The sequence below is a fragment of the Thamnophis elegans genome, chromosome 4, assembly GCF_009769535.1.
Source record: "Thamnophis elegans isolate rThaEle1 chromosome 4, rThaEle1.pri, whole genome shotgun sequence".
NCBI classification, from domain to species: Eukaryota; Metazoa; Chordata; class Lepidosauria; order Squamata; family Colubridae; genus Thamnophis; species Thamnophis elegans.
Window position 1 is genome coordinate 62,469,737 of NC_045544.1, and position 288,358 is coordinate 62,758,094.

General features: G+C 39.5%; 4 protein-coding genes and 2 long non-coding RNA genes across 7 annotated transcripts; 2 read left to right on the forward strand and 4 right to left on the reverse strand.

The window, feature by feature from the left end:
* Nucleotides 1-14,994: 14,994 nt before the first annotated feature.
* On the reverse strand, nucleotides 14,995-20,801 carry PRR18 (proline rich 18). Its single transcript, XM_032216026.1, has 2 exons — nucleotides 20,678-20,801; nucleotides 14,995-16,487 (listed from the first exon to the last, which is right to left on the reverse strand). The coding sequence occupies exons 1-2, from the start codon at nucleotides 20,799-20,801 to the stop codon at nucleotides 16,102-16,104; spliced, it is 510 nt and encodes a 169-aa protein (XP_032071917.1). The 3' UTR covers nucleotides 14,995-16,101.
* A 1,469-nt stretch (nucleotides 20,802-22,270) lies between these two features.
* On the reverse strand, nucleotides 22,271-34,925 carry SFT2D1 (SFT2 domain containing 1). The gene is made up of 8 exons (XM_032215780.1): nucleotides 34,718-34,925; nucleotides 29,671-29,757; nucleotides 27,763-27,845; nucleotides 27,261-27,342; nucleotides 26,325-26,360; nucleotides 25,891-25,949; nucleotides 24,270-24,299; nucleotides 22,271-22,919 (listed from the first exon to the last, which is right to left on the reverse strand). The coding sequence occupies exons 1-8, from the start codon at nucleotides 34,778-34,780 to the stop codon at nucleotides 22,880-22,882; spliced, it is 480 nt and encodes a 159-aa protein (XP_032071671.1). The 5' UTR covers nucleotides 34,781-34,925; the 3' UTR covers nucleotides 22,271-22,879.
* Nucleotides 34,926-35,142: 217 nt separating this feature from the next.
* LOC116507262 lies at nucleotides 35,143-41,768 on the forward strand. The gene is made up of 2 exons (XR_004255181.1): nucleotides 35,143-35,349; nucleotides 40,607-41,768. It is a non-coding gene; the product is annotated as an uncharacterized LOC116507262 (long non-coding RNA).
* MPC1 (mitochondrial pyruvate carrier 1) lies at nucleotides 38,403-50,630 on the reverse strand. Its single transcript, XM_032215292.1, has 5 exons — nucleotides 50,356-50,630; nucleotides 43,823-43,826; nucleotides 41,996-42,092; nucleotides 39,748-39,880; nucleotides 38,403-39,600 (listed from the first exon to the last, which is right to left on the reverse strand). Exons 1-5 carry the CDS (start codon nucleotides 50,424-50,426, stop codon nucleotides 39,585-39,587), a joined length of 321 nt encoding a protein of 106 aa, XP_032071183.1. The 5' UTR covers nucleotides 50,427-50,630; the 3' UTR covers nucleotides 38,403-39,584.
* Nucleotides 50,631-50,751: 121 nt separating this feature from the next.
* On the forward strand, nucleotides 50,752-59,145 carry LOC116507261. Of its 2 annotated transcripts, XR_004255180.1 has the most exons (4): nucleotides 50,752-50,924; nucleotides 55,283-55,484; nucleotides 58,406-58,525; nucleotides 59,080-59,145. It is a non-coding gene; the product is annotated as an uncharacterized LOC116507261 (long non-coding RNA). The 2 variants fall into 2 exon arrangements; XR_004255179.1 differs by lacking the exon at nucleotides 59,080-59,145 and having other exon boundaries at nucleotides 58,406-59,070.
* RPS6KA2 (ribosomal protein S6 kinase A2) lies at nucleotides 55,484-204,141 on the reverse strand. Its single transcript, XM_032215291.1, has 21 exons — nucleotides 204,043-204,141; nucleotides 147,655-147,771; nucleotides 144,160-144,241; nucleotides 125,603-125,683; nucleotides 124,634-124,713; nucleotides 119,361-119,467; nucleotides 117,216-117,253; nucleotides 116,232-116,374; nucleotides 104,210-104,280; nucleotides 102,934-103,022; nucleotides 100,604-100,668; nucleotides 91,261-91,363; nucleotides 89,664-89,794; nucleotides 82,399-82,524; nucleotides 71,436-71,525; nucleotides 69,457-69,615; nucleotides 68,685-68,846; nucleotides 63,639-63,715; nucleotides 62,111-62,228; nucleotides 59,109-59,246; nucleotides 55,484-57,437 (listed from the first exon to the last, which is right to left on the reverse strand). The coding sequence occupies exons 1-21, from the start codon at nucleotides 204,139-204,141 to the stop codon at nucleotides 57,312-57,314; spliced, it is 2,202 nt and encodes a 733-aa protein (XP_032071182.1). The 3' UTR covers nucleotides 55,484-57,311.
* Nucleotides 204,142-288,358: the final 84,217 nt, after the last annotated feature.

Genomic DNA, 288,358 nt, shown 5'->3' on the forward strand with positions numbered 1-288,358 from the left:
CAAAACAAGTCCAGGGAGAGTAGGTGTTGGGCAGGAAGGCTTCTGGTGGCTCCCGGGCGGTGATCCCACTGCCATCTGCTCGTGGCTCTTCCCGCCCAGACGTCCAAAACCTTCCAGCCCGCCCAGGGGGAGTCAGCTGCGGTGCAGCCAATGATGGGCAGGAAGGCTTCTGGCGGTGATCCCACCGCCATGCGCTCGCGGCTCTTCCCACCGGGACGCCCAAAGCTTTCCAGCCCGCCCGGGGCAAGTCAGCTGCAGTGCAGACGGTGGTGGGCAGGAAAGTTTTGGGCAGCTCTTGGGCGGTGGGTGTCCGGGCGGGAAGAGCCGGCGGGGGTGGCGGTGGCATCTTCGCTGCAGAGTAGAGGCGCAGCAGCGCCAGCAGCAGGGCAGCCTCCATCGGGCAGCGAGGCGAGCTGCGTAGGCGAGGCTGCCCAGCCAGCCCGCCCCGCGACTCCTGTTAGTGCTCAGCAGCGCGTACCTGCCACGCAGCCTCCAGCCCCACAGGCCGTCCTCCCGGCACACAGCCACTATCATCCTGCAATTCTTTGGCGGCGTTGGTGGCAGCGGCGGCCACGAGACCTCCTCCTCCTCAGCCTCCGCCATCTTGGCTCCCCCTCCCTCTGAGCCCCCACCCTCTGGCTTCCCTCAGGTCCTGCCCTGCTCTTCCCTTGCCCTCGCACAGCGGGTCCTGGCTGCACTGCCGATGCCCTTTTGTCCACTCACCCATGAAAATCGGGACTTTTTAAAAACGTCGCGGGCCGCGGGACAAATTGTGAAAAAGCGTGACTGTCCCGCCGAAAGCAGGACGTCTGGTCACCTTAAGCTTCAGGTTGCCACATTGGAGCTGAGGGATAGGGAGGGGGGACTTGAGATAGTTGCGACTTTGTAGCCAGAATAAAATACTTTCTCTTGGGAATCAAGGACATCCCCACACCCGTCCACACATCATCAAGATGAAGAGCGAGAGGAGGAATTCTGGGAGTTGAAGTCCGTAAGTCTTATATCTGTTAAGTTTGAACACCTCTGGGGTTTTTTTTTCCTAAAGGGTTAGGGGTGCAAGGGTCTTGTAACTTGACAGCTTTAAGACTTGCGTGCTTCAATGCCAGAATTTCTGAGCCAACATTTTGGTTGGTAAGCCAAATGACTGGAGGAGGAATTCTGAGGGTTGAAGTCCACAAGTCTTAAAGCTGTCAAGTTTGAACACCCCTGAGATTTTTTTTCTAAAAGGTTAGGGGTGCAAGGGTCTTGTAACATGACAGCTTTAAGACTTGCACGCTTCAATGCCAGAGTTCCTGAGCCAACATTTTGGTTGCTAAGCAAGAGCGTTGTTAAATGAGTTTCACCACATTTTACAAGTTGGGCCATGCCCACCCAGTCACATGGCTGGCAAGCTGCTCCCACTCAGTCACATGACTGGCAAGCCACTCCCTCACGGTCACATGGCCAGCAGGCCACGCCCACCTGGTCAAATGGCTGGCAAGTCACTCCCACAAAGCAGGCCACACCTACAGAAGAGGTTCTAAAAAAATTTGAAACCCACCACTGAATGGCAAGCTGTTATATTAATATCTGTAATATACCAAAGAGGTATAGAAGAATTCATGTCTAATAATTTAATGGAGTTAGGTGCCAAATCATAGTTATTGCTACTACACTTACTGTATACATCTGCTATATCTTTATTATTCATAAACAGAATCTGAATCCATCCTTCCTCCACACTTTGCAACAAATGGCTATATTTATCACCTTGTTACTATGGGAATATTATATATGACATATGCTGAAATCTTGGTATTTTAATTTTCATACAATGTGTACTTCTAGCAAATCCTTTTTTGCTTCCAAAATGATCTGCCACTGAAAGACATTCATTAATTACTTCAAAGAACTCACCAAGAATCACTTTCCTCTCTCCATGTACATTAAAACTTTCCAAATATTACTTTAATTGTTCTAAGAAGCCAGAAAAGATAATATTAATATCATTCAAGATTGATTGATACCATTAGCTTCTACTCTCATGGTATTGCAGCCCACAGGTTGGGGACCCCTGGTCTAGAGCATGGGTGCCCAGTCTTTTGGCTTGCCTGTGCTACACTGAGTGAAGGGAATTGTCTTGGGCAGCATATAAAATATATAATGTATTTAATGTATATAAATCACATAATAATGTTAAACGTTTATGGTCTTGTAGGGCCACATGCAGCATGCAGGCCACGGGTTCGACACACCTGGTCTGGATACAAACATTTTGTTAAATCACCAAATTTCTCTACACACATGAATTTTATACTGCACAACCTGAATGTCAGAAGTTTCCTTTCCCCATCCTACGATTTCCCAGGTTACTCGTAATACTTCAAATAATGTTTACTTTGCTTATTTAATTTTAGTTCATACCATACTTAATGCGTCATGCTTCAGTGCTTACTTAATCCATCATACTTCAGAAGTGCTTCCAACTGAGCCTTTTACAAGACAGCTGACCCAGTTAAACCACAGAATTTTAATGAGGTCCCAATGTAATTCTATTACTAATAAAGCCACCTGTAATGGTAGGTGGAAAGCTCAGTAGACAGGACGCAGAACTATAGATTGGACAGCTGGCATACAAAAGACATATCTCAGCCCACAGAAGGAACAGGAGCATGGGAAGCACCCTCACTAGTTTTCTGGAAAATAAAAGGAAAAGGAGGGGAGAAATACTTTCAGTCCTACAAGAGTCTGTTAATGTAACCTTATAATCAAGAAAGAGCTTAGACACCTGGTTGAACTTCTGGTCTGAGCTACTTTGAAGGGCTAACATGCCTTCAACTGTTTCTTCATCTATATATATATAAAAGCTAAATACTACTCCCACATCACGAAATCTCCAGAACAGTAAAGCCTACAGACTTGAAATTTGGCATGTATGTTTCTTGGCTTCTAGGTGCTCACTAAGAAAGGATTTTTTGAAATAACCATCAGATCATCAGTATTACTTATACGGTATTATATTAACACGTGCCCGTGCTAAGGAGTTAGACATTCTAATCCCGCATTCCAGTTGTGGATTCCTACCAGTTCGGACTGGTTAGGTCTAACCCAAAGTGGTTTGGCGGTCTGGGTCACTGGAACCGGCAGTGACCCAGGCCTGTCACACCCCCAAACCGGTTCTCTGGGAGGTGCTGTAGGTGCCGCCATCTTGTTTTTTGTTTCTGCGCATGCACAGAGCAATTTTTATTGCAGTGCGCATACACGTGCAGCGCACATCAAGCACAAGCACGCCCACAAGCAAACCAGCAGTACTGATTGCTGGAATCCACTCTTGCCCCTCCTCCTTGCTAGACCAGGCATGGGGGTGACCAGCACGTGACTCATCAAGCCTGTGGGCTTTACCTGTCAATTTATCAAGCCTGATCACATAGTTTCGTAGCGAAGCACGGATATCCAGCTAGCATTGCATAAAATTCAGTAAGAAACAGAGCAAGCTTCTTGATTGTGTAAATACAAAGATATGTGTCTAAAGCAGTAGGAAGGGTTGTCTCAAGAAAAGGAAATTAGATTTGGGCTCTGCCCATCCCTAAGCAAGATTTTTAGAACAAGCTGACCACTGATGGGATTAAAAAAAAATTACTACTAGTTCTGTGAATGTGGCTTGGTGGGCCTGGCATGGCTAGGTGGGTGTGGCTTGGTGGGCGTGGCAGGGAAAGGATACTGTAAAATCTCCATTCCCTCCCCACTCCAGGGGAAGGTTACTGCAAAATCCCCATTTTCTCCTGATCAGCTGGGACTTGGGAGGCAGAGCATAGATGGAGGGTGGGGCCAGTCAGAGGTGGTATTTACCGGTTCTCCGAACTACTTAAAATTTCCACTATCGGTTCTCCAGAACTGGTCAGAACCTGCTGAATATCACCTCTGAAGCTGGCAAGTTTTCATTTTCCAGCCTGAAATCAAATAAATTGCTACTTCTCCCTGCATTTTCAAAGCATGGTATACATTTCTCTGGCTATTTGCAAAACAAACAAACAAGTCTGAACACCAGCTGTAAAGAGGCCACTGTAACTACAAAACTGCGTACCCCTGTTGCATTTCAATACTAATTGCTAGTGTGAAGGTCCAAAGATAGCATGCTGATAATTTTACAACAAGGCACTCCTCTCAGTGGCTGTAACCATGGGTGCATGTTGCTGTGGTGGCTGGAAGGCATGAGAGGGACATGAGTTTTCTAAACAATGCCAACAGCCAGGCCTCTTGAGTAGGGGTCTGAAGATAATGGGGATGGGGATGGGAGAGGGAGATGATCCTACTCTAGCAAAATACCCTTTCCCATTACTCACACAAAAGAAGAAGAAAATAAATTCCTAGCCCTTCTTTTTCCACATTATCCACAAAGCGATTAAAAAGGAAACAAAAACACAGGCTTGCACTTTGCAGCCAAGCAGATGGGGGCGGGGGACGAGGGGGGGGGACGGACACAACGACAGAAGAATTCTGATGATTTTTACCTTAGCGTTCTTTGTCCATATGGCTGCTATAAAGGGGTACAAGACATTCTAACTTCTCTTAGGAATTAGAAATTGCCCTCATCAATCCTGACTGTTTCTTAAAGGTTCCTTTCTATTTACCTGGTCATATGCATTGATTAATTATTAAAACTTGTGTGATTGCTGAAGGGGGACCTGCAAAATCATCAAGCTGCTTTTCCCCTTCAAGGATCTGCAATAATTCCCAATGTCCAGGTGGGTTGGGAAGAAAAGAATATTATGTTAATGGGGAAAGAGATTGCCCACAAACTCTGCAGAATTTAACAATTACAAAATCTTGCTTTCTACAATTTTGCCTAAATTAAAGCCGAGCCAGAACTAGACAACAGGAGACACAAAGTCCCAGAATTTATAGTTGTTGGAATGCCCTAAACTGACTAGAAAGTGAAGCTGCTTCAAGACATCTAACTGAAGAGGAGGGAATATATGTTGACCATGAGGATTGTAGTAGTGGAAAAACCACTACATCAGCACATCACACTAACCTTAAGAGATAAAATTACAAAGGAACTTTTAGGCTATCTAATCCCACCTTCTGCTCTGTACATGAATCCAGTTCTCTTAGACAAGTGGCTGTCCAGTCTCTTTTTGAAATTACATTAATTTAATTTAATAATTTAATTTTAAATTCCTGCTTGAGTCCATAATGTGAACTCTGACCTAGTGAAGAAGGCTTTCAGTTAAGAGCAATTTGACTCTTAGTGACTACAGGTAAGTCCTCAATGTATAACCATTTGTTTAACCATCATTTCAAGTTACGACAGCACAGAAAAAGGTTATTTACAACCACTCCTCACACCTCTGACTGTCACAGCATCCCAATGATCATTTGATGAAAATTTGGATGCTTGGTGACTAGCAAGCATTTATGATAGTTGCATCATCGGGGGGGGGGGATGTCACCTATTCACTATATGCAACCTTCCTGGGCTCTTCCAACAAGCAAAATCAATGGGGGAAACCTAATTCGTTAACAGCTGTGTGATTTGCCTAATGACCATGGTGATTGCTTGACAACATTAGCCAATAGAAGTTGTAAGATCAGGCACAACTCACAGAACAACCACATCACTTAGCGACAAAAGTTCCAGTCCCGATTATTGTCATAAATCAAGGTCTAGCTGTGTATCTAATAAGCTGTACATGGATGAAAGAACTAGAAGCTTAGCTTCCAAGCCCACCAAGCACTGCTCTCTCCTAAAATATTTAGATTGTTATTTTTCACGGTGTTTCTCCTTCCATCAGGACCACTGATTCTAGTGAGACTTGATGACTGCCAATTCACTTTAATATTTACAGGAAGATTACTTAATGAAGTTCACCATGCAAATTCACAATGGAAAAAAATATTGCTATACATGTTATGGAATTTTATTATAAAGGGAAAAAGAACACAAAAGTTGAAATGCAATTGTTTAATGGTCACACTGCAAAACCTGCATTACCTGATTCTGGTAGTTAAGAGATAAGTAAGAGTCCAAAAGTGGAGGAAATGTACTTTTCTTATAAAGCTGAGAGGAGCCTGCCATACTTGAGAGCTGTTACGAAAAGAATCTGCAACGAAATGTAAACATGGAAAACACAATGTTACTACATAAATTAGATTACAACACTGCTGACCTCTTAAATCAACATTAGGCATTTGTCTAAACGCTTTGTTCCTGACCAACACATTGTTCACCTAAGCAACGTATTACCTGAGCAACTCAACTCTCTGAGATCTGCACAAGCACCACCTTAGATGAAACAAAGGAAGGCTTTATTGCTAGATTTTATTGAATAATTATAATTCATTATATATTTATGTAATTATGTTTTCCATTTGATAAATATTAAATTTATTTCAGGATGTAGAATTTGCTGCAGGGTTCTTCCATCAAAGAAGAGTTTTAAAAAACCCAGGACCAACTGAAGTATGGACAATTGTCTATTTTTCTGAACTTAATCCATTTAGTTTGGTTCAAGTATTTTACTGGGCCATAGTTTGTCTAGGTTCCATGAACCTTAGAATTATATACAACATTAAGGCACAATCCTAAATGAAACCAATAATCTGAGCTGGACGACTATTGAATAGCAAGAAAGACGCAAAAGCCTCTAATGAACTTTTGCAGTGCATAATTAATATAGTAGCAGCATGCTCTGACAAACAGATAAACAGAGCAAAGCAAATTATACCTTCGTTTGTAAGAAGAACTTGTCCTATGTCTCTGTACCAGCTTTTTTTGTTTAAGCTTTAACATCATACAATTACAAACACTTGCTGAAAATCTTAAAGCTGTGATAGTTCTAAATTATGTTTCACCACTCAATTTTGTCACCTCCTTCTCCCCTTTTCCCAAACAGCCCTATATTCTGCACTTTCAAACTATCTGTTGATTCACAACACAAAACATGTATACAATATAGAAAAATTAATTGAATCCATTTTTAGAAGATCACTGATCAAGTATTTTCTGTTCTGTGTAAATACATTACAGTAGTTATTGCTCTCATTAAACAGTTAGCTTTCAAAAATAAATCCAACTTAATTAATTGTTTGGCAGGAATGGAATCGGGAATAAGCCAAAATGCAATTTACTTGTGTATGAGCATAGTGTTCCAATCGTGTTTATGCAATAAGGTATTGTTAAAGCAAAGCAGATGACTTAGTGTGATGTGTAAACCCAGCCTACATCTCAGAGGGGGATAGATAAAGGGCATTTGATTTTGTTGATTGAAAGAAATGAAATGTATTTTCAGTCCTTGGTGCTCAGTTATTTATATTCACTCGCCCTCCCTTATGCTTATTTCCAAATTTTAAAGATATTCAGTGTAAGGAAAACAGAAATGTAAAAGAAAATGTAAATATGCTGCTCTGGTTGAGTTTGACATTTTGCAGTGCTGCTCAGTAGGTGGAACTACCACTCAACATATAGGTCTTTATCACTGCTCACAGGGCAAGGCTCTTATGGTGTAGCTTCTCCAAACATGGATGCAGCCCAAGTGAGCAGAGTAGGAAGCTTCTGAGTATACTGGACAAAAGCATGCCATTATGCCATAGGAAGACACTCAACTCAAGTTCTACTCTACTCTCGAGCAGAGGAAAGGGAAGGTACAATATCTAGGCAAGTAGAACCAGCAACCCTGTCCAGGTTCCGCGCAGCTCATGTTTGCAAGGGCACTAAAACAATGTCTGACACATTACTAAGACATGATAGCTATAGCTTCTTGAATATGTCACCGCTATCTGCAATTGCACAACACGCTAAGATATAAACCATAAAGCATAATTTATTTAATAATAGTGCTGGGCAACATGTCCTTGAATTCTTTCAAGGTTTTGAGTTTTCAATTAGGCTTCTATTCCACGGAATTCAATAAAGGTCAAGTTTGAAATGAGAGAGTAGACAGTTCAAGAAGATTAATGACCATGATGAATAGGCACAAAACAATGTAACATTCATAGAATGTTACCTTGATTTCTTAAGGTACTTCTGAAGTCCAAAGGGATCTCTTGGGTCATAGTGAACCACTGATGTTTTTAAAAAAATGGTGAAAGAAAACAAAAACCAAAATTGGTGAAAGAAAACAAAAACAATAAAAGAATGGAATATATTAACAGTGAGCAAAATAAGGTGAAAGTAAAACAAGAAACTAATGAAAAAAATAAGAACTGTGTAAAATTAATATAATTTAATCCAATCTTTCAATTTAGTATTAAATTTAACCTTATAGAAATCTAATTTTCTATTCATTCATTTTTAGATTATGAGAGTTCAAAAATGGAAACCACATATCTTGAATCTATCCCTTAACATCAGGAGCATACATGTCTTTCCATTTACATAAATTATTATTTCTGCTGAGCTCCAAGATCTGCAAGGCCAAAGCTCTGTGAACCTTTACAAACAGGTTGCTATTGACCAAAGCAATATTCATGTCTCAATCCCCAGTGGGGCTAGGAGAGCGTTTTTTTAGGCCACCTCCCAATGATGTAACTCAATTCAGTAAATCCTTGAATTCAAATTAAAAGTGCTCAACAATTTTCAGTCGACCATGCCAACTACCTAGTGCCTCAAAAATCTTATATAACCCTAATGTCTAACCTGAAGAAAATGGCTTATAACTCATGAAGTCTCAGGTGCTAGCTTCCAGGGCTTCATGGTCCTTGAAGAATGGTGTTCTCAAAACCTGCTACCAGAACCTAGAAGGGGCCATCCAAAATGAAGAAAGCACTTTGCAGAAAGTCCAGTTTCGTTCTGAAAGTCAACATCCTTCTGATCTCGCTGTCTCAACCCATCCCTTGAAAGTATTGATGAGCTCAGGTGTACCTTGTGGAATTTTCTCTATTGCTCCCTGCATAATATGACACCAGGCAGGACAGGTTGTTGACATATCACCATCCCCAAGTCCTCTTTGTCACAACAATGTGGATCAGCATGCCCAAGAACTTCCTTGTTAGTTACCTTTGGCATGGATCACTCATTATGCCTACCCCGTGCAGAAACAGTAGCGGTTGATTTCAAAAAAAACACTAGGCTTTGCAACGTCTCTGGCTATAAGTGGGCGAAATGCATATTTTAGTTTAGCCCTGTTGTGGGATCCCAAATGCTCCAAGTGAAGCATCCACAACAAATCCTGCCTCAACGGGGGTTGGCTCTGGCTTTTCTTCCCCGCCTTCTCCCTACAAAAGTCAACCGCGCCCGTGATCCTCTGGCTTGTAAAGCCTGTGCGCTTCTAAAGACGGATCCCCACCCTCGCCCCCAATCCCCACGCGGTGCGACTTACCCTTCGCAACGAGCACGGCGTCCCACGGCGCACAGGCGAAAGCGCCCTGGCTTCCGTTTTGGCAGCTGCAAGGGCGGGTCAACTTTGAGCGCCACCCTTGTCTCCTTCCCAGCCGCGGTCCTGCGCGGCCGAAGGCGACCTTTCCTCTGACTTTTAAGGGCCGGGGAGATTGCTTCTCTGTTTTTTCCCTATGAAAAGACGGCCTGGAATTATTGTGCGGGGAAAGCAAACAATGGCGGGAATGACTGTTCAAATGCACAAGAGTTCTTAGAAAAAGTACCCTGAGGAGGATTTTAAAAAAAGAAAAGTTTTTCGCCACGTCCTCGTGGCGTCACACCGGTTCATGTTGGTTTTATTATTTTAGAATGTTTATATTTTTGTGGCAATGTACACGAATCGAGCATTTATTTTATTTATTTCACCGATATCTGAAATTCATAACTCCGGTTACCATAAATAGAATTGAAGAAAGATTTTGTTTTCTGCAACTTCTTGTTGGTTAATTCTAAATGCTCACATCCCAATCCCATAAATTACAAAAGATTAAATAATGCACATTCCCAAAATTGGAGTTGCATGCTCCAACAGAGAGATAGTTTAATATTAAGGATTTAATATATCCTTCATTTTAGATGTGTTAATTGCATCTCAGTATTTCTAATAAGGCTAGCAGTATTGCTAGCAGTAAGGCTAGCAGTAATTAAGTAAATAGCCAGAGTACTAGCTGCAAGGGAATATCCAAGCAGCTTTAAGAATTTTCTTTCAGCATTACTTCTGTTATCTCCATGCATAAAGGTATAAAAGAGGAGTAAATCACATAAAGATAACCTAGTGGGGTTTTTTTACTTCCTATTAATAGCTATATATATTTCCACAGATACACCCCCACCCCCACCCCCCCCAAAGTCCTGCTGAGTTGCTTCATTGTGACGGAGTGCTCCTGGGAGCAACAAAGAGTATTGGGAGTTTGTGCCAACAGTATATATATTTACCAACTGGATCACTCAGTATATTAAGATCATTCCAGCTGCCTGCTAAGGGAAGTGGGCACCTATATTAGGCAGCAGTGATATAGGAAGATGCCAGAAGCCATGATAATGGCAAAGGCATCAATTGTGTGGGAGAAAGCAATAGTATTTTATACTGTATATTTATCAAAACAAAAAAACCCCAATGGATAGAAAATATAGAATGATTGCTTGGTGATGGGTTCCTCCTGTATACTACTGAGGAAGAGCTGATGATCTTTTAGAGTGCTGTTGGTGTTTATGACAAAGCTAAACTCTTCAGGATGTCAAGTTGCTGATGTTGTCATATAAGAAAATAAAATCCAAACCTGCAAAGATAGAATTGCAGTTAGGGACATGGAACGTAAGAAGCATAAACATAGGAAAACTCAACCCTGTAAAAGATGAAATGAAGCAACTACAAATTGACATCTTAGGCATTACCAAATTGAGATCGATGGGATAGGACACTTTCTGTCAGAGAGTCATACTCTTTATTACTCAAAACATGAAAAAACCAAAAAAACAGCATTGCTCTTATAATTAGGAAAGATATAGCAGGAACAGTACTTGGCTACAGTGAAATCTGTGACTGAATAATATCAATTAGACTTCACGGGCAACCCTTTAATGTGATAGTCATTTAAATTTATGTTTCAACCACCAGTTCAGAAGCAAAGGTTGAAAAAGGAACTTGTCATTGAGTCCCATCCTAGAAGTGAAATCATTTACAAATTTGGAAACTGGACTACCTGATCAGAAAACTAAGCCTCAGAATAACCCCACATAAATTGCTCTGATCAATCTGTCTGTCCGAGGGAAGATTTACACTGTTTAGAAGGAAACCTATAGGATCACCTGTTAAACTAACGAAATTTGGAGAGAGAACTCAGGTGCAGAGTTCTCTCCTGGATGAAGTTCCAGTTTAAAATTGAGAGAACATACAAGATGTGCTGCTTGTGGTTGGAAACTGGAATGCCAAAACTGGTAACACAAGAAGAAAATGTAGTTGGAGGGTAGTAAATGAAAAGGAGACCAACTTATCAATTTCTCCCACACCAATGGGAGCTGTAGTGATGACACTACCCTGACCCTTATATATATAAAATAATTGCATGAATATGAATATGTTACTACAAAAACACTTTTAAGACTTTGTTTATAAGAACAATACCACACTAAAGTTATGCCAGCTCCAACTTATTTCTATGTGTTGTGAAGTCGCATACATATGAAAGGGGCAGAATTTGCCTTACAATGGTGTGATTTGACAAAAGCAGATTCTATACATTTATCTGGTTGTAAAGCGAGGCTGTCAGAAGCTGAGTGTAGGCTACAAATGGAAATCATATGACCGTGGGAAACTCTGACTATTGTAAATATGTGCCAGTTGCCAAGTGCTTTGAGGATGCTGCCCCACATGACCCAGGGGATGCTGTGTCTGTCCTAAGCTTGAGGACCAGTTGTAAATCTTTTTCAGTGCTAAGTTTCAATAGTCACTAAACAGGGCAGGATTATATGTACAGTTTCCACACTCTAATTTTGACAGACTATCTCAGGCAGGGCCATGTTAGTTTCTGCCTGTATACCCATGAAACACTATAACTATGCAAATTTTGGGGAAATTGTTCATTGAAAAAGGAGTACCAGTCCTTTCTGGATAGGTTGGAGCAGATAAGGAAAACAATAAACAGAAGTTCCAACAAACAGTTCTCAACAAAATGATAGTTTGTTTTGGTATCTTTAATCCTATGAGAGGGACATGGTTGCTCAGTGGCTAAGATACTGAGCTTGTCAATCAGAAAGGTTGGCAGTTTGGCGGTTCGAATCCCTAGCACCATATAACGAAGTGAGCTCCCATTACGTCCCAGCTTCTACCAACCTAGCAGTTTGAAAGCATGTAAAAATGCCAGTAGAAAAATAAGGACCAACTTTGGTAGGAAGATAACAGCGTTCTGTGTGCCTTCGGGGTTTAGTCATGCCGGCCACATGACCACAGAGACATCTTCGGACAGTGCTGGCTCTTCGGTTTTGAAATGGAGATTAGCACCGCCCCTTAGAGTCAGGAATGACTAGCACAAATGTGTGAGGGGAACCTTTACCTTTACTAATCCTATGTAGCCAGTAGATCTAATTTCAGCTCTAAAAATTCATTGTACCTGAGGATATCCACTATTGTAATCTATTTCATGCATCAGTCATTAGAGAAATTTAGGCTTTGTCATTTCTGACTCCTGAGGGGCCACCAATTTTTAAGTCAGTAATGTTTAATTTCCTCTCCCCTGCTGAAAGAACAGCAAAGTTGTGGAGGGAACTTAATGCTCTTGATTTTTGAAAATAAATTCCAGTTAGTGGGCCTCTGTATTAGTTCTATTTGCAAGCATCAATAACTCCCCACTGCTACCTTATAACTTGAGCCATTCTATCTAATCTCTACAAGAATAATCTGGAAAATGATCACCCAATTATCCCATCATGTACAATTGACAAACTCTATACAAAATGTTTTTGTAATAAACTTGCAGAGTGCATAATCCCAGCATGCACCTTTCATAGAATAAACAACTTTCAGATTAGCTCACTTGACTGTTGATCAGTGTAAAAAACTCAACACCATCTGGCTGAGAAATATTTAAGTTCTTAAGAAGTTAGTGGGGAAGATTTTATGATTGGTTAGAGAAACACATACAGAAAAGAATGTAAGGGGAAGATATGGAACCCACACGATACGCCATTAAGTAGAAAAGTGGGGGAAGAGGGGAGAAATTAGAATAGTATATAAGTATATTCAAAAGTAAGGGTAAAAATATATAATCAAGATAGATTTGAGAAGGAAAGGGAACAAGAAATGATACTCAGCTATTTTTGGGTTTGCAGAAATACCACCTCGAGAAAATAAAAATTAAGAGGTGGACAAGACAGCTACAACAATAGAAAAAGAAATGAAGAGAGGAGATTGGAGGAAGAGGAAGGAAGGAAGATAGAGGTAAGGAGAGGAAGATGGAAGGGAGAGAGAAGAGAATAGGAAGAGGAAGAGGAAAAGAGGAGTAGGGGAGAGGTAAGGGAAGAAGAGAAAAAAGGAAGGAAGGAAGTAGAGAAGCGAGGGAGAAAAGAAAGGGAAAATTAGGTGGTCAAAACAGGCGAGGGATGGTAAACAAAGCAACCCAAATGCTATGTTATAATCCTGTAAATGGAACAACAAATGCTTAAGAATGACAAATGTAAAAAAGAATAATAACTATGTGAATGTATACCTATAACTGTGTGTAGGAGAACAAAAAATAAAAACTTTTCTGAAAAAGAGAAGTTTCCTTTATACTCCATTATCAACTAGAGGCTGGGGAAGAATTTATATGTTTCTATTGACTCATGACCTTCTCAAGCTGATAATGCTTCTGTATAGGAGCATTTTTATGCAAATCAAATGTAAAAACAATAAAGAATTCCCTCTCACATGCCCGTCAAAAGAAATCAAGCAGAGGTGGTGTCTGGGTTCTTGCAATTGATTTTTTATATTAATCATTCTGGCTCCTGCCATTTGGAATTTTATCCTTCAGGTCTCACCCATGTCTGTTTAACCCTATTCCAGGCTGGCCAACTGGAGAATTGTGGGAGTTTGAAGTCCACACAACTTCAAGTGACCAAGGTTGGGAAACACTATTCAGATGATAACATTATTTTAGCATATCCCAAGTTGGCCTTTGCAAATGAATAGGAGCAGTAGTGTCCCTTTTTCCCCTTTAGAGATTAAGTATACTAAAATAAAGCTGCTAGTTTCCATTAAAATCATTTTATTCTTTCTGATATTTGGCAAATAAATGGTAAACCTATTGAAAAAATCAAGTACTTTAAATATTTAGGTATATAACCACCTACTTTCTGGATAAATTGAGCTCTCATTAAAGTACAAACTATCCAATGAAATGAACATATTGATTTAAAGAGAATATAGGCCTGTTGCTGAAAATACACACACACACAAACACACGCACAAATGCTTGTTTTGTTGTATTCGGGTCTTTTCCTTTGTAAGATTGAGATTGTCTTGGCAATGTTTCCGCGAGGTCTCACTCATCCTCAGGCTGGTGTTTTTGGCTGAGGATGGTGAGACCTCGCCGAAACATTGCCAAGACAATCTCAATCTTACACGGGAAAATAGCTGAATACAACAAGACCAGAATACCTACACCTGTGAAAATCTACAAACTATATATATATATACATACATACATACTTAAAGTCACAACCCCTGGTATGCCCAAGTATGGGAGGAAGGTCACACTTCCACTCTCTGTCATTAGGCTCGTCACAAGAGACCATCCAGACAGAAACCCAATATTTTTTACTGTTGCCTTTTTTGTTACATTTGTTATATTTATGCTGATAAATAAATAAAGGGAGACTAGTATAGATCTATTTCAAGCTATTTAGCTCTCATCAGCTAGCCATACCCAAGTTTGGGAATCGAACCTGTGCTATAAACATACATACATACATACACAGTATAAACACACACACACACACACACATATATACATACACACACACAATTGTAACATCTGACTTGCCAATTGTGAAAACATTAGTTAATTTTCTGTGAAAATGTAGGATATTAAACAAAAGCACATACAATGTCTCACAAAATTTTGCTGTTTATTCAAATAAATAGAAATGTTGCAAGTTTACAAAATCACTGTGCTATTCTATATATACAAAGTACTAATAAAATATTTTTGTTCAGAACACGTGGAATAGAGACAGCATATTTCCTTTTGTTTCTGTTGTGAGAATGAAAGTTAATTCATAAACTTCAGAGTCATCCTCGAGCACATCCAGGAAGCTGAAATAAACCATGGAAAAAGTTTTTGTTTTCAGTCTTCCTTTAACTCCTCTGGATCTCAGCATGCATTCAGATGTTTCCCAGATGTTCCCCACTTTTTCAGTAACGTGAAGCTGTTCTAAACATATTTGGAACAGATTCAAATTACACAGGAGTCCTCAATCTTTACAAAGGTTAACAAAATAAATCACTGTGTTATAACAAATTGAACAGAGATGATAAAAATTGAACACTCATATTTGGCTGGTTTTAGTAAAACCCATATACATTTGAGGCATTAAACTTCACCATTCTCATCTTTCACATTCAAACATTTATATTATCCTAGCAAAGAATAACACACAAATGAGTTGCATTCCTGTGTCTTTTTCCTTAACACTATGCAATGATTTTTTTAAAAAAAGATGCTGGATAGAGAACACTAATCCATTCAAGAAGTGAAGCAGATTTCCAGGAGGAGAGGTGAAGGGAGGATGCTCTTTTGGCAGACATATTTGACACATATCTTGGGAGACAATGGTTAAGCACCTTTCTGATGTGCTATCAAGCAAAGATGGTGTTGGCTGGGGAGTGACAATCCCTTCAAAGGGCATTTTACACAAATCTACCGTTGTACAACGTGAGGCCACCTTGCTGCCTTAGCAACCGCTGGTTATTAGAACGGGCAGGGCTTTCCGCCTGGGTGTTTCCGAAGAAAAGGCACAAAAAAGAAAACCACACCCACCTCCCCAGGAAAGACAAGAGGCCGAAATCCACTCCCGTGCTCTACAGTACGACCCATAAGTAGAAAGTGAGGTGCTTTTTTTCTCTCCCTCGCAGGAATAAGCTAGAAAGCAACCAGAAAACGGAATGGTAAGCATTTGTATTCGCAAACGGTGCTTTTTTTCGGAAGAGCGCCGTGCCGAAGGCCCACCACGCCGCTTGTGAAAGGCTGAGGAACCACAAGCCCGGCCGCTCAAAGGGTGCTCAAGTGAGGCAGGGTGTCCATCTTGCCCGCCCGGTCCCGGGCAGCGGCGCTTTCCACACCGCGGAGCCATTCGGTGCACTTGCGCACCAGCCCTTCGTCGGCGGCGAAGGCTCCGGGGTCTCCCGCCGCCTCGTCTTCCTCGTACTCCACGTCGTCGTAGCGGTGGCGCTCGTTGAGCAGCGACACCTGCAGCAAGGCGCGCAAGTCCCCCTCGGGCGACGAGGTTCCCGCCAGAGGACACCTGGAGGCGTCGGGGGAAGCGAAGCGGGCCACCCGCCCTCGCGGCCGCTGCTTCTCCAGGCTCCGCCGCTGCAAGACCCGGATCGCCTCCGGGGGAAGGCTGAGCGAGAAGCGGAGCGAAGCTTCTCCGCGGCCTCCCGGCGCCGCGCAGAGGCTCTCGTAGGAGCGCGTGCCAGCGGCCGGCGGCCCGGAGCGGCCCCGGCTGCGAGACAAGGCAACGCTTAAGGCAGCCGCCGCCGCCGCCGCCCCTCCTCCTTCGCCCGGCGGGGCGTTCCTGCCGCCTTGGGTTGCTTTGCCGCGCGGCAGCGGCTTCTGCAAGGAGGCGCTGGGCCAGGAACTGGAGAAGCCGGCGGGTCGCTCGGAAGCCACGCCGCGCCCTTTCCGAGGAGGCTTGCCTGGAGCGAGGGGGGCCGTCGCCAGCACCGCCACCGGCTTTCGAGGAGCCGCCACCGGCGGCTGGTGTTGCTTCCTCGGTTGCAGTCGGGGGGCGGCCGAAGGTGGCGGCGCGATAGGAGGCAAGGACATGGCGGGGGAGACCTTTTCTCCTCTTCTGTGTCCTCGCTCAGCTGGGCATCTCTTCAAAGACGAGCCAGCGCCAGCGGAGTTCCTTCCCAGCCTTTGGCGAAGCAGCTCGGCGGCTCCGCGTGCCCCCTCGGCTCTGATGCTCCCGGTGAATGAGACACGCGACGGGTTGGACTCTAGAGGAGGAGCCGAGCGAGCGGCGACGGGCAGGCGAGGCTAGAGGGCTTTGATTAGAGCTGGCCGCAGAGACAACCCGCTTCCTCAGGACTGAAATCCGCCCTCTATCTTGCGAAGAGAGAACAGCCGAGGCGGCTCTATCTAGAAGCCTTTTAAAAAAATATTCAGCTCCTCGCTCCCCCCCTAAAATGCAAAACAGTGATCTACTGGGAATCTGCCCTAAGTGGATTCTGCTGTGGGTTTAAATGGTCACTTCCCGCTCTGAAAAAAGTGGGACTTTCCGATTAGTTGATGCTGCTAGGCTCCCTACAACTTTCTATTCAAATTTCTTACTGTACAAAAAGCATTTACCAATTTCATTGAAACGTGAATCACTGGTTGACAATAGCCTATAACAGCCCTATTTGCTTTTAGGTTGCGTGCTAGTAGTCTAGGCGTGTTTCCCAAACAGAATGGATTCACATAATCTAAGTCATTGAAGCCTAACCATTGGAGTTAAGGTTAACCACATTTAGCCAATGCAGTGGTTTAATGCTGCTTAGTTAAGTGCTATGTAAGCAGACAAATGAAATAGATTTATCCATCTTAAGGTTCCAATGGGATGGCCTTAGAATGGCCTCATGTGCTATGTAAATATATCTCAAGCTCAGCATAACCCCGTTATTTCCTTAAACTGGTTTTGCATTTATTGTTTTCCTGGTCACCACCGACAACAAAAGAATTATGAGGTTTCCCTTAAGAAATCAAAACCTCTTCCTTATCAGCATAGAAACCAAGAATGCTAGAGGGATGAAGGAAGAATCCTTCAACCACCCTTTCCTAGAAGGAAATATATTGCCAGGCTACAACTTTTATCTTCCAAATTAAAGTCTGTTTTAAAGGAACAGCGAGCGTAAGGTTAATTTTTTTCATTTTTAAGTGTTGGTAGGCTAAGCTTCAAGGCTATTCTGCCAAAAGAACAGGTGTGGAGGTTGGAGGAAGTGAGCAAGTACCAGAGCATGGGGGACAAAGAGAGGATGTGCTGGAAATCCTTATCAAGGTCAGTATAAACAGACTCCTCCATATGTCTGTGCTGCCTGGTTAGGACCTGGCTCATTTGTCAGGCACTAAATAGATCTGGTTCTTCTCTTGAAATTCCTCAGGTGAGGAAAGAAAGTCTTTCCCAGACTTTTCAAGTAGGAAATTTCCTATTTGCTGAGCCTGGGCTGTCCAATGAATCTGCTGGTGTGAAGGAGAGTAACAAGCCCCACTCTGTTGCTGCCTGCCCCATCTTTCTCCCTTCGTTTGATATTTTGAGAATTTACTTTTGAGTTCTTGAATCAACCTGCTGGCAACTCCAAAGAGACTGTTTGTTTTCATCTCCTGACTTGGAATGCTTATGGGAAGAATAAGTTCCAGCAGGTTTTCTAAATCTTTGGAGTCCAGTGTTAGTTTGCTGTTACAGCTGCCTGCCTCTCTTTTTACAAGGCATTTTTTTATTTAAATGAACACAGACAAAAACACAAAACCGTCTTCCATTACAAATTGTAGAAAGTGTGCCGGTTAGTTACAAAAACTTCTGTGTGTCCCTCCACAGTCATCACCTATAATTCATATTGAATGACATATTTTTAAATCAAGTATGCAGTATTTATATATATTGCTTTCATCATACCTCAGCCTTCATTGACTGTAATTGTTTTTACAACCTTTTATATGAAATATTCCAATTTAAAGCAAAATCACATAATGGCATTCCATTAACTCCTCCCAACATCCTACAGTAAAATTACTTCTTTATAACATGTTCTAAATAAAAAAATGATTATGTTTAATTTTTAAACTTCCTTTCATAGTCTCCATTTGCAATTTATATAGAATTTCCTCTTAACAAACCAATACATATATATGCATTATTATCATTGTCAATCATTTATTTAACTATAACCATTATCACTTCATTTTATACATAATACTCTAAATGTAACTAAATTTTTCTTAATTTTTATTATCAGCTTTCATTACATCAACCTGTGTCTTTCCAGTAATAGTGCAGTCTTTTGTCTTTTGCCATTTGTAGCATTAGCATTCTGATTAATTTCTTGGTAAGTCTTATATAGACTTCTCTTCGCAAGTTATTGTTCATTTCATTTCTTATGTAAACTCGAAACCCTCCATTTGCTTCTTCAATCAGCTGATCTTTAGTCATCACTCACTTCTGATAAAGTTTCTCTCCTTACTTCCATCAATTTTTCTCTCTTTTCTTCTTTTGTACTTTGAAGTCTGGGATAGCGTTCCAGTCCATCTATCTCCATATTCCACTCTTTTCATTTCCAGCCAGGCTCAGTTTACTATCAATATCAACAGTTTTGTTTCTTTGATTATTTTTCCCTTCAATTTTTAGAATGCTGTCCTCCAATTTTTTCATTTGATAAACATCCTCAATTTTTCCATCAAATTTTACTGTGCTGTGTTCTATATTCTCTAATCTCTTCTCATTTTTTTCTGTTACTGCTAAATTCTTTTGAATTCCAAACACAATCATTTGCAATGTTAAGGTTTCTTTTTCTTGTTGCGTCATTTTCCAATTTGTAAACACTGCCACTATAACATTCAAAGCTTTTTGTTAGATTTGAAGTGAATTCATTTATAATCTTTCAAAGGTCTCTCCTCTCTCCATCCCAGCTATTGAAAGAGCTCCTGAAGAGCACCTGTATAAACAACCCGTGCTGTTTCCACTATCACTCACAGTAAACAAGCTGAGAGATCTTGAAGTGTAAAACAAATGATCAAAGGGAAGAAAAAAATATTTCCAGCCTCCACTCTCCAAGTGGCAGTGTTACTTCCTTTCCTTCTATTGTTACAGACCTTTTTGTATTCCTTTTAATATCTTCTTTATAATCCAAACTTACAAAGGAAAAAAACCCCTTCTTACATGGAGAAAAGAACCATCCAGTCCAGCATTGTAAAAATAAAGGAATTTTTTTAATTCATTGGTATATAAAAAGAAATAAAAAGTAGTAGAAGAAAGACTAATCCATTCAGTTTAAAAAATAGGAAATATTTGCAAAAGTTCCATCCATGTAAAAAGATTTAAAAATTCAAGGATAACACACTATCTAATGTAGCTTAATTTCGCCGCTTCTGTTTTCAAAATTAATTTAACTTTGATTTTTATTTTTGGGTAATCTCTTGTCTAATAATAAAATTTCCTCACCAAATGGCAGTTTCTCTTTCCGCTTTCCTCCCATTCTGGAGCTGTCCCAACTTCAGCAGCTTCAGTGGCTGCGCTTCTAATGCTGGCAAGAAGTTCTCCTGGATCAATCAGGGACTTTGCGATGTCCCTGAGATCAGCAGTGCGTACTCTTCCCTGTCACCGTCTCTGCGGGATGGTTTAGGTCCAAAAGGACTGTCCAGTGACAAAAGTATCAACTGCGATCCTGGAACTCCAAGATCGCACATCGTGTTGTCGCGATGCTAGCTCCTCCTTTGTAGGTTTCAGAAATCCATCACGGCAGGTTGTGTCCAAAATGTCTGTCTGCCTTACACAGAGTTTATTTGGCTTTTATACAGTTTTAACAAGCAAAGCAAAGCAAAGCCGGGCTAGCAACAGTTGCATCTTATTGGTACATTCTCTCTTTATTACGCTTGTCAATCTTTAAGTCCACAGAATCAGTTTTAGTAACTGCTTGGATCTCTAAGAGAGTTATTCTATTTGCCAACATGAAGCGGCATTTATCAGAGGATCTAAGCCAGTGTTTCTCAACCATGGCAACTTGAGGATGTCCGGACTTCAATTCCCAGAGTTTTCCAGCCAGCATTCGCTGGCTGGGGAATTCTGGGAGTTGAAGTGCGGACATCTTCAAGTTGCCAAGGTTGAGAAACATTCATCTAAGCTTTGAGCCACTGGATGTTAATGGGCTGTGATCCAACTACATGGCAAGCAAGTTGCAGGATCTTGCCTTCATCTATTGTTACTGGTTTAAGAGGTCAGTCAAATACCGGAGGCTTTTTAGATCATGAAATGTGATAACATTAAGAAAGCAAGAGGAAGGAACTAGTTAGATTATCATTCATCTTAAATTTTTTTTAAAGTACATATCAAGGTAAGAACAATATTATGTAATGAATTAATTCCATTTTCTCAGTACAATTTTTTTAATAGGAAAAAAAATCTGCTTGGTATTATATGGAATTTCGATATTTAGTGAGCATGTTTTAAGATGATATACAAAATGTTTGATATGCAATATCCACGACCTATCTTTTATACTAAATGTAACATGAATATTGTCAAGATGAAGGTCATTTTAAATGTGAAAAAAATAATAAATGGATGAATACTTCTAGCTGGATCATAGATGGGAGACAGTGAAATTATTGTACATTTTATTGGCATACTTTTATCTATAGATGCAGATGCTGGTGAGTCATAAAAATTGCATGTATGTATGTATGTATGTATGTACGTACGTGCGTATGTAGGAATTCTGGGAGTTGAAGTCCACAAGTCTTAAAGCTGTCAAGTTTGCACACCCCTGGGGTTTTTTTTCTAAAGGGTTAGGGGTGCAAGGGTCTTGTAACTTGACAGCTTTAAGACTTGCATGCTTCAAATGCCAGAGTTTCTGAGCCAACATTTTGGTTGCTAAGCAAGAGCGTTGTTAAGTGAGTTTCATCACATTTTGCAAGTTGGCCATGCCCACCCAGTCACATGTCTGCCAAGCCACTCCCACAAAACAGGCCACACCTACAGAAGAAGTTCTAAAAAAAAATGAAATCCACCACTGGTATAATCCCTCTGAAAGCAGAACAAGGATATGGGAGTTTTAGTGCTATTGATTTTCATAATATCTGGTGGATGGAAACTAAATTACTAGATGACAAGTTATTCATTTTGTAGTTTAAATCATTGTTTAAACTGCTAAATTGCTGAAGCAAACCTTCAATTCCATTCAGGCATTAGCCACACTACTAAACATAGAGGCTTTACTTGAACATATAGATTTTACTTGAATATTTCCTCTCCCAAGAGCATTAAAGGCATTGGAAGGTGTGTATATGGGAGATTAATTCTAAAATTACAGAAAAGTGGACATGCTATAAATTGTGAGAGCATATAAAAATAAGCAAAATGTAAGCATTAACCCATGTTTGAATCCGACCAAGTAATTTAATGGTAGTTCTAACAACACTAATATAATCTAGAGAACATCTCAACCATAAATACCATTACACTGTATAATTTTAAATATTTATTTTAATCAGTGATTTAATATATTACTCAAATTAAATGTGTTTAAGTATCACAGTATAAAAAGTTGGGCATTTAAAATAAAGGACTAACACAAAGTTTCTGAATTTGGGAAAAAACATTTCTTATAGTCTCATTTTTCTCTCCGTGCCGTCTCCACTGTTAATCATTTCTGAAGAGGCTCAGTAGCTATAACATAGTGTAATTCTTCATTTTACAATTTAGTAGGATTTTGAAAAATAAAACATAATAGACAAATTGGAAAGAAAAATATAAAAAATGAGGCAGATGTATTTACATGCATTTTACTTGAAACTCAAAAACTATATCATTTTGAAATTAAATCATGTTAGCAGACCTTCATCCAGCAATTTTAAGACCAGTGAAAAATATTTTTAGAAAAAGCATGGATTGAAGAGTTTTGTGATGATGGTATCATTGCCCTGGTTCTGTACTTTTTTAAAAAGGTTCTTCTGCTAATACAATTTAATCCCCATTGTGAAGAAGGATGTCACTATTTCAAGACCTGAACCACTTGGAGTAAACCTAGGAAAAATTATGTAGGTTTCCAAGCACTGGAAAAAGTTCTGTTTCTCTTTAACTTAGGCAAGAAGTGAAGCATTTCAATATAGCATCCCTTTAAAAGAAAAAGAAAAAAATAACTGTACAGCTTATAGATAAGATGCATTATTTTTAGGCTTTACCAAGTGGTAGACAAGTTAACTTCTAATTTAAAAACCCTTTTCCTCCATCCTTAATGGATGCAGAATGATACAATTTCAGACAACCCTTGTGTAATTTTACAACCAAGCATTCATTTTAATAAAAATCAACATTTTACAGCAATTGTAATGGCAATTTTAATTTGCTTTTGACTTCAAGTACCCTAATTTTATTCAAGGAATTTAATAAAATCAACTGAAGTTTGAAGCTTGGCAGCCTCATGCTGAAAACCAATGTACTAAATACAGGTAGTCCTCAACTTATGACCACAATTGAGCCCAAAATTCATGTTGCTAAGCAAGACATTTGTTAAGTGAGTTTTGCCCCATCTTACAACCTGTCTTCTCACAGTTGTTAAGCGAATCATTGCATTTGTTAAGTCAGGAACACAACAGCTGTTAAGTGAATGACTACAATTTGTAACACAGTTCTTAAGTGAATCTGATTCCCCAATGACTTTGCTTGTCAGAAGATCACAAAAAGGGGAAACCGGTTGGCGTCACAGCAAGAACAGCTGGAAATAGCAGAACTTTGCTGGGCTCCATGAAAACTAGCCAGTATCTGCTTGCCGGGAGACCCTATGGGGTCAAAGCTGCCATGGAGGGGTGGTAAAGGAAGGAGAGGTACTTCATCAACCATGAGGAAACCACAATTTCCTCATTAGGTCCAAAGAAAGCTCTCCCAAAAGGCAGCAGTGACGACGGCCATTTTTGGCGAGTCACAAGCTGTGACAATAAGATTTGTGCTGGAGCAGTTTGTGGACAGAGCAATGAAACTGGGTGAGACAACTTCCAACTTTTATTCTAGAGACCTAACCCAAGTAAAAGAATTTTAAAAAAATAATCTCCAAACGTTAAGAAAGTGGTGATTGGATACATGGAAAAAGAGAAAGATTGAAGACCCAGATGTGAAAGAAATACCCAATAGGAACTTTAAAATGTAGAAAGCCTGGAAAAGATTTAACAATACTTTCCTTTATTTAATGAAAATCCTAAATAAAACATATTAAAAAAGGGTCATAAAAAGATCACATGACCCTAAGACACTTCAAGTGTCATAAATGATTCAGTTGATAAGCATTCAAATTTTGATCACATGTCCATGGGGATTCTGCAATGGTCATAAGTATGAAAAATGGTCATAAATTTCAGTACTGTTGTAACTTTAAAGTCAAGGATTACCTGTACCTGCTACTCAGAATAGATCTGATTACCCCCAACATAAGATAATGCATAGACTTTTTAAAAAAAATGGTAACACTTACCTTGCATATGGGATGTATGACAGACTATACCTAAGAGGGGAATAAGAGAAATTATGTTTTAGCATCCTTTTGCAGCAATCCACAATTATTGTAACAATTTCATATAATTAACTATTCAGATTATATTTCAGAATAAAACAAAATATATACTGCTACAAGATTCCCAATTCAACCTTCCATTTCAGATTTTGTTGTAAGTGTAGAAATTCAAGAGAGTAAATAAATGCTATGCTATTGACTTATACATTTCCTAGAAAGAAGGCTTAATAAATAAAGATTTACTCCTCCCCATCAATTAATTCAAAATTCAGTATGAATATAAACAAGAAATTGAAGTTGCCCATTGGGCCAGGGGACAGATCTTGTAAGTGATGGCATCCCTTCCACAGTAGGAACGTTTTCTCTTGATGGTATGGAGGGGCCCTACTCTACAGGCATTCCAAAAACAAGGCAAAGTAGTTCTGTTCCAGAGTGCATTTGGCTCTTCAGTTAAATGAAAAGTGACTGTGATGCATTAGATTTCCCCCCCCCTGCTGATTTTTGTTTTCTCTCTATGTTTCTAATGAATTATTTTGAGATTTTTTACACCCTGATCAATCCCATTTGGATTGGGATGGGCTAGAAATATTGTTCAAGGAATAATAATTACTGTTAATAAATAAAGGATTGATCTATGGTAAATATCTAAAATGCCAAGTTTTTATATTATGATTATTACTTGTTCATAATATGCTATGACATTTCAGTGTGTTTAACCAATGTATTCTTTTCAAAGGAAATATAAGCTATAGTTATATACACCAGCTAGAAATTGTAAGGCACCCTACTTAGCATGAAATATTCCAGAACATCCAACAACTCCTATGTAAATATATACTGAAGAAATATATCAGTAATAGAAAGAGTACCCTTTAATCACTTTCTTGTTAAGGAATTTCTCTTTATTTATTTGTTAAATTTATTTACTGCTCCTCTTGTCATGGGGCTACTCTGGGTGGCTTAGTACACCTAGTACACAATAGTACAATGGAAAAAACAATAAAAAATGAAAACATAATTGCAAAACAATGAAACAATAAAAATAAGCTGTGCTGGCGCAGTGGTTGAATGCAATATTGCAGGCCTGCTCACTGTCAAGTTCAATTCTGACTGGCTCAAGGTTGACTCATCCTTCTAAGGTTGGTAAAATGAAGACCCAGATTGTTGGGAGCAATATGCTGATGCTGTAAATGGCTTAGAGAGGGCTGAAAAGCACTATGAAGCAGTATGTAAGTGCTGTTGCTATTGCTAAAAATAAATAATAAAAGTACAACTATACGAATTAAAAGATGGGTGGGTGGGGGTGGGGTGGGGTGAAGAAAGCATAGGTGGAAGATGGGGTCAGCTAATCAGTGTGGTAGCCACCTCTAGACTTTCTAGAGACTGTTATACTTTCAAAGCAATTCCAGAGTTACCCAAAACAATTTGAAAACCATTTTATAAATCCTTTAGTTCTAATAATCCACCATGTTTCAAGTCACAACTACAAATCAAAGTGACTACACCATTGGATTTACATAGTTTGTAATAATAAAGAATTGCATGACTGTAATAAATGATAGGAATTCAAAGAAAGCCTTACCAGGTCATTGCCAAAAACTGCAAAATGCAGAACAGCAGGGCTAATCCTTTCTTTTGCCACTAAGAAAATGAGGAAAAGAACGTGTTGAATTTGATGGTATTTTAGGAACAAAATATGGACCTTGTATTTCTGATTGATAATTAAGTGAAGCAGAAGGCCACATAATTTCACTTTTCTATTAGAGGGAATAAACAATATTAAGGTCACTCATGCATGCAGCCTTAAATGACATAATATCACTCAATCTACGCCTATTTAATAGAATAAAAAACTGGGAAAATTTACATTTGTGTAATATATTAACTGGGAAAAATTTACATGGGTAAAATATATTAAGCTAGACAAAATAAATCTTAAATAAGACACTAACTACAGCATCCAAATCAAGTAAATCCATGTGGAAAAGTACAAAAAGTTTGATTAATACTACTTACCCAAAATGCAGCAAAAAGCGTGAGGATCAAAGAAAGCTGCCCAAGACAAAACAAGAACGAGATCAATGCATATATAAGTCGGATAGGGTTTGCAGTATTGTTAGTCCTCGAGCTACAACTGCAGTTGGGATCAGAATTTCTGTTGCTAAGTGATATAGTCATAAATTGTTAACATCTGATGACTGCATCGCTTAGCCCTGTAGTTTTCACTGCCCCTGTTAAGTGAGGATAGTGGGGCATTAAGTGAGCACCTCCTTGCAGCTTCCTGTTGGCTTTCAACAATCAGTCTTTGGGAAGCTGGCAGGAATTTCCAAATCCCTGGCAGCTTGTAAGGAAGCCAACAAATGACTTTGCTTATGGGAAGCTGCCAGGGAAAGTCACAAATCATGATCATGTGACCACAGGATGCTGCAACCATTGTAAGCCAGTTGTCACCATGTAGCCACCTATGTGGTGGAAATGGCTAGAATGTTGAGAACCAATCATAACCCCTGCTCATACAACGCCGGAACATTTGTTGTACAAGTGGTTGTTAAACTTGTGTTCCTGTATTGTCCTAGAACCTACAAAAGATTCACTGCAATTCTCAGGAAGTTTTGCTACTGATCAGTAACTCTAGCTCATCATCCGGAGAAATTTCCTGAAAGGGAAAATACATATCAACCAGAAAAGATATTACTTGATGAATCAAGTAAGTCCAGTCATTCTGCTAATGTTAAGGTAATGGAACTGATAAACCCTTTCTAATTATCAGTATGCAACCAGAAGCATCGGAAGGGACAAGCGGGCAAGTGACAAAACATGCAGTGCAGTCCACTGCTTAAGTATTTGAGTGCAACATGTTTTGTAATTTTGGTGACATTGTATTTATGAACGGACACTGATATCTAGAACTTATAAAGTTTCTTTTCTTGATTTTAAACAAGCATAACTTACCAGCATAACAATTGTTACAATTAACCTTGTTGGTTCAAACATCTTTTTCAGCTGTTTCACTGGACCCATCAAGAAGCAAGTACTAGTGTGGGGGAAAAAATAGGAATTAAAAAAAATCTTCTGTCGTGGCTATAGGCTAGGGTCACCCAGTCCCTTTGTGTCCATTTATGACTATGACAATTGATAGAACCCAATGTTTCTCCTTCATTCCACTCTATATAGCCTGTCCAGCTCTGGATGAAAATTATACAGAGCAAATGTTGAGAGTATATTCAGGCGATGGGGAGAGAAACTGTTCCCTCCCAATATATGAGTTGAAATTACATTTATTAATTAAAACGTACAGTTGTGTCCTGTCTGCTATTCTTTTTTACATCTGGTAATTGTACAGAATAAATTTCAAAAGAGCCCAGTGCTATATACAGAGAATTATTTGCACTTTGCAAGTAATGTTGAAACATATCAATCTCATAAAAAAGAAAAGACTACAAAAAGATGATACCTGGCTAAAGCAGCAATATTTCCCAAGGTATAGAACACTGCAAAGAGTTTTAGTCCACCTGGAAGCCAGAGCAATCCTGTCCCCTGCATATATACAATTAAAGAAGCCAACCATGAAGATATTTATAGTTTTATCAAACCAGAAATCAAGACCAATTATTGGAGCATTATACTTTTCTAATAACTGAATATCCTGGGTCACCAAGTGTTGTTAAGTCTTGGTGGACAACAAATGAAACCAATCTTTATTGAAAAGAACTAAAAAAAAATATTAATGTATTAAGTCCAATTTACAAAATACAGGTAGTTCTCAACTTACGACCACAATTGAGCCGAAAATTTCCATTGCTAAACAAGACAATGATTGAGTTTCGTCCAATTTTGTGCCCGACTTCTTGCCACAGTTGTTAAGTGAATTGCTACAATTGTTAAATTAGTAACGTCGGGCTTCCCCATTGACTTTGCTTGTCAGAAGGTTGGAAAAGATGATTGCATAACCTCAGAACACTGCAATCGTCATAAATGCATGCCAGTTGCCAAGTGACTGAATTTTGATCACATGGCCATGGGCATCCTGCAATGGTTGTAAGTGTGAAAAATGATGTCACTTTTTTCAGTGCCATTGCAAGTTGGAATGGTCACTAAATGAATGGTTATAAGTTGGGGACTACCTGTATATACAAATTGTTCTCATTGTAATTCATGATTTTGGGAGAGAGATGGATTTCAATAGATCGGAAATTGAAAAGAATGCCCTGTATGTATAGAAACAGAAATATTGTAGAGAACAAGGTTTCTAACACACATATCCACAATCAATTAAATCTTAAAACTATGTCTGACTGAAATTGATTCCTGTGCCTTAAAGATAACCTGAATCCTGAAGCAAAGTCCTCTGCTCCTTTGTCCCTGAACCTCTGTCAGTCTCTGGGGATAATTCCAGCCATTAATCAGAGCTGTTAGATTAAAGTACACCCAAACTCAAGCACTGTTATCTTCTCCGCTTCCCCAGAGTTTGCTTTAGTTGTTAAAAAAAACAAAAGCTTTCCCCCCAAAGCTGCAAGAAGATCAGGAGCATTGGCCTTTGGTTAATGGCACAGAAGCCAGCCTCTCCCAATGGTGCATTTGAGTGAGATGAAGGAATATGTAGCCAAAGTCACAAACTGTTTGGCTTTAGACTGGAAAGAAAACAGTAGCATGGTGACTAGATTAAAAACATTGCATAAACACAAACTGAGGGAATAATAAATACAGAGACTAATTACAAAAAAATAAATAAAAGCAGAGACTAGTTACTGTACAGCAGTTTAAGAGGAAGAAAGCAGCAGCACCGTTCTGAAAAGGTCTGCTATCCAGTATTATATGGAATACTAAGAAGTGATCAAATCAGTTTCTGTAGCTTGACTGATGAAATCAAGGTTAGGTCTGCTGCAGATAATTCTATTTAAGAATAATTTGTATACATATACACACACAAAAATTATATATACATACATACATACATACATATCTGTAACTTTTACATATGCTTTCCCTAACCCATATGCTCTTCAAACATATTGGCCTATAATCTTTGGCATCCCCAAACCACCATAAATGGCATTATGTAAGATTTGATTTGTGATCCAATACATGTAGAGATCTTGAAGGCTGCCCTGTAAGGTTAGAAATGTTCTCTTCTGATTGCTTTGTACATAAATGATATCCGACACACAGAAAATCTGCATCCTGGGAGAAGCTAGTATTTCGATGTGGCAAAGTACTAGAGGCTACACTGCGTACTTTTTTCTAATGTATTGACCAATCATTCGATACCAACTCCATATATCAATACAACATTTGTCCAAGAACAGAGATTAAATATAATTAAGGGGATTTTTTTAATGTGTTTTGTGAAATATTTACTTACAAGGAGAGAACACAAAATGCCGCTTATAAAACATATTGCAAACCATTTCACGCGAGTATTAAAACTCAAGGATGATCCATCAAGGACCTATGGGTGAAGAAAAAAAGAAATCAAGATTTTAACAGGACGGAAATTTTTAGTAATAAAACATTACCAATGCAAACATTAAAATGCTCAAATAACTGTAAAAGGTAGATGCTCTTAAAACCTCAAATATTCTTCCACTTCACAAATTGATTTTAAAAATGTACACTAACTTTATATGTAAATATTTATTAATTTTTCCAAAGACAAGTTTGCATGCTCACTTTAAAAGCCTAAAAAAATTAAATGAAGAATGAATCCTGGCAGATTAACAAATATCTTAATTATGTAAAATAAATGAAGTAACAACCACTAGAGATTATATATTTCTATTTGATTTACTATAGTACGATGAATAAAATACAGACTAACAGATTTAGAATGTTATTTATTGGTGATAAAAGTTCTTTTTCACATTTCCATTTTTAAAAATTATTCATTATAAACATTAAGAACAAATGAATGATAACATAGTATTTAGGCAGGCACCACTTTCAAGCATGTAATTTGTTTTTCAAATAATTCTTTTGATATATTTAAGAATATACATATAGAAATTAAATAGAAAAAAGGATATTCTAAAATTATACACACGTCATATATGTATACACCTCAATCAAGTTATTCACTTGATAGCTGTATATATAAAATACAAATCAGAACAAAAATTTAATTCCATTATTAAATTAAGTACAAGTGATCAAAATTTAATCCTTACTTTACTTTCATTGAGCATATGTGAATGCCATTACTTGCGTGATGATTATATATTATACTGTGAATATACTGTATATTATCATCATCATCATCATCATCTTACTACAAAATATCTAAGGACTTTATAAGAAAAACTACACAAATAATACACATTCAACAAAAACATACAAATAAATTATCCATAATGTAATAAAAAGTAATGAAATTCATCAAACAACCAAATTAATATTGAATCAAGGCCAAAATGCCTTTCAGTCAAATTCTGCATCAGTTGCTTTAAAAAGATCCTTCCACTTGATGGATCAACAGCTGGCCTAGCAGCTTAAGCTGGAAACCCACTCCATCCGCAGCCATGGCCACGAACCCTAACCCTAATCCTAACAATCAGGTAGGTGTAATTAATAAAACTTTCTCTGTGATTTGCAAGGCAGCAATTCCTAAAACCAGATCTTAATGCTCAAGAACACAAGCAGACACTTACATACAATTTTCAAAAATGTTGCAGTGACTAAAGGCAAATGATTAGATGTGGTTCCCCTTATCCATAGTAATGAATGGGAAGTTTCAAACTGTAATAGTATACAACTTACCTTTTCCAGTCCAAATCTTTATCCTTATATAGGCAGCACAGAGAAAATAATATTAAAATTTTAACAAATGTTCATATAGGAAAGCTGTTCTTTCCTGAAAAAGGTCTACACATTTCTTAATGTTTAGATATTAAATATATATTTAAATAAATAAAATAAATATATCTAAGAAAATGCCCCCCTCCCTAGTCCCCTCCAATGCAAATCAGGAGATTATGGACTGAGGGAACAAATATTTACTTAATTATAGGAGGGAAGATAATTGCTACAACATAGTTTAGAGTACAGTACATTATGATCCAATACTAAATTGGCCAGCTCTGGGCTCACATGACATCCTGAAGTTAAAAAATGAACTAATTAAACATATTATGCAAACAAACTCACAAAAAAACCCACTCTGTGGTTGCTCTGAAAAAAACCCATGTTGGAAAAATTAAGAAAGAATTGAATACAAAACTGGTATTACCAAAATGCCTTTGCATAAATTTTTATTGTAGCCAAACATTTGGAATATTATGCTATATAAAGTTCTGGTCACAGCAACTCAAAAGCAATATTGCAGAATTTTAAAAGGAATAGAAAACAGGAAAGCAGTGACAGAAATACAACAGCTCCCTGAAGGAAAATTGAAACTGAACCAGCTTAAAAACATACAAGAGGGGCATGATAGAAATGTATAAAATATTCATGATATGAAGAACTCCCCCCCACTTTTTTCAGGTATTGAACCTCAAAGCTTTCCAGTACAATTGAATGATAACAATTAGAAAATATAAATAAAAGTTCTTTGCATTGCACTTAAAACTAAAGATCTCATGATCATAAGATAATGCTAATAACATTTATCGAGATCAAGATTTTTAACTGATGTAAAATATCTGTCAATATGAATTACTGAGGAATGTGAATATCAGGATACTATTACCTCCATATTCAGAGCCAAGGTGGCGCAGTGGTTAAATGCAGCACTGCAGGCTACTGCTAGATCAGCAGGTCAGCGGTTCAAATCTCACCGGCTCAGGGTTGACTCAGCCTTCCATCCTTCCGAGGTGGGTAAAATGAGGACCCAGATTGTTGGGGGCAATATGCTGACTCTCTGTAAACCGCTTAGAGAGGCCTGAAAGGCCTATGAAGCGGTATATAAGTCTACTGCTATTAAGAGGATGGGCCCAAATGAATTAATTTTTATGTTTACATTATGCCTTTCTTCCATGACACTCAATTCTCCCATCAACACATGTAAAGGATTCCTATGTTGGATCTCTCTGATGGCATTTTTGAATATTTGAGTATTTTAATTCAATCAGCCCTGTTTAATTCTAGAGGCCTCTAGGGGGAAGGGACACTTACATTAAAGTTACTAATTCTTGGTAAACACCATGCATCATTTATATTATTGTTTATACTTTAATTCAGAAATAGGCAGAAAGGCAGGATGGAGCTTGCTACTAGGAAAAGATGTTGGGCATTGATAGGTGGCAAAGAAAATGTTATTTGAAGCTGTTCTTATCTTCAAAAGAGGGAAAAGACTAACTACAAATCCAATAAGGTTGGCAATGGACAAAACTGTGGAATAGATTAAGCAATCAATTTGTGAATATTTAGAAAGCAATGCATGACAGGAGGAAGCATTAATTTATCAAAAATAAATAACTCCACTTGAACTCCATTTTTGATAAACAGTCAGTTGATCACAGGAATGCAGTGGACATGGTTGTCTACAAAATTTTTCATGGAATTTTAATAGAAAAAATACTAGTCAGTTGATCACAGGAATGCAGTGGACATGGTTGTCTGCAAAATTTCTCATAGAATTTTAATAGAAAAAATATCAAAATATAGGCTGGACCATGCTATCTTATTTTCCCATTCAGCTGTGTCTGATTCTTGGAGATTGCCTGGACAAGTCCAGAAATTTTCTTGGCAAGGTTTTTCAGAAGTGGCTTTCCCTTACCGCCCCGAGATTGAGAAAAAGTGATTAGCCCAAGATTGCCCAAATGGCTTTATGTCCAAACAAGGATTAAAACTCAGTCTCCTGGTTTCTAACCTGATGTCTTAACAACTCCACCAGACTGGCTCTTCATGTTATCATTAGGTGGATACAAAGCTGTTTGAGTAATCATATCCATTAAGTGCTTGTGAATGGAAGTGATGACTGCATCAACCTGGAAGTGATGACTGCAGGGTTATAATCTGTGCAATATTGAATGGCATATGTTGTGGGGAGCTATGTCAGGTAGCAGCGCATGATCAAAAGATGAACAGGAACCAGCACTGTGATACAGTTGCAATAATGCAATCCATATCTACATTAAATAAGTACAGTGGCAAGACCAAGATAAGCCATTGTTCCCCTATTTGTGATGGCCATGCTGCATCTAGAATGTTGTATCAAACTCTGGGTACTGTATTTAGGAAAAATGATAGCAAACAGCTATGCATGCAGGAGATAGTAGTCCAGATGATAAGGGGCCTGAAAGGTTAAGTTTACCAGAAATGGTTGTGAGCATTTGGTACTTTTAGCTAGAAGAAGAGAAATGTCTAGTGAAACTTGATAGTTAACTTCAGGTTTTGGAAGAACTCACATGTGAAATATGGGTAACATTGTTCAGTCATCCCAGATACCAGGACAAAAAACAATGTATTTACAGTACACAAGGAAGTACATTTCATTACAATATCAGTAAAAATGTTTTTGACCAGAACAGCTGTTCAACAATAGAACAGATTGCCTTGTGATTAATCAGAGGCTGAATACAGATCTATCAAAAGATGTACTGCACTTTCTGAGGTATTTAATTTCAGCACCATATATCACAGCAGAAACTCATCAGACTGACATCGGCTTTCCAAGGTTTCCCATGGCTGCCTTTCCCAAAAATGCTTGGGAGGCCTAAAAACCTGATAAGCCCGGAAGCCAAAGCAGAGACCTACCATTCTGCTCATGGCCTTCTGAACAGAACCAATCTACATGATAAAAAGCTGACAACAGATTCACCCAGACCCACCACCCTCTGTATCTGCTGCCATAATGGAAAGAACATTTTTGAAGCTGAACACAAAAGCCGTTACAATTTGCACATCTTTCCCTCTTGTTTGCTAAAATAACACGTTCTCATTTTCACACAGCAGGCAATAACTTTTATAAAACACCTCCGACTTCGTTTTAATCAACCTTTTTTTAGCCCTATTGGGTTTTTTTTTGGTCCTTGCTGGCATTCAGATGGGTAAAAGCAGTTATGGCAGGAGGAGCAAAGAGACCCTTTTATCCAGCTAATTCAGAGGAGCCTAGAAGAGATGGAGCGTTTCCTAGCCTAGCGTTTCCCCTGTACAAATACCATACTCCGCACTGAGACGACCCCGCCTGCAGGGGATGATGGAGCCTATGATCCAGGGAATCTTGGATCTGGCCAAGAGGATAGACTCCATACGCAGCGGTGCCGTCCGTACTGCTCGCAACTGATCCTCCATTTGCGTTCGCGAGTTGCTTGCACTCTAGTAATGATAGGCAGGAATAGCAACGTTGTGTCGGTCCTGAGGAAGCGGGTCAATCCCGCCAGGGCGCCCCGAAAACCCGGCCAGAAACCTCGGAGGTAAACATTAAGGAGCTCTCTCGCCTATTCCCCCACCCCACCCCGAGCCCCAAGCCACACCTGCGCTGTCAGGCCCTGCTCCTCGTCGTCGTCTCCTCTCAACACCCGCCGCAGCTTCTCCATCGTCGCGACACAGCACCCGCCGCGCTTCTGATCCCTTCCGAAAGCAACCCTCCCCCAAACCCCGCCGAGCCTGAGCGCTTCGGTTGGAACCGCTCCTCTCCCCTCGAAGGAGGCGTCAAAACGGAAGCTGGAGAACGGAACCGGAAGTCATGGGGAGGAGGCGGGGAACATTCCTGTAAATGGACTGGCTGGCCTCCTTTCTGATTGCTGATGAATGTGCTTTCTGTTTTCTCCTAGGACAGTGTTTCCCAACCTTGGCAGCTTGAAGATGTCCGGACTTCAACTCCCAGAATTCCCTAGCCAGCATTCGCATTCGCTGGCTGGGGAATTCTGGGAGTTGAAGTCCGGACATCTTTAAGCGGCCAAGGCTGGGAAACACTGTTCTGGGATAGGCTGCTAGTCCCGCTCCACGTATATGCTGATTGAAGAGCAGCCGCAGAATACTTATCCACGAATAAGTGCTCGGTTATTCGACTCTTTGTGTTGCAGTCAGTGCTTCTGAAGCCGCCACTATTCCAACATTTACGGTCCGCCTCTGTCAATCCGGGTACCTGCCCAAAGTGATGGAAGTAAGTGTAATTCGCTGAGACAAGATACGTTGCAGAGCTTGCGCTGCTCTATGCAGGGCTGCTGTTTCATAAGGTTGGGGACGAAGCTTGAAAGGCGCAGTTTCTTTGTCAGGCCACCCAAACTATGTAACAAAGATGGGATTATCTATGGAGATTCTCGATCATCCAGGTCATGGTTGTCCCAAAGGTGCTTTTTCAAGAGGCTACTGGACTTTTTAGTTTTTTTTTCTTCAGCTCTGAAGAAGCTTCTTGAATGAGAAGCAAAACGTCTTCAACGAAAAAAACAACAACAGAAAGTCCAGTTGCCTCTTGAAAAAGTCCCTTTGGGACAAAAATGGGATTTCAATCCTGCCCATTGATGGGGTAAAGGGCCACCCTGTTCCTTTTTAAGTATGTGATATAAACATAGTAAAGAGTCGGTTAGAATCTGGTGTCTAAAAATAAATAAACAGAATAAACAAATGCCTTCAGTAGGACTGTCGCAGAATAGGCAGAATGTAACAATAGATTGTATTATCGACAACTTGCAACCCTAGATTTTCTGCATGAGCAATATAAACTAAGCATAATTTCACAGAAAATCTACATTGACATTGCCCAATAATGCCCCATATTCAGAACTTCACATCACCTTTATCTTTCACTAATTCACCTACTCTGTCATAAGCAGCAAAATCAGTCTTTTCTATGTGAATATGTATAGTTATAAATATATGAATTCACAGCCTGAAACCATTTATTTAAAACAACTTTTTTCAAAGTTACTCAACACTCATATTCCTTTCTGATATTGGGACCCCAATGGCCCAATCAGTTTTCTCTATTGTCTCATCTTATGCCAAAGGTGCTTTTTCAAGAGGCAACTGGACTTTCTGGTTTTTCTTTGAAGATGCTTTGCTTCTCATCCAAGAAGCTTCTTCAACTTTCGCATCTTGTCTCAACCTATCCATTCATGTATCCTAACCAAATATTATCCCCACCCCACCATTACTCCATTCGTTCAGAGCATTGTATAGTTTTCCACTACATTTCTGATTCTTTCATTCCATTGCACTCTGGAGCATAATTTATATTAATCACCAACCCATAAATTCATTCGCTCACATATGACATAATCTAGATCAACATTTTTCAATCTTGATATCTTAGAATTGCCACGGTTATGAGTCACTGATTGCAGTAATATCAATTCATAATTTCTGATTTTTATTTTTCTGCCTTTAAGTCAATTTCTGATTCCTAGCAATTGCTTGAACTGGTTCCTGCAGTTTTCTTGGCACTTTTTCAAAAGTGGTTTGCCCTAGTATTGTCCCTGGATTTGGGAGATGGTGACTGGCCCAAGGTCACTCAGTTAGCTTTTTTGCCCATGATTAGATTAGAATTCATGGTCTCCCAGTTTCTTGCCCGATGCCTTAATTACTATGAAAAACTGGCTCTCTAATTTCTGACATATCATTAGTCTTTTTCATTCATAATTAAACCTATACTTTTGCTTTCCTAAATTCATTCCACAATATCTGGCAATTTCATTGGAATTTATGGCATTCTTTTCCTTTTTATTGGTTTTCTCTTTTTCCTTTCAGTCCTTGATTTATATTTTTTACTATTTACTTGAAAATTCTTTTCAGATTTTCTCTATTCCATCATCATGCCGCTCTAAATATTGATCTCTCTGCCATCATGGAGTTGGACAATTGATAATTCATATGCTTTTTTTTAGAAAGGTAGAAAGACTTTGTCACACCCATTCTACATGTAGCTTTCCTCATTGGGGCTTGTCACTCTGAGCATATTTTGCTGGCATGCCGCAAGTGCAACCAGAGTACCAAAAACTTTATCCATAGGGGAAGAAGATATATGCGGTATGCAGCTTTGTGTATTCTTTTTAAGACAAAAGGAGTAAAGTTTGATAAATTTGCCTATTTTTGTGACCCATTAGTTTTAATAGGAGGAAACAAAAATCACATTATGGATGAACAATTTTATTTCAGAAATTTTTTAGGAAATTAAGTTTTCTATATTGAAGCAATTCCACAGCTATATAAAATCTGGAGGCAATCACCATCACATATTGCTGTGATTCCCAACATATAGGAATAGTCTCAACATCTTGTAAGGTGAATTAACCCATAAATATATTTGGGAGTGCATTTAATTATCAGTATAATAAAATTGAACAAAATTTCTATACAACCAGACTACATCCCAGGAGCTAGTTTTCTATAACTCAGAAATCAAATGGAGTGCTGTTACCTTCCCACCAAAGTGGCCCCTATTTTTCTACTTGCATTTTTTACGTACTTTCGAACTGCTAGGTTGGCAGAAGCTGGGACAAGTAATGGGAGCTCATTCCATTACCCAGCACTAGGGATTTGAACCGCTGAACTGCCGACCTTCTGATCGACAAGTTCAGCGTCTTAGCCTTGGGCGTTTAATCATGCTGGCCAAATGACCATGGAGACATCTTTGGACAGCACTGGCTCTTCGGCTTTGAAACGGAGATTAGCACCATCCCCTAGAGTTGGGAACAACTAGAACATATGTGCGATGGGAATCTTTACCTTTATGTAAAAGTAGCAATATAGTTGATATGTTAAAATATAATTAAAATGCACTTTTGCCATATCCTAATGCTGCAAAGCTTTTTATTATATATTCTGGAATTTGATCCAAGGATGCTTATAGTGAATTAATAGATTGATTATTTTTGAAACCTCAATTTTGTGAAGAGAATTCTGTTTACCTGTCTTCTTTTTATAGGGAAATATATAGTTTTCTATCATTAAAAACAACACTTAATTATTCTGAAAAGTCTGATAGTTTAGGGAATAGTAATAGCTGATTATTTTTATACCATACTCTTTCCTATTAACTAACAGAACCCACATCAACATAAGTAAATAATAGTACAAAAGATAATGCGTGTCTATTTTCTCTGTTACGTTAATATGAAAATTGAAACACTGTATTGCGAAAGGAAAATGGATCTCATTTTTAAGAAGTTCTACCTTAAGAAGTACCGTTTTCTAAATTGACACCATTAAAACTATAAATTGTTTCAAAGTGGTTTATTGCCATTAGAACATTCATGTTGTAATTTCTCCCCATAGGGAAGGTTTACTGCCCCAAAGTTGTTGAAGTAAAATAACATTATTAAAGACAATCTATATATATCATTACAATTGTTGATAAAAATCACAACAAAGAGGTCAAATTAAACCAATAATCTTTCAAAAGTATTCATTCCTATATGCAGGCTTTTCTTTGTGTGTGTTAATAATATGTGTTAATAATATGGCATCTGCAGATGAATGCAAAAATAGAATCATACTATTTATTTTATTTGTTACAAATAAGAGTGTTCAATTGGGCTCTTAAAGAAGATGTTACTTACATCACAATGGGATGTAGCACTGTACTTTATTCACAGATACATGTGCTTTTAAAACATCTGGGCACTGAATGTATCATTTGCAGAATGCTTACATACAAAGAAAAGATGGTATAGTTTCCAAACCATGTAGTTGGGGACCCAGAGCTTAATCTTGTACTCTAATATAAAATATACAGTAACTATGAGTCAGTTTGTTCGAATCCACTCATAAATTAATTGGAACTTCACTGCCTTTTTAATTTTTTGATAAAAATAAGTTTAGCTTCAAATGTCAAATATACACATTAGCAGATGTAACATATTCAAACTATTAGACTCACAAGAGTTAATTGAGGAATCCATTTTCAACTGCTTATATGGAGAATTGATAATGGATCTTGAATTTTTAAAAAATGCTGCTCTTGAATAGTTTACATTGCTCCAATGCACTTAAAGAGGCAGAATCACAATTTCAATACATTTGTACATCTGACTGCAAAATAACCAACATTCAGTTTCCAAATCACATTTTATTAATCAATTATGCCTTTTCTTGTTTTTCTTAAATTAGCAGGTTTTTTATTTCAGAAAAGTTGGTACATATTTGAGTTGAATAATTTTGTAATATTGAAAAAATTCTTATAAGGCAGAAAAATGATCTAATTTATGAACACCTGTGCAGTATTTTGTATAAGGGAAGCTTAAAAAGTTAAAAATGATACTGAATGCTAGCATTAATATTTCCATGATGGCGCTGATGCAAAAAAGAGAAAGAGAGAGAGATGATGACAAAGTCCTTCCTTGCTTATATTCTGTGAAGAGCAGCACCTTTTCAATTTTTCTCCATGAATCAAATATGCAATTATTTTTTTGCCATACTGTCAGGAGGAATAAAAATAGAAGGAAAAGAAAAGGATTAATTCATTGACACAGAAGTTAGAGTCAAGATCATGTAAGAAATATAAAAATATTTGAACGTTTTAGTTATACCCTTAATGTAAAAGAAATAATCACAAAGTACTCACTTATGTTTGATCAACCTTCCTCCTTGAATAAGTTGTGCAATTTCATTAGTGAAATGACAAGCAAACAACAACCAGTTCCTGGGTTGCACCTTATAGGCAAACCTCATAAAAGTCAAAGAATAGCAAGTAAGTGCTGTAAAAACAAAGTTAAAGATTAAATGACTTAATGTTTAAATTTAGAGCAACATTCACTTTTAGTTCTGCAAGTACTGTGTTATTGCATATCCAAAGAATCTCATTTTACATATATTTTACTATCTTAAAACAACATTATTAATAAAAGCTAAAACTGTAACAAGTGTTATCCCTGAGGAGTGGGGACTATTTTACAAATGAACCCACCCTGGCATCCAAAAGAAATATGAAAGGCTCACAATGGGCCTCCTTGATATAAAAACAGAACCTCTGCATTTTTGGAGGTAAAGAACTGGGTAATGGAAAATTTGTCTCATAGTAGACAAATAAACTGGATTTAGACCAGAGTGCACCACTACAGATAACTGTGTTGTTTTATATGATATCAAGTAATTAAAGACGATAAACGATTCACTGCTTTCATAGATCTCAGTGTGGCGCTCAATTCTTTAAACAGAAACATGCTGTAAAAGAAATTGATCATCTTAAACATGGAACCTAGACTCTTACTCATAGTTAAGGCCCGCTACTCAAACACACTAGAAAATGTGTACAGGTGCAAATAGTTCTGTAACTCAGTCTACCTATCCATAACATATTAGATAGGGTTGTTTTCTAACTCAAATGTTTTTTAACCTCTGTCAATTATATTCCAGGATTCGTGTATGCTTCACACACTTATATGCCAAAAATTCATGATGAATGTATTAATATCCTTTTATAGGCTGACAATGTGGTTGCCATGGAGCATTATCAAGCAAGTCTAAGAAGACTGTTGCAAAAGCTAAATACCTACTGTGATCTTCTCTAAATATCAATAAAACCAAATTTAAAGTACTCCTTTTTGCTAAAGTATTTAGCAAAAAACTGTGAAATATAACTGGCAGCTGGATGTAGAGTCCATTGAAAATAGTGAATTTTTTCAGCTATTTAGAAATGGCTTTTACCAAAATGGGATCATAGGCAAATCATTTTAAAAGAAACTTGGTGAAGTCTGAGACAAGTATCAAAACATTATATAAATTGCTTAATTACAGTTAACCGAGGACCTTGGCCCCCATAATGAAAATAATTAGGGCAAAAATAATCTCAGTGCTGACCTATAGCACTGAACTGTGGGTTTTACAAAAACCATTTCACTTCAATTTCCAATCTGTTTTATAAGAAGCATATTGGCAACAGACAAGAAAATTGTAGCGCTCAGAGCAGAAATAGGTATCCATTCCATACACAGCTACTCAGCTATTAAAAAGTTTTTATCTACTGGTAAAGGATCCACTCAATGGATTCTGATACCCAAAATATGTTTAGCTGAACAAATAAGTATGGGTCAGCCCAACTCCTGGGTAAGCTGTCTTACCAAATTATTTTACGGCTTTTCTATCCAATATTTACTCTCCACTGCCTTATATATATATAGCCTTTATTGTCATTGTACAAAATAAATACAACGAAATTGCCTTCCAGGCAAAGTACAATTTTTAAACGGAGTCCTAGATATGGTAGCAGTACCCAAATAGACATGAAGTTCATGGCAAGAAATTTATCTTTGAATTGGTTGGCTAAGAATAAAAATACTTTCAAAACAAAAAAAAAACTGTCAATGAGTTTGAAGCCATGCCTAAGAAACCTATTCTAGAGCAAATTTTGAGCTGTTGGATTTGGTGGCCAAATATGGTCACTGCTATCATTGGCCATATCATGAGAAGATATATGTATGTTCAGTGTCCCAGCCAATAAAGATATTTCTCATGTTTTTTTCAATTGTCAATTGAACATCCATTTGGGATTAGGAATTTGAAAACCTTACTTGAAAGAACAGCCCACTGGGACTTAAATTGCACACTGTGATATTTCTTCCTGGTCTCTAATATATGCATTATTAGCAGAAATGTTAAATTAACAGATGCAATTTAGCTAATAATTCATTGGTATTATATTTTCTTTTTTAGCTATTTTATCCTGGAAACAGATCTTGTATTTTACCTTTATTTTCTTTGCTAAGATTGTAAGACTAATCAATCAATAAACATTGCAAATTCTGCACATCTAGATAGCTTGTTAGCAATTTAAAGAAATATTGTTTAAAACTGAAGTTAACTTCACCACTTGCCAAATGTCATTCGGCCACTGATGATTTCTGGTGATTTCTTCATGTCATTGATGGCAGCAATAGGAAGTCCCCAGTTGGCAACAGGTCCCCAGAAATGCTATAATAAAGGCACACAATAAGAAAAGGAACTTTCCCTTTTGCCAATTCAAAAATATTTTAAATCAGATTTTTTAAAAAAATCAGAACTAAATGTTTATTGTCTCTGATTAATGCAATCCCATTTGAAAGCAAGAGCTAGGGACACATTTTGTTCCTTAATCTAAAATATATATATAACATCACTGCTACTTGCAATTCCAAAGAAACACACCAGTACCAAACATCCCGGAAAGCCTTTATGGCATTACTAGCTTCTTCTCCATTGGCTAAGCAGCCAAGAGTAAGTACTGTATATACTCGAGTATAAGCCTAGTTTTTCAGCCCACTTTTTGGGCTGAAAAAAGCCGCCTCGGCTTATACTCGAGTCAGTGAAAAAATTTGCCCGAAATGGAGGAGAAAAAGGGGCGGGGCCATGCTGCTGGGTGACACTCGTGAATGGCCCAGTGCCCCTGTGAGTTTCCCCTCCCTCTGTGTCAGTTTGCCGCGCAGCGCGCACCGCACCATCCCCCCTCCTCACGTTCTAATGTAATGCAGGGCTGTCTTACGATTCCCCTTCCTCCCCCTCCTGCCGCTCTGCAACGATGTCCCACCTCCTCCTTGTTATGGCAAGCAGCCACATAGCGATGTCCCACCTCCTCTGGTACAGTGATCCAATGATAGGAATCACTGTGCCGTGTGTCATAGGAGGCGGGACATCGCTCCCGCGGCTGCACGGGACATCATCATCACAGCGGGACATCAGCATCATGAGGTGAGTGAAGTATTTCATTGAATACACCGCTAGTTTACTGTTTTTCTTTGAAATAAATATTCAAAAACATTATTGGTATCTATTTTTATTTTTGAAATTTACCGGTAGCTGCTGCATTTCCCACCCTAGGCTTATACTCGAGTCAATAACTTTTCCAGTTTTTTGTGGTAAAATTAGGTGCCTCGGCTTATATTCGGGTCGGCCTATACTCGAGTATATACGGTATAATCTGGCTTCTATAGCCTCAGTGTCTAGGAGAAGTTCTGTGTTGCCAAGTGTTGATAATTCAATTTTGTAATGGAGATATTTGCTTTCCTATAACTCTTTTTCTCTAGCTTTTTTTTGAGGACTAGGTATGCAAAATGTTCAACTGATGCGGTACATCCTTAGGATAGAGGTAGTATGTAAATAAATGGCATATATACACATGTAGTCCCATGATATGACTGATTGGCAGTAGGTATAACTCTGAATGTCCTTTTTGATTAGAACTACATTTAGCCTCCTGACAGAAAACAGAGTGGGTCAATTTAGCATTTGTGTTCCCATGAACATACTAACTTCTCTTGATTCAGGAAAGGAGGTACAAACATGTGGTATAGACTAACTTGGAGGAACTTTACTGAACACATTTCTACAGGTTTATAACCTACATACATAGCAAACTACTTTGTCATCAATTAGACTAATGAATTAATTATATTACTACCACTAAATGAGGTACTATGAAAGGAGTACCTCATTTTTTTCTGAAAAAATATAATTTCCCCCCCACAAAAACATGAGTTGGGAAGCCTTCTGTCACAATTTCAAGTTTTATTTTGGGGCATTTTCCAGATTATCTATTAATTGGAAATAATTTTGTTGTACTATAAATGAAAACAACTTATCCCTAGGATCAGCTGGATTTGAACTTAAAGAATACTATGACTGGCACAATTATAAGTGGCTGAAAGGAAGTAGAAATAATAACTTACCGTACTGTTTGATGAGCAGTCATAATGGTTCATTGTTTAAAAGGAGATGTGAAAGAGAAAAAAAGGCAATAGCCTCTATGAAATAGAATTGCATATATAAATACTTGTTTTTATTTGTATCTCTAGCCCACTTTATTACTAAATGCAGTTAAAAGTAGAATGCAATTCATTTAAAACTGTTAACAATGATAAAATTATACCATGTTAAAACTCTAAAACAAAGGACAACAGTAGATCAGATTGACACCACCAGTTTTAGGCAAATGCCTATATAAATATAAGAGATTTGTACCACCAAGATCTGCATACCTCTGATAAATATACTTCTTTAAGAATACTTTCCCTAATCTTAATTGGCAGATAAGTACATATAAGAGAAAGTGCTGCTATATATCCAGGTCCTGGGATGTAGGACCTATTTATCAGAGTTGTAGTACAAAATTGTAACTAAATTGATGTAGTTGGTTGGGTTGATACTGAAGGAAAAAGAATCACAGAGATTTTAGATGTTACCACCTCTGCACTCTGGACTCAGTTTTATTGTCATCACAACTATCCTCAAATTACAGAAATAGAGGATTATGAAATGTTCCAGAGTAGCATGGTTAATAGTACAATAAACTGAAACTGGGGAAGAGAAAAATCAACATTTGACACTTCCATGTTTAATCAATTTAGATACAATATGTATGGCTGAGATATGAAGTTTACTCTAAATTTAATGCTAATTGCTATACCATACCTATATAGCAGTGGTTCCCAAACTTTTTCAGTCCACTGCCCCCTTGGTGCTACAAAGTGATCCTCAGTGCCCCCCACCCAGTGGTGGAATTCATTTTGTTTTTACTACCGGTTCTGTGGGCGTGGCTTGGTGGGCGTGGCTGGGGGGGTCATGTGACTGGGCGGTTTGCACGACGGAAGGAAGATAGTAACAGTAAAATTCAAAACTGTAACAATTAATTGCACATTTATTCAAAATCCAATTTAAAAACATTTTTAGTTAATGTTAATTCAACAAAATTGTTGAACATGATCTAGTGATACCAGATTTTCAAAGTCTGATAGTCATTTATCAAGAACCTTAGTAACTAGTAACTTAGTAAACTCAGTAAAATTTAGTAACTACTTCATTGTTCAGTACATTCTGTGTAATACAGTACATGATTGATCATTCACACATACACTGCTGCCTTTTGTTTTTTTCAAAATAACAGGGTGGGGTGGGGGTAGAGAAGGAAGAAGACTTTGTTCTGTGGTATCTGCCATTTCAGAAATGCTCATTACACTGCTCCATGTGATCAGTCTTTCCGTATTCCTCAATGTATTGGTGCCCAGCAGCTGTTCAAAACCCTTGTAGTACTTATGGAGCTGTAGATGATACTATGGCAAAATACAAGCCTTGCAGCTCATATACTCATACAACATAAGAGTGATGCCATTATCCAGATTTATCTGTGACAAAGGTCTCACTGTGCATAAATATCAAGATAGGAAGGGCACTTTATTAAAAAAAACCTGCAGTGTTTTCACGCGATTTGGTTATAAAAGATCTTGTTTGGCATACTGGGAACATTTAGACTGCATTTTCTTCTAATATGGGACGTTGTTCTATCATAATTTTGTTTTGTTTTGCTTTGCTTTTTCCTGTATGTGACAATATCCAACTTTAAACAGTAATTAGACCATTTTTATTTCCTTTTTTTAAAACAGTATATGTTGGAAATGCTTATCCCTTTTCCACAACTTACCCTATATTTCAGCCTTCAATGAGATTACTTTGCAACTCAAAGTTTGAGAAACAATCCCAAGTGCCCTTCCTCCCACTCCTCGCTTTTTAAGGATACCTCTATGAATGGAGCGAGGAGGCATAGGGGGACTAGCCTCTCCCCCCCTCCGCCGCATGTTTACCTGTGTTGCATTTCTAAGGTGGGATAGGTAGAGATAGGCAAGAGTGGTGCATCCATGTGGAGCGGGTGCAAGAGGGATTGGAGGGAGTGGCTCCATTGCACAGGCGTGCCTTGGTGCAATCCTTGCAGAGGCGGCTCGCAGCACAGTCCCGGAAAGGGAGTCAGAAGTAAAGCCATTTATAAAAGCGCGAGAAGCAGGCAGGCAGGCGAGCTCTCTTGTGCAGTGACATCAGACTTGCTGCATAATGCAGCGCCAATTCCCAATCCCTGAAATGCAGGCCCAAGGACAGCCCCGTTCAGTCCCGCATCTCTTCTCCGTGCACAGCACGTGCAGAGTTGTATCAGAGGAGAAATGCAGGCAAAAGGCTCTTCTCTTCTTTCTCTGCCCCCGCTTTGCCTCAACCCCCCCCCCCGGGCCTGACATGCTTGTATGCCTCCTGAATGAGCGGGCGAGCGAGTGAAAAATCCTTCCAGTCTTTGGGACGTTAGACTGAATTTCACCCCTGCCTGAAGTGCTCAGCTGACTGGTGGCCAACAGAACCCCAGGCAGAATTGTGCCCTGCGAGGGGGCCACCTCCAGCACTCCTCTGCCACCTCCCTTGCCTCTTAGCGCCCCCCTGTCATCCCCCCAGGGGGCAGTACCGCCCACTTTGGGAACCACTGCTATATAGCTTTTCCATTATAAATAATTATAATCACACATAATTTGAGATTTCAAGACTTATTTTTAACTGAATTTCTACATTTACCAGTCACATAATAATACAAATTATGTTCTCTGTACCTCTAGATTACTAAAATAATTATGAATAATAACCATAGAAATATTAAATACTTTTAATTTATCAACATTCCATAGTGTTGATATAATTTAGAAGCATACTATCTCTGCCTTTTTTTGTTAAAAAATGGCTTAGTTACACTCACATATCTGATTTACCAATTAAGCATGGCTACCATCTGTGCTTTGCAATATTACAATTTTTTGGGACTGGTGGGATGGGGGTATTGCATCCATACTGATATTGATATAAATTTAGTGGATCCCATAATTGTATGAAAATCATTAGTACTTTGGACAAGTACTTTGGACATTTGTTTCAGGCCCTGAAACAAATTAAAAGAAAAACTGTGGAAAATGTGACCTGCAAACTGATGGCAGGGATCATATGATATCAATGCTGAAAGAGTTATGCTGACAAAACCACCATTGCATTAGACATGGTCAGACAGAAGCAACTTGTATAAGGAATGTAAAAAAAGTAAATAATCAAAGATCCCTATGTTATGTTTCTGTAATAGATGTCTAGGATTAACTGCTAAAAGTTTCCTGTTATATTTTCTATAGGTTTCACTTTTCTGTATGCCCTACAATCCTAACATATGCCCCAAATTGGTTTTAAAGGCTAATGGATTCTTTGCAAAGGCTCTGAATAAGTTCTGATAATTGCAGCTGGATAAAAAAAGCCATAGAAATTGGGCAGGGCTCCCTCGCTGAAGCTGGAACACTTTACTACCCATACAAGATACTGTCAAATTCCAGCCCTAAACTATTACCAATGTACTAAAATAAAGTGTCATGCAGATTTTAACCTTCATAATGCAATAATGTAAATTTGTAACTAAATATTTTAAGATATATAAAAACATAAAACTCTCACATGTAGAACAAAAGCTGAAATAAAAATTCTGTTAAATTATATTGGCAGTATTTTAATAATAGAACAATTTTCAAATGACACTTATGCATAATGATGCATAATGGACATAATAATGCACATAGATATTAACATTTTCCCTAAAATCTTACCTATATATGCTTGAAACATAATTATATCATAACTAATGGGACAAATGTTTTAATTTTAAACTCTTTAGCAGTAAATAATTGCCATTTCAATTACATATATTTCTCTCGCAATAAAGCAACAATCTTCATCAATGTGCAGTTTTTAAAACTGTAAGTTTTTTTAAAGTTAAGAACATACAGTATCATGCTCTGTGTTAAATACCTTTCTTTTTCAAAACAATTTAGTGGTCAGGCAAGTATTGCAAGGTTTCTTCAGCTTTGCTCAATCTCCTAAGTAATGAAATCTTGGAGAGATTCACCAGGAACATTCTTAGGCAATACTATCCCTATTTACTTTTGAGAAAGTGCCAATGAACTAAATGTTTATTTGTATACTTATTGCAGGTGTAATTATCAGTTACTTTATTGCACTTGTGTATTAAACCTTAATCTTAGATAGAAAGCCCTGTTGCAAGGCTTAACATATTGGCACTTCAGTTCCTTTAATTAAGGAAAGCCATCATCTCGGAAAAACTTTGAAAGGAATTTCACATGCTTACTACATTCCTGAAACCGATATTGCTTGTTAATTCCTTTTAGCAGCAATGTGACAAATTATAATGGCTTTCCAGAAAACTTAATTCCCATTCACAATCAAGAAGTGGGACCATCATTATTTGACAGGGATTATAGCTTACTCTCATGGCCTATTATTAGAGAGGCACTTGAAAATTTGGTGTTTGTAAATGAATGATTTGGTATTATTTAGCTTTCTGCCTATTTAAAAAGCTTATTTTAATTCTTGAAATAACATCAAGGACAAGTTGCCGTTTTCTTGTTAGGAATTAACTTATGTTTGTTCAAGTTAGCAACAATTTATATTTGACTTTTCAACAAACCCAGTACTAAATAGTTAACTTTCTGTACAGAAGCAAAAGTATTCATACAAATAGTGAATCTATTCCAAGATAATGCCTATAGTTCTGAAATCAAAAAGTTATATTTTTTTCAGTAAAGTCTGTTATTTTTGCAGATAAAAATCAACTGATATGGAAAACAAAAACAAATTTACTTCAATGTCTTGTGTATTCTCAAAATAGATATTGCCAGCTCTTAAGAAATATATAAATAGTAACAGAGATGAACAACAGCAACAAATCACAATACATTGCAAGTTTATTCAGAAGCATATCCCAACATTTAACAAAACATTTAATCCAAACAATAATATAGCCTTAATACAGTATTTAACAGATGCATCTTCCATCATGCCACGCTTGTTTCGAATTACTGCAAAGAGCAAGAGTCTTGTCCTTCAAACAGTTCCTACCTTCCCTCAAACTCATTTTCAAAATAATTTTCATGTATTCCCAGGGAGAGGCGTTCTTTTTGCCTGTGCTGTTGGCTTTGCTTTTCTATTTTAGAAATCCCTTGAGAACATTTCTCAGTTGGGAAACTTAATAAGCACATTTTAGAAACTACAGCCTATGCACCACGGATGAATCTTGTCACAAGTTGGCTTGTGCCTCCTGGCTTTTCATTTTAAGAGGGCAGGTCAATTATTTCAAGGAGAAGAAAACTTGTGTGTGGTGAAAGTGTATGTGTGTCTTTGCTGCCTGAGAATTACAATCCTGCTGTAACCCATTTGGCTTGTCCCAATCCTCTGCAAGGGGGACTATATGTTGTTCCGTCACTAAGTCTTGTCAGACTGTTTGCGACCCCCATGGACCGCTGCTTGCCAGCCCCACTCCTGACCTCCTCTATCTTGCCAAAATCCATGTTCTTTATGTCAATGACACTATCTAACCAATCTCATCCTTCTCCTTTTAGAATAGAAGAGAATAAGAGTTGGAAGGGACCTTGGAGGTCCTCTAGTCCAACCCCCTGCTTAGGCAGGAAACCTTACACCACCTCAGACAAATGATTATTCAATCGCTTCTTAAAAACTTCCAGTGTTGGCTCATTCACAACTTCGGGAGGCAAGTTGTTCCACTAATTGTTCTAATTGTCAGGAAATTTCTCCTTAGTTCTAAGTTGATTAGTTTCTTCTCCTTGATTAGTTTCCACCCATTGCTTTTTGTTCTACCCTCAGGTGCTCTAGAGAATAGCTTGACTCCCTCTTTGTGGCAACCCCTGAGATATCCGAACACTGCTATGATGTCTCCCCTAGTCCTTCTTTTCATTAAACTAGACATACGCAGTTCCTGCAACCGTTCTTCATATGTTTTAGCCTCCAGTTCCCTTGTTGCTCTTCTCTGCACTCTTTCTAGCGTCTCCATATCTTTTGTACATGTGGCGACCAAAACTGAATTGTGAGCCTCCTATGTATATTTTACTTGCAATCTTTCCTAGCATCAGGATCTTTTCCAAAGCAAGCACCCAAATATATAGAAGCCAAACCCTTTCCCCCACTTGCGCTTATATGGGACACAAACCCGGGATCTTTCTTCTGGCTATATAACTCGGGCTCCGTTTTCATCCCAGTCTTTGACCGAGACAGATTTTTATATTATTGATGATTATGATGATGATTTTACAGGACTTCTATGGACGCCTACGTCACATACAGTGATTCTAGGAGGCTCACAATTCAGGACAGGACAGGAAGACGAAGCCCAACTCTGGGTGGGGGGGCAGATGACCTTGACCCGTTTCCAAACGGCCCAGACGGGTCAGCTCCGACAAGGAGCTTGGACGGAAGGACCGCCAGAAAATGCCGGGGCTTATAGCAAAGCCGGGGAAGCGCTGTCCCTGTAGTACTTCGGAGGGTGTTCCAGCTTCGGGGCACCACAAAAGGAGGAACCGGGCCAAAAGCGACGAACCGCCCTCTCCCTTACCTCATGAGGTAATCCCTGAAGTCCTTGCTGCGCACATAGTCCACGGCTTTCCGGGCCAGGGCCGCCGCCATGGCGAACGACAGGCGAAGGCAAACGAGCTCCCGGTGGCACCGCCGACGCGGCTAACAATGACAACCTTCTCCGCGGCCGGGAACGAGCCTCCTTTTCACGACGGCTCCGCCCCCTGCCTTACGATAGCACTCGCGTTTCCGTAGCAACGCCCATCGTGGATAGGCGCCGGTTCTTCCTTCTCCCCCCTCCCCCCACTTTCAATGGACTCGTTCAAGGGCGGGGAAGGAAAGGGTTGCCGTAAAGCACGGACGACGCCGGTTTCTCAAGCCGCGTTTCTGTTGGCTGCGACCAGGGATCTGATGGGCTCTTATTGGTCCGTTGCGGTAGCCTGACGTATCGCTACATGGGGCACCCTCCGTCGCCTTCAGTTTGCCGGTCAAGGGCAAGATGAGTGGTTGTGAGCGGGAGGCGGAGCTGATTCATTCTTTCCTCGGCCATTGGTGGCTGAGTTCCGGAGTGCCAATAGTGGAGGGAGCGCTGTCCTCGCTCAGGTTTCGGTATGAAATAATTAAAATCCAGCTCTTCAAATAGTGCTTTTAGCGTCGTATTGTATTTGGGGCAGCGTGGTCTACCTTCTGCACTGCTTTTGGACGACTCAGAACACTTGCTGGTCAAACACTGAGTCCCGTCTACTTAGTTTGTTTTCTTTCTAGGAAAAATACTTCAAGTTCAAATTAAGATCATTAATTTACCAAAACTAAAGGTAGTATTTCAAAAGTGGCTGCATCATGCAGTAATTCCTACAGTAACTTTGATATTCCATTTGTTTCCTAAACAAAACCAGTATAGAATCCTCGTCATTTTACATTGCTGTCCATCATAATCCCAAGAATAGGTGTTTCCACATATTAGAAGTTAAAAATACTGAATTGCAAGTTCAAAACTACATTTCTATGCTGAGAAAGAAGCCGCTATTAAAACAATATCTATGTCCAGATTATGGTGGTTTTTAAATCTTTTCTACTTGACAATTTAAGTTTTTGAGAAGCCACTGCTAGGTTCAGACAAAATTGGAGGAAGATACTTTGTTATATTGCACTGGAAAATTTGGCATGCGGACCCTAGAAAAATATTTTCCTCCCATCTGGTGGGCTCTTAAAAAGAGCTTTTGTTTCTAATCTTGATCTTTACTTATCAAGATTAGAAAAGCTCTTTTTAAGAGCCCACCAGGTGGGAGGTAAATACTATATGCTGTAATGTCCATCTTGAAACCTTTAATTATTTGAATTTCACCAGTATGACCAAAATGATGCTCAAAAGAAAGAACTTTTGCATTGAAGTTGGGAAAGCTTTTTTAAAATGAAAAAATATTTGAAGAAAAATTTAAATTTAGAAATGAACAACTTCTCTTGTTTCTGGTTATTTATGTATTTCTACAAATTGTAAACCAATTGCAGAGAAATCTAGGCTACAGTTGATTGCTTCGTCTGCAGTTTATACCATTATCAATACAACTAGAGGTTTTATCCAGTCACTGGTGTAACTGTCATGACTGAATCATATAACTTCTCAGTTATTGGAAAATTCATACAGAATTGCTTAGTTTTGATTCTCTTATGATTTCCTCTTTCTTTTTGAATTACCGGTATATGGAAAATTATGTCCCTGTGGGTTTTCCATTTCTAGATAGATAAAAGTGTTCTGTTGGTTTCATACATTTAATACGGTGATTGAAAGACTTTTAAAAGCTTTCTATTTCATAAGTCTAAAAAAACCTATCTTGAATAGATTATTTCTAATCCAGGTAAGGCTGGGTTTGTTTTTTTCTACATGACTTTTAGCCTCTTTGGCAAATAAATGACATAATAACTCTTATCTTTACTTAGAAGGATAGATAATGAAACTGTTCATTACTCTCTTAGTTCTGGAGATTACTTTCCTTCTCTGTTAGTTTAAACTTGGTTCATATAACTGTAGAGCTCTTATCCTTGAGAAGAATTGTAAGAAACATCTGCCTACTATTAATAAGGTTTTTTTTTTAAAAAGAGAGTGTAATAACAACTAGTTCTATTATCTTTTTGGACCTCATTTATGCCCTACAATAATGATACAAGTAGGATATCTGATGAGGTTGGCCCTTTAACAGAATTTTGATTCAGTTCCTTTGAGTCGCACACTAAAAAGCCGATCTAGATCAATATCTAACAAAAAGTTAAACTGTAACTTGCTTGGGAAATCAGTCTGAAAACTTTAAACACTTTCCAAAATAACTGGGATCAAAGGTAAAATGATGGCTGTTCACTATAAAGTCAGAACTGCTGATCCTTTAAGGAGGTGTGTGGGTTAATGTGCAGGCTTTACCTCCACAGGCAAATCTTTCTATTATTATTAGATTTATGCACATACACTTTATGCACATCTTTAAGAATAATAGCACCCAGAAACATATAGAAAGTGTTCATCAACATCCTAGCCAGATATTTGGTGTTCATTAATTGATTCAGTTTGTTTCACCTTTCTGTTTGCTGTATTTGGATAAATTGGTTAACAACAAGTAAAATGCAAAGAGAAATGTTAACATTATTAACAATTGCATTATTGTTTGAAATGCTTGGTATGGTGAAAAAAAATGTCAGCTACCGGAAGCCACACTTTTAAGGATGTCAGTTTCCTGATAGAGAACTGCAGTGGAGAAGGTTGTTATGTTGCATAATCACATCAATAATAAATGCAATATTTGGAGGCCTTTGAAAAGCTTTAAACAACCATGGGTGGGGGAGGTACGGTCTCAACTGGGTAAGGGTACTGCTTCCCTTTTATGCTTTACTCACTGGACACATACTCTCTCTGTACCATAGCAATTGTTTATTGGTTGGATGTGTCTTAAACTGCAGAAATTAGTTCAAATGACATCTGATAACAATGAAATAAGGAACTCTTATCCTTGTTCATATAACTACACCTATGAAAGTCTGGGTTTTCAAACACACAGGGAGAAATGCCTGAAGCTGAGTCCTGGATCCAACCACAAGTGAAAACAGTTTTTTACCTAATGTTAAGATAGGCAGGATATACAGTCTATAAAGCAAGTTTTTCTGGCTTAGCAATATTCATTATTGCATTAGCATACTGCTGCAGCAAGGAAATAGAATTAAAAGCTCCATAGTTTCAATGTAAAATGAGACCATCCTGCTCTGTAGAAATCATTGGCACTGATGCTGTGTACAGATTTGAATGGAATTTGGACTGTGAATTTGAGATGTAAACTTTTACCTAATGTGCTCACCAAAACAGAACATTTCAGTTGATGTGACAGTAAGGCTGGGATCATTACTTCCAAGTCCTAATATGACTGATTTTGTCACAGCTTGCTTGGTGACCTTAGACATAATGGTTTATAAATTCTTTCTATTTTAGTATTAGCTGTGAACCCAGGCACTAGATTGATCAACACACACTTAGCGCATGGGAAACTCAGCTATGAGCACATGTGATTGGCCATTATTAAGAGCTAATTTACATGTATGAACACGTCTCTTTTTATGCTGGTTTTATTCACAGAATATAGAATAGATTTTCCCAGCTTACAAGTAATCCTTGATTTAAACCCCTGCATTTAATAAAGGTTCAAAGTTATGACAGTGCTGAAAAGTGATTTATGTCCCATCTTTGAAGTTACAACCATTATGTGACTCCTGCAGTCACATAATCACAATTCGGGCACTTGGCAACTGGCTTGCATTTATGACAGTTGCAATGTCTTGTGGTCACATGATCTCTTAAAAATGATAGCTTTCAGTGATTGCTTCTTTCTAGTGCAGACAAATATAAAATGCTTGACTAAAATTACCTCATCGAAAGATTTTCAACCTCTATTACAGCCTCTCCATATATTTGACTGCTGTTTTTTCAGTTTAAAGTCACACAAATTCACCATTTACTTATGCATGAGACTTAGCTTCTTCAAAGCTGGTTTTCAAAGAGATTGATTATGTACCACCAAGTCATTGTTCACTCTAGTGATGATAGATGGATTTTTTCAATGATCCAAAAAGATACCCAAAATTCCAAGTTTGTTTTGGTAATTTGGAATTAACATCATAGTATCTACTAGTTACCACAACATCACATTGCGCCTTCATATCTTCACTTTCTTGCAAATTTATCTGTAGATATTTTAGCTAGGTTACTCCTGCTTCAGTGGCATTGCATTTCTATATTTTCAGAATGTTGTTAAATCATAACTACACATCTTGACACAACTCTTCAAATATCTTTTAAAAATATATTTAGTTATCAAGAACTAGTGGGCATTGTTCTTTTTTATTCAATAGTTAGTCAGAGGTATCCATGGGTCCCAGTGCTTTTATGGTGAAAGCAGCATTGTCACACTGCAGTGCATGTTCTCTCCTTTCATAGACGAGAGTGATATCAAACATAAAATGCATGCTGCTGCACTGCTGCATTTATCATTTCTCTCCCATGGATGTCCAGAAGAGTGACAGAATGTGCATGGCGACATTCACATCCCCCTTATATACTTGTATGCAACACTGCAGTGCAAGTATAAAAAAGCAGACCATGACATCTCAACAAATTTTACCACTTTGGTGTCATCATAAAGGAAAGGATGCCTATGGTACAGTATAGATGCTTTACCATGAAAATGTTCCCCCTGCCCCAATCCCTGTGGATCATGTGCTACAACAGATACAATAGCTTTACTATTCAAGGTGGCCCATAATTTATCCTAATGTGCATTGTGAAATATCTTTTCTGAATGTGTTGCATCTTCTTATGATATAGTCTATGGGAATAATATATACATGTACCTTAATTCTATGAAAAGGTGACATGCTTCTTGATTAATTTCTAAATATATGTGTTCTGATTCATATTATTTGTAATCCAACAGGTTTCATAGATTCTAATCCTTTTACGATTAAAGAGGACATCCCTTGAATCATCTATGATTAAAAACAACAGTCAAACTTGATTTGAATAATGTGCCTCTTTGTACTTTTCTGTTGTCAGCGGGTATCTAAAGCAGAAAAAGCCATTTTTTGCTACTTATAAGTATCCTAAACTGAGGAGGATTCTGCTATGGGTTCTGAAAGGTGAGAAAGCCTTCGAACATTCCATTCTGTTACCAACAGATAAACAGGACCACACATTCAGAATTTCTAATACCCAAAGCATTTTCGTATTTTTTTTTCTATATTTAAGAAAACTCACTTTATGGTGTTTCCCAGCACTATTTTATTTGAAAAGTCAAACTTGAAGAACAGCTGCTCTGCTGCAGTCCTGTGTGCACAGCACATCAAAATGTACATTAAAATATAATTTAAAAATTAAGGGCAAAATAAAATAAATATAACGTTTTGTTGAACACAGAAACAAACATCAAGAAGCACACTACAGTAGCTAATGCAGTTTCTTGCTCTTTTGTGTATGCAGGCTCAATTAATACAAATCTCTCAAATTATGCTTAGCACCAAAAATGGTGTTACTTCTCAACAACAACAACAACAAAAGTTCTGTAGAATGCAATACCCTGACTTCACAGTTTCTCCCCAAGAATAAATGACAAACGATGCAGCTTCTCCCGCACACTTTCAGCAGGTGGAAAAATCCATTCTGAAAATAAAAGTCAAGTAAAGTGCTTATACAATCCTTAGAATGCAATTCAGAACTGAATGCTCCAAAGGCCACAGATTCCAAAGGTTTAGGGTGCAATCCTATGCCAACATACTTGAGAAAAGTCACATTATGAAACTTACTTCTGAGTAAAAAAGTATAGGATTGTACTATTGAGCATGCTTAAAACTGCACTTGGTTACAGCCATCTGAGTTAATTATGGTTATGAAGTGTCAGTGACATAAAATGTACCAGTTTTTTTCAATCATCTTTCAAGATTTTTAAGGAAATTATATACATGCTTGCTTCTTTTGATACAAGAAATAATACAAACTTTGCTTGCTGAAGCTCTTCTGCAATTTCTTTTTCTCTTGGGCAGTACATTGTTTTATATTAGCCTGTCACAATAAGCTATTATTTTAACATCAAACCAGTAAACAAAAGATCACTATCTCGAGTTGATATAATAGGAAACTCTGTAACAGCTTATGAAGCACAGTGCTTGTATTCATTCATGTAGATATGAATGTGTCAATGGAAGAAGAGCATTGAAGTCCTATCTTCTAGTTCCCTCTCTAACTTCCAGATGAGTCTATATGTATAGTGTTTAGGTGCAACCAACTACACAGCCACTTTCCATTTTAAAAAAATCCCTATGTCCGAGATGAGATTGTGCATTTTTGATAAAGAAAAGAGGCCTTATCAGATAGGATGCTTCAAGGTTGTTTGTCGATGAACACAACTCTAATCTCCTTTCTATACTTTCATATGGTCCAAAGCCATAAAAATAATTCTTTTCCTTTAATAACATAGGTATGTTTCCAGCTCTTCTCCCCACCTCTTCTTCATTCCTCATAGGATATTATTTTTATGGTCTCGCACATCATTACATCTTCAACTCTTTGGAGACAGCTAATAACAGTGGTGACAAAACACCAAACATAGATGCTGGTAGAGCTGATGTCTAAAATTGAATCTGTTACAAAAAGTGGTCTCACAGAGCATTTGGATTAAAGGAGGAGAGGAGAGAACACAATATCAGCAATAGATACAGTACTTAAATAAGAAGCAATACAGCAGTTGGAAAAATGGCACATTTCTGAGTATTTGCCATCTTGCTGGTAATGTAAAAAACAACCCCAAAATGTCTGAAAGCAAAGAGCAACTTTGCCTTAAACTGAAGTTTTGCTGATTAAAACAATCTATGTGCCAGGAGTCCTGCAACATTAACAATATAGATCAGCCTCTCTGATCAATATATTGGGCAAGTGTTTCCTTTTTATTTAAACAGGCCTTTTTGGGACCATTATAACCTCGTTGAGGTCAATCTTTTCATCCCCCTTCGCTGGGCCAGGTTGGAGGACAATACCGGTTCCAGCCTTGGTGCTTGAGGCGTTTGGTTTAAAGCAAAGTAGGTGGCTGCCATGGCACCCTGCAAAATTAAAAAACAGGGAGATTATGCAATATTTCAGAAAAATCACTTTTCCTCTCTTCCTAGGAAAAGGCATGACTGCTTTAAAGAGACGCAGATGTGCTACATTCATGCTCCTGCAATCCAAAGCATCTTTTCAAAACTGAATCTGATATATTGCTCAAAACTAATATATTGGAATAGAAGTGGCCAGCAAATAACATTTTCTCCTTCCCATCTTATCAGAAAAATGTAGCTTTATATATGTTACACGTATGCATTTTTTGTCAGGCCACCCACTTTAAGGATAGTGTGTAGGAAAGAGGCAAACGAGTTGCAAGCAAGAAATAGCCTTACTGCCTGTTGTTGTTATGATGCATCAGGTTAAAAAAGGATGGATCTGCCAGCCTCCTAGAGGGTTCATAACCAATTCCACTGAGCCATGTGGTAAACCTCCAAGTAAATTGATTACATGCATTTCTGCCATTGATGGATGAAAAGAGAATGGCTTCAAGCCTTTGCAATGTGTGAGACTGAGGGCTCTCAATCCAGGGCCAGAGTTTCTTATCGCTTAAATACCATCAGCATGCATCTGACCTAATGCTGCAAACACTAATACTATCCCAAAAAGTTATGCCCAAAATAATCCAGACAATTACGTGCTTTAATCTATATCAAGAAACTGTGGACATGTTTCCAGACCAAAAAAGGATGCCTTTCATAGATAGTCCCATTTAAAATAAACTGAGAGGAGATAGGTCTCATAGGCAACCTAACAACTAGAGGTTTTTCTCCTCTACTTCCCAGATTTTGTTTGGCTGATGGGTTATTCTGGCATGTGAAAAGAAAATCTTTCTCTTTCTCAACTGGAGCTTTCAAGCTGTTCCTTCAACTGCGTGGCCTATGCTAAGCAAAATGAAACTCTGTAAGATAGATTTGGGATCCTGTTTCATTTTCCTAAAAAAAACATTTCCCCTGTCCAACTCTAGGTGTGGTACTTATCTCCATTTCCTACTAAGGGAGCCAGTGTTGCCTGAAGAAGTTTCTGTGGTCATGTGGCTAGCATGACTATATACTGAGGCAGATGGAATGCCGCCACCTTCAAAGTGGTACCTCTTTATCTACTTGCATTTGCATGTTTTGAAACTGCTAGGTTGGCATGAGCTGAGGCAGAAATGTGAGCTCATCCCATCACATGGTGCTTGAGTCTCAAACTGTCAAATGTCCACTCAACACACCCAGCATCTTAACCACTAGGCCACTGTACCCCCTCCTTCCTACCAGTTCATTATCCTAACTGACAAAAGATTCATGACAGAGATCTGCAACTTTTTAGAATCTGAGCATCGTTGCATGATTATTGTGGCCTGGTTCCTCCTCAAAAAATGATTTTTGAGGTTAACAGATTTTGGCAGTTCACCTCAAGTTTACACTAAGGCTATCCTGACAAATATTGATTGCCACTTTCTCACAAGATTGTCTGAATATAGGTGACCTTGTAAGAATTAGGTTATTTATTAAAAAAATAATTTAGAGATTTTTGCAGGCAGGAAAGAATTAAAAATTCTAGGGAAAAATGAAATAATGTTGCTGGTTCTGATTGTGTGTAATTATTAATTATTTAGATATCTTAAGAGACCATCACCAAATTTTCTATGTCTAGGAATCCAAAGCAGCAACATTTGGACATACCTTTACAAGGTGAACATCTTGTCTGCTGAGTTGATTCTGGGAGAGATACTCCCTGTTTACTATCCATGGATGCCTTAAAACTTGTGTTGCTGTTAAGCGCTGATGGGGATCTACATGAAGCATTTTTGACACAATATCCTGCAAAAAATTATATAGAGAAGGTTACATTAATGTTATTTTACTAAAATAATAAGCACTCTGGATACCATATTTTTCAGACTATAAGATGCACCGGAATATAAGACATACCATGATTTTGAAGAGGCAATTTTAAAAAAAAAGTTTTTGCACTCTGCAGGTCTTGCAAACCCTCTGCATGCCTCATTTTTTACAAAAAAACAACAACAACAACATGCAAAGATCACGTAGAGTGCTCCTGGGAGACTGGGGGGGGGGGGGGGAAATAAGCAAACAATGGCCCATTTTTTTTCAAAGAAAAGGGTGGTATGCAGAGCTTTGGGAGGCTCCTAGAGTGTTCCTAGAGGGGGGCCAAAAAGTGTGGGGGGGAAAACTCCTAAAGCCTCTAAACGTCCATTTTTGCAAAGGGATGGGGTTTCAGGAGGCCAAAAATGCTGTATTCAGTGTATAAGACACACCCAGATTTTCAGCCTCTTTTTTGAGAGAAAAAGGTGTGTCTTATACTCCGAAAAATATGATAATTATGATTTCAGGAATGGATGATAGGAACGGAAAATGACTTTAGAAGTCGGCCTATAACAATTAGTCTACAACCTTTTAACATAATGAAATTCTTCTGATGTTGGGAGGAGAGAGAGAAGCAAATGCTTGAGGGCCTCAAAATGTTTCTATCAGAATTATATTATATTATTATATTAAAACTGTATTAATAAGAAGAAAATAGCTTTAATTCTGATTTCTTGGAAGATGGAGCTAAAGATTATTCATGTGGGTTGCATTGCAACATTATTGATCTGACATGGGTTTTCCCTTGCCTGCAAAAGAATTAACCTCCCAATGTATTTTCTGCTACTTTAATAACAAATAGGATCTATTTATTGCAATAGGGAGCCAGTGTGGTGTAGTTCTTAAGGCACCCGGCTGGAAATAAAGAAACTATGAGTTTAATCCTACCTTAAATATAAAGTAGTTGGATGACTTTGGCCCAGTCACTCACAGCACTAAGAAGGAGACAATGACTAACCATATCTGAAATTTTGTCGAGCTAACTGCAGGGAATGGTGCAAGCAATCACCAGGAATCAACACGCAAGGAAGGTAGTTTGAGGAGTTCAATTTATTTGTGATATGTATTGCATATGTCCCTGCCCACCCATAACTCTAATTTGAATTTGAATATATATAGGTACAGTAGTCCTCATTTAGCAACTGCCTTGGACAGACTATTTGCAGTTACAATAGTGATGAGAAAGTAATTTTGTGACTTATGCTTGCATTTATGACCTGAGTTTTCTCTGACACATTTTGGCCATTGCAGTTAGTATGCATTGTCCTGTGTCTGACCTATCCCCAACCCCCACAGTGGAGATATTGCTTCAATAAGCTATAATATCTCTCTCTAAGCTGCTTTTCTACATCATGTAGCATGTCCCTTAAAAGTGCTAACTACAAGTTAACAAGCTTAACTCTATGATCTTAATTGATTAGAATCCTCCAGCTCATTGGTACTACTGTCTGACAGGGATAAGACCCCTATCAATTTCACAGTGAAGTTTTTGTCTTCTAAGGAGCTGCAGTAAAGAATATTCTAGGAAAACAGTTAAGCTAGTGCATTTCTTTTGATTTGTATTCCCGATTGTTGGCCTGCTTCTTCTTTTGTAATCCCTTTCTCTTCAGTGAATGTAACAAACAATAATTGTCTTCTTGCTAATTATCTGAGACCTGGAGTCAGCATTCCAAAGGGTGTGCAAATTGGGGAAAAGGATTATAAGATTCACCCTTTTACCCACCTTCCTTATAAGTCAAATTCCAGAAATCTTCCCCACTGTTTGAGCTTACTCTGCTATTTGGAGTCATATCCTACTAAAGCAGAGAAAAACTAAAAATTGTAAGCACAATTGTGGTCATGTGATTTTTTGTTACTTAGTAATCACTTAATGATGAGGTTGCTGGTTCCGATGGTGGTCACTCAATGAGGACTAGCTGTACTGCTAACCACAATTTTAAAACGGAAAAAATGAGTCAGGAATTATGTTAGAATATTCAGTACTGTGGCAACTGGTAGATCACTAATCAGAGGTGGCAATCCTATACCCATTAATGTGAAAATAAAACTCATTGAATTCACTGAGGATTACTTTAAATATACTTATATAAGACTTATAAATTTTGATGTATACAATACTCTTCCTTGGGATATGCAATTTAGGAGAATGTGTGTCAAAATCTGCAACTATATCGAACTCCTCAAACACTCAAAACATAGGATCATGAATTTCACATAGATTCACAACAGCATTCATTGTTGAAAACAAACTGCTTGATAAATCAGACTTTGATCTGATTCAGCATGTTTACTTTTATCAAAGTGGAAGAAAAGAAAATAGATTGAACCAGCTCATTCTGCTTTTTTCTTTGTCTATACTAATTCTGAACTGCACTGAACTTTAGAAACCCAGAAAGCTGTTAAGATATTGAAATGAAGATAAACATAATCAAGTCATTTATTTAGTTCTAATTTAAAGAAAACCTAAGTCACACATTGCTGTCCTCCTGTGATCGTTTCCTTCTGAGATGCTACAAAACATGGCATCTGTGCAATACATGAGATCAATGAGGCATGAATGCATATTCAATGTTGGGAATAATCCTTAATAATTTTAGTTAATTGTTATACTTTTATGGACAATGAGATGTAACTATGCTTATTTATATAGTTGCTATTGTATTTCTAAAGAAACTGCTGTAATTTATTGTTCATTTTATGTGCGTTCATTTTAAATAAATGGAGGACAATCATGAGCAACAAAAGCAAAATAAATGGATACCAATCACAAGCACCATAATTGTGATATATTATTTTACCTTTGCAGCATCAGATATGGAATCCCAGTTCCCTCCTGCTAGAGCATATTTTCCACTGCCAATTCTAGCCAGAATTTCCTCTGGGGTATCATCTGGTCCGTTTGCAAAAGGGGTGAATCTGTTAAGCAATAAACAATATGTGAAACAGCTGTAGCATGATCAAAGCATAATACATCTGGCTTGCATACAAAAAGCCTTCCTCAATGTTGTGCTCTTTATGTGTGTAGACCTCCAATTCATAATCTCTCGGCTGGCCAGCACCTTCTTTGGAGTAGTATCCTTTGGAGAAAAAAACAGCACAGCCTGCACTATTCTTGTAGTTCTGCCAGAAGCTAGCATGCTTCTTTTTGAGATCCCTTTTAAATATTCTGGTTCAGCCATTTTTCTCCTCTTTTCCATTTCAAATCAGGTTTTAAAATCTTCTATGCTACAGTATGTACAAAAATAAGCATATTGTGTTTATAAGGTAAATTTGTCCTAGATTTTAGCTTCTTTAAAATTGTTCTAAGAAGCAGAATGAAATATAATAGAATCCCTTATGCCACCAGGCTCGAAATTTTGGGCTTGAACAATCTGGAACTATGCTACCTATGGTCTGACCTAAGCATAGTACACAAAATTGTCTGCTACAACGTCCTACCTGTCAACGACTACTTCAGCTTCAAACTCAATAATACACAGGCAAACAATTGATAAAACTCAAGGTTAACTGCTCCAAACTTGACTGCAGAAAATACAACTTCAGCAAGAGTGATCAGCACCTAGAATGCTCTATCTGACTCCGTTGTTACATCCTCAAACCCCTACAGCTTCAACCTTCTACTTCAACTGTCTACCATAGACCTCACCCCTTCATAATAGGCTCGTAAAGGGGATGTGCATAAGCGCACCAGTGTACTTACCGTCCCTGTCCTACTGTACCTATTTATTTGTACTCATTTTCTTTGTTCATGTCCATGTTTATACTGATACCTCTTATCTTGTACATGTTTGACAAACTAATTAAAAATAAATAAATAAAAATATGTAATATATCTAAATATATCTAAAAGCCAAAACTTGAAGTCCTAAAAAAAGGTGGGCACGATGGGATACAGTTCCTATAATATGACCTTTTTTTCTTCTGTGATACAAAGCAACACTTAAGAGCCAATATTATAAAACTTTCCACTATGAAAGGTTTTATAATACGATTATAACACAATTTGATGGTCATCAAACGAAGTATACATTTTCTCTATAAAACCTACATACTTTGATAAATATATTTACTTTCTTTAATTTCAAAACATAGTCATTTCAAAATGGACATCAACTGGAATAAACAACTGCAAATAATATTCCTTAACTTTCCTGTCATTAACCTGACAATTTCAGTCATGAATTTTTGGCACCCAAATAAGTAATTTAAGTGGTATTTACTATAATGTCTCTAGATTGTAATTTCTGTCTTTATATTGCTGATCATTGGCTTCACTGGATTCCAAAATTGACCAGGCAACAGATATTAAGAATTTTTTGCACTTACCCTGCTAACATGGTATACAGCAAAATCCCCAAACTCCAGATATCACAGGCTGCATCATAACCCTGCCGTTTCAGGACCTGCACAAAGGTAACATAAGTATAATATATTTTATTACTTTTGAGAGTTGCTGAAGTGTTAACTGTTGCTTGCTTCACATTTAGACATATGTTCCCTCATGCCAATAGGCTCTGGGTCCAGTTCAAAGTTCTGCTTTTAACTTTTCAAGCTGTTCATGATTCCAGGGCGGTTTAGGGACCATCTCCTCCAAATGGAATCTACATAGTCCATATGAGAATGCAGAAGGAAGATGATGGGTGTTTCATCCCTGCAAAAATTTGCGGGCGGGGGGATATGGGCTCAAAGGCACTCACTCCTTTTCTGAAATGGTTCCAATGTTTAGGAGAAATTTGCCATTGGAGTTCACCTTACATATTGACTATTAGCTTAATACAAAGTGGCAATACTGATTTGCTTGAATGGGACGTAGTACTGTAATTATGACTGATGACCATGTGGGTGGCTCTTTGTATTAACTGTAGTGTCGTTATATTTCTTTACGTTTTATGTCAAATGCTAGAAGTCATAAGGAGCTAGGCAATGTAATAACATAAGCAAGCAAAAGGATCAAAGTATATTTCACTGATTTCCATTCACCTACTAATTGATCAGTTTGTCCAGGATATTTCATTAAAGTACAGAATTCTGATATGTGTTCGTGTTCTAAATCTGAAACTGGGGAAAACACTTCCCATTTTTGTCCCTTACAACCATTGTGTGTAAGAAGTACTATTTATAATGAATACATCCTTGTTTCTTAGTTTAGGGTGTTTCTGCCAACTTCACAGATCCTCTTCTTATTTTAACCCAAACAGCAGGTTGCCCATCCTGCCATTCCATTCAGCGTAAACAACATAATGCAGAGTGCAAAAAAAAGGAGAGTAAGTAATAGTAAAACAAAAAAATATGAGGAAAAAAAATGAAATAGGTAAATCTAGTTTATACTATATGTGTTTACACCTTCCTATTTTAATATATGTGCCTTCACTACAGCCACCATCTTTTCTTTAAATTTATCTCTTTTTGAGAATCTCCTTATTGAAGGCTTTCAAAAATAGACTGGCAACCATTTGACTGGGATATAAGGCTCCTGCCTTGATCAGGGGGTTGGAAGATCTCCTTAATCTCTTCCAGCCTTATGATTCTATCCAACCATAACATTCTCAATATTCCTTTTCCTCTTGACCTATTCACTCTTCCTTCATATAATTATTCTGCAATTAGATCCTCATTCATTTTGTCTCTGTAATCAAACCACTTCAATAAACTTCTTTCATTTCTGTATTCCATATGTATTCGTTTCGTGTTCATTTATTCTTCAGGCTATCACTTCCTGTTTTTACTACAAGTAATTTTTAAATTAATCTATTCCTACTGCATCCAATTTACTTTAGTGCTTTTGATATAGCAAAGTCTCAAATCGACATAAGAAATAGGGTAAAAATGTGTTCTTATCTAGCCATTTTTGCTGCTTTCAACTTTATTCCCCAGACCACATATAAGCACTAGCTATCTACCAAATGTTCATGTCTTAAAATGCCTCCATCCATGTTCTGATCTTTAATAAATATTCTGCCATAATTAGGCAATCTATAATTCGGCTGCAAATAATTCAGGTTATATGAAATCATCTGCATACAAAAGTGCATCTACATTCACATACTGGATCAACGCAACACACCTTTAACTTTGCACACATATTTTTACTTATTGATACAACTCTTAAATGCATTAAGATGAGTGGAAATCATACATTCTCATTCCCTATTCAGTATTAAACCCTGTGCTATGCATTCAATTTATCCAAACTTTCTTTCTATCATATACTACATTCAGCTGCCAATTTTAACTCAATTAAAACATTCAGTAATTCAAATTTGGTAGATCATACCATTCCCTAAATCCAAAACTTGAACAAAATACTTTTTCCTCTCACATTTAAACATTTTTCATAGATGATCTGAAGAAGAAAATTCTGGTCTGCACACTCCCTGTCTGGCACAAAATTGAACTGCACTTCTCATTTTGCTCACTGCTGCCTCTTTTTAACCTTTTGATCAGAAATCTAAAATACACTTTCTGGAAGTGCTACAGGTATGCAAAATCCCATGTTACTCCTTAGAATTAACATGTGGGATAGGAATACTCAATTATATTTTAGAAAATTATTAAGACAATAATAAAATTTGGGCTTTTAATGAGGATTATTTCGCTATGTTAGTTTTAATCTAGTACCTTTCAGAGCAATCTAATGAGATTTTGTAAATAAAATATAGCTTGGTGAATTTGTTGCTGAAGAGAACAAACAATTTTCACTCAGATCTCAGCAACCACTGGAGAAAATAAAAGCTATTATGTGATTAAATTTATCTGCTGACAATGATCAGAGAGCTTATAAAATATGAGGCCATTTTTCCTGCCAAGATGCTTCCACTAGATGGCAGGTCAGTTCTTCTCTAGATATCTTTATAATGTTACATTCTCTCATTACTATTAAATATATAATTGGTATAACTACCACCCATTATAATTAAAGGTTCAAAACCAAACATTTAAAAAGATGATATGGAAACAAGCATGCAATTTCAGTTGCCTTTTAAATAACTTGTATAATTGAGAAAGTATTTAATATGGCAAAACAATATGTTGAAATTTGGACTGAAATAAATGGAGATAAGTAAAATGACATTAAGAATTAACAGCAAATGAAGTGCGAAGTTTATATTTTAAAGGAAAAGGAAGCAGTTTATTGGTTCCAGAAATTTCTCTCCTGAAATTTCATTTAGTTGGATAATTTATGAATATTTATATTGGATTACGAATACATGTTTACTAGGTACAAATGGAATATAGTTAGTCCTCATCTTACAACCAGTTGCCCAGCAATTGTTCAAAGTTACAATGGACCTTCTTTGGTCCTTGCAACCTGGTTCTGAAGTTCTCATGACTGGCCCTCCTCCTCCCCCAGTCACATACATGTGTGTTGGACCCTTGGCAACTGATTTTCAATCACATCAATTTGCTGCATCCCACAATCACATGACCATGTTTTATGACACTTTTGCTAAAAACAGCAGTTACTTCTGTTTTTCAGCAAATCCAATCCCTATCAAAGCATTAACGACTGCTGCAAACAGGTTGTAAAATCAGGTCAGTCATGTGGGAGTCCCATTTTATGATTGGCATGGCTTAGGTGGGCAGTTCCATTACAATAATAACTTGAGAGCTACAGTATCTATATCATATATTGGTCCCATGACATTGAACATATCTCTTCACATGTCATCCTCTAATTAAAAAATGAAACCATAAAGATAACATGGCCATAAAGAATGGCATGAGCTGCAACACCAAAATCCACAAAGAGGCCCATTTAGGTCCAGCAAAGAAATGACCACCTCTAGGTGGAAATAGTTCACTTGGAATATGACTGTCTTCAGCATTCTAAATACATTCTGAAGAAACTCAGAAAAGGACCAGTAATAAATATGTAATTTAAGAACATCTGGAGCTACTCTGCTGGTTTCCCTTCAACAACATTCTGAAGAAGAAAAAGGTTTATATGCAAACCTGGTTCTGAAAAATAATCTGAGTTTGATACAGTAATTTGCATGAAAGTGATCTCCAATTCGGTAATGAGAAGTTTCTGTTTCTGTCCTTTGAAACTATGGTAGAACGAATGAACCTGAACTGAACAAAGTAAAAATTATCTACACATATGAAGGATTAAGGTGATGGATCCCCCACTTGTGTTTTGTTTTTAGTATTGTTTTTCTTTTGTAGGGATTTCCAACTACTAGAATAATGTGATTAAAAAAAAGTCCGTTCGACCCCTGAGGGGAGTGGCGGAGCGCTCCTGCATCTGTAGAGCTTCCGTGGTAGGGCTTGCCTCCAGGAGGCTTGTGCCCTCTCCTCCTGCTTGCCTGCCACAGATCCTCACTGAGTAACTCCGGTCTCACCCAGTGGCCAGGGCAGCGTGCTGCCCCAGGGGGCTTGTGGCAGTCCTGCAGGAGGAGGCTGTAGCGTGGTACAGGGAGGCAAGATTCGCAGATCCAAGTATTTTTTCCTTAAATTCCTTGCAATTTGCTGGAGATCCAGAATGGTGAACCGTCCAGTGAGTGGATTGGATCGATAACTGGGGAATACCTGGTGGCCAGGGGCATGCCCCAAAGAGCTTATCTGACTCAATCCAATCAATGAGAGGACAAGGTCAACCGAGTCTGGATACTCCTCCTCCCTCACTATGGAGAAAAAGTAAAATCTTGTCATGGTTGACTCGCTAGGCAGACCCACTCGCAACCAGGATAACAGTAATGGGAGTGAGTAGGGAAGGCATTGGAATGTAAGGGAGGTTTGGGAGGGAAATTTGGAATGCAAGTGTGCAGATTGGAAGCCTAAGACAGACCCAACATCACAAGGTCACCAGCTGGGGAACCTTGGAGGTAGACAGATCATTCCCAAAATAAAGTGAGTGCAAATGATTGGTGGACAATGGGAGGTCCAAGGGAAAAAGGAAAAGTTTTCCTATGCTGTTTACACACGTAATAGTTAGAACTGGCTTTTCTAATTCTATATCCATATGGAATTTTCAGTAAAAAAATGTCCCAGGAGTTTCTTTTATTGTCTAACCCAGTAGGATGGTTGACACTCCTTCAAGTTGAGATTGATTTCTTGGAATTTCCTGGACCTGTCCCTGAAGTTATTTTGCCACAGTATAGAAATATTTCCTATTGTCTTATTCTGATTTTTTTTTTCAATTTTCCAATTCAGGCCTCATATTTCTTGGTGGCTTCCCATCAAAGTAGCCAAACCTTAACCCACTTACCTTCTGAGCTCAGAAAAAATAATCAAACACTGCAACCTATCTCCAAATCTAAAGCTCTTGAAACCACTCTCCAGAAAGTGATTGTATAAATATCAAAGGCAACTCCTGAATATTGCCCATTATGGAAATAGTGACCAAATAGTGGACTTTTTAAATCTTCATACCTCAGGTGCTACAAAATTGGCTGTGTAACATGGTGTCATTAGTAGACCATTCTCAGCTCTCAGTTGTTTGGCAAATCCAAAATCACACATTCTGATAGACTCTGGGTTCCCTGATTCGTCCACGTACAAAATATTACTAGGCTTCAGATCTCGATGAACAACCTGAAAATAAAGTTAACACATTGTGCGTTATCAAAACCCAAATTGCTGTAATAGTAAATGATTTGTCCATAATTGCCATTCTTTGAAAATTATTAGTTAATTCCAGAAATGTCTTCTGGGTATTTAGTTCCATGCCTTGATAAATATTGACATTACCACATAGCAAAAGAGAATACATTTTAGTAATAAACCAGAGGAACTAAATGAATTTTATATTTATTCTCTATCCTTCTGAAATATTAATCGTTTCCAGTAAATTACATGCAGCAAATCTGATTGGGAGCAGTTGATAATTGAGAAGCTGTAACCTGCCAGTAATTTGGCTCATACTGCAACTAGAAAGGTAATAATAATTAAAATTTCTGTTTGAAGGATGCGCTGCAGGCATTTGATCTTTATTATAAGAGAACATATTTCTATTCTACGCCATTCTGGTCTATCTTACAGTCTTCCATTTTTCACTAGTCAATGAATCAACTCCACATTCATTTTCATTGTAGATTTTGTGTCTGTGGGGAAGATGATAACGCCTTCCCCGATTCAATATTTTAATGACATGATGTGATATTTTTAGAAAGTTGATTGGATACAGAACAACTGGTATACTCACTCCCTGGGAATGGAGATAGTCCACAGTTTTGCTAATGGTACAGAGAACGGCACTAGCCTCTCGTTCAGAGAAGCATTTCTGTCGCAGGATTCGATCTAAGAGTTCTCCTCCTCGCATCAGTTCCATCACAAGGTATACAAATTTTCCATCATCATACACCTATACACGTGTCGAGAAAACTCATTAAGTACTTGTTCCATGAACCTTAAATGCCCTAAAACCTCATACCGGTTGTCCTTGTCTTACAACCATTCATTTAGTGACTTTTCAAAGTTACAATGGTACTGAAAACAATGACTTATGACCAGAGGTAAGCTGCTGCGGGTTCGTAGGGGTTCGGGAGAACATCTAGCTAAGATTCTGTGCAGTTCAGAGAACCCCCAAATCCCACTCCTGGCTGACCCTGCCTACCCCTCCCCTCCCAGGAGTCCCCACACAGCCCATTTTGGATGCAGGTAAGTGCAGGGCACGTGTGGAGGCTCAGGGAGGGTGAAAAACGGGCCTAGTGGAAGTTCATTTCTGGCCTCTGGAGCCCAGGGAGGGCAAAAACTCCCCCCCCCCCATGGTGTAGGAGGCCACCAGGGCCATGCCCACCCAGCAACCAGACAGAGATCCTGTTGCTAAAAATTTTGAAGCCCACCGCTGCTTATGATTTTTTTCCACACTGTTCTTTTTCGCACGGTTGACCGCTGTAACATCCCCATGGTCATGTAATGAAAATTTGTATGCTTGGCAACTGGCATGTATTTATGATGGTTGCAGCACCCCAAGATTATGTAATCTCCTTTTGCAGCCTTCTGTCAAGCAAAGTCAATGGGGAAGCCAGATTCACTTAACAACTGTGTTACTAATTTACCAATTGCAGTGATTATTATTTAACCTCTGTGGCAAGAAAGGTAATAAAAACTCACTTAACAACTGTTTGCTTTTCAACAGAAATTTTGGGCTCAATTGTAGTTGTAAGTTTAGGACCACCTATATTATCTTATTATGCAAATACAGAGTTTTACAAAAAAACAAAAACAACCCACTTCTTCCTTTTCTGATTCCCAGGAACCAAGTTCCTTGCTTGATGGGAAATCAAATGTCCATAGTTCTTAATGCAGGTTGTTACATTAGCTAAAATTACCTACATTTTAATTAACTTTTATTTTATTGACCTGCATTTTTTCCACAACATTTGCTTATCATACTACTCACATCATCGCAATCATCACCATAAACAACCTGCATTCAAAGGTCAATTTCAACTGGGACTCCTTGGCAGTCAGAAATTTCAATCACAGGGCTTTGCTTTAAAGCACACTGATAAGTACTCACTGCAGACATCCATTTGAGAAATAATAGAAGCACAACCTATTCTCACAATAACTTCCAAATGAATCAATAGATGCTAAAGAATATACCAGAGCTTCTAGTAGCAGAACGTCTGCCATCTGTTGAGGGCAACTTATAACATTGAAGACATTACTTTTTTATTCAACCCTCATACTTCCAAAAATAATTAGAAAGAGGAGAGACTTGTTATATCATTTTATTTGCATTATTTGAATGAAAAACGTGTGTCTTAAAAAAAGCCTGAAGCACCCTAAAAGAATGGCAATTTCTATTTTTTTAGCATTTGCTTATAGATTGTTATTAAATTGATCCTTACCATTTTGTAAAATGGAAAACCTTTGTGGAAGCACCTGATAGATAAGCAAAGTTACTGCCTACATAAGAAAATTTATCAACAAAGTCTTTATAGTTACTTCTTTACATTCTGATCCAACTTCAGGATCCAGCATAATTGCAATTAAACAAATGCAAAGGTTATTGCAAATTTATTAATACACTTTCTAAACCCAATAATATAGCACAGATTTCCACAAGATTGTTGGAATTGGCATCATATAGGTTTTCCTAAACAACAATTCTTATAGATCACTTGCTCACAAGGAGATGTGTACAAGAAATATGTGAGCTGAACAACTACTCACATCTTTGAGAGTAATGATGTTTGGGTGTTGTCCGTATCTCAGAAGAATCTCAATTTCTTCTGAAGGGTCTCTCTTGCTCTTATCAATTATCTAAGGGAGAAATGGAGAACAGAGAAAATTCAGGAAGCCTCATCTGTGCAATTGAAAGAAAAGCTATGCATTGATATGCTATGCTAAAATTAAACAGCAATCTATATTAATGAACTGATTATGGCAAACTGTTAACAATAGCAACCAGAGACAGAAAAAGAAATCATTTCCTGATTCTGACAATGAAAAGGAAGCCAGGGGACTCATAACAACAAAAGGGCAGTTTTGCATTGTCACTGATGAAGCTAGAAGTGGACACACCTGCACTCCAGAGCCACTAAAAGCTCTAAGTGTCCTTCCGAAATTGTAATTTACAACGTGACAAAAAAGGGAGAATTATCAAATGGCAAGACTCTATTAATTCTATTTTATTGATTAAATTAGAATGAAAATGAAAAGACCACTACTTTTGTCCTAAAATCCAATCGAGGTTTCATCAGATAACTTTTAAGAGAAGGAACTTAGAGTATGCCCACCTATCTAGCCTGGTGAGATGGGCAGATAACCTCAGGCAGGATTGAAAACAACTCAAGGGTGTTAAAGGTAATACATAACAGTGGTGTGATATAGGCAAATCTCAGGTGCCTAGAACTGCACGCACTATTGCATTCTGGACTAGCTGCAACTTCTGAATGGCCTTCAGGAGCAGCTCCGTGTAGACTGGATTGTAGTAATCCAATTAAGAAGTGACCAGGATATGAAGAGCTCATAGCTGGAGAACGCGTGACCCGTCAAAAGCGCGTTCCACAAAAGCGCGGTCGACGAAATCGCGTATGTGACGTCATCACAACGCGACGAAAAAGATCGAAAAATTGAAATAAAAATTAAATTACAGCAAGCCGATTCACATAAAGGTAAGGGTTAGGTTAAGGGTTAGGGTTAGGTTAAGGGTTAGGGTTAGAGCGTTAGCGTTACGTTTAGCGTTAGGTTAAGGGTTAGCGTTAGGTTTTTCGTTACGTTAAGGGTTAGGTTTAGGGTTAGGTTTGGGGGGGTTAGGGGAAGGTTTTAGCTTTATTTTTACATTTTTCGATCTTTTTCGATGCGCTGTGATGACGTCACATACGCGCTTTTGTCGACCGTGGTTTTGTGGTAGAACCGGAGAATGGACACAATTGGTGCACAGGACTAGGTTCCCCTAGTCATGGCTGCCAACTTCTCTTTGAACCAGTCCCACAAGTTTCATTTACTATAGTTTGTATGTGTTTCTAGCCTTATTGGAGTAGGAAGTATTTGAATCTGAAAAGGAAATAATTAGGGCTCAAACTGTTGTCCTCTACTTTAGAATTGTTTGTAAATAGAATTTCACTAACTCTGCATTTTCATACCCTCCTCTCTATTGTACTTTTCTGTTAAGCCAGCAGGCTTAGTTATATGGCTATAGCTGACAGAAGTATATTTATGTAGGGAAAACATAATGTGAGTTATGAACATGGAGGTTTGGGTCAAAATCTGCAAGATGGTGAGTGCAATTGAATAATAATTCTGTTGTTGCAAGTGCATTTATAAAAAGGACATGGGTTTCAATTGTGATATCACACCAGCCATCTTAAGAGATTTTGAGATGTGGATGGCCTATCATTTAGGATCTAACTCAGTGTTGGCAGAAGCACCTTTGACATAGCAGCAGATCCTGTTCACTGTGACATAATTTGCCTCTATAGCAAAATGCATTATTGGCAGGACAAAATAATCTAGAATTTCTATGAATTATTCCATCTTTAATTAATTCATCCTCAAAGTTTTTTTCAGTGCCAAGGAAAAATAGTTGGAATGTTTTGCTAATGGGAACTGTACAGTTTTGTTGTTTTTTCCATCCGATCAAAATGTCATAATAGCACGTGCCCAAGTTCACAAATATAATTATCTCTGAGGTGTCAGGAGGGCTGTGCATGCTTTAGACCTTATATAAGCAATTCAATAAAGCAGACTGAGTTTTTAGGGCTCTGTACAATGCTGAAAAACATTGAAACTGCTTAAGAGTTGCATTACTTTTTGTGAAACCTATTAAAACAGCAGCATGAGTTTTCATTCATGTAGAAAATGGGTTGCTTTTATAGTTGGCAGAGAGATGCTTTGCTTGCGCTTCCATGAGACTGAAGTATTTCTTTCACATTATTTTTGAAGTGTGTCCAAATAATGATTAGCATTATTTTAGGGGAATTTATAATTACTGTTTGAAGATGTATTGAAGGAGAGAGGTTACTGACTGTAGTTGTTTCTATAATTTTGAATTATCTTGAATTTATGGTTCATTAGCTTTGGTGACTCATTCACTGGACAGTAATATCATCCATAAAATTAGACTTATTATTTTAGAGAAAAAGAAGAAATAAACTACCGTGTTTTCCCGAAAATAAGACAGGGTCTTATTTTCTTTTGACCCACAAAATATGGCTTGGGCCATATCCGGGCTTATTGTTTTGGGGTTGCTGGGTGGCTGCTCTCTTGCGAGCGGGCACCTGAAGAGTCGGGAACAGCCTCAGGTTCGAATGGCTGTTGCAGCAGCGCAACACAGCAGCCATGAAGTGACCACACTCATGAGCAGCCACCCAGCAAACCCCCTTTCCAGCTGGGCACAGTGCCATTCACTGACGTAGGGGTATCGGCAAGCCGTGTGAGCGCCTGTTCGCTGTCCCCAGATTCCATGGCTTGGTGCCTTCGGTGCCTAGGTCAGTGAATGGAGCTCTGCATGGCTGGAAAGGAGAGTTGCATGAGCGATTGCTCTGCTCCTCACTCGTGTACCTCCCAACCTCACGATGCCCTGGCCCAACTCTCCCTGCAGAGCCAGGGCACCTCCGCTGCCGCCGCCGCCCCCCCCCACCCCAGCATGGCTTTTTCTGTGGCTTCCAAACTACAAAGATAGGATGCCGAGTCTTCCAGAAATTGCAGCTCTGGGAGTAGGCTCTATAGTTCTGGGCCGGCTGCCAGCAGAGTATACTCCCAGAGCTGCAACTGCTGGAAGACTCGGCATCCTACCTCCGTGGTTTGGAAGCTGCAGAAAAAAACATGCTGGGGCGGCGCTGGAGGCAGCAGAGGTATCCTGGCTCTACAGGGAGAGTTGGGCCAGGGCATCGTGAGATTGGAAGGCACGTGAGCGGGGAGCGGAACAGCCGTTCGTGCAACCCCCCTTTCCAGCCATGCAGAGCCCCATTCACTGACTTAGGGGCATTCTGAAGGCACCAAGTCATAGGACCGGGGGTGGCGAACAGACCCTTATGTGGCTTGGTGATGCCCCTAGGTCAGTGAATGGCACTGTGCCCGGCTGGAAAGGAGGTTTGCTGGGTGGCTGCTCGTGAGCATGGTCACTTCATGGCTGCTGTGTGGTGCTGCTGCGACAGTGCAACACAGCTGTTTGACTCTGAGCTTGTGCCCAGCTCTTCGGGAACCCGCTCGCAAGAGAGCAGCTGCCCAGCAACCCCCCTCTCCAGTTGGGCACAGCACTGCTCACCAACCTAGCGGTATCCTGAAGGCGCCAAGCAACACGAGCCCCTTTGCCCCCCAATTCCTGCGACTTGGACCCTTTGGGATACTGCTAGGTTGGTGAGCGGCACTCTGCTTGGCCGGAAGGGGATTTGTCCAGGGGGCTTATTTTCAGGGGAGGGCTTATATTTTTGCCTACCCAAAAAATATGGCATGGCCTTATTTTCAAGACATGTCATATTTTCAGGAAAACATGGTAGTAATATTTTAAGCATCCTGCTTACTGTATAAAAAGGAGATGCCTGATTCCTTCTACCATTAATTGACAGCATTCACATATTTAACCTTCAACTGAATCATTGCTAGTGTTGAAACTATGTATATGATGACGCACTTAATTAATTAACTCAAACAGTTTTCATTGGGCTGAACAAAACTGTGATGGTTTAGCAAGTCCTTCAGTGTGGAAATACTATATGGTATCTTCTTTGTTCTAACATCTTTTAAAATGTCACCCAAAGGAGTGTAGAGTTTTTACATTCAAAATCTTACAGGAAGAAAGAGTTTGGCAGACACAAGACCAATATTTTTATTTATATTTAATATATATTTATTTATATTTGTAGGGCTGCCCATCTAACCTAAGTGACTCTGAGCAATTTACAACAGTTAAAAAAAAACACCACTCCAATAAAAGAGTTAGAAACAACTACAAAATATGTAAAACATCAGAACTAATAAGAACTACAAGAATGCAACTATTCTTCAAGAGTTCATACTTCTTCACATCTGTGATGAATCTTATATATCAAAATGTATGAGAAAAGATCTATGCATAAGTGTACATCGGGAGATTTGTATTCAAATTGTTCATTTATTAAAAATGTAGATAAAAATCTATAGAACAGATTGATATTTTTTTTTTAAATGTTCTTTTCAAAACGCTCACAACATACTGTAAATGTACAGAACACACAACATTTATAATTTGGAGTCATTTCCCCTTGTCTATTAAACATACAGTGTTTCTCTGTATAAGAGCGGGAATTGTATTCAGACTCTTTTATTGGTAGCAACAGACACATTGCTGGCATATGTTCAAGGACATTCTTGTTATTATTTATTCAAATGTTTCAGGAGCAGGCTTAGGAAATGTCAGTGTTGTGGTGCAGCATGAAACCTGCCAGTTTAAACTGGTTGTTTTATCCCATGACAAAATAATGAATTTAAATAATGGTTGTGTGTTAGTTGTAAAGGAGAAGTATGTTTGCCAGTGCAGCAGATCACAGCTGTAGAAGTATGAGGAGAAAAGTGAAATGGGAAAAGATGATAATTTATTCTGAGGGTCCTTTCATATATTAAAACAAGCCTCTCTCTTCCTGCTCCCCACCCAAGTACCTAGAATAATTCTAATTACATGAATGATGGAAAACATCAGCCAGGATTTAATAAGTTTTCTGCATTTGTTGTATTCCATCTATTATACTGTTCAAAGAAGTATAGTACTAGCACGTATAGCAAAAGAAATCAGCCGCCAATTGTAACATGAGAATTTGTCCTCCTGTTTGTCCATATGACTATGTCTATAGTAAGCCTTCTCCCATCTGTTGTACAATCTCTCCAGCATTTACACACAATTATACAGAAATTTCATCTCATTTATATCCATTCATTTCTCTTACACAAGTGACTTTGCCCCCATGTAGAAGAGCATGTATGCTTCAAAAAACCCAATTCCCATGAATGGATTTCAGGTGGCACAGAATACTTGGGGAGATCAGGCAATTTTAAGCTTTTATATCCCAATGGTTAGCTCACCTCCCAAATTATTCCATAAGTAAAATCAAGATTTGAAAAAAAGATCCCTATTTACTATAATGGGAAACATTTTGATTAAAGGTCCATTGTGGCAGGATCCAGAAAAGTCCAAGAAAACCAATTGGGAAGTTCTTGCAGGCTGAAAATAACTGTTCTTGTGCCCTTTGGTAATCAATAACTCTTCCAAGGAAAGGCAACTTCTCCAACTCAATTCCTATTTTATTAGGACAGACAATATTTTTGCAGACAATATTTTTTTTACAAGCATATAAATGGGGAGTTTCTCATAGGCACTTCAATCACTCTATCAACACTTGCCAAACCTCAGAAACAGTCTTGCAACAGTTCATTATTATTTTTAACTGCAGACACTGCAAGAATGCAACCACCACACTAGACCAGTGCTCTCCCTAACTAACAAATAAGGAAAAATCATGTCTGGCCATCAGCCAGTGCTTGGCCCTCCTCCTCCTTCTTACCCTATGACTTTTAAACAATGAAAAAAGTAAAGAAAAAGCAGATCACTGACTACAAAGCTTTAGGCAAGGACACTGATATGCCCCAGTGACTGAGGAGGCAAAGAAGCCAGGAGTTTCCAACCATGGAAAATTAGCCAGGTCACGGGCTGCATGGAACTCTAATGCCAAAGATAAGAAAATGAAACAAAAGTGATTTGAACTGAGCTACAGTAGAAGAAAACCGATGTAGCTGATATAGGGGGCATTTAACTATCTGAAAACAACTCAACAAGCAACAAAGATGATTAGGGGACTGGAGGCTAAAACATATGAAGATTGGTTGCAGGACCTGGGTATGAATAGTTTAATGAAAAGAAGGACTAGGGGAGACATGATAGCAGTGTTCCAATATCTCAGGGGCTGCTACAAAGAAGAGAGAGTCAAGGTATTCTCCAAGGCACCTGAAGGCAGGACAAGAAGCAATGGCTGGAAACTAATCAAGGAGAGGAATTTCCTAACAGTTAGAACAATTAATCAGTGGAACAACTTGCCTCCAGAATTTGTAAATAAGAAAGAATCGGCCCCTTGAGCCATTGAGGAAGTTATCATCGCCTCCCTCACCCAACATAACCTCTCAATCACAACATAGGGAAATAATTCTTCAATTTATGCAAACACATTTGTTGTTTTCTTTAAAATTGTCATCAGGACATATCAATGCAAATAATTTATTTCAAGTCTTTTTCCCATATCTCAACTGTGTGAAAAATTCTGATGCCACCCATCACTTTACTCCCAAACTTTGTGATACATGTATTTCATTATTATCTTATTTATTCAAGGCACTTAAATGCAATGACCACTGAAAACAAAATTCAATTGCAAGAAAATGAAATGCCTGAAAAAAACCCAATAACATTTAATGATTTAATTACAAGTGAATTTTAAGGCGCAAAAAGAAGTATAAAAAGGGCATAAGAACAAACCACAATGCAGGAACTAAGAATTTCCAGATGAAAACTCTGAAACTAAATTAAGATTCGAGGAAAATATATATTCATGCACACTGTAAAAAGGGTTTAAAAAGACACAAAGAAACTTTTTACAGAAGGAAAGCAACAAAAATCAGAGCGATAAATTTAATGCCTTAAACTGAAGAAAAATATATATATAGCTACCCAAAAAGTTTACACGAAGAGCACAACAACAAAAATTGATACCATAAAACCGAGAAAATATAATATCGAACTGGAGTGCATGCTAAAAAAGTACAATACAAAGAGACAGACAAAATGTTTTACAGAGCACAACAAGAATTCAAAAACAAAACCGAAAACTCAAACTGGAAATTGAAATCCAATGCAAGCAAATACAATGAGAAGAGCTGAGACAATTATTAACGAAGAATATGTATTTACACAAAAAGCAAAAAAAAAAAAAAAAGAACATTAATGGCTGCCTTGTGCTTGGTGAGCTGATGCCAATTTCTTGATGTCTGGAACCATTTTTGTTAATGTCATTCTTAAATCACTACGCTCAGTGATCTTTAACATGTTCCTTGACTTAGAAAGGATCTGTTGGATGGTGCTGAAGCCCCTCTCCACTAAGTAAGTGGAAGGAAAGGCTAAAAGAAGCAAGTTAATAGCAATAGCAGTTAGACTTATATACCGCTTCAGAGGGCTTTCAGCCCTCTCTAAGCGGTTTACAGAGTCAGCATATTGCCCCCAACAATCCGGGTCCTCATTTTACCCACCTCGGAAGGATGGAAGGCTGAGTCAACCTTGAGCCGGTGAGATTTGAACAGCCGAACTGCAGAACTGCATGTTGGGTGTTTCTCATTTTCACACAAAAAGCTTTGCAGCCGTAACTCTGAAAATGTGATTGGGCTTCACAGTCGTATTTCGGATCTGTCAATGGCTCTTGCAGTTTAGGAAGAAGTTGTGCAAAGTCTGCTGTGAAAGGATTTAGCACCCAAGTGGGCACTTCCAGATTTATCAGATCATAGAATCTGGTTTCCATATCTTCTTTTAGTTCCTTCAAGTGGCAGCAAAAAATGTCCAAATCTGCTTGGAGTTGAAATTCATTCACCAAGGCTTGGGAACTGATACAGCTCCTGGCGACTCATATTGCTTGCAAGGAGGTCCAATTTTGAAATAAATGACCAGATTACTCCTTCGGCCTTAAGAAAATTGATTTTATCTCCTTGCAGCTTTACATTTACTTCATTCAGCTTGTCAAAAACATCAGCGAGATAAGCTACATCCAGATATTGAAGTTTAAGAGAACTGCTTAGACTTGGATCAATGGATTCAAGAAATTCGACAACTGTGTCAAAAAGTTCGTGGAATCGCTGCAAATGCTTTCCTTTTGAAAGCCACCTTACTTCAGTATGCAAAAGGAGATGTTCATACTCCTCGTCATTTTTTTCACAAAGCTTGTGAAAAAGTCGGTTGTTCAAGGCATTCGATTTAATTTTATTCAGAGCGTTAATGACGTAACGTATAGACTCATGCAAACGGCCACTCAAATTTTTTGAGACAAGATGCTGTCTATGAACGACACAATGGACAATCATAACTCCAGCTACAACCAATTTTAGGTGAGCTTGAAATCCGCGATATTGTCCAACCATGGATGCAGCTTCGTTGGTCGCACATGCCACGATGTTTGTCAAAGGGATGTTTTTCTCATTAAAAAACTCTTCAACCTTTTTAAATATTGAAGAACCTTTTGTGTTGGTGGCTAAATTTCGAGCAAATAACAGTTCTTCCCTGATCTCTTCATTTCCATTGATGAAACGGACATAAGCCAATAACAAGGCTTCATTTTCATGAATCGTTGACTCATTAATCTGCATCATGAATTCTGTACTTTTCAAGGTGTCAATAAGCCTTTCTTCCACTTCAGCAGCCATTTCATCAATTCTTTTTGATACGGTGTCATTGCTAAAAGGAATCAACTGCATGAAAGTGCTTGCGCTGGGCCCCAACATGGTGGCAACAATCTGTTTCACTGCTGATAAAATCAGAGTTTCTCCGATAGTGTGAGGTTTGCCACATTTTGCTATCAACAAAGATACTTCATAGAAACAAATAAGCCCCTTGTCAGCGTTGAGTGACGATTTCCCAAATAACTTCTCAACAGTGCTGCGACCCTCAAACTTGGCCTTTAAGGATTGGAAAAACGATACCGGTTTGTCAGCTTTATCCGAATGAATTCTTACCAAATGGTCTTTCCGATGGAAAGGCTTCATCGCTTCATTTGAAAATGTTTTCTCACAAAGAAGACAAAACGGAAGCTGTATGTTGGAAAGAGATGGAATGAATCCCAATTTTAGGTATTCCGCCGAATATTGACGACACTTCCTCTTCTCGGCCATTTTGAGAGGTCTTTGAAATGAAAAGCACTAACTGCAAATTAAATTTTTGACCACACTGGAACACTATAAAACACACGTGGACGTTGATAAACCTAGTTTCAACAGTTACATTGACATTACAGCTGACATCACAGGGGACAGCCACTCAGCATGTGATGTTTTGAAAGAAGCGCTCACCCCTCCATCACTGCCCATTCTGGTCAATGGTGCACCACTGTATGGGTAGAATGATAGAGGCTGCTGCGCAACGCGCATGAGGATGAGTATTCACATATGTATGGTGTTCTGTACTGAAGCTAGCTAGAGGAACATTTTAAAACACAGTTCAATCCACTAATACTGAGTGATCTGATGTTTTTGTATGACAGATATACAGCTGTTCACTGTACGAAAAAAGTCTCAAAAGTGTCCCCAAAACGTTTCGCTCCATCGTCCCCATATCGCCCCCCCTTCCATTCCTTCACTCCCATGTTGCCCCTTTTCGTTCCTTCCAGCCCCCCTTAAAAAATGAAATCGACCCCTAGGGGACGATATCACCCAGGTTAAGAACCACTGAACTAGAAGACCTCCGAAGTCCCTTCCAACTGCTATTCTGTTCTGTTCCGTTCTATTCTATCCCAAGTAGAAGTGCCCTTGGTCATGTCACACAAAAACTAGTGATGTTTGTCATAGGGACAACAAAGCAGCAGAGACAAATCCTTTATTTCTTCTCAGCCTTATAAATTTTACATTCCTTACTTTTAATATTGACTATTTCTTTACTTTTCTGCAATAGATTATGCAATGTAATATTTTGTATTTTGCTTTTAAAAAAAACCCAAACGAGCAACTAATAAAGAACTCTCAGAACATCCGTACCTTCTATTGTAAACATCAGTCTGGATGGCTTCTTTTAGTGAACCAGTGGAAGTAAACAAATATTTAGGAAAGGAACACAAAACTATCGAACAGTTCTCAGCATATCTCTCTAATGCTTTCAACAGAGCTTTAAAGCACAGTGTTGGACAGCCAACTGTGTTTTTATATGTACAAATATTTCATGAGCCTTTAAATTATATTTGGTTTTTTTTTTAACAAATTTCAATTTTATATGGCTGCCCACCTCACAAGATGGAATGCGTATAATAAATGTATTGTATCAATGTTATTCATGAATCAACATAAACATTATTACTGTATAATCTAGTTAAAATCAAAATGGAATTGGATCATAAAAAGTAAAGCCAAAGTTGGATTATGTTCACTTGTTACTTGTTAAAATACCCTCAAAATACATGTCATTTAAAATGATCTGATCTCCTAGAATTTTTCACACTTGCATAACTGTTGGGGGAAATGAAATGTCAACAGTTTTGCCATTTGAAAAAAAGCAAGCTTTAAAAATCCAAGATAAATTTGATGGACTTCCTGTGGTTGGATCCAAAGAGCCATGTGGCTATGACCATGGCTTTGTTCTCTTCTGATACTGTACTTTATGTCAAACATGAAATGCATAGGATTTTCAAAAACATGACATAATATGACAAATTAATTGCAATTGCCAGAGATTAATTGAAAAAAAGAAGCATATACTGAGCATATTGAAGCCATGGAAATAACCCGAAGAACATCTCTGAAAGCCGTGAGTGCTCCATTCACATATCCATTTTCCTCATGGGCTGACTTACATTTTACTTTCAAAATTCACCTTCATACTGTCTGGTTCCCATAACCTCTTGGTCCGCTGCATCAAGGCAGCATAACCGATACTAGTTGCCCTTGCCAGATGATCACCAGACACACCACAGTGATTTCTTACCTTTACTGCAAATTCTGTTTCTGTGGCTTTGTGAATACACCTCTTGCAAACAGAATACGAGCCAATGCCAATGTCTTCCCGGATTTCATATCCATCTGTAAAGTGAATATTGTTCCCATGTAACTGCTACATAGGGAAACAAAAGAATAGCAATAAAAAGACAAGTCTTATGGTTGACTTCATCAGAAGACTCTCTAGCTCTAACAATTCAGAGACATTAGTTTATTATACAGAACCAGCTAATTACTGTAAATAAGTGCTGCCTTAATTTTGTCCAATTAATCTTACAATCCTTAGCATCCGTGGATTTCTTTTACGTCAACCTGAAGAAGTAAAGCTACAGCAATATTGTCATAAAAATACAGCACAATTAATCCAAAAATAAACATCCCATTAAAGTTAAAGCTCCTTTAACATGAATTCAACTGCTGATGATTTAATACAAATATCTCTGCAGTTTTCTTGGCAACAACATGAAACTTATCTGCCATGGATACTTTCCCAATCTCTAAGGATAGAAATTGCCATCTGGCTGGGCTGGGGTGGAAAAAGCAAATTCTATGGTTCTTAAGGAAGGGAGTTAAATTTAAAAAAGTAACTTCCCCTCCTCAGGGCATTTATTATATAACATTGATTCACTAACCAGAAGTAGCTGTTCACTGAATGGTCAGGTTACATTCCCTAGGGGATTTTTCCGGATTTTTTGGAAATGTAATGGATGATAACGATAATGATGATGACAATCATGAAGTTCATTATTTGCATCTTGTCTTTCTATTGACATGGCATTCAAAGAAACTCATCTGGGAACTCTTGCACACAAAAGTATTACCTACCACTGAACATAAACTTTCTTCTCATATTAGCTTTCATTGCTAATATGAGTTTGGGTTGTTGACCTTTCTTGTACTTTACAAGCTACAACTGGAAAGGAAGGACACAATTACTGCTGATACCACACAGCTGGGGGAGACAAACTGTGTCACTTTGCAAGAAATGGTTGCTAATGGGAACTTTCCCTGAAATAAATGAAACATTTTTCATAAAGGTGTTACTCACACCACTGATATACTTGTGGGTAATTTAATGTCTGAACAATTTCCCTTCAGCGGATACAGCTCATATTCAGGTCTCATTTAGGGGTTCACTTTCTGGTACAGAAATAGAGAAATTCTCTTTTCCACATTACAAAATAATCCATGCTGGAAACGTGAGAAATTGATGTGTGTATATCTTATTCTTAATAATTTTGATAGCACTGATATTACTAATGTTTTATATTTTAGGTATCATCATTTCTTATGCTCCTATAACAGTGATGGCGAACCTATGACACGCGTGTCAGTGCTGACACGCGTAGCCATTTCGGGTGACACGCACATGCTCCCCAAACTTGTTTCAGCGGCAGCTCTCAGCCTGGGCGGCAGCGTCACGCAGGCTGTGGAAGGAGGAGGAGGAGGAGGAGGAGGAGGAGGGAACCAACCAAAGAGAGGCTTTTACCGGGTCTGCGCCCCACAGCCAGGATCGTCCTTGCGCCTCAAGCCGTGTTTCTTCCTGCAAAGCCCTTCGGGCAACCCGAGAGTTCCGCTTGACGCCAGAAGGGCTTTGCAGGAAGAAACGCGGCTTGAGGCGCCAGGACGGTCCTGGCTGTGGGGCGCAGACTCGGTAAAAGCTCTCTTTGGTTCCCTCCTCCTCCCCCTCCTTCCACAGCCTGCGTGACGCTGCCGCCCAGGCTGAGAGCTGCCGCTGCCGCTGCTGCACAACTGAGGGAGGGAGAGGGAAAGCAGAGGTAGCCTCAAATTCCACCATTGGGACAGGGGAAAGGGCTTGTCCCTCAAGAGTGGGGGGGGATAGAGGTGGGAAGAAGGGGCCCGGCCTGTCCCCAGCGCCCCCCACAGACAGATTACGGATCGAACGCTTCTCTCTCTGCAGCCTTTTTCTGCAAATCCCAGCTACTCAGCGGGGCGTCATCATTTCCGGGGGGTTGCAGTTTTCCAGCTCAGATATCAGGATCCGCCGGGATTAAGTGGGAGAAAACGCCGCTGGCTGAGCGGAGCAAACACATCCAAAGGTTAATCTTATTTTACGAAAACACAACTTCCAAAAGTCGATCGTGGCCTCCGTCAAGAAGCTCTTCCCCCACCCCCCACCCATTCTGGGGTCTTGGTGTCCCTCGGCTAAGATCCACCCCGGAAAGCAGAACGGGGGCAGCCCTCCTGTAATTCTGGCTGGGTTAAAGAGCAGGGATGGAGGAGCCATATCACACCTTCATTCAAAGGGTGGGGAGGGGGAGGCCCGATAAAGTCCCTCCCTTGGGGTGTCTGAAGTCCCAGCTGAAGCAGCCGAAGGAAAAAGGATAAGCATCCGTCGCTGCCCAATGGCGCTTGGGGTAACCCCGCTGGGCAGAGCCAGTCGAGGCTCATCCTGCAAATGAGGGTTTCCTTTGGGGAGGGCCAGGTGGTTTCAAGCACCCCAAACAGCCAATCTCTCTCTCTCCGTCCCCCTTCCTTTGCTCCTGGGGCTGCAGAACTTTCCATGGGCTCAACAGTAATTGAGTAAAATTCTAAGCCACTGCAGTAGCTGCTTTTTGGTTTTATTTTTTTTAATATTTATCAGTCTCTCTTTTAGTTGAAGAGTTGAAGTCCACAAGGCTTAAAGCTGTCAGGTTTGAAGACCCCTGGGGTTTTTTTCCTAAAGGGTTAGGGGTGCAAGGTTCTTGTAACTTGACAGCTTTAAGACTTGCACGCTTCAATGCCAGAGTTTCTGAGCCAACATTTTGGTTGCTAAGCAGGACCGTTGGTAAGTGATACTGATAATAATATCAAGGGCAACATACGAAATCGACTGATGAACAAAGAAGTTACTAAGCAGCTATGTTAAATAATTTGTTTTTGGTTTATTAAATACAATTATATTGCAATTATATATTTTTGTAGTTTAAACTATAAATTGCACAAAATTATGTTTTTGTCGAAGTGACACACAACGCAAGTTATGCTCGATTTTTTGCCGATTTTTGACACACCACGCCAAAAAGGTTGCCCATCACTGTCCTATGGATTAAGACAACTCTTTATTTTGAGTGGATTGTTGTGTAATAGGATTTCAAATATTCTCAAAACACAGTTACAGCTTTTTTTCCTAGTATATGAAGCAGAAGTGGGGATTCAGATGGAAATGAAATTAGCACTCAGTTTGAACTCATTCAGTCTTTTGTTAGAGGCCTTAAGGAAAGCAGCCTCTAAATAAATCTAAAGCCACTCAGTCCAATACCTAGAAAACTCTGAAAGTTTGGGGCATCTATAGCAGTGGTGCAATTCAGCTGGATTTATCTGGTTTGGGCAAACCTGTAGCGGTGGCAGCGGATGGCTTTGCCCACCCATCCGCACGTCATCACGTCCCATTTTTAAAGCAGGGGTGAAATCAACTTACCTTTGCTACTGGTTCGCAAATGTGAGTGTGCATGTGCTCTTGATTTGCTCGTATGTGCCACCTCTGTGCATGCCCAGGACCTTCCACCTATGCGCAGAGCATCAAAAATGGGACATGATGACATCTGGGTGGGTAGGTGGAGCCTCCTGGCACCATTGCTACCGGTTTGTCCAAACTGGATAGAACCAGCTGAATTGCACCACTGATGTAAAGTTAGATGTTTGAAAGGTTTGTGAGGATATTCTTTTAAGTAGCAGTTTATTCTATCTGGGATAACTTCATGCCTGGTAGTGTTCTCTGCCTCCCTATTTCTTTCTGTATTTTCTCAGTCTATTTACACATTAGTGTTATCTTTGATTTGAAATTAAATGTCAATGATACTGTTCTCTCAAATCCTTGCTTTGCTGCTGTTATAAAGAAGGAAAAACATTTTTCTTTTTTATACTAATTTAATTTATAATCAGTCACTTCATACTCCAAAACCACTTGGGCTTAATAAGCCCAAATAAAAGGTAATAATAATAACAACAACAACAACAACAACAACAACATGCTTGCCAACAACCTTCAAATTACTCACAGGCATTATTGCAGATAACATGATGGATTATTTGGAAACAAACAACATCTTGCCAGTAGAGCAAAAAGGCAACAAAAGAAGGAGCAGGGGCACAAAAGATCAGCTTCTAATTGATAAAATGATATTAGAAAATTGTAAGAACAGAAAAACGAACTTGAATATGGTCTGGATTGATTACAAAAAGGCATTTGACTCACTGCCACATAGTTGGATCATAAAATGCTTAGAAACAACTGGCATTAGCAAAAATATTACATCCTTTACTGAAAAGGCGATGAAACAATGGAGAACTGAGTTGGCAGTAGCGAATGAGATCTACGGAATGGTTAATATCAAGCGAGGAATTTTCCAGGGTGATTCACTTTCACCTCTTCTCTTCATCATCGCAATGATCCCACTATCAGTAATCTTAAAAAAAATGAAATTAGGCTACCAAACAGCCAAAGAAGCTGAAAAAATTTCGCATTTACTATATATGGATGATTTGAAACTCTATGGAAAGTCAGAAATAGAAATCCAATCATTGACAAACACAGTCCGAGTATTCAGCACCGATATTTCAATGCAGTTTGGCATGGAAAAATGTGCCACTGTATCCATAAAAAGGGGCAAAATCACTGCATGTGAGGGAATTGAAATGCCCAATGGCCAATTAATTAAATGCAAAGAAAATGAAGCCTACAAATACTTAGGCATTCTGCAGTTGGATAACATCAAGCATGGAGAAGTAAAAACTATTGTCAGGCGAGAGTACACCAACAGAGTTAGGAAAATTTTGAAATCTAAATTGAATGGTGGAAATACAATCAAGGCCATAAATACCTGGGCAATACCGGTTATAAGATACACAGCTGGTATAGTTAATTGGACACAAGCTGATTTGGACCTTTTGGACCGAAAAACCAGGAAACTAATGACAATGCACTACAGTTTACATCCACGTGGTGATACTGATAGACTATATCTGCCCCGAAAATCAGGTGGCAGAGGATTATTACAAGTGAAGCAAACAGTTGAAGAAGAAAAACATGCACTGGCTGATTATTTAAAAGAAAGTCAAGAACATCTATTAATCGAAGTAAAGAACAAAAATCTACTGAAGGCCCAACAGACGAAACAAGAATACAGAAAAGATGTGATAAAATCAAGAATGGAGAGTTGGCAGAACAAAGCACTGCATGGCCAATTTCTGGAAAAAATAAAAGATAAAGTGGACAGTGAACAAACTTGGTTATGGTTAACAACAGGTACATTAAAGAAAGAAACAGAGTCACTAATCATGGCTGCGCAAGAACAAGCTATCCGTACAAATGCCATTAAGGCCAAAATCGAAAAATCCTCTGATGATGCCAAATGCAGACTTTGCAAAGAAGCTGATGAAACTGTTGATCACATACTCAGCTGCTGTAAAAAAAACCGCGCAGACTGATTATAAATTGCGGCACAATTCAGTAGCACAAATGATCCATTGGAATTTGTGCAAAAATTATAATATTAAAACAGCAACAAACTGGTGGGAGCATCAGCCTGAAAAAGTCACCGAAAATCAGATGGTCAAGATCTTGTGGGATTTCCGTATACAAACTGACAAAATACTGGCGCATAAGACACCAGACATCACACTGGTTGAGGAAAATAAGGTCACAATCATAGACATCGCAATACCAGGTGATAGCAGGGTCGCCGAGAAGGAACATGAAAAAATCGCAAGATACCAGGACTTAAAAATCGAAATTCAACGACTATGGCACAAACCAGCAGTGATAATTCCAGTGGTAATTGGCACACTGGGTGCTATACCAAAAGCACTGGAATTACATTTAAAACAGTTAAAAATTGACAAAATCACCATCAGTGAAAAGCAAAAAGCCGCACTGCTTGGATCTGCACGCATATTACGAAAATACGTTATGACGTCCTAGGCCCCTGGGTGGGGCCCGACTAGTAACCAATGCCAAATCCGGCGAAACAACTGGCCGCTGTGATACAATTGTATAATAATAATAATAATAATAATAATAATTCAACTGGAATTATTTATTTTAAAGCCTTGTCCTAGGAAAGGGCAACTCCTACTCTAAACATCCAGATTTCTGAAGAAGGGAAGCAGCTGATTCAAGAACAGGTGGTGGAAACTACTTGCCAGGAAGAATCTCTTTTACCTGGATAAACAGCCACATCTGGACAACTCATAACTCGGGCAAAGAAAATGCTAAGGAGAATTCTAGGAAGTTGGGGGCGGGGGGGGGGGGTAGAGGGATAATGATACACCTTCCTCATCTTTCTTATTGCTACCATCTTAAATTATAAGAACTTAAATTATAAGACATTATGTAACAAATAGAAGATTATTGTAATTATTATCCTACTTTTTAAATATAGAAAGCTACCAAAGAAGCTAGCATAGTTAAAAACAGATACTGAAAAACACTTTCAACCAATTCAAATGACTAAAAGCCTTGAATTATTTCCTAAAAATTGAAAGAGTAATTATATTTGACTTAATGCTTGGAGAAAAAGTACAAGTAGTGACAAAGTATGTTTTGCTATATAGAAGCAATGATTTTTTTTTACTACAAAACCCACTGTCTGTTGCCATTACTTCTTCCTGTGCTATCTAAAATATCTGAGGGCTACTAAATGTTGCACAAGCAAAAGAAATAGCAGGAGAAGTACAATAAAGTTGAGATGAACTATGAAAGTGCTTGCTTATGTACAGTATTTAGGACTGAATTTAAAGGACTGAATCTGTGGGGTTTCCACATTGGGTTTCCAACGTTAGTCCATAAAATTGTTATATTTTGAACTATTACAATTACAGTAAAGCATCAATTTAATATATTTTATTTAGCAGACATCAGATGCAATGAATATTTCTACTGAGGCATTACCTGAAATAGTGGACATTCAGATAATAAAAGAACTTGCTCATAAATACATAGCCAAACTAAGAAATTCACTTCCATAAGATGCCAATGATACCAACAAAATATGATTATTGCTTTTTAAATGTACATCACCTCTTTCCTCCAGGAATTCAAAGTGAAATACATAATCTTCCAATGTTAGTCCATAACAAGCCTATGAGGTAGCGAGTGATTAAAAAAAAAAACTAGCTCAAAGTCACCCCAGTGTATTTCCTTAGAAGATTTGAATCTCTAATCTTAGCTGTTTTTCTTAATGTTCTTTATGCTACAGTAATACATCTAGATGAAGTGATAGTGGTATAACATCTATACAGCCAAGTTCATACCTGAACAATTGGATGAACTGTGACTTTATGTGGTTCTTGCTGTACAAGTTCCTGCCCCAAGTTGGATGCCACAAAGCTGAATCCTCTGAAGAGATGATGAGCATTGGCACTTGGAGGGACACCTGGGGAATCTGAAGAGGAGATGAGAGATGACTCAAAGAATGGGGCACCTGGAGATTCCAACCATTTCTCCATTATTATTTTCCCTAGCAACGTTATAAAGAAGCAATTTGCACACTAGCACCCAGCCATGCTATTTTTCAACATGGAGACATGCATCCTTCTCCATTTGAAAGAGCTTCCCAATCTTTGCTTCAACATAAAACTGCATCAGAATTTCTAGAATGAGAGTTCTGAATGTATTTTTGCCAAGAAGAGCCTTTAAAATAGGGGTGTCCAATATTGGCAACTTTAAGACCTGTGGATTTCAACCTCCATGCTGTGTGGGGAATTCTAGGTGTTGAAGTCCACAAGTCTTAAAGTTGCCAATATTGGACACCTCTGCTTTAAACTATTAAACTACTTAATAATTAGTTAGTTAATTAATAATAAACCACTTAATATTTAGTAGTAGTAAACTATGAAAAACAGAGAACCTAGAATTTTTTTTTTTTTAGCAGCAAATTGCACAACTGCTTGTACAATCCTTTGCATGCAATATTTAGCCCACCTGAGGATTTGTGGCAGTGCAGAATTTCAATGTAAAAGTAGTTTCCAATAGGTTAGACATGAAAGAGTTAATGGGAAGCAAGTGTGCAGTAATACAGAACCCTAGAGAGGCTGGAGAGTCCTTTCAGTAGGACCACTCCAAGTGCTACCCAGAAACACTAGGAAGAAAGTGTGGAAAATACTACACAGTAGTAATTCTAATTCTCTAATTCAGCCACACCATAAAATTCCAACAGTCAGTCTATGTGTATACAAGGTAATAGATTCTTCTGGAAGCAACAGCAAATTTGGAAATATAATGGCATTTGGTATAATAGTATCAAGTCATAATGATAACTTACAAAGGATTAGTATTGCGTTGTTTTTACCCATCCTAGTGAGGCAGAAGGAGCATGCTCTGGGTCCTGTCTGCCAAGGAATGTCAAACTGACTGCCCAGGAAGGTAACCTTTCCTATTGTGGCATCTGCTCTCTGGAATATCATCCCTCTGGAGATGGAATTGGCTTTGTGCCTTTTGGCCTTCTGGAAAGCCCTGGAGACACAGTTCTATGCCTGACTCGATGCATGTGGGAGTCTATCTCCTGCTTATATTGATTGCTGTCTGTGGTTTATAATTCTCGACTGTTGTGGGTCTTACGTTTTAAAATATTTTTATTATTTGAAAGTTCTAAGCCATCCAGAGGTAACATCAACCCACCCATTTGAGATGAGTGATTATATAAATCAAAGGAAAGAAGGAAGGAAGGAAGGAAGGAAGGAAGGAAGGAAGGAAGGAAGGAAGGAAGGAAGGAGGGAGGGAGGGATAGAGTGTTAAGTAATTCTTAAACTCTAGATATATTTTGGATAGTTTTGCTAATGTAACATTACATACATTTTACAAATGTAAAAATAATGGCAAATTTACTGATACGTTTTCTTGGTAAAGTACCTGTTGGGGTCCGTGATGTGAATTCAGGATCAAAATGGAAAGTGTCCTCTGGCCGACCCACTGCAGGTTTAAAGGGTGGTTTGATTTCTCTTCTGTACAGTTTCTGCATAAGAGCAAAGCAAAACAGAGGTTAATTTTCTTGCCACAAGGAACCCTTGAGTTAGAAAATAGCTGTAGGTCAAATAATGAATCAACAATACATTAAAATAAAATTAATTAATTAAAATAATGGTTTTTAAAGCAGAAAGCTGCTTAAAGGAAGAGAAATAAAGAAAAATGCTTTGTATGCTCGCTGCATTCTGACTATGGGAAATATGTTTCATGTTTAATACAGGGGAAAGGAGAAATTGAGAAGCATCACCCAAGAGAAAGGACGAGGCGATTTTCCTCACAGGCTAAGTTTCTATGACAATCAACTAGACTTATTTTTCTTTAGGTAATATAGGTCTGTGCTTTTCGGAAGTTTTAAGTGCACATTAAAATATACCTGCACATATGATGAAAGTATTTGAAAAACAGTAGCCTGATTTTTATTAATATAGTTCATTCATTACAGAAGAGAGGAGAACATTTCCACAGAAGCAAAGCGTGCTCAGCATATTGTCCATAGTGACAGTTTCATATTCTATAATTTGAAAATGATAATGCATATGCCCAGTATCAACTACTGTAATAAAATAATGCATTCATTTATTATCTGATATAAATGTGAGCTCATTACATATCCGTAGATTTGCTCCCTGGTTTTTAAACATATAAGCCCATTGCTCAGACTTATGAATCCTAATTTAAAAATCAGCCTATTCTGTTGTTATCCATCATTTTGAGTCGAATAAAGATTGATTATGTAAAGAAACATAAAGATGGTAAAATATAGTATTTATTTGGGCACTTTGCATACTGATATGTGCAATACAAATTATACTTTTCAATTAACTGAAAGAACTGTTTGGCACGGAAGATGAAGAACTACCCTGTTTCCCCGAAAATAAGACTTTCCTGGATAATAAGCCCAATCAGGCTTTTGAATGCATGCGCTAAAATAAGCTTTCCCCTCAAAATAAGCCCTCCCCTCAAATATTTAAACACACGCACAGCTGGTCCCCGCCATTTCCTGGGGGGGGAACATGCCCCACGCATCCCACATGCACCTGCCATCAACGCGGAAGAGCCTCGTGGAGGCTGCTCCCGCAAACCCTAGCTACCCACCCCTTCTCTTAGTGGCGGCCGCAAAAAGAGTGGCAGGCCCAGCAATGCTAGCACTGGCAAGAGTGTGCCAGAAACAGAGACAGAACTTCTGGCCTCTCTGGATCAGCTAATCCGTGGGCCGAGGTTAAGGGGCGTCCTGCACCTTTCAAATAATAAGACCTCCCCCAAAATAAGGCCAAGCGCTTATTTCGGGGGTCAAAAGAAAATAAGACAGGGAAACACAGTACATTGGAAGTTATTTTTGAATATCTGAGAATTCACCATTTACTAATTTGCTTTTCTTTCACAGATTCTATTGTTAAACCAGAACTAGGTATTATCAGGGTTTTCAACTGTATCAAGGCCTCTTTGAAGAAATTTATTCAGTGTGGTTATCTATGGAGAAGATATATCAGATATATGTTAAAATAATGACCCACAATTGGCAAGAGAGATAAAACTGTTTTGTTACTGGAAAGATATAGGTTGACAATGATAATAAAAAAATCAGTTGATTTTGGTGATTAATAAGTAGGAATTCTGTAACCCTTGGATTATTTTAGATTGTTATCAAATGTTTATTCGCTAACAATTAATTAACTATAATAAGAATAAGCAAATGATAATGGATACAGCTTAATGGTATATACATGTATGGTAATCTAGCAAAAGAAATTTGGATATAAATTGCAAATTGTGACTTGGGAAAAAGATCTATAAAATTTTATTAACAAACTTTTATTTAGATCTTGTTATAAAGGCATAAGGTTTTTCTTTTGGGGGGGGGTCTGATGAGAGGAGATGGGACATAAATAGTAAATGATTTTTAGCCAATTATAATAATAACAAGGAATTGTTAATGGTCATTGTTCAACAGTATATAATTGCTATGATATTGGCAAAAGTAACTTGGATATAAATTTTAATCAGTGAGTTGGAAAAAGGAGGGGAAAGGCTTAGAAACTTTATTAATTGACTTTTACTTAAAAGATGCTATAAAGGTGTAATGTTATTGGAGGATTTTTTGAAATAGCTAATGAATGCCATTATGTGGTTGTGTCTTTAAGTATGAATGATTTGAGGTAAAAGGATGTTCAAATAATTGTAGTCAAATGAGAATTGTGGTACATTGATAGTAAGATATACAAAGATTTTTGACTTAAAGTGTATAATCTAATATGAACTATAAGTAATTACTGTGGAAGAAATGCACAGTAACCAATCGACACGCTTTCTACAAGAAATAATGAAGGATGATTCTTTGTGTTTTTGTTCAATTAATTTTTTTCAAAAATAATGATAACAACATTTTAATTTAAAACAGTTTTAGATGGATTATAGCATTATTTCTCCCTAAGATTTTAATCACAACTGTTTTATTAACTTTGACAAATACATTTGGACACCATTTGAAATACTGCCTTCATGCACACATTTCCTTACAAAGTATTTTTTGTTCTAAGCATCCAACATCTTTGTTCAGGAACCCACTGCAAGTTTAAGAGGCTATTAGCACTTGCTTTGCTGCGATTTGAATGCACACTATAGAAGAAAATAAGGAAGCCCCTAATAATTACATACTGAGCAATATCCTTCCTCATGAAGCTAAGAACACCTGATGAAACTCAATTTTAGCTTTATATATAAGTAGATCTCGAGAGACAGTCATATCCACAACCTTGGCATGCACCTGGTAATCATCATCAAAGGAAATTTATTTCAATTAAATCAAAGAGTATATAGTCATTTCCTGGCCTGAATGCCATGATGGAAATGAATGCGAATAGAAAGGCTGCACATGCTGGTATGTTTGGGTGGAAGGATATATTGATCGGGACTTGTTTACAAAGAACTCAAGGCATATATTTCTATGGAAACAAATCCTATGCTTTGCAATTTCTACCTTCCATTTTTGCAAGCTATTCCTTTTCACACATCCTAAACAGGATATAGAAGTTGAACTCAAGGCAGCAGCACATGCTTATGCTACCAATAGAAAATAATATATGTACCTCAAGGTTGAAGGAGGGGGGGGGGGAATCTGTAGTGCTCTCTGAGCTTGGTTGTTTGCTTAGACATTTCACTACCCAACTAGGTAACATATTCAGTGCTGGAAGGGAGCAGTGTTTGTTTTCTGTTTGTATACAATTGGTGGGAGTGTGGTTCCCCTTGGCAATTTCTTCATTAGGATGTTGTTTACTTCTTGACTATTTGTCCCGTTTGGTACTTCCTTGATTAGGACATTGGTACTGCTTGATTGTCTGAAGTTCACCCTGGTGTTAATTCCTGCTGGGTATCAACTGCTAGTGAGGAGTTGTTCTCGTCTATTTACTTCCCTTTCCCTCTTTTTTGACTCTTTTGAATAGTGTGTAAATATTACATGTCTATTGTGGGTTGATTAACACCATCCTCAACATTCTCAATAACATTGACAGGACAAGCTATTGTATATAAATAGAGAGCAAGCGCCCACTCCCTTCTAACACTGAAGATATTACCTAGTCAAGTAACAAAACATCTGCAAGAAACAACAAAGCTCAGGGAGCACCAAGGACTCCACACCCTTATGCTCTTTCCTCCCATGTATTCATTCCCATCCTGTTTAAGTGTGTGCATTCTGCTAATGACATCTATGAAGACTGAACTGATCTTCAGGTGCCTTCCAGAAATAGAAAGATAGTGACTCATAGAGATTAAAATATGCTTAATATAATAAAGGATTTTCATGAACAATACTCTTGCCATGAACTTAGGTGCCCTATCCCACTCACCATATATATACTGCAATATGCAGGCGCAGAGATGAATTCCCTTCTAAAATGTTATCTTTGGACTTTTTGTATCATCAAAATTGTTTGGTCAATAGAGGCCAAACAAAGACAATTTTTGTTCTGAAAAATTTCCCTCTTAATAAGCATAAATTGTTTCTGTCATTAATTTAGGTTTATAATTCCCTTAAAATCTTTGTACCAGATTTGGCAAAAGCATGGTTTTATTAAATATTAGGGCTGTGCAGTGTTTAAAATTCTGTCTCCAAAAAGCTGCTTTGGACCGTACACATCACATCAGCAGTGTCATTTTTTGCTGCCTTGCAATTCCAGGAAAAGATACAGCTGCTTTTAAGTGCCGTAGAAGTCGTTTGCATTTTCAAACATGTTTGGGAGATCAAAACCAAAGTCCAGCACAACCTTATGGAATTGAATAGCTCACATCCTATGCTGGAGCCCGAGATCCTAAGACAAGAGGAAAAATAAAGGCTGTAATGAAAGTGCTGTGGGTAGAAGATGCAGACTGTGGGCCAGTATCTATCACCTCTGCAGTCTCCACTACAAAGTCTTCTGGCTTATCTGTTTTGTTCCTTCTGTAACTTCTATACATGGCACAATCATGGAGTTTTGAGTTGGATTGCACTTAGGCAATGCCACAATAGTATTTTTCTCAGCTGCCACCTGTTTTTCTGAGTTACTTGAATTCTGCAAGTATGACAGGAATGTCCCTGACTTGTCTCTCTTCGTATTTGCCTGGTGTCGGTTGGTCAGTGACGGCACATCCTAACTGATGCGCTCTAGTAGAATTTTGGAGAATGTTGTGAGCAGATCAATTTTACGATTTTAAAATAGCACACTCAAGTCTGATCCTTCATTAAGCTCAGTACCCATTTCACAAATATAATGGGGATATAGCATGGATTCTGGTGTAATATGAATACAAGATAACTCAATTAAACACTACATTACAGGATTGCTTCATTACAGGAAAGAATATATGTTTTGCTGTTTAAATGTGAACTGTCTAATTAGTTGTCCGTCTTATGCACTATAGCTAATCCACAACTAATGATAATTGCACAGGATTATTTTAATTCGCAAATAATGCCTCAATTTCTTAGTATAATAGAAATGCTACAGCATCATGAGGGCAATTCAAAAGCTACTGCTTTTCTTCTAACAATTTCATGAAAATATATTTAACACTTTAGGACATATCCAACAGTGATTGTAAGGAAAAAAATTCCTTAATCAAAAATACCATTATTCATAGCTTGAGTCTTTAGGATTGACTCATACCATATTTTGTGAGGGATTCATCAATGCATGCAAAGCTTCTGATTAAGGCATATTTGACCTTTTCCATAAGAACAGTGACCAGGATTACTAGCTCCATTCTCCTATATTAATATTTTTCCTTTTCTATTCATGAAGAAGAGGTGTCTTTTTAGCAGCTGGAAACATCATTATAAGATGGCTAGAACTAGTTTCAGAATGCATGCTGGCACATATTCTGAAAATTATAAAGTCAAGTCACTTTCTGCTTTTTAAATGCATTATTAAAACTGTACTGAAACCCTTTCCTTCAAGGTGGTGTTACCTAAATGTGTAGTATGATGCTGGTTTGTTTCCTACTACATTTCTATCAGCATTTGTGAAGGTTCAATTAGAAAGTAGTTAGACTGAACTGTTGAGTCATTCTGGTGTGTTGAGCTGAATATGTTCACATCGATTAAGTAATTAGATGAACTTTTGCGCAAGCATGAACAGACTTTTAAAGAAATCAATAATTTGAATAGATTTAGAAATTCAGACTGTAGACCTTTCATATGTCCTAATTTTGCTGCCTCTGCCCTTTGTATTACATATTCTAATCTAGGCTGTTGTGCCAGATTTTCGTCCAGGAAAGAAATATAATGAGGCAATTTGGATCAGCACTGGTAAATTTTATTGGATGAAGTGCATTTAGAGAAAGGAAAGTTGCATAAAGAACGGGGCATGCCTATACTTTTATATCCAGCCCTGCTATTGCTAGTTATTAAATTGCACAAGATTATATGTTCCAAGGAAACATAGTTCTCAATTTTGTTGTTATTGTTGTTAGTATAATTATTATTAGTTGTAGTAGTATTAGTATTATTTGCACAGTCAGCCAGATGTTCAGACTGGATTTGGCATTTTTGTCTACCTATTGAGTCCTTACCAAGAACCTGGGATAGGCAAATTTGGATGTTTGACCGTGTTACAGATATCGTTGCAGGATGAAAGCAGTTCCAAGCAAAACTGCCTTCTGCAATTGACTGAGGGCAATTGCCGTGGTGTTCAAGTGGTGCTCCAGTTGTTTTGGGACTCCACCCAAGGTGCCTATTACTATTGGTACAACCCTTGTTTGCCTTTGCCATAGTTGTTCTATTTCTATTTGTAGGTCTTTTTATTTTGTTATTGTCTCCAGTTCTTTCTCTTCTATTCTGCTGTCTCCAGACACTGCCATATCCACTATCCACTATCATTATTATTACTATTGTTGTTGTTGCCATTATTATTATTATCATCACAACAACAGAATTGTATCACAGTGGCCAGTTGTTTCGCCGGATTTGGCATTGATTACTAGTCGGGCCCCACCCGGGAGCATAGGACGTCATAACGTATTTTTGTAATATGAGTGCGGATCCAAACAGTGCGACTTTTTGCATTTGACTGATGGTGATTTTGTCAATTTTTAACTATTTTAAATGTAATTCTAGTGCTTTTGGAATAGCAGCCAGTGTGCCGATCACCACTGGAATTACCACTGCTGGTTTGTGCCATAGTCGTTGAATTTCAATTTTTAAGTCCTGGTATTTTGCAATTTTTTCATATTCCTTCTCGTCGACCCTGCTATCACCTGGTATTGCGATGTCTATGATTGTGACCTTATTTTTCTCAACCAGTGTGATGTCTGGTGCATTATGCGCCAGTATTTTGTCTGGTGGTATACAAAAATCCCACAAGATCTTGACCATCTGATTTTCGGTGACTTTTTCAGGCTTATGTTCCCACCAGTTTGTTGCTGTTTTAATATTATAATTTTTGCACAAATTCCAGTGGATCATTTGTGCTACTGAATTGGGCCACAATTTATAATCAGTCTGTGTGATTATTTTTACAGCAGCTGAGTATGTGATCAACAGTTTCATCAGCTTCTTTGCAATGTCTGCATTTGGCATTGTTAGAGGATTTTTTGATTTTGGCCTTAATGGCATTTGTGTGGATAGCTTGTTCTTGGGCAGCCAGGATTAGTGACTCTGTTTCTTGCTTTAATGTACCTGCTGTTAACCATAACCAAGTTTTTTCACTGTCTACTTTATCTTTTATTTTTTCCAGAAATTGGCCGTGCAATGCTTTGTTCTGCCAACTCTCCATTCTTGATTTTATCACATCTTTTCTGTATTCCTTTTGTCTGTTGGGCCTTCAATAGATTTTTGTTCTTTACTTCGATTAATAGATGTTCTTGACTTTCTTTTAAGTAATCAGCCAGTGCATGTTTTTCTTCTTCAACTATTTGCTTCACTTGTAATAATCCTCTGCCACCTGATTTTGGGGGCAGGTATAGTTTATCAGTATCACCACGTGGATGTAAGCTGTAGTGCATTGTCATTAGTTTCTTGGTTTTTCGGTCCAAAATGTCCAAATCAGTTTGTGTCCAATTAACTATACCAGCTGTGTATCTTAAAGCTGGAATTGCCCAGGTATTTATGACCTTGATTGTATTTCCACCATTCAGTTTAGATTTCAAAATTTTCCTAACTCTGTTGGTGTACTCTTGCCTGACAATAGTTTTTACTTCTCCATGCTTGATGTTATCCAACTGCAGAACGCCTAAGTATTTGTAGAGTTCATTTTCGTTGCATTTAATTAGTTGGCCATTGGGCATTTCAGTTCCCTCACATGCAGTGATTTTGCCCCTTTTTATGGATATAGTGGCACATTTTTCCATGCCAAACTGCACTGAAATATCGGTGCTGAATACTCGGACTGTGTTTGTCAGTGATTGGATTTCTACTTCTGACTTTCCATAGAGTTTCAAATCATCCATATATAATAAATGCGATTTTTAAAAAAACTTCTTTGGCTGTTTGGTAGCCTAATTTCATTTTTTTAAAGATTACTGATAGCGGGATGATTGCGATGATGAAGAGAAGAGGTGAAAGTGAATCTCCCTGGAAAATTCCTCGCTTGATATTAACCATTATTATTATTGTTGTTGTTGTTGTTGTTATTGTTGTTGTTGCCTATTGGCATTCACATTTTGCAGTCTCATGCCACTCACTTTATATCCGTCATATATGCCATGGCAGAACAGTACAACAGTAGTACAATGCCTACTTTTACATAAGGTATCTCAGAGACAGATAGTCTTTAGGGATTAGGAGCCTATCAGACATTATAAAACCATATAGCAGACATTCATAAAATGGCTTCCAAAGTTTGGGGAGTGTACAAACAAAACAGTCTGTGTCTTCATACAGTGTCTTATGCCTTTTTCCTTCCATGCAGAAATCTAAGAGAAAGACAGAACAACTGTCCAGTGTCTTCAGATTGTTTGCACCGTAGACATTCTTCCAGCCATAGAGTCACATTCTTTCTAAAACTTGTGGTATAAAAGCAACAGCAGTCTGTGGTAATCCCGTTGAGTAGGTGATCCAATGAAAAATCCTTAGCAGGGATCACTAGACAGGTACAGAACCAGAATATGGTTGCCTATGACTATCAAGCCTGGATTACGTACTGTTGCCCTTTCATTAGCTTCACAGTTATCCCACACTATAAATTGTTTTCTGCCATTTAATGATCCTTGTTTAGAAAGCCATTCATCCTCAGCCCCTTGGTTACCAATTAGCAGCAGAATCCCTCTTTTGTATTCTTCACTGTATCACCAAACAGCTTTAGTGGGGACCCTAAGGAACTTAGCTTTCCCTAGCTCTATGCTCTCTAGATGGATAAGATATCAATCTATCTGAATGTCCTGCAGGCTGGAAATTTAGAATTTGACAAATCCAGTGCAGAGGTCTCCAAACTTGGGAATTCTAAGACCTGTGGACTTCAACTTCCAGAATCCCTCAGTCAGTCATGTTTAGCCATTTCCCCACACTGGCTGGGGCATTCTGGAAGCTGAAGTCCGACAAGTTTTAAAGTTGCCAAGTTTGGAGACCTCAGATCTAGAGGATGTCAAATAATACCCAGAAAAGACTTTTGCTGCTACTAAATTCCTTAGGGTACTTGGAATGGGGGGAAATTGTTTAGAACACTGAAATTGGGTGACTGTTTGCTCAGTAGAATTTTTAATTTAACTGTGCAAGTGATTAATCACATTACACAATAGATCAGTTGAGTAAACTACTTACATTCCAGTCAATGGTAGCAAAAAAGGGATGGCGTTTAATTTCTTCAACTCCATCAAGGCCAGCACCTGCCAAGGTAATGAAAAGAAGACACAGAGGGTGTCAGACCACAAACTTCTTCTGAGTTTGTCTTTTATAACTCTGAAGAGAAGTAGGGTGGCAGAAACAAGATCAGAGGCTTTGGGAATGTTGAAATTGTTGAATTATTGTTAATTGTTGCACTGAAGTATTCAGAGTATTACAGTTAATTTCCTCCAAGTAGTAAAGCAAAATATAATAATCATTGGATTGCTGACTGACTACTTAGAATGAGAGAATATATTAATATATTGATAAAGACTAAACAAATAACACGTACATTAAGGGCGGGACTAGTTCTATTGAGCGCCTAGTTCAAATTTGCACATCAAGTTACAAAGCTCAATAGATAGTTTAAACCATCTCATAGCACATTCTACATTTACAGTAAATGGATAAAATGGAGTGGAACTAGTGCCCTAATGTACAAAGCTTTGCCTTTTTCAAAGTACAAACAGCTCATTTGCTTTATACATAAACAGATATTTCTAATCCTTATTTTAATATTCAAGCTATTAAAATATTTAAGAACACATTTAATTTTAGATTCTCCAAATTTAGATTCTTAGCAAATTTAGAAGGATAATCTAGTTGAAAGTTTGCAGCACGCATGGAATTTTTATGCTTGTTGCTTTTTGTTCAGAAAGTTTAATTATTCAAAGGCTAAAAACAACAAAGATGCTATCGAGAGTCACTTTCAAAAGTCAAATTAAAATACTTCATAATTTTAAAATGTTTAAGTGCTATTTAACAGAATAGCATCTGCACTGGATTACTTGTTTTGCAGTTTATAGAAAATTGAAGACATTTCCTTCAATGCAGTACAGGAAATTTGTACAATTCCAGATGTGCATTAGAACTCCCATAATTCTCAGATTGGGCATTTCTGCCTTTTCTGAGTAGAAAAGAAGTTTGAAGAACTTCAATCTCTTCCAATCTATTTATGGCTCTCTTCTTCACCTCAGCTTGTTTAATAACAGGTGCTCAAAAATCATTAAGCAACTTGGATTTAACTGAAACATATATTTAACAGTGGCATCTGTTATCCTAATAGAGAAGAGCACATACAGTAAAAGAAGGATTATGCAGCAGTTTATACAGGCTGAACATGTGAACTACTAAGCATTTTGTTCAAGCAATTTCCATTTTTTTGAGTAGCATTTAAAAAATACTGCAATGGACAATCAAAGCAGTTGTTTGGAAGCATCTTGTGCCTTTCATAATACTGTCCCTTTCCTTTGGAATGTTTGTATTTTCTGGGGAAGAGCCTACTTGATTAAAAACCTATCGATAAGTGGCTGTGTAGACTATGTCCAGCTATTAGACAAAAGATGTTCTCTATGTTTGTTCGACTGGTGCTCAGAAATGGCTTGCCTGTGGTCTTTACTCATTATCTGCTAGTGAGAGATCATTGAACAATTAGATCCTATTGGTTGCATCTTGAGTGTGGCTATCTGTCTCTTGCCCAAAGAGGAAGACTTAAAAGTTGAGAGAGACTGGAGATTGTTTATTAAATTTATTTATTAAATTTATATGCTGCCTGTCTCCCTCCGAAAAGTGACTCTCGACAGCATCTTTGTTGTTTTTAGCCTTTGAATAATTAAACTTTCTGAACAAAAAGCAACAAGCATAAAAATTCCATGCGTGCTGCAAACTTTCAACTAGATTACCCTTCTAAATTTGCTTGGCCTCCATTCTCATAATCCTCAGCAAAATTGGCCACAAAAAGGACCAATTAGCATGGTTTTTCTTACCATCACAAAGATTAAAGGAATAACATTTCCTTTAATTTACAAATTTATTTAAATTGATATATTTATTTTATTTTAATTTACAAGTTTAAATTAAGCTTTGGGAAATAAGTTCCTTTTAGAACAAGTCTGACAGACTTTGTCTCTAAAAGCTCTTATCTGGTAAATGTAAAAATACATTTTACATTTTTTCCTACAATAGAAAAAAATATGAGAACACAAATCTAGCTCATTTGGGCAATCCTGCTTCTCTGTGCCTTTAGCATTAGGTACTGACAGATATTCTGTATCTGTCAGTGGATGATACATTGTGCTTCCATTCATGTATAGCATTTTTCCAACAGTCCCAAATACGTCATCAATTACAGTGAAATTTCCTTGAAGCTCTCCATCAAACACTATTCAGCTGCATCACGTATATAAGACTAAATGATAATTAACTAAAGAGAAAAAAAGTGGGGAAATTTGCCACTGTGTTAGGCAGTAATAAATACATTCCCATACCTAATCTGTTAGATGGATTCCTCTTGAAAAGAGCTCGCAGCAAACTCTGAGCATCTATGCTCAAAAACTGTGGCATTCCTAGCTTGGCTCTGAAAAAATGAGACATTTTAATGCAGGAATAAAAAGCACTTTTTAAAAAAAAATCTACACATGTATGTAAATGATTAAATACATCAGTGAAATGTATAGAAATCTCAAATGAACATTTAAACTTTCTATAGACCAAGTTTTGGGATAATTTTATTAAACAATTTAATTTAAATCTCTGTGCAACTTATTTAGAGAATTTGTCATCCCTTATGATTGTGGCTGAATCATTCATATATATACATATACATATACATATACATATATATATACATATACATATACATATACATATATATATATATATATATATATATATATATATATATATATATATATATACACACACACATACATATTTATTTATATATATAGTCATAATTTTTCTATTTGAAAGAGTTAGCAAATGGACTGTTCTCTCAGTCTTGTTTCTGTGAAATTCTTCTCTGATCCTTCGCTCTTTCAGCCATGTCATTTAGAATTTGGCAAATAAAACAAACAAAATAAAAATCCTATATGAACATTCACCTGCATTTTTGTGTGTGCTTTTTTAAAATGTACATTCTACATATGCATTTCTTTTATGGTGCATATTTTTAGGTTTCATTTGCAACAATCATTCAATTGCAAAATTACGACCAAGGAAGATGTTGATGTACGGATAGGAAGTTTACATAGGCAATTTGGCCCAATTCATACTAAGTTTGTGTGTGTTTATGGGTGTGCTTATGTTTGTGTTTTAGCTCTTATCTATTTCTGTCAACATTAAGACTTCCTAAAGCTAGTCAATGAACTTTAATGAGAAAAAATCCACTCATGTTTTGAAAATCTAGCTATGCAATGCAATACATTGTGCCTTAGATTAAGGCAGCACTGCTAAGTTCCCTGGTAGGGAAATGTAAAGTCTATTGGGCTTTGAGAACATCCCAGATTTCCAAAATTTAAATAGGTTCCCATACTGTAAGTTGGAATTAAAAGTGGATTTGACTTTTAATAAACTGCTGGAGTTTTCAGCTCCTTGATTAAGAGTGGTCCCTGGACTATTTGCTACTGTGTTTTAGATATAATTGGAATGTCAGTTCTTGTATTTTCTATGAGACAATTTATGTAACCCCAAAAGTTTATTCTGAGTTAATGAACATAAGTTATAGCTATAAATATATATACAAGTTGGGAGTTTGCTACTCACTTGAGAATGAGTGCCATTGTTTCCTTTCGGTCTTTCCCCTGAAATGGTAGTGACCCTGTCAACATTTCAAACTGTAAAGAAGGAATAGAAATTATAAGAAGCATGAAACATTGTAAATATAAATATAGCATATAGTCTACTGTATTTATCTTAACAATCCAGAATGTTCATTCATGTTCCATAAAAATTAGTAGCCCCATTAAACCCATATGTTGACATACATGAAGTTAAGGAAAAATATCTTAACCTCTACGCTGTGGGCCATTATTTAAAAGAGAATAATAACAGAATAGTCAAGTTAGAAAGGACCTTGAAGGTCTTCTAGTTCAGCCTTCTACTCAAGCAGGAGATCCTGTATCATTCTGGACAAATGGTTGTCCAATCGCTTAAAAACTTCCAGTGATAAAACATACAAAATGTCTGGAGGAAAGCAATTCCACAGATTAATTTTCTCACTCTCAGGAAAAAAAATTCTTAATTCTAGGCTGAGCCTTTTTTTGTTAAGCTTCCATCCATTACTTCTTGTCTTGCTCTCAAGATGCTTTGGAGAATAGGTTGACTCCCTCCATCTTTTGACAGCCACTCAAATATTGGAAGACTATATCAGGTCACCCCTAGTCCTTCTCTTTGTTATACTAGACATTCGCAATTCTCAAAACAATTCATCATTTGGTTGAGCCTCCAGTCTCCTAATCATCTTTGTTGCTCTTCTCTGCACTTTTTCTAGAATCTCAACAACTTAATAGATTCATAATAGATTCACTGGATTTTTGGTGTGAATAGTAAAGTTGTTCTAACCTTATGATGATCTAATAATAAAAGCATTCAATGAACACACAGGCGGTGTATTATACAGTGAAAATATTTTATGCACAAGTCCTGTGGAAATGTACAAAAATTACCCCCAAAGGCATCATGCTAAAGTTCCCTGCATCTCATGACTTTCCGACAGCCAATTGCAAACGATCAGTAATGAACACAGAAAATTTAACAATCAAGTGTGGAAACCAATAAAAACAAGGAACTTTTTATCCATCCACTTTATTAAATGTTTAAAAGAATAACAGAGAGGGAAATAAATAAATAACACCAAGTGCTACCAGTTGCCATAAATTAAACATGATATGAAGAATTCTGCTGGTTGGAATAAGAATAGCCAGATTTTAATTGAATTTAAAGAATTCACTAGGAAACAAAATATCAGGTACTATTCAGCAGAATGCTTAAGTTCCTGCTTAACTTCAAGCTTCAGACTGTAAATGAAATTTTTGATGGCTGGGAATAGAAGTGTGTCAACTCTAACATTATATGGGGCATTTATGTAAGAAGACTGATAAATGCCATACAAATAGGCAGGATACGAGTATTTGGTTGAGTTTCTTTTCTTTTTAGTGGCTTTTGAATTGAATTAAAATGCTATGCCTGCTTTAGTATGCTATGGTTTTTGTTTGTTCCCTTCCTAATAATGGAACATTACATTGATTTTCAACAATGGCATCTTGTCCTGAGTTTTCAGGTGTCCTTGTTATAATTTTTTGCACAAAAACCAAATGATAAAATAGTATTCCAAGTGGAGCATTGCCTGCAACATAATTTTTGGGGAAAAATGTTGCCTCTTTGAATTACTACAATTTTTAAAATATCATTTCAAACACTGCCACAAGCTACCCTTTCTTTGCCCATATTATTGCTCAAAGTGGGGTTTTTTAATGATGTAAAGCAAAAGACTTTCAACTGGTGACATGGAAATGTTTCTGTCTTTCACAAAAGAATATATCTTCCTCAAAGCCATAAAGAATGTTGGGTACCTAAAACATTAAAAGTAACTACCTACAAGTGGTAGAACAACAGTTTCCAATTGGAGCCCACCAAGTATGTTAAACTACAACTTCCATCAGCCCCATTAATACTGCCTGTTTGGGAGGAAGGTATTTGTTTATCAAACAAATGTATACTATGTTACAGAACATTGTTCCTGACAAGGTTTGTTCCTCTTTTCCTTTTGGCCCTAAGACTCGTCACCCATCTTTTAGACATTTCCCCCCCCTTAAAATCAGTTTAAGCATATCAATGGAATGCTAACATCTGTTCTACTTTGATTAAAACAAATTATAATTAGATACTAAATCTAATTTAAGTAGCTCAGAGTACATCTTTCAGTTCCATTTCAGTAAATGAAAGCAATAAAAGAGAAACTACATTCCCCAAGGAACAGTAATTCTAGATTTGCGCTGATAGGTAATTTAAAAAAGCAGAACCAGAATGATGGCAAGAAGAACTATACTAATTTTAAAAGCACTCTCATTTTTTCTGTTTGAACTTTAAAAAGTCATTTATTTGACATAACAAGTGGCCTGAATCCATTGTTTTAACTGTTTATGCTTCAAATTTATGGGCCCATTCAGACAGAGTGGGACACCTTTATTTGTAATGAAATTGGCCAATAAAGAATTTCTATTCTATTCTATTCTATTCTATTCTATTCTATTCTATTCCATTCCACTCCACACACTCACTCTCACATATACATACACATTGTTCTTCTTTTCTTCTGTTACTCATTTTTATTGTTTTCCTTTTTTATTTTGGGTCTTTCCTTTTTAATTGTAATGCTGAATAAAATTATTATTATTAAAAAAAAAAAGAAAACCTCAACATTGTTTTGGGATTTTTTTTTCTTAAAAGGATATGTACCTTCCACAAAATTGTAGGATTTGTCAACACTTAACATAGTGAAAGCCAATTGTTGGGGAGGGAAAGAGAGGGAGCAATGATTTTTGTTTTTTAGCAGGATGATGAAAATAACATTTCGTTCAACATGCAAGATGTATCTGCCTACATATAGTAATAGGAATTACCTGAGAAATATTTGCTAAAATGATTCTAGCTACTTTTGCATAATATTACTATGCAAAATATTTGTCAATTTTTAAAGTTTAACTTACATTATATAGATTAAACCCATGTAGGGAAAAAAGCATCATGACAGAGACTATGAAATCCATATGTGACCTAATTTTATGGATATAAAAACACAAGCCTATATATCAATAGCAGATTAAGAACAGATTTTCTAAATACAACCCACATGTAGACCAAATAGACCTGAAAAATAAATGTTATCAGCGAAATCCCCAAAGTTTGCTGAGGTACAAAATATGGAAAAGAGGGGGGCGGGAGAGAAGAAAATAAACAGCTCAACAAAATCTAACCATGTATAGTAGTTATAGAAATCTGAATGTCATTAGGGGAATAATATGAAATACACATGTACTGTGTACTATAATATCCTATTGTATGTCTATTGCTATAGGCCAGGGGTGTCAAACTCAAGGCCAAGGGGTCAGATCTGACATGCAGGATACTTAGATCTGGCTCATGGGGCCGCCCTGGAAGCAGCAAAGGCCCGGCCAGCAGAAATAGAACTTGGGAGGACCCTGCACAACCCTCGCAAGCTTCATGCACAACCTTCACAAGCTCCATTTTTGCTTGGAGAGGGTTGCAGGAGGCCATTGCAGCCAAAAACGGGCTTGGGAGCCTGTTTTCACTGGCAGATTGCTCAGGCCACCATAGGCATCCCTGACACAAGTGACGTTGAGCTTGCCATGTCCACATCCACTTCGGTCCCCTGAGTCAAACACAACTCTGATGCGGCCCTCCATGAAACTGAGTTTGAAACCCCTGCTACAGACTAATCATCGATCTTTTCAGAAGAACAAGGTGGAGAAGAAAAAAAATATGGAGAGAAAAGAGAAAAGAGAAAGAGAGTTTCTTTGTCAAGGAAAAATAAGAAAGATAACACAAGCTGTGGTGGTGCAGTGGTTAGAATGAGGTACTGCAGGCTAACTCTGCCAAACTGCCAGAAGTTTGATTCTCACCGTTGACTCAGACTTACATCCTTTTAAATGAGGACCCAGATTGTTGGGGCCAATATTCTGACTCTGTAAACTGCATAGAGGGGGCTATAAAGCTCTACGAAGCAGTATATAAGTGCTATCTCCCACATTTCTATATGTAAGAGAAAAGAATATGCAATAGTCTACAACCTGAGGAATGTAAAGGACAGTATCAGTAGAAAAAAAGCTCCAGTGAGAATCAAAGCCAAGCCCAGATCTTGAAATAGTACAAGCAATACCAAGCTCTAATAAGAAAGCCAGGTCAGATTCTGGACATGCTAGTACAAGGGAAAGGTAGAACTGATGTTTTTTTTCAGCACTTGATTGCTTTTTGCTCAAAGCTTTATGCAGAACAGTCTAGCCCTACACGGTTGGTATGATCAAAGATGCAAGAGCAATGTGGATTTCAGGACACTGTCTTCCAAATACCTAAACCTGGCTCTAGAAAGAGAACAATGCACTAGGGAGAAGTTTCTCAAAGACTTGGATTTCTGGATTAGTCCAGAAGTGCACCACTAGGTTCCAGGTGGGTGCGATCCAAAAGGCAGAAGAACTTCGCTCTTTCTTGTTGGTTCTGAGAACAGACCTCTCCCGTCTCCCAGGGTTTTGTCTGCTCTTAGGAGGGCAAATTCATCTGAGGAGATGGTGACACGTCTCATTAAAAGCTGAAAGCCATACCACTAAATATTATTATATTTCAGTCCTTTCCCTATTCTACCTTGTGATTAACAGGAGTTGAATTCTAACATTTCTGAAAGGTAACAGCTCATGGCAGGAAGGGGAGGAGGTGATGACTGTGTGATTTAGGCACATAAAACAGGGTCAGGTTTCAATTGCATGACTGCAGACATTTTTTTTGCCTTTTTAAAAAAAACATGCCTACTAGGCATTTCAGGTAGGCCTGGTTAAAAAGCAGACCTTGCAGAATACATTATTGTGGTACAATTTATTAAAAGAATCTTGAAAGTCAATGCAAGTTCCTATCTCCTCTTTTATATTAAACACAATAAAGATGAGTTTCTTTCTCATGCTTCCTTCTATCTTTAGATTGCAAACTTCTTGACTAACTTCCTGATTAAACGGCTTGTTGCTCGTATCAGCTTTAAATTCCTTTACAATCTCTTCTTGTAGATACCCTTGGCTTGAGCTAAAACCTTCTTCATGTGAGGGTAGGAAAACAATGCCTCTTAAGGATGAATCTGTCTGTTTGTGTCACATTTCTGGCATTTCCTGTAGTTCCGAAATAATATAGACATAATGGTTGCAGTTTCTATAATCTGGCATCAGATGCTGTCTGACATTGTCTAAGGTTACTTCCATAAAAAGAAGCCAACTATTGTTTGAGGCTGTAGATGTTGCCTTGAATAATGGCTCCATCACAATTCAGAGGATGAAACAGAATGAATGAAGTTTTTACAGGGAGAGGGGCCTAAAAATGCATAAATTATACACTTCCCAGCAGAGTCCCGAAAGGCTTTTCAAGATGTGCACAACAGAGAGGTATTAATGAAAAGAAGTTTCTAGGCATTATGGCCTTTTAATCAAATGTTCAGTAAGACTTCATGAGGATGCTTTATTATGACTCCCCCACTTAAAAAAATTGGGGTAGGGGATAAAAATGCTATTAAATGGCTACTATAACTGATAGGAACTTGTGAATGCTGAGAAGTAGGCTATTTCTGGTTAAACACTTATGATTGAATAAGTGCTATTGAATATATATTCCATAGTGATTCTTAGGTTGGACAATGTTTTCCTAGTCCATTAATGCCAACTAACAGTGATTCTTCAGCATTTTGTGCAGTAATGTTTTTCAGTTTAATATAATGATATGAGAAGAAAGACCGCATTACCTTCTGCATGAAAATCCATGTAATATAGTATTAGGTATAATCCCAGAAAAATATAATAAAGGAAATTTGTATTTAATATTGCATTTTTGATGACAACAAAAATTGTATTTGCACAGTATTGTAAAAAGGAGGAGACACTGAGAGAAGAAGATGTAATTGAAAAAAAAAATTAGATTGTTCGAAATAGGTAGACTGACATTAAAGATAAAGAGAAGGAAAATACAGAATATTTCCAAATATGGGATTTGTTATATAAATGGTTGGATAATAGAAGTAGAAATTAGGATCTTGGAAAACTTTATTATGTAAGCAACTGACTCAGACAATACCCTGTTCACAAAGCACTTATATATGTTAATGGAAAATATATAAATAAACTATATAAAAAAAGAAAATCCATGTAATCTATCACTAAACTCTGGTCATAAACACACCCTCCTTTGGCTGGCTTCAGCCTCAGAAACAGAGGACATAGTCTCACAATGAAAACAGAAATTTTAAAAATGATCAATTCATGGAGAACTGAACCATTTTCAGCCACAACAGCCCTAAGTGGCCCCAAGCTACATCCAGTTGCTCCCTAACACCTTTGCCTTCCAAGTGGTCTCTTTTCTCCTTCTTCTGATAAGGTTCCAATGTCTTATTTCTTCCCTAAATACATGCATTTCCAGTTCTTCTTTCAGAAACTTTCGGTTTCTGAATGACTGGTTAGCCACTTCATAATCCTTAAAAGACCAATCTCTGGCAATTTAATTTCCCTCTCTTTCGACCACTCTTTAAAAAAAAATTAATTCAACTGTCCATAAAATAAAGCTCTCCTGTCTCCTAGCAACAGCAGGCTAGGGATGGGGATGCTGCACTTCCCTAATGAGCCATAGCTTGGCAGAAGCCAACATGCTAGTGCTCTCCTACTCCAATTGGATTAGATATTTTAAAAAAAAAGAAAGAGAGAAAATATACAGCTTTGGAAGTGCGTAAACCCTCCACAAAAGAGGGCAGAGTGGAAAAACTGCAGAAAAAAACTCAGTCACAGTTACAGAAAGTTGAGAACTGGGAAACAGTGATTTGATAAGAAAATGGAAAGTTTTGCAGTCAATTCCATGGCAAAAGAATTAGTATCAAGATGGGCAGGCAGGGAGAACCAGGGTGCAAAGGTCTGTAAGAACAGATTAGGAACAATTTTCATCTCTAAAACAGGCACATCACGCTGAACTATGAAAGCTGACCTATTATTTATGTCACCATCAAAGCTGACAACAAATATAGCATAGAAAAACACAAAAACATAGTGCAAGATCATGATGATGTGGAGGGAGGTGGCCCATAGAATTGCCAAGAGTAAAACCCAACTGAATGGATATCATCATCATCATCATCATCATCATCATCATCTACGTACACATTCAGTTTTTTCCTAAATATTTCTTAAACAGGGTTAACACAATGTGCAGACCAGAGGGGTGTTCAGCAGATTCTGACCAGTTCTGGAGAACTGGTAACAGAAATTTTGGTAGTTCGGAGAACCGGTAAATACCATCTCTTTTTTTTTTTTTTTTTTTCAAAATATTTTATTCAATTTTCACATTCCATTTGCAATCATTTATATACAGGGTATTTACTATAAGAAAAGAAAAAAAAAAGAAAAAAAGAAAAAGGGAAAACGAACAAGTAAAAAGGAAACACAACTCATCATTCACAACCCCACCTCCTCCATACACCCCATCTACCCCCTCCAACTTTCCTTTCTCCCTCTAACACTCCCCTCCTACTTCCCTTTCCCCTCAAACCTTCCTTCTCCCCTTACTCCCCAGACACCCTCCTTACATTCCCCTTACTCCTTACATTCCCCTTACTCCTTCCTTACTCCTCCCTCTTCCTTCCCTCTACCTCCCTCCTTGGTGTATGCCTTTATTCGAGTGTTGTTTGATCTGATAAAAGTAAAATGAACCAAGGAAAAAATAATAATAATAATAATAATAAAAAAAGAACACCGTATATAAATACATTCTTGTTCTTGTTAAAACTATGTTAACACCCCCCCACCCCACCCCCCACAATCCCCATCCCTAATCCTCCCGACTTCCCAGGGCCCACACCTGGCACTACCTTCTATCTAAAATATCTTGTATACATATGGATTAAAAAATAAAAGTAATATATCAAAAAAAAAAAGAAAAGCAGAGAAAGAAAAAAAAAGGAAAAAAAAAAGGAAAAGAGAAAAGAGAAAAAAGAAAAAAAAGAAACCACTCTTTGTGTTGATCTCAGCCCCCCATCTTTATCTATGCTTAAATAGTATAAATCATTCTATCTATGTTTTATTCTCATCTCTTACTTCTTTGCTATTTACCCCGACCTTCTGTAGGCTCTCCCGTTCCCTTCCTAAACCTCATGATCCCTTCCAATAAGATTTAAGCAGCGTGGATCATGCCATATATTCAAATATAACTTTACAGACAAGTAATCAAACTTTCCCTTCTAGTAAAATTTAAACAACGTAAATGATCTTTCTTTACCCCTTTTTCAAACAATAATTCAAAATAATCTAACCAGATTTCCCCTTCTTAGTAAGGTTAAGCAGCGTAGATCAGATATTACCTTACACAGGAATCAATTTCTATCTTAAGATAATTCCAACCGACTTCCCCTTCTAATAGGATTTAAATAACTTAGTTCATTCCACATGTATTTTACCCTCATCCCCCACTTGTCTGATATTTACCACTATCAAATTTATACTACCATTTGTTTAAGATATAACTCAGAGCGATTTGTAGCATGAATCATTCCACATATTCCAATAATACTTTCAGCAAGAGTCAGTTAACCTTCTATTTTAAGGTAGTCGCTTCTAACAAAGTTTCCACATTCTTTTTACAGTTAATCCCAAGCGGCTTCCTGTTCTAATAAGCTTTAAACAACGTAAATTTTGCCCTCTTCCCTTGCTTGTCTGGTATTTACCTCAAAGAACGTAGTTCATTTCACATGCATTTTACCCTCATCTCTTGCTTGTCTAATATTAACCACTATCAAATTTATACTAGCGTTTATTTGAAAAATAACTCAGAACTATTACAACCAACTTTCCCTTCAAATAAAAGTTAAATAGCATGGATCATATTCAAATAATACTTTCGGCAAGAGTCAGTTAACCTTCTATTTTAAAATAGTCCCATCTAACAAAGTTTAAACAACATAAATCATTCCGCATTCTTTTAACCACTATCAAATTTATGCTAACGTTACTTTAGAATCTAGCTCAAAGTAGTTTCACCCAGCTTTCCCTTCTGATAAAAATTAGTCCACTTTTTCTACCGGAGAGAGGTCTCAAACCCCCATTCAGTCCTCAACTTTAGGAAGTCTTTTGAAGTATCTAAATTCTCGATCTGCGTTCTTCTGCTTCTCCGAGGGAGGAGGGGCTACCCCCTCCATCTTGCAGCCGCATGGCCAGCCGTTTGCTTTCTCCTTCCGCTTGTCTCTCCTCTCTTCCAAGCGCGTCAGGAAGTCCCCCTTCAGAATCCTACAATAGAAATCTTGAGCCTCCGAAACAGAATTAAGACGAAATCTTTGATTCTCAAATGTAACCGTGATGCCGGCAGGGGCCTCCCATCTGTATCGAATCTGTTGACTCCTAAGCTCTTTAGTTAAAAAAGTGTAATCCCTTCTTGCTTTCAACATCTGGAAAGGTATATCTTTGAAGACAATCACGTCCTGGTCATCAACTCGGAGACTGTTATTATGAAACTTTTGCACAATCGCGTTTCTAGATTCTTTTGTAGAGAAATGTATAATTATGTCCCTCGGGAGCTGTCGCTGTTCCGCTATCAATGAGTTCTGGCGATAGATTTTCCGAATCTGCCCATCAAAGTTAAATCCCGGGCTTCCCAGCGCATGGCTGAAGGCTTCAGCAAAGGTCTGTTTCAAATTCTCTTGCTCCTTTTCACGGAATCCTCTGACTCTTATTGAAAATGCCTTCCTATCAAAATTTAGCATCATAAGCTGTTCTTCGTTATTTTTAATTTTTTCTTGTAAAATTTGAATATTGGTGGTCAAGTTAAAATTAGCCTTCTCCAGACTTTCCAATTTGTTCTCTATTTCAGCAGAGTAATCTGACAGGGCAGACACGGCTGCAAACGTATTCACCTTCATTTGATTAACTTTAGATTTTAGATCATCATAAAGTTGCAATACAAATTCCTTAATTTCTTGCTTAAAGGTATTAAGTATTTTAAAGAGATATTCCTGTGTTAAAACTTCTCCAGTAGAGGGCGTAGGAGACAAAGGCTGTGTTTCCAAAAAAGATTCTTTAAATTCTTTAAACACATTTGTAGCAAGACGCTTCTTTGATCTGGGTGCCATAATAAATAAACAAGTAAGCAGCGCTTCGCTCCCCTCTATTTCCAAAGAAAAAGAGTTTGTTTTGTTAAGGAGCGGTCTGCAGGAAGATAAACCCGGCTAAGTACATCCAGTAATCATCCACGGAGAGAAATCGCCATTTTGAAGTCTATTTAAACAAAGAAGTCTTTAAGACGAATGGCTGGTATTTAAGATAGTAATAAAAGCATAAATCTCACAGGGGTGGTACCCTCCCGTATCAAATCTAGCTTGAGAAAACTTTGTTTTGTCCTGGGGGGGGCTAGCCTGTCTGGGGCTGCCAAAAAAAAAAAAAAGGCAGCTGAGAAGAACTGGCCGGAGATAAAAGCTCCGCTTCGGCTGGATCTAATCTCTTCCACAGCCAAAAAAAAAAGAAAAAGGCTGTGGCTTACGAATAGACCCTAGTCTACGGAGCTATCCTCCCTGCCCCTTTCTTAGCCAAAAAGGGGTGCTATCTATGATCTTATTTAGATATACAGACCAGATCTCTGAGGAGCTCGGTGGAGCCCTCCTCGGCAACAGGCCACGCCCCCAGGAGTCCGTAAATACCATCTCTGACTGGCCCCACCCCATCTATTTTCTGTCTCCTGAGTCCCAGCTGATCGGAAGGAAATGGGGATTTTGCAGTATCCTTCCCCTGGAGTGAGGAGGGAATGGAGATGTTACAATATCCTTCCCTGGCAATGCCCATCAAGCTGCACCACGCCCACCAAGCCACTCCCACAGAACTGGTAGTAAAAAAAATTGAATCCCACCACTGGTGCAAACCCAGCTTAAGATTTACTCTGTATCAGCATTCGGCCTTGTGTGACATATCAAGTGTCTCAATGAAACCTGTCTAGGGCAAAGAAGAAAAGTACTGGAACTGGAATTAAAAGGAAAATAAAAGGCTGGGAAAAACCCAGGGCATAAAATCTTATTTAATATATTATCTAAATTAATGAACAAACATTTTGCTTTGGCAATAGCTAGTTGCCAAGATGGTCAAATGACAGAAATGAAAACCTTAACAGTCTGACTTGTACAACTTCCTACATACTACTTTTATCACCAATGAATTACAATACTGGTGATTTCTTGATGAGAATGCTTCAGTAGATGCATGCTGATAGTTCATTGATTACTTCTACCTAAAGATATAGACTTCTTCCATGCAAAATTAAATATGAAAGCAACAAAATTCAGGAAGAAACTACAAAAAACCCTACAAAGGTTGATGGCAGCTTTTCATCCAGAATAAAGAATGCCCATAGTGCCCTTGGAGACAGCAGTGGCTGGTACCTCCCAAACTACCCACACAACTGTGAAAAACTGTACAAATTATGCAGTCTGCTAGTTAAATTACATCAATTGTATGATTATGGATTGAAAAGTCATGAATATCTGGACTGCAGGAGCTATAAGGGCTGAAATCACATTTTAGGACAAAAGAGGATTGATGTTAACACAATACAGGAAATGGCTCTAAACATCTGCAGTCAATTTTTACTCCACATTTATATTTAGATACGGATATCCAGTTTGCAGTTTTTCATGAAACAGACTCTGGATTTAATCCTGAATGCTTTCACTTGAAGAAGAATAATCCCTAGGGTGTGGAAAAGATTCTACTTAAGACTTTGCCTCTTACAGTAAGCCATACTGAGCTAGAAGAACGAATATCCTGATCATTTTTTTTAGAATTTAATAGGACTGAAGCCAGAATTAGTCATTCTCAAACATACAATCATTGGAATCAATGGATCTAAACAAAGTTTTGAGCTAATCCACAGTGGTGATAAAATTGAGAGGAGTCAAGTAAATGCAAAAAATTCCCAAACTCATAAATATGCTCTTCACAATAAGCTTACATTCTCGTACTGATGTGTCAGTTAGCGAATTGCAAAAAAGTTCTCCCCTTACCATTAGGACACCAAAGGACCACCAATCTGCACTTTGGGTGTGCCCTCGCCGGTTGACCACTTCTGGAGCCATGTATTCTATCGTCCCACAAAACGAATAAGCTCTCTTGTCATGGTCAATGGCTTCCTTGCTCAGGCCAAAATCTTAAAAAAATGAATATATACTATTAGTTATATTGAATATTCCAAACAAAGTGTAGGTAGTCCTCAATTTACAACCCCAACTGAGCCTAACATTTCTATTGCTAAGCAAAACAGTTGTTAAGTGAGCTTTGTCTCATTTTACGATTTCTTTTTGGCCACAGTTGTTAAGTGAACCACTATAGTGGTTAAGTTAGTAACATGGTTGTTATGTCAATCTCGCTTCCCTATTGCCTTTGCTTGTCAGAAGGTTGCAAAAGGTGATCACATGATCCTGGGACACTGTAATAAATACATGTCCGTTGCCAAGCATCCAAATTTTGATCATGTGACCATGGGGATGCTGCAATGGTGGAACTGTGAAAAACAGACATAAGTCATTTTTTGGGTGCCATTGCAACTTTGAACTGTCACTAAACAAATGTAAGTCAAGGACTACCTTTATTAGTGCACCAAAAGTACATCTATCCATAGCTATTTCTTTCTTGCAGTTTTGAATTTCAACTCACATCAGTCTGATATATTCCCAGGACTGAAGACTGACAATGTCTACTTAAGCAAATAGCTCTCTTGAACCTGCACACTTATCTGGTCGCAGAAGTAAAGTTCCAAGTTAGTCAGATGAATATTTACTATTCACGATTTCAGAATGTTGTTGGGCACATTGTTATCATGGCTGCTTCACTCTGCTAGGAGTGCTAAAATTAAAGCAGCAATGAGGTGTCCTTCATAATGAGCCTGAGGTCCTGATGGCAACCCAAAAGTGCTAGGCGCTCTGTCATCAAGCTGATGTACTGTATGATAGATAATGCAAATACCAGCTGCTATAGAAAGGTGACCTTACCTGTAATCTTAATGTGCCCTTCTTCATCTAGAAGAATGCTAGAAGACAACGTAATGAAAAGTTAGTATATTAAACCAAAGCAGATGCCTAGAACTGTAACTTGTAATTTGAACAATGACAAACAATATTCTTGATTTTCCTCTCCTCTTCCTATGTGTAGTGATGCATTCTTCAAATTTGTTTATATTCATCCTTTAAGAATGAAATTAAGAAGAGATACATCACATAATTCCCCCATCTCAAGATTTGTTGCTTGAAATAAGACTGCCTGAAAAAGAAAACGACACTGTCTCTTTTTTAGGTAGAGTTATCTTTTGTCATGAAAAGTAACTTAAAAGGAAGTCATCTTCTATAAAATTTTGGCAGGCTGATAAGAGACTGTCATTGCACACAAATGAATAACCAATACTAACAGTTGTCGCTACTATTATTTAATAAATACTATTTTATCCTTTATGTGTTGCCTTTTGACAAATCTTGCTTCCTTGAATAATGGTTGTATACCAGTTGCACCACTTGCTTCTTAATAATACTATATTTAAGAATACAATCCAGTTCTGTGATTCCTTGATCTATAGATAATTCAGAGAACACCAACAGCAATTAATCCTTCTATAAAAAAGAGACGTGACTGTACATTGTTTTTTTCTTTCTAACGCTTATCAACGCTTTGGTTTTGTTTTTTTTGCAAAAAGAGGCAGTGATGTTGTCCTTGATAATTTAAATGATGCTCAGGGAATGGAAAAGTAGCATATTCTGAAAAATTAAAAGTATTTACTTGAAATTAGTCAGCATGGACAGGAAATTGAGACAAAAGTATGGTTTATTTCAAATATGGGAAGAACATAGTGAGCTTTCTGTCTAGAGTGGTGTGGTGCTCTTGCCTCACAATCAGGAGGCTGTGAGTTCAATCCTGGGTTGAGGTAGATATTTCTCTTTCTAGGCATAATAAGAATAAATCTGTTGAACAAAATTCCGCACTGGCAACAGGAAGGGCATCCGACAGTAAACACTCTGCTAGCACCATTCAATTGACCAAACTCCACCCTTCAAGGGATTATGGGATCATTAAAAGAAGAAGAATAGTGAGCTTTCTATCCTGGACAGATTCATCTTACAACAAGAGAGTAGTATGAGTGCTGAGGATAATGACTTTTAATGGAATGTATTTCTTAAGATCAGAACAATTAACAATATGCTCATGCCACATACCTCCCTTAGACCAATAAGATCGCACAGGATGGGCCTTCTCCGGGTGCCTTCAGCAGGACAATGCCAGCTGGCGACACCTAGGAGTAGGGCCTTCTCTGTTGCCGCTCAGGCCCTATGGAATGAGCTGCCCCCAGAGATCTGGGCCCTACCCACTCTCATGGCCTTCCGCAAAGCTATTAAAACCTGGCTTTCCCGGCAGGCCTGGGGCTGTTGACCTCTTGACTGAGGTCCAGCCCCCCTTTGATTGGGTGTATGTTGTGCTTCTTCTTAACTTTGTTGTGTCCTATCGTTTTTAAATTCTTTTTTAATATTTTCATTTCTGTAAGCCGCCCGGAGTCCTTCGGAATTGGGCGGCGTAGAAATTCAATAAATGAAATGAAATGAAATGTTTTTACAGGCAATTTTTTTTTTTAAAAAAAAAAGCATTTTCAGAATCTTCCCCTGAAATAATACCCTCTAGATGAGATATATTGAACATTTAGACTCTTGAAACAAATATCCCAGTTGAGCTTCCATGGGCTTCAGTAATTTCTTTCTCATCATCTATCTTACTCTTGACCAGATGCTGCAATATATTTATTTTCTTGACAGTATGTGAAACATCTTACTTGACTAAGAAGTATTACGTATGTTAGAAGCCTACCAATCATTTATAAATACTTCCATGTTCTTTCGCGTTTGTTCTTAATACACTAAAAATACAATTTGCAGTAGAGATAATTATCTTTCATGCAGCACAGGCTGGAGATGTCAGATCATCAGAGTGGGTGTGGCATATATATTTTTGCTTCTCTGGGGTAATTCTGCCTGTTCATTTTGGATTAGACAATTTAGGAGATAGAATGATTATTAGATCTTGTATAATTTCATGTACATTTTGTGACTATAACAAAATGACTTTATTTAAACTATTGTGTTTCTGTAATAACTTACTTTTCTGGTTTCAAATCTCTGTATATAATACCCAGACCATGAAGATGATCTAAAGCCAAGGCCAGCTCAGCTAAATAGAACTTAACGTCTTCTTCTGTAAACATTACCTGGAAATGAGAAAATATCAAAGAGTGCATAATATACAGGAGCTAGATTCAGTCATATTTAAAGGGAATCATTAAAGTCAATGTAATTTAGAATGGTCATAGCTTAGGATCAAGGCTAACTTTAGATTAACCCTATGGATTTTTTTAAAGGAACAATGACAAACCATAACTTCCGCAAATAGAACAGAAGCAATTTAGAATTAGAAGGAATTAAATTAGGTGGAGGGTCCATAGTAAAGTTAACAAGAAATAAAAAATGAAATAGATGTGGTATCTACTGATAAAGCTGGACAAATTTCTGCCTGAAACTGTGGACAGCTACTACCAGTCATTGTTGACAACATTAGGCTAAATGGAATGATCTTAAAACCATTTAGAGAGGACCCAAAGGTGCTTTTTCAAGAGGCAACTGGACAAGAAAGTCCAGTTGCCTCTTGAAAAGCACATTTGACACAACTATGACCTGGATGACTGAGAATTTCCATAAACATTTAAGATGACCTTGTCTTATGTAGCACAATTGGGTATTGCACCCTGTTTCATACACAAAAATAAAAATGCCAATTCTCATATAACTGACTGCATTATGCCCCTTTTAAAGCTTACTCAATATTGTTAATATATACAGTAATAGTTTTAAAGTCTGAGAAAACAAAAGCCAAGTAGATTTGATTCTGTTTTCTCCAAGCCAGCAGAAATCAGTTTTTCAAAACATGATTGGCAAAATGTCCTTTAAAATAAATCAATGTGGTTAACCGTTCACAAGATTGCATTTGCTATGATTCCAATTTTTGAAAAAAATATATAGGGGAAGTTGTTTAAATACTGATAAAAAGCAGAAAAAGTATCAAGACACCATGATGAAGAAGTCATCATTTTCTTTCAAAATAAACATGCAGTTTGCCCTCTCCAAGAGCTTAAGACTTTCATAGTGGTTTATTTTCCAGGATTTCAATTATCTGTGATTAATCCTTATGTTATACTAAAAAGCAGAGACATCACCCTGCCAACAAAAGTGTGTACAGTCAAGGCTATGGTTTTACCAATTGCAATATATGGCTGTGAAGATTGGACCATAAGAAAGGCTGAGCGCCAAAGAATTTGAATTATGGTGCTGGAGAAGACTCTTGCGAGTCCCTTGGACTACAAGGTGATCAAACTGGTCAGTCCTAGAGATGATCAACCCTGACTGCTCTTTAGAAGGCCAGATCCTGAAGATGAAATTCAAATACTTTGACCACCTAATGAGAAGGAAGGATTCACTGGAGGAGAGGAAAGATTGAGGGCAAAAGAAGAAGGAGATGACAGAGAATGAGTGGCTGGATAGAGTCACAGAAGCAGTGAGCGTGAGCTTAAATGGACTCCAGAGGATGGTAAAGGACAGAAAGGCCTGGAGGAACATTGTCCATGGGGTCACAATGGGTTGGACATGACTTCACAACGAACAACAACAAATCCTTATGTCACAACAAAAAGGAACAAGAAGCAGCCAGCAAGGACCAAGTGAAAAGAATATTCTGTTTAGATTTCATCATGCTAATTATGAACTTTGTATCCTCTACTTTTTTTAATAGAAAAATAAAGTTGATAGGGTGCATTTAAGGAATAACTACAGGATGACTGTGTCTTATTCTTTGATGATCTCAGTTGCAGGCAGTTCTACTGTGGTAAAAAAAAAGGCGCCCGGGAAGAGACTTTTAAAGTCCACCTTTTCAAAGATAATGACAACACCCATTTGGTATTGGCACAGCTGCTTAGAAAGCAATAAGAACTGAGTAATCATTGTGGTTTACCCAGACGTTTTCTACAACTGTGATATTTGGGCTGTTGTGTTCCAAATGTCGATCCATCTGTATTTGAAGGTCCCTCAAAATCTTCATGATCTCATTTTTGACAACTTTTTCCACTTTATGTTCCCATGACTTTTCGAATACAGGTAAATCGTATTTTTATATTATGACCAATTTAGCAACTCAGTCTAGTTTTGTAATCAGTATGCACGATTTTGCTGCACTCACATATTAAATTATTGTTGCTGTTATTATTTGTGGTAATACAGTGGTAAGCGAATAGCAACAGCCTTGATATATACTGGTGGATTTACATCTCCCCTCCCCTCAGGATAATGAAAAGTCACTAGAAGCAGTTTGAGTGGCTACTAACCACCTGTGGCTGAAAGCTCAAGTGGACAACTACTTCATCTAGAGTGCTATAGTAGCCTAGCATGTGGCACACAGTCACTAAAACATCACTTCCCAGTACATGGGAAAACTAAAACTCTTTCCCATGAAATATTCTCACAAGCCAGAATTTAGACAGCATAGAAAGAATGCCATGAAACCAGTAGAAAAAGGATGTTTGGACAGAAAGAAAGGTCAGATATGACTTATCTGTGTGTTCTAAATTACAGGTACAATTTACCAACATTCATTCAGAGACTGTTTCAAGTTACAATGGTGCTGAAAAATGTAATTTATGATCAGTCCTCACATTTACAAAGCCCTGCAGAGTCCCCATGGTCACATGATAAAAATTCAGATGCTTTTCAACTGTAAACAGTAACAGAGTTGGAAGGAACAGTGGAGATCATCTAGTTCAATTCCCTGCTCATGCAGGAGACCTGTACTAGGGATTCAAACTGCCAAACTTCTGATCGACAAGCTCAGTGTCTTAGCCACCCATGTAGTTATGACAGTTGCAGTGTCATATGGTCATGTGATCACCATTTGTGACCTTCCCAGCTGGTTTTCAACAAGCAAAATCAATGGGAGAAGCTTCATGACTGCAACTTAATGATCATGGTAATTCACTTAATGACCACAATAAAAAGGTTGTAAAATTGACTGCCACTCACTGAATAACCACCTCACTTAATCACAAAGTTCTGACCCTAATTGTAGTTGTAACTTGAGGACTACTGGTAGAAATTAAGATACAAAAATAACCACCAAATAGCTAAAACATAGTAAATAGAAAGGGAAGCAGCAGAGGTAGAATAAATATCATGTCTAAAACACAAATATAATATTCCTGAAAATTAAGCCCAGCTGAATTCTATGGTGTTTATTTTTGATTTATATAGAATTGCATTCTGAACATTATGTTTCAAAAAGAATAACTTCTCTATTTTGCTCGGTGGAACAAATAATGTTTTTCTAACACAAGCTAAATGTAAAACTAAATGTAAAATATTAGATTGGTATCCTCATCAGTAAATTGTGGATGTTCAATTATTCATATTCCTTTGTACATTGCATTCAAAAGCTGCTTTACAATGTGGGAATATGTAAAACACTACTTTTTGAACTGTTAAAAAGACATACATTGTTTTCAAGGTTCACTCAGCCATCCAGCAGTTGCTGTAGTCTGTCTCTCTATGCATGTGCATGTAATACAACTTTGCATGCACATTGGGAGAGAGAGAGAGAGGGAGGGAGGGAGGGAGGGAGGGAGGGAGGGAGGGAGGGAGGAGGAGAGAGAGAAGGAGAGGAGAGAGAGGAGGGAGAGAAACAGCTTCTACAACAGCCCTATCACTTTTGCAAATGGCATGGATGCTTGAACAAGAGGAAAAAAGAGGTGCTTCTGCATGTTGAAAGGTGTCTCTTTCGAATACTTTGCAAAGCCCTATGGATTATGACATACTAAAAAGAGCAGGAGGAGAAAAGGGAGAAGAGAAGCACGGGCATTTTTGCTAATGGCACATGGCAAGGTATATTTCAAGAGAAAATGTGTTTGGATGCTAGAAGAAGTACATGGTTATGATTGATGGCTAGTCACTTCCAAGAAATCAAGTGAATGCCATCTCTGTTGCCAGGAAATGGTTAGCAGAAGGCCTTCCTCCTCCTCTTCCCAGCTGTTCTATTATTCTTCAGATGGTGTTTTAATCACTATTCACATTCTGGAATGGCTGGCCAAGTTTTTCTGAGTCTTTATAGTGTGTCGTACCCAGGGCTGATAGAAACGAGAAGTGTGTATGTCTGGATGACATAAGCAAAATTTGACACAGCAATCAATTCCTTATGATCTTAGCCTGCTACGGTATTTTATTAGCTACTTTTACAACTTTTTGATGGTCCTCATCTCTTGGGAACTTCTGCTTTTAGAATGAACAAGAAAATGACTTGTCACCTATTGTTCAAACCAACTAGGCAGGAAGAAAGGAAAGTAGAATTCAAGAATTCACCCCATCTTGCATAGATCATTTAAAAATCCATAATTGGATAATAGCTTTAATAGCACTGATCAAAATGCCAGAAAGTCCTGTGTATGTTTTTAAATTGCTTTGGATTATAATAAAAATTGCCAAATTTTGGTTGTGAGAGATATGTGTGGGTGAGGGCATGGATTGGTTGGATGGGACCAATAATGCAAAATGGGAAGATGTGAGTGTGTCATGTATGTTAACAGGGCTGAGGTCTTTCAGGAATTTTCCTGATTCTGAGGAGTGGGTGGGATTTTGCTTTGTTTTTATAATTATGTTAAATCAATTTCAAAGCTTCCATTTGAATCTCTTTATTTCCTGCTCAAAATGCTAAAAACAATTTTCAGCAGTACTCTTATTGCTGCTAAAATTTGGCAATAGAATCAAAGGGAATTCTGGCAAGCACAAAAAGGAGTTCAGGGGATATAGGCAGCTGTCCGGCTGCAGGTTGCTGAGCCCTGGATTAGGTGATACTGAAAATAGGAAATGGGAAAGTAAGAAGTCCCAAATTAGATCAAGTTCACAGCCATAACTTAAATCCAGTCTCAAAATAGAGATTGTAGACAAATTAAGTTTCTGCAAGTGGTTGCTGGTAATATCAGTTTGATAGCTAGGTCAAAGAAATAACGGTCCTATTCTCAAAGATAACATTTGAGTTTGTCCATTTGTAAAACACAATTGCCAGAAAAATAGACTTGGTTCACTTTAAAGATTTGATTAAACCAGTTTTCTTTATCTTGGTATTTTTCCACAAAGGTTGCACTCAGCTCACAAAACTATATGAACTAAAAAAAATAAGGTTTACATGAAAATTAGGTGCCAAATTTGCAGATCATATACAAAGGAGAAACTCTAAAGATGGATTCTGCTATGAAGAAACACAAAGACAGTAATTTATTGCTTTGGTTTTTTTTTGTTATTTTTGCTTTGTTTTTAAACATTAACATTTAGTTTATTGGACTTACCTCTTTAGAAAGTCTGGTAAAAAGGTCCCCTCCTCGCAGGAAATCTAGTATGAGATATAGTTTTCCTTCTGTTTGAAAAGCTGCAGTGAAGAAAATGCTGAGTTTTTAATAATAATACTCTAACTGAGTGTGCTTAGATGCGGCTAATGAGTTAATCATTATTATGCATAATTCTGATAAGATGGGTTCAGACATTACACCTATCAATTTTTTCCCGTGCAATGGTAATTTTCAGAGACTGCCTGGACAAGTTTTCTTGGCAAGGTTTTGCAGAAGTAGTTTACCACTGCCTTCTTCCTAGGCAAAGAGAATAATGGTACAGGTAATCCTCAATGTACAATCATGTGTTTAGTTACAACAGCACTGAAAAAGTGGCTTATAACTAGTTTTCACATTTACAACCATTACAGCCTCCTCACAGGATCAAAATTCACTTGGCAACTGGTATGTATTAATGACAGTACTCTGGGATCATGTAATTACCATTTGTAACCTTCCCAGCTGGTTTCCGACAAGCAAAGTCAATGGGGAATCTCAGATTCACTTAACAACTGCACAATTCACTTAACAACTGCAGTCATTCGCTTAAAAACTGAGGCAAAAAACTCATAGAATGGGGCACAACTTAATTAACAATTGTCTTGCTTAGCTATGGAAATTTTGGACTCAGTTGTGGTTGTAAGGCAAGGACTAGCTGTCCAAGATTGTCCAGCTGACTTTGTGCCTTTCTGCTGATACAATTATATCAAATTGGCTCTGGCTCTTTATTTTAACCATAGATTTTTTTAACAAACCATAATAGGCTTTACTTTAAAATTAAGCTGTTTATCATAGATGACAAAACATAAAGCCTGGTTGAATGGTTAATGGTTTATGATTTTAAACAGTACAGTATGATGTATCCAGTTGAAAATGCCCATAGAGCCATAGGAATTCTGTATTAGAGAAATTATATTGGAGAAATCTTACCATAATGAAGTTTTACAATGAAAGGGTGATTCACTTCAGCCAAAATGTCTCTTTCCATTTTTGATCGTACACGATCTCGGACTACGGGAAAAAATAATTTAAAAAAGATATTTAAGATTTAAGAATCTTGTATTGTGAATTTTGTGGGCTGCATGGCTTACCACTTAATTCACTTAAAAACTGCAGTCATCATGAGCAAAAGAAGATATGTGTTTTGCATACAGTCAGAATTTTTGCAGGATTAATGATTTCTCCTATTGCTAGACAGACTGGAGACAAGCCACGATGCTCTAGTCAGAAGGACAAAATTGTCCCTATTTGAACAGTTTCATCCTAAAATAATTATTCCTGTTTTTTGTAAATATGTGCAATACATACATACAGAACATTATGAAGCGGTATAAGTCTAACTGCTATTGCTATTGCTATTATTTCTTGCTAGACATGCGCCTTACATCAATGATACTATTAGAACAGTAATCTTCCCCACCCTTTGTTAAGTTGATAAGTTGATTGTCTAAAATGAGCTAAGAGCAGCTTTTAAAATGAGATATCCACTCAGCTAAAGATAAATGGCAATGAAGTATCTAACTATTTAATCTAATCTAATCTAACACTAAAATATCACTTCAAATTTTAAATACAAATTAAAAAAAGAGTGATGAAACTTTTGAGCTAACCACTCTCTGGAGATCTATGAATTTTCAGCATGTCTACTCAGGAATAAGTCTTACAGAGATGAAGATTTCGTGGGTTGCAATTTAATTGGAGTAAACCATTCGATACAGTTATGTCTTTCTTTATAATAATAAATAAAATAAGTATTAACTCTCCCATACTCCTTCATCTGAAAGAAATAATGAACATATGGTTTCTGGAATTCTCACTGCCTGGGGAAACAGGGATACATAACAACATCAAATCATATCAAAAGGTACCAGCTGGAGGTCACTTCTAAATACATTTGAGTATGCTTTCTGATCTAATGTTATTGGACAGGATGACTCATGGAACATCATTTCCTGGATACAGTCTTGATAAAACATTGCACTTTCCAAACAATTAGTAGAAAAAAAAAGTCAAAACCCATGTAGAGGAGATGAATTTTATTTTCTTGCAAAGAGGGACAGAAATATAATTAGGGAGCATCTTCTTGGTTCAAACTAATATTACAAAATGACAAGAAGATGCATCACAACAGTGACTAACTGTATTTCATAATAGTTTGCCATGCTGTAGTTATTAGATTATGTCACATGATCCCAGATAACTTATTAGTGTCTTGATCCAAATTTGAATGCAGTTGCATATGCAGTATTTACCTTATTAAGTACTCTTCTTTAACTGTTTTCTGAAATACTATAAAATAACAATATTTAACTCAGCAAATGGTGGTGCACATGTCTATGAATTTGAATATGGGTTTGGGAAATCCTGTAGCTAGCTTTAATTTCCTTTTCCAACCCCTGCGGTCTGGGGCAAGTCTCCCTTTGTCCTTTTCATGCTTAGGAATGAAAGCATGAGATTCCACAGGTTGGGGTCTCTTCAAGAATTGCTACAGTCACAACCATAATTGCCAGAGACTGAAGCACATTAGATAAAGACCTGGAAACACCACATAAACGTATTCCTGCATTTGTCATAATACAGTGCTATCACAAGCACCTAACAGCATGTATCCAAGTCTGTCCTTTCTTCAACAGAAATAAGAAACGATTGAAAAGCTTTTTGCTGCCTGTTATTTCAAAGGCAATTATAAATGATTGGAAGAAAGATGTCGGTTCTTTTTTTGAGAGAGTGCTATCCACTTTGAAAGAAACCATGTAGACTGCTGGAAATGTAACCAGAATCTAGGTCATGTAGATCGCTCTGGAATAACTCATGTTCTGGTTATTGGTTGTTTAAAGATCCTTTTCCATTAGACTTCAGATCTGGTTTTGTCGTTCCGGAGAAAAGAACTGGTTGAATGTGACTGTGTTAATTCTCCTCTACTCCTGAGCCCTAGCAATACCATCAAGCAGAGTTAGAGGCATCATTAGAGTGGGGAGTGACCATAACACTGTTGATTTGTCACCTTCATTCCTGTTATAGGGTTTGGAGACATCTCACAGAAATACAAAAGGGCAAAACTCTCAGTGAGATGTTGCTTTCATAATTTTGATGAAATCCTGCAGATGCTTGTGATCACAATTTCTTCCTGGATTGGCTGTCTCAATCAGGTGTTAAATATACTGTATATATATTTTGATTATATATCTACAATAGTCTTATTCTTACATGAGAACAATAATAACAACTGCTTTATTGGGAAATAGAAGGCATATAAATTTAATAAATAAACAATAAGATCGGTGATAACATATAAGAGTTCTTTGGTAAACTTGCCATGTAACACGATTAGCCAGCTAAGGAAGGCGATGGATATGTGAGATTGAGTTAGACAGTAGTAACTGTTATGAGTTTTCTGCTTCCATAAACACTTTAGACCAGTGGTGGGATTCAAATAATTGAACAACCGGTTTTCTGACCTAATGACCAGCTGGGTAGGTGTGGCTCAGTGGTCATGTGACTGGGTGGGCGTGGCCAGCTCAATGTCACTCACATTGATGGGCGCTTTGCCTTAGCTGTTACAATGTAACAAGGGTTAACAGGAAATGCAGTTTCTGTAAGCAGGGCAATAAAAATTAAGCTAGAGACAACACCAGAATGTTTCCTTCCTGTCTTCCTTACAGGATTAGCCCTGGAAAATGAAAAAAAACAAGATGGGATTTCTTCCAACAACCGGTTCTCCAAACTGCTTAGAAAGTTACCAACCAGTTCTCCCGAATAGGTGCAAACTGGCTGAATCCCACCACTGCTTTAGACCAAGTTGTATAATTGTTTACTGAAAGTGCAGCTGTTAGGAACTTACTCAAGAGTCTGTTTAGCAGCAGGAATGGAGTGGTTTTCATCCAACTATTTTACAGAATAATGCAAAATATTTAGCAGGCTTCTCTTTCTAGGCTATGATTATTTCCTAAGGATCAGAATATTAATTTTGAAAGTCAAGTCATAGGTGCTTCTACATTGTAATGATTAATTGCTTGTGAGATGTGGTCTGGGGCAAATTGTATTTAACTAACATCACTATGTTAGTTAGTGCAAGGCATGCCATTCATGTTCCAAGGAAGATTGGAACATTTTTCTCCTGAGAGAGATTCTGTAGCTTTAATGGCTATAATATGATGTGCTTTAGTTAAATAGGTATGATTTGCCTCAGCAGGAAAATAAGATGTTAAATTTGTAGACTTAAATATCCCTGCTGAGTAGCTGTCAGGTGGGTGAGGTGAATTTAGACAGATTTTTTTTTTAAGCAAAATCAATTTTGGTGTACTTTAAAGAGACAATAATTCTGGATTCCAGAGACTTCTTTTTCCTCATGGAGACCCACTGAAGAAAATCCTATTAAAGCTCTAACAGTACTGGATGCAAACACAGAATATGTATGGGAGCAGAAGGTTTGTAATTGCCTAATTGAAACCCTTTTTACTATCTGGATTCAGCCTTGAAACAAGAGAAAAGTAAGTCTTTTTGTAAAGCTAAGGTGATTTTCTTCTGCTGAAACCAATGAGCGAGGGAAAAATCGGTGCAGAGGAAAGTGGTGGTGGTGGTGGTGGGGATGTAGTGGAAAAAGAGAGTTAATCTTAACTGGGCTGCACAAATGTCTTTGGTTTCTTTCTCTCCAGTTCACAGGTTTGGTCTGATTTTTATTCTTATACGTATTTGGAATAAATCTAACTGAACGCAATTGGACTTACTATAACTATTGTAGGAAGTTAGCACCCACCCATCTCCTAGAAAAATGAAATATTTTAGGAAATATTAAGAGGGCAGAATATATCCCCTAAAAGGGGAAGCAGAAACTCAGTCCCACCCCACCTTTGTTAATGGACCATTAAGTCCTGGGGCAGTCTATTCTACATAACAAAGATCTACCTCCTTCAAGCACAGTGGTGGGTTGCAGGCAATACGCCCCGGTACATGCATACCTGTGCCTGCCGGAAGCAGCAGCCACCATACTGGAATGGTGCTGTGGAGGCCCCACCCACCCACCCGCGTTCCTTACCTGTATCTGAAGGAAACGGGCCATCTGCGCACACGTGCGCAGCATACGGCGCCTGCGCAATGCTCCACCGAGCAGCTAGAACGTCGAAGCACACGTGCCCGTGTTGCACAGCCGGCTCCCATTGCAGCGTACTGGTTGCAATGGGAGCTGAAACCCACTACTGTTCAAGCACAATCATAATAGGAATTGCCCAAAGCCCCTTCATTACATCATCACCCAGCAAGGCTCAACCAAGCCTGGGACACAGACAACCTACAGAATTATCCCTGCCTGGTCCCACGAGAGTCTGTCAATCAACCAGAACACACACTCAAATTCAAAGCCCAACAGAGGGCATAAAACCCAGGTACTCTCAACACTTCTTCCCTTTTTCCTTTGCCCAGGACCTCAAACCATGTGATTCTGTTAATAAACCTTCTTTCCAAGCAATTCAATTCAATTTCAATTTATTGAAATTTGTATGCCGCCCACTCCCTTGGGACTCTGGGCAGCTTACAGGCATGATAAAAGAAGCATTTAAAATTGAAATAAAAGATACAATATTAAAATTCCACATCATCCATTCTGTCAAAGTGGGGCTGGATATCGATCAACAGCCCCAGGCCTGCCGGAACAGCCAGGTCTTGGTGGCTTTACGGAAGGCCGGGAGAGTGGTAAGGGTCTGGATCTCTACAGGTAGATCGTTCCATAGGGCCGGCGCAGCTACAGAGAAGGCCCTCCCCCAGGGAGCCGCCAGCCGGCATTGTCCGGTCGAAGGCACCCGGAGGAGGCCCAATCTGTGCGATCTTGTTGGTCGTTGGGAGGTAAGTGGCAGGAGGCGGTCTCTCGGGTAGCCAGGTCCTAAACCATGTAAAAGTAACGACTAGCACCTTGAAGCGCGTCCGGAGACCAATGGGGAGCCAGTGCAGCTCGCGGAGGATGGGTGTAACATGGGAGTATCTAGGTACACCCAATATAACTCGCACGGCTGCATTCTGGACCAACTGCAGTCTTCGAACACTCTTCTGGGGCAGCCCCATGTAGAGCAACTTCCATGAATCCAGTGTCTTTCTCCCCACTTGGAACTGAACCCAGATGGACATTTCTTCTAACACTATAGAGTACTAAAAATACTTACAGGGTTAGTATTATAATCAAGGAATGATTACATGGGGTTTCTTTCCCTCAAAAAATAGTCCCACAGCACCTTAAGAAACATTTTGAGCCAAAAACATTTGCAAATTACACTCATTATGCAATTTGACACGGCATAAACATTTTTTAGAATCCCCCAAATCTGACAAATTAGTTAAATGTTAAATCATTAATGATAATGGTTCCTTTGGAAATGCTGCATGGGTTTTGTATGTGGTATTTTTTGTTTTGAAAAACAAATTCAGAAATTATAAAATGTTTTGAAAAGCAATTGTATTACCGAAAATTATATGCAGACCACTCCAAAATTAGAGAATACTGTATGTCGATAGATAGAAGAGGAATACATGTTATTCTCAAATACATGGCAAAAGCATCCTAGGAAACCATTATCTAGTCAATGCTGCCTTGTTAGCAAGCACAGAAAAATAAAAAAGAATACAAAGAAATCTGTTATTTAGAAGTTAAGATTCACATAAAGGTTGCTAGTTTTCCAAATTTAATAACTTACGAAGTGACATCCTTATATAATTGAATCAAACTTCCACAGAAAAAGCTCAAGAGTGGCATTTTAATAGAGTTATTTTGTTCTTATCATATCAATGCTCTTTTTCTATAAGAATATCACAGTGTTATCATGATGAAATAAAAGCAAAATAAGAGGGAACAAAAGGTGAAATACAACACATGAAACCCAAGGAGAGGCTGCGGCTTAATAGCAGCACATATTCTTGATTTCACACGGCTCTTTTTCTAATCCCTGTCACTTCCATTAAAAGATCAATGGTCTAATGATGGGAAAATCTTCTGCTTGCAAATCCTGAGGATCAGGGAATTATTAGGTTAGATTACTAGCATTAAAATTTGGTTCTTTCTTCTGCACATCATTCCATCACTCTCAAAGCCCACCCTAAACCTCCTCTATTCAATAGGCTCAAATCCTGAATTTTATTGTGGTATATCTGTCAGGGTTCCAAGTAACACCCCCAACCAAGGAAGACTCTTGAGAGGTCTGCAGTTCCTCAAAGTTCCTTTTTATTACAGATGTCTTATTGGCACATCTGCAGTGGCGGATTAAGGCTCACTGGTACCTTAAGCACTGACAAATCTTGGTGCCCCCCTCCTTTGTACATCCTGTACAAATCTTCATTGGTTTTTTTCTTTCTTTCTCAACTTTGTGGTGCCCTCTTTGGGCCTGGTGCCCTAAGCACGTGTTTAGTCTGCTTAATGGTTAATACACCACTGCACAACTGGCAAAACCCAAATTTGAAAGCCCCCGTGTTTTCCCTACCTAAAATGAAAGTCAAAGTCCCTTCCCCTGCACCCACATGTCCATCACATGGTTGAATCAATCCATCGTCCCAACTGGAGATGTTCCCCAGTAATGCCTCTTCTTTTTTTGGATCTTCAGGACTGACAACATTGATGCACTTTTCTTTCTCCAAGAGATTTTAAGTAATGCTTTCTAACATTCAGACTTTTCTCCAAACAGATTGACTATTTCATCTCACTTTGATAAGACTATATTGAAGACCAAAGACAACTGAGACTTCAGATAGCCCTCAAATTTCAATCATTTGTTTAATGACCAATCAACATTATAACAGCACTGAAAAAAATGACTTGACGGCTAATCCTTGCACTCATGACCATCGTAATATCCCCATGATCATGTGATCAAAATTTGGGTGCTTGGCAACTGGCATGTATTTACGACTGTTGCGGCATCCAGGTCATCTGATCTTCATTTGCAACGTTCCCAGCAAGCTTGTGATAAGCATAGTAATTGGGAGAAGTTAGAATCACTTAATGACCAAATGAGTCACTTCACAATTGCAGTGTTTTGTTTAACAACCATAGCAAATATAAAAAGATTGTAAAAACAGGCTCGACTCACTGAACAATCGCCTTGCTTAGCAGCAGAAATTCTGGACGCTATTGTGATAGTAATTGAGGATTAGTCTTGTCTATGCAGTATAAAGGTAAAGGTTCCCCTCGCACATATGTGCTAGTCGTTCCTGACTCTAGGGGGGCGGCGGTGCTCATCTCCATTTCAAAGCCGAAGAGCCAGCGCACTCTGAAGAAGTCTCCATGGTCATGTGGCCGGCATGACTAAATACCAAAGGAGCATGGAACGCTGTTACCTTCCCACCAAAGATGGTTCCTATTTTTTCTACTTGCATTTTTACATGCTTTTGAACTGCTAGATTGGCAGAAGCTGGAACAAGTAACAGGAGCTCACTCCGTTACACGGCACTAGGGATTCGAACAGCCGAACTGCCAACCTTTCTGATTGACAAGCTCAGCGTCTTCGTCACTGAGCCACTGCATCCCATTCTATACAGTATGCATGTACTATTAAATAAAGTAAATATGTTGCTTATACTTCTCTGCCTTATTAAAGGCAAAGAATTTTTCAAGTCACAGTTCGCTCCAGAATGGTAATTATGTGGTCACAATCATGCAGTGTTTCTTAAAACAATGCAGAAAGAGTTTGTCACTGCATTCTTCAGGGGTGTTCTGTCATTTCCCAGTTCTGGAATTTCCTGCTGATCTAAGTAATAATCCAGGCCAATCCTGTTTAGCTTTTGAGCCCAGATATAGTTGGCCAGATGCTGCCTCTTGCTAAGACTTTTTCCATTATATACGTAGTTAATGTTTTTCCCAATTAACAATGCTGCTGTTGGTCATATCTGATTTATTTTGAAATGATTTATTAAACATTGTTTATAGGATTGGAGAATGGCTTCTTTTGGAGTTCTACTGATGGAATAATTGATGGTCTTTAAGCTATCTGATATTTTCATGTTACCATTTTAAATTTTTCACAATTTTCATAGATTTTAGGTAATTGTTTTACTGTCATACACCAATTTAAAAACAAGAAATAAAAGTCTGTTTTATTTGTTTCAGCAACTTTACTTAAATCATAATCAAAACCCAGCAAAGCAAAATTGTACAAACAATTGGAATAAAGTGACTGAACTTTGTACAACAATATTGTTGCATGTACAAAGATGGGAAACTTCAGCATCATCAACAATGGAGGAATAGTTGATGAAAATGGCTATTTTTCTTTTTTTTCTTTACTTTTTTCCTTTTTGCACCTGCATTTCTCTTTCTTTTCTTTTTCTTATACTACTTCATGTAACTTCTATACTTATTAAAAATCTTTAATAAAATTGTGTATGTATATAAAAACAGCAATCACTCTACATCCTAAGTATAGATTATGCAACTAAGGCAGATGTTAACTGGCTCATCTTGAAAAAGCTAAACAGGATAACACAAGCAGAAAGTTAAAAAAGATGTTTGTGTAGTCTCCAACAATTGAGTTTACTCCTGGGAATATTTTCAGTTGAGGTTGCAAATAGAGATTTTGAGAGAATAGCAATAGATGCAGAGCCCATGATAACAGCATCACAACAATTCCAAGATTGAAGATGAAAATCAGCTGTTGCAGTTATTCCTGGTTATGGAGTATGCAGGCTGCAGAAACTAAGAATTTCTGGAAATGAATGGGCAGCTGAGCTAGTTGAGGGTGATGAAGAGATGAAACTAACAGCAGAGATAAGATGCTCTGCCCCAATAATAACCTGGCAGGAAAGAAAAGTGTATAAAGCTTGCAGAAGTGCAGTTTGAGATGGAGTAAGCAAGTGAGAAGTGAGTGGTGTGGAAGAAAATAATAATGAACATGAAGGTTGGGAACTTGGCAGGGGAAATAAAAAACACTACAGGGCACAACATATATGTTCTTAGCTTCTTATGACTTATAACTTTGTTGTTTGTATCTCATCATTTATCCTGATTGATATTTAGTGTCCTATGACTATCACTGAATGTTGTATCTTATGATTTGTGTGGATTGCATGTTATGATTGTGATCATGATTTATCACTTGTTGCTTGTACGTACACTGAGAGCTTATGTACCAGAGACAAATTCCTTGTGTGCCCAATCACACTTGGCCGATAAAGAATTCTATCATGTTCTACCTGTGAAAAGAGGAGGAGGAGGTTGACAGGAAAAAATGGCAAATTGATTACTTAGTAATCAAGGAAGCAGAAATTCTTGAAACTTGACAGTCTCCAAATCTGAACTTATCCATTTTATTTATCACCTATATTCTAACAAAGACATAATGCAATCATTATCTCTATCATCTTCATCATCATAAAAGAAGATCTTGAGGGATCTCCTCTATTATGAGTTGTTCATAATAGGAATTCTTTCTGGCTTTCATCAATTACAATTTCCCTTCACACTGATTTACATTACTGTATTATGTTTTTTATTGCCTTATGAATATCAATAACCAGAACTTTTCACTGGGAATGGAAGGAAACAGATGATACTACCAGACAAACTCATGCCTCTATTAAGAAGATATTTTCGTAACCAAAGCATTTGTCCTACTGTTTGCATTTTAATTCATTTTGAATGATGCTGGTCAGGAGTCAGGACAAGTCTGGAATTACAAATAAATCCATGCAAGCAAAGTAGATGTAAAAAACATCCTCGGTGGATTTGTGTGACAATGAAATAGTGCAATACATGAAAATGGTTTTTGGTATGGCATGAATCAGTAGCACTGAGTGGAATCCATCTTTTTTGTATAAGTAAAGTAAGGGGACAGGATTCTAAACATTTTTTTTTGCACAAAAGTTCATTTGACATTTTTTGCATGGGTAAAGGCACAAAAGATAGTGCCTGAACTAAATATACTGTATGTGAAACTGTGGAAACAAGGTCATAGATAGCAAGGATCATCTTTGCTTGCTGTGTTTGATAGTAAACTACATGATTTAATTCTGACTTAGCACAATGTGAATCCTATTGTGATAGTTGTAAAAGACATTTTAGGGATCTTGATTACAACCAACTATAAAGTCTTATACCCAATTGATTCTGCTCTCTATAGTGCAAAGAAGTTAAAACCGTTCTATGGGTTCTGCCCCATAGTATAAATTCTAGGGTTTTCCCTCCCACATTTCCAAGTTAATTGATACCTGGGCATTCTCTTGATGGCTTGAGAGGCAGGTGGGGTTTGTCTGTACAGTGGTCTCTTTAGCCTGTGAACCATTTAAACTCAGTGTCCCAGACAAATGAGTGTTAATTACAGAAAGGGCTTTCTCCTTCATCTCTTACATGCTAGGCACTCACTGTTTACCTATTTGGTAGATTTGGGGCTTTAAGCAACCCCTCTTTTTCAGGCTCTTTAAAACCTAGTTCAAATATATCTGTATCTACCCCTACTTCTATCTATGTACAAATTGCTTGACAATTTATCACTGTAGTTTTATTTTCTGTCACTGGATGTTTTTAAATACTCCATCATATTTAATTTGCAATGTATTAATTTTCTTGTTGTTACTGTACGCCACCTAGAAACTTTGCTACTGCGCTGTATGTCAATCCTCTATCACATAGATCAATATAGAATAGAATAACAGAAGAGACGTCTTCCGGGTTGGTCTTCTATAGTCCAACCCCTTGTCTAGGCAGGAAACCCTACACCATTTCAGACAAATGGTTATCCAATCTCTTCTTAAAAACTTCCAGTGTTGGAGCATTCACAACCTCTGGAAGGAAGTTGTTCCACTGATTAATTGTTCTAACTGTCAGGAAATTTCTCTTTAGTTCTAAGTTGCTTTTCTCCTTGATTAGTTTCCACCCATTGCTTCTTGTTCTACCCTCAGGTGCTTTGGAGAATAGCTTGACTCCCTCTTTTTTGTGGCAACTCCTGAGTTGGTAACCTATTTATTGGTTGTTTCATTTATTTACACAATTTGTAATCCAACCAATTCTACACACTCTGAGAGGCTAGATGGAAAGAATTCGATGTGTCACTTTTGTCTTCTATCATTTTATTCAGGAAAATATTCCCAGAAATGAAAATTACATATTTCCAATATAGTGGAGGAAGGGAAGAAAAGCAAAAATGATTCAATTATGCTACAAGATCCCCTCTCAGGGCTCTTGAATTTTATACTAAGAAAAATTTGGGCACTGCAACTCAGCTTGTAACAGCAATAAAAGCTCAACCAGGACAGATTTACTGATCTGCTTGCTGCTGGTGGAGGAGATAATTCAGAGCACTTACTTAAACCTTTAATTTAGCTGTCGTAATAACTGCCCTTTAAGTCCAAAAATGACGTTGTAGTGCATGTTGGGAATTGTGATTGATTTAATTTAAAAACTCTGCTCCTGGTTAAAGAATCCCTATGCCAGTAATAGGAATGTTCTGCAGGAAAGCAATCATAACAACACAACAATAAACTGATGCTATGATTTCATTACTGCATTCCATTCTTCAGTGAGAAAATAATATTTCTTACCATTTAAAAATTTAGCACTGCATTATATATACTATATAAGAAATAACAGCAAATGCATTCTAATGCCGTGTTGCTACTCCCTAGACTTCTCAGGTGATAAAAAGATATCATAGTAGATAGTACTGAAAACTGCTGAGATGTCAAGAATACAATTATAATCGCTATTTGATGATCCCCAAAGATAATTAATTAGTCTAACAGCCTCAGTTCCATAGCCACAAGTGAATTTGAAATGGGTAAGAAACAACTTTTTCCTAGATTGCCGCTCTTGGTTGCCTTGCTCAACCGTGTAAAAGGTTTGGCCTTTCATGCTTATGTCCCAAGGCACTAGCAGAGACTTCTTTATAAGTGGACTAATAATTACCTCTTTTAAGAAGGCAGTGTCCTTTTAATCCCCAGAGAGGCATTTACGGTGTTAACAAAAGTGTTTCTAATAACCTCTTATGAATTAACTGGAAGCTAAGCTGAGCAAAAATGTAAAGAATAAGAGGCAAAACATATTGCTCAAACTATCTCTGTTGAGTGACAAAAATTGTAACTAATCCAGTTCACCTGTTTAACAGATTCATTAGATATCTTCTATAGTAATAATGGCACTGAATACAAGAATTTTATTGTACATGGCCTGAATACAAGAATTTTATTTCCACAAGAACTTTATTTCCACAAGATATGTTCAAAAGCACTTTGATAATTATATGATTCTGGAAGGAGGAAGAGATGAACAAAGAGTATGATTCAGCCCATTCACAACTCATGCAATCTAACAAACACAAATTTGAGATGTATCTGGACAAAGAAAAATGGCCTTTCTGATGTACTTATCATCATAGCATAGGCCTTCAAATGGGCTTTACGCTGTGCCTTATTAGATGAAAAATGAATCTTCCTTCTCTAATGTTCTAGTGTCTTGATGCTACAATTTAGCATTGCAAAGGAGCAAGATTAAGTGGTAGAGTCTAGAACAATTCTAGAGATGAGAGGTATGATCTGTTTAGTCCACCTTTATCAGGTCCCTGTTAAGGAAAACCATCAACACCTTATGGGAGGAATATGTGCCCCCAATCCAAGGGAGGCCATTTAAAAACCTTTACTGATAAATTGAGCAATTATAGACCACCCTCAAATGCTTCTTTCTAAGAACAAGGGCCAGGATTTGGGGGCTTAAAGTACTAATATATCTGAATAGTACTGATTTTCTGGATCTAGTGTATTTCAACTGAGCTGTCAGTCAGATAGGATACTGAAATTGCTTTGTTCAACTTGGGGGTGACTTAAGCTGGAAACTGTATACGGTTTTAATAGTTCTCCTAGTCATCTCAGCACTTTCAGTACTGTTCATCACAGATCCAACTCTGGATCATTTGTTGGAACAGTGATACAAGTCTTTCTGTCAGGCCTTTTCAAATAGGTAGTGCTGGAGAAACACTGTTCAACATTGACCTAGAAGGCCCTAAGGAGCTTCATCTTGTCCCCCCCACCATGATGCTTATAAAACTGCTGGAGAAGGTCTCCAATATCTCCAATCCAGATATTCAATATAAGCAGAACTTCTCCAAGTACAGAAGTACATCCAACTCTATTGCTAAGTGCAGAAGTTTTAAAAAATTCCTGTTTTGTCTTGCTGGTAACTTTATGTGTCAGGAATAAAAGAAAGAACTGAGAACCTAATTCTTGCCAACATACATGAAATGATTGAAGAAATGAAGGTGCATAGTGCCATTTGCAGAAAGTGACCATGTTGACATCATGATATCAAGATGAGAAAAAATAAGAGAAGAGCGCACAATTTTTACTGGAAGGAAAAAATGAAAGATCTCTAAAAAGTGTTCTAAAAGGCTGAAAAGAAAAGAATAGAATTTTTTGATTTTGATTTGATTTTGATTTTATTGACATTTGTAGGCCGCCCTTTTCCCTGAGGGGACTCAGGGCGGCTCACATAAAATCAGGGGGGGGAAATGCAAACAATGACATAGACACATGTAATAAAAACAATAGGCAACATGCATTCATCATTCGGGAGGGGCAACTATCTCTGTCCCCAGGCCTGACGGGCTAGCCAGTTCTTCAAGGCTGTGCGGAAGGCCTGGACGGTGGTGAGGGTACGAATCTCCACGGGGAGTTCGTTCCAAAGGGTCGGGGCTACTACTGAGTAGGCCCTCCTCCTTGTGGTTGCCAGCCGACACTGGCTGGCCGATGGAATACGGAGGAGGCCCAATCTGTGTGATCTAATTGGTCGCAGGGAGGTAATTGGCAGAAGGCGGTCTCTCAAGTATCCAGATCCACTACCATGCAGGGCTTTATGGGTGACTAATAGCACCTTGAAGCGCATCCGGAAATCGACAGGTAGCCAGCGCAGCTCGCGGAGGATAGGTGTTATGTGGGTGAACCGCGGTGCACCCACAATCGCTCGCGCGGCCGCGTTCTGTACCAGCTGAAGACGCCGGATGCTCTTCAAGGGCAGCCCCATGTAGAGCACATTGCAGTATTCCAGCCTAGAGGTCACAAGGGCCCGAGTGACTGTTGTGAGTGCCTCCCGATTCAGGTAGGGTCGCAACTGGCGCACCAGGCGAACCTGGGCGAATGCCCCCCTAGCCACAGCCGTTAGGTGGTGGTCAAACGATAGCTGTGGATCTAGGAGGACTCCCAAGTTGCGAACCCTCTCTGAGGGGTATAGAATTTGACCCCCAGCCTGAGAGATGGAATATTGGTGGAATCTTTGGGAGGGAAACACAGCAGCCACTCGGTCTTTTCTGGGTTGAGCACAAGCTTGTTAGCCCGCATCCAGTCCATAACAGCCTCCAGGCCTCGGTTCATCACGTCTGCCGCCTCATTGAGTTGGCACGGGGCGGACAGATACAGTTGAGTATCGTCCGCATATTGATGGTATCTGATCCCGTGCCTGTGGATGATCTCTCCCAGCGGTTTCATGTAGATGTTGAATAGTAGGGGGGATAAGACCGAGCCCTGAGGCACCCCATATGTTAGGGGCCTAGGGGACGATCTCTGCCCCCCCACTAACACCGACTGCGACCTGTCCGAGAGGTAGGAAGAGAACCACCGCAGTACGGTGCCTCCCACTCCCACCTCCCGCAGTCGTCGCAGAAGGATACCATGGTCGATGGTATCGAAAGCCGCTGAGAGGTCAAGGAGAACCAGGATGGAGGAAAATCCTCCATCTCTGGCTCTAAAGATCATCGGTCAATGCGACCAAAGCGGTTTCTGTGCTGTAACCGGGTCTGAAGCCTGACTGGAAGGGGTCAAGATAGTTTGCTTCCTCCAAGGACCGCTGGAGCTGAAAGGCCACCACCTTCTCAACAACCTTCCCGAGGAAGGGAAGGTTGGAGACTGGACGATAGTTATTAAGGACAGCTGGATCCAAAGATGGCTTCTTTAGGAGGGGTCTCACCACCGCCGCTTTCAGTGCGGCGGGGAAGTTCCCTCCCGGAGAGAGGCGGTCACGACCGCCTGGATCCAGCCTCGTGTCACCTCACTGCTGCTGGTAACCAGCCATGAGGGACACGGGTCCAGTACGCAAGTGGAGGCACTCACAGCCCTCATTTACATGCTTTGTGGTAAGAAAGGATAAAACACGTAAACTGATTCAGTGACCTTTTTCTGAACCTCAGCTATTAATCAGAATATAATAGGAACCAGAACAGCAGCTTATTTTCTGTAAGACGAAAACAACATTATCTTTTTTTTCAGATGGACTTACAGCATTTGCAGCAGACATATCACCCCCCTTTTTTCTCCCCTCTCTATTCAATTTTCCCCCATCAGAGCCAATCTAGGTGGGTTTCTTTGGCAATCTGGCTTGGCTATTATAATATGCACAATATCTTCAGGAAGAGATGGGGAAAAAAGGTGCGATGGTCTTTCAGGTAATCCAAGAAATGGTATTTTTCTTCAATTTTTTCAGCCAGTCTGCTCAAATATATGACCCACCCTAATCCAATTTAGGGCTGGTTCAGAGGATTCTGACATTTATTGAACACTTCATGTCTCTCAATATAAGCCCTGTAAGCATTATCTTCTGCTTATGAGTGCGGCTACAAATCAAAGGACATAGGTCAGGGGTGTCAAACTCTCATCATCAGGGCATCTTCACATGATGTATCACAACTTTCCCCCTTTGCTAAATCAGATGTGGGTGTGGCCAGTGTGTGATGCATCCAGCTCACAGGCCGTGAGTTTGACATCCCTGGCATAGGGGATGTCAGCCAAATCAAGAATACCAAACAAGAAATACAACCAAACAATCCAATTCTACTTCATTGTACAGCGACATTAACAGAACCCTGCATGTCTAAAAGTACAATTCTCCACTGACACCTTTTCAGCCTGAAAATTTAGGGAGGATAACTCTGAGCCTCTTGCCCCACCCACTGTCCTGCTATGCGCTATGCTGTCTCTTACCTGACCATTTCCTAGGCAACATCTCTTTTTCCCACCTCTAAGATCCTTCCAATATACTAGATCCATGATGGTGAACTTATGGCATGTGTGCCACAGGTGGCATGCAGAGCCATTTCTGAGTGCACGTAAGGTGTTGCCCTGTCAGTTCCAGTGTGCATGTGTGCGCTGGCCAGCTGATTTTCGGCCAGTCTGCTCAACTGCCTTGATTTTTGGCTGTTTTTCACCCTCCGGAGGGAGAAAAATGGCCCAATGGGCAACCCGGAAGTCTGTTTCCAAACCTCCGGTTTGCATGTTGGGCCATTTTTTGCCCTTCCCAGGCTCCTAGAAAGCCTCTGGAGCCTGCAGAGGGTGAAAAACGGACCTATTGGGCCCACCAGAATTCAGAAAATGGTCCGTTTCCGGCCTCCATGGAAAGCTGTTTTCACCCTTCCCAGGCTCCAAGAAAGCTGTGCATGCATGCGCGGGGCAGTGGGGTGGTGGTGGTGCAACACATGCATGCGCAGGGAGCATGGCACGGGGGGCATTAAATTATGGGGGTATGCTTTTGGCACCCGAGGCAAAAAAGGTTTGCCATTGCTGTACTAGATGTTTGCTATTTCTGCAGTTTCTTTCAATGTATGGTGGTTTATAATAATTGATAGTAAAGAATAATAATCAGATATTTGAGTAGTAAAAGTAAAACATAGCTGACTTTACAAACAAAGGCGCAGTTTCAAAAAGCAGAACCCAGATTGGAAGACAATAGGGGTACTATCTGAAATATTCCACTGTAACATAGAACAATAATGGAAGTGGGGAAACTAGCAGATGGGGTGTTTTGTTAACTGCACGGAAGTTTTTTTTAAATACATGTGAAATCTCCAGTGATCTGTAAAATTAATTCATAAACTGTTACAAATATCAAGCAATGCCTATTTAGGCAAATGAAAATTATAAAGATAATTAAATTCACATCTCTAAAGTCAACTTCCATATCTAAAAATCTAAAATGGGATAGAATAGTTTAGTATAAGAAAAGATAGAAAGGCATATTGTGTTGAATGGAATCAGTACAAGCAGAAAAAGGAATATTCTTAGAAATGTAAAGCCTGATGTTCCATTTATGAGTACTGTAGTGGAATATTGACTTTACTCCAAGCTCTTATTTCTCACTTTTATGGATTAGGATCCTTTGACACAATTAGGCACAATTGCATCCATTAGGCAAAGGGTGTGTGATTGAGAGAACAGAAATGGCATATAAATCAACAAACCAAATAGGAGAGTGCAAGAACATCATATTTCACTCATTCTCTTCTCTGAAAGATTTCTAAAGTGCATTATTTTTCATCAAACTGAGAACCCATTAAAAACAAGGCAGAATTTCTCTGCTTTATATTAGCTCATAATGTTCCTGGCAAAGCTATTTAGCTTCTTCTTGAACATATTTATAGCAGAGAAAACTTTCTAAGTTCTACTACTGAATTACTTTTATTTGGAGGGGTTTTTTTTGTCTGATTTGCAACTGCCTCTATTTTCACTTATATTAAATAATCCAAATATATTGCTGCCCATTTGTCAAGAAAGTTTAGGCAGCAAACAAAATAAAAATAGAATTTCCTTAAAACAGTAACTGACTAAAATTGCATTAAAGCTCAATAAAATAAAGAACTACTAGATAAAGAATCACTGTCAACCTAGTCAGATGTGTCATGCGCAGGCCATGTAAAGGCAACAGCTCCATAAAAGCAAAAAACATCACGATATGTGAGGCAATTGAGTTTGACACCCGTGCACTAGACACATACATTTATGTTGGCGTTCCCATGCTAACGTCCCAACTCCCAATATTTGGAAGAAAGGCAAGATTTTTTGGCCTTGCAAAAGGCTAACAGAGTAGGAATTGTCCGTATTTTAGTGGGGAGACTTCTATAGGGTACAGAGAATAACAAAGGAGGCATGCTTCCAGGGACTCACCGGATGACATTGCTTTATCAATAGCACCTAGAATATGTTCACTCAGCCAGATCTGAAACTATCAGTCACAAGGCAGCTCACAACTGGTTCCGTGCCACGTAGGGTTTTTAAAGTATCAACCAGCACCCTGAGTGCAGTTCTTATAAGAGCAATGTTACATGGGTGTACCATGGTGTGCTCAAAAGTGCATCTGCTGATGCATTCTGGACCAGAAGAAACATCCAATGCTCTTCAAGGACAGCCCTATAAAGGCACCCAAATGTATGAGTGACTGTGAGCAGTGCATCGGACTCACAAAATGTATGAAAACTCTCCTCTAGGATACACACCTGTGTTGCCCTGATCATTAACTCACTCTTCCTTAAAATCAAGAAAGATCAAGCTCCATTTCCCTTGGTCATATTTAAAAGGAGCTGGATTTTAGGCTAATTTCCTTTTTAGCCAGCTACCTTTGTTGATTCAGAGTATAACAGCTAAATACAATACACAGAGTAATTTCTTGTTATGGGACAGATATATATTCAGTACATACAACCTGGAATGCAACAAAGAATGTTGTCTATTAATCAAAAGAGTTGTACACTGACCCTGGTTTCTTTTCTTACCTTTTAGAGTTGCTTTCTTAAGTACCTTCATTGCATAGAGCTGCCCAGTATCAGAACCTTTGATTTTTCTCACTAGAAATACCTGTGGGGAGGAAAAATCCAAAGGACACTTTAATAAAGTACAGTTAAAATAATGATATTCGTTTCATTTGCTTAATGTAAAGTGAATCTGCTAGGTATGTGATCAAGTAAGTATGCATTCTCTATTCTTCGATATTATTTATTTAGAAAATCTGTATGAGGCCCAATTCCTTAACAGTTCTTTGTGGCCTATAAAAAAATAAATAAACCCATCAGAACAGTATAATCAAAACAAGAAATACAAAACAAAGATAAAAAGCACCTGATGTCAAAATACTACTTCATAGAAAAAGTTGCCCTCACAATCCTTGAAAAAACTGCCAAATTCACAATTGATTTTAACAGTAAGCTTACAAGTGCTCTTAAAATATGGGATGAAATAGAAGAAAGTCTTATAAGAAATTTAAGCCTACAATGAGTAACTTAAAAATCATGATGGGCTCAGAAGAAAAACACAGAGGATATGTGGGATTTTCAAAAGAGGCTCCACTTACTATTTGGATCATTTTTGGAGCTAGAAACAATTTTAAGGACTAATGCACTATAAGTAGAATCTTGGAGACTAATACTCAGAAAATAATAAGGGTTGATTCAAAACTCAAAAGGTTCTTTAATATAAACAAGTTTCTATATAGGTTTTGTCCTTCAGATATATATTTGCCTACACAGATACCGTGTTTTCCTGACCCCCCCCCCAAATAAGCACTGGGCCTTATTTTCAGGGAGGTCTTATTATTTTTGAGGTGCAGGAGGCAGCAAGCATGGTCACCTCATGGCTGCTGCTGTGTGGCAATATTTTGGGGGGAGGGCTTATTTTTAGTGCATGCGCTCAAAAGTCCCATTGGTGCTTGTTACCTGGGCAAGTCTTATTGGAAACAGGGAAGTGAAATAAGGATTTAGTGGCAAAAGGAAATTAAAGGAGAAAAGGTTATTTATTGATACTCCATATTTCTTAATTGTCCATCTCCCTCAGAGAGCAGCTGTAGGTAATGATCCTGATTTCCCCTCTCAAAATAATGGTTTTTATGTGAATAATAGAACCAAGAACAATAAGAGATAAAATATGCCTTAGTCTAATTTTATGAAATTTGATATCCATTCTTAACTTCCAAATGACAGGAACAAAAACAAATGTACTGAGTTCCCCCGTCCCTAAAGTAAAAATGCACATATGTATACCATCTAATATTCAGACAATTGTAAATTCCCAGGCATCAACAATACCGCAAAACTGCAAAGTATATCTTCTTGACAAACACATTTAATATTTTGAAAGTTCCTTCTACCCAAAGCTGGCTTAGGGAAAGCCAACGTCTTCTTCAGTAAACAGATTTCTCTTTAGCAATATCTGCCGAAAGAGGCACAACTGGAACTAACAAAGTTAGCTACATATTTTTTCAGTAAGTGCTCTTAGAGGGAAAGGTCTGAATTGGATTACATATTTTTTAAAATCACTGTTCACCAGAAATTTACCTTGCTTGCTTTCAAGCATCCTAATTAGGAGGAACCCCTTTCCTTTGTTAGATTAATTTCCACCTATTGTGTTCAGAAATCCAACTCACTGGTTTAAGACTGGCAACTATATTGCAATAGTTCAGAGATAATAAAACAAATAGTAAATAAACTTTGTCATATAAAGTTCTAAAGTGGTTCATTTTTGTTGCGAGAGTGGTCATCTTATTTTTAATAATTCCTCAAAGGTTGTTCAGTTTTTAAAATACCACTGACTAATATTAAAGGCATTCAACCTTTAAGATTATCTAGGAAGTCTTCACAAATTAAATATCTGCATTTTTTTAAAAAAAATAAGCAGCAAACCTTTGAAGAGTGAATTGTAGTATGTTCTTGAGTGGGAGAAGAAGAGTGGGAGAAAAAAATCAATACGCAGCATTTGATTTTGCATAGCTTTGCCTTTCTATAACTATAGAAAGTAAGGTAAAGGTTCCCCTATCACATATGTGCTAGTCGTTTCCGACTCTAGCAGGCGGTGCTCATCTCCGTTTCAAAAGCCGAAGAGTCAGCGCTGTCTGAAGACGTCTCCGTGGTCATGTGGCCAGCATGACTAAACACCAAAGGCATATAGAACGCTGTTACCCTCCCACCAAAGGTGGTTCCTATATTTCAACTCGCATTTTTACATGCTTTCTAACTTCTAGGTTGGCAGAAGCTGGGACAAGTAACGGGAGCTCACCCCTTTACGCAGTGCTAGGAATTTGAACCGCCAAACTGCCAACCTTTCTGATCAACAAGCTTAGCGTCTTAGCAACTGAGCCATTACCCCCCTCAATTATAGAAAGCATAGCTGTAAATGTGACTTTCTATTTAATAGCTGTTCCCTGAGTAATATTGAGTAATATTGCATTTGATTGTATTTCTCTCAAAGCATGTGAGTCAAACACTAACTAATGTTTAAGAAGATAGGAAAATACTTATACCTATAAAAATATAACAAATGAAAATTAATACCTGCTCATTCCTACCAAAAGCTGTCAACTGCAAAATAATTTCTTACAATTCCATTAGCTGAAAAACAGATTGCCTTGAACAAAGGTGTATTTTTAAAATATACTAACTTGGCAGATGTGGAACACTGAAGTACTGAAAGGTTGTATGGATTCAGGCTAGATGAAGAGTACTTTCTCAATTTCTCCTCAAAGAGTATATTGGGTTTGAAAGGGAAATGGAAGGAGAATCAGATTTAGCTACAAATGACAGCTTTCATGAGTCTAATCAGTGCTTTCCTTCCAATTTTGTAAGTTGTATCTAATATAAATAGAAGAAGCCTTATCCAAAAATATCTTCCTGCTTCCCTATTTCAAATGTCTATAGACCCTGAAAATGCTCTGTGGGGAATCAAAGTTCTCCTTAACAACTGGAGCTAAATTGAAAGTGTAGGCTAAGTGGGGGAAACTGTGGCATCTGGGACATCTTTATTTTGGTTCATGTAATCCACTGACAAAGTAAAACTATTGTTCTAAAGCTGAGGGTCTGAGTCAACGTGGAATAATAGAAGGTACCAGAAGAACTGGGTGTTTCCTTCATTCTCCATTGCTTTAAAGGCCCTATCCTTGAGAATATATTAGATCCTTGAAAAAAAAGTGTGACTGCTTTTATGTTTATAGTAACATGAAAGAGGGTAAGGAAGGGATACCAGGTACAGAAGAAGAGACCAGGAGTCAGAAAAGAGTGGGGAGGGGAAGAAAGCTGAAAATATGAGTCAAAGAATGCATCTCTCTCTAATGAAGATATGTCTGAGATGAATGTTGGTCTGATTATCCTAATATTATGAATGCAAAAAGGCTCCACAACAGCATCAACTTTCAGAATTCCAACCTAATCACACTGCATTCTGGGAACTGATCCACCAACTTTTCCACCAGATTGGAAAAAGCTAAATTACACATAAAGCATTACCTTTCCATAAGAGCCTTGTCCCAATACTTTCAGGAGCTCAATTGAGAGGGATCTGCTTTTTTCGAAACCTTCTTTGACATGGTGACTGATGTCTATCTCCTTTACGATGCTTTCTTCCTGTGAATGAAAAAAATAACCAAGGCACAGTTCATAGTCTGTATAAAACTAATTATGTCAGTTAATTCCAACTGCTATTCTTCTATTCAATTTTCACTTCAAGGCTCAGCATTATACGTGTGTGAAACTATTAGTTCCATCCATCTTTGTGCACAATATTTCATTTCATATGTTAAACATATTGAACCTGACTATAATTTACTTTCATCTATGAAATATGTTGATTTATTATAAATTAAAAGAAAAGTAAGCCTGTAAATAAAAACACAGCAATCAGTTCATAAAGCTGTAGGCCTGAATAGGCTATTCTATCACGAGTTTTGGATCTTTTTTTCAAAGTAGGGGAAAACAAAGGACGGATATTACTGTCATCAGATTCAGCGATTAATTAGTAGGTGCACCCTAGAAGCAATCATTTTGGGAGATTAAAAAAATTTTTTTTGACTAAATTTCAGCTGATAAGTGCAGAATATTTAGTTCTCCTAGGCCAGTGATGGCGAACCTATGACACGCGTGTCAGTGCTGACACGCGTAGCCATTTGGGGTGACACGCACAGGATTTCATGCGATTCATCCTCGGCTCCTGCACGGCCGCCGAGGATGAAAGAATCTGTGCTGGAGGAACGGGGGGGGGGGCGGGACGTGTGATCTCCCCCGCCCACACTCACTTACTGTATCGCCGCCGCCCCTTCTGAGCGCAGGGGCTGCTGGTAAGGCGTGCGTGCCGTGCGCACACACGTCATCAGCGCGGCGAGGGAGGACCCGCAGGAGAGGAGCGCGGGAACAGTGCGCGCCTCTCTCCAGTCAGGCCGGCACAGAGAGTCTACTCCTGGGACTGTCGGTTACGACCGCACCACAGCAGGGAACAGCGGAGTGCCAACGGGAACTGTGAGCGCCATTAGCAGCAACTATTGGGGTGCCAATAGTTTAAGGGTAACTCCATCCTTAAATTTATGAAAGGCTCTACAAATTTAAACTCTGCAAGTTTGAGCATTGCTCACTCCATAGCTCAGCATGCAAAAGCGCTTAATGAGGGAGAATTTATTAAAGAAACTCTCCTAAGATGTGCGCCAGTTCTATTTCACGATATGCAGAATAAAGATGCAATTATTAAGAGAATATCTGAGTTCTCTTGGGGCGGGCTGGAGCAGCATGTTGATGAGGATGTGGAGCTGGAAGCAGCCGACTCCACAGCCCTGGTTCACGGAACCCCAAACAAGTTCAATAATATCAAGGGCAACATACAAAATCGACTGATGAACAAAGAAGTTACTAAGCAGGTATGTTAAATAATTTGTTTTTCGTTTATTAAATACAATTATATATTGCAATTATACATTTTTGTAGTTTAAACTATAAATTGTGCAAAATTATGTTTTTGTCGAAGTGACACACAATGCGAGTTATGCTCGATTTTTTGCCGATTTTTGACACACCACGCCAAAAAGGTTGCCCATCACTGTCCTAGGCGCTGCTTGGAGTGTCCAAGCTCGGGTTAACTTCAGCTTGCTGCCCAAGGAACTGAGTTTAATTTTGACTGTAGCTCCGCCCCCTGGTTACTTCAGGGGCCCAGTTTCAAAAAACTCAGTCGCCCTATAGGACGTCTTTTGCTGAGCTCCAGTTCTTGGGCATCAACCTGCACTCAGACCCTTCTTGTGAGAGATTGTAGCTCCCTTTATTTTATTTTCGTTTATTCCTTGGGTTATTCCATAGGTTTCTTAACTTAGATAGTGTAGTTTAGGTTAGCCTCTCAGCAGTAGGCCCGAAGCCTCTCAGTAGTAGGCCAAAGCCTCTCAGTAGTAGGCCAAAGCCTCTCAGCAATAGGCCCGAAGCCTTTCAGCAGTAGGCCCGAAGCCTCTCAGCAGTAGGCCCGAAGCCTCTCAGTAGTAGGCCAAAGCCTCTCAGCAGTAGGCCCGAAGCCTTTCAGCAGTAGGCCCGAAGCCATCAGAGGCCCTGAGCCCGGCCTACATCACCTCTCCAGGCCTGTATTCTAACCAGCCTCAATGGAACAGCAGGCAGGCCATCAGGGTGGCACTGGGGAGAGACAGGAGGAGACCATGACAGGGCCTACCCCCCAAAAGCGCAGTAGGCCTACCCCTGCAGCCAAAAGTGTTAGGGTGGGTGCCTCCTTTAAAGGCAGACAATCCAAACCAGGGGTGCCTTCCAAGGCTGAGGAGAAAATGGCTGTGAGACGCCAGAAGGCCTTGGAAAAGCAGTTCCAGAAGGCCCAGGCCGCACAGTGCAAGGATCCTGTGGAGCCCTCCCCAGCGGAGTTTGAGGGTGAGTCTCCCAGAGGTGAATCTCAGTGAGGGGAATGCCCCTTAGGCCCAGGCGGTGAGGACTTTGGGTTTTCCCCCAACCCTCATAGGGCATCCTTGGGATCACCTACCCATTCCATGGCTCTAGATTCCCTGGCAGATTTGGATTCGGGGGCTGAGGAGGAATCCTTAGCTCCCTCAGAATTGGAGCCCCCTCCCCTCAGGGTCAGGATTCTATTTTGTCCAGGGCCATGGAGGAGGTTGTGGCTCGTGCCATATCGAAAGGCATTTCCGATGGCATGATTCAGTTAGCGACCAAGTTGCCCTCTGTGGCACTTCAACCAGCTGCCAGCCAGGCCTTTCCCCCTTATATTCCTTTGCATTGGGGGGGTAATTGCTAGCAGCGCGGACAGGCTGCCTGGAGTCCTCCCAGCCTATCCTCCTCCGTGAGTCGTGCTGTGGATCGGGGAGCGCGAGGCCATCGCCCACGCTGCGAGGGTGAGTCTTAACAGCTGGTATTCCCCTCGCAAGGAGCACTATGCTCCGAAGGCCCCGAACTCACTCCTGGCACACGCGTGTGGCTGCCCGCCATTTTGGACGGTTTATTTTGGCGTGAATCCCCTCAGAAGCCTCTAATTTAACCGCGCAGCCTTGTCCATCCAGCAGATCGCCGCGGAGGGCAGCTCTAAGCATGGGACCTCGTTCTGGGTGGCCAGGCAGGGACCATCCCTTCTCGCTGCGGCCGCAGGGAACCTTGGCACCCCATGCTGACCTACCTGCCAGCACAGATCTGCAGGCTCTCGGCTAGACTCTCTAGCCTGCCCTAACCGGTCTCTCCTCTCAGTAGTAGGCCAAAGCAAGGCCCCTAAGGCTTCAGAAGCTTGGGCACCATCCCCCACCCCAACGGGGCTTAAGGAGGTGTCAGACCTGGAGGATGCTGAAGTAGAGGTTCCGGTTCTATCTGACGATGAGAACCCCGCCCCTGAGCAGGCCACTGGCTCAGGGCTATTTAATCCCGCCATGTTTAGGGTCCTTCTTACCAAGGCCCGGGCAGCGGGGCCCCAAATGGGTCTTCCGGCCCCCGAGGCCAAACCTACATCTGACCCAGTCATGGGCGTCACCATAGGTCCCAGGATCCCAGTGCAGGCCTTTTTAAGGCCTGCCCCTCAATTATTTATAAACATTATCCAACGGCAATGGGCTCAGCCGGGGACAATGGCCAATCCGAGTGGGACGGACAGGAAGCTGTTCACTATGGAGGCCCCTCTGGAAAAGCTGTTAAAGCTCCCCCAAGTGGACGATCCCATCATGTCCCTTACCTCCCCCTCTTCCCTTCCCGCGGAGTTGCTGGAAGGGCTTAAGGCGGAGGACAAGAGGGTGGAGTCCGCAGCTCTTAAGACTCACCAGGCTACCGCCTGGGCCATGCGAGCTTCTGCCAGCTCCTCTTATTTTGGCAGGGCAGTCACCTTGAGGCACCTGCTGTGGCTCCGCCACTGGCAGGCCGACGTGAAGGTGAAATGGAAGGTGGCTTCCGCTCCCTTCAAGGGGGGTAAGCTTTTTGGGGATGCCTTGGATCCGTTCCTAACTGAGACCAAGGACAAACGCAAGGTGCTCCCCCCAGCCACTAAGAAACAGGAGCGGAAGGGCCAGCCTTTCCGCAAGACTTCCTTTCGGAATAACGAGCCCTCCACTTCCTCAGGCAGCCCCAGTCGCGCCTACAGCGCCCCTCAGGATCGTTCCCAGGACAGGTCCTTGTTTAGGGACAGAGGGAAGCAGCAGGGGTTTCGCAAGCCTTTCCAAGGGAGCTATTCCAATAAGCCTTTCAGGAAATCCAAGTGACTGTCACAGGGCTCCCCCCATAGGTGGCCGCCTCCAGCTCTATGCCGCCCAGTGGGAGGAAACCACGACGGACAGTTGGGTCAGGAACACGGTTCGCCACGGGCTGACCTGGAGTTCCTATCCTTTCCCCCGAGAACCTTCCTCCGTTGCCCCGTCCCCAGGTCCGCCCACAAGCTCAAACTGATGAGGGCAGAGATAGGCCACCTCCTGGAGATAGTGGCCATAGAACAGGTCCCCAGGGGTCAAGAAGGCAGGGGGTTCTATTCTATCCTCTTCCTGGTCCCCAAGTCATCAGGGGGGGTGAGGGCGATTATGGACCTCAAGCAGCTGAACAAACATCTGGCATACAAGCGCTTCAAAATGCAGTCCCTCCAGACCATCCTGGGCTGTGTCAGACCGGGCGATCTGCTGACTTCAATTGACTTGAAAGAAGCGTACCTGCATGTTCCGATCCACCCGGCGCATCGCAAGTTCTTGAGGTTCCAGTTCGCCGATCGCCATTACCAGTACAAGGCCCTTCCCTTCAGTCTTTCGTCGGCCACGCGGACTTTCACCAAGCTGCTGGCCGCAGTGGCTGCACGGCTCCGGGGTCTTCCTGTGAGATTGGAATGTTACCTGGACAACATCCTCATCCACTCGTCGTCCAGGGGGCAAGCCCACGCAGACCTGACCACCACCATCAGGGTCCTGCAGCTTCACGGATTCTCCATCAACCTGACCAAGAGCCACCTGACCCCGACCTGCAGGATCCAGCACCTCGGGACCATCATCGACTCTGAGGCCTGTCAAGTCAACTGATGGGGAGGCTGGTGTCTTGCATCTCAGTGGTCCCGTGGGCGCGGTTACACACGCGAGAACTGCAATGGTTCCAGCTCCCTCTCCAGAGGAAGAAGGCCAGCAACTTCAGGCGGGTGATACGGGTCACCCCGAAGGTCCTCCGCTCCCTCCGTTGGTGGCTGTCGGATGCCATCCTCAGGGGCAGCCACTTCAGGGAACCGGAGCGGCTGATCATCACCACAGACGCCAGCCTCTTCGGCTGGGGCACTCACCTAGGGACCTCGGTGGTCCAGGGCAGGTGGTCGCAGGCAGAGCTCGCCCACAACATGAACTGGCTAGAGCTCAGGGCCGCGAAACTCACCCTATGCCACTTCCTCGACCAGGTCAGGGGCCGCGATGTACTGATCCTGACGGACAACATCGCCGCCACGGCCTACATCAACCACCTAGACGGCACGCGGTCCCTGGCCCTGATGTCGGAAGCGGAGGCTCTGGGTCGCTGGGCAGAGAGACATCTGGCGTCAATTCGAGCAGACCACATCTCCGGCGTGGACAACGTGACGGCGGACTGGCTCAGCAGGACCACCATCCAGAACTCGGAATGGCGGCTGCACCCGAGACTGTTCTACCAGCTGTCCCAGAGGTTCGGGCCCCCGGTGGTCGACCTGTTCGCCTCACCAGCCAACATCCACCTTCCTAGATACTTCACCCGGTTTCCACTGCCCCGGGGCGGAGGGCATGGACGCTCTAAGATCCCGCTGGCCTCCGGGTCGACTGTATGCCTTCCCCCCTCTTCCTCTAATTCTGCACGTCATTCGGAAGATTCTGGAGGAGGGGGCGGAGTTGCTTCTAGTAGCTCCTCACTGGCCGAGGAGGACTTGGTTCACCGACCTGGTCAGTCTGTCGGTGTCCCGGCCATGGCGCATATCTCAGGAGCAAATTTCCCTCAGCCAGGGGACCCTCCAACATCCGGAGCCCCAGTGGCTACAGCTGGCCATCTGGCACTTGAAGGGAACCTCCTGAGGCTTCATCGGTATTCTGACAGAGTCATCCAGATGATTCAGGCCTCTAGACAACCTTCCACCGTCAGAATCTATGAGGCAACTTGGTCGGCCTTCTCCCATTGGTGCCTCACCCATCACCTTGAGGCATCCTCCAGGATGAATTCCTACAGGACGGTTTGGACAAGGGACTGGCGCCAAACACTCTCCGCAGACAGGTGGCGGCTCTGAGCACCATTCTGTCTTCTGACACTCAGTTACCGATTTCCCGGCATCCTCAGGTAAAGGGTTCCTGAAGGGGGCATCCAACTTGTGTCCGCCTCCCATCCATAGGTACCCTACCTGGGACTTGACTGTCGTTCTGCAGGCGCTTGCCGCACCACCATTCGAACCTTTGTGGACGGTGGGCCTACCCCACCTGACTCTAAAGACTGCCTTTCTGGTCGCCATCACCTCAGCCCGCAGGATATCGGAGTTGGCTGCCTTATCCGTTAGAGGTGACCTTTGCATTTTCCACCCCGATAGGGTCATCTTAAGATTGGATCCGGCCTTCGTCCCAAAGATCAACACCGTCTTCCACAGGGCGCAGGAGGTGATACTCCCGGACTTTTGTCTTCAACCCAGGCACCAGAGAGAAGTGACATGGAAAAAACTTAACGTGCGGAGGGCGGTGCGCATCTACATCAAACGGACTGCTCCCTTCCGTAAGTCGGAAGCCTTATTTGTGTCTTTCCAGCCGCCTTCCATGGGGAAGAAAGTCACGTCCTCTACCATCGGACGCTGGCTCCGAGCGAGCATCAAGATGTCTTACGAGAGTCAGGCCAGACCAGTTCCCCCACGTATAACAGCACACTCTATGAGGAGCGCAGCGACCTCGGCCGCCTGGGCTACTCAAGCGCCAATTGAAGAAATCTGCCACGCTGCGACATGGTCTGGTCCGTCTCCGTTCATCCGTCACTACAGACTTGACACTTTCCCCTCCGCTGAGGCGTCTTTTGGGAGAAGAGTTCTACAGAGGGTCGTGGCAAGCACCGCGGCCCCGGACATTTCTTCTTCCCTCCCAACTTCGACATAGCTTTGGCATGTCCCGAGCTTGGACACTCCAAGCAGCGGCTAGGAGAAAGACCATTGGCTTACCTGAATGGTCGTTCTCGAGGCGCTGAGGAGTGTCCAAACCCACCCATAAGGTGGGACCGCGAGGTGTGTTATTAGCACCTTTCATGGACTTGGACTAGTTCGAGTATGGACTATTGTTCTCCTTCATTTTTTGAAACTGAGCCCCTGAGGTAACCAGGGGGCGGAGCTACAGTCAAAATTAAACTCAGTTCCTTGGGCAGCAAGCTGAAGTTAACCCGAGCTTGGACACTGCAGCACCTCGAGAACGACCATTCAGGTAAGCCAATGGTCTTTTCCTTGATCAGCCACACAATAAGGGCAAATCATTACAGTTGGTATTTCATATTTTAAAGTTGGCTCATCAAGAACCCAGACTCCTTATACTCTAATTGTAAATACAGATCTGTTACGTCTAGTAGGCTGAATTAAGACTATAGTAAGAACTCCCTCCAGTTAATTGAGAAGAATACCTCAGTTCACAGAGGGGTTAGAAAGAACTTTTCACCTCAGTGCTAACTCAGCATTGTAAGCAACCTTGCATATCACGTCAGCTGTAACATCTGGCTGAACTTTCTTCCTTTATGCCATCTTAAGAATTCTTAATGTACAGTATCTGTTTTATGTATTCCAACTGGATTCAATATAGGTCAAGAGATGCCTACTTTCTTACATTATAAAGTTGAATATATATACTTTAATCCATGCTTTTTATAAAAGGGCCTAAAATGAAGATAAATTACTATTAATTATGAGCACATAGAGCTATATATTCATTCAGTTAGTACAAGGAACATTTTCACCAAAAGCCAGAATGACAATATTTTTCCATAGATAAAGAAAACAGATTTTTCTCAGGAGAAAAGTTGAACAATAAGTAATGATTTATTCCCTAATGTGTAACACTGAATAATACCTGCCAGCCTTAGATCTTTTTGTTCTTCACAGAGTGTTGTTATTGTTGTATGTCACATAACTTAAATTGTCTGGTTAAATGATGCAGATTGTCCTCAATGAATCTATGATTGAGGTCACTGCTACCCTAATCACGTTGCAGATCTGGAAAAGGTGAAGAATATCTCTGCCCAGGGCAACAAGGTGTCTTGGATTAGCTTTTATAAATAGCCACTTTATATATTTATATAAAAAACTACTTTATTTTAAAAAATCCAGAATATAAAGAATTCCATTTACAAAGAACACAACTGAACATACATTATTGCTGAATTCTTCTTTGTTATAATCCTGTCTTCAGATATGAACTCAAAGTCTTATTAAAATTTACTGTTATTCTTGAGATTGGCAAAGCAAGTAGAAAACCAGATATAGGCTAAATCAAAAGGCTTTAAAATCAACGTTTGTTGATTAGCCTACGGGAACCCAGTTTCAATACTACTATTAAACTACAGTCCACATATTATGTTCAGGCAAAAACAAACATACATTACAAGGCTCCTTCTCACTCTTTTCTTAATTAGCCTTTCTTCTTTTTAAAAATCATGTTTAGTTTCTTTACATGATTAGTATGCCAGGGTTTTCTTCACTCTGCAACCATTTTTTTCTATTGATATTGTAGGGTATTTTTAATATTTTACTATTACAAATGAAATACAAAACCAGAAGGAAACAAGTCATATTATGGCTGGGTATAATGTGTGGATCTGATCCAAGACTGTCTAAATTGGTTTCAGGATATAAAGTAAGTGAGAGAATCACCATATTGAACTCTTTGAAATACTCTGAATATGTGATCCCTTTTAACTCTGCTTGATTGTTTAAGTTCTGCTTGTATCCAGGTTGAGTAAAGATCATATTTTATGCAGTGCTAGAACAATAATCCACCCAGGTTCTAAAAACCTGCCTTGATTATAATTTACTCCTACAAACTTACTGAAGGCAAGTTTTCTTAACTAAATGTTTTCAATTCTGTGGAACTATCCTATCATTATCTCTAGCCAAGGCAAACATACCAACCAAAAAGTATGAAAATAAATGTTCAGATATACTGAATATGATGGGAATTAAAATCTAATGTATTTTCGGTCTAAAAGGGATCAAAATTAGACAGCAAGAATATAGAGTTCGTGCATTTGCGGATGATCTGGTTATAATATTGGAGCAACCGCAGGAAACTAGTAGGGTATTATTGAATACGATCAATCAATATGGTCAAGTCTCGGGATTTAAAATAAATCTAGGAAAAACCAAAATAATAGCTATAAATATGACTATCAAACAGAAGGAAGAACTGGGGGCGATGCTAAGATGTGAGGTAGTTAAAAAAGTTAAATATCTTGGAGTTAATATTTTAATCTCAAATGGGAAATTATACAAGTATAATTATGAACCACTTTGGCATAGTACACAGTTGGAGTTGAAAAGGTGGGAAAAACTGCATTTGTCCTTGCTGGGTAGAATAGCGGCAGTAAAAATGAACATTTTACCAAATTTTTATTTCTTTTTCAAATGTTACCAATACTTAAAAGAGATGCGAATCTTCTAGAATGGCAGAAGGGTATCAACAAATTTGTGTGGGCAGGAAAGAAGCCGAGGGTAAAGATGAAATAATGCAAGATGCACGTGAAAGAGGAGGATTGAAATTACCTAACTTAAAATTATACTATGACGCAGTGGCATTATCTGCAATTAGTGATTGGATTCATCTAACTAATGACAGAATTTTGAATATCGAGGGATATGATTTGTTATATGGTTGGCATGCTTACCTGTTATTTAACAAAAAACGGATAAGAAATTTAAAAATCACATCTTAAGAAATGCTTTATTGCGGGTTTGGAAAAAATATCAACATAAACTAAATGATAAAGTGCCCATGTGGGCAATTCCTAGACATGCAATTGAAAATATGAATGTAGAACAAAAACTCGATAGAACCACCTATAGACAACTTCTTATCTCAGAAAGAGGGGTGATGGAACTAAAATCTTTAGAGGTACTTAAAGAAGAGAAGGTAGTTCAAACGTGGTTTCAGTATGGTCAACTACAAGCTAGGTGGAAAACAGATCAAAAAATTGGCTTTGTAAAAGTTGAGGATAATTTGTTTAAACAAATAAGAGATCAAAGCTCAATGCATATAAAGAGGATATATAATGTATTAGTACAGATGGATTCTGAAACGGAACTGATTAAGGATTGTATGATAAAATGGGCTCAGAATGTCGAGGAACCAATAATGCTTGAAACATGGGAAAGAATCTGGGTAAGAAATGTGAAATTTACACAAGCACAAAACTTGAGAGAAAATTTTTATAAGATGTTTTATAGATGGCACCTAGATCCTAAAAAGCTTGCCTCTATGTATCCAAATGTTCAACCTAAATGTTGGAGATGTGGTTCTTGTGATGCTACATATTTTCATATATGGTGGACATGTCGTAATGTTAAGGCATTTTGGATAAAAATATGGTGGATCCTGCAAAACATCTTCAAAAGAAGGATAAAATTTACCCCCCAGTTGTTTTTACTGGGTATATGCATTGATTTTACAGTAGCAGAGACTAATTTGATCCTGTATTTAATAACGGCAGCAAGACTCTTGGTGGCGCAGTATTGGAAGAAGAAAGATTTACCTATAATTCAAGAATGGACTTTGAAAGTTATGAACTTAGCCGAAATGGCCAAATCTCAGCATATCTCAAAGAACATTCAAACGAGAGATACAAAAGAGACTGGAAAAAGTGGATTGATTACATAAAAAGTAAATATGGGACTAAAAAACTCCAGATAGCTTATGCTTAGTATCAGTAATAATTTAAATTGTTTTAAATTTGGGTAACAGTAAGAAGCTGAGTTCAATGTAGAGATATTTCAGACTGTGATTGTTCAAAAATTATACCACGTATGGTCTTTGGGAAGTCGGGGGGAGGGAAGGGAGGTGGGGATTTGGGGGGAGGGGGAGGGGGGAAATACAATATGTGTTAAGAAAAATAAATAATAAAAATTGAAAAAAAAAATCTAATGTATTTTCAGAATTCTAACTGAAGCTTTTAAATAAATTTCCATTTTTTTTGTTCAGATCAAACAGGACACTGATTTATGTAGGGTGTGTAGGAAAAGCTTTTGAACACATTCTGATTAGTAGGGAGAAAAAAAGGAAAAATGCAGGAACCGTAGGAGCTTAGAATCAGTGAGGTCACAAGATTTATGGACAAAAACTAGATTTAAGGCCAGAGGGGCCTAAATTAATGGCTGTTGCTTCAACTAGGCAATTATAACCCTGTATCTTTTTAATGTACTGTATGGCTCTACTGGTCTTTTGAAGGGCATTAAACACTTGGATGTTTCCTCAGACACTTGGGCTGCAAAGTTAAACTATTTCTGTTGATGGATTTGTCTGTGGTTTGAATTAAAATGGGGCTGTTTTGGGGTCTGGGCAAATATTATTACCAAATCTATTTTCTTCTCACTTTATTTGATGTCATTTTTACCTGTAAGGTGTTTTTTTTTGGTCAATTTAAGTTAATCTCACCAGTAAGCAAGAGGTACATGCCTTGACTTGTCTAATTTGGATGTTGTCATTACTTAAACCAAAAAAATAAAATATTTTGGGATTACATTTTAACTGAATAATTTTACTTCCTTGTGTGATGAAACAGTATTTTATTTTGTCTTTAAAGGTTTGAAATTGAATAAATGTTATCTGGCCATTTCTTCAAAGAAGGTAAACTCAAAGTTGGAAAGGGAAAAAAAAGAAAAAGAAAGGCAGCTGGTGGCTGGCTAGAGTAGAAAGCAGGAAAGGAAGAGGAAATAATTCTATAATTAAAACAAAGGAAAGCAACCTGCAGCCCCTTTTGACTATAAGCAAGCATAACTTTGGTTGTTATAGCTCTTTAAGAGAGAAACAACTTATGTCATTTCATACTATTTTATAAAACAAAGAGGTTGATTCTTCATTTTTAACTTATCTTCTGAATAAACAGGGGAGTAATATAATAACACTCCTATCTCAAATCCAAATTCTACAATACCAGGAAAAAGAACATGCACTACCAATGAGGCAAGGGAAGCAGTTATCAGTTCCCCACAAAAGGTTTGCAATAAATTAGGTCATCTCCATCTACCAGAACTTGCCCACAGCCAATCCTATGATTGCATAAAAAAGCAGGAAATTTGGACATGTGGCTAGTTATCTATTTCTACTGGTCAGCCTCCCCTTTTTTTTACTATCACTTTTATGGTGGGTAGCAGGGTGGATAAAAATTGATGATTTAAAAAAAAATAGATTTTTTAAATTTTAAATTGGATTTTTGTATTTTTATCAAATTTATTTTAACAAAATAAATTTGGAGTAAAAATCTATCCAATATAGTTTTCTATTTAAGATATATTAATAATTTAGTTTATTCAGCATGAAATGGAGCTTAGTTGTGTCGCCTGAGGCTCTATGTTCTGCAATATTTACATTTTTGGTAAACTCATTCAATGAATCCAAGCTCTGCAAGCTGAGATTACATGCACTGCACTGATGCATTCACACAATTTCACAGTAACCATGAGATAAATTATAAAACAAAGTGCAGGAATATCCTATGTTTTGCAAATCTACGTACACTACAAACTGTACGATTGTTTGAAGAGAAATGCATCTGTACCACCAGGCTCTAAGTATGAAGAGGAAAGGCAAACAGTAAAAATGAAAGTAAAATCTTCTAAGCAGCTTATAAATATAATATTAAAGAGCACCTGTCACTTCAGATCCATCATGGCAGCACCTGTTAGCGGGCATCCACTCACCTGCTGCCTGCCAAGTCCCTCACCTTGTTGTATCACTACCGCATCACCAGCCATCTCATTAAAGTGAATGGGACTGTCGGTGAGTGAACAGCAGTCAGAAGAGGAGCCGTTGAGAGATGACAGTTGCTCTTTTAAAATTATGATTTAAATCGAGTTGATTTAAATCAAGCCTTTCTAATCGATTTATTTAAATCATGATTTAAATTGACTTGATATAAATCAAATCTACTCTGGTGGGCCCTGCGTAAAGAAATGTCACACACCAAAAGTAGCTAAGAAGAAGTAGAAACTAGTAAATTTGCAATAGTGGCAAATATCTGTAGCTTGGAGGTAGGATGAGGGTGAAGTTTCGTTCTCTGAGCTTGTAGGTTGGTTTCTGAATGTTTCATTTACCAGGCTAGGTAACCAATTCACAAGCTTGGAGAACGAACCTTCACCCTCAAACCAGTAAAGAACTGCACCTGGATTCAATGCTTTGATTTTGAAAACAAGTTGCTCAAATATATTTAAAAGTGGAAAAGAGATGTCCATCCACATTATAGGTAATCCTCAATTTACAACCATTTGTTTAGTGTCCATTCAAAGTTACAATGGCACTGAAAAAAAAGACTTGCAGGATCCCTATGGTCATGTGATAAAATCTGGATGCTTGACAGCTAATTCATATTGATGACAATTGCAGTGTCCTGGGGTCATGTGATCATCTTTTTTTAACCTGACAAGCAAAGTCAACAAGGAAACCAGATTCACTTAACAGCCATGTTACTTACTTTACAATTGCAGTGATTCACTTAACAATTGTGGCAAGAAAGGGGGTAAAAGGGGGCAAAACTCACTTAATGCTTTGCTTAGCAACAGATATGTTGGGCTCAATTGTGGTTGAAATCAGCGATGTCAAACTGGCGGCCCGCAAGCCGGATGGATCGTACCCAGGCCACGCCCACCCCAGCTCTGCAAAGGGGAAAAACGTCACGATAAATCATGTGATGGCAATGTGACGTGGTGAGTTTGACACCTGTGTTGTAAATTAAGAACTACCTGTAGTGCTACCATCTGTTAAGCTTACACATGGGCTTACCAAGGTACTGTTTGTTACAGGAGACATCAGAAATGAAGGGGAAGGATAGTAAATAATTTGTCCAGCATCATTTCATCCTTGATGTTGGGCCTTGCTTTATCATGGATGGATTTACATGTCATGTCATAAATTAGGCTAACTAATACATGTGCCACCAACTTGCACTTGCCTCATATAGCTCTATTGCATATTCAATGGCTTTCCTGTAGTGAAATCAGTCATTCAAACCTAAACTCACCATTATTTTTGATTAGCATTCACTGGAATTTGAAACCAAGGTTCATTATTAATTTGAACTTAGTATGCTATATGAATCCCCCAAAACTATGGCTTAATGAATACAAGGTATTTTTTTAAAAAAATACATTGCTGTTGTGACTCAGCAGCAGCTTGCTGTGAGTTGCGTCGGGATGCAGGAATAATGAGCAGCTGTTGCTCGTTAGGGTCGTCTTCTGCAGATAAAAGGCGGATGGTACCACACCTTAGTTGCAGAAGTCAACATTCATTCGTGGTTCGTCATTCGTCGTGTGTGGTTCATCGTTTCGAGATTCAAAGAGGCACTTGGATAAGTGATTTGCTTTCTGTAAACCTGATTCAAAGAGGCACTTGGATAAGTGATTTGCTTTCTGTAAACCTGGTTTGCTGTAAGAGCTCTTTGTTTTTGCTTTTGCTGTGTAACTTTTTGCCAGAGACTTTATCTATGTTTATTTTTGGGCTTGCAGCCAGCTTGAGCCAGGACTGATAAAGATATTTCCTTTGAAGTTCTGTCTGACTGTCATTTGTGAACGAGCAAAGAGGGGGGGTGTCAGAATACATTGCCTAATGTGGTACATGAACCAAATCATTGGTTTCGTATTTCCTAAACTCCAATAAGTTGAAGACTATTCCATGACAAGCGTTTTCTGAATCAGATGTCTTTTTTCCCCTCCACATGTCAAAATGGAGATTGAGAAGATGAGGAGGAGGAATTCACTGGAGCAATGCTACTCTACAAAAAAATGCTCAATTCTTCTGAGCAGCAGCTGAAAAACGTCAGCTGTGACAGAAGACAATGGGAAGGTACAAATCTGCCTCTTTCAGAAACTGCTTCAGCAGAGAAGTTGTGACCTGAACTCCAGTGGTTCAGAGTCATTAATAGCATCAGAGACCATAGGAAAAACAGCTTCAGCTCTTGCCAATTGTATACAAAATGAGACAGATTTGCAAATGCAAAAAGTAAGATTCCATTAATAACTAGTGCACAGGAAGCTCAGAGCTAGTGCTTTGGGGGCTGAGGTCTAACTATTTAAGATAGTTTCAAGATACTTATGTAACCCACTTTATATAGTTGTTCTTTGTAGATCCATTTAGCTTCTTGCCTTATATAATAACTCCATTAGTGCAGTGATACTTATTTTATAACTTCCTATCACAAACTGTACCATCTTGTACAATGAGAACCCAATGTATAGATGGTTTTTTTTAATACATGGGTCAAAATAGACAAGTTACAGAAAAACCGTGACACTGGATTTTAGAAAAAAGTATTATCTTGTCTGAAAGATTATGTCTTTCTCTCCCCATTCTGCTCTGCCTTAAAAGTTCAAAGTTATGTTACTAAAAAGAGATGTATTTCATGCATTCTGAAAGTAATAGCTTAAGGAGTTTAATATACCATCTGGCAATTATCATTCAAGCAGCGAAACTATTATATTCAATTGCAATTTCTTATAACTGGAAGTAAAATCTACCGGACTCAATAGAATTTTCTTCTGAGTAAACAGAAGACAATGGGAAGACAAGAGGTAGTCCTTGATTTACGACAATGGGGATCAAAATTTCCATTGCTAAACAAGGTGGTCATTAAATGAATCACAGAAGCATGAAAATTAGATACCTAGGAAAAGGGGCACATATGAAGAGATAAGGTCAAGAATCAATGAATGATGAATGAAGATGGAGCTCTAAAGGGAATAATAGCAAGTATGAAAGAAGTAAGTTGAGATGATTTGACCGTATTGAAACAAAGGATGAGGACAGACTCATAAAATGAATATATAAAGAAGTTGAATGAGTCAAAAGGAAGAGTAAAAAAACAATCATGGTTGTACAGATTTAGACAGAATTGATAAAATCTAAAAAAAGAGGAATGTGGTATATTTGGCAGTGCATAGCTGTGCTGAAAGCAAGGATGTTTTGTGGGTTTAGAATAGTATAAAGAGGGATAATTGGTATAAACCAGATTTAGCCAGATTTCCTTTGGTTTTGTTTTCTGGATTTTGTTGTTTGCTCACGTTTTTGTTTTTTAAGTTTATTATGGCTTAACAATGAAATTCCTCATTGTGTCAGCAGTTTTTTTTTGTAAATCATCCTTTAGTTTCTGGATCACTTAAACAAACCGAACAAAGAGGTTTTGAAAAAAGAACTGCTCTTTAAGGAAGAATAGAGCAACAGCAAAGGAATATAACCCCTGGGAATGCTTCCAGATGCCCATATCTTTATCCAATGCCTACAAATGTCAAAGAAAACACAACCAGGTTAGTATTTTAATTTCTGTATTTTCATTACCATCCTGACCCATGTAAGATTCGTGGATTAAAAAAAAAGGCTGGAGTATCTTTTGGTAAAATATTGATCAATGAATGTTCTTGCAGCCTTCCAAGTCCAGCAATCAATTTTGTGCTTTTGCCACTCATTTGTTCTTTTACAGATTGTTCTTTTGCTGAAGAACAAAAGGCAGTGAATGAATCAGTGTATGGAGGTGGTGGAAGCAAGGATGATTTACAAGGACAGAAAGATATGGAAAAGCCTAATGCATAAACTTATGTACTACTGTATATTCCTCTTTCTTTGGCTTATCACAAATTGAGGTAAGTAAAATAATACACATTATGGTTTAAAATGCGTTCACTCCAACATATGACCATTAAAGTCAAGATTGTTCTGAAAGTCCAATAAGTCTAAAATCTAAAATCACCTAACTACATTGCATCTCTTGTCTGTGCTCTTAACCACTCAGTTAAATTATTTCTAATTCCTCTTTGATCCACATTATGTCCACCAATGTAAATGTGTACTGTACATAAATGCTATTTCTGTTTGTCAGAAATATCATATCTTTAAATGCATTCCATAATGTGAAATTTGTTGCTTCAATTTTTTTCCCACTACAAAACTCTGAATTGCAGTCAGCTTGGATAAATTCAGGGATATTTTTCAGGTACTTATCAACTATGTGATTTCATTTAGATTTCTTCAAGAATTTGTAAAATTAATAAATTAAGTAAATGAAATGAAATAAATATAATTTTTCCTGCAGGCAGAAGTGATAGAGTGAATAGAGACACCAACTGTTGTGACTGTGTGTCTTCATACTTCGGAGAGAGCATCCCAATGGAAATGAAATAGTAAAGCACCCCATAAATATAGTTATTTTCTGTCATGCATACAGCTGAAATGATTACAAAGTAAGCCTATAGTTGCTGTTTGAAGCATATTTATCTAAATGCAAGGAGATGGATTAATTATGACTAAACATGGCAGGACTGGGACACTAGAAAGTTGTTCCTCTTTCCCAGGTGCGTATAAAATCTAAAGAATTTCTTACTGTATCTGTATCTAGATGTAACACTAACGCCAGCACAAATCCAGATACAATGAATGGTCCATGATGCTGGCCTTTCATTCTAAATATCTTCATGTTACAACCACCCTAGTGAAATGGCCAGATAAACTGATTTAAATCAACAACTATTTCCCATCCAGACTTGGAAAGATAAAGTTTGAGAAGGAGGATCTAATTGCTGGTCCCTGCTCAATATTCTAATAACTTTTTAAAAGAAATGTTTTGCATGGGAGCCTACCCCAAATACATGGAGTAAACATCTCATACTTTTAATTATAGCAAAAGCAGGTGCTTCTTAAATAATGTTTGCTGATGATAGCACAGGAGGGGGAAATGTCAAATATATGCCGAAGTGACAGATTTAAAGTGAGAAGGATGTCACTGTCTCAGGCAGCTAATCAACAACATGAAACAATAATTATCTCTTTTTAATCATCTAGACCTGTCTGTCACCTCTTCTTTAACTGTGAGAAGTTGAGATACTTACGTCTCTTAAAATTTTGCAATGGAAAGGAAGACAATATTCACTTGGCAGGTTAAAGATCTGCCTGGACTCTGTATATCTGATGGAAGAAGAGGACCTTATTAACTTTAATAAACATATTTCAGTGATATCCAAGGTTTTATTTGATCTCTATTGAGACTTTCAATACCTACTTAACTTCTGTGTTAGCACTGAGAGAAGTGTGAGCAAACAATTTCCCATAAAGGAATCATATTTAGCTCAGAAGTCTGCAGCTGCTGACCTACTAATCTAGAATAGCTTTTCATTTGTTTTCTCTTTGTCTTTTCAGGAAATTATTATATCCTGACCATTAAAACCCTCAACCAAATTATATAAAAATGATTAATTACTCAGGAAGGGCAAGGTTTTTAACCCTTCTCATAGGAGATAAAAGAAGCAGTCCTATGTGTCAAAGCCAAGATCCTGCCAATATCCTATCAATGGATGGAAAGATAATTTAGGCGTAGCATCCATCAGCAGGAAGAGATAACAGATCTCTTTCATTATTTTTATATTTCTCTAAAAGTTGTTTCTCCCGATCTAATAATTTTCCAAAGGGAAGTTATGACTACTGGGCAAGGACAAAATTCTGTAAAGAAGTATGTCTATGGAGTATACCCTCTGCCATGCTACATTTTAATTGTGTTAAGTATATCTCCTTTTGGAGACTAGAGTTGAGTAGCAGAAGGTAGCAAGGAATGTGCTGCTGAATAGTCACACTATCAATCACAGCCGCCGAAGTTAAAACAAGGATAACTTTACTTGCATTAACAAAAATAAAGTAGGATAAACATTCTCCAAAACAAGCGATAAGTAGTCTTGAATTATATACACAGACTATGATACAACATGTTGGTTTACAGATGCTCAACTCACGATTCACCATGTAGACAGGTAACTAACATACAGAGTAGTCACCATCCAATATACAGTATTCAACTCCAATAACAAGCACGTCACCTCATTCGTCATCTTCAGGCTGCTTCAGGCTACTTCAGGCTTGGTGTTTCCAGGAGTAGTGTGAGATCTCAGCTGTTTCTTCCTTTTAACTGCCAGAGGGGGTTTGAACTGATTGGGTGGGGGCTTGGCTGTGTCTTGATTGGGTGGAGGTGTGTCCTTATTTGGTGGAGGTGTGTTCTGTTCTGATTGTTTGGGGGGGTTGTGTTTCATGTGAGGGTAGGGTTTTTTTTTAAAGAGGCTAATTGTGCTTTTGCAGTTTGGCTTCTGGTTCTGGGTCGTGCCTCCTCATCAGTTTGAGTTTTTATCTGTTTTCTTTGTGGATGTTTGGTGGTGATATTCTGTGTGGCTATTGTGGGTGTGGGCCTGGTGTCATCATCCTGTTGGGACTCATTTGTTAATAGGGCAGGCTTCCAAAAGGCTGGCAGGCGGGATGTACGTCCCGCCTGTTCATGCTGTGTGGGCATTTTTCTATTTCTATGCTTCTTGATTATACGGTTGTTGAAATGTTCAGCCTTGGCGATAGTTTAGTCTTATTGAAATCCATTTAGTCCTGTGGCTTAAGGTGTTGGACCAGGGAAGAAGTTGGTTCCTCTTTGTTGATTGCATTTTGTGGTCTTCAATGCGTGCACTTATTCTTCTGTTGGTTTGTCGATGTATGTGGTGGGGCAAGTGGTGCATGGGATTTCATATACTCCTTGATTTCTAATTCAATTTGTCTTTGGGGTTTTCTAGGATGGTGGATATTTTCCGGTCTGTGCAGAATGCTGTCTTGATGTTGTGCTTGCGGAGGATTTTGCTGATTCTGTCTGTGGTGCCTTTTATGTATGGGAGGAGGGCTTTTCCATTTTCTTGTTCTCTGTCCTGGACTTTAGTGGGTGTTTCTTTTGGATTAGGTTGGTGATCTTATTTCTTTGGAATCCATTGGATGTCAGTACGTTAGTGAGAGTGTGTAGTTCGGTTTTTAGGTGTTGTTCATCAGCTAGGCGTTTTGTTCTGGAGATGAGTGTCTTGGCTACGGAATTGATCTGGGCTGGGTGGTGGTGTGAGAGTGCGTGCAGATAGCGGTTGGTGTGTGTTTTCTTCTGGTAGATGGTGTGTCCTAGGGAGCCGTTAGATTTCCTGTAGACTAAGACATCCAGGAAGGGGAGTTGGTTGTTTACTTCTGTTTCCATGGTGAACTGTATTTTGGGGTGTAGGCTGTTGAGGTGTGTAAGGAAGTTGTCCAGTTGTTCTTTCCCATGTGGCCAGATTATGAAAGTGTCGTCTACATATCTGAGCCAGAGTTTGGGTTTGTGATCAGATTTTCTAGAGCTTGGGGTTTCAAAGTTTTCCATGTAGAGGTTGGCAATGATAGGTGAGAGGGGTGATCCCATGGGTGCTCCTTCTATCTGTTTGTATTTTTGTCCATTGTAAATAAAGTATGTGTTTAGATAGGCAGTGGTTGTTCAGATCAAGGATGTGTTTGGGGGGTTGTATTGTTTTGGATAGCTGTTAAGGCTTCTTTGATTGGCATTTGGGTGAAGAGTGATACGACATCAAAGCTCACGAGTAGGTCACTGGGCTGTAAGTTTGTTTCTTTATGATCTCTATGAAGTGGAAAGAGTTTTTTACATGTGAGGTGATGGAATCTGCATAGGGCTGTAGTTGTTTGGCAAGAAATTTGGCTAGATTTTGTAAAGGTGAGCCTATGGCGACGTTTCGACGAAGTCTCATTCGTCATCTTCAGGCTACATCAGGCTTGGTGCTTCCAGGAGCAATGTGAGATCTCGGCTGTTTTCTTCCTTTTAACTGCCAGTGGGGGTTTGAACTGATTGGGTGGGAGCTTGGCTATGTCCTGATTGGTGTGGAGGTGTGTCCTGATTGGGTGGAGGTGTGTTCTGATTGTTAGGGGGTTTGTGTTTCATGTAAGGATAGGAGGGGTTTAAAGAGGCTAATTGTGCATTTGCAGTCTGGCTTCTGGTCCTCGGTCGTGCCTCCTCATCAGTGTGTGTTTTTGTCTGTTTCTTTGTGGATGTTTGGTGGTGATATTCTGTGTGGCTCTTGTGAGTGTGGGCCTGGTGTCATTCATCATATCGGGACTCGTTTATCAATAAGGGCAGGCTTCCAAATGGCTGGCAGGCGGGAGGTATCGTCCCACCTGTTCATGCTACCTACATACTAACACCCGCGAAAACCTCAGAAAACAATATATATATATATATATATTATAATATATATATATATATATATATATATATAATATATATATATATATATATATATATATAATATTCCAACCCAAGATTAAGATTACAAAGGCAGGAGAACAAATTGTTCTCCTGCCTTTGGTGCATTATATGCACACCAATACATCCTGCATTCTGGCGAACTATGACTCCATGAATTCTGCCTTGATTCTGAAATACAAATACAAGATATGCCCCTGATTGATCACGTTAACAATCCCTGCAACTGTAGGGATAAATTGCATTTTTAAAAAAATAATAAAATTCTTATGGCCCTTTGAAAATCAAGAAATTATCTCTTTCATGGAACATTTCCCCTTATCCTCACTTAATGTGATAATGGGATTTATGGGATCACTGCTGATCAGTGACGTACCTAGCATATTACTACCAGGAGAAGATCATTTTTTTAACATCCTCCTCTTATGCTGAGAGCCAACTTGGTGTAGTAGCTGAAGCATCTGACTAGAAACTAGGGGACTGTGAATTTAATTCCACCTTAGGCACAGTCCGCAGTGTGACCACAAGCTTGCCCCTTTCTTCACCTTAAAAAAAGGAATTGGCAAGCCACTTTCAAAAAAGCTGCTAAGAAAACTGCAGGAGACTGGCACCAAGACTCGAAACAGATTTGAAAACACTTTTATTTCCTTCATTGCCGGTGTGCTATGCTGCACTACCGACAGCCAAACAGCTGTTTGCCGCATGGGTAGCCAACTGCGCACTCACCAACAGCCTCTTCATCGTCTTTGGTAACGTTCTCCTTACTGCCTACATCCAAAGTAGACCTCGCCCCCTTTGCTACATTGCCCAGATCAGTAGAAAGAATCCAGCACATAGTCTCATAATTCTAAAATTAAGTGGTAGGTCTTACTAGTCACATTTTCTTTCCTATTTGCCGCTACATAAAAGCATGGCTCCTTGGGTGTGGGTGTGGGTGTGAATTTGACTGACTCTGCAACTCAAATGTATGAGAAGTTTTCTTAGCTTTGAAAGCAACTACCCTCATTCTCAGATGTTACTCCTGAAACTTGGTTGTATCTCCTGCAGCTCCCTTTGAGTGCTTTGGAAGGGGCTACAAAGGGAAAGAGAGAATTGTTCTCCCCCGTCCTCTTTAGTTTGATGGGCCTTTGTCCATTAGCAAAAGCAGAAAAGTGAGCCTCACCTTTGCCCTTCTAAAGTAATTTTAAGTTTAACTTACATGACTCATTCTGCTCTCCTATAAAGCTATGTGTCTGCAAAATCCTCTTTCCCATTTAAGTATATTTCATAACTCAAAACAGACTAAGGATAGTGCTGCTTTTTTTGACAAGTCAAACAGCAGATTTAAACAGGCTCCATCCATTTCCAAAAGTAAATGTCATGTAATCTATCTACCACTGCTTCAGTTATAAATGATATTGAGGGTGCCTTGTCAGAGAAATTGTTCTAGACATTTCAGGAAAGCTAATGTCCTTAACCACTTCCCAAATTCCCCCTTTGCATTCCCAGTTCACATTTGACAAAGACTCAGTATTTGCATAATGACAAAAAAAATCTGATAAAGGGCCAGCAGTTCAGCATTGTGGGATGATTCAGACTCAGAGCAAGTATGATGAAGCTGCCTTTTGTTCCTTCCTCTTTCAAATGACAGGATAACATCCACTTCTGAATTGTGATAAATGCAGAGAGATATCCGAAGGGATATGGTGAATGAATTGCACACAAATACAATGGAAAGTCTTTGATCCAGAGGTGTTCTGTAGGTATTTGATTGTTCAGACAATACAGAGTACAGCCCATATATGTGAACCAGATATGTCTATAAATATTTTCTCCACAAAATATGTGACATCTTCCCACATGATCTTCAGCAGGACATGCAGGGTGTCTGCATTTGGGGAGGGTAAAGAGTTAGTGGCACAGCGCGACTGAAGGTTCCTAGTTATAAAGCCACAAGGTATCAGAAGTCTAAGCCTGAACTGGGACCCTACCTGCTACCATCTCTGTACAGCCAGGTGGGAGGACAACCCCTGCCTCAAGTACATGAAGCCGTCTCATGAAATAGTTGGTGCCTGCTTTAATAATCCTCACCTCAAAAAATATCATAACAAAAAACGTATAATTTTAGTACAGTGAATTTTATATGATTACAATGCAAGGCATTTAAATAGTGCAGGGTTTTTAAAAAACTGTGCTTTACTCCAGCGGAGCAAATTGCAAGCAGGCTGGGTGTGGCATCCAGGTCCTGGGCTCTCTTCCGACAGCCCTTTTGAGGCCCTCCTGCCTGCTCTCACCTTCACCCTTTTCCAAGGCTTTTCCTCAGTTTCTTCCTGGTGAACATCACACTGGTGCTGATGCTGAGCCTGCACATTCAGATGTGCTAGACTGACGTCCGCTCCATCAGGTAGACCACACTAAAAATTAGACACTGTGCAGACTTAAGCTACCTTTATTGGAACAGTTATAGTAACCAAATTGCATGTCTGAGCCTTTCTTTCTTTTTTTTTAGAAGATGGAGGCAGTCTGAGGCATTTCACAAATATTCTTGACTTGGGTTCAAGTTTTATTTATTTGATCATGGCCTTGATAGCCAATCCTCCCTAATGTCAGGGCTCCAAATAGCATCCAAAGTAAATCAGAGTCCAAGGCAAAGTATTGCTCAAAGTTCCAATTTATAAGAGAGCCATGTTGGCACATCTAGGAAAACCTGAATCTAAAAGCTTCCGGTTTTCCCCACCAGTTGAAAGTTTAAGATCTTGCCCCCACACCCACAAGTCCATCACCTGGCCCAATCTCCCACTGCCATGCTGGCAGTCCACCCATCAGGTTCCGGTCAGGTGCAGAGTTGCAGAGACAAAGGATGACCCTGGCTTCCTAGAAAGAATTTTGTTGTGATACATAGTATGTGACTCCTTACAATCCCCCTCCCTTTTTCCCACAATAGAAAATGCATAGCAGAATAATAAAAAGTGTAGCAGACCAAAGACCCAAAAGAAAAGATGGTTGCAGGCCTGACACCTCTACCCTTTTAAGGACAGCTTATTTTTCTACTACACGGATACACTCAGCCAAAACAGAAATACTGGCCTTTTGTCCCCTCCCATCAACACCCTCTCCCCCCAAAAACAAATACCTGTGCCTGAAAAGCACTATGGGGCAGTATACAAATGCTATTGCTATTGAAGCTTATACAGGCAGCTGAGTATCAAGCTTCAAGCCTGAGGGGACTTTGGGAAATAAACCTGCGGAGGAGAGTAGTTAGGATCAGAGGATACAAAAGGCTCATTGTGGATTGAAGCATTGTCAGAACAAGCCGACTGTTCCTTGGGCTTTGGGGATTTGACTCTGCCTATTCTTCTTTGTGGGATATGTTTACTGAAACCTGCCTGCTTATTTCTACTACATCTATTTTCCCTATTCATTGCAGGATGGCACAACCTGATCCTTTGGGTCAACAATTCAATTTAGGCCCCTAAGTAAATTCTTCTTATATCTACCAGAAAGGCCAACTGTCTTCTTGTAAAAGTTCTCTATAGTAGCAAATTAAAAACACGGTGTGTGTTTAATTTGCTGCTATATCAGAACCTTTCAGAAAATATTTGCTGAGTAATACCCCACTGCACTGCAGGCTCTGACAGAAGACAGGGAAAAGAAATCTTTAAAACACTGGCCAAGATGAATAACTATTGCTTTGCATAATTAGGTGCCTTAGGTAGAAAACTAATCGGTATTATATACTGAAGCATACAACGAACAGTAAATTTAAATAAATATTAACTAGATTTACAAAAGAAAAAATAATTTTTATGAGAAGACACTGAATTTGAGGAACAGAAAACAAATTGGATTATTGTAAGAAATGACTCTTTTAAGACCTGAAGAATCTGAAGCATTTTCCCTTCTTCATAATATTTAGCTGTCTTAGTATTGGTGAAATAAATGCTATTCATATATCTATATAATGAGATGTTTCTAATGAATAGCCTTGTATAGTATACAGTGTATGACCTTAATACTATAAATCCTATTAGCAACACTGGCTTCCAATATTTTGGGGATTAAGGTACCCAAGGAATTCTGGAACGTCCATTCTTGAGAAAGGATGTCACGCAGAGATGAACAAATCTCTCTTAAGAACTAGTTTAACTACACAAGCGCTATCTCAGACTTCTTAGAGAAGTCCTGGAACTTACTCTCTAGCTTTATATAATGGGCCGCTTTTTAACATAACTGTATTTTTGGTTGCCTTAACTAATCCCACAACTCTTGGATCATATAGATATAAGACAGAATTGCTAATATGGTTAGTAATTATTATGAAAAAAAAATCCAGGTGCAGATTGGCTTGCCTTGTCAGAAAAGTTTGATGTACGCCCCATTGTAATAACAATGCAGGAAAAAGAAACTCTGGATCAGTGGTTCCCAATATGGGGCCCACATCCCACAGGGTGGCAATTTGATTTTTAATGAAAGCAATTTGAACCTTGTTCAAACCAAGTTAATGGCCTTTTAGGCTTCCTCTGTGTGAGTAAAGTAATATGTTATATGTCATAGGGGGCAGGCATCAGGATTTTAGAGATGCTTAGGTGGGGCACAGCCAAAAAAAGGTTGGGAACCACCTGTCTGGATGAATTACATATAGTAAATCCACATTTGAAAGCTGATGAGAGCTAAATAGCTTGAAATAGATCTATACTAGTCTCCCTTTATTTATTTATCAGCACAAATAAAAAAACCCCACAAATATAACAAAGGCAACAGTAAAAATATTGGGTTTCTGTCGTGATGGACTCTTGTGACGAGCCGATTGACAGATGATGGAAGCAGTTAGCTTCCTCCCATAATTGGGGCTTACCAGGAGTTGTAAAAATCTAATATATATATATATATATATATATATATATATATAATATATATATATATATATATATATATATATATATATATATATGTTGTTGTATTTGTGCTGATAAATAAATAAAGGGAGACTAGTATAGATCTATTTCAAGCTATTTAGCTCTCATCAGCTAGCCATACCCTTACTGGATTCGAACCTGTGCTGTATGCATCTTAGACAAACATCTTAGCCATCAAGCCACAGGTCTCCTCCTTATCAGCTGAAGCCAGGGAAGAAGGTATATATTAGTGTCACAACCCCTGGTAAGCCCCAATTATGGGAGGAAGCTAACTGCTTCCAACATCTGTCAATTGGCTCGTCACAAGAGTCCATCACGACAGAAACCCAATATTTTACTGTTGCCTTTTTGTTACATTTTGTTGTATTTGTGCTGATAAATAAATAAAGGGAGACTAGTATAGATCTATTTCAAGCTATTTAGCTCTCATCAGCTAGCCATACCCTTACTGGGATTCGAACCTGTGCTGTATTGCATCTTAGACAAACATCTTAGCCATCAAGCCACAGGTCTCCTCCTATCAGCTGAAGCCAGGGAAGAAGGTATATATTAGTGTCACAACCCCTGGTAAGCCCCAATTATGGGAGGAAGTTTAACTGCTTCCAACATCTGTCAATTGGCTCGTCACAAGAGTCCATCACGACAGAAACCCAATATTTTTACTGTTGCCTTTTGTTACATTTGTTGTATTTGTATTTGTGTAATATATATATATGTAATATATATATATATATATATATATATATATATATATATATATATATATATATATATATATATATATATATATATATATAGTATTACACTCTTAGCACATGATGCTGCACCAAGAGCTCCCCATACTATAGGTGACAACAAGCACCTATATTCAAAACAGATGTATATCTTTCATCTAAAATGTGTTCAACTGAATGGAATTTCCACAGTAGCAATAAAAAAACACCAGGCCTTGTTGTCTCTCTCACTTTCTATCTTTTCCAGAGAGGCTGCCTTCTAATCTTACTGGTTATGATAACTTCAACAAAACAAGAAATAATTCCCAGAGAACTTTCTCAGCTTCTGATATTTGGAAAGAATAGAGCTAAACCTAGCCCTGTGTCTGGCGGCCCTCCATACATCCAATTAAATCTAATAAAAAGGGTTGTGCCAATGTAGGCAGCACTGATAGGATTGAGTACTTCAGGGGATATTTCATTTTCCTCATTTTATGCTGAGTCTGTATTACATCCTACTAGTCTCCAGCAATGGTACACCAGTCACCCAAGTGAATATTAAATATTCATTATAAATCTTTGGAAATTATAGTAATCAATTTATTTATCCCATATCTGAATGATAGGCATTGTAATGCCTAATAGTTTGTAACTAAAAGTATTAATAAAAATGCAACCTAATTTTAATAGCAATAGCAATCAACATCCATCATTAAAGTGACATTATCATTGATTAAATTTGTAGTATCAGAAAAGCAGACAAGAGAACTTATTCCAAATTAAATTGGCATTGCTCTAGGCTTAGATTCATGGTCATTTTGTCTCGAAGAGAATAACAGAAAGGAAATTGTTCAACAATGAACATACATGCTCTCTACAAAACAGGGATTACTCCAGGTATCTTCCTCCTACTACTGTTTTTATACTAGGAGTTTTATTTATTTCTCTCAGTCTGAATGAATACAGATTTATATTAATAAACTGCTCAAGCTGTCATACAACAGAAAGGTACGTAGTGTTAAATCCCATTGAATTTTATTACTTTTGAATAAATGTTGTAGAAGTAAAACACAAATCACACAATGAAGCTTTCTATCTTCCCCATGTTATCTCTTCACCTACATGGAAGGAATCTCACAAAAACAGAACCTCAAAAGGGGTGGAGTGGAAAGATTTGCAAAGGATCTACAAGATTCCTTTACTGAATTTGGTGCATTTCTCCATTCCTGTTTACGTTGCGTATTTCTGTTCCACATAGTAGATTAATAGGGATAGTCCTCGACTTACAACAGTTCATTTAGTGATGGTTTGAAGTTACAATGGCACTGAAAGAAGTGACTTATTATCATTTTTACACTTATGACCGTTGCAGCATCCTCTTGGTCACGAGATTTACATTCAGATGCTTGACAACTGACTCACATTTATGACGGTTACATTGTGCCAGAGTCAAGTGATCGCCTTTTGCGACCTTCTGACAAGCAAAGTCAAAGGAGAAGCCAGATTCACTTAACAATCAGATTACTAATTTTGCAACTGCAGTGATTCACTTAACAACCGTGGCAGGAAAAGTTCTAAAATGGGACAAAATTCACTTAACAAATTTCTCACTTAGCAACAGAAATTTTGGGCTCCACTGTGGTCATAATAATATGAAATTTTGGATACATTTAGGGAGATAAATATGAGCAAAGTTGTCATCAACTACAGAGCACCATCTTTTATTTGTTTGAACTGAAATACTTAATTATTTTAAATAATACAAACTGATTGCACTTCATGTCCTTTGTTTATAACATGGGGGACTTTTAGATGATGTTTTTCATTGTTGTTAAATTACCTTACATGATTCAGGAATTTAAAAAGGTGGGGGCATGAACATAGTTATTGTCATACTGTAGTTTCCCCCGATTTTTCTTTTTTCTTACAAAATAAAATCCCTAAAAAAGATGGAGTAGCTGCAAAGCATCTTTTAATTGGTAGAAATAGGAGCTGTCCATCTACAGCAGCATTTTACAGTAAGCCTCACAGCCATCCCCACAAATCTACAAATTTATCACTGCTATTTCACACTCCTTTTGGAGCAGAGCCCTCAGGATGCCACTCAAAGGCTAGACTTGGCCTCAAAACAACTGCATGCCTTTGGTTTAGAAGAACCCATCCCCATCATAAGTGGTACCAACGTCATTACTGGAATGTTGACAAAGTCACTTCTTCCGAGAATTATTGGGAAATTGGCATGGACAAAAATATTAATAGAAATGGTTGTGTCAGTTATAAAGAAGTAAAGTGAGTCAGCAGTCCTATTCAACAGTTGGGTCTTTTCCTTGACTTATAATTATGATCTGACTTTCCAAGGTTTTGTCCTTATATGTTCACTCACACACATACTACACAATTTATTCAGTAGTGTTTGGAAGCCTTAACCTCAGGCAGCAGTAACTATTTATAGACATTCTCTTATGCCAAGATACTTCCATAAGTTTTTTATGTCTTTTGTCACATATGATAAGATACTCCTAAGAATTGTTTTTATCCTGAGGGATTAAAACGTAACAAGTGTTGCTGAATAAACCTATAGTTATTGTTGTGTATTCTAGTGGTACCTATTTAATACACTGTACAAGATTGAAACAAAACTCAATACACCCTTACATTCTTTTTGTTCTACGTAGAAATTTGAACTACAACCTAAGCTGTTGAAGGGGAAAAACTCTCAACATTTTATATAAAGCACTGTGTCCCCTTAGTAAAGACTGTATGAAACTTTCTCTTGAATCATAAATAACCAGTCATGATTGTCTCCGACTGGTGTTCCATAGGCGAACAAAAATTCTTTAATCCAGCTAAAGCACCCTAAAATAGAATGAAGAGGAAAAAGCTGTTCCCTGAAACCTTAAGCCAGATATGGCCAACTATGGCTCCATTACGATCTGTGGACTTCAACTCCCATGAATTCCTAGTGGCTCAGGAATTCTTGGAATTGATGTCCACAGGTTGGAAAGGGGCCATAGTTGCCCACCTCTGCTTTAAGCTCTTGACATTATTTCTCATGCTTTTCCAAAGAGTTACCCAAACCCGTAGACATGAAAGGACAGGAACAGAAGAAGAGGAAGAAACATTGTAAATGGCCCTTTTCCCTGTCCTTCCTGATGGAAATCTCATAAGTCAACCCATTCTTCTGCCAGATATCACAGTATGCTTTACAAGGGTGAGGACATGCTTGTCTTAAGTAAGTCATGAATAAGCTGAACTAAACAGTAACATACAAAACATAACAAAATACATCATTTCTGTTGAACTCAAATCTTGGTGATATCATATGGGATTTTTGAAAATAAAATGAATGTGTTTTGCCATTTTCTTCTTTTAAGCTGTTTATCTCCTACCCAAGTAGTATCTAGGTTCAACACAGCTTCACTTTTTCAAGATCAACCAAAGTTTGTCAGGTGTTTTCACCAAATTGGGTGGGCTAAATAGCAGTGGGGGGAAAGGGAGAGGAAATAAAGTCTTTTTTTGAATCTGTCAGATGCTACATCTTTTCTATCCTGCTCTACGGAGTAGAGAGTTGGTCTCTGACAGAAAGTCACTTGAAAAGACTAGAAGCATTTGAAATGTGGATTTACAGATGGCTGTTACGTATAAGCTGAGTTGACAAAATCACAAATGAGGAGGTGTTAAGCCGCCTGGGAAAGCAAAGGAAAATAATCAAAACCATTAAAAAGTGAAAGTTAGAACATTTTGGACATGTGATGGAGACCCAGAAAAATACGCCCATACTTCACTTAATCGTCCAGGGAAAGACTGAAGGCAAACGAGGTGGAGGCAGAAGAAGAACCTCATGGCTTCAAAATCTAAGGGATTGATTTGGACAAAATCCAGCAGCACTTTTTTTGTGGCTGTTGATAAAAATAGGATCGCCAACATCTAATGACAGATATGGCACAACAAGAAGTCATTTGATGTGTTCTTTCTCTTGTGTAGCTCTGCCTTTATTCTGGATAAAATGCCTCTAAAAGCAATCCCTATGGCATATTTATCAGTGGCCCCTAAAATCAAACAATTGTAATGTTTTGCCATTCATATACATTAATTAAATGCTACAGTGTGCTATGAGTATTAATCAATAGGACCAGAGGTGGGTGTCACATCCTGTAACAACTGGTTCACCCAGAACCCAAACTATGAGCATGCTTGCTTGCTTGCTTCACTCACAGTTGTGCCTTCTGCACATGCATGCAGCATAAAAAAATAGGGCAGGATAGCTCCAGGACGGGCCCAGCCACTAGTCAGAACTACTGGTTTGCCCAAACTGGTCTGAACCAGCTGCAGCCCACCTCTGAATAGGACTAACATATCACCATACAACAGATAGCCAGTTAAGACATCATACAGAGAGAAAAAAGGGCCAACAAGCTCTTCAAAGCTAGTAAATAATTTTAAGAATTTTGGCTTCTGTATATAAAATTATCCAATCTCCATTAAATGTCATTATATAAGGGCAATCAATCTCACATTAGAGGCCAATGGTCTCATGAAGATTCATAAAGTCTGGATGCAGCTGAGGCTACATCACTGATGTGTCTGTGGAGCTCCCTCCCCACATAAATCTGAATTTTGTCTAGGAAAGTAATGCCCCTTACATTACTATACTATAAGGAGAAATAGAAAAAAGTGTCACTCTTGGACTGCAGTTCTATAGTTATGTAAACATAAATATGCTGACACTGAATTAAAGTCCCACTTAATTTTGAAAAAAGTAGCTCAGTATTTTATTTTTTGCAATGTTAAAATCTCTACCTGTATATGTTTGTATGAGAAAACCCTTTATAATGATTCTGAAAGTGTACCGGTAAATAGCACATACAGTAAGTAGTTAAGGTGTTGGGCTAGGAGCAAAAAGAAACAGGTTTGAATTCATCCTCAGCCACATGTGTGTGCGTGCATGTGTGATTTTGGGACAGTCCCTCTTTCTCCTCTCCCTCCTCTACACGGCTTTTTTTTTCTGTAAGAAGGAACAGGAAGGGAGAGTGCTATATATGCCACATTCAGCTCTTAAGTAGAAGGAAGGATATCAATTTATCAAAACAAACATATAGTTCCTTGTTCCGTGTAGCTCTGAGCTTGGTTGTTTGTTTGTAGATATTTCATTATTCAACTAGTTTCTTTAACTTCAGGGCAACTTGCCAAATGTATCTATTCATGAATCAGATATTAACTGCAGACGCCAACTGTGTGAGCACAGAAAAAGATGTAGCTGCTTTAAGAAGCTCCAAACTGGTGTTATATTCTAATAGTTTTTTTTCAAATGACATTTTGGTCTTTGTACACCTCTAAATTTGGGCAAATCTGCTCTTGTGCAAGGCTGGTGTCCATCACCTTCCTAAAAGACAGCACGGGCGTTCTGATAATTTCAAACAAAAGAAACTTTCAAAATCTCGAAATGTTTTGATATAAAATGAAATATGAGTACACTAAATTCCAAAATGGAATCTTAATACGAACAAGGCAGGGAAAAACCAATGCTTAGTACTATTTCTGAATACTCTATGGGGATGAGAATTTAAGCCTTGTTCCCATATTTTATGGCTTTCTGGAGTTTAGGTTTTGAGCAGAGCTGTTGTTCAAAATTGTTTAATGAAGTTAAATTAAATTAAATGCTATTCAGTATTGCACTCTAGGGTAGAGAGAAATACATGTAACTCAGAAGCAAAAGAAACAACCAAGTCCTTTCTTGTAAGAATATACATAAGTGGAAGAATGGAATCATAATGATAAAACCAGCAGGGGCAGAATTGCCAAGGACCTCTTAATGATTCTTGTAAATATAACTCAGCATTTAGAAATGAACCTAACACCTAGAGAATAAATAAGAATTTGAAAAGACAACATTAGGTATTTATTTGTTCTGTTTTAATAGTTTAATTGGTAACAGAACATAGAGTAGAATCATTAAGTGGCAGTTTTTTCAAAATACTATTAGTCTTTCTCAAGAATCTGAAGCTGAAAGTCCAAATGCACTTACAATACTACATGCATTAATATTACTAGACCAACCTGTAAAACATTCAGTTTAGCAGGAAGCCTTAAAATAGGTACAAAAATGTTTAATTTATATTTTTGCTGCTGATATTCTCCCTCAAACTACATATATCATTCCCCTTTGATTTAGCTCACAGAAGCAAGCAATTTTCCAGATATCTTTTGGCCATATTCCAGAAAATTATACTTTTTATAATTTGCCACTGTTTTAGTAGCAATACTTACACAGCGTTTAGCAGCAGCTGCCAAAAAAACAATCCCGGGATAGAAAACAGTTAAACCCCAGCATACGAACGGTGACGGCATCAGTTTATTTGCAATAAATATAATTCACTTAATTGTGTTCATGGTTTTTTCCAGTGGTGAAAATCATTTTTTTTACTGGTTCTGTGGGCGTGGCTTGGTGGGCTTGGTGTGGCTTGGTGGGTGTGGCTTGGTGGGCATGACAGGGGAAAGATACTGCAAAATCTCCATTCCCACCCACCTTTGGGGCAAGCCAGAGGCATTTGCCGGTTCTTTGAACTACTCAAAATTTCTACTACTGGTTCTCTAGAACCTATCAGAACCTGCTGGATTTCACCCCAGATTTTTCCCCCCTCATTCCTGAAATATTCTCCAATAACTACGTATCTCCGTGCTTTTTACAGAGATATTTTAACAGTTTTCACCAGCATTCCCACATAATCACTAGATAGACCAGCTTTTGCCAATCTGATGTCTTTGAGGTATGTTTCAGGTCAACTTCCAGAATTTCTGATCACATGCTGAGTAGCAATTCTGGGAGGAAACCTTTGGCTTATCTCAATAGTGTGGAAGGCTGCTACACTTTTGTTACTTTGGGACTTTTGGGGGGAGGCATGACTTCAAGCCAATGTTGATTCCTGTTGACTGTCTAGATAAGTTCCTGCAGTTTTCCTGGCAACATTTTCAGGAGTGGTTTGCCCTTGCCTTCTTCCTTGCCCTGAGAATAAGTGACTGGCCCAAGGTCACATAGCTGGCTCTGTGGCTAAGATGGGACTAAAACTCAAGTCTCTCTGTTTTTAGCCAGGTCCATCAACACCACACCATGTTATCTCTCTAAAGCTCTAGAAATATATTGGATTTAATAGATACTAGTGATGGCTAACCTTTTTATTGTCATGTGCCAAAAGCACATGTGCATGCCCACACCCATAATGCAATGCACGTGCGACACACACACCTGTGTGCAACGCCCCCTATGCATGTGCCCCCCGCTCCTGCACATGCACGCATGAGCTCCCATGACCTGTTTTGGGTCTAGTAGGGCTCCCTGCAGCCTCTGGAACCAAAAATGGGCCGTGAGGGGAGTGCCCCCAGATGCTCCCCCCTCCCCCACGCATGTGTGTGTGATCTCCAACCCCCACGCATGAGCACGCATCTCCCACATGCACCCCACGCCCGGCGCATGCACAAAAGAAACCCCAAAATCAGCTGGCCAGCAGAAGGCGTACAAGTTATATTGCGTTACAGAAAAAAAACAATGTCACCTTTCTATGTAGGAAGAAATTCTAGTATGACAGAAGTCAGGAAGAATGTAAATGCTCTAAAATACAAAGCAATCATTTTAGTAATTTAACACAATTGGTGATTATTTTGGGACTTTAAAAGTGTCTGGGAAATAAATAAATAAAATAACCCTGTACTATTTTAATTTTGCAAAAACCTAAATAAAATAAACAGAAATTGTAAAAAAAACCTCTAGAACAGGGATGGCTAACCCTTTTCCCATTGTGTGCCAAAAGCGGGGGGAGCGCAGGGGGGTCCTGAGTGGGCATGCCCACACCCATAATACTATGTGTGCAAACACATATACACACCGTGCATGTGTGTGCGACCCCGCCCTCCTCCCCATTTTTGCCACGCAATGGCAATGGGAGAGTGAAAACAGCCTGTCCGGTCCCCTGGAGGGGGAACCATAGCCGGTCACAAGCCCGGATAAATGGGGAGTGTTGGTTCCCGTGGCGACGGAACCGTGAAACAAGCTGAGAACCCAATGGCAGGACAACACACGGATAAACAACTCTGTAATCCGTGACGTTCTGCCCCTGGCCTTCACAATGCAACGGTCACTGCCTTGTGGACGTTGACATTTACGAAGATTAAGTCCAAGTAAGTCCAAGTCCCTGAAGCCTCCGGGATGCAAAAAATGGCCCTACGGGCAACCCAGAAGTTTGGGAACAGCTGCCAAAAAAACAATCCAGTGTATTTCGTACTTCTCTAAAGCCTCCAGAGGGCAAGAAACATCAGCTGGCCAGCACCCACATGCCTGCTGGAGCTGACAGGGCAATGCCTCACGTGTCCTAACAAATGGCTCTTGCCATAGGTTCACCACCATGGCTCTAGAAGATTTTTTTAAAGGTAAATGTTGATTGTATTTTCCAAACAATTTTCTAATAATGTTATCCTAGTTAGCATAACTTTTGCTTTAAAAGTTTTCTTTTTCTTTTTGAACAAAAGAATATGCATTTTGTAATGTGGGCATTGTCATATCTCATCTGTGTTCTCTGGAAAATTTTGCATGCTTATTTTCTCTAGCAGTTTAACATCAATATGTCAATATTCACCCTGCTGTTCTGTGTAAAAAATGTACAGTACGTACTATCGATATTGACTTAGGAAATGAAGTGGTTCACAGCATGGACGAGACAAGTGAAGTAAGCCCTTAAAAACATCAAACAGAACTTATGTAACAAGCTCTGAAATGAGAAAGGGAACTAATTAAGTTTTTTTATTATTCCAATTGATGTTAGTCAGAACTCAAAAGGATCCTGAAGGATTCAATCATAGAACAATGTGGATTTTAAAATGAAAAGTTTTTGACATAGGTGGGGGCTATTGAAAACGCCATTTAGGAAAACTGGTGGGGGAGGGGAGAGATGGGCTTTCTTGGATTGTAAAGGCAACAGGGGAGAAATATACTTCTAGACTTGCAAATTTTGCAATAAAGTACGTCACCTGATCTGCTTCTTTGTGGACTACCTCACAAGGCTAACATCAGTCTTGTAACAGAGGTGGTATTCAGCAGGTTCTGACCAGTTCTGGAGAACTGGTAGCGGAAATTTTCAGTAGTTCTTAGAACCGGTAAATACCACCTCTGATTGGGCCCGCCCCCATCTATTCTCTGCCTCCTGAGTCCCAGCTGATTGGGAGGAAATGGGGATTTTGCAGTATCCTTACCCTGGAGTGGGGAGGGAATAAGGATTGTACAGTATCCTTCCCCTGCCACGCCCACCAAGCCACGCCACGCCCACCAAACCATGCCCACAGAACTAGTAGTAAAAAAAAAAATTAATCCCACCACTGTCTTTTAAATCTGAAAGATGTCTCCCTGTCACCTGTTCAATCCATGAAACTAGAGGGACCCCTGCTGAGATGTTTGACATACTTTGACATTCCTACTATGGGCTGCCTCTTATCTGACTATTCCTCTCACTGAGTCTGTTAGTCCACCACCATTTCCCAAGATCATTCTGACATACCATTATATTCCTTGACTGTTTCCTGATTCCTTTACTATTAATGGTTGATCCTAAAACGCAAAACTTATCTACGTAAGGTGGATCCTAAAAGGCAGAAACCATTTAATATCTTCACTGTCAATTCTAAGGCTGGTTGTTGTACCTGTTCTCATTAATGTAGTCTATATTTCATCTTAGTTCCATTTTTTCATAGTGCTAATTGTCAATAACTAGAAGATTATGCACCCCCCCCCCCCCATAATTTACTTTTGGATCTGGGTGTTCAAAATTACAATTTCATCCATCAGTAAGAAACTCTCTTGAACAGTTCCACATAAGTGTTGGTTGGGTACTCAAAAAAATTTCAAATAATTACCAGTGTTGCTATTATTATATCAATTTGCAACATTAACCTGGCTAACACAGAACTTTCTGGCACCTACCAAGGAGACAAAAAACAATATTTTAGTAACTGCAGTCCAGTCTTGAAATTATTGTTAATGACCATTTATTCCAGAAAAAACTCACATCCTCTCCCAAATGGTGGATGAGTACTTTATGTACAAAATTTGTTCAGCTTCACAGTCAACTTTTTAGCTGTTCTGTAATTAGCTGTTTGCATAGCTTTGAAGCAGGGTTACTATTTACTAAACCTGAAGTGGTTTTCAACCAGAATAATTTGGCCTGTGTAAAATAAATCCACAATGATATTTGCAAATCCTCATATTGGTTGAGTACTACTAGACTCTACTGCTTCCAAATGTTGCTCAATGAATTATAGACCCAAGGCTATACATTTCACACACCATATTAGGATTAAAAATGCCATATGGAAACCCCCCCCCCCCCCTATTTTCACAAATGTTCATCCCTTTGCATTCCTAATAGCAGAAGAGAGCTATTGCTCTCATATCCTATTTGTGGGCTTTTTGATGGTACATAGGATATTGCACTAAGTAGGCCTTTGGTCTGATCCACCATGTTTAATTTTTAACAATATAATCTAACCAGTGGTGGGATTCAATATTTTTTACTCCTGATTCTGTGGGTGTGGCGTGGCTTGGTGGGCGTGGCAGGAAAAGGATATTATAAAATCTCCATTCCCACCCCACTCCAGGGGAAGGTTACTGCACAATCCACATTTCCTCCCGATCAGCTGGTACTCCGGAGGCAGAGAATAGAGGTGGTATTTACCGGTTCAGTCAGAGGTGGTATATACTGGTTCTCCGAATTACTCCAAATTACCACTACCGGTTCTTCAGAACTGGTCAGAACCTGCTAAATACCACCTCTGAATCTAACCTTTTAAAGGCACAGTTAATTGCCTCCATCAAAAACAGTATTATAGTAAATCTCCCTACAGCCATTCACACAACAAAATCTAAAGGTATAATGCATAACAGCCCTCTTCATGACTTCATTGCCCCAATAGAGATGTCCCCAAGAGGCAAGAGTTACCACATCTGCTGACAGCCTCTTTAAACATTTACAGCTAACACTTGAAGAGAACTTATATAGAAGGAGGAACCTTTTTGCTTTGACTAAAGAAATTTACCTTATTATGCCTGGTAATCTTAGCTAATCTTGAAAAACAGAATGCAGAAACGGTCTTGATTAGTGGTTGGATGGAGGTTCAGCAGCTGCAGATTGCACAAACCATTTCAATATTGTTGTCAAGCTAATTAAATGAACATACCGTATCTCTAAAGTCTGCAAGAGCTGAGCTGCCCTTGAAGATATTTAACCTTTAGAAGATGCACTGGGGGCTTCTCATAATAACAAAATTGTCCTTCGTGTGTGGTTGAGCATATGAACTGATTTCCTGCATGCTATTTAATGGAATCTTCTCAACCAATAAGAAAACAAATTTAGGAGCAATAACTTGCTTAAGTGACAAGCGGTTTTTATAAGAATGGGCATCCCTGAAAGAATTCTAGTTCTATTATTTTGCTTTCTATACCAATAGTTGGGGAATTCAAGTTCCAAATAGCGGTACCTCTTTTACCTTGGCTAGAGAAGCAGAGTAGGAATAGAAGAATACCCAATAAAGGAAATGGCACTTGTTAATTTCTTCAAAGGAAAATCATGCGTTATTTAAAAAAATCAATAAAAGTATTTTAAAAAGACACTCAAATATCTTCAGCAAGAATGTAGGACTGACATCTGAGATTCCAAGCATGGACAGCACATTAGACAAGGAAGCACATTCTTGTGTACTATGCATCATACCAAGAATTTAGCTAGAAATGGTAACCTTTCTCCCCCATGAGAGAGATAAGATATGTTATTCCTGCAAAACTGAAGACTAATGAAGGGTCCTTGGCGCTCACCTTGGAGCTTGGTTGTTTTGTTGCAGATGTTTCATTACCTAAACTAGGTAATATCAATGCTAATCATTGCTAGCTAAATACTATACTCCAGGACCTGCAGTCCTGAGTAGGAAACAATCAGACAAGAGAGGCAGGAGCCCTAAGTGGCTTAACAGAGCAAGAAACAGAAAGGACCCACCTTAATGGATCAAGCATTAAAAATAACAAGGGGAAGTTTATGCCCTCAAGATTTGCAAGATTCCGTCAATGTAGCTTTACAATAAAGTAGATTAGCCTATTTAGTATTTAGTCATGTTTCCTCCTTGATTTACGTAGGAGAGCTGACAAAAAGTAATACAAGACTTAATGATACATGACTTCCTAGATTAAGGCCTACCCAATGAATTCCCTACTTATGCAACTCTAGTTATTCTGGTAATTGAGTGGATTTAAGAACCTTTTCTGTAAGTAATGATGGATGGATGGATGGATATACATTCATAAACACACACACACACACACACACACACACACAGATACACACACAAAATCAACTGACATTTACCCATTAAGGAACATTTCAACATTTCCATTTAAATAAGATACCAACTATGAGAGAGAATTGGTAAGAAGACATACAAAGCCCTGAACAGGAAATACCCCAAAAGATAGAGCTAAAATGTACATCAATGAATGGTAACTTGGAACAAATTTCACCCATTAAAAAAAAGAGTCCTCTACTGCATGATAACATATTCAAATCAGGTTTTGAACCCAATTGCAATATCACTTACATGAGGAGTTGATTTAAGTGATATCAGTGAATAAAAATAAATGATTTAAAAAAATGAAAAGAAAATCAGTTTTTAAAATTTAAATTGGATTTTTTATTATTTTTATCAAATTTATTTTAATAAATGTTTTTGGAATAAAAAGCTATCTAAAATAGTTTTCTATTTAAGATACATAATAATTTTAGTTTATTCAGAATGAAATTGAGCTTCGTTATGTAGCATGAAGCTATATATTCTGCAATATTGGGACTATCAGTGATGACAGTTGCTCTTTAAAAATTATGATTTAAATCTAGTTGATTTAAATCAAGCCTTTTTACTAGTGATTTAAATCAAGATTTAAATCAAGATTTAAATCGACTTGATTTAAAACAAATCCACCCTGGGTGATATAAAGGCAGTGAGAAATGTTTGCACACAGAGATCTTTATTTTACGTTAATCAAATCAGTTCTAGAAATCTTTCTCTTTCTAAGAATACAGCAGTGGCCATATGCGGAGTCACAGTCCTGATCCATCTGTCCGAAACGGTTTTGCAGCAACTTTGCAGTGTTCCATCCAGCAGTTTTTCTTGCAGTACCTAGAAATTCTACGAGTGGGATCTGGGATCTTCTACATGCAAGGCATTTAGCCTACTACTTAGCTATAGCTTGGCTGTATGATCTTAAACTACCAAGCTCTCGCATGAGGTCACAGCAAAAGAACAGTGCAACCTACCTACCTTGCCTCTCAGATAGGTCAGATGAAAAAGATCCTATTAGATTTGGAGTCAAATCTATGGTGTAAGTCTAGGGTAACAGCAGTGGTGGGTTTCAAAATTTTTTAGAACCTCTTCTGGAGGTGTGGCCTGCTTTGTAGGAGTGGCTTGCCAGCCATATGACTGGGTTGGAGTGGCTTGCCAGCCATGTGATCGGGTGGGAGTGCACGACTTGTAAAATGTGGTGAAACTCACTTAAAAACACTCTTGCTTAGCAACCAGAATGTTGGCTCAGAAATTCTGACATTTGAAGCACGCACGTCTTAAAGCCATCAAGTTACAAGACCATTGCACCCTTAACCCTTTAGAAAAAAAACCCAGGGGTGTTCAAACCTGACAGCTTTAAGACTTGTGGACTTCAACTCCCAGAATTCCTCCTCCAATCATGTTGGCTCAGGAACTCAGGCCTTGAAGTGTGTAAGTCTTAAAGGTGTCAAGTTACAAGACCCTTGCACTCCTTACACTTTAGAAAAAACAGCAGGGGTGTTCAAATTTGACAGCTTTAAGACTTGTGGACTTCAACTCCCAGAATTCCGCCTCTCGCTCTTCATCTTGATGATGTGCGGATGGGTGGGGGAAGGGAGCTGGAACCGGTTCTAAATGGCACTGTAGATTTGTGGAACCTCTTCTATAGAAGAGGTTAGAACTGGCAGGAACCCACCCCTGGGTGACGGCCTTTAAATTTTTTTTTTAAAGAGCATATTCAGCTGAGTGTCTCAGGATGAAGACTATGCTCAAAACTGAGCACAGTCTAGAAAAAAGAAGAAATAGATGGGGCAAGAGGAGAAAATAAGTTATACATTAATGTTTCTTAAATAAATACATGAATTAATAACAAAATGCTCCTAATGTCTCTGGCAGGTGCAACTCAATGCTTTCATCAAATCTCAGTGGTGAAATTCAGCTGGTTCTATCTGGTTTGGGCAAACCAGTAGCGCTGGTAGTGGGAAGCTCCGCCCACCCACCCAGACATCATCACATCCTGTTTTTGATGCTCTTTGCATGCGCGAAAGGACCTTTGCATGCATGGAAGTGGCACGTGGGTTCACATTTGCGAACTGGTAGTGAAAGTAAGTTGATTTCATTCCTGGGAAATCTTTAAGAAGCGCATGAAAACCTTAGCAGGCAGAATAGTTCCTTTCCATATTACTAGCAAAGAAAAGTTATTTTTTCCTTAAAATTAATGATAATCTATCATGAGCAAGTTCTATGTATTCACTTGCATTCAACTCCTTTGTAATTAGGCAAAGATGAGAAGAGTGCAAAAAGTAAATAGCAGATAAAACCCCAAATCTTTATAAAGAACTTTTTTTAAAAAAAAAATCCCATATGTATAAATTTTAAATGCATATCATCCCAGATATTTTCATTTAATGAATTTTAAGACTCACTCTATTGGGGAGATGGGCAGTATATACAGGTGAAACTCGAAAAATTAGAATATGGTGCACCTGCAAAGTGTTCCTGAGCCTTTAAATGGTCTCTCAGTCTGGTTCAGTAGGAATCACAATCATGGGAAAGACTGCTGACCTGACAGTTGTGCAGAAAACCATCATTGACACTCTCCATAAGGAGGGAAAGCCTCAAAAGGTAATTGCAAAAGAACTTGGATGTTCCCAAATGTGGTTTGCTGTATCAAGGCACATTTAATAGAAATTTATGTGGAAGGGAAAAGTGTGGAAGAAAAAGGTGCACAGGCAGCAGGGATGACCGCAGCCTGGAGAGGATTGTCAGGAAAAGGCCATTCAAAAGTGTTGAGGACTTTCACAAGGAGTGGACTGAGGCTGGAGTCAATGCATCAAGAGCCACCACACTCAGACGGATCCTGGACATGGGCTTCAAATGTCGTATTCCTCTTGTCAAGCCACCCCTGAACAACAAACAACATCAGAAGCGTCTTACCTGGGCTAAAGAAAAACAGACCTGGTCTGTTGTTCAGTGGTCCAAAGTCCTCTTTTCTGATGAGAGCAACTTTTGCATCTCATTTGGAAACCAAGGACCCAGAGTATGGAGGAAGACTGGAGAGGCACACACTGCAAGATGCTTGAAGTCCAGTGTGAAGTTTCCACAGTCTGTGTTGATTTGGGGAGCTTCATTAAGTCCAGGGTCAATGCAGCCGTCTACCAGGAGATTTTGGAGCACTTCATGCTTCCTTCTGCAGACAAGATTTATGGGGATGCTGATATCATTTTCCAGCAGGACTTGGCACCTGCCCACACTGCCAATACCTGGTTCAATGACCGTGGGATTACTGTGCTTGATTGGCCAGTGAACTCGCCTGACCTGAACCCCATAGAGAATCTATGGGCCATTGCCAAGAGAAAGATGAGAGACATGAGACCGAACAATGCATAAGAGCTGAAGGCCGTTATTGAAACACCTCAGCAGTGCCACAGGCTGATAGCTTCCATGCCATGCCGCATTGAGGCAGTAATTGCTGCAAAAGGGGCCCAAACCAAGTACTGAGTACATATGCATGCTTATACTTTTCAGGGGTCCAATATTGTTCTATGTACAATCCTTGTTTTATTGATTGCATGTAATATTCTAATTTTTTGAGATTGTGGATTTGGGGTTTTCATGAGTTGTAAGCCATAATCATCACAATTATGACAAATCACGGCTTGAACTATCTTGCTTTGCATGTAATGAGTTTATCTCATATATTAGTTTCACCTTTTAAGTTGCATTACTGAAATAAATGAACTTTTTGCATGATATTCTAATTTTTCAAGTTTCACTTGTAGATTTAATAAATATATAAACAACCCCCCATGAAACAAAGAAATCTCAGGAAAAAGCTATAGTGGTTTAACCACCATTGGAGCACTGGATTCAATCCAGCCATGGGTGAGTGTCATAACAGTTCCTGCCAAAGACCTGATGATCACTTTCAAATACCCTATTTAGAATGACATACTTTCACTCTTAATTCCAGTGTATTAGTGAACACATGCAAAGAGATTAAATTGGAATGAATTCATTGGGGTATTTCATGTAATCCGTGAATGTATTGCAAAAGGGGCTCACTTACATGATAGCAGGTATTAATGAATGTAATTAAGATGCCTTTAGGGAGGAGCCATTCAACAACTTTTTTCTCTCAGTCTCTACTGTTTATTCTATGACAAATAAATCTATCAGCCCAGAAAGAGGAGTAAAGTATAGATCTAATTTTTGATTGTGGGAAACAGGATGATTCAGGGAAAACAGGTAAGACAACTGTAGATTTTTAAAAGAGAATTGGTCAGTTTTAATAGTTGTTCATCTTCCGTCAGGCAGAAAGTCCTGCAAAAGGTAAGGAGTAAACCGATCTTTATGTCACAAGGTGCATTCCTACATATAATATGTTGTTAACAGTTAAGCCATTTTAAACAAATCTACCAATGAACTAGTTTAGTTCAGAGAGACAAATTTAAAATGAATAGTAGATTAGCTAGAGATGCCAATTCCTCTTCCATGGATAATGATTTTGATCAATTTTTCTCAACTTGGTAACTTTAAGATGTGTGGACTTCAACTTCTAGAATTCCTTAGCCATGCCTACTGGTTGGGGAATTGAAGTCCACACATCTTTAAATTGCCAGGATTGAAAATCACCGATTTAGAATATATTCAGTATATCGAATTGAGCTGTGGAGACTTCCTTAAAAGATCCCAATGTATATTTCATTCCATAAAACCTTTGCTTGATTTAACAAGCTGGATATATAGAGACAGAACTTTTGAAACGATCAAGCAAAGTATGATTGTAACAACTACTGTATGCATCTTATTATATACTGCACTTTATAAACACCAAACAGATTTTTAAAAACTAAAAAAAGTAATAATTGAATAATGATATAATGTAATGATATACTCTGTATATCTTTAAGTAGAAGGGCATATCCTCTGACAGCCAGTTTGATGTAGTTGTTAAGGTACTGGTATCGAAACAAGGAAACTATGAATTTTAGTCCCAGTTTGGGAATGAAAACTGGTTGGATGACTTTGGACCCAAAGTCACCCAACGTATCTCCCCCCCTCAGCCCAATTCAGCTCACCAACCAGGTTTGTTGTGGTGGTGAAAAAGAGGAAGAACGAGTATTAGGTCTGTTCACCACCTTGAGTTACTTATAAACAGTAATAAAAGTGGGATAAAAATCTAAGAAAAAAGAAAGAAAAATACAATGTTATATTTTGGAAATCCTTTTGCTCTAAGATTACTGAAATGAGCAAGACATGGAAATATTTTGGATTGCTGTCTACTTCAGGGACCAAGATTCATGATGGAAGAAAGGGTAATATAAAATTCGTGAAGCCGGTGAATACATTTTCTTTATTTTAAAAATTATGTGAATCTAATTCAATGGTCAAACCACAAAATATCAGAAAATTGTACCACCTATTGTCAACTGCAAACTGAGAAGCTTCAGGAGCTGCATCTCAAGGGCCTTATGGCTCTTACCCCATACTACACACTAGATAATTTATTAGACTCATCTTACACATACTGACACACACAAACACACACGCACACAAACACACTTAAGAAACCATAGATAAGGCTATTATGTCAAAATTGAGAAGGGGAGAAATGCAGAGAAAAGTGGAACATAAGTTTCTAATTGCTATGTAAAAAAAACCAACAACCCTAAAAGAAGCTTCATTCTTTTCTGGAGGGTTTGAGAAAAAAATCCTATTGAATCCACTGAGTTGTTTCAAAATAAGTACGCAGAATATTGAGGCTAAAGAAACTGTAAAGAAATGAAGTATTATAAAAGACTTTTTAATGAAGAATAATTAGTATTCTCATTTGTAGCATCCAGAAAAAGGGGGGGGGGAATCAGAGAAAAAGATCCCATCATTAATTTGGCCTATCATGAACAAAAGGAACACAATGTAATATGGCAATTATTTTCAGCTAATGTAATGTGATTGAAATGCTGCATACAACATTCTGTCATTGTCTCTTTAAATGAATGGTAGTATAAGAGTAAGACAAGCTTTGATAATGTCTGTGAAGGTTTTTTTCAAATGAATCTATAGCTATAAATTAGAATCTTGCCTTCTATCTATTTATTCAAGAATCTGAGTAGTGTACAGCATACTTAAAAGTAAGAAATACTTACTTTTGCCTGCCTTGAAAGAATTAAACTGTTTTTAAAAAGCTGCCTTGCACATATTTCATTTACTGCAGCAAACATTTTCATATGCAATTGCCTAACTACGCAGACAAATTTATCATAGTTTTGTAAAATGAAGGAATGCACAGAATTAATTACAGCATTTTCAGAAGGTACAGAATGGAAAGGAGTCGTATGGAGAGAAATGGTGCATTGGAAGAAACATACAGAAACATGGGTCCAACATAACAAGACACACTATCCTTCCATTTTTAATTTGGCCTTTCAAACTGCATAAACTACATTAAGAGTGAGAGTAACTGGCCGAGTTTGGTAAGAAACTGAGTCTGTACTCTGACTGAACACCCTTGAGAGGAGGTCTATTGCATTGATGGCTAACCCTTTCCAAAGCGTGTGCCCAAGGCATGTGTACACACGGCCAAATGCACATGCGCCCAAACATCCAAAATGCAATAGGCGTGTGTCCCCCTGCATGCCCCATGCCCCCCCATGAACATGTGCACAGCCACCCTGCGTGCACCCAGCCCCTTGTGTATGGGCAGCAAAGACCCGAAGACCAACTGGCATGCGCATGCACAGCATGGCTGAACTAGCCGAGGTGGCGCAGTGGTTAAATGCAGCACTGCAGGCTACTTCAGCTGACTGCAGTTCTGCAGTTCGGCTGTTCAAATCTCACCGGCTCAAGGTTGATTCAGTCTTCCATCCTTCCGAGGTGGGTAAAATGAGGACCCGGATTGTTGTTGGGGGCAATATGCTGATTCTGTAAACCGCTTAGAGAGGGCTGAAAGCCCTATGAAGCGGTATATAAGTCTAACTGCTATTGCTATTGCTATTGCTATAGGGCAATGGCTTGAATGCCATCAGAGAGGGCTCTATTGAATACAATGGAGGTTTTCTTCCACTTAGATCTACATCAGGGTTGTCAAATTCCCGGCCCACGAGCCAGATGGTCATGACTGTCCACGCCCATGTCCGATTTAGCGACGGAGGAAAAAGTCCTGATACGTCATGTGACATCACCATGATGCTGCAAGTTTGACACCCTGATCTACATAAACCTGCAGTCAACGTATTGGGGGAAAAAATAACCAGGCAGATAGGAAAATTCAAAAACAAAACAGCCTGACTGAAGGAGTTGTAAGGAAAATTTAGTATGTGATAATATCTGAGAATGAAAAAAAAAGAACAGCAATGTTCACTGGGGACAAAATGAGTCATCTTGAAATTGGCAATATATAAAGTCTTTTCATTATTCACTGTCCTTTTGTTATTCCAGAGCATCCAATGTCCTGCCATCTTTATAATCTTAAAGACAGACCCACAGATTGACATATGGGATTTACTGTATGTAGACATATAATTGGATTGCAGTTTTTATAAGCCAGCATGTTTTCGATGTGAAGGCATTCTATATGTGGCACTGACCATTTTCACTACATAACTTCCCTGGCTAACAAGAGCTCAGCATTCAAGCGCACCACCAAATAGTTCCCATGCAATTGTAGCCTCATATGAATCATGCTTTGTTCACCTCATCTTTCCTTTGCTGTCAATCAAAGTATCACAGCAGGTTCAGTTTCTCAGCCATTCAGCATGGCTTTCTAGCTGAAATTACAAATCCATTCACCATAAAATACAAAACCGGTCTCCCTTTTGATTCATGTTACACTCTGACGTTTCCTTTTTCAAAAAAACAGGATGACCCTTGGTGTAATTATTTGTTCATTTGTTGCATTATTATTTTGAAAGAGAAAACACTGTCTGCTCCAGGGAATAAATAGGGCAGGTTTTTTCATGCCTTTGGGGAAAGCAGCCAATCTCCTTCATGCATTTGCTATGAAGTGGATTCTTTTCCTAATATTCTCCCACTGGAAACATCTAAAGCACCATCTGGTCTGCCTGTCTGGGATTAATTTAAGGTGATGCAGCCTGAGGATGTAGAAAAGGCATTTTTAGTGGGAAAGGGGAAGAATACCATCTCTTGTATACTTGATTATAATTAGTCAAGAATGATAAATTGAAAAGAGCACGTGAATGGTTCTTCTGAAAAAGCAGTTGTGTGGCCATTTGCTGGGACAAAAAAAAGTGATTTCTACCATGAAGCTTTAATTACAATAGTCAAACTATCAGTATTCCTCTGAGATCAAAACTGGAGATAGCACAGTCAATTTCGGATGAAATGAAATGTTTACATTCATTTTAATTCAGGTTCATGAAACAGCCTTTATCAGCCTGATGGGTTCCTTTGTTAGAAAAGAAACAGGAAAGGAACAGCCCTACATTTGCCCCTTAAATCTTCAGCCTAGTGATTTGCTAGATCAGGTTTGTTAATTGGGTTGGAGCATTAGGGTGATATGATCGTTGTTAGTGGTGGAAAAAAGACCCCAAATTCAAACAATTTCAAACTAAAAATGCACCATTCTGAATATGATACAGTTGTTTTAATTGTGAAAGAAACACCTTAACATTTTGGGGAGTGTTTTGAGCTCAATTCAGTTCTGTTTCAAAGGAGAGGCATACCGCTTTTAGTTCAAAACACAAATAGTTAAAAAGCCTCTCTTGCACTTAAAACAATTGTATCAAAGTTCAAAATGACATTAACGCAACACACATTACACAGTAAAATAGTAGTAGTAATTTACTACTATTTCACAGTAAAATATATTGTACGTGCTTAGTATCTATTCCTACGTACATTTTCAAGATGTAACTTGTGGGGTTTCCTGTATATATTCGGGGAATGCATATTCCATGCTTAGGGAACATCATATATATAACTATTGGAAAAAAATCATCCAGGGAGTTTGGTTAAATCATCACCAGAAAACAAGTAATCTTCTATTTCTCTGTCCTCTGAATTTTAGTGAAAGCTATGGAGGAGTGAAACTATCATTTGGGGTGAGCAATTGGCCGAATTAAACTGATTACAAGAAATCATCAATTGACTGGATGGAATTCCTCAGATATGAGTTGCTATGTGTTATTCATTGAGGTTCAAACTCTCTACCGGGAACTCATGGATCTTTGCACTTGGAAAACTATAAATAGTATTTAAAAGTTCCCAGAGCAGAAAGACGCAGAGGTTACATTACGTCATGCTTCTCTGTATGGTGTTTATCATGATTTCTACCAGTCTTCTTGCAAGTGGATGAGAGATACCAATAAGATTATTTGTATCAATAAGGGAAACCTGAGCACATGGTGCCTTATAGTAACTCAAATTTCAGTGAAAATATTACAGAATTTTACCCATTCTGTAAAAAAAATAAAGGGGGGAGGGTAAAAACCTCTAAAAAGAGGCATGATATAGTGAAATATTTTCTCTCTGTATTCTGAGAGCTTAAAGGAAGTGTACTACACATATATACTATTCTAATAGATAATTGGCTGAGAAAAGATCAATAAACTGAGCCCTGACAGGAAAACCTCACGCAACTAGGCTGTGAAGCTTCAAGGTGAGCAGATACTCTCTCTGCTTCTCTATAAATAACATTATAAATAAAATGTCTCTTGTTATGTGCTTGCATTTTTTTTATTTCTGAAAAGTGGGTTCTTCTCAAGTATAGTCTAAGTCTATGAAGTGTTACAGACCTAGATGAGCTGATCCCCTGGCATTTTCAGACACTCAGAATGACAAAAGTAGTGTTGCAAGGTTGTGTTGCAAGCTTTGCCCCTTTGGAATATGTGCAATATCACAATGCAAAAAAGGTGTGTGTGTGTGTATCTGTGTGTGTGTGTGAAAGTTTGCATCACAACATTACAATTCTGTTATTGTCAATCTAATTCTACTGGCCTACCATCAGTGGACACCATTGGTGATGTCCACCACCAGTGGACATAACCATTAATTTCAAGTGATCAAAGATCTAGAAGAAAACAAAACAGTTGTAAGCAATGCTTGTTGTGATGGTGGGGTGAATACCTTTTTTATTTGCATCACATGATGCATAAAAGAAAATATTTTGAAAAGATTTGTTTCAGAGATTACATCCAAACGGTCTAGGTTTTCTCTCCCTAAGCAAAGTTTATTTTGGGGGGGGGGGGGGAATCTGAGGTCATAGCTGAAATGCTCTACATTTTGCAACACCTGAAGTCAGCTTTTGGTTATGTAAACACAATATCTCTATTGTTTTTCAACTTCTAAAAGCTTTTTCTATCAATCATAGATTTTATAATTGCATTGTTTTTAAAAATGGAAAATTTCAATCCATGTTTGCTAGCAGTAGACTTCTGTTATTTCTCTTCTCCATTTTCATCTTTGGCAAAAAAAAATCCCTATGGTGGCGTCTTTTACTGCATCTGTTTTTTTCAGTAAAAAAAACCTTGATATTGTTTTTGCATAAATTTAGAAATCTATTTGGGGATGGCTGAATCATACCACAAGCTCTCCAAATGCAGTGTTCACTCTTCTGCTTACAAGGCATGTCAAACATTTACTTAAATGAAAAAGAGCAACTTAAGGATACCTTTAGGGTAAGCATTAAAGATGCTTCCTGCTCATGGTAATTCTATTGGCCCTAATTATAAGTCAAACCGGCTCCCATCTATCTCATCTTATCACTAGAGAAAGATGAATATCGTAAACCCAGAATTGTCATAAACATATACCCATCCATGCAGACACAGGTGACAAACTTATTCTTCTCTTGAATCCATTTGCCTGATTGTCACTTCTGCTTATTTGAAAAACCAGAGTACTGAACTACTTTCCCCAGCTAATGGTTAATTTCTAACATACACAGGAACTTGTGAGTCATCCGAGCTCCGTCTCTATTTGTTAAACAAGCCTGGGCATGCCTTTTTGTGTAAAAATAAAATATTGTCCTGCACTGGGCCCAAAAGCAAAGCCATCCCAAATACAGTACGATACCAAATGTTATTATCATTACTATCATAGTATATAGCATTGCACTTTTAACAACATACTTTTCAGAAACTTGTATTCAACACATGTATTATGATCTTTGTACTCCTCTCAACCACTTATCTTATGCAAGAAGGAAATGGTAATATCTTAGCTATTGTTAATTTAATCTGGCTACTACTTTTTATGATCACAGGACTATAGTTACTAAATTGGAAAACGTCAGATAAACCAGATTTTTTTTGCTAGCATTGAAAGGGAGACATTGATGTGCATTATCACTAACTTTTCTAATATTTTTTAAGCACCAGCAATCTGTCAGGCACTTTTGAAAAGGAGGTTAGTAGCAGACTTCCCATCCCTTAGTTTGACTGAAATAGATTTTCTAAAAGTCACTTCCCATTGCAAAAGCCCAAAACAGATCCCATTAACTTTTTGAGAATGGCCAGAGTGCCTTGGAGAATTTGAAATCCTGTCTAGATTACAATCTTGGAAATGATAGGAATCTAGTTAGGGTTTTGCAATAATTACATCCATTCAAATCATAATTCTGCTCTAAATATATAGAAATATGGTCTGCCAATGTTGTATGTTAATATTGCATGAGACAAGTTTCTGAACATGTACAGTGTAATCTGAGATGTCAACAAAGGAAAAGCTGATACAAGAATTCTCTGATTTTTATTAGCACTGTAGAACCTCGGTGACACAATCCAACATATTTAGGAAAATATAGCATCTTAATATATTATAAGCCGCACATTTATTTTCAGTTCTTTGATCTGATTTTCAATCAGTTTCATATAAGAAGCAACCCATGATATCTCTTGCACCTTATTTAGGCAAATGATTTAATCCTTTGCTATCATATATCAATAATGGATGTCATTTTTTTATTTCAATAGGATATATATTAGTATAAAACCATGATGAAGTAATGGATCAACAAAAACTAGTGATATAAAGCAGAATCAGTGGAAGAAATAAAGCTGGTATGAGAACCACAAGAAATGGTTAAATAATGATTTCAAGTATTTTTAGTTAAATTAATGTTGCTATTAAGGAAACAACAAATAATTTTCTAGTAGAAAAAGCCCTCATAATATAAATAAATAAAATATTAATAAATGCACTCAGTCTCCTATGGCAGCAGTAAGAATTGTACCTTTCTTTCCCTCTCAAATGGGCAGCAATTGCAAATATATACAAAATGACTCAAGTTTATAATGCAACATGGATTGTTCCTATGTAAAAGCAAAATATGATTAGATAATTTGTACCCTATGACTATCATTAATGTATTGTATCTTATGATTCTTGATGAATATATCTTGTCCTTTTATGTACACTGAGAGCATATGCATCAAAGACAAATTCCTTGTGTGTCCAATCACACTTGGCCAATAAAGAATTATATTTCTATTTTATAACAATACCCTTGCTCACTTTGAGATCTAGACAGACAGATCCTAAGCCACTCATGAATTCTGCTTCTTTGATAGAAATAATTCTTCAAGAGAATTTTTAAAAAAATTTCTCGAGTGGTGACATGTTTTCTCTGCAGTGAGAAAGGAGAAACAGGGGGATAAAACAGAGGTTCACTGCAAAGAGATTATGTTATCCTTAATATCTGTGCTTAGTATGAATTCTCTTCCAGATTAAAAATAAGATTAAGACACATACTGGAGATTGAGGAATTCCCTGAGGGTGGGAAAAGTTCCAGCACAACTTCAAAAGCTTAGAAGATAAACCTTTGGTCATAGTACCGACTTAGATTGGATCATGCAACATTATCCTGGGACACATATATTTGCCTTCATTTGTGATTAATTGAACAATACGTTAATTTGAATTGTAATTCTTGAGGGTTACTTCATATATTGTATTAATCCTATATTGGTTGTGTGGTGAAATGTGGGAAATAACATTTTAACAGTATTTAATTATTTTTCTCAAATCAGTTTTTGCATTTCAGTTATTTAAACAGATTATAAATCATCAGCATTGTAATTGCCTTATAGGACATATAGGAAATGGGGGGGGGGGAGTTTGCCATGGAGTGTTTTATTACACTCCAATGAACAGTTTGGTGCTAAAACAAGTAGATAACGTTCTTATTTTTTTAAAAAAATAAATGATTTCCTGGTTTCCATATTAATGTATGGATTTGGTGTTACATGCTTATTATTTGGCAGCATTGTTTGTTTGCTTTTTTAAAAAACACTTTGATTGGAACTCAGATATATATAAAAAAGGATGGGATATACTTGATTAAATTATATACACTTTAATCAAGTATATCCCATCCTTTTTTACATTTTACATTTTCAAACTTACTATCTCTGTTTAGAAGATTTAGAGATTTAGAGTTTCTAAAGGCTGCTATTTTTCTTACTCTTTTTCAGTATGGTTCAGTAACCCTATTCATGCAGCTGCCCCATGAATTAAAGAGATTATCAAAGTTATGACGTAAATGAGGAACATAGGTTGCTTCTGTTCATAGTTAGTATGTTGGTAAACATCCAAAACACAATAAGGTATGAGGTAGGATATGTCACAACAAGATGCAACATGTGGCTGATAATTGGATGTGCTTATTGATATAATACTTGCAAGCATTTTAATTAGACCATTGATTCTCTTATATAGTATTCCTTTTGGGGATACAGTATTCCCATTGGACTATACCACCTTGTGTTTTATCAATCTGAATAAGACTCTAATACATATCAATCTGAATAAAATTTGGCTACATATCAATATTTACATTAAATATGTTAGATATTAAATGGGAAAATGAAATTGTTGCTTTGATTTTGTGAAATGGTTTAGGCTTTATGCATGTCTGATGGCTCTTATAGTTCCATCTTGAGTTGCTTAATGGCAACATCGCCTCTTCAATATATATGTAAATTAACTTCTGTCCCACAAAAAAGTTACACTTACCTCAGGGCAGGTCAATGTCTTTATAATACACACGAAACCAAATTCAAAGTAGGTCTCTGATCCCTTCTTGCCCCATCCAAATACAATTCATTATAGAAAGTGTGTATTGTATGTGTATGTATATATAAATAAATAATTGTTGCAGTGTGTTCATCTGGCAATGCAAATTCCAGTAACATTATCAATTTTGGGCAACAGTATGCTATAGGAGGACTCTTATTTTTTCCCCTGCAGAGTTGTTCTTAAACATCCAGCCAAGGTTTCACTGAGTCATGTTTTATGTTGCTTTTGACTTTTTCAAAATGGCTGTTCCAACAACTTTATGGAATAGAAATGACCTTTTCCAGATAATTCCTGGGTTGATCCTAGCCTATTTTATCTTTTCAGATTGCCTTGTAATCTCCATTAAATGCATCCTTATAGGAAAAACCTTTTTGCTGATAACGTCTGGGCAAATTCACAGGATATAGCCTTTGAGACACTAATGAATGATTTCATAGTTTATTTAGCTTTTGACGTCTTTTGATAAAAGCATTTATTAAGCCACATTCTTATTGGAGATTAAATGGTCATAGTATTCACATAGTCCTGTCTTTATCCTTCAGTAAGAATAAAGGATTTATAAATTGTGCTGAATGTGTTCCCCTACACAGTATAAACAACAACATATATAAGCACCCTTCCTTTTTCTTTATAGAACTGTGAATCTCACTGAAAGAATACAAATGTTATTCAGGCCAAGCTGCAGGATAATTAAAACTGAAGGATTCTAGTGCAGGAAACAGTGCCATTTTCTTTTGTCTTAGTGGTCTGACTTAAACTATGATTTTGGGCACCATGCTAGAGCTGTTCGGAAAAACAATGTTCAGGAAGCTTGAATAAATACTCAACTGAAAGACTGGATTTATTTTCCAGGAGACTTGCATGGCTAACCACATCTTTTTACATACTCCAGATCTCTAAGGAGTAAATATGGAACCACAGCCATCCCAGTGAAAACTTGCAAGCAAATTATATCCAAACTCTGAAAATCAATAGACAGTTATGGCCAATTGGTATTATAAGAATGTGTATCTAAGCAGCAATGTAGAATAAAAAGAGCTCTTTGATTTATCTGCAATTATCTTTTGTAAACTACAGCATTCTCACTACAATTTAGTTAATATTCAGCTTGCTGTGAATGCCTAAAGTATGTTAATCTTTCCTCATGTATCATCTAAATAGGTTGAATTCTAATATCACAATCCAGTCAATGGGATTTTGGGAAATTATGTCAGTTATACTTCACACATCTGGGGAATACTACATTGGAGAAAATATAAGTAGGCCTTTTGAATAAAAAGAATCAAGTGGTGAAACATCACATGAAATGGGTTTAAACCTTAACAGTTTGGGCAAGTAAGACTTGGCAAAGTGGTCTCATATTCCTCTAATCAAAAATGAAAAGTATTACTAGCCACAAATCTATTGCTAACATCAACATTTTTTTTAAAAAAAGATATACATGACACTTCTGTAAAAAATAATTTGAAATTATTTAAATCAGTTGGATACAATCTGAAAATTAGTTAAAAAAACCTTAACGTCATAATTCCCCTTCATTTAAAATAATTTTAATACTTTTCAAGAATATTCTGACCCTTATAAATGATGTTGGCTCAACACTGATCATATAAAAATGCTGGGAAAGGGGGCAACTGAATATAAATTTGAAGTAATTAACATATCATTAGTGAAAGAACAGAAAAGAGAACCAAGAAAAAAAGTTGTAGAAACATCCCAACTGTTTTCTACATACATATGTGCTTATTTAATGTTCCTTTTTGACAAAGTTATATTTTCCCCTCAACAGTTAACCTTTTTAAAAGATCAGTTCCATCTTGAGATGAAGTAATAATGGTCCACTGGCTGAATATAGATACAATAAGAATATCTCTTTAAAATTATACACAATATATTGGACTGCAGTACAATACTTGGAAGTTAGAACAAGAACTTAAGAGAAAACCTGTTTAAGGCTGCAACATTCTTCTACACACTAACCCAAGTTCAAGTGCTGTTGAACCAGCTGAACTCACTTTAGAGCAGGAATGAAACATATTTTGCTATCAGACAGCAACTTTTTGCATATTTAGAAGGGCTGACTTTTGACGGCCCATCAGGTACTGTGGAACTGAAAGCTTTGCAATGTTTGGCATCAGATTCTATTTCATCATCATCAACACAATAAAACTTGTACCAGTTGTCATAAAACTCACAAGATCCAAAATCACCCAGATGAGAGCTGCCATTGGATTGTGTTGACAACATGGGTAAATGTCTTTTTAGAGGCGAAAGCAATGGTCATCCCCCAGCCTCTCCCTATGCACCAGGCTGCTTCCATAAGTATCTTTCAACATTCAAATCTCTCAATGCTTTTCATTCTAAGCAGAAAAATTAACCAGTTTACAGGGGTCTCCAACTGTGGCAACTTTAAACCTGGTGGATTTCAACATCCATAATTCCCCAGACAGCTTAAAGTTGCCAAGATTGGAGACCCCTAAGTTAGTATATGAACCCTAAAAGTTGTTTCCGCAAACATTTCCATTTATTCTTTTGCTTTAATAGTAAAGGAAAGGGCTATCAAACGACTCCTCTTCAAGTTTAAAAAATAACCCCTGACATCAGTTTCAAAGACTTCCCCAAAGTGTGCAGGAGCTTTCATATCACCAGGAGAAAACATTTCCTGCTTAACCAACTCCCTTACAAACACCAGTTTCTTGCAGGGACAGAGAAGTCCAGGCAAGATGAAACAGCTGCATGGGAGGGGGGGGGGAATAAGGCGATTCCTGGGTAATGATCCCAGTCAGAAGAGAGCTACCTTGGCTGAGCCATGAGGCTCAGTAGGTGCCCTTGATCCAGGCAAGAGCCTGCAAAGATGCTGCAAGGAGATAAAATCTGTGGCAGGCAGAAGCCATGGAGAGCCATCCCCAGCCTCTACTTCACTGATTTTAACAAGTATTATTAGAGAGGTTTTCACAATCCCTTTGGGGAAAAGAAAATCCCATCTGATTGAGGGTAATTTACTCGCAGAAATAAGCAGCTAATACATCTTTTTCTCTTTAAAAAAAGGGAAGAAGGCAAGGTAGCTACAACTTGTAAAGCCCCTCGAGGATTTGTCAGATCTCCCCCCCCCCATGTCCCCCCTCCCGCCCCACCGAAGCCACATCCTCAGCCCCGGCAGCATTTACCTCAAAGCTCCTGAGACTGGAGCTCTTCGAGCGCGATTTCTTGCGGAGATAGACAGAGAAAAACCTGCGCACCGTGAACTTCTTCATGTTCGTTTCCATCGCTAGCGCAAGCCGTTCGCCCCAGATGTTAAAGCCATCCGAGGAAGGGAAGGAAGAGGGCGCGTCTTCTCCCTGAACTGGCCACGGTCCTTTGGTGAATTCATGCGGTCCCGGGGCGAGCGGAGCCCCGCCAAGAGACCCTTCGCCAGGCAAGGGAGGCGTGGGGCGATCAACTTACTGGCCGGAGCGGCTCTTTCCCCCGCCCGTGTTTACATTTCATCGCTGCATGTGAGCCCAACTCTCTTCCTCTCCGCCTTCTTCTCCACCCCCACCCCCCTCCGCTCGCCTTGGTCCTCTCAACACCCAATCGGAACCGGCTTTTTCTGCCTGCAGAAGCCGCTGGTTGTCCAGAGTCCTCTCCTCCGGGCGCTTTTGAGCCCCGCAGAGAAGCGAGGGAAGGTTAGAGGAGTCGCTTCAGGGCAATCTCCGGAGCACAAGACCGGGCTTGTCTTGGGCGTCCTTGGCGAAGCAGCCGGTCAGTTTCCTGGCTTCTTGGATCGCGCGATAGAAGGGAGCGCCCCGTTGCCGCTCTCTCCGGCTCGCTCCCAACGTGGGTTGGGAACTGCAGCGCGGCGAGAGCTATAATTATCTTGGCCTGGGAAGAGATGAGCTCTCTCACAAAGGAGATTCTCCTGGGAGATCCTCCAGGCAGGAAGTCAGGCAGGCCGCTACCACCCGGGGCTGCTTCCGAAGTCTTTTTTTCACTGCCGCTGCTCCGTCGGACGTCTCACTTTTTCAGACTTTCAATGCAGATCGGAGCCTTTCAGTCAAATGCATTAAATTATTAATTTAAGTATAGAACCCAATGTTCCCACGGACGCCTTCCTGCTGAGTTTGACTACAGTTCCTACAATCTCTAGTTTAACCCAGCCGTTGTCCGAGCTGGCTGAAAGTTGCCCCAAATGCAGTACAATAATGCACACCAGGTTGAGGAAAGCAGAAATAGGGCCAGACTTCCTATATTTTAAAAAAACACATGCACCTTTTTTTTTTTTTTTTTGCAAATGCGTAATATCATATTAGAATGTCAGTGACAAGAACTAGGCAACATTTATTTGTGTGTGTGTCTTTGGGTCAATGTTAACTCCTGTGGAGTTAACCAGTTTTAACTATTGGTGCATACCTGGACAAACCCCTGCAATCTTGGCAAGATTTCAAAAGTGATTTCTCCCTTGCTTCCTTCCTAGAGTTGAGAGGAGACTGCCCATAGTCTGGCTGGGTAGCTGGCCTCATGCCTAAGGCAGAACTCACTGGTTTTCCTGGTCTCCTGGTTTTCAGCCTGGTGCCTTAACCCTTACAGATAGTTCTTGATTTACAATGACAATTAGGGCCAGAATTTCCATTGCTAAGCAAGGCAGTTATTAAGTATGTTGCATCTGATTATACAACCTTTTTTGTTAAGCGAATCACTGTTGTTGTTGTGGGAAGTTATCATCCAGCCCTCTCCCAGAAAAATGAAATATCCTAGGAAATATTGAAAAGGCAGAATATTTCTCTGGATGTGAAAAGAAACATGTTTTAAAAGACAGAATAGTTGCCTATAGCTTTCTGCCCATCCCCAGCTAATGGGCCATTAAGATTGCCAGGCTAGCCCACTTTACATAATAAAGACTTCTCCTCACTGCAGCTGTAGGGGGAAGGGATATTACTCAACTGACCACAAGGCATCTGAGAACTCATCACAGCCTAGAGAGTAGCCCCCTGCATGGCACCATGGGAGTCTGACAACCAGTCAGAATACATTTCTTACACAGGAACAGGAAACAGAGAGGTGGGACTAAACAGGGTATAAAAAGCCTAGCAAGCCCCTTCCTCAGCCCTTCTCTTCTTCTTCACCTACATTGAAACATGTGATCACCTTTTCTGGTCAGGGCTCAAGCCATGTGGCCCTGTCCAACAATAAACCATCTTTCCAAGCAGCCTCCATATCTCCAGTGTCTTCTTCCCCACTTGGAGCTCAACCCAGAAGGACATTTCTTTCAACATTGTTAAGTGAATCACATGGTCATTAAGCAAATCTGGCTTCTCCCATTAATCTTGATTGCAGAAAGCCAATTGGAATAGTTGCAAATGGTAACCCATATGAGACGGGACAATGCAACCGTGATAAAAACATGCTGGTTGCCAAATTTTGACCACATAGCCATGGGGATGCTGTGATAATTGTAAGTGCAAGGAACCGTCATAAGTCATTGTAACTTCCAATGGTCATTAAACGATTGGTTGAAAGTCAAGAACTACCCATAAACCAAACTGGCTCTCATATATGTATGCCCCAATGATTTTAAAAATGTAAAGAAGTGCCTACGATGCTGTAATGTGGAATAAAAATGTTTGCCAACAAAGATCCCCTTTAGAAGGCCATACCTAAGAATGTGAGCGAACATCTACATAAACAGAACTGAGAAGCATATGTGATCTTAATCCAGTGGTGAATCTAAATTTTAGATTTCACAGCCCTGGATTGCTGTGCTCTTTCAAGGTATCCTCTAAAGCTGTGTCTAGTGCCAGGTTTGTGGTCCTCCCTCCCTCTCCTGTTTCCCTCCCTCTTCCTTCCTTCCTTCGGTCCTTCCTTTCTTTCACAGCACCCCCACCTGCATTTTTGGCCTAGCAGGCCTCAGGGAAGCTTCCTGAGAGTATAAATGGACCCCAAATGCTTTAAAAAAAGTTCCTACCATCGCACAGCACAGCTGATTGTCGGGACTTTTTTTTACTTTGTTAAGCATTTTTTTACTACCAGTTCAAGTGAACTGGCCCGAACCGGTAGGATTTCACCCCTGTATCATTTACATATGTTTTCATCTAGACCAGTGTTTCTCAACCTTGGCAACTTGAAGATATCTGGACTTCAACTCCCAGAATTCCCCAGCCAGCATTCGCTGGCTGGGGAATTCTGGGAATTGAAGTCCGGACATCTTCAAGTTACCAAGGTTGAGAAACACTGATCTAGACATTTCATTTGAGAGCGAGGGTCTAATAAGCTAATGGAAAGTCCTGCTGCCTCTTGAAAAATCACCTTTGGGTCCTCATGGAAACATTTCCCTTTACTTTATCTGCAGAAGAAATAATCTCTGTTGTGCTGTAGTAACTTCAGAGGAATTAATAAAGACCCCAGTTCTTTTTTCTCAAGTAATGCTTTAATTAAACATATTCTTTTAACATTTCTCGTCAATGCTTACATTTTCTTTTAAACATTGAACATTCCTGAGAGTATGACAGAGCCTTTCCTCCCTCCCTCCCTGAAACTGAATTTCTCAGATGACTTTTTATTTCTCAGTTGGGATGGGCCATCATGAGAAAAGCAGCAGCTTTTCCAGAAAAGCACAATACAGAGGTTTATAGTCTTGTAAAAATCCACTGTTATAGAATAAAGCACTATATATACATATATATATATATATATATATATATATATATATATATATATATATATATATAAATATAAATAAATATATACATACATACATACATACATACATACATACATACATACATACATACATACATACATATCCATTATAATTCCCTATCTACTGTTATCTACCGAAAGTACTGCATTTCAGTACTTTTGGCTTAGCCAACAGTGTTTTAGGTTTGCCCAGTTAGATTTTTTTTCCTCTTGAAAATGTGTCTATGATACTTGGAGAATTTGCTAGCAGACATCTTCTTGACCTTTCTCTGCCTGGCTAGTGAAAATATGTCAGGAGATGCTGGCCTCAGCTCTTAAGACAGGGATTAATGTCTCTTTGTGGAACAGTAATAATAATAATAATAAAAATTGCCACTGCCGTGCCCCTGCAGTTCAAAAGAATCCATTATTTTTCCTTATCACTACTACCGTTATTGCTAGCATCATCAGAAGTGTTCTATTATTTACATCTGGGCAATCTGCAGGGTTTTGTGCATGGAAACAAGCACGCCAGAAAAGGAGAAATGGAAATAATTGTCCATGCTGCAGATTAGACTTTGTACTCCACTTCTGGATTTCAAAGGGATGCTACCCCAAAAGGGATGGCAAAAGGAAACCAACCCATCAATAAACCAATGCTTTACTCTTACTTTACAAACTCAGAACAGAGCTATTAATTATGGCATCCAGGGAAATTAGCTCTTTCCCCAACGTTGCTTTCCTGATTTAAGTCGCATGCAGACTTACCCAGCCTAGATTGTTTGTGTGTGTCAGCATGTGGGGCACCATGCCTGCAAGCACCATTCTTCTACAATACTTCTAAGTCCATTTTAATAGGCTTTCAAGCCCAGGGGTCCACAATAATAAGCAAAGAGGGAAAGTCTGTATGAGATAAGATGGGAAAGTAAGTAATCCAGATAGCTAGGTTGTTTTGTTTGCTTTTTCAACAGATAACACAGGGTGTCTGCCATTAGCTTTTCAGATGAGCCACGTCTTGTTGAATTCACTTTCATTCTTCCAGTTTCCCATCTAATGTCTTGTTTCCTCTTTAGGGCTAAGGCATTATCTTATAGTGGCGCTGGTATTAGAGGTTACTCCATCACTGGAAAAGGACTTCGTTGCCTTTTTTATGGAAAGAACAGATTGACTCTGCAAACTAAATTTAGTAAAAAATTCTCATATGATATTTGTGCTTTTGAACAGTAGTGTTTAAATTCAAAGCATGCCTGTAGCCCACTTAAAAATTTAGAGAGAAAGACTGTCAAAAAAACCAAAACAAAATCCATGTAATCTTCTTGAAAAGCAAGGTAGAAGTGGTTTGCTACTGTCAATACATTCTTTTGGGATTCCAGTCTTACCTTAGGTTTGGTATTACTTGGTTAGTGGAAGTTTCTTTGGTCTTTTTAAGATAACAATCATTGGAGTTTGGCCATTAATAAATTCAAATAAATCAAATAATAATGATAACTTAAATAATGAGGAACCAAAGAAAATTAAAAGGAACAAATCTTAGCCTCCCCATTGGTTACAAGCCTGATTTAGATGTAGTTTGACTGCAGTATATGAGTATATCCAACTGAATTCAGTGGAAACTACAACCTTACTAGATGGCTTTAAGGCAGCCATAATCTCTCAGAAGAAGACTGTCGCTGAGCCATGATCATTTTAGGTGGCTATTTGATCTTGAAAAAAGATAGATTTGGATCTGATTAGTATTTCAGTGAGAGATCATCAGAAAATCCCCAAACTCTATGCTGATTTGTGAAAAACCCAAAAGAATGGCTATCCTTTACCAAGAGTCATCTGGAGTTAAGATCAATTTGCAAGAGCTTGTCCTTCATAAGGATTCCTTATAAATTAAGGAAATTTCTCCAGAAAACAGGAATTGGGATAAATTAGTGGAAATTGGAAGAAAGCTGCTTTGGGCAAAACACTAGGAAAAGCATCCTGATCATAAGAATTGTTTTGAGACTAGAATGATTGTCTCAATAATGTATTTAAGAGAAGGCTATTATACATTTCTGTAGAGACTTGGATCAGATGCCTTATTTGCTCACTTTGTAGACTTAATCTCCATGATATCATTAGCCTAAAAGTTCTTTTAAAGCCAATTGTTAGAAGAAAAACAGAAGACCTATCATTTTGTATACAATTGACCAGAATGGATTTGGATAGTAATAAAAGATAGCTGTCAAAATTATTTTTTATGTCTGAATCTGGCATTTGGTTGGACAGTACCCATTCCCACAATGATTCCAATAAAAATGCACAAGTGGAAAAAACCTATTATCTTAGTAATAGCCTTATCACAAAGAATAACTGGCAACTGTCAGATCAATTTACAGTGTCAAAAACTGAGATTTGGAATATATGCTAGTGACAAATTTTTCCTGCTGCAGAAGAAGATTGAAAGGAAAGCAACAAAACAGCTACTGTATGTATTAGATAATGCATTATCAGTAAAAGTCAGGACATGTTCAAACCTACGGCAATATGCAAATAATTCAGAGTCTCATCAAGTATATATTTGTGTAGTTTTAAGAGAATCACTGAACACTCCTATTTTGAGAAGTGAAGAGGCAAAAATAATATGGGGCAATCAGAGTGAAGAAACTATTGATGGATAAATATTAAACACCTGCTCCCCAGCTGCTATTTCAAAATCACTGTTTTTCTGAAGTTGCTTTACATAAACAAATGCTAGCACTAGTACTATATGTGTTTGTGCATAGCATTTATTCAGTCCCTCAGGCCATAACTGTCAGATATCAATTTCCTATTGCTGTACACTATTTTCCAAGTTTCATGGGAAACAGTATAATGTGTACAATATTACAACCACAAATGTGCAGACTGGGCAGTCTAAAAAATACGCAAATCAATGAGATGTTACTTAAGCGAAATTAAATGAAGATTTTATGTAAGCGAACTGCAAAAGTACAATTTGTATATTCCCCACAACTTTTATGTAAACCTGCAAAAGGGCAGTGGCTATGTAGCAAAACATGGATATTTTATGCTAAAATCCTGGTTCATTCCTCCAGCATCTATAAGCCTTAAAATCTATTGGCAAACTGTGACAACAGTTCTGAGCTACATTAGACAATTTGTTATAAGGTCACTTCCTTTGTTCATGTGAAGCTGTATTTGATTGGCACCTATTAGAAGTCAACCACAGGGAGCGTCTGTGCCACTAATTCTAAGACATCTGTCCTTAGCTGCAGCAATAGAGGAGCAGAGTAGAATGAGAAATAATACATTTCCCAAAATCATGCAGAAGGCAAGCTGCATACACAATCTTGCTGATCACTATAGATCAATGATTGACATCTGTCACCAACTACAATCCGCATTAAGTTTAGGTTTGAACAATATAAGCCCAGCAACTTTATTGTTGGGGGCAATAGGATGACTCAGTAAACCGCTTAGAGCGGGGCTGTAAAGTACTATGAAGCAGTATATAAGTCTAAGTGCTAATGCTATTACATTATTGTTCTGTTTGGGTGGCAAAGACACTTTAGATAGCTTGTGTCCATTGACCAGCCATTCAGCTTTGAGTTAGTCTCTAGAATCAACATATTAGAATGCTGATTCTGTTGAGTTGTCACATGGAATTGAGTTGCCTCTGACATAGGTAATATTACCATATTCTGCTTACATTCATAAAAACATTATGAATTATGACTCAATGGGTGTACAACTATTTTTTTGTGAAGGGTTGTTGGTGCTCTCTGAGTCTGGTTGTTTTCTTGCAGACCTTTCATTACCCAAACACCATTAGTGCTATCTGATGATATTACCTAGTTTGAGTAATGAAATTCTGCAAGAACCCCGAGCTACAAATAGACAATTTACTGGAACCATTTTTGGACTGAAACAGATGAATGCTGAACTAAATGAGACTTTGAACAGTATGAGAACAATTAATACACCATTCTGAAAGAGGGGATCATTTTTCTTTCTTTTGCCATGATCTGGGACAGAGGTGGGTTCCTACCAGTTTGCACCTATTCGGTAGAACCGGTTCGTCAAATCTACCGAACCGGTTAGAAGAGGTTCTACCAGTGGACCCAGAAAGCAGGCCACACCTACAGAAGAGGTTCCAAATTTTTTTGAAACCCACCACTGGTCCTTGGATATGATTATTCTACACTATCAGGCTCATATTTATAAAACTCAGTGCTTCTGTGAAAGGTAAGGATGACTACTGCATTTGTGGTGCAATCAGAACATTGCGTGTGTTGAAGTTGTTTTAACGCAAACCAAAGGTGCCTTTTAAAAAACTAGTTTACATCATATTCTTATGCATGCCAGTGCTGTGTGTGAGGTAATTTAAGGTGGTTCTGACAAGTGTTGTTGGCATCTTCATATCCGGTCACATGGGCAGCAAGCCACTCCCATCCAGTCACATGGGTGGCAAGCCACTCCCACAAAGGAGGCCACACCCACAGAGTAGGTTCGAACAATTTTTGAAACCCACCACTGATCTGGAAGGTTATTCAACCTGAAACTGTTATTTGGTTTTCAAGGGAAATTTGGGTAAACAACTGTTACTCAAAGCAGGCTGAGGACTGCTCAAATTGTACAGATTTTTATTCATGCAATAAAGAGTGCATCTAACAAGGTTCTATCTAAAGACCTGAAATACATTTAAAAGGCTCTCAAAATAGGTCTAGGCAATGCATTGATGACAAGAAATCCTCTATTTGTTCATAGCACACTGTATAGCCTTTCTCCAAATTGGTACACAATGTGAATCCCCAAAATTCGAAACCATCACAGTCTCCATGCCTGTAGGCTAAGGAAAATGCCCTAAATTGTAAGATAGGCATTTTCCCATAATATTATTTGAACACATTGCCATGTGTTGTATTTATTAATAAAAGTTGCCATTCTAAAGTCATGTCAAGAAATGTCTAGGTTACGATTACATTATCCTATTTTACAGAACTTTGTAACATCAAAATATCCCTAACATCTGCAAATCATTTTGGCCATTTAGTTTAACCTGGAAAACTTTATATTGTCATACTTTCAGTAAGTAACACAGTAAACTTTAGTAAACTTTCTTTGGGTATTTTTATTGCTTTATTATTTTTTATGGTTTTATAATTTTAGAATTGTTAGCTGCCCAGGGTCACTTGGCTGAGATGGATGACTATAGCACATGAATAAATAAATAGATTCTTAGAATGATAATAAGAGTGGCATTAATCTAGTTTAAGACAAATTATTTGACCACATTCACTAATTCGAGCAATTTAGAGAAGTAAGCTAATCTATTTTCTGACTGGAGCAAAATCAAAGAGAGGCAGAGAAATATATAGGGGCTTTGATGGAACTTTGATGGTTTGAGCCTGGAATAATGAGATGAAATCAATCATATACATAAAATGGACATTTATTGATAGAAAAACTGGAAAGTGCTATTTTTCATATTTAAAATATTTTTATACCTATTCATAATCGTTTTAAACATCCTAATTCTACTTGATGTCTGGCTAGTAATGAAAGTAGTAGTCAGTGAACTACTTTAATGAAGAACCACAAATACAGCCTTTAAGTAAATAACAAAATAACAAAGATGAAAGGATTTCATTTGTTTTACAAGGAAGTCTGGGTTTTGTGTTAAGTGATGTCATTACTGGGACAACTGAAGATCAAAGAGCAATTTTAAAATCCTATTAAATCATAGATCACTTCACAACCAAATATATTATAACAAACTAAAACGTAGACAAGTCCCAAGTTGTATATATAATGTCACCAAAGAAATATATGCCATTCTATGATGATTAGAATTTCCTTCATGATTAGATATTGCTGAATTTGCTTATGAGGAAATTAGTAGTGGGATTGTAGAACAATGAAGAATTAAAAAAAAACATTAGAATATTATGGCTGTAATAGAGAGATGCCAGCCTTGTTCCTTATCCAAGGCATGCCTCCAGCTTGGACAGACATCATTTTGTGTTCTCTGCCCAAGCGGGCACAAATGACTGCATTCCTCCAGTTGACCACAGAGAATAAAAATAGAGAGGTTCAGAGTTCACAGTCACAAGGAGATCATATGCGAAGTCTAGGAGTAGAAATAATGCTGTATGTTATATATGACTCTGTGTGTTTGTGTCTGCGCACATGCATACATGTAAAATATTTAAAATAAGTTGGTGGGTGGGAATGCTTCAAAACTTAGAGAAAATAAAGACAGTGGTTGGCAGGAGATTAGCATTTCTTTTTGATGCACACCTGGTTGTCCCAAAAGAAATTAGGAATAGTGTCACACCACTTGACATTGCTTGATAGAGAGAGATGCTGGAAGATGGCCAGGAGTCAACCAGGGAAGGGATGAAATAGCAGTAGCACTTAGACTTATATACCATTTCACAGTGCTTTACAATCCTCTCTAAGCAGTTTACAGAGTCAGCCTATTGTCACCAACAATCTGGGTCCTCATTTTACCCACCTCAGAAGGATGAATCAACCTTGATCCTGGTGTGATTCGAACTGCCAAAATACAGGCAGCCAGCAGTCAACAGAAATAGCCTGCAGCACCACATTGTAACCACTGTGCCACCATGGCTCTTCATTCCTTCATGAACCTAATATAGTTGGAAATTGTAGTGCGGCCCAATGAGGTAGGAAGAAAAAAGAGTGAGACCAAGTTATACAAGAGAAAGAGTGGAATTATACTGAAAAGAGAGGTGTAGAACAATAGAAAGAGTTAGGGAAGCTTGTAGAGCAATGTAGAGTTTGATTATAAGAAGGCAAACCTTCGTGCATGTGTAAATGAGCATTGCATCAGTAGTGCAGGACTCAGTTGACTATCACTTTCATATCATCCCAGCAATGCAAAGCAGATTGGATGTCTACATTTCCCTACAAACGTCATGACCACCATTACCCATTTGCCCTGGCTACATAAGTTCTACCTGATAGTGCCTGATACCTGCTTATCTTCAGTCACACCTGGGATTGTCTGGGGTTAACCCTAAAAACTGTGAGCCTGACACATCTGAACTAGCTTTCATACAACACTACTCCCACTAATGGCCCATTTAAACGTGTCATGTAAACAGGACCTGTGTGCTTTAGATGGTGTCCGTATATGGCAGTAGTGAGTTCAAATTTTTTTAGAACCTATTCTGTAGATGTGGCCTGTTTTGTGGGAATGGCTCGATGGTCATGCGACCAAGTGGGAGTGCTTGGTGGTCGTGTGACCGGGTGGGCATGGCCAAGTTGGAAAATGTGGTGAAATTCACTTCACAACGCTCTTGCTTAGCAACCAAAATTTTGGGCTCAATTGTGACCATAAGTTCTCTTTTCTTCTTTCCTTCCTTCCTTCCTTCCTTCCTTCCCTCCTTCTTATGTCCCTCTCCCCCACTTATTTTCTTTCTTTCCCTTCCTTCTTTCTTTCTTATCTCTCTCTCTCCAACTTTCTTTCTTTCTCTTTCTCATTCTCTCTCTCTCTCTCATACACACACATGAACACCATTTCCCTCATGTCTGCCACTGACAGCTCTCAAAGAGAAGGAAGGACTCCTGCCTTGGGAAGGGGTTGGACTAAATTACCTTCATGTTCCCTTGCATCCCTCTATGTTCTCTGTCCCATTTAGTCACAAACAGCCCCATTCACTTTAAAGTTGGTCGCAAACTCCACTCACCCTGCGTGCACCCAGGTCCCACCCAAGGAGGTGAGCTGTGGGGCGGAGGAAAGGGGAGAGTCTGTGGCTCCACATCTCTCAATCTTCTTCTCCACCTCAGTTCTACGGGCGGGATGTGCTGCTGCTGAGGTGGCACAGCGATGGTGGCGGGGCAGTTGGGGCACTGCCCACCGAGCAGCACAACCCACAGCTAGCCCAGGAGCAGTAGCCGCCACCAGCTGCCCCGCGCCGCCATCGCTCACTACCACTCAGGCTGGAGGCTGGGCGCACAGAGGGGGCATGGTGGCAGTGATGGCAGCTGAGCGGCAGCAGCGCTTTGGTGGGCACTAAGAAAAGGAAGGAATGAAGGAGGCTGCAGGTTCATTTGCCCTTGGCTATGTGATCGTTCTCTGCTGCCTGAATGAGTGAAAGAGGCACATGGAGAATGAGGCAAATGAGCCTGCAGCCTCCTTCCTTCACAGTTCACACGTTCGGGCAATTGGGGGGGGGGGGGCTTTCTCGCATGCCTTCAGAGAAAGAAAGAAGGCATGCGAGACCCTCCCACTGCCTCTCAGAGGTGGGGCGATTGGTGAGCTAGCCAATCAGTGAGCGGTGGGCGGGGAAAGCATGGTGCAGATGGGCAAGGCGAGCAAGCGGTGACCCGACAGGCAGGGCCAGCGAGCGAGGGGGAGCAGGCGGGAGGGATCATTCCGGTACTGTTCCACTGGACGAACGGGTTCTAAAAGGCACGGTAAATTTGACTAACCCCTTCTGGCATACCGGTGTGAACTGGGAGCAACCCACCCCTGGTATATGGTAGAAAAAGAAGAAATGAGAACATGGAGGAAAAAAATTAAATGGAGGCATGTGGGAAAGTGTGGAATGGACAATTGTGGACAAAAACTATTGGCTTGAAGAAGGATGTTTGGGTTTTGCAACTTGGACTCTGCCATTTCCTTATATGGGGTTTTAGTTCAAGTTAGTTTCCTCTTTACATGATTACTTTGTTTTTCTGTGAAATCGATGTGATGATCATATTATCTCAAAATTCCAAATATGCCCAAATATGCCCATTATCAGCATTTTCTTTGTAGAAAAAAGGCGCAAAAAATTTGAAACGTGCTGTAAGGTTACAGAAACTAAATCTCTGACAACAAAGACCGTAACCATATCTATATTTCAGTTTTGCTTATACGAAGTATCTAAAGCATAAAACTGTCAGCTTGACAGAGAGGCACAGCTAAATTGCACAAGAACATCTATACCAAAGTGTTCAGATATAAATCCTGGGGTTGCATGACCAAGCAGCCGTCCAGATGGCATCACACCAAAGAACAAGAACAACGCATTCACTGGCTTAAGATGTTATTCCGCCCTCTTTACAATATGTCAAGACAAGAAACAAAAGAACTGTTGTTGCCTTTGCCATTAAAAAAGTTGACAAAACCTTTGTTCTTTAAATCTACATCAGTAGGAACCCACACTGGAAAAAAGCTGCTATTATTACAGTCACAGTGTTGATCAAATGCAAAAGTTTACTGAAAGACAACTTCATTGCCATCTTGCTACAGAAACAAACTAGACAATTGGAATATATGTTCTTGTCTATGAAAATAAGAGATTTGAATGTTATGGGGTTGTTCCTTACTACCATCTACAAAGAGAGAGTAGAGTATACTGAAGTCCAGCACTGCCTACCTGACAACTAAACAAGCACTGTGTGTAAAAAGAATTAAACTACTACTCCTTCCCACAGCAACCCCATGACCGTCCACATGAATATGCATAGAGGAGAACATTGAGCTATTGTCTGAAGACTAGATTTCAAGTAGTTAAAATGTTAATCAGTGGAACAGCTTGCTTCATAAGTTGTGGGTGCTCCATTACTGGTGGTTTTTAAGAGGTTGGACAACCACGTGCCTGAAGTGGCATAGGATCTCTTGCTTGAATTGGGTTGGGGGATAGAAGACCTCAAAGGTCCCTTCTAACTCTGTTATTTTGATTTCAAGTGCTGCAACAGTGCACTCATCACTACTTAACTGAGTCCATCCACCTTGCTGATGGTCATCCTCTTCTTTCCTTGCATCTTTCCCAGCTTTACAGCCTTCTCCAAAGAGTAATGTCTCTGTCACATAATGTCTCCAAAGTAGGATACTTTAAAATTGGTCCTTTGTGCTTCAAGTAAGAACTTTGGCTTGGTAGGTTTCATGATCCATTTGTTTTTTTGGCAATCCGTGATATTCACAGAAGTCTTCTCCAACACCAAGTTCAAAAGCATCAACAATCTTGGTTCTTCAAAGTTTCCATTTTCAAAGATTCCCATATCCAAACAGTGTGTGTGTTTGAGATTTAACATTTGCAGTTTGTAAAACATGATGTGCAGTTTACTGCCTTGTGTGAACCTAATCAAGAGTTATTTATTCGATACACATGATTTAATGCAATGTGTGTTCCCATTTACCTCACAGGATGAGTCTAAAATAGAAATCAGCCAGGTAAATGGGCAATAAAAGGATAAACAAAGGATGTGCAGCAATCATATCTGAAGAGTAAGCTATAATGAAGTAGTCATGGATGCCCATGGATGTGGGACATGCCTTAAAATGGCTGCCCTTGAAAGCTGCTCTGTGATTTCAGGAAAATATGCATTTGATTTAAGGTCAGAATTATGTATGACCGAATGAATACATAATGTTTAACAAATAACACACAGCTTAATTGAGTTGAATTCTGGTCTTGCTTGGCTTTTCAAGGAACCTTCATATATGACCTGTAATCCCAAGTAGAGCAGGAAGTGAGTTCAGGGCAGCTGAAGGATTGCTTGAAATTTGTTGTTCAAGTTATATATAACTTTATAATTGTTATATTTACACAGCTAGGATAATACAGAGTGGGGTATTGATTAGGGCACTTAATTAGGGCCAGGATATTGCTAGATGTTGTGTTTCAAGTGTCAGATCAAATTTGCTCTTGGCAGCAGCAATGGCAGAGGAGAGAGGTTCCATTGGTAGCTTTGGCTGCAGCAAAATGACAACCATTTGTATGCCAGATTGAAGACAGATTAATCACCTTGGGAATTATTAATATAAACTTTACCATAGTGATTCTGAGCACTAATCATTCTAAGTAGGATGGGAAGAACTGCTGGAGATAATGGGGACAACCTGTTGGGAGGTTAGTGGGATTCATTGTGAAGTTGTTGACCACTTTGAGAACTGCTGAATTAGATAGGCTGGGTCTGATCCAGCAGGGCACTGCTTACATTATGATGCATTGGAATATTTTTCTATCTGTCTCTGAAATTTAAGACATATTTTAATGAATACCTCAAAATGGGCACTCCAGGCTCAGGATTCATTTACATGGGAAACCTTCTAGTTCCTGATTTATACTTTACACTTTACCATAGAACAGAACGGTAATAAGCAGTCCTAAGGGAATTTGCAACTGTAAAGAAAGTTTCTTATGCCCATCATCTCATCTTCTCCATGTCTGCTACTTAAATATCTAAAGTGGATATTTTTTAAGGGACACCAGAAGGTGGATTTACAAATCATCTACAAGGGTTCTTTCAAAAGACAAGCAGCACCAAATCTTATTAGCACTTGGATGAAAGGCCACCAGGAAAAATTTGGGGTGGAAAGTAACACAGAAGAAGGCAAATCTACTTGCATGCCCTTGCCAGGAAAATTACGGGGACATGTAGTCTGTCATATCCAACTAACTGAGAAATAGTATACAAAGAGGGAACAATGTTCTGGTTTGTCTTCAAGTTGTGCAAATCTTTTACATCATGCAAGGACCTCCCTCCCTGGAGAAGGCTCTAATGCTGGAAAAAAGGAAGAGCGTGACCTACATCAAGGTGGATGGACACAGTAGCAATGAGCAATGAATCATTGGAGGAACCAAAGGACCAGGGCAGAACCGTGGTGGTGCAGTGGTTAGAATGCAGTACTGCAGGCTACTTCGGTTGACAGCTGACTGCCAGCAGTCTGGCAGTTAAGACTCACCAACTCAAACTTGACTCAGCCTTAGAGTGCCTATTTCTACTCTAAATCATCACGAGTTGCTTAGTTTATGGCTTAGTGCCATGCATGAAGCCTTTGTCACTTTTCTGTCCTCTAGCTCTGTATGCTTGCAAGTACAATGGAGTTTGTTTTCTCCTTGTGTAGCTCTGAAGGTTCTACCCACTCTTGTTCCTTCATACATGTTGCTAAGTGATTGCACTGTAAGCCTTGATCTGTATACATACAATAGTTGCTTTCAATTCCTTCCCCTGACATCTTCTCTTCGCTTTCTTGAGGCTCTCGATGATTCTTTAAAAGAAAAATGGTATACAACTTTGCAATACAACAATGCAAGCCATGTGCCAATGTCAACTTTTCCAATAGGAAATAGCTTGTTATCTGCAATGTTCAATGTTTATGAAGCTATTGAGAGATTTGACCATATAAACAATAAATTTGAACACTGCAAAGACAAATAAATTAGAATAATTATAGGACTCACAGAATTTCATTTCATTTCCTGTACTTCCATCTATATGTATAGCAAATATTGATACAGATACACACATTATTCCAAGTAGTACTCAAGCACTTATATAATCTTTATGGTTATGATTCATTAAGGTAATTACAGGTCACTTTTGCTACTTTACTCTGCTTTAAGGGTGTGTTTGCCTTCTGCCTACTTTTTTTTTAATTAACCTGATACAGAGGAAATATTAAAGGATAGATCTTCATGTACTACTTGCTGATTTTAAGGGACAAGGTCATGGTGCCACTTCTATTTTAACCCTAGCCTGGAGATAGCCTAGAGCTGTCTTTCATTGTTCCAGTTTGAAAGTGGTGTTTTCTTCCTTTTGACACAAAATTTCCCATGTGAACAATGCCAAGTGCCTCCGGGGCAAGTGTGGAGATGATGCAGCCAAGGATAACAATTTGTTCAGTTCAGGCTACAAGTATTCAACCACATCAAAAGGCCTATGTTTGTCTTTATAATTTATTTATGCATAAATAAAGTCCTTTTATGGAAATTTTTCCAGGGCAATTAAGCTTTGTGTGGCATTTAAAAAGAGAAATATTACAATGATATATGATCAAAATCTGCTAGCACAATTACTACATTCACAGATAAGTGTTACTCTACGTGTTATTTCTTTCATGAATCTGAATAAGTGTCTGACATTTGTGCTTCTGATATATGCATCATGATAAATCCTGACAGAGTAAAGCATTGTTTTTATCTCTTGGTTGGAATCTGTAACACCACAGGTTTTCGACTTTTCCTTTTCCGATTCATGGGTCCTGTTATGAGAATTTTAAATTTCGATTTGTTTGCTCTCACGGGAAATAACTGTGAACTGGAAATGGAGAGACAACTGTGACAAAGATATAGACCCAATGGCAATGTACAGAAAAAAGATACTAATATCAGGTGAGAAAAGGGAGGGTTACCAAGACAGAATCACAGAGTAGGAATAACTGTTTAAGCTACTGAGTCCAACTTCCTGCGGAATGCAGGAAAATTGGGAGGCAGCTGACTGCCCTGCCGCTGCCAGGAAAAAGGATCTTCTGTGGTTGTTCCCCAAAAGAAAATTGCTTCCTGGAGTACAGAATAGAAGAGGCAGGTAACTAGAAAGAACATTGAGGCAATAAAAATAGAAAATTAATTTGGGAAAGTTTAATTTGTATTAAACTTTTTAAAAATAATGCTCAGTACAAGATGTGTCCTCATCTTCACTTGTGCAACTCTCTTCTAAACGAAACCGTGACTGTGTTATTGATTCTGAAAACAGAGCCAGATGTAGCCCAAAGCCATGAACATCTTTGCAGTCATCATAAGGCCACACACAATATGAAGCTTTACATTAATCAATATGAGTTTTCTGAGTTGGTTTCATTCTGTTCTCCCTCACTTCAGGAGCCTTGAAAGAAAAGAATCAATGGATGGTAAAGTGTTAATCATGACCTAAGTAAGTAATAAGTGCTGATGCAAATTATGCAGTGAAAGAGAAAAGGACCTCTTATTGCAATTTATGTTGGTAGAAAAGATAATGCAAAGGCATATGTATATGATTACATCTCTGATAAAATTCACATCTTTAAGATAAAGGTAAAGGTTCCCCTTGCATATATGTGCTAGTCATTCCTGATTCTAGGGGGCAGTGCTCATCTCCGTTTCAAAGCTGAAGAGCCAACACTGTCCGAAGACATCTCTGTGGTCATGTGGCAGGCAAGACTAAACGCCAAAGGCGCACAGAATGCTGTTACCTTCCCACCAAAGGTGGCTCCTATTTTTCTACTTGCATTTTTTTACGTCCTTTCGAACTGCTAGGTGGGCAGAAGCTGGGACAAATAACAGGAGCTCACTCCATTATGCAGCACTAGGGATTTGAATTGCCGAAATGCCGACCATTCTGATTGATAAGCTCAGCATCTTAGCCGCTGAATCCATCTTTAAAAAGTATATAATTGAAGAATATAGAAAGTTTATCTAGTGGGTTTTGTAGAAACTGTATAAAAAAGAAAGGCTATCTTAGCCTTTCCTCTTAACTTAATGGACATGTTTGGTTTATTTAAGGATTATTCTGGAAATATGTTTCAATTTGTTCCAGAATTATGTTGTCAGTTGAAGGAAAACAACTGCCTCAGTGAGGCATGTTACTATCAAGTCAGAAGTAGCAATCTAAAAGTAGTAACTAATTTTTTATTATTTAGAAAAATCACAAGGAAACTTGTAAATGTGTTTGCTGCAGGTTCTCATGCTGAAGTTAAAAACATGGTCCAGGAAATAAATCAAACCAACCCCCCCCCCCCAAAAAAGCTCTTCCATATTGTTATAATTAATATTTTTATTTTATTTTAATCTTGCCTTTATTATTTTTATAAATTACTCAAGGTAGTGAATATATCTTCCCTCTTCCTATTTTCCTTACAAGAACTTCTGATTTCTAGCCTGGTATCTTAAGGAATAGACCAACCTGGCTCTCTCATTATAATGACTGGATTTAGCTTTCACAAGGGATGAACAATATTGATGTCCTTATACATTTACTTCTAAGTAATACTGCACTGTTCTCAGTATTAAATTGGATTCATATCTGATAATAAATAGTGAATGTATTGATAGTTTTTGGAGAGCATTTTTCTTTCAGCATCATGCAATATTCTACAATGCACTAACAAAACAGTATCTAGAACCAATAATTCATGTACTTCCCAAAATAGTTATGCAATAAAACTTGGGGCATTTTTGTATTGTAAACTTCATGAATCAGCTTTAATACAGGCTATATTACAGATTTAGCATTGTCTTCCTATTGTCAGTTTTCCATAATGTTATCAAGTAAGATAAAAAAATTGTCCCTATCTATTTATAAGTATCTGGATAGGTATAGGTATAAGCTTCTGGATAGCCACCTCAGGAAAACTCTTTTCAGCTGAAAATTACCTTCATTCTCTCTGACTGGTTTAAGGTGGTAAATCAGGCATTGGAAACAGCTGCATCTTCTCAATTCTCATTCATAAAATTAGTAATAAAAGTAAAGACATGTAAACAGACAAATAGAATAAAAATCTTGCCCTTCTTACATCTTCAATCTTTTAGACGAATCAAATTATTTGAAATAGACCTATTAGATATAGACTTTTAATATTTCTCCTATACTTTAGAAGTAATCAGTTATCCAAGAAGGTTGTAAAATTGGAGACTTTGTTACACAGATGGAGAACATGTTAGAACAGAATAGAATAATAGAGTTGGAAGGGATCTTGTAGGTCATCTAGTTCAAACCCCCACCCAAGCAAGATACCCTACACCATTTCTGACAAATGGTAATCCAGTCTCTTCTTGAGAGCTTCTAGTGCTGAAGCTCCCACAATCTCTGAAGGCACGCTGTTCCCTTCGTTGATTGTTCTGTCAGAAAATTTCTTCTTCTAGGTGGAATTTCTCCTCGATCAGTTTCCATCCATTATTTGTTTTCTGGCCTTCAAGTGCTTTGGAAAATAGGTTGACCCCTCCTCTCTATGGCAGCCCCTCAAATATTGGAACACTGCTATCATATCTCTCCTGGTCTTTCTCTTCACTAGACTAGCCATGCCCAGTTCCTGAAACCATCCTTCATATATTTTAGCCTCCAGTACCCTAATCATTTTTGTTGTTCTTTGCTGCACTATAGTATTTCTAGAGTATCAACATACTTTTATAGTGTGATGACCAAAACTGGATGCAGTATTCTAGATGTGGTTACTAAGGCTTTATAGAGTGGTATTAGTACCTCACATTATCTTGATTGAGTCTCTCTTTTAATGCAATATAGGATTGCATTAGCTTTTTTGGCTGCCGTTGCATACTGTTGGGTTATATTTAATTGGTTGTCCACTAAGACTCCAAGATCCCTCTCACAGTTACTGCTATTAAGCCTGGTTTCTCCCAATCTATATGTGTACTTTTGGTTTTTCTTGTCTAAGTGTAAGACTTTATTTTTCTCTACATTGAATTTTATTTTGTTAGTTTGAGCTCAGTGTTCAAGTCTGTCAAGACCCATCTAACATGTATAGGCTAAGATACACATCTAGTTTTGGAGAAGCATGCTGGGAAAGACATGATAAAAAAATGGATGATGCCAGGAAAATGAGATAGTAGGATTAGGAAGTTATTAAATACAATTAATATGGAGGTTTTTGTGTATATTTAATTGGTTTCCTTTCACATTCAATAATCTGAGTCTGTGGCAACATTTGCAAAAGCTCCAGGGCCCACGTCTTAGCTTTCAAGGGTACATATATAGCCTTGAAGATGTAGAAAATTATAGTAGTTTGATAAAAGTCTAAAAATAATACATTTAAAGATTTTCTAAGAAAGTTTTGATTGGCCTATTAAAACAAACTCAATTGGTTTTACCAAAATTCTAGGTCAGCAAAGCAAGATTAATGAAAAATTATGGAAAAAGTAGGTTTTTGTGGGTGCTAATCTATTTGATATTCATCATGTCTAATTAAACCCCACATCATAATAAAACTTTTCAAAGAAAAAATCCATTTGCAAGATATTTATTTAAACTAGGACAAAGAGGAAAATTATCACAAACAAGGCTGACATCTGCAGTATGTATAAACATTACATTTCTTTTTGTAAATACATGTCTGTTTTTGTATCCAGTACTGCCAGTCTGAGGAAAGATAGATGTTTATATGCATAGTTCTATAAAACTACTATTATGGTAATTGACGGAACAACTTTTCACTTTATTATGGATATCAAGAAAGATGCTTATAAGAAAATAGAACAAGTCTACTGGATATGGAATAAAGGTAAGAAATCATTTGCAGTGCTATATAAGGGAAATATCAGTTTCAGAAATCAAATTCCATGGTTTTATTGAGAAAGCTATCTATAGAAAATAACATGCTATATAACACAATCTTATTGGAGAGACATACTGTATCTTAATATACTGTCTTAATGGAACTTAAGTGAATTGAAACCATCAAAGATACATTTTTGACATAAGCTTTATTTCTACTAGCACACTTGGACAGTAGGCAGTATTGTGAGCTTCAATATCACTTCCCATTAGAAACATGCAAGCTTAAAACCATTAGGAACAAACTTTAATTTCAGGATGCAACAAGTAGTTTTCCTTTAGCTATATCATGTGGTTCATCTATTACATTAAGTCATGATTTCCTTAATCAATGTTTGCTGATTACATCTTCCCTCCACATCATTACTAAAACACACCAAATCATAATATATGAATTATAAAATATAATAACTTATTATGACTAGTACATTAAGAAGCTTCATAGCAGAGATTTACAGAATCATACAACCAATGCTAGGGTGATGTACTACTAATGCAGGCAGGCCTTATATCACTGCAGTGATATAAGTAATGTTGCTGGTTCCAAGTGTGGAAGTTCTTTGAAGCAAGACCAAGTAAACCACATTGGAGTTTAGTAAAATGTACAAGCACAGTTTATAACAAGGGTGCCACGCCCAGTTTAGCAGAGAGGAGGAACGTTGTGATACATCATGTGACGACCCATGACAATGCGAGTTTGACACTCCTGGTTTATAAGCTCCTGACTTATGACTATCAATGTGATTAGTGTCTATGATAATCAAAGAACAGAATTCCTGGATTTTAATGGTAGTTCAAAAGAGATATTTCAGTCAGCAGGTTATCATTTTCAGGGCTGGGAAAAATCTGTGCTACCAAAATTCCAACTTGTGCACATTTATTAAAAGCTTATGACGATTTCCTTTTGTGTGCTCACATTCCATCTGGATGTGTGCTTCTAGGACTCTGCTGTGAAAATAAAATAATGGCCAAAAGATTTTAGCAAGGCCTTTATGTTGTCCTTTACTGTCCTATCCAATGGTGAAGACCAACCCAGTTAATGTGGCAGAGTTTCCAAATACAGCAGGTTCTTTGACCTTCTTACAAAGATTTGTACAGTAATTAAGAATACCAGTAATGTCCATTTAGCTGCACACATTTAACTGGTGGATAGCTGCATAGAGATTCTGGACCTTCTTGTTTACATCTTCCTCAGCTTTTTAAAAATAGGGTTAAGCTGGGATTTGTATCATAACAAATTGTATATTAATGTGATGAGCTAGATCCACGGTGAAGGGCTCCTTGTACCAGCAAAAGGCTTTTAATTTATCACAGTTTTCATTTTGTCTAAACAGCAGTAGGGAATCTTCAATCTCCAATGTTCATCCAAAAAGCTATTCCAAAGTGTCAGAGAGTCTCACAGAGAGTAGAAAACTCCACATTGACAGCATTTCCATTCCCCAGTCCTTCAAAAGCAATTAGAGGTGAACCACAGTTGTCTTCCCTACTGTCAGTCTCACAAAGGAAAAGACAGGGAGCAGAGGAACATGAACCAATTGCTCTAAATCCTGTAGAAATTTCCTTGTCCTCATTCCATATATAAGGAAAACATGCAGCAGTGTGCACCAGCTGCCAAAAATGCCAACACAGTTCTAGGCTACATAAACAGAGGAATAGAATCAAAATCATGTGAAGTGTTAATACCACTTTATAATGCCTTGGTAAGGCCACACTTGGAATACTGCATCCAGATTTGGTCGCCACGATGTAGAAAAGATGTGGAGACTCTAGAAAGAGTGCAGAGAAGAGCAACAAAGATGATTAGGGGATTGGAGGCTAAAACATATGAAGAATGGTTGTAGGAACTGTGTATGTCTAGTTTAATGAAAAGAAGGACTAGGGGAGACATGATAGCAATGTTCCAATATCTCAGGGATCGCCACAAAGAAGAGGGAGTCAAACTATTCTCCAAGGCACCTGAGGGTAGAACAAGAAGCAATGGAAACTAATCAAGGAGAGAAGCAACTTAGAACTGAGAAGAAATTTCCTGACAGTTAGAACAATTAATCAGTGGAACAGCTTGCCTCCAGAAGTTGTGAATGCTCCAACACTGGAGTTTTTAAGAAGATGTTGGATAGCCATTTGTCTGAAACGGTATAGGGTTTCCTGCCTAAGCAGGGGGTTGGACTAGATCCCTTCCAACTCTGCTATGGTATTGTATTATGACACAAAATATTACTCATATGGATAACACACACACACACTTATAAATTTGTTAATTAATATTGTGGGCATATGTCTGCTTATATTTTTTTAATGGAAAGATTGAAGGCCTGACACAACCATTAAGCCACCTTTCCTTTGAAAGTCCTAACAGGATAGCTAAAACCCAAGAACCTGGAAGCAACGTTAGGTAATAGTTTTCGCAAACAGAAAAAATAATTAAAGTCCACTAAGGCAATCAGTAATAAACAAACAAATAAATAAATAAACTTTACTGCCGTTTCAAGTACAGGTAGTCCTTGCTTAATAACCACTTGTCCAGTAGTTATGTTGGCACTGAATAAGTGTGACTTATAATCAGCCCTCAAAGTTCTGGCCATCACAGCTTCCCCATGGTTATATAACCTCACTTTGGGCATTTAATGACCAATAATGCTCACAAGCAGACCAAGCAGGATTTACTTAACAGCAGCTATCAGAACAGTCACATGATTTCCATTTTATGACTGCATTGGTCAGCAACAGAGTTGCCAATCTCAATTTTTGTGATTAAGCAAAGATTACCTATAAATCATAGCAAAACCCAAAATAAACTGTATCACCTTGTGTTTCTCAACCTTGGCCACTTGAGGATGTCTGGACTTCAACTCCCAGAATTCCCCAGCCAGCGAATGCTGTCTGGGGAATTCTGGGAGTTGAAGTCCAGATATCTTCAAGTGACCAAGGTTGAAAAACATTGTCCTATTACATATAGTCCATGTCTGTGATAAGGATCAGAAAAGTCAGAACCAGTGATGAACTTGTGCACTGTCCTTGTGAGGGAAATGGCCAAAGGAGAACATTGCAATGGAAGAGGAAATCAACAAAAATAATTATTTCTTCTTTTTTCTTCTTCTCTGAGAGTATTCTGATTCTAGTGCCAACAGAGAAAAGGTAAAGTTTAATGCTATTTTTTTTACTCACCCATGCCTGGATTTCTACCCCAGGGATGTCAAACTCATAGCCCACAGGCTGAATGTACAAGTTTCCTGTCATAAGGACTATGTTCCTCTTCCTCCCAAGGTGACTTCTGGCCCCAAGGCAAGGTTTACAAGCTTTCCCCCAACTTGAAATCTTAAGCAATCTTTTCTTAATGCCTTTCCATAAGTGTCACGCACCAGAGAAATCAGGAGATCTAGGCAGTTCAAATGAGTATAAAGTTATAATGCAAGCTTAAGTGCTCTACAAGAATCTGAACTGCTAATGGTCCAAGCGAGTTGGCGGTAGATACGAATCACAGGAATTCAAGGTGGGCTGGACATAGGTCTCTTGTGAGCATGAAGGGGATCATGACTGGTGAGTTTGAACTCCTTCCTCGGGCTCCATCCTGTTCACCTCCTGCAGTAAGTTTTATTTACCATTAGCTCCCACTCTAAGAGCACATGTGCATTCTGTGCTTGGCGCACCACTAGAATGGGCCGTCATTGCTTCCTGACTGAAGAAGTGAATAACATAGCCCTCTTTCACACCAAGCCCAATTTCATGTATTGGCTTCAGTAAAGGGAGAAAATGTCCACTCAAATAGCAGATAAAGTGCAGACATATACAGGTGCTTGGGGGGATGGCTTGCAGAGGTACTAAGCGACACACTATAAGAAATAGTGTCTTTAGGAGCAATGCACTTGCAGCACGACTTGTGAAAATGTCAGGAAGGCTTTTCTGGAGAGATGGCAGTAGAGAGGGGGAGGAAAGAAGGTAACAGAGGAGGAGATGGGGAAACAAGAGAACAAATATGCATGTGCATGACTATTTACTAGAAACTGAGGGAGTAATCCATGTCAGTCTGTAATCGAATACCACAAAATAGGTTGAAAACTACTGAGGGATGAGCTGGAGACTTGAACAGGAACACAAATCGGAGGAGGAGACAAGAGCAAGCATTCACAAACTACAAAGCCAGATGCCAAAGTTGCTTCCAGCAATGGAAGACAATCCCTAAACAGTTTAAATTCTCTCTTCTCCTTTGAATCGTCTCCTCACCCAGCATGCACAGCTGAAGCTTTCCCTGCTCAGCAGTTGCCAATAATAAGGCAGAGATCCTGCTTGCCAATTCAGCATCTTGCCACTTGCTTGCGAGGCAATTACTTTGCTGAGGTGCAGGATTGTCAGGTGGAGGGAGGGGGTTGCCCTGCTTCTTGGCACCTGTGTTAGCTAAAGAAGGATCACTGCTAACTGCGGAGAGATCTGAAAAGGGTATCGGTGTTGGATTCAGTGGCTGTTGAATCCCCAAGCACAGCATCCAGTGGGACCTGGTTCTTTGACCTGCATCTTGGAGTCTGGTTCTGAATCCATGACATCTAATGCAAATGCATCCTATTCCCATGTTTTCCAGTTCCAGTTTAAAAGTACCAGTTTCCCACTTAAGCTGTTTTAAGCCCTTCAGCGTGAATGATCTCTGTTGCTTCATTTCGATGTAGTGCCAAGCCAAATCCAATTGACTGTAGTGCCTGGCATACATCTACCCTCCAGCAGCTAGTCACTATGCTGGGCTACCATTTTGTCTTGGGCTAGAAGACTCTTGTGTTCTCTGCTGGTCATCAGCTCCCCACCCCACCCTTTTAAAAAAAATAATCTTACAATTGAGCCAACCTGACGTCTCAAATCAATGTTTCTCAAGCTTGGCAACTCAAAGATGTGTGGACTTCCAGGATTCTCCAGCCAGCCATGGAAAACATTTAGTATATACCTCTAGCACAATGGTTCTCAACCTGTGGGTCGGGACCCTTTTGGGGTTGAACGACCCTTTCACAGGGGTCGCTTAAGACAATCAGAAAACACATATTTTTGAAAAAATACAGAAAACATAAAATAATTTTAAGGTTGGGGGTCACCACAACATGAGGAACTGTATTAAAGGGCCGCTGCATTAGAAAGGTTGAGATCCACTGCTCTAGCAGGAGGTATATACTAAAACCACTTGTATAAATAATGCATAATGAATAGCATTTTTTTGTGTATTATGGCAATGCACAATCTTTTCTTAAATGGTTTTTTTTCCCTTGAAAAACATTGAGCCTGTAAATCAGTGTTTCTCAACCTTGGTGACTTTAAATCTTGTGGACTTCAAATCCCAGAATTCCCCAGCCAGCTGTGCTGGCTGGGGGATTCTGAGAGTTGAAGTCCACAGGATTTAAAGCCTCCAAGGTTGAGAAACACTGCTGTAAACAATCTTGCCAAAGTCTTTTGCAGAATCTTATAGCCTTTGATCCTGTTGACCTTTTTAATATTCCATCTTCAGTTTAATAAATATGGGGAAAACCTTACTAAAACAATCCCATATTTTACAGGGACATATGTCCATTCTTAGTATAGTATTAACAAACTTTCAAAGTAAATTTGCTAGTTCCGATCAAAAACCTATCTAATTTAGCAATGGCCACCAGGAAACTTTTAGAAAAGGAACCTATCCGTAACAGCCCCTCCCTCTGCTTTTGCTTTCCACTAACTGGCTCTGAGAATCACACTTTTTCTGATCATAAAGGTAATATGTAGCTTGATATTTACTAACATTGACAGGAGACATTGTTTTTTTTTAATGCTGTTCAATTTAGGATGCACTGCTATATCTTATTTAGTTATGCTGTACGCAAATCCTTTACTTTCATCACTGTATAATCATTTATTTGTCCTTGAGCTTCCATCATTCAGCTTCTCTAGCAAAACAGCGAAGAGACTTTATGTACTTTAAATACTAATATCCCCACTAATACATAAGCTTTCATGGAAAACACTTCATTATTTTTCAGATGCATGAAATTTAGTCATAAGAAAAGATTACTGTAATTCCACTCATCTTTATTATACCTATTCTAACCAGAAACTTTTTCTCATAGAGAAATTGTGGCAGTCCATTGATATTTTTAGCTTCTGTTTCCATTATGATAGCTAGAATTGCATTAAGGATTCTGAGTGTCATCTGCACCATAGATTTGTACAAAAACATGAAGATAATCATCATTTTTATTCTTATTGTTCTCTGAATTATTTCCATCACGGACTTTGCCTTTTTTATAGCAGCTGCACATTGGGCTGATATTTTCATCAAACTATCTTCCCAAATCCCATGATCCCTTAATTCTTAGTCATTAGCTCTAAATAATTTCATTATGAAATCCTGGAAGTTTTTGTAATTAAAAAAAATACTCCTACCTATGAAAATTATGCATATTGTCAACAGAGGAATTGTATTTTAGTATTCATAACATTCTGTTGAAGAATTCCATAGCATCACAATACTGATATGCAAATAGAATTTACAAAACACACTAATGTCTTCCATGAAACCATTTATTTCACAGACACAGCATAGATTTAGTGTCTCATAAACAGCCCAAACCTCTCTATATCTAAGGGGAATCTTTTAACAGCCAGGCAAGCGGATTAAATTTAGGTCTACAAAATAGTAAGGTACTTAAAGCACAAAATTAATATTTATCCTAATTATTAGTAAATATTTCTATGTTATGCATTACTTGACCTTGAAGCACAATACAGCATGTTCTAAAATAGGTAAGGGCTGTATCCCTCATATATGAGTGATAGCATGGATGTACACAAAAGCGATAACAACAGTTCTTAGACACAACTCCATAATGCTTTACAGTACTCCCTAATCAGTTTTCAGAGTCTGCATATTTCCCTCAATAATCTTAGTCCTCATTTTACTGACCTCAGTAGGATGGAAGACTGAGTCAACCTTGAGCTGGTCAGGATCGAATTCCTGGCTGTGGGGAGATTTACCCTGCAATACTGCATTCTAACCCCTGTGCCACCATGGTTCATGTATAAGATATGCATCATTATAATTTTTATCTTTACCAATGTACTCATAATCAGTTACTTAATTCGTTCATTGAAAACAAGAAGAAGAAGCAAGGGGGGGAAACTGGTCAAGGAGAGAAGCAACTTAGAACTGAGGAGAAATTTCCTGACAGTTAGAACAATTAATCAGTGGAACAGCTTGCCTCCAGAAGTTGTGAATGCCCCAACACTGGAGGTTTTAAAGAAGATGTTGGATAACCATTTGTCTGAAGTGGTTTAGGCTTTCCTGCCTAGGCAGGGGGTTGGACTAGAAGATCTCCAAGGTCCCTTCCAACTCTTATTCTAGTCTATTCTAAAATATTATTTTAAAAATCTTGAAGGATTTTTTAAAAACCCTTCCAACTGTTCCAACTAAAATCTTTCCTTCATTGCCACAAATTGAAAGTAACCATAGTCTCTACATTTATGTATTTCGGTTGTATGGCTTTAACAGGATTAAAAATTGATTGATTTATTACATTTTTGGAAGCTATAGGCTCCCTCACTCAAAAGCAAATATTGTAATGGAGAGAAGAACCACAGCATTTTTCCAGGCTTTTGCTGACTTTTTTTTTACAGATTCTATGTATGGTATAGGCTGACACCACAAACTTCTTAAGTATTATTTTCCAAATGAATTAGCATTGCAACTCCCAGAGGTTTATATAAAAGACCTTAATATTATAAATTCATGTATATTAAAATCCTCCTGTCATTACTTTGTTCTCCTTTCCACCACTATCCCTTAACACACAATATTATGTTCAGCATTCTATGTAACTAAATGATTAAGGCTTTCATATAAGTAAAGAGCCAATGTAGTGTAGCAATGAAGTTACTTGAGTGGCAAAGGGGAGACTCAGTTCCACCAACTCTGCCTTTTGTCTTGAATGATTTTGGGCCTCTCTCTCTCTCAAACTAACCTACCTCACAGGTTTATTGTTGGGAGAAGAAAATTCTATGTATGATGTCTTGAACTCCTGGACAAAGGCAAGTTATTTTTTGTTTTGTTTCATAACCTGGAGTAAATAAATACATAAATCTTAAGGTTAGACTTGCATGACAAGTTTAGACAATTAAATAGCGGTTACATCAAGAATTTTTAACTTGGACACTTGAAAAGCTTTTCGGAAACAGCATAATTGATCTAGGTTTATATTGTGTGTTAGCATGCAATTTCCCACCCAGTGCAATTTCTTAGTAGTGAATAAACTGGTCCCTGAGGGGAGAACCACATGTTCTCTGTTTGCTTGCTATATAATCAGATGAAAATGTACAGAATTGGAAGGATTGTAAATAATTCACAGAGGTGGGCCATTATGCATTTGTTACTTCTCCTTTGCCCGTTGGTTGTCCTCTTTTAGAATGAGGAATAACATCCCAAATTTGACACCCAGACAATTTAACTTCCCAAGACTGCTGTGGTTCATCCTTGTTAGTCTAATCAAGTCACTCTGCTTATTATGGGTTCAGTACTATGGTGGAAAAGGTGGATAGTTGCCGGATAAAGTTAATCCAAACTAGCTATTACACATCTGTTATTTATTAAGCAACTGTTGGTGTTGCCAATGGACATAACCCAAGCAAGATGCTAATTTCCCCGTAGCAGAGTTCAAATTACCAGGCAGAGTAATTGAATCTCCTTCTACCTTTTCTAGAATTATCACTATACCTTTTTACTTGGTGAGGATAAGAACATATAAAGAAAAAGAAATGAAATGTATAATTTGTAAAAAGGGAGGTTTTTTAGATAGTCTACCAAATGATTTCCATTTCTAGCATAATGATTGAATAACACATGGCTCTTTATTGTTTCTATTCGGCTATCGATTCTTGTTGTTGTGTTTTTCTCATCACAGCTTGCCCTTCTAATATAAAAGAGTACCTGTTTTTGGCAGAACAATGATGCATCTGTTTTCGGTACAGCAATTGGACACCCCTGCTATTAAATTAATTTAAATGATCAGCTCCAGCAACAGCTGATTCAATATCTCTTGTTTGGCTCTCACAGTTTTAGTAAAAATAAATGTAAATTAAAGCTGTCTCAGGAATATATTTATGTGAAGTACTAAGATCCAAACTACAGTACTAATCAAGTCTTCAAGTCTTTTCTATCTCATTTGACAATGTCTATGAGATTCAGAACAAAGTAGTTTTTAAAAAAAAAAAAAACTCTGTGTGTCAATGGTAATAAACAGTCCTTCAGTTTTCATTAATGGAAGCTTTTTCTGCTTCCAATATAGCACTGCACGTAAGCAAAACAAAGATATACTTGAAAATACGGTATGTAGGTGTTTTACGTGGGCACAGCTTTGTTGCATGAGCTTAAGCCTTCTTTGCCATTCTGAACCTGAATAGATGTGGCTCATAATACACAGAAACAGAAAGAGAGCAAGGTTTATAGCCCGAAAACATGGTTCAGTTTGATAGCAGCAATTTTCAACACTACTTATGGAACAAATGTTGTAAACAGCATTAAGACTACCTCTAAGCCATTTCAATTAAACATATCAGTATTCTTCATTGGATAACACTTAAGATCCTTATTACCTTAGTTTGCCAACAATTTTCTATACTTTGAGGCTAAAATTAATCATATTAACATCTGCGTTTTTTGCAGAAAGTGTTTTGAAATTCCCGAGAGTGTTGATTTTTTATATACAGTCTATACAAAAATGGGTACCTATTTTATTGTAATACTACAGAACAAATGGATATGCTGTTCATTGCTGGAATATAATTTCACCCAAACAGACTGCAATGCTATTCAGTAAGACCTATTTCTCCACCTTGCATTCATTCTCTTATCCACTGTTAACATTAATCTAAGCTTAGTATTTAGTGCAAACATGATCTAAGATCATGTGGATCTAAGATCAGTCCTGGAGATTTTCGTCTCCTCAATGTCTTCATGTTTTACATTTGATTATGTATACACAGGCACACTCTGAGAAAGGACAAGTATGAACTAAAAATAGTCATTCACTTAATAAGGACTGATTAATCACCTGTAAAATAAGAAATGTGATTAAATTAATAATTAAATTGCTATACAACTTAACCAAACAAGTAAGAAGTAAATAATAGTTCCCCCCTCAACTGCATAACTAATAGATATTCTCACAGGCACCGCTTTCACACATAGAAACTCATATGTGTTCACAGGAGTCACAAAAAAGAAAAAAGAAGGCAGGGAATGGAAAAGTACATTGGATGATGTGAAAGAAGAAAAGGAGGACAAGATTGATGGAGAGGAAGGGAAGGAAGGACAAACTGAACAGGGAGACAAAACAACAGAGAGAAACAAGTCTCTTTTTTTAGACCTTACTGAAATGGTTAACATTGAGCAAAACCCCCCAGCTTGCTTCCAAACTAAGACAAATCTTCAAAGGCATCCATACATTTTCAACAACAGAGACCAGCCATATGCTCACTTGTCCATTTGTTTGTTTTAACAGCTGACTTCTCTTAAGGCCACTCACCCAACCCCAAATTAATTTGAGAGAAAAGAAAACCTGGTATCTGGCAAACATGGTAGTAAAATCTCTGTTTCATATATATTTGTGAACAATGCAATATGTACCAAATACAAAGTTATGACTTCCCATAAGAAAAAAGGGAGACTGGAAAGGGCAATAAAAACACCTAGCTGCATTAACAATCAGGTCATAAACTGCAAAATTTGTGTGGGACTGTGTTTGTGTTTGTGTGTGTGTGCGTGTGTGTGTAAAAATGGTCATTAAAACACATTTAAAAACAAATGAAGGGAAAGTATCAAGGGAAAGTTATTAAGAAAACATTATTATTGCTTACCTTACATGGTAGCTTAATGTTACACCAAAAAATTGTCATTTAAATGGCATATATAGAATATACTCCTTCACCTTTGCATGGAGAAGCCATGGAAATTCTGTTCTTGTCACAAAGGCCCTGATTGATATTTTTTCCAGGTCATTGGATCCTAGGACTTCAAGAGTGACAAAACCTAAGAGATTCAATAGGCCTTACAGTTGCCACTGGACTGTGTCAAAGTAATGGAGGAAAAGCACTTAAACATCAGTATAATTAAGGATGAGCCAAGTCTGTCTCACTTAGGGAACAGGATAAGAGCAATATTATGGGATTGTCTATTGTAATTAGGGGCAAGTGGAGGAAGACTCTCAGTATAAAGACAACATATATTCTCCTGGGAGCCAGCAACTAGAGACTGAACCAATTAACACTGTAGTTAACTGTACCATAATTACACTAAGTTACAGCTCCACTTTGAACAGTAATTTAACAGGGGCAATATTTTCCTATTTCATGATTACCATACAATAGTAATAAACACTCAATTCTAAACACAACCGGTTTTGGGAACACTGAAAATTAAACACAAAGCATTAGAAAAAGGTGCTTTGTGAAGTCTGTTATGAGTAAATCACTGCTCTTTAAAGCTACAAAATAGTTTGCTGCTTGGAAGAGCTGAATGGTTGTTTTGAAGGTTTATTTAGCTGCCTATCTGTGGGCTGCCCCAATGGTTATGACTATGTATGCACATGCCTGTTCAAATTTGTTTTGGAAGCAATCACAAGAAAAATTCAAAAGATGTAGGTGCTTAATGCTTCAAAGAGAGGGCTCTGCACACTAATATAATTTCCAGAGCATTTCTTTCAAAAACTGCACTGTTCTAAGAGGTAGTGATTCATTATGAGAAAATCAGCAACAAATGGAATGTTATTTTGCTGTTCAGGCCTACTAAAAAGAACAGAAGTGAAAGATTTAATCAAGACCTGACAGGAAGCCTTGTTCTTCTCATGTAGTTTTAAAGACCATCATAGACATTAGTGTACATTTAAAGAGAATTAGGGGCTTTTAAATATGTAGGGAGGCTTTGTTCTCCTGATCAGGGAATGGCATGCCATCAAACTTTCAATGCTGGTTTTCACAGCTCTTCTCCCATCAATATTATATTTTTAAGTGTTAGACTATTAACCATTCAGCAATGTACTTTAAAAAGCTGTAGAAAATGAAGATTTACCTGACAACATAAAGAAGCCAGGGAAATGTTTTAAATGTTCTAAATGCATAACCAATGTGCACACACTAGTTTTGATGTGTTTTACATTGAATCAGACTATGTATTCACCAATTTAAGGCTTTTTGACATAGGAAATAGCAGAAAAATGAATAATTAAGGAAGAAAGCTCCACAGGTTCAAGCCTTGCATGCAATTCTCAAATAAGCTGAAAAAGTAAGGAAAAACATATTTGGACTTCTCACTCGGCTGAAAATGAATTAATGGTGCACAGTAATTCAACTGTACTTTGCAATGTCGCTCCATGTCACAAACTAGCATTTCATATTATAAGGCCACATCCTCACCACTGAGATGAGGGTACATAGCCTAAAGGTACAGATAAAACCCCCAAGCCTGAATGAAGTGTCTAAAAGACTTACTGTGGCTACAGAGATCTTCAAACTCTATTAGAATGTAATTTTTAAACATGTTAAAATCCATAAATTCTCTCCATATTTTGATTAGTTATGCATGGCTAATGAAGTCATAATTTATTTGCCTGAAAGAAATTAAAAGCAGAACACTGGCAATTAAGAAAAATCTACATTAAATAGATATTTCATGTAATTCTGAGAGTTTGTCTGCATGGCTGCGACAATAGTACAGAACAAGAGAAAGGGAAGTCTAGGCAAACAACTGTGTACCTTCAGAAAAAGAGTGACAGGAAAGCAATATAGGAGGCAAGAGAAGGAGCAGAGATATAAACTTCAAGATAAATCAAATTATAACTACTTTTCCACTATCCCTGGTTCCAATTATAAACAGAGATTAGGAAAATAGCCAGAACTAAAATATCTTACTACCATAAATAAGCACTGAAATGTTATAGCTGAGAGAACCCAGGAATAAATTGCCTGAGTATCTCTGCTGGGCACCTTTTTCATTCTGTTGTAAACACCACGCTGCAATGTGGGTGCAGTTGCTTTCTGTAGCATGAAACCTGGAGAAGAAAGCTAAGAGAAAAAGCAAAATAGCTCTAAAATCTGTGATCTGCAAAATCTATCATTCCTGTTACAACTGCTATTAGTAAACAGTATATACAATCCCCAAATAAGTAAGATGCAGAAATGTTAATCAGCCAAATCTCAAAAGACCCATGGACATTTTAAAATGTAAACTATGCTAAGATTGTTTGCCTGTAGTAAGCATATCTTAATTAGAGCAATGCATTTCACTTTTCTCGTATGCCAGCATTATGGTGTGAGATGTGCTGGTAGAAATATTACACAGTTCCCTCATTCTCATTGTCTAGATATGCTAAGGACAGATTGATTGCACAGGTCAGAATGAAAGGAAGAGGAAAAAGACTAAAGTGTGGGTCATGGAGAGGGAGGGAGGGGGAATTGGCTTGCAGTGGAATGAAAAGAGTAGTTGGCTCATATCTCAGCGACTCAACTGTGCAGGTGTATGCATGTGAGTGTGTGCCTTTCTCTTTTGTAGTGTGGAAGTGAATTCCCGATTTAGTCTAGAAATTTCCTAAAATGATAATCCCAAACTATTCCACTCAGGAGTGGTATTCACTTACCTTTCCTACTGGTTTGCAAATGTGAGCGTGCACATCCGTGCATGTGCTCAGCCTTAGGCACATGTGCTTTGGCTTTAAAAAGTGCCTAAATGGGATGGCTTAGAGCCGGGGTGGGTGGGCAGGCCCACCCGCGATTTTCACTACCAGTTCTGGCGAACTGGTTCGAACTGGCAGAATACCACCTCTGACTCCGCTGCCTAGGTTTCTTCCACAAAGCCCATGCTTTGGGAATTTGTGATTAACTGGGAAAATGGGATGTGATGAGGGGAAAGAAGAAAAAAAATTAAACTTTACTTTGACGTTACAAGAAATTAAAATAATACTAATGGGAGTTCGGATTGGTTAAATGTGCCACCCTCACCATCAACCAAGAGAAAATAATGAAAACTGAAGGAATCAAAATGCTCTATGAAAATAACATCAAGAGTTTGGATGAAGACAATCACTACAAATACCTGGGCATCTTTCAAGCTGATAACTTCAAGCACACTGAAGTCAAAAAGAAAGCTAGAAGTGAATACATCACGAGAGTGAAGAAGATCTTAATGTCCAAATGCAATGGAAGAAATATCAACGTAATTATCACTTGGACAATTCCATTCATTACACACATAGCTAGAATTGTGTGGACTGGACTCAAACAGAACTAAAAGCCCTCAACAGAAAAAAAAAATATGATAATAAATACCAATAATACTACCACTTAAACTTATATACCAGTTCACAGTGCTTTATAGCCCTCTCTCAACCATTTACAGAGTCAGCATATTGCCCTGAAGAATCTGGGTCTTCATTTTACTGACCTTGGAAAGATGGAAGGCTGAGTCAGCCAGCAGTCAGAAGTAGCCTGTAGTACTGCATTCTAACCACTGCCCCACCACGGCTCTTCATTCCTTCATGCCCTTCACCCACAAAGTGATGTTTATAGACTTTGCTTAGCAAGGAAAATGGGTGGGTGTGGAATGTTGCAAGTATATCAATACTGCAAGTTGAAGAAGAAAAAAGAAGCACCAAAGCTAGCACCCCTTGGAGACTTACTATAAGGAGAGCAACTTGCCCACAAGAAAGACCAAATGAAGACTAAGAAAAGACACAGGGCAAGGCAAAGTATTATAAAAAATAGCAGGCAAAGCAGTTAACAACAAGACCTGGTAATGGCTAAGAGCAGGGTGATTGATGAATGATGAAAGAAACAAAAAATGGGCTTCTTTTTCTGTCTCTTCTAATTTTGCCTTCCTCATACATTAATGACTAAATTATCTTTTCTCTAAGGACAAATGTTTCCACTAATAGTATGCAGATCTTTTGATAAGCATTATTCAGACAATATTACATCCTTGTATTAGTTCAAAAGAAAAAAAATATAAAGTACCACCACATTAATGCAAATGAGATATGACACGTCAACCATGCAAGTTTCTCCTTATCTTCTATTATTTGCAATGAAGAAAATACTCAGAGGGATTATGGCCTTCTGGTGAAGCACAAGCTTTGCACACAATAGGTTTCAAATTTAGTCATTGGGAGATGATGAAGCCTTGGGAAGCCACTGCCAATAATCCTGACCTCTAGAGACCAGTGCTAGATTTTTTAAAATTTTTGTATAAGGAGTTTTAATTGCTCTATTTGCTCATCATTTCTAATGTTAGTCACGTCTAAGTGCTCCTTACTAGCTTTTCAAAAATGATTCCCTGTTCTGCTTATAATGCATGTATAGTTTATAAAAAGCAGAACCAACAGAAGGAGAGTATTTCCTTTTTTATATTTCTGTGATGAGTCAGAACAGTACTGTATTGAAGGTACGCAATCATTCCATGGCTCCAGATGGTCACTGTCTTGAAGAATGAAAAAAAAATATAGACACAACCTTTGGGGATACCAAAAGGAATGATAACAACTGAGAAAATAAGACCTTCTTAAAGAGGAGGAGGAGGAGGAGGAGGAGGAGGAGGAGGAGGAGGAGGAGGAGGAGGAAAAAGAAGAGGAAGAGATAATAATAATAATAATAATAATAATAATAATAATAATCACAAACTGACTACCTACAACGCCATAACTGTGTTGCTAAGATCATTCACTGGAAATTGTGCTGAAAGTTTGGATTTGAGTACAGCAAAAACCACCGGGACCATCAGATTGAGGAGGTTTTAGAGAATGAGAAAGTCAGGATCTTGTGGGACTTCAGAATCCAGACTGACAGGCACTTGGCCTACAACACACCTGACATAACAATAATTGAAAAGAAAAAAGTATGGTTCATTGATATTGCAATACCTGGAGATGCATGAATTGAAGATAAACAGCAAGAAAAAATCATGAAGTACCAAGACTTGCAAATAGAATTTGAGCCACTGTGGAAAAAGAAATCGTGTGTTGTCCCAATTGTAATTGGAGCCCTTGGAGCAATACCTAAAGGGCTACCTCACTATTAGGAAATTTTAAATTTATCAGACTTGAATTCTGATTCTACAAAACACCACCCTACTTGGAACAACTTATATCCTCCGACGTTACCTTAACAGTTCCTAGGTCCTTGGTTAGGACTCAAGTTGTTGAGCTACCAACCAGCCCCAAAGGCTGTGAATCTCACCAAAGATTAACATAATAATAATAATAATAATAATAATAATAATAATAATAATAGTGGATACATGACTTTGAGAAAAGCATTGGCAACAAACAAATGCAAGTATTAGAAATAACAACTGAGATGGTCAAAAATCGAGTAAAAAAGGCAAAGAATTGGACATCACCTGGAAAGGACCAATTACATGGTTTCTGGCTCAAATATCTGACCAGTTTACATGCAATATTGGCCAGGCAACTGAATGAAATTTTACAAAAGGGCCAAATTGATGAATGGTTGACAACTGGAAAAACATACTTGATTCAGAAAGATGCAAGTAAAGGAACAACACCTGAAAACTACAGACCAATAACATGCTTGCCAACAACCTTCAAATTACTCACAGGCATTATTGCAGATAACATGATGGATTATTTGGAAACAAACAACATCTTGCCAGTAGAGCAAAAAGGCAACAAAAGAAGGAGCAGGGGCACAAAAGTTCAGCTTCTAATTGATAAAATGATATTAGAAAATTGTAAGAACAGAAAAACGAACTTGAATATGGTCTGGATTGATTACAAAAAGGCATTTGACTCACTGCCACATAGTTGGATCATAAAATGCTTAGAAACAACTGGCATTAGCAAAAATATTACATCCTTTACTGAAAAGGCGATGAAACAATGGAGAACTGAGTTGGCAGTAGGGAATGAGATCTATGGAATGGTTAATATCAAGCGAGGAATTTTCCAGGGTGATTCACTTTCACCTCTTCTCTTCATCATCGCAATGATCCCACTATCAGTAATCTTAAAAAAAATGAAATTAGGCTACCAAACAGCCAAAGAAGCTGAAAATTTTTTGCATTTACTATATATGGATGATTTGAAACTCTATGGAAAGTCAGAAATAGAAATCCAATCATTGACAAACACAGTCCGAGTATTCAGCACCGATATTTCAATGCAGTTTGGCATGGAAAAATGCGCCACTGTATCCATAAAAGGGGCAAAATCACTGCATGTGAGGGAATTGAAATGCCCAATGGCCAATTAATTAAATGCAAAGAAAATGAAGCCTACAAATACTTAGGCATTCTGCAGTTGGATAACATCAAGCATGGAGAAGTTAAAACTATTGTCAGGGGAGAGTACACTAACAGAGTTAGGAAAATTTTGAAATCTAAATTGAATGGTGGAAATACAGTCAAGGCCATAAATACATGGGCAATACCAGTTATAAGGTACACAGCTGGTATAGTTAACTGGACACAAGCAGATTTGGACATTTTGGACCGAAAAACCAGGAAACTAATGACAATGCACTACAGTTTACATCCACGTGGTGATACTGATAGACTATATCTGCCCCGAAAATCAGGTGGCAGAGGATTATTACAAGTGAAGCAAGCAGTTGAAGAAGAAAAACATGGACTGGCTGATTATTTAAAAGAAAGTCAAGAACATCTATTAATCGAAGTAAAGAACAAAAATCTACTGAAGGCCCAACAGACCAAACAAGAATACAGAAAAGATGTGATAAAATCAAGAATGGAAAGTTGGCAGAACAAAGCACTGCATGGCCAATTTCTGGAAAAAATAAAAGATAAAGTGGACAGTGAACAAACTTGGTTATGGTTAACAACAGGTACATTAAAGAAAAAAACAGAGTCACTAATCCTGGCTGCGCAAGAACAAGCTATCCACACAAATGCCATTAAGGCCAAAATTGAAAAATCCTCTGATGATGCCAAATGCAGACTTTGCAAAGAAGCTGATGAAACTGTTGATCACATACTCAGCTGCTGTAAAAAAATCGCGCAGACTGATTATAAATTGCGGCACAATTCAGTAGCACAAATGATCCATTGGAATTTGTGCAAAAATTATTATATTAAAACAGCAACAAACTGGTGGGAGCATCAGGCTGCAAAAGTCACCGAAAATCAGATGGTCAAGATCTTGTGGGATTTCCGTATACAAACCGACAAAATACTGGCGCATAATACACCAGACATCACACTGGTTGAGAAAAATAAGGTCACAATCATAGACATCGCAATACCAGGTGATAGCAGGGTCGCCGAGAAGGAACATGAAAAAATTGCAAGATACCAGGACTTAAAAATCGAAATTCAACAACTATGGCACAAACCAGCAGTGGTAATTCCAGTGGTAATTGGAACACTGGGTGCTATTCCAAAAGCACTGGAATTACATTTAAAACAGTTAAAAATTGACAAAATCACCATCAGTCAAATGCAAAAAGCTGCACTGCTTGGATCTGCACGCATATTACGAAAATACGTTACAACGTCCTAGGCCCCTGGGTGGGGCCCGACTAGTAACCAATGCCAAATCCGGCGAAACAACTGGCCGCTGTGATACAATTGTATAATAATAATAATAATAATTAGAGCAAAAAGGCAACAAAAGAAGGAGCAGGGGCACAAAAGATCAGCTCCTAATTGATAAAATGATATTAGAAAATTGTAAGAACAGAAAAACGAACTTGAATATGGTCTGGATTGATTACAAAAAGGCATTTGACTCACTGCCACATAGTTGGATCATAAAATGCTTAGAAACAACTGGCATTAGCAAAAATACTACATCCTTTACTGAAAAGGCAATGAAACAATGGAGAACTGAGTTGGCAGTAGGGAATGAGATCTACGGAATGGTTAATATCAAGCGAGGAATTTTCCAGGGTGATTCACTTTCATCTCTTCTCTTCATCATCGCAATGATCCCACTATCAGTAATCTTAAAAAAAATGAAATTAGGCTACCAAACAGCCAAAGAAGCTGAAAATTTTTTGCATTTACTATATATGGATGATTTGAAACTCTATGGAAAGTCAGAAATAGAAATCCAATCATTGACAAACACAGTCCGAGTATTCAGCACCGATATTTCAATGCAGTTTGGCATGGAAAAATGTGCCACTGTATCCATAAAAAGGGGCAAAATCACTGCATGTGAAGGAATTGAAATGCCCAATGGCCAACTAATTAAATGAAATGAAAATGAAGCCTACAAATACTTAGGCATTCTGCAGTTGAATAACATCAAGCATGGAGAAGTAAAAACTATTGTCAGGCGAGAGTACACCAACAGAGTTAGGAAAAAGAACGTTGGTCTTACCTGAACGTCTATTTTCTGATGGGAGGAGGGAATGGTCACACGTGGGTTTTATCACAGCCTGATTGGTCCAAGACTGAGAGGAAATCTATAAATACTGGAGCCACTGTTAGCCCCAGATTCTCGAACACGAACGGTACAACTGAAAAACAAGAAACAACAACACAACAAACCCCGGGAAACACCCCCGGGCCCTCCCCTTGGCCCCAACAGACAAAACTCAGGGCGGGTTGTGACCATTCCCTCCTCCCATCAGAAAATAGACGTTCAGGTAAGACCAACGTCCTTTTTCCAGAGTGGGAGGAGGGAATGGTCACACGTGGGACATACCCAAGCTAAAGTCCCAGGGAGGGAGAACAGAAACTCTAGGGCCCAAGGGGAGCCTCAGCCGCCACACCCTGTAGGACCCTACGACCGAAAGACGCGTCCGCAGACGAGAAAGCATCCAGACGATAAAGCCGGATGAACGAGGTTGGAGTGGCCCAGGTAGCCGCCCGGCAGATGTCTTAAAACGGGGCCCTCATGGCCCACGCCGCCGAGGTCGCCGCGCTCCTGGTAGAGTGCGCCGTGATGCCCCACGGAACCAGCCGCCCTGAGGCCACGTAGGCCTCTGAGATGGCTTGACGCAGCCAACGGCCGATGGTAGCCAAAGACACTCTCGAACCCAGAGCTCCAGGTAGGAAGGAGACGAACAAGGCTTCCGACTTGCGGAAATCCTTGGTCCGCCGGAGGTAGATCCACAGGGCACGGCGGACATCCAGACGATGCCAAAGACGCTCCCTGTCAGTGGACGGACTCGGGCAGAAGTCAGGCAGGACGATCTCCTGAGCCCTGTGAAAGGGGGTATTTACCTTGGGGACGAACGCCGGGTCAAGGCGAAGGACCACTCTGTCCTGGTGAAAATGACAGAGGTCGTCCTTACAAGACAGGGCGCCCAGCTCGGATATACGCCGGGCGGAAGTGATGGCCACCAGGAAGACCACCTTCAGTGATAAGAAGCGCAAGTGCACCGAGCGGAGAGGTTCAAACGGAGCTCCCATTAAGGCCTTGAGGACAAGCGGAAGATCCCATGTGGGGAATCTATGAACAGGGGGAGGCCTGAGATTTGCCGCCCCTTTGAGGAACAGCTTGACCAGGGGAGACTGGGAAAGGGAAGAAGACCCCGCCCCCCCAAGACCGAGGACAGAGCCGCCACTTGGCGTCGCAAGGTGTTTTGCGAGAGCCCGTCCTCCAGGCCCTTCTGAAGGAAATCCAAGACGTTGGGAATGGTGGCTCTGTCGGGAGAGATGCCCCTGGGGGAGCACCAGCAGACGAATGCCGCCCAGGTGGAGTTATAAATGCGGGTCGTCGAGGGACGATGGGCCGCCTCGATGGTGCGAATGACCCCGGAAGACAGATGAGCCCCCCTCAGAAGCCGCCGTTCAAGAGCCAAACGGTTAGCTGGAGCCACTGAGGCTCTGGGTGAATCAGGGCCCCCTGCCGTAAGACCACCTCCCCTTGCGGGATCCTCCACGGGGGAGTCACTGACAGCTGAACCAGGTCCGCGAACCAGGGCCTCCTGGGCCAAAACGGGGCCACCAGAATGACCAAGGCCCCTTCCATCACCACTTTCCTGATGGTCCCTGGGATGAGTGGAATGGGGGGAAAGGCATAGAGAAGGCCCGGGGGCCACCGGCTCCTGACGGCATCCGTGCCCTCCGCCGAGCTGGATTGGAAACGGGTGAAGAAACACGGGAGATGTGTGTTCTCGGGAGACGCAAAGAGGTCCACCTGGGGGGACCCGAACCGACGACAGATCTCCCGGAACAGCGACGGGTGGAGTTGCCACTCGCCATTGTCCAGAGTCACTCGACTGAGCCAGTCCGCCTGGACGTTGGAGAGTCCCGAGATGTGCTCCGCCACCAGAGACTGCAGGTGTTTCTCCGCCCATGACCCCAATCGCAGAGCCTCCAGCCAGAGGGCTCTCGAGTGGGTCCCGCCCTGACGATTGATGTGCGCCTTGGTGGCCACATTGTCTGTCAGGAGGAGAACGTGGCTCCCTTCCACCGAGGAACGAAAGTGACTCAGGGCCAGACGCGCGGCCTTCAGTTCCAGCCAATTGATATTGTGACGGAGGTCCGAGGCCGTCCATCTGCCCTGAGCCATCCGAGAGCCCACCAGGGCCCCCCACCCAAACAGACTCGCGTCTGTGGTGACGGTCACCCTGCTCGGCTCCCAGAACAAACACCCCCGCTGGATGGCCGGGGAAAGCCACCACGCCAGGGATGTACGGACTTCCGCCGAGATGCGGAGAGTCCGAAGGGAATTGCTCATTCGTCCCCTCTGATAGGGGATAAGCTCCCATTGAAGGGGCCAAAGATGGAGCCTGGCCCACGGGACAATCCCTATGCAAGAGACCATTTTGCCCAATAACTGTGACAGAGAGAGGATGGAAATGGAGCTCTTTGAGCGAATGCTCTCCGCCAGCCGACGAAGGCTTACCTGCCTCTCCTGAGACAGACGCACCTCCCCCAACTTGGAATCTATGACTGTCCCCAGATGCAGAATGCGAGTGGAGGGAGTAAGATGGCTCTTCTCGAAGTTTACCGAGAACCCCAGGGCCTGGAGGCTCCGAATGGTAAGCTGAAGATCTGAAACGGCCTGAGACAGGGAGCCCGCCTGAAGCAAGACATCGTCTAAATAACATTGGATGCGGACCGGGACCGATCTCAGATGGGCCGCCAGAGCAGCCAGGACCTTTGTGAAGGTCCGCGGGGCCGAGGCCAGGCCGAAGGGAAGAGCCCTGTACTGGTAATGGTGGGACCCGTGGGAGAACCTCAAGAACCGGCGATGAGCGGGCAGGATGGGAATGTGAAGATAGGCCTCCGTGAGATCCACGGAGGCCAGGAAATTGCCTTTTCTGATACCCTGAAGGATGGACTTGAGCGATGACATTTTGAACCGCCTGTAGACCAGAAACCTGTTCAGGCGCTTGAGGTCTAGAATTGCTCTCCAACCCCCCGTGCTCTTCGGGACCACGAAGAGATTTGAGTAGTGGGCCAGGCCCCGTTCCCCTGCTGGAACCGCCTCCACCGCTTGGATTTCGAGGAGGTGGGCGATCGCCTGACTCATCAGGCGGCGGCGCTCTCGACTCCAGGATGGAGGGAACGACCGAAAGAGATTTGGAGGAGTGGAGAGAAATTCTAACCTGAGCCTGTAACGAACCGTGGCTCGGACCCAGGCGTCCGATGTGACGTTGTCCCACCGGTCCACATAAAGAGCGAGGCGGCCGCCGATGGGATGACTCGGGTTCGAGTCACTTCCCCCTGCGGAAGGGACGGCCGCCTCCCCCGTGAAAGGGCCGCCGAGCCTGGCCCTGGAATCGGCTCCTGTCCTGGAAGGGCTGCCCCAAGAACTGCCTGTCAGAAGAGAAAGAAGAGAAGCGCTGATTATAGCCGAAGCTAGGGGCCCTATACCGTTGCCTACGGAAGGGACGTGACTTGTTCTCGGCCTTCTTAGCCGTGGAGGGGAGGACCTTCTTCTTGTCCTTATCCTCCACTAGGATGCAAGTAAGGGCCTCCCCGAAGAGATCGGGCCCTTTGAAGGGGGCAGACGCCAAATCCCATTTCGCCTTGTTGTCCATTTGCCAATGGCGCAACCACAGGAGCCTACGGAAGGTGACCGAGGTGGCCAGGGTGCTAGAAGCAAACTTGACCGTATCCAAGGTCGCGTCAGCTGAGAACTGACACGCTGCCAGAATCTTGACCAGATCCTGATGGATCCGGTCTTCCTGTATGGGAATGCGTTCCTGCAGCTTCTTGAGCCACATGACCGTGGCACGATTAAAGTATGAAACCGAGGCCGCCGCCTTAATGGCCCACGCTGTGGCGTTGAAGTTCTTCCGCAAAGTAAGCTCTGCGCGCTTATCCTCCGGCTTCAACTTATCTGACGCATTGCCCGACACCACCGGGGAGGAGGACACCAATGCGGCCACAGGGGTGTCAACCGTCAGGAGCTGAATGGCCTGAACAAAGGTTTGCTCCATGTTATAATGCCGACGGTCGGTACTGCCTGGAGAAGAGAAATTGGAAGGTTTAGCCCACTGGTCGGTCAGAACCTCTAGGAACAAGGGAGGGGCAGGGATCTCTTCCTTGTTGGTGGCTGTGGCAGAGAACATGACCATGTCGGGATCCCTTGGGGGGGGGCACAGAAGGATCCCCAGTTCCGACCTTGGTGGTATGCCTCGCCTTATCCAAGAGAACTTTAAACAATGCAGGCATAAATAGGACCTTGGAAGAAGGCTCCTCTGAAACAGTGGTATTCTCATCATCTGAGAATCCCATCTCCTGGGGTAACTCCCCCCCCCAGGAAAGAAGTCTTGCTAATCATGGAAGGGGAGGAAGCCCGAAACTGAGCCCTGTTCAGCCCCCCATGCCTAGAGTAGAGGGAGCCTTTGTCCCGCTGGGCAATGCCCCGAGTGATGGCTGCAGAAATAAGCCTTTTAATCCCTTCAGGGAGATTATCCAGATCCTCCACATCCCCATAAGTAGAAGCAGGGCCCTGAGGGGCCAACCTTTGGGGGGAACAGGGGCCTCTGGACGTGCCCTCCAGAGGATCATCTATGGGGGATGGAGAACGCCCCCTCCTGGAGAAGGCCCGCGACCTACCAGGAGAGCTGCATGAAGAAGCCGGGCTAAAACCCCTAAGGGGTGACCTTTCTAAAATGGGCCTAAGAGGGGACCTGGATCTGTCCCTAGATAAAGGCTTGGAGGACTGGACCTGCCTTTCTGCCCTGGCAAAGGTCCTTTCCAGCGTCCTATGGCACGCTGCCTCATCCCTAGAGACAGAACTGGAGGGGCGCCTTGAAGAAAGGGATCTCTGAGGGGGAGCCCCCCCACCTCCTGATCCAAGGCCTCCTCACTCCCAGTTGGGCCTGCCCCCTGCCCCTGGGGAATCTCCGCTCCCTCGTCCATGCCCAACTCACGTGTCCGAAGAAAGGAGCAGGAAATCGGCCTCCAAAGTCCCACCTGAGACCAGGGCCTGAAGCCTGTGGGGAGACCTAGGCTCAAGGCCTCTCACTAGGCCGCGCTAGGCCCGTCAATAAAGGCAATGCCTCACGCACGTGGCAGCCTCCAAAATTGCCGCCGGAACTCCGTGCGCGGGAGAAAAGCCCTGAAAATAATGCCAGCACCCCAGCCAGGCTTTCCCAGCCGGCGCTGCTTTAAAATGAGCAGGGAGAGCCTCACGGCACACACACATGCTCTCCTCACCCCCGCTCTGTCCCCACGGCAACACAAACAAAGGAGCCTGCAGCGAGGCCCCCTCCGGAGCGATCAGCTGTAAGGCGGACCTCTCGCTCGATCCTCGAGGCTCCGAAGCCGCTTTTATCTTTCCTGCTGCAAAACGGCTGCTTCTAAGCAACTTGAAAGGAGCTCGCACCCCCGCTCACCCGGGGGTAGGGCTGAGGCTCCTGGCCTGCGGGGGGGAGACTAGTGCCCCACTGGGCCCTCCCCCAGCCGCCCGAGGCAGAGATCTGTCCCTTGGGGCCGCAGCAGATCAATTTAGAATTTAAAAGGATTTAAAGTGCCCAATTAGCCAAATAGAAATCAGATTGAATAGAACTCACCCAAAAAGGAGAAAACAAAGTAGAATCCTATCAACTACTCTACAGCTTGGACCAGACTGAGAGAGAATCTGGGGCTCCAGTGGCCAGGCTCCAGTATTTATAGATTTCCTCTCAGTCTTGGACCAATCAGGCTGTGATAAAACCCACGTGTGACCATTCCCTCCTCCCACTCTGGAAAATTTTGAAATCTAAATTGAATGGTGGAAATACAATCAAGGCCATAAATACCTGGGCAATACCAGTTATAAGATACACAGCTGGTATAGTTAACTGGACACAAGCTGATTTGGACATTTTGGACCGAAAAACCAGGAAACTAATGACAATGCACTACAGTTTACATCCACGTGGTGATACAGATAGACTATACCTGCCACGAAAATCAGGTGGCAGAGGATTATTACAAGTGAAGCAAACAGTTGAAGAAGAAAAACATGCACTGGCTGATTATTTAAAAGAAAGTCAAGAACATCTATTAATCGAAGTAAAGAACAAAAATCTACTGAAGGCCCAACAGACGAAACAAGAATACAGAAAAGATGTGATAAAATCAAGAATGGAGAGTTGGCAGAACAAAGCACTGCATGGCCAATTTCTGGAAAAAATAAAAGATAAAGTGGACAGTGAACAAACTTGGTTATGGTTAACAACAGGTACATTAAAGAAAGAAACAGAGTCACTAATCCTGGCTGCCCAAGAACAAGCTATCCGCAGAAATGCCATTAAGGCCAAAATCGAAAAATCATCTGATGATGCCAAATGCAGACTTTGCAAAGAAGCTGATAAAACTGTTGATCACATACTCAGCTGCTGTAAAAAAATCACGCAGTCTGATTATACATTGCAGAACAATTCAGTAGCACAAATGATCCATTGGAATTTGTGCAAAAATTATAATATTAAAACAGCAACAAACTGGTGGGAACATCAGCCTGAAAAAGTCACCGAAAATCAGATGGTCAAGATCTTGTGGGATTTTCGCATACAAACAGACAAAATACTGGCGCATAATACACCAGACATCACACTGGTTGAGAAAAATAAGGTCACAATCATAGACATTGCAATACCAGGTGATAGCAAGGTCGTCGAGAAGGAACATGAAAAAATCGCAAAATATCAGGACTTAAAAATTGAAATTCAACAACTATGGCACAAACCAGCAGTGGTAATTCCAGTGGTAATTGGCACACTGTGTGCTATTCCAAAAGCACTGGAATTACATTTAAAACAGTTAAAAATTGACAAAATCACCATCAGTCAAATGCAAAAAGCCGCACTGCTTGGATCTGCACGCATATTACGAAAATACGTTACAACGTCCAAGGCCCCTGGGTGGGGCCCGACTAGTAACCAATACCAAATCCGGCGAAACAACTGGCCGCTGTGATACAATTGTATAATAATAATAATAATAATAATAATAATAATAATAACAACAACAACAACAACAATAACAACCTCAACAACAATAACAACAACAACAACAACTCTGCCGTTGCCGGTCCCAAGCCCGGATGAGAAAGGAGGCGGGTTGGGGTCATGTTGGCAACCTGGCCCCATAAAAAAAAACCCGCCAACACATACAATATGGTGAAAGAAACGAATAAAAATTTTATACCGCATCGGTCGTCGCACGGGTTAACAAGGGCCGCGGCAGATGTTGGGGTCCCTGGACATCCGTCGACAAGTGGGCTACAAGTGGACCAGCCAACAAAACAACAAAAATATAGTGCAGATGAAAACCGTGCCATAATGGCCTGTTACTACAACTCAGAGCCAGAAAAAAGAGGCTATTTAAAGCGAATGTATGAATTATGGAAACAACAATATCCAGATTCAAATGCTAGTGAACAACGACTAGCAGATCAAAGGCAATTTATTATACAGAATAAAGTGTTTAGTGAAGTTGAACTTCAGGAAATTCAGGCAAATTGCAAAACCAAAAAAACAATATCACAAGCAGAAATAACTGATATTCAAGACACAACTAAAGACATTATAGTAGAACTCCCAGAAAAAGCTCTCGGGGAGGAAATAACACTACCACCACTAGAACCAGTTATCACTGAACCAACTGAGGAACTAACTCAAAAACAAAAAGAATTGAAGGATAAGATCATGGAGCATTTTCTGCTTAATGAGGAAAGGCAATGATTACCATCACTAAAAACTGTGCCTAAAAAATTTTGGCCCCTATCATGAAAATGGTTAAGGTAGTGTTTTCAACAATTGAATCGGGATCCATCTTGGAAACGAACCAGTTAATGTACAGCGCAGCTGTAATAGTCACTAATGAGCTAGGCATTAAAATCAAAGTACCTAGTCACCCAACAGAAAAAGCATCAAAGCCAAAGTGGAAAATCCAATTAGAACAAAAAGTCAAAAAATTAAGGGCAGATGCTAGTAACTTAAAGAACATGCATGAGCAATGGCTTAAAAACAACAAAATCATATATTGGCTAATCAGAAGATATAGATTGGATACAAGAAACATCAATGAAGCTGTAGAGATTGTAAAACAGCAGATAACAGCAACAGCTAGAAAAATTGAAAGATATGAGGCACGAATCATCCAATATAAACAAAATCAGCAATTTCGATCAGACCAACGGCATTTTTATCAAAGTCTTAATGTGAATGGTGACACCAAAAGTGAAAAACCAGAAAAGCAGGCTCCAGTTGAATTCTGGAAAGAATTGTGGGAAAATGCAAAGGACTACAATAAGGAAGCAAAGTGGATACATGACTTTGAGAAAAGCATTGGCAACAAACAAATGCAAGTATTAGAAATAACAACTGAGATGGTCAAAAATCGAGTAAAAAAGGCAAAGAATTGGACATCACCTGGAAAGGACCAATTACATGGTTTCTGGCTCAAATATCTGACCAGTTTACATGCAATATTGGCCAGGCAACTGAATGAAATTTTACAAAAGGGCCAAATTGATGAATGGTTGACAACTGGAAAAACATACTTGATTCAGAAAGATGCAACTAAAGGAACAACACCTGAAAACTACAGACCAATAACATGCTTGCCAACAACCTTCAAATTACTCACAGGCATTATTGTAGATAACATGATGGATTATTTGGAAACAAACAACATCTTGCCAGTAGAGCAAAAAGGCAACAAAAGAAGGAGCAGGGGCACAAAAGATCAGCTCCTAATTGATAAAATGACATTAGAAAATTATAAGAACAGAAAAACGAACTTGAATATGGTCTGGATTGATTACAAAAAGGCATTCGACTCATTGCCACATAGTTGGATCATAAAATGCTTAGAAACAACTGGCATTAGCAAAAATATTACATCCTTTACTGAAAAGGCAATGAAACAGTGGAGAACTGAGTTGGCAGTAGGGAATGAGAACTATGGAATGGTTAATATCAAGCGAGGAATTTTCCAGGGTGATTCATTTTCATGTCTTTTCTTCATCATCGCGATGATCCCACTATCAGTAATCTTAAAAAAAGAAAAGAAATTAGGCTACCAAACAGCCAAAGAAGCTGAAAAAATTTCTCATTTATTATATATGGATGATTTGAAACTCTATGGAAAGTCAGAAACAGAAATCCAATCATTGACAAACACAGTCCGAGTATTCAGCACCGATATTTCAATGCAGTTTGGCATGGATAAATGCGCTACTGTATCCATAAAAAGGGGCAAAATCACTACATGTGAGGGAATTGAAATGCCCAATGGCCAACTAGTTAAATGCAACAAAAATGAAGCCTACAAATATTTAGGGATTCTGCAGTTGGATAACATCAAGCATGGAGAAGTAAAAACTATTGTCAGGGGAGAGTACACTAACAGAGTTAGGAAAATTTTGAAATCTAAATTGAATGGTGGAAATACAATCAAGGCCATAAATACCTGGGCAATACCAGTTATAAGCTACACAGCTGGTATAGGTAACTGGACACAAGCTGATTTGGACATTTTGGACCGAAAAACCAGGAAACTAATGACAATGCACTACAGCTTACATCCAAGTGGTGATACTGATAAACTATACCTACCCCGAAAATCAGGTGGCAGAGGATTATTACAAGTGAAGCAAATAGTTGAAAAAGAAAAACATGCACTAGCTGATTATTTAAAAGAAAGTCAAGAACATCTATTAATCGAAGTAAAGAACAAAAATCTATTGAAGGTCCAGCAGATGAAATAAGAATACAGAAAAGATGTGATAAAATCAAGAATGGAGTGTTGGCAAAGCATTGCATGGCCAATTTCTGGAAAAAATAAAAGATAAAGTAGACAGTGAAAAAACTTGGTTATGGTTAACAGCAGGTACATTAAAGAAAGAAACAGAGTCACTAATCCTGGCTGCCCAAGAACAAGCTATCCGCAGAAATGCCATTAAGGCCAAAATCGAAAAATCCTCCGATGATGCCAAATGCAGACTTTGCAAAGAAGCTGATGAAACTGTTGATCACATACTCAGCTGCTGTAAAACAATCGCGCAGACTGATTATAAATTGCAGCACAATTCAGTAGCACAAATGATCCATTGGAATTTGTGCAAAAATTATAATATTAAAACAGCAACAAACTGGTGGGAACATAAGCCTGAAAAAGTCACTGAAAATCAGATGGTCAAGATCTTGTGGGATTTTCGCATACAAACGGACAAAATACTGGCGCATAATACACCAGACATCACACTGGTTGAGAAAAATAAGGTCACAATCATAGACATCGCAATACCAGGTGATAGCAGGGTCAACGAGAAGGAACATGAAAAAATTGAGAAATACCAGGACTTAAAAATCAAAATTCAACGATTATGGCACAAACCAGAAGTGGTAATTCCAGTGGTAATTGGCACACTGGGTACTATTCCAAAAGCACTGGAATTACATTTAAAACAGTTAAAAATTGACAAAATCACCATCAGTCAAATGCAAAAAGCCGCACTGCTTGGATCTGCACGCATATTACGAAAATACATTACGACGTCCTAGGCCCCTGGGTGGGGCCCGACTAGTAACCAATGCCAAATCCGGCAAAACAACTGGTCTCTGTGATACAATTGTATAATAATAATGATGTAGTCATTATCTACTTAGTAATAGTAATCATTGTCTCTTGGCTAAATCATTACTACGAATAGATTTTACTGGATGCATGTATGACAATGCAAGAAATTTTAGTAGGATAAGAACCAGAGCAATTATTTATCTTGCATTTAGAGAATCTGTAGTATGCTTCATCATCATTATTCCTGCAACAATCTTATTTCACACACACCTATCAAATAATTTTGTTTGGAAAAACATTTCTGATAAAAGCCAAATCCAATATACCTCATTGCAATCACTGGATAATATTTAATGAAGTAAAATACAATATAGCATTCGCAATACATGGATCTATTGGTAGCTATTGATTTACAACCATTTGTTTAATGATCAAAGCTACAATGTCACAAAAAATAGTGACTTACAAAGGGTCCTCGCATGTACAACCTTGCAGCATTCCCACACTCATGTGATCAAAAGTCTAGCACTTGGCAACCAGAATGTATTTATGATCGTTACAGTATCCTTAACAATCATATGATTCACTTAACAACCACAGTGATTTGTTTAATGAATATGACAAAAAGTCATAAAATCAGGCATGAATCCCATAACAACCCCTTGCTGGAAATTCTGGTCACAATTGTGGTTGCAAGTTGAAGACTATTGTATGCAGAAATAGGTAATAGAAAAGCAATGTTCCAATTACATTAGACAGCCTTATCTTATATCCCCTAAGTTCAGTTATATTCTTGTTAATAGTAACAGTCAATAGCTGTTAATAGTTAATAGAATACTTTGACCTGACCGGTAATTGGATGCTAAGTGTGAATTTAGGACGACAAAAAGAACACACATTGCCTCTCTGATTGCTTCCGCTGAGTCGTGCCCAGCCGCCTTGTTCAGGATAACCCGTTCCCTCCTAAACAGGAGGGATACGAGCGATCCTTTGCAAGGCAGAGCTGAGGACTACGTCCAATTCCTCGCGGATAAAGTTGCTCGGCTTCGGACGGACCTGGACTCCAATTGCGCAGAGCCAGCCGAGGCACCAGGGGAGAATCTGGATGGACATCACTGGATTGATTTTCAAGCTGTTACCCCTGAGGACGTGGACAAGGCCATGGGAGCCGTAAGTGCCTCCACATGTGTGCTGGACCCGTGCCCCTCCTGGCTGGTTGCTAACAGCAGGGAGGTGACACAGGGCTGGATCCAGGCGGTTGTTACCGCCTCCCTTTGGGAGGAGTTCTTTCCCCCCGCTTTAAAGGCGGCAGTGGTGAGACCCCTTCTGAAGAAGCCATCTTTGGATCCAGCCGTTTTAAACAACTATCATCCATTCTCCAACCTCCCCTTCGTGGGGAAGGTTGTTGAGAAAGTGGTGGCCTTTCAGCTCCGGCGGTCCTTGGAGGAAACCGATTATCTAGATCCCTTCCAGTTGGGATTTAGGCCTGGCTACAGCACGGAAACCGCTTTGGTCGCGCTGACCGATGATCTCTGGAGAGCCAGGGATGGAGGTTATGCCTCCATCCTAGTGCTCCTTGACCTCTCAGCGGCCTTCGATACCATCGACTATGGTATCCTTCTGTGACGACTGCGGGAGGTGGGGGTGGGAGGCACTGTTCTACGGTGGTTCTCCTCTTACCTCTCGGACAGGTTGCAGTCAGTGTTGATCAGAGAGCAGAGATCGACCCCTAGGCCCCTGAATTATGGGGTGCCGCAGGGTTCGGTCCTGTCCCCCCTCCTGTTTAATATCTACATGAAGCCGCTGGGTGAGATCATTCGACGGCACGGGATAAAATACCATCAGTATGCGGACGATACACAGTTGTATCTGTCCGCCCTGTGCCAACTCAGTGAAGCGGTTGACGTGATGTGCCAGTGCCTCGAGGCTGTTAGGGCCTGGATGGGGGTTAACAAGCTTGTACTCAATCCGGATAAGACCGAGTGGCTGGTGTGTTTCCCTCCTACTAATTGGCCAAGTTTTCCATCTCTCAGGCTGGGGGGTCAAACAGTACGCCCCTCAGACAGGGTTCCCAATTTGGGAGTCCTCCTGGATCCACAGCTGACTTTTGAACACCACTTGTCAGCTGTGACCAGGGGGGCATTTGCCCAGGTTCGCCTGGTGCACCAGTTGTGTCCCTACCTGAACCGGGAGGCCCTCACAACAGTCACTCGTGCCCTTGTGACCTCTAGACTAGACTACTGCAACGTGCTCTATATGGGGCAGCCCTTGAAGAGCATTCGGAGACTTCAGCTTGTCCAGAATGCAGCCGCGCGAGCGATTGTGGGTGCACCTCGGTTCACCCATGTAACACCTATCCTCCGCGAGCTGCACTGGCTGCCTATTGGTCTTCGGATACGCTTCAAGGCGCTAGTCGTCACTTATAAAGCCCTTCATGGTATTGGACCTGGGTACTTGAGAGACCGCCTGCTGCCAATTACCTCCACTAGACCGATTAGATCCCACAGATTAGGCCTCCTCCGAATTCCATCCGCCGGCCAATGCCGACTGGCGACTACCAGGAGGAGAGCCTTCTCTGTGGCTGCTCCGACCCTCTGGAACGATCTCTCCGTGGAGCTTCGTACCCTCACCACCCTCCAGGCCTTCCGCAAAGCCCTTAAAACCTGGCTGTTCCGACAGGCCTGGGGCTAAAGAGCTTTTTCCCCCCTCCTCGAATGGTATGACTGTTGTGTGCTTTTAAATTGTGTATTGTTATGTTCGTCTTTTTTATTCCCTGTCTGTACCCCCTTCCCTGATTTGAATTGTGAGCCGCCCTGAGTCCCCTTCGGGGAAAAGGGCGGCATATAAATGTAATAAATCAAAATCAAATCAATCAAATCAAATTTGTCTACAACGAATATTGTTCCAAAATTCTTGACTGACAGAAGGTGATGCACATAGAATTCATCAGGTTGTCTGAGGAACAATCAGAGAACAAATGATGTGAGAATGTTATTGGAGTTTCTATAGAGGTGGCACTATAACAAAATGTTAACCAATGATCCCTCTAGAACAGGGGTGTCAAACACACGGCCCATGGCCCAAATGCATCACACATTGGCCAAACCTACCTCCAGTTTAGCGATGGGGGAAAGTTGTGATACATCATGTGACATGATATCGTGACTTTGACACCTGTGCTCTAGAACATCTGCTCCACACAGATGTTCCAGAGCACAACCTTCTACAACCAATTCTTTCTGGATCTGAATCTCTCCCTTTACTACAGGTAGTCCTCAACTTACAACCATAAGTGAGCCCAAAATTTCCACTGCTAAGCAAAATAGTTGTTAAGTGAGTTTTGCCCCATTTTATGACCTTTTCTTGCCAAAATCATTAAGTGAATCACTGCTGTTGTTAAGTTAGTAACATGGCTGTTAAGTGAAACTGGCTTCCCCATAAGCTTTGCTTGTCAGAAGCTTGGAAAAAGTTTTCACAGGAGCCACAGCAACTGTCATAAATACAGGCCAGAAGCCAAGAGTCCGAATTTTGGTTACATGACCATGGGGATGCTGCAATGGTGTGTGAGACAGTCATCGGTCATTTTTTTCAGTGCCGTAACTTTGATTGGCCACTAAATAAATGGCTTTAAGTCAGTGGTGGGTTCTGGATTCCGTTCTATCTGGTATGGTTGTAACGGCCCTGGAGTCACCCACATGGATGCGCGCATGCGTTGTAGCATCAAATGACACTTCCGCAAGCCTCCGCGATGCTCCAGCTGCTCAGTGGAGCATCGCGCAGGCACCATATGCACCATGCGCGTGCACGGAAGCACCAAAAGCTTAAAGCACAGGTAAGGAGCATGGGCAGGTGGGTGGGCCCTCCGGAGCACTGTACCAGAACGGTACCCGGTGCTCAGGGCAGGATCCAGTACGCCTGTACCAGGGCGTACCACCTGCAACCCACCACTGGGACTACCTGAAAATTTTAAATCATATTAGTATAAGAGCTCTGCAGGATTTGTGAGCCATAAATCGTTCTGATAAAAACAAATTATGTGACATAAGCAGTAGGCATGTGTATAAATAAAAAATAGTACAACATTATGATACTCTGTTAAGTACACTTTTCTACACGAGAAGAGGTTGCTATGGAACACCAAACGCCATTCTTTCTGATTTTTCCTACTCTAAATTATGCTGAGCCCTTTTTTTATGTACACCCACCTTTGCTTCATTGCTCCAAAATAGTTATACAGCAGTGAACATTAGTAACAAAAACAACATTCTGAAACTGCAAAACAAACTTATATTTTGAGGACAAAGAACTAACTCTCTCTTTTTCTTTCAGAAAACAGATATGATGCTAGAATCCTATAAATGGCAGTAAGCAAGGTATGAGAGATTATTTAATAAAATATCCATGGCAATTAGAAGCATTATAGGTGGTTATACGTATATGACTCTATGCATAAACGATTGGCCTCATATAGATGGCTAAACTCTCCATCTACTCTTTCTTCTGATTTTCCTCTTTTAACATGTTGTTTTACCTGCTCCTGCTCCCTGATATTAAATTATCTTTAAACGGCAGAGTTCTTGCTTACATGAAAGCTAATGCATGCACAAGCATACAGGTGAAACTCGAAAAATTAGAATATCGTGCAAAAGTTCATTTATTTCAGTAATGCAATTTAAAAGATGAAACTAATATATGAGATAGACTCATTACATGCAAAGCAAGAGAGTTCAATTATGATTTGTCATAATTGTGATGATTAGGGCTTACAGCTCATGAAAACCCAAAATCCACAATCTCAGAAAATTAGAATATTGTGAAAAGGTGCATCAAGAGCCACCGCACTCAGACGGATCCTGGACATGGGCTTCAAATGTCGTATTCCTCTTGTCAAGCCACCCCTGAACAACAAACAACATCAGAAGCGTCTTACCTGGGCTAAAGAAAAACAGACCTGGTCTGTTGTTCAGTGGTCCAAAGTCCTCTTTTCTGATGAGAGCAACTTTTGCATCTCATTTGGAAACCAAGGACCCAGAGTATGGAGGAAGACTGGAGAGGCACACACTGCAAGATGCTTGAAGTCCAGTGTGAAGTTTCCACAGTCTGTGTTGATTTGGGGAGCTTCATTAAGTCCAGGGTCAATGCAGCCGTCTACCAGGAGATTTTGGAGCACTTCATGCTTCCTTCTGCAGACAAGATTTATGGGGATGCTGATATCATTTTCCAGCAGGACTTGGCACCTGCCCACACTGCCAATACCTGGTTCAATGACCGTGGGATTACTGTGCTTGATTGGCCAGTGAACTCGCCTGACCTGAACCCCATAGAGAATCTATGGGCCATTGCCAAGAGAAAGATGAGAGACATGAGACCGAACAATGCATAAGAGCTGAAGGCCATTATTGAAACACCTCAGCAGTGCCACAGGCTGATAGCTTCCATGCCACGCTGCATTGAGGCAGTAATTGCTGCAAAAGGGGCCCAAACCAAGTACTGAGTACATATGCATGCTTATACTTTTCAGGGGTCCAATATTGTTCTATGTACAATCCTTGTTTTATTGATTGCATGTAATATTCTAATTTTTTGAGATTGTGGATTTGGAGTTTTATGAGCTGTAAGCCATTATGACAAATCATGGCTTGAACTATCTTGCTTTGCATGTAATGAGTCTATCTCATATATTAGTTTCACCTTTATGTTGCATTACTGAAATAAATGAACTTTTGCATGATATTCTAATTTTTCAAGTTTCACCTGTACATGTGAAGACTTTATAAGCTGAACAGATAAACAACTTTAGGAAGTTGATGTCATTGGAATAATGTCAGTGGGTGAAGGGCTTACTGGAATCCTTACATGTGATCACTCCCAATTTTTGCAGTGCTTGAGTCAACCTTTTTCTCAGATTAATTTCTATGACTAGCTTTTGTGAAGATAAACTGAATGTAGGGATAAAAACCTGTGTGCCATCTTTTTCTTCATAGAGAAGGAATGAGACATATAATTAAAAGCAGTTGTGGTGGAAAGCAGATAAAAGCAGTCTCCATGGATGCAAGCTGTTATTTTATGATGCCATCAAAGCTCTTCTATTTACTTAACAAAAATGTCCCTAACCAGTCCTAAATGTTTCCCTCTTTTCCTTTATTCCCATACCCTTGTTTTTTGACTGTTAAATTTCATATTATTTTAAGGAGAAATCCCAAGCACTAAGAAGTCTATCCTTAAAACACAATAATGTGCTGCACACATTAGCTTGTTTGTATTAAATCTGGGTCTCTCCTCAGTGTTGTTTTAAAATATGCTTCTGTAAGTCATAGAAAAACAGCATTACATTTGCTATTCTCGTTGCCAATCTCTATCCTGCCCCTAAAGCACCTGTTCTGGATTGCCAACTGATGATGTGGAGGTATAAAGTCTGCAGGGTTAAATATAACTAAACCATTGGTTAAATCTGCCCATCCCTTTTCTCCACATTGAAACCCTCCTCCTAACAAAACACTGGATGGTTTGGATTGATGGCTGCATTCACAAGTTTACTCTTCCATCAAAACCTGGTCCAGAAATCACTTTCTGTACTTCCTGGTGGAAGCTACCTGTTAAAATAGCAAAGGGTGGTGAAAATTGCCTTACTTGTCTTGACATTCTCTTGAACCTAGCAGTTTATTTCCAGGTTAGTAGGGAGAAGCAATGAGCTTATCTTTATCTCTCAGCAATTTTGCCAGCAAGTTCAGAAAATAGCTAACAGTGCTGGAGGATGCACAATGAAAGAATGGCTGAGACTTTCTGCTTTTCTAAACGGTAGCCCCAGCACCATTAAACTGCTTTTCAGGCTAGTTTTAAAAGGCAAATTTACTGTAACCCCTTTCTGAAAAAGGACTAAGCTAATTGCTCAACTGCTTTTGAATACTGATATGCTCCTTTTCCAGAAGAGGAGTGAATTTGGTATTTAATCTGTATGTAGCATTTAAATAAGTAGGAGGGACTGTTTTTGTTGCAACAAAAGAACTCCCTTTCATTTCAGTTTGCCATTAGTCCCAGTCAGACTACCAGTCAGATGTTAGGTCCAGCTATGACATTTTTAAGATCAAGGCCAGCCCCCTTTCAAAAGAGTGGTAATACTCTATTCAAAAGGAGCTTAGACTATAGCTGACAGTGACTGGGAGTGACTGATGGCAAAGAATCCTTTTTTCTAGGTCATCTCATAGCCCAACTGCCTTTGGTTAGTTGCTATTTGGGCTGATTCCAGGTCTCCCAGCTAGGAATTGGGTCATAGACCCAGTGTGAGAAAGTCAGGCTGTTCTACTGCCCTTGAAAGGAACAGACTTTTGAAACCTTTCCCAGCCATGCCCACACTTACTGGAAGTGTCAAGTAAGATATCAAGCTAATATAAGTCGCTTGACTACTAAACTAATTGAATAACTGGTAAAGCATACCATGTTGCACCTCCAGAAAAACTGCTGTAGCTTGTCTCCTATTTAAGAGGGGAAAAACATTACTTTAACTCCAGCAATTACAAACAACTTTGAGCTACCACAGGGATGAAATGACAAAAGTATCGTGAGAACATGGCAGAAAAGAAGAGTTTGCTGGATGGTGTTTTTGCCGACGAAAGCTGCAAAACCAAATGCCCATGAGATCAATTGACACAGTAATATTTGAGGGTCACCGTGGCGTAATGGTTGAGGTAACAGGATTGAAACCCTGAATTAGAACGTGAGTTCTAATTCTGATTAAGATTAGCCATCTGGGTAACCTTGGGACAGTCATGCTGCTTCTGCCCTAGGAAGAAGACAAGGGCAAACCACTTCTGAAACCCTCGCTAAGAAAACTGCAGGGTCTAATCCAGGCTGTTGCCAGGAGGCAATGCTGGGAGTCAAGGCACAGTCCTCACCCCATACACAAAAAGCAGGTGATATTCTTAAGACAATATTTAATCTAGCTTGTCCTCTATAATTATCTGGGCAGAATTAATTGAAAGTTTGTGCTCACTTCCTTACTTCAACTAACAGCAAAAATAACATGTTGCAGTAATGCTCACTTAACTGAATATTATTCTTCCTATTTTCAGGTTTCCTCTTTACATTTCCCCCCTCTTTTTTAACCATTTTAATCTTTTTTTCTCTGATTTTTTTTATAAATATACAATACATGAAGTCAATAATTGGCTTAACTTTCCTAGTGAAAGAGGGAGAAACTGCTTAAGCCATAAATGTTGTTTGCAATGCGCTGCAATCTGCATATTTTGAACGATAGCATATTTATGCCCTTCAAAACAACTGCAAAATAAAAGTGAAAATATACTGTTTTATGATGTAGAAATAATTGAATGCATCAAACCAAAGCAACTGTTCCAACTTGTATTGTCCCAAATCAAGCAAGCATATACACACAAAACCAGAATGAAACATACCTTCTTAAGGAACAATATTTGAAGTTTCCAATAAGGCCTCTTTATCATTTTTATGCCACACTTAAAAAGATGTCCATGGGCAAGATTTTGAAACCAATCAAACCATCATGCCAGAAACAGCTACCTTTCATTTTTCCTGGTTTTCTTTCTGTGGCTGCTAAACCTTATTCAACATAGCAGACAGCAGACCTCTGAACAGCTGTGGAATTGGAAGCAAATGGTTAGGCTGAAGGTAATCCTGGATTCAGTTAAACTGCTGGAGGGGGGTATAGAGTGCTCCACTCCTCTGCTTTGGGTAATAGTCCTGTTTGTCAGAGAAAAGGGAAGGTGGTAACCAAGAAGCCTCTTAGCCCCATCTGCATCAAGAGAAACTGCAAAATTATAAAAGGAATCCTATGAAAAGGAAACATGAAGGCGGGAGAGAAGAGGTGAGCTGGATGATGCTAAAAAAGCCCATAGAATCTATTTCAGTACACAAAGCTGTAAAATATAACAAGCTACGCTATTGCACAGCACACCTGTTAGTGGCGAAGGTTCTAATGAGTCAGCCAAGCACAGTCCAAAATGCTTTTTTTCCAACGTGTCCTTTGAATGAATGTGTAAGAGTTAAGCAAAAACCACAAATGCAACAAAATGTGGGACTAACATGAGAAGTGTACAAATGCAAGAAATCTTGAGAAATCTATCACAGAAAAGCTGTAATGGTAGAACAAACAAACTGGGTCACAAAACCAATGACTGAAACTATATTTTCTTTCATTATTTACAGTGGTCTGTATTTCATTGCAAGTGTCCTGCAAAAAGCATTAGGGTAAAATAAGAGAAAACCTAGTGTGGTATCAAACAACATTTTTGAGTGATGAAATACTGAGTAGACGTAATTTCACTGTGAAGGGATTCTTTTTGACTTGCTTGTAGCACTGTCAGCATGTCATCACAATAACCCATTCCGTTTATTAGTAATATTTTACATGTGAAGAATGTAAGGCACTGTCATGCTTAATAAAAGACGTGTCTCCTTGAGAAGAAATTTACCACTGGGGATATATCAGGAAATATATTTAAACCCATGTTTTGGGTTCCCTGGGTGATTCGAAGAAATCCTTGAGTTTTATCTCAAATGCTGATGCCAGTGGAAGTAGGTACAGTGTCAGAATAGGCAGTCCTTGACTTAGGACCATTTAACAATTGTTTGAGTTTACAATGATGCTGTAAAAAAAGTGATTTATGACCAGTCCTCACTCTTAAGACTGTTGCAATATTACCAGGGTCTTGTGGCTCTTGGCATCAGAATGTATTTATGATAGTTACAACCTATACAATTTCTATTTATGTTCTGATCCCAAAGGAATTCTGACAAGCAAAATCAATTGGGGGGGGGGGGAGAGTGCCATAATCACCTAATAATTGCAGCAATGCACTTAACAACCACAGCAAAAAGGTCACACAATCAGATATGACTCACTTAATGATACCACATCGCTCAGCACCAAACATTCTGGTTCCAATTGTGGTTATAATTTGAGGGTTACCTTTAGAAGCAACAGACTAAAGGTTTAAAATAGACTACTTTATGAGTAAAGGAAAGCTCTCCTCCTGGATAGGAATTGGTCTATAAAAACTTATCTGGCAGTTTCCTGTAACTATCCTTGAGCAGATTCTCAGAATTTAGGTTTAAAAATATAGCTGTAGGTGGCTGTTCTTTGTACCAGTTTTCCTGCCTATTGTGGATTCTTACTCATGAACTTTCTTTTCTTAATTTTTTATTGTTGTTTTTTAAATAACAAAAAAAGAAGTGAACATAAAAAGAAAGAAACAAAACACCTAGTTTTATTGCAAATACATAAAAACCAATATAAAAATGCTTAAAATGAAAAAAATACAACAAAAAAAGAAAAGGAATAAAGTATAATATATCATTTTAGCAACTAACATTGGCAATTATATATCCATGTTTTCCCAAAAATAATACCTGGTCTTAATTTTCTTTTGGGCCCCGAAATAAGCACTCAGGATTATTCTAGGGGACGTCTTCTTTTTTTTTTTGACATGTAGGAAGTGGCAAGCACCAGGGCCAAAAGGAATGGGAGCGCTGGTACCACCACCCCTACCCTGCCTCATCGTCTATTTGCCAACCCCACACCCCAGCTTGATTTTTACAACTATGCCTCGCTCCACCTCATACAACCAGATGGTGGGCGGGCCTTAACTAGGGCTTATTTTCAGAGTAGGGTTTATATTAGGTGCAGGCATGAAAATCAGGCTATGGCTTGATACTAGATAGTTAAAGAGAATTATTATCCTCTGAAAATGTTTCCCTTTTGTCACACAATCATGTTTATATAGTCAACTACTTCCTCCCAAATCCTGTGAAGTATAGGACATTGTAAAAATATGTGTTTTAAGAAAATTTTATCCATATTAAATCTCCAGCAAACTGCTGTCTTAGCCAATTCTTTTTCTATAAACATAATGGAGTCCAATAAATTATAAAAATATTTTTGTTGTATAAGCTGTAATTTGAAATCCATTCACATTCTTGCTGTAGAAGTTAAGAGACTTTCCCATTGTATAGGCAATAAAAGAACATCCAATTATTCATTCCATTCATTTCTTAGCATCTGCATATCAAATTGATTTATTGACAACAAATATCTACAAAAATATATAGGTCATTATTTTTAGTTTGAAATAATTTAAACAATTGTTCTAGTATCTTAGGTGTATCACTAAAATGGTAAAATAATGCTTATTTTATAATAAATTATAAATAAAGTAAGCATGGTATTTTTATGACTTTCTAACTGATGTAATTGTTGCCAGAGATACAATTTAGACTTTAATACTGGCCAGTGGAACCAAAATATATGTATATTTCAAAGCTTCCTAAACTGAAAAATAAACACTGATTGTTGGCTTCTATCATATAATTCTTGACAATAGGTAAGCATGATGTTATTCAGTACTATAGTCAGATTCCAAAAACTCCAAATTTTCATTAATTACATTTCTTGCAAACATATTCTTAGAATCAAATCCAAGAATCTCAATCTTCCAAATTCTATCTCTAGTTACTATGTAAGAGATGCTTGGGATATTCCAATATATGGTAATGTTTAACTTTGTGGTTATTAGGATATGCCGCTTTGTGTAAGTTATTCTACTTGATTTGTTTAACATTCATGATCTTTCCATTATTTTTATCAGTGGAAAGAGTCAGAGGAATGAAGTCAGTCACATCTAGGGTATTCTCGCAAATTTATTTCATTGTTGGAAATCAAGATTACAAAGCTAAACTGATGAAAGACTTTTCTAGGACAAAATATCTCTTTTGCATAATAAGGGAGACATCTACTGTCAGTTACAAGACACTGCAAAATTGTTCCCTGTTATTTGAATAATTTAGGTAGCTCCTGAGCTCCTAATACTTAACTAATTCCTCATGATTTGCATGAGTAATTAATCATTTAATTATTAAATTGATATGTATGGCTACCCATAGCTGAAATATGATTCTAGGTGGCTAATAACACATTAAACACAATATAGAAAAAAGAATATCAGCGAAAACATAAAAACCAACAATGTCCATTGAGAACTAACATACATAGCAGCAACAGTAACATCTCATAGGCCATGTAGCCTCCATTCATTAGGCCCTGGAACACATCCACATACTCAGAATTTTGCAAAAGCCTGGCAGGGTTGGAGCCATTGTAATCTGAGATGATATGGTATTTCAGAGGACAGATGCTGTGGTAGAATAGGCCTGCTTCCTAGATACTGTTAGAGGGCATTCTTTCATTGAGGAGACTAGTTGTAGTTGTAGTTGAGTTTATTTATAGGCCGCCCTTTTCCCTGAGGGGACTCAGGGCAGCTAACAACTTGTATGGGAGGGGGAAACATACAATAACATATAAACACAATGTATAATTAAAATTGAGCAACATTCATTCAACATTCGGGTGGGGGAGGATTAACTCTTTACCCCCAGGCCTGACGGGATAGCCAGATCTTAAGGGCTGTGCGGAAGGTCTGAAGGGTGGTGAGGGTACGAATCTTCACGGGGAGATCGTTCCAGAGGGTCGGAGCTGCTACTGAAAAGGCTCTCCTCCGCGTAGTTGCCAGCCGGCACTGGCTGGCAGATGGCACTCGGAGGAGGCCTAATCTGTGCGATCTTATGGGTCGAGAGGAGGTGATTGGCAGGAGGCGGTCTCTCAAGTATGCAGATCCACTACCATGAAGGGCTTTATAGGTAGTAAGAAGCACCTTGAAGCGCACCCGGAGATCAACAGGTAGCCAGTGCAGCTCGCGGAGGATAGGTGTTATGTGGGCGAACCAAGGTGCACCCACAATCACTCGCGCGGCCGCATTCTGGACTAGCTGAAGCCGCCGGATGCTCTTCAAGGGCAGCCCCATGTAGAGCACATTGCAGTATTCCAGCCTAGAGGTCACGAGGGTGCGAGTGACTGTTGTGAGAGCCTCCCGATTCAGGTAGGGTCGCAACTGGCGCACCAGGCGAACCTGGGCAAATGCCCCCCTGGTCACAGCCGACAGGTGGTAATCAAAGGTCAGCTGTGGGTCCAGGAGGACTCCCAAGTTGCGAACCCTGTCTGAGGGGTGTAAAATTTGACCCCCCAGCCTGAGCGATGGAACACTAACCAAATTATTGGGAGGGAAACACAACAGCCACTTGGTCTTTTCTGGGTTGAGTACAAGCTTGTTAGCCCTCATCCAGTCCCTGACGGCCTCAAGACCCTGGTTCATCACGTCCACCGCTTCATTGAGTTGGCACGGGGCGGACAGATACAGCTGCGTATTGTCCGCATATTGATGGTATCTTATCCCGTGCCTCCGAATGATCTCGCCCAGCGGTTTCATGTAGATGTTAAATAGTACGGGGGACAGGACCAAACCCTGCGGCACCCCATATGTTAGGGGCCTCATGGTCGATCTCTGTCCCCCAACCAACACTGACTGCGACCTGTCCGAGAGGTAGGAGGAGAACCACTGCAAAACAGTGCCTCCCACCCCCACTTCCCGCAGTCGTCGCAGAAGGATACCATGGTCGATGGTATCGAAAGCCGCCGAGAGGTCAAGGAGAACCAAGATGGAGGCGTGGCCTCCATCCCTGGCTCTCCAGAGATCATCGGTCAATGCGACCAAAGCGGTTTCTGTGCTGTAACCAGGTCTGAAGCCGGACTGGAAGGGGTCCAGGTAATCGGCTTCCTCCAAGGACCGCTGGAGCTGGTAGGCCACCACCTTCTCAACAACCTTCCCAATAAAGGGGAGGTTGGAGACTGAACGGTAATTATTAAGTACGGCTGGATCCAAAGATGGTTTCTTCAGGAGGGGTCTCACCACCGCCGTTTTAAGTGCGGCGGGGAAGTGCCCCTCCCGAAGCGAGGCGGTAATAACCGCTTGGATCCAGCCCCGTGTCACCTCCCTGCTGTTAGCAACCAGCCAGAAGGGACACGGGTCCAGTACACAGGTGGAGGCACTCACAGCCCTCATGGCCTTGTCCACGTCCCCGGGGGTAACATCCTGAAACTCAACCCAGCGATGGTCTACCAAATCGTCCACTCGTGCCTCGGCTGGATCTGCAAAGGTGGAGTCCAAATCCGACCGAAACCGAGCAACTTTGTGCGCCAAGAACTGGGCATAGTCTTCAGCCCTACCCTGCAAGGGGTCTCCCGTATCCCTCTTATTTAAGAGGGAACGGGTTATCCTAAACAGGGCGGCTGGACGGGACTCGGCGGACGCAACCAAGGTGGCAATATAAGATCTTTTTGCCGTACTAATTGCCCTGATGTAATCCTTGGTGCACGATGTTAAAAGTGCTCGGCTTGATTCGAATTTGTTGGATCTCCACAAGTGCTCTAGGCGTCTCCTCCGGCGCTTCCTCTCCCGGAGCTCCTTGGTGAACCAAGGAGGCCTCCGGGATCCGCCGCCTCGGAGGGGCCGTAGTGGCGCAATCCGGTCAAGGGTCTCCGATGCTGCCGAGTGCCAGGCAGCAACCAGAGTCTCTACCGGACTGTGGGCGAGAGTATCAGGAATAACCCCAAGCTCCGTCTGGAACCTCAAAGGGTCCATAAGTCGCCTGGGGCGGAACCACTTGGTCGGTTCCTCCTCCCTACAGTGGGGGTTTGGCCTTCGGAAGTCAAGCCTCAATAGGCAGTGGTCTGACCACGACAGGGGTATGATCTCATTACCCCTCAGACCAAGATCACAAGTAGCATAGCTCTCCTATTGGACATAATGGTATGAGGTTCTGCTTCGGGCATTCCAACCAAAGATGGTAAAACATTGAATCTGGTGGACCCAAAAATTAAGAGCCAGAGTTGAACTAAAGCCTTTTCTTCTCTATCCAAATCGCCTCAATCTCCAACTACTAAGACAAAACCTCCACAGCATTGCTTAGTCAGCCCTGGGTGGAAATATAGAGCTGGATATCATCAGCGTACTGATAATTTCTCACTTTCTGCTATTAGATGTCCTCAGTGAAAGGCTTCAGGTAAGTGTTTACAGTAGGGAGACTATCAAGCTTCAAAATCTCATTGAAAAATGGCTATGGCCTAGGTCTCTTTCCCCCATTGACTGGAGTCAGCTTCAGAAGAATTATATATAGAATTGTGCCTCCTACTCCTAGCCTCCAGAACTGTCCAGAATGTCTGAAGTGATGACATTAAAAGTCATCAAGAGCTTGAGAAGAGCAAGGACAGAACATATCATCCCCACCTGTTTCTTGTCACAAGTACAATAAATGACATTTTGGTCCTGTACCAGGTTATCTGTTTTCTCCAGGATTGTCTAAATCAACAAATGCACTGCCTTCTCAAAACTTTCCCTAAACAGAGAAGATGGGAAATGGGACAAAAATTATCCGAAATGACTGGATTCAGAAGTGGCTTCTTGAGGAGGGGGCAGAGATGGTACTTTACTGGTTCAGACCGGTTCGCCTGAACCAGTAGCGGAAAATGTGGGTGGTCCCACCCACTTGTCCCAGCTGTACGGCATCCTATTTAGGCCCTTTTTTTCCCTACAGCACATGCACAGAAGTTGCACACGCTCACACTGGCGAACCAGTAGGGAAGGTAAGTCAATACCACCTCGGGGAAGAGATAAACCACCACCTCTTGAACCAGCCATAGAACAACTCCCTCTCTCATGAATGAATTCACTACCTTCAGGATCCAACCACACTTCTTTGTTAACTTTGCTAGCCTGAAGAAACATAAATAAAACATAAAAGTGACCGAGCTAACACTTCCAAGAACCCTGCCCACTTCACCAGGATCAACAGAATCAAACACATCCTAAATAATCAGGCTGAGTCTCAATTATCTCTTTGAGATCAGAGTCCAGCTTGGACTAAATCCAAACAACTTTATCTGACAAATGCCTCACATATTCCACATAATAGCCTTGTAAGAAATGTCTGGTTCAACTCTCCCCAGGAGCAGAATCGGAGCTGCTGGGCAGTTATCTGCAGATGCAATAAGAATGGAGAAATATTCATGTTTCACTACCCTTACGGTAATGGTATGTGGAAAGGACATTGGGAGACAGGGGGAAAAACCACAGTGAGGGAATGATTGGACAAGAGGCAGCTAGCCCACGAAAGAACGTGGTCATATCAAATGTCTCAGAATGGACCCTTCCATTGGGCTATAAAGGTACCAGGGGAGAAATGTACTTTCGGACTTGCAAGGCTGATGTCAGCCTTGCAAGAAAGTCCAGAAAGGAAGCATGGCCAGATAGACTTATTCTACTTTATTGCAATGTTACAACAACAGAATTTTGCAAGTCTGAAATATTAACCTGAACCAATTATTCAGATCAAATCTTTAAAGGTATTAAATTGAATCAGGTGCTATTAAATTTCAAGATTTAAGAGCACCTGATTTGAAGATGATTTGGAGCGAACTTTCTGACTTCACAATGTCTCAAATGGGGCTACTACTATATAGACAAAGTTGAATCAAGTGGTATTAAGAGGCATAAATTATTATTTCATACTGACACTGATATTAATAATGGATGGATGTGAGTTTTATGCCCAAATCCTACTCATTAAGTTATTCATAGAGGGCTACTGTGCTAGTTTCATTGTTCAGTTAGAAAATTTGTTTGGGAAGATTCATCTTGAGAGGGAAACATAGTTTTATTCTGTTGCTTTTAAAAATTGTTTCCTGCATCACAATATTGTATTTTCTCTCAACTCCATACACATAGTCTTCAAGTTACAATTTTAATGGAGTCTGCCTATTACAGCTGTAACGGTTATAAAATGGGTTGATCACATGACTGACCTGATTTTATAACTTTTTTCTGGCGATCACTGAGTAAATGCTGCAGTAATTAAGTGAACTAATGAGTCACTGTGGTCACGATTTTGCCACCCAAAAAATTGCTAGTTTGAGGCAAAATTGTCGTAAAATGAGTACACATGACTGCAAATGGCCATAACAGTCACAATGTTATTGAGCACCCAAAGTGTGGTAACTCTCAGAACTTTGGATCCAGGTTGCAAGTCTCCTTTTATATTGACTCTGAATCTTGAATCTTACATTCAAGTTCAATATTGCAATCTTTGAACGTCAAATCTTAATCAGCTCATGGCTGATTCACACATTCCTTGTGCATACATTCCACTTCCCCTGATTTTGTAGAGTGCTGATTCCTGGCCATCAGTTTCTTTCCTTTCTTCTTCATTTATATCCCACTCTTTTCTGTAAGGAACCCAAGATAGTATAGGTGGCATCACCTCTTATTTTCTCTTCATAATATCCCTTTGAGGTTGGGTGATCCGCTAGAAAGCAGCTGTCCAAAAATTCCCAAAGAGATCCGCGATCAAATGGAGACCTGAACCTAAAACTAATGAGTGCCTTCCCAATACACTAACCACTATATCACAATAGTGATATAGATTATATATAAAATGTCTGTCTGTGTGTGTGTGTGTGTGTGTGTGTGTGTGTGTGTTGTATTTGTACTGATAAATAAATAAAGGGAGACTAGTATAGATCTATTTGAAGCTATTTAGCTCTCATCAGCTAGCCATACCCTTACTGGGATTAGAACCTGTGCTGTATTGCATCTTAGGCAGATGTGTTAACCATTAAGTCACAAGGTTCTTCTCCTTATCAGGAGTATATATATTATAAATATATATGATATATATATATTTGAAATAGATCTATACTAGTCTCCCTTTATTTATTTATCAGCACAAATGCAACACAAATGTAACAAAAAGGCAACAGTAAAAATAATGGCTTTCTGTCTGGATGGTCTCTTGGGATGAGCCAATAGACAGAGAAAGGAAGCAGTATGCTTCCTCCCATATTTGGGCATACCAGGGGTTGTGACACAAAATACATACATACATACATACATACGTACATACATGGTGGGTGGGGTTTGTTTGTTGACTAGGGCTGGTTTCCAGATGTCTGGTAGGCGGGAGGTATCATCACGTTTATTCATGTTGTGGGAGTGTTTCTCTATTTCGATGGCTTCCATAATTATTCTCTTGTTGAAGTGTTCAGTTTTGGAGATTAATACAAGATCAGCATACCTACACCCGTGAAAATCTATGAAAACATATATATATATGTGTGTGTGTGTGTGTGTGTGTGTGTGTGTGTGTGTGTGCCCATGCGTACATACATACATATATACATACATATGTATAAAATGTTTGGTGAGGCCCCACTTGCCATCTTCAGGCTGGTGTTTTCGGCTTCGTGCTTGTGCGAGTAAGGTGTGGTCGGAGTTGTCGTCTTTCTATAAATCTTGGTGGGTGGGTGTGGAGTGCTGCCTTTGTTGCTGTAAGTGGGTTGATTGGCTGTGTAGTTGCATCTTGATTGGTAGATGGAATTGATGTTTGTAGATTGGTCAGCTGTTTTGTATCATTCTATGTGGCTGAGGTGCTGGCTGTGTGTCCGTTATTCTTTTGTGTTGAAATGACCTGAGTGGTAGGTGGGGCTCATTTGTTTACCAGGGCTGGTTTCCAGATGTCTGGTAGACAGGAGGTATCATCACGTTTATTCATGTTGTGAGGGTGTTTGATGGCTTCCATAATTATTCTCTTGTTGAAGCATTCTGTTTTGGAGATTGATTTGGTTCCTTCAAAACAAAACAGTACCTGATGCAACTCCATCTACCAATCAGGATGCAACTACACAGCCAATCAACCCACTTACAGCAACAAAGCCAGCACTCCACCACCCCCATGTATGTGTGTGTGTGTGTGTGTGTGTGTGTGTGTGTGTGTATGTATATATATATATATATATGTATGTATGTGTATATATATATATATATATATATATATATATATATATATATATATAATCTATATCTACACACACACACACACACACACACACACACATATATATATATATATGTTGCATTTGTGCTGATAAATAAATAAAGGTAGACTGGTATAGATCTATTTCAAGCCATACCCTTACTGGGATTTGAACCTGTGCTGTATACATATTAGGCAGTTGTGTTAGCCACTAAGCAGTATGCTTCCTCCCATATTTGGGCATACTAGGGGTTGTGACACACAATATAGACTTTACAAGAATTTGAAATATATAACACTACCCTAAAACATATACCACATATATACCACAAAAACATATTTATATTATCACCAATTTATTTATCAAAGTTGTAAATTGTATAACTTATAAAGACACTGAAAGCAACCTATGCTTTTTATGACCCTATGAATAATCTTGTGAGAAGACTCACTATTCCAATACCTGTGGTCTTTTTCTAGAAAAGTTCATTTCTAACTGAATTCCACTTGATGGCAGTGTTCTTCACTCCATAAGTAAAATGAGTCAAGAATTAACTGAAAAACTGGCTTACTTTTGGAACAACAGTAAATATCCAAATATCAGAGGGATTTTTTTTTTACCCAAGAGCAAAAAACTAAGCAAGTCACAGCTTTAAATTAACATCAATCCTTGTAATTAGTCTGTGTTATTTGATTTTTGTTTTGTTTTAAATATATATTTATGATAATATGTTTGCAACAGAATTACATAATCATGAAATGGTGGCAGGTATAGTCCAACTACAATAGCATAGAACTCTGTCCTTCCTCCATGTATCTTTTGGCTGGTCTAAGGAATAGAGAAAAATGGACTAGATTAATCATCAAAGGTATCACAAAAGTGCCCATACCATTAGATGAAGTGAGTCATATATATTGGATCTTGCATCCAACCTCCTCTTTTTTTTGCTCATAGCTGATTAGACTGATCAGCTGGATAGCAGAGAACACACAGGATTATTAATAGGAGACCAATGACCATCAGAGTCACAAGATACTACTTGGAGACTCAGCATTCCCTTTCAAGGACCCTCCGGACCAGTGGATTCGACAGATCCCTTGAGTCAGAAATTTTCTTCTTTGTTATTTCATGCATTATGGGAGAAAAAGGCTGTGGACCTGATCAGCAGCCGTACACTATACAGCCATAGATATCAGGGGGAACCTAAGATACCACCAAACTTTCAGAAGTCCTCTGTATTCTACTAAAACCATAATACTAAAAGGACGTTGGTCTTACCTGAACGTCTATTTTCTGATGGGAGGAGGGAATGGTCACACGTGGGTTTTATCACAGCCTGATTGGTCCAAGGCTGAGAGGAAATCTATAAATACCGGTGCCTGTCCATTGCTAGCCCAGATTCTCGAACATGAACGGTACAACTGAAAAACAAGAAACAACACAACAAACCCCGGGAAACACCCCCCGGGCCCTCCCCTTGGCCCCAACAGACAGAACTCAGGGCGGGTTGTGACCATTCCCTCCTCCCATCAGAAAATAGACGTTCAGGTAAGACCAACGTCCTTTTTCCAGAATGGGAGGAGGGAATGGTCACATGTGGGACATACCCAAGCTAAAGTCCCAGGGAGGGAGAACAGGAACTCTAGGAACCAAGGGGAGCCTCAGCTGCCACCCCCTGTAGGACCCTACGACCGAAAGACGCGTCCGCTGACGCGAAAGCATCCAGACGATAATGCCGGATGAACGAGGTTGGAGAGGCCCAGGTAGCCGCCCGGCAGATGTCTTCAAACGGGGCCCTCGTGGCCCACGCTGCCGAGGTTGCCGCGCTCCTTGTAGAGTGCGCCGTGACGCCTGACGGAACCGGCCGCCCTGAGGCCACGTAGGCCTCCGAGATGGCCTGACGCAGCCAACGGCCGATGGTAGCCGAGGACACCCTCGAACCCAGAGCTCCAGGTAGGAAGGAGACAAACAAGGCCTCCGACTTGCGGAAATCCTTGGTCCGCCGGAGGTAGATCCGCAAGGCACGGCGGACATCCAGACGATGCCAAAGACGCTCCCTGTCAGTGGACGGACTCGGGCAGAAGTCAGGCAGGACGATCTCCTGAGCCCTGTGAAAGGGGGTATTTACCTTGGGGACGAACGCCGGGTCAAGGCGAAGGACCACTCTGTCCTGGTGAAAATGACAGAGGTCGTCCTTACAAGACAGGGCGCCCAGCTCGGATATACGCCGGGCGGAAGTGATGGCCACCAGGAAGACCACCTTCAGTGATAAGAAGCGCAAGTGCACCGAGCGGAGAGGTTCAAACGGGGCTCCTGTTAATGCCTTGAGGACAAGCGGAAGATCCCACGTGGGGAATCTATGAACGGGGGGAGGCCTGAGATTTGCCGCCCCCTTGAGGAACAGCTTGACCAGAGGAGACTGGGAAAGAGAAGAAGATCCCGCCCCCCCCAAGACCGAGGACAGAGCCGCCACTTGGCGACGCAAGGTGTTTTGCGAGAGCCCGTCCTCCAGGCCCTTCTGAAGGAAATCCAAGACGTTGGGGATGGTGGCTCTGACGGGAGAGATGCCCTTGGGGGAGCACCAGCGGACGAACGCTGCCCAGGTGGAGTTATAAATGCGGGTCGTTGAGGGACGACGGGCCGCCTCGATGGTGCGAATGACCCCGGAAGACAGATGAGCCCCCCTTAGAAGCCGCCGTTCAAGAGCCAAACGGTCAGCTGAAGCCACTGAGGCTCTGGGTGAATCAGGGCCCCCTGCCGTAAGACCACCTCCCCCTGCGGAATCCTCCACGGGGAAGTCACTGACAGCTGAACCAGGTCCGCAAACCAGGGTCTCCTGGGCCAAAACGGGGCCACCAGAATGACCAGGGCCCTTTCCGTCACCACCTTCCTGACGGTCCCCGGGATGAGTGGAATGGGGGGAAAGGCATAGAGGAGGCCCGGGGGCCACCGGCTCCTGAGGGCATCCGTGCCCTCTGCCGAGCTGGATTGGAAACGGGTGAAGAACGCGGGAGTTGTGTGTTCTCGGGAGACGCAAACAGGTCCACCCAGGGGGACCCGAACCGACAACAGATCTCCCGGAACAGCGACGGGTGGAGTTGCCACTCGCCGTTGTCCAGAGTTGCTCGACTGAGCCAGTCCGCCTGGACGTTGGAGAGTCCAGAGATGTGCTCCGCCACCAGGGACTGTAAGTGTTTCTCCGCCCACGACCCCAATCGCAGAGCCTCCAGCCAGAGGGCTCTCGAGTGGGTCCCGCCCTGACGATTGATGTGCGCCTTGGTGGCCACATTGTCCGTCAGGAGGAGAACGTGGCTCCCTTCCACCGAGGAGCGAAAGTGACTCAGAGCCAGACGCGCGGCCTTCAGTTCCAGCCAATTGATGTTGTGACGGAGGTCCGAGGCCGTCCATCTGCCCTGAGCCAACCGAGAGCCCACCAGGGCCCCCCACCCGAACAGACTCGCGTCCGTGGTGACGGTCACCCTGTTCGGCTCCCAGAACAGACACCCCCGCTGGATGGCCGGGGAGAGCCACCACACCAGGGATGCACGGACTCCCGTCGAGATGCGGAGAGTCCGAAGGGAATTGCTCATTCGTCCCCTCTGATAGGGGATAAGCTCCCATTGAAGGGGCCGAAGATGGAGTCTGGCCCACGGGACAATCCCTATGCAAGAGACCATCTTGCCCAATAACTGCGACAGAGAGAGGATGGAAACGGAGCGCTTTGTGCGAACGCTCTCTGCCAGCCGACGAAGGCTGACCTGCCTCTCCTGAGACAGACGCACCTCCCCCAACTTGGAATCTATGACTGTCCCCAGATGCAGAATGCGAGTGGAGGGAGTGAGATGGCTCTTTTCGAAGTTTACCGAGAACCCCAGGGCCTGGAGGCTTCGAATGGTAATCTGAAGATCTGAAACGGCCTGAGACAGGGAGCCCGCCTGAAGCAAGACATCGTCTAAATAACATTGGAGGCGGACCGGGACCGATCTCAGATGGGCCGCCAGAGCCGCCAGGACCTTTGTGAAGGTCCTCGGGGCCGAGGCCAGGCCGAAGGGAAGAGCCCTGTACTGGTAATGGTGGGGCCCGTGGGAGAACCTCAAGAACCAGCGATGAGCGGGCAGGATGGGGATATGAAGATAGGCCTCCGTGAGATCCACGGAGGCCAGGAAATCGCCTTTCCTGATGCCCTGAAGGATGGACTTGAGCGATGACATTTTGAACCGCCTGTAGACCAGAAACCTGTTCAGGCGCTTGAGGTCTAGAATTGCTTTCCAACCCCCCGTGCTCTTCGGGACCACGAAGAGATTTGAGTAATGGCCCCGGCCCCGTTCCCCTGCGGGAACCGCCTCCACCGCATGGATTTCGAGGAGGTGGGCGATCGCCTGACTCATCAGGCGGCGGCGCTCTCGACTCCGGGATGGAGGGAACGACCGAAAGAGATTTGGAGGAGTGGAGAGAAATTCTAACCTGAGCCCGTAACGAACCGTGGCTCGAACCCAGGCGTCCGACGTGATGTCGTCCCACCGGTCCGCATAAAGAGCGAGGCGGCCGCCGATGGGATGACTCGGGTTCGAGTCACTTCCCCCTGCGGAAGGGACGGCCGCCTCCCCCCCGAAAGGGCCGCCGAGCCTGGCCCTGGAAACGGCTCCTGTCCTGGAAGGGCTGCCCCAAGAAATGCCTGTCAGAAGAGAAAGAAGAGAAGCGCTGGTTATAGCCGAAGTTAGGGGCCCTATACCGTTGCCTACGGAAGGGACGTGACTTGTTCTCGGCCTTCTTAGCCGTGGAGGGGAGGACCTTCTTCTTGTCCTTATCCTCCACGAGGATGCGAGTAAGAGCCTCCCCGAAGAGATCGGGCCCCTTGAAGGGGGCAGCCGCCAAATCCCATTTCGCTTTGTTGTCCATTTGCCAATGGCGCAACCACAGGAGCCTACGGGAGGTGACCGAGGTGGCCAGGGCGCTAGAAGCAAACCTGACCGTGTCCAAGGTCGCGTCAGCTGAAAACTGACACGCCGCCAGAATCTTGACCAGATCCTGATGGATCCGGTCCTCCTGTATGGGAATGCGTGCCTGCAGCTTCTTGAGCCACATGACCGTGGCACGATTAAAGTAGGAAGCCGAGGCCGCCGCCTTAATGGCCCACGCTGTGGCGTTGAAGTTCTTCCGCAACGTAAGCTCTGCACGCTTATCCTCCGGCTTCATCTTATCTGCCGCATCGCCCGACACCACCGGGGAGGAGGACACCAATGCGGCCACAGGGGTGTCAACCGTCGGGAGCTGAATGGCCTGAGCAAAGGTTTGCTCCATGTTATAATGCCGACGGTCGGTACTACCTGGAGAAGAGAAAGTGGAAGGTTTAGCCCACTGGTCGGTCAGAACCTCTAGGAACAAGGGAGGGGCAGGGATCTCTTCCTTGTTGGTGGCCGTGGCAGAGAACATGACCATGTCGGGATCCCTTGGGGGGGGCACAGAGGGATCCCCAGTTCCGACCTTGGTGGTGTGCCTCGCCTTATCCAAGAGAACTTTAAACAAGGCGGGCATAAATAGGACCTTAGAAGAAGGCTCCTCCGAAACAGTGGTATTCTCATCATCTGAGAATCCCATCTCCTGGGGTAACTCCCCCACACCCAGGAAGGAAGCCTCACTGATCATGGAAGGGGAGGAAGCCTGAAACTGAGCCCTGTTCAGCCCCCCATGCCTAGAGTAAAGGGAGCCTTTGTCCCGCTGGGCAATGCCCCGAGTGATGGCTGCCGAAATAAGCCTCTTAATCCCTTCAGGGAGATTATCCAGATCCTCCACATCCCCATAAGTAGAAGCAGGGCCCTGAGGAGCCAACCTTTGGGGGGAACAGGGGCCTCTGGACGTGCCCTCCAGAGGATCATCTATGGGGGATGGAGAACGCCCCCTCCTGGAGAAGGCCTGCGACCTACCAGGGGAACTGCATGAAGAAGCCGGGCTAAAACCTCTAAGTAGAGACCTTTCTGAAATGGGCCTAACAGGGGACCTGGATCTGTCCCTAGATAAAGGCTTGGAGGACTGGGCCTGCCTTTCTGCCCTGGCAAAGGTCCTTTCCAGCGCCCTATGGCGAGCTGCCTCATCCCTAGAGACAGAACTGGAGGGGCGCCTTGAAGAAAGGGATCTCTGAGGGGGAGCCCCCCTCCCCACCTCCCGATCCAAGGCCTCCTCACTCCCAGTAGGGCCTGCCCCTTGCCCCTGGGGAATCTCCGCTCCCTCGTCCATGCCCCACTCACGTGTCTGACGAAAGGAGCAGGAATCGGCCTCCAAAGTCCCACCTGAGACCAGGGCCTGAAGCCTGTGGGGAGACCTAGGCTCAAGGCCTCTCACTAGGCCGCACTAGGCCCGTCAATAAGGCAAGGCCTCACGCACGTGGCAGCCTCCAAAATGGCCACTGGAACTCCGTGCGCGGGAGAAAAGGGCTGGAAATAATCACCAGCAGCCCAGCCAGGCTTCTAGCCGGCTTCACTTTAAATTGAGCAGGGAGAGCCGCTCTCCCCCCCTGCTCTGTCTCCCCGGCAACACAAACAAAGGAAGCCTGCAGCGAGGGGCCCCCTCCGGAGCGATCTGCACGCTGGAGCCTCGAGGCTTAAAGTTTCACTTTCACTTTCCTGCTGCAAAAACACAGCCTCTTCAAGTAGTTTGAACGAAGCAGTTTGAATGCTGCAAAAAAACAGCCCCTTCAAGTAGTTTGAACGAAGCAGTTTGAATGGAACCGCACCCCCGCACCCGGGGACGGGCAAAGGTTCCTGGCCTGCGGAGGGGAGACTAGTGCCCCACTGGGCTCTCCCCCAGCCGCCCGAGGCAGAGATCTGTCCCTTGGGGCCGCAGCAGATCAATTTAGAATTTGAATTTAAAGTGCCCAATTAGCCAAATAGGAATCAGATTGAATAGAACTCACCCAAAAGGAGAAAACAAACAGAACCTATCCAACTACTCTACAGCTTGGACCAGGCTGAGAGAGAATCTGGGCTAGCAATGGACAGGCACCGGTATTTATAGATTTCCTCTCAGCCTTGGACCAATCAGGCTGTGATAAAACCCACGTGTGACCATTCCCTCCTCCCATTCTGGAAAACAGTACAATCACCTTTGAAATGTTGACAATGGATGATAATAAAGGGGAAGGGACAAAAATTATAAGGAAATAGTGTACAATATGTTATTATGGTCATTTGGTGTCATTGTATCAATTCCAAAGAGAAAAAGTTAACTGCATATCCACTGATATTCAGTTTAATAAAAAAATTGTATGGAATACAGCATGGAATTCATGAAAGACATGGAATACAGCATGATTTTAATGATAATTGCACACAGTTGTACAAAATGAATATTGAGTCAATCATGCCAACAGTATAATTTTTCAATTTCTGCAAGTTGTAGGGCAATATGTTGATGATCATAAATTATTCCAACTGACTCAAGATCCTGTTCTTTCTATTTCTTCCATGATTATTATAACCAAACATTTTAATTCTATAGAACCTTTATAATTTTTTATGACTGCAAGATAAATAGCTCCCTGTTGAAGATGTAGCTTGCTTTAATGGGTTGCTACTTGGCAATGGATTTAAAATGCCAGGAAATTTTGTTATCATAATATTACTTTACCAACTGTTAGCTTACGAAAAACATATGTGATGCTTAAAAGGAGAAAAAGTGGAATCAGCTAACATTTCTATGTAGGCTAAGAATACTTCTGTTTATAATAAATCAGATCCCAAACATTTATAGACCAATATTTACATAAATTACATTACAACTCTACACCTGGCATATTTATTTTCCTTCTTGTTTATTAAAGAGTTTAATTGCTTCCCACAGAAAGTTCCTAAAACTTACAGTATGAAGCGTTCTTATGCAAGATACCAGGCCACCCTTTAAATAACAGGATATTGAGGATAGATCCAAGCCACACACTTCTTGTGTGTGACGAAATAATGAAAGTACAATTTCCAAGATGAATACTGCTGGGATATTTCTAAAAGGAGAAAAGGTTTGTTTTAAAGTAACAAGTTTGTTTCATATATTAAATCTGTGAAATGTAAGTAATAACTTCTGTAGATGTCAACCAAGAAACAAGTTCCATTTAGGCTTTCATAGGTAGGAATGTAAAACATGTAAAATATGGCTTTAGAGTTCTTTAAATGGTTGACTGTCTTATTTCATATGCATTTTAAAGAGTTCAATGATTGTAGGACATCTGTATTGGAAGCATTTGTATATAGCATGAAATCACGACTGCTTTCAATATTTGAATCTAAGCCTGAATCTAAGCAACTGAAGTTAATGAACATCACCACTTTATTTATTCATGGCTGCAGGATCAGAGCAGGAATGAAGGGAGGGAGCAGATCAGAAAGTCAGGATGGTGATGACAACCAGGCAACTGATACCATCTCTTTTTAGATGCAGTGTGATGCAGAAAGATGAGGACAGGGCACCAATTGCATGGTTTGGCAACCATCTTGACATTTTTAACCTCCATCCTGCACTCACTCCTGCTATGCAGATCCTTCTCCTATGAAGGGATAAGGTGGCAATATTCATCAGTCTCTTTTTTTAAAATGCAATCCTCCTTTCCTCTTATCAAACAATTCCAAAGATTCTCCATCCTTTCTGTGAGAAAAAGGGAAACTAAACAACCATCATCACCACCCCAAATCATCTCTTCCTTTCCTTCTCCTGCAAGCATCCATTCCATCAAAGTATTTGTTGTTAATAGAGGGGGTACAATGAATGTTGAATTTGAAACACCTGTGACATTGGCATGGCATTGGCATCTAATATTGTTTCAATGTGTCTTATATGCATACATGCAACATTGCTAAACACAAAAAGCATAATTGTCAGAATATTCATGAACTGGAATAGGACACAGCAACAGGTCAGCCATTGGGACTGGCTGGAATAGAACGTGGTAATAAAGGTCAGCCAATGTGTAGGCATAACAACTAAATCAGCCAATGAGAGCTGTTTGAGAGCTGAGACAGCAAGGAGGCTGGGTGTGGCTTAGGCTTAGCTTAACTGTCCTGTATAGAGGAGGTTCTCTTTGTCTGTATTAAGCTCTGAACTCTGAACTGAAACCAATCACTCCTCTGCCTGTAACTACTACCATGTTGGAGAATCCATTATTGGTATTGTACATTTACTCATGTGTTATTATGTATATGAAGAATTAATGAATCCTGTTGAATCAGTTATCTGTGTGTGCTTTCTGGATGTGATTTCTGCAACAAACTCTAACAATAATATATTGAAAAAAACCACAGGAAGGGAAAGAAAATCAATATTCATAAAAGCAGGAGCTCCTGATATAAATATTTTATATCATTAGACATACAGTATCTCTTCTATGGTCTCACAGTGTGGTTTTGTTGAAGTATCAGTTAACAGCTTAAAGTCCTATTAACCTCCCCCATCTCCCAACCTAAAGCTATAATAGGAAATTCAAAACATAGGTGGGTTTGCACTATACTCTAAACAAGACTGAGCCGAGGTGGCGCAGTGGTTAGGGTGCAGTACTGCAGGCCACTTTAGCTGACTATGATCTGCAGTTCAGCGGTTCAAATCTCACCGGCTCAAGGTCGACTCAGCCTTCCATCCTTCCGAGGTGGGTGAAATGAGGACCTGGATTGTTGTTGGGGGCAAGTTGCTGACTCAATTTGCTAAAAAAAATTGTAAACCACTTAGAGAGGGCTGAAAGCCCTATGAAGCAGTATAGAAGTCTAATAAATAAATAAATAAATAAGACTAAAGTGGGGTTAGGTAGTTTTGGTACCCAGCTGTTATCTTTGTGTAACACATGAACCAAACCCCCATGCTAGGCCATTACAGGGTTTATTTGTTTAGATTAGCTTTTTTTTTTTTTTAGAACTCAGACATTTTGGTGTTTTCCATAGTGCATCATTGTGCTGAGTGTACATTTTATGCTGTTGTTCAACTTTCGCTTACTGCATATATCATTTCCCAACCTTGAACTGTGCTGGAATTCCATCCATACTCTGTGTGTATGTCCTCTTTATCTCGTCCTCTGTGTACATGCATTATCCATCAGGAAGTTTCAAATGAACAACATACTGGTTGCCATAATCATAAATATAATAATTATTTTTGTTGAAAAAGGTTTATAAATTTCAGGTTCAGTCCAATAGCTATAGAATCAAGTCAGGAACGACAAGAGAGAAAAATAAACCATGATCGTGACTGTCAACATACTATACTGATATGAATGCTGTTTAAACAAACAAACAAAAAATATTTCTCTAGTCCTGGATCGTTGTTAGGCTCCAGTCTCACAACTAGGAATTCTATCCTAATACTCCAAACCACATACACTGTCAGCAAGCAGTTCAATAAATTCACTTTCACATATAGTTAATTGGAATAATTCTCTGCAAGGGGCTGCACAGAAATACTTCATCAAAGGTTGCACAGCATAAAATCAACTGAAATTTTAATGGGAAATCAGCATCTTGATAACAACCTGACCTACTTTCGCTGTTCGTACTGAGCTGGGCGAAGGTAAGTAAAGAGAATGGATATAAACAATCAAACGTTGTCATGTATAATTCTTAAATCAATTTAAAAACAATATATTGGGTTAGGGTTAATAAGTAGACATGGAAATTCCCTTAGGCTTATAAATAAAAACTGTCTAAATATTTTATACTGATCTCTCTATTGTTGCTGAGTTTAATATTATGCAAATACAGAATATTTGGAATAGATTATTGTTGGCATGACAACAGAAATGAGAACTATAGGCCTTTGTTCATGAAGGATTGACATGTTGTATTATATAACTGGATAACTTTTTGTCTTCGGGTAGTCCTCGACTTACAACCACAATTGAACCCAACATTAAGTGAGACATTTGTTAAGTGAATTTTGCCCTATTTTACAACCTTTCTTGCCACATTTTTTAAGTGAATCATTATAGTTGTTAAGTTATCAACACAGTTGTTAAGTGAATCTGGCTTCCCCATTGACTTTGCTTATCAGGTCACAAAAGGTGATGAGATGACCTGGGATGCTGCAACCATCATAAATATGAGTCAGTTGTCAAGCGTCTGAATTTTGATCACATGGCCATGGGGATGCCACAATGGTTGTAAGCAGGGATGGACTTCTAAAATTTAAGCAATGGGTTATCTGCCCAGTTGTTGGGTAGTCATGGCCATGGTGTGCGTGGCCTAGTCGGCCTCCTGCACCAGTGGGGGAGGGGGCATTTTTGCCTTCCCCAGTCTCCAGAGGCTTTCCTTGAGCCTCTGGGAGAGCGAAAACTGCTTCCCCCAAGTTCTGGAGACCTTCCAGAGGCTAGAAATGGGCCTGTTTCCAGCCTTCTGGGAGGCCCGTCCTCCATGAGCCTCCGTGTGGGCCCTGCACTTACCTCAAATCCAAAATGAGCCGTGTAGAGACTCCTGGGAGAGGCGGGGTGGGGTGGGCAGAGTCAGCCAGGTTTGGTATTTGGAGGTTCTCTGAACGAGCCATAACATTAGATATGGGTTCTCGTGAACCCGGGCGAACCCCATAGCAGCCCACCTCTGGTTGTCAGAATGAAAAATGGTCACAAGTCACTTTTTTCAGTGCTGTTGAACAGTCACTAAATGAACTGTTGTAAGTCGAGGACTACCTGTATTCATTTTATCTATGCATACATATACTGTGTATGCATATATACTGTTTACATGGATGGATCTTTGTAGTTTTCAGGGCAACATTTACAGAAGTGATTTGCTTATGCCTTCTTCCTAAGGCTGAGAGGGAATGGTGATCCCAAGATGACTTCCTGCCTAAGGTGGGACTAGAACTCTCAATTTAAATAGACTGATTTTAACCAATATACCAAATTCTAGACTGATCTTAACCAATATACCAAAGTGGTATATATGTATTATGTGTATACACATACATCCATACATAGATAGCCCTCAACTTACAACCACAATTGAGCCCAACATTTCTGTTAAGTGTAATAGTTGTTAAATGATTTTGCCCCGACTTGTTTTGCTACAGTCATTAAGTGAAACAGTGAAATAGTTAAGTAACATGGTTGTTAAGTGAATCTGACTTCTCCATTGACTTTGATTGTCAGAAAGTCATAGAAGGTGATCATGCAACGCCAGGACATTGCAACTGTCATAAATATGAGTCAGTTTCCAAGCATCCTAATTTTGATCACATGACAACAGGGATGCTACAAAGTCATATGTCACTTTTTCAATCCTCTTGTAACTTCAAATGGTCACTAAATGAACTGTAGTAAGTTGAGGACTTACCTGTACATGCTGTTGGTTAGAGAAACTCTCAATATGAATGGTGACCCTGTGAGTTGAATACCTGTTGCTGGCAAATGTAAATCCATCATGGATATAGTTTGACATTGTTGTGAATGTACTGTAGTCTACATGGCAGACTGCAGTCTAAAACATATAGTGCATATCATTTTGAGTGGGAATTGGTTGTTGATCATATAAGAATTGTGGTGGTGCAGTGTTTAGAATGCAGTATTGTAGGCTAATTCAGCTCATTGCCAGGAGTTCGATCCTCACCAGCTCAAGGTTGACTCAGTTTTCCATCCTTCCGAGGTCGATAAAATAAGGAGCCAGATTGTTGAGACAATATGCTGACTCTGTAAACCGCTTAGAGAAGGTTGTAAAGCACTATGAAGTGGTATATAGGTCTAAGTGCTACTGCTATATATAGAGTCAAATTACTTCAACATCCCCTTTTACAGTATTGGAAATAGAAACAGTATTGATAGCCACATACATTTTTTAATAGCAATTTCCAAATCCTCCTTATTGCATTCCTTTAAATCTAAACCCAGTCCCATGTCTTTAATGTAGGTTAAATGAAATAAATACTTCTACATCCTACATAAGCATAGATCACTGGTAGTGTGCAAAAGATGGAAACGTAAGGTTTGAAAAACTAAGATTTGTCAGGCACAAAAGGCTAGGTCCATATGTGAAGTTCCAATTAAACTGAGTTATTGCTTAAGCCTACGCACAGAAATCTTTTCAACTAACAATCCACATCTGTTTAGTTAGATAAGGGTCACACTCAAGGGGGGTGGGACTTAGTTATCTTGTGGCTATATAGGGATTCTAGGCTGATCTCTCTTTACACCAGTGGTAGTCAACCTGGTCCCTACCGCCCACTAGTGGGCATTCCAGCTTTCATGGTGGGCGGTAGGGGTTTGCTATAACTCTGCTTTATAAATTTTATAAAGTAAAGTTACTTCCCTACTTTATAAATCACCATTACTGTGGAACCGGTGGGCGGTTAGAAAATTTTACTACTAACAGAGATACAAAAGAGGGCGGTAGGTATAAAAAGGTATAATTACATTATATTAATGACCAGTTGGAAGTGGAGGCAGGATATAATTCAGAAAGGAAGGAGCATTTGCTCTATATTTTGAAACTTGATTTCTAGAAGCCGGAAGAATTTTGACTCTGGAAATTATCTCAGCAAAGTTATGTGTCCTCTTTGATAAGAATGCAGTATTGATTTGCTCCATTATATTCTGTTTGATTTATAACACACACAAGGACACCATGTCCTGAAATTCTCTTCTGAAGAAAATTGAAACTGAACCCTGGAATTATTTATAACTTACAGGTGAGGAGTGCATAATAACAGCAATGTTTGAAGGAAAAACTGTGTCTTATTCACAAGATCTGAATTGTGGGATATTCTCTTTGAAATGACTGGACCAATCCTAAAACTACTTATTTTAATTAATTAATTAAGAAAAATTGTATGGCTGCCATTCCCTCTCAGTGATTCTGAACAGCTCACAAAAATACATAATACATAAATGATAAAAAAAAACCAATAACTCCCCCCTCCCTGGAACAACAATCAATCAAACAACCCCAGGCCCATCAGCAAAACCATGTCTTTAGGACCTTGGAAAGAGTGTCAAAATGTGGGCCATGACAGAGAAGGCCCTACTTCTGGGTCCTGCCAGATGTACCTCTTTATGATGTAGTAAGGCACTGATTGTTTCAGGAGGCTTTCAGACAGTAATACTCAACTTGGCTGATCTCAAGAAAACAAAATAAGACCAGAATCTGATTAATATTAGGGTGCAGACCAGGGGTGAAATCCAGCAGGTTCTGACAGGTTCTGGAGAACCGGTAGTGGAAATTTTGAGTAGTTTGGAGAACCAGCAAATGCTACCTCTGGCTGGCCCCAGAGTGGGGTGGGAATGGAGATTTTTCAGTATTATTCCCCTTGGAATGGGGTGGGAATGGAGATTTTGCAGTATCCTTCCCCTGCCATGCCCACCAAGCCACGCCCACAGAACCGGTAGTAAAAAAATTGAATTTCACCACTGGTGCACACTTTCAGAAAAAGCAAGGCTATGGATTAAAGTGGGAAATTACAACTTTTAATTTAAACTTTCAAAGAAAACCTTCCTGGAAGAAGATAATGGAAAAACACTTCTATATTGCAGTCAAGAAAATAACACAGAAATGTGCAATAGGTAGTGAACTCAAGTTCTTCTCAAGAGAGAATGTATCTTGTCCACCTCCATTTAATCTAACAGTATCTCAACAAAATTGTTTTTACAAATGAAGATGTCCCAAACATCAAAAACAGTATGACTAATAGAAATACCTCATTTGTAGACTCTTCCAAATCATCATCCATCTTGGTATCATCTGCTGTTGACTAGTAATTAAAAAGAAAAAAAGAAATATTTTTATGATCTTATGTAAGTCATGTATCATATTTTTCAGAGTACAAGACGCACCTTTCCCCCCCCAAAAAAAGAGGGTGAAAATTTGGGTGCACCTTATACACTGAAGACAGCATTTTTGGCCTCCTGAAACCCCACCCCCTTTGCAAAAATGGACCTGCATAGACATTTGGAGGTCTGCAAAGTGCTCCTGGGGGCTGGGGATGGCAGAAATGAGGGGGAAATGGGCCATTTTTGCCTGGTTTTGGCCCCTCAGCTCCCAAGAGCACTCTACAAGCCTCCCAAAGCCTATGCATACCCTGTTTTTTTGCAAAAAAAGGAGTCTACTTTTGCGAAAAATGGGCTGTTTTTTGCTCGTTTTTACCTCCCCCAGGAGCACTTGGCAGGCCTCTC

Coding starts and splice junctions, on each gene's coding strand:
- PRR18 (XM_032216026.1), bottom strand. CDS start 20,801: ATGGTTGAGAAACACTGGCTTAGATCCTCTGATAAATGCCGCTTCATG. Junction 16,488..20,677: donor GGACTTAAAGATTGACAAGC/GTAATAAAGAGA, acceptor CGGCGCCGGGAG/GCCGCGGAGAAGCTTCGCTC.
- SFT2D1 (XM_032215780.1), bottom strand. CDS start 34,780: ATGGAGAAGCTGCGGCGGGTGTTGAGAGGAGACGACGACGAGGAGCAG. Junction 27,343..27,762: donor AATATTGCTGCTTTAGCCAG/GTATCATCTTTT, acceptor CCCCCACACTAG/TACTTGCTTCTTGATGGGTC. Junction 25,950..26,324: donor CGCTTTTTGCTGCATTTTGG/GTAAGTAGTATT, acceptor TCATTTTCTTAG/TGGCAAAAGAAAGGATTAGC.
- MPC1 (XM_032215292.1), bottom strand. CDS start 50,426: ATGGCGGCGGCCCTGGCCCGGAAAGCCGTGGACTATGTGCGCAGCAAG. Junction 39,881..41,995: donor CAGTGGCCGAATGACATTTG/GCAAGTGGTGAA, acceptor TTGTTTTTACAG/CACTTACTTGCTATTCTTTG.
- RPS6KA2 (XM_032215291.1), bottom strand. CDS start 204,141: ATGGAAACGAACATGAAGAAGTTCACGGTGCGCAGGTTTTTCTCTGTC. Junction 125,684..144,159: donor TAAGAAAGCAACTCTAAAAG/GTAAGAAAAGAA, acceptor TTTTTCCCGTAG/TCCGAGATCGTGTACGATCA. Junction 91,364..100,603: donor TTGCTACCATTGACTGGAAT/GTAAGTAGTTTA, acceptor GCTCTTATGCAG/AAACTGTACAGAAGAGAAAT.